The following is a 288,358-nucleotide window of genomic DNA, read 5'->3' as shown; positions in this document are numbered from 1 at the left end:
AATTTTTTTTAATCTCATCCTCAACCACATCCTTGCTCCTTGAGATCTTCTGGAGTCAGCTCTTAGCCACTGGTAAAAGGTCATCATTACAATTCTAAGTATTTCTACCTTGGAAATCAGCAAATGCCACAAGTCATGCCTTGATTGATTGTTTTGCTGATTGTCTAGACTTAAGAAGGTGATGGTTAATAAGTTAATAATGTAGATTAAACCTAGAAGTGTATCAAGCATACAAAGGGTTTTTTTCTTTTTCACATTAATTTGTTTATTTTCAGTTTTCAACATTTACTTCCACAAAATTTTGAATTTCAAATTTTCTCCCCATGTCCCTCTTACCCCCACCCCAGGACAGTGTGTGTTCTGATTGCCCTTTCCTCCAATCCGCTCTCCCTTCTATAACCACCACCATCCCCATCTCTTTCCCTTCTGTTTTCCTGTGGTGTAAGATAGATTTCTGTACCCTCTTGCTTATATATCTTATTTCCTAGTTGTATATAAAAACAGCCTCTAATGTTCGTTTTAAAGCTTTGAGTTCCATATTCTCTCCCTTCCCTTCTCCCCAGTTGAGGAAAGCAAGCAATTCGATAAAGGTTATACATTTGTGGTCATACAAAACACCTCCATAACAGTGATGCTGCGAAAGACTATTTCCCTCTATCCTGTACCGCCCTCCATTTATTCAATTCTCTCCTTTGAGCTGTCCCTCTACCAAAGTGTTTGTTTCTGATTACCCCCTCCCCCAATCTGCTATCCCTTCTATTACCCGCCCCCCTTATCCCCTTCCCCTCTGCTTTCCTATAGGGTAAGATAAACTTTCTTACTCAATTGAGTGTGTATTTTGTTCTCCCTGAAGCCAAATCCAGTGAAAGGAAGGCTCACTTATTCCCTCTCACATTCCATAAGGGTTTTTTTTCTGGAGCGAGTTGTTCAATATTTGCCAGCATCACTGCTTGCCCCACTCAGCTCCTCACCATCCACTTCCCTCAACCACAGGGCATTTCAATCAGATTTCCCTTCTCATGACTTTACTGAAACAGCTTTCTCTAAGATCACTAATGACATCCTAACTTCCAAATACAATAGTCTTTTTTCCTTCCTCATCTCCTGGACTTCTCCACAGTTTTCACAAGGTTGACATCTCCTTAGGCAACAATGGATAGAACACTGTGCCCAGAGTCAGAAATATCTAAATTCAAATCTAGCCTCAGATACTACTGGACGTGTGACCTTGGAGGAGTCAATTTAAATCTCTCAGATAGTTTTCTCAGCCACAAAATGACAAAAATAATAGTACTTACTTCCCAGGGTTGCTGTGAGTATAAAATGAGATAATATTTGTAAACTGCTTAGCACAAAGCATGGCACATAGTAGGCACTGAATGAACATTTGCTTCAGTTTGGAACTATGCCCAAAGGGCTATAAAAATGTGCATACCCTTTCTAGGTCTGTATCCCAAAGAGATCACAAAAATAGGAAAAGGATTCATATGTACAAAAATATTTGTAGCAGCTCTTTTTGTGGTGGCAAAGAATTTGAAGTTGAGGGAATATCCATCCATTGGGGAATGGTTGAATGAGTTGTGGCATATGAATTAATGGAATACTATTGTACTAGAGGAAATGATCAGGTGGACTTCAGAAAAACTTGGAAAGACTTATATGAACTGATGCTGAGTGAAATGAGCGGAACCAGGAGAACACTGTACATAGTAACAGCCACATTGTTCAATGACTGACTTTGATGGACTTAACCTTTCTCAGCAATGCAAGGATCTAAGGCAACTCCAAAAGACTAATGATGGAAAATGCTGTCCACATCCAGAGAAAAAACTTTAGAGTCTGAATGCAGATGGAAGCATATTATTGGCTCTCCTTTTCTTTTGGTTTTTTTTTTTTGTTTCTTTTTTGTGATTTCTCCCATTAGTTCTAATTTTTCTTTATACCATAACTAATGTGAAAATATGTTTAATATGAATGTATAAGTAGAGCATATATCAGATTGCACATCATCTTGAGAGGGGGGAGGAAAGAAAAATTAAAACTCAAAATATTATGGAAGTGAATGTTGAAAACTAAAAGTAAATTATTTTGAAAAAGAAAATTAAATAAATGTTTGCTTCCTTCCTTCCCATTGGATTCTCTCTTTATATTTGACTTTAAAGACAACAAATTTTTCTAGTTGCCTTATTACCTCTCTAAGTGTTCTTTCTGTCTCTTACTACCCAGTTGGAAGCTGGTACCTGTCCTCTTTGTGTAGAAGGGATGGACCCAGAACATGAAAGGGATGCTCTATCAATGTTCACTCTTTCTTTACTTCCTATTATCTGGATTTTATCCTCAACTCCTTGATCCAATTGATATCAATAAAGTCATCAGTGATCTCATAATCTCCAACTTCAATGGCCTTGTATCAGACCTCTTCTTTCTTGACCTCTCTTTGGCTTTTGATATTATTGATCTCTCCTCTCCCCCCTTCAGAGACACTATGCTTTCCAGGTTCTCTGGACACCTAGGTGAGCCTTATCTGCCTCTATTTTCAGATCTTCATCCTCCCTGGGATGGGCATTCCCAAAGGTTCATTTTTGGTCTTCCACCTTCTACCTTGGCAACTTCATTTACTTCCATACCTTTAAGATCCACCTACATGTAGATTGGTATCAAATGTTTACCTGTAATCCTCACTTCTTTTCTAAGTTGCAAACTTATATCACTAATGGACTACTGGATATTTCCATATGGATAACCTATCAACTCAGAACTCTCTGTAACACCACCATCCATCTTGTCATCACATTTACAACTTTGGAAATATCTATAATTCTTCTCTCTACTTAAACTCTTGTATCCAGTCAGTAACCAAGTAAGGTCAATTACATTTCCACATCTCCCCAAATTGTATGATCCCCTCTGTTCTCACTGTGGCCACCATAGTCTCCATCCTTGTTACTGCCCACCTAGACTACCATGGTAGTTTCCCATTTCTATTTTATCCTCCCATGCCCCATCTATCCTTCAGATGGCTACCAAAATAATCTTTTTTTATGTATATATCTAATATATGTATCATACAGTACAAACTACTGAGGTTGATGTTCATGTTATTCTCCAAACATCCTGTAGTCTAAATGGGATGGAATTAAGTGCTCACATTTGGATTGATCAGGGAGGTTGATCAGCTTGAAAAGGTAGGTAGGTACTCATAAATGAACCTGATTAATCAGTCAGCCTTGATAGAGGTTGTCTCTTGTTGGAATTTCATGTGTATACCCTTATGGAGGTTGGGGTCATATACAATGAATTCCATTTTGGACATGTTAAGTTTGAAATGCCTATTGTACATCCAGGTAGAAATAGCCAGCAGCTAGTTATTGATGCAAGACTGGATCTCAGGAGAGACTAAGGCTGGACATGTAGATTTGGGAATCGTCTATATAGAGATGATAACTGAGCTTATGGCAGCTGATAAGATTACTAAGAGACAGTATACACAAATATCAGAAGAGGAATAAAGACTGAGCTTTGGGATACACTCATGTAATGGGTACACAGCATGGATGATGATCTTGTAAAGGATACCAGGGAGGACAAGTAGACAAGAGAGAGCCATGTCATGAAAACCCAGGGAAGATGGAATATCAAAGAGGAGAAGGTGATCAAGAATCAGATGCGACAAAGAAATCAAAGATGAGACCTGAAAAGTTATCATTGAGTTTAGCAATTAAGAAATCATACCATGTAAAGAACAATGTGGTAGAGCTGAAAGTTAGATTGTAAGACACTGAGAGCAAATGTGATGTGAGAAAGTAGAGATAACAGGTAGAGACAGTTTTTCTAGGAGTTTGACTATGAGAGGGAGTAGAGGTATAGAATGATAGTTTGAATCTAGAAGGTTTTCAATGAATAAATGAGATCTTTTTAAGGATAAGGGAAGTTTGAGTATGTTTGCAGGTAGCAAGATGGGAACCAGGGGACAGAGAAAGATAGAAGATTAGAAAGAAGGATATGATTGAACTGTAAGAAATGAGAGGGGATGGGATTAAGGACATAAGACATTAAGAGACTTCGGACTTGACAAGAAAGAAGAGTTACCTCTTCCTCAGTACCTGGAAAAGGAGACAATAGTGGATAATGTTGAGATGAATTGAGGTGTGGACTGGGGAAGAAAGGAAGTCCACAAGGTATTGTTTCAATTTTTTCAGCAAAATATAAGGCTGAAGGAACATGGTAGTTATTCAGTCAATCAATTAGCATTTATTAAGCATCTACTATGTACCAGACACTGTGCTAAGCATTGGAGATACAAAGAAAGGTAAAAAATAAGAATAATAATCCTTTCTCTAAAGGAGCTCACAGTTTAATGAGACAACATACAAACAACCATGCCTAAACAAGATATGTATATATGGCCAGATTAGAAGGAACCACAGAAAAAAGGCACTGAGAGGACTGGCAAAGGCTTCTTGCAGAAGCTGAAGGCTTTAGCTGAGACCTGAAGGATGCCAGGGAAGCTAGGAGATGGAGATGAAGAGGGAAAGAGTTCAGGCAGTGGTGACAGTCAGTGTCACTGGATTGCAGCAGTAGAGAGGAGTAAAGTGTATAAAGACAGGAAATCTAGGAAGGGACCAGGTTATGAAGGGCTTTGGAAGCCAAATAGAGAATTTTATTTGATCCTGAATGTAATAGGGAGCCACGGGAGTTTTTTGAATAGGGGAGGGGAATGGTTGATACTGTCAGACCTGTATTTTAGGGAGATCAGTTTGACAACTGAGCGGAGAGTGGATTGGAGTGAGAAGAGATTTAAGGCAAAGACAGACAAGAGGTAGCAGTATGTGCCAAGTAAGTCAAACCACTGCTGCTAGCTTGACCAACCCCTTCCTTCAGATCTCAAGGGAGACAGACTTCTCAGGACCCTGAATTCAAAACATTGGTCCAGAGACCTCAGATCAGTTCACGGGTGAAAAGCCACATCATCAAAAGGGTATTGATCAGCTTTTCCTTTTCATAGATGCAATTGATGCCATAGGGTAGCTATACCCACTATAATACCTCATACCTCTCATACCTCTTTGAACTGACTTATTTACTCCAACCTGCCCTCACACTAGCCCATCTAGGTTCCCAGGGAAGGACCACAACCACAGTTTTACTAAAATTCTCTCAGAGTCCTAAATATTGAGAAGAAATCTGCTTTCCCCTATTTACCACTTAAGATCTGAAGTTCCCACAAATATGCTTCTACTTCACAAACCACTCACTTATAATAATAACTCTTCTGGATCTTAAATATAACCATTTACTTAGTCATAAGGCAAACGAAGTCATAATAATACTTTAAGTATTCATATACTAAAGCAAATTCATTAACAATAAATACATTACAATCCACATGTAAACCTAGATTACATCCTCCCACCAATGCACTCAGTATCTGAGGGGAGAACGGGCATACATTTACAGACACCTGGCAAGAAACCACCTTTGTGCTCAAAGAGACTCACCACTCTGATCCGCATGCATTCTGTGATTCCATTGGTCCATTCAGGAACATCTGCACCACTTGAAGTAGCTTCTCTGCTAACTGCTTGTTTGGTCGTTCTCACCACTCTACAACTGGGCAAATCTTCTCTTTTATTTTTGAACCAATATGGCATCGATGAGCGCTTTTGATTTAAAATCACCCTTGAAAGATCATTGAAGATCCAAAACAATTCTGAAGGACTTGTGTTGAAAAACGCTATCTCCAAAGAAAGAACTGATGGTTTCTGAATACAGGTTGAAGCATATTTTTTTAACTCTCTCTATTCTCCTTATCTTTTTTTTTGGTCTGTATTTTCTTTTGCTATCCGGATAACAGAAATGTTTTGCAGGATGCATATGTATAAGGTACAATCTATATCAAATTGCTTGCCTTCTCAAGGAGTAGGGAGAAGAGGGAGGGAGAGAATTAAGAACGTAAAATTTTTTTTAAAAGAATGTTAAAAATTTTGATTTACATGTCATTGAGAAAAAAATAAAGTTAAGAAGGATGCCGTCAAAGTAAAGAAAAAAAGTCAATCTCAGACCCAGAAAAGAAAGAAAAGAAAGGTCGTTGGAAAAATATACAAATGAGGCATAAAAGGAAAAATTGACACAGAAGAAGTTAGTCGGGGGAAGAAAGGTAGTGCTGGAACAATCCTCTCATCAGGAATGGGCTAGAGAGGGGAAAATATACATATATATGTATATATAAGTATATATACACACACATACACACATATGCACAGATATAGATATCATGTAGGGTATAAAAGTCTTCTAAATTCAGAAATAAATAAGAGGGTAAGGGGTTAGGGTGGGGGGGAGAAGATAAGGGAGGGACTCTTGGAGGCGTGGGTAGGCTAAGGAATAGGAGGGCAAGGTGTGGGTAGAGGTAAAGCAGAGGAGTGAGGAGGGATAGGAATAGGATGAGGAGGATAGTGAGGAATTATAAGGATGAAAGTATACAACAAGTAATTAGAGCTTAGAATGTGAATGGAATGAATTTACCCAAAAAACAGAAACTGATAGCAGATTAAAATTCTGACTACAACAATATGCTGCTTTCAGGAAATGCTATAAAAACGAGAGATACAAAGATAAAATAAAAATCAGGAGTAGAGTATACAATGTATAAAAAAAAAACAGAAATAGTCATCATGACCTCAGACAAAGTTAAAACAGATTTAATCAAAATGAGAAAAATAGGGAAACTATACTGTGTGTCAACAAAATTATTTCATACTGTTTTAGACCATTTAAAATAACTAGACGGTATAAAATATCAGAGAGTATATCTGCCAAAATAGATACAAGAACTATATGAACATAAAGATAAAACACTTTTTATCCAAATAAAGTCAGCTCTAAATAATTGGATAATAACAATAAATAAACAAATATTTGTTGTTCATGGGTAGACAAAGCCAGTATTTTTTTAAATGACAGTTTTACCTAACTAATCCATTCAATGCCATCCCAAATAAATCACTATAAAATTATTTTACTGAGTTAGAAAAAAATAAGAACAAAAGGTCAGGAATTTCAAAGAAATCAGGGAAAAAGATGTAAAGGAAGCAGTTTCGGTAATATCAGACTTTAATCTATATTATAAGGTAAGAGCACTATTAAAGTATAAAATGGATGATTTTTATTACTTTAAATTAAAATGTTCTTGTATACATAACTCTATGACACCAAGAATAGTAGGAATGCAGAGAATTGGAGGAAATTTTCAAAGGTAATCTCTCTGATAGGATGTGATTGGGTTGGAATATTACTGTGGTGTAGGAAATGATGAGCTGGTAGGCTTTGAAAAATATGGGAAGACCAGGACCTATGAAGGAAGATGCTATCCACCTTCAGAGAAACAGATGACAAGTGGAAATAAACATAGAAGAGTCTTATATATGTGTATCTTTATAGATATCTATGTATATGTACATATATCCTTAATCAATTGTATCCTTCTTTGGGGGGAGAGGAGAAAGGGTTTAAAAAAAGCAAAAACTACATAGTAGTGTACAAAAGAAAACCTACAAGGAAGTCAAGAAAAACTGGGCAGCTCTTGGTTTTAGATAGATACTACTTAACATTTTAAGGAAAGCTCCATTTATTCTTGTGCTTTCTAGCACTTTTAGCAGGAATGGGGATTGTATTTTGTCAAAAGCTTTCTTCTATATCTGTTGAAATCGTTTTTGTGGTTAATGTGTGCTGTCTTGATAGAGGCAGCAAATTATCTGAGCAAGATCAATTTATTAGCTAGACTAGCAGTAGCCAATAAATTGGGCGATGACTCTTCAGCAGTCAAAGACGCTGAGGAAGGGCTGACCCAGTCTTCTATGGTGATAAACAAGACCACAGAGCATAGGTGTTCCTTCTCCTGATTAGCTGGAAAGCAAAATCTTTTGACATCACCTTGATATTGATTGCTTAGACCTCCCCTTCTCAACCCGCACCCCCCCCCCCCACCCCGCCCCCAACCACAAACAAGACTGTGATTTGGGTCACAAGACAAAGGTAAAATGATCCTGAAGGATAGAGGGTTCTATGAGGAGGTGGAGTAAGTGTTAACTCAGCTCCTAGGAATAACAACATTCTTGAGAGATTACATTAGTTCTCAAGCTGTCAGAGTAGTGGGCAGGTAGGTGGGGTACTGGATAGAGTGCTTGGCCTGGAGTCATCTTCCTTAGTTCAAATCTGACTTCAGATACTAGCTGCGTGATCCTGGGCAAGTCACTTAACTCAGTGTGCCTCGGTTTCCTTATCTGTAAAATGAGTTGGAGAAGGAAAAGACAAACCACTCCAGTATCTTTGCCAAGAAAATCCTTAGTGAGGTCAAGAACAGTTGGACACAACTGAACAACACTCAGCTAGTATCCTGTGCTTAGTAAAGGCTGCTCTTCTTCCCCTTGAATCTGTGACCTGGGACTGGGTAATGGGTGACAATGCTGCCAGATGGGCAGCCTTTCCTGCCCCCAGCACTAGTTCTGGGGTCCCCCAGATCTCTTTCTGTCACTATGATTGCCTCTTATTCTGGTGCTGATGCCAGTCTTCTGGACAACCCTCACCCTAGAGTCAGCAGAACCCCCTTTTTGTCTTCCTAAGCTGGCTGGGGGGGTAGGGGGTGGGGAGGGAGCGATTCACTGTAACTTTGCTTGACTTTCTTGATCAGAATTCAGTTTAGTACATTTTCTAGGTTGTTGTGGAAAAGATGTATTGAGATAACTAGGCAATAATGCTGATTCTCACTGCACCATCTTGACTCCGTCCTTGTCCAACCATTTTGGAAAGCAACGGACAATCAGGCTAAGAAAATGACTGAAACGTTCATATCTTTGACCCAGAAATCCCTTTGCTAGGCATGTAACTTGTCAGCTCTGAAAAATAAATGCTCAAACAGCCCACAGAGGTTTCAGCAAAAAAGCTTTACTCCAACTGTCAACTGAAAAATTAAACAAAACACCAAAGAACTCACAGAGGTTATAGATAAAAAGCCTTCTGTATTCCATCACAGGAGGGAAACTAGACATGCATGCTGGGGCCTGATCTAAGACCAAGGTAGCCCAAGACAGGGAGGCTAATCCTTGATGTATACAGAGGTGGCATGACAAAGAAGGAAGCAGTGAGGTGTAACCACTACAATGAGGTAGAACAGCAACAATGTGGCAATTTGGCCTCCAACAAAAAGTCCATTCATCGCAGCTTCATGACCTGAATGTAATTCCTGCAGGTGCTTGCCCAATCTCAGGGACCACCTGGGGCTGGTTTGAGACAGTTCTGTGGTTTAGCTGCAGCCCAATTCTCCCAGAGGGCAAGTGCAAAGAACTGTTACTATGCCAAGCTCAGGGCACAGCTTGCTTGCTGGGCCTTCGTCTGGAAAACTGTGTCCTGACAGAGGAGCGAAAAGAGAGGAGTGGTTTTGGCGTGCAGGTCCTGACAGCTAGCAATTGACTTCTTCACTGAGCAGTTCTAATCTACAGTATTTAAAATATACCTTAAAACTCATATTCCCGCTGTTCTCAAACTGAAGTTGGATCTTGATGGGGAGGGTCAATTGTTTTCTCAGATGATCGTTTTCCTCCCTAAATTGTCCTTTACATAATTGACACAGGAAGTACTCAGGAGAGTACCTCAGTGATGGACCTATTTTCATTTGCCTTGATGACAAATGCTCATTTAGTTCCTGGATACCCAGACCCAACTATGGACTTAGGTAAGGTTCTTGAAATGTGCAGTTTTGCAAAGGACCACTTTTTGTTATGACTAGTGACCCAGGTGGTCCCCTTCCACAAAAGGCATCAGCCTTGGATTTCTACAAACCAGGTTCATGCTGGGAGGGATCCTATACACTAAAAAAAGAAAGGGAGGTCAGGCTTCTGTTCTCTTTCTCATCTTTGATGTGGATTAACTTCAGTGAAATCTCTAAAACCAAAGTTCATGTATAGGGTCTCCCCAAGGTGGTAGAAGTGTCCATTTCAAAAAAGTTACTCCCTGTACAAATATCAATTAAAAGACAATGGTTTATTGTCTCCACCAGAGAAAATACTTAAAACACTAAAGATTCATAAGCCTACACAAGTACAGAAAACATAAATCCTCTCAACAATATTCTCCTGAAGGTAAAGGCATTTATTTAGTGAGACTGCTTAACAGATCTCACATTCATCCTAGACCTACACTGTCTAAGGAACTCTCCAGATGTCCAGGTCGGTTTTTTATTGTTTACACTTTAATCTTCATCTATAGCATCCTTCTTCTCCAAGAAATGGTGATGTTTTGGAAATAAACTCTCATGAGATGACTGTTATGGAAAGGGATTGAACCAAATGAGCTCTGAGTTCATCTCTTGCTATTCTAGATCTATGATCCTATGAGAAAGGTAGGGGAAGAACATTTCTTTATAGTAGTGTACTGTTTGGGACTGTCTTTTACTTTTCACTGGTCCCAGAAAATCTTAGAGCCCCAAATGTGTCAGTTGTATGTAGGTCCCTCTGGCTTAAGTTTAGAGGACATCAAAATACCACAGTGTAAGAGAGTAATATGTGAGAGACAGTAAAAGTTGTTTCCACAGTGAGTTATTGTTAATTGACGAAGTCATTGAGAATAAGTTAGAAAATAAGAAGGCCAACAGATTGCAGGTGGATTCAACCAGTCAAAAGACAGACAGACAAAATGACAAAATTTTTGATAAAGGAACCAAATCTACAGCTATCTGAAACTAGACAAGAAAAATGACCTAGAGTTGCCTAGAGAAGGCTTGTCTTCACTGCGCTTGCTTAATGAACCTCATGCATATAAGCAGACATCCCACATAAAATTATCCCTCCATTTTCTGATCATGGATCCTATGTTAGAGCATGTTTGGGAGGGAGGATCATACCAAGGGGCGTTACACAATGGGAATGTAGAGAGAGGGTGACCTAATGGAGGATGGACCAATCCATCTCCTGGTGGGAGGATCTGTCTTCGAGTAGCGGCATACAGCTCATCCTGGTGCTGTATCCAACGCTCCCTCCTCCTCCTGAAAAGAGGATGGCAGCCAAAGTGTTCAATTCCTCCAAACTCTGCTGCAATACATTTTCCTTGATACTTTATTAGAGTCAGGGGTGTTTCTAACAAATAAAAGGAGGTAATTCGTTCCTTCTCTCTCTAATTGTACTGTCCTATCTATACTTTGAAACAAATACCTACAGTTCAAAAGCAGCCTGTCTCCTTTTTCCTGTCTTCTCTCCCCTTCCTCCCTGTCCACCCTAACGAGAGAGAAGTTTCACTCTAGCGGTCCATGAGGGGAAGAGGATATAGAACGCAGAAAGCAGAACCAGAAGTAACAACGTTATAGAGACAAACAACTTGGAAAGCCTTAAGAACTCTCATCAGCACAAAGATGGACCAGACGCCAGAGAACTGATGCTGAAACAAGGTCTCCGTCCCCCAGCTCGGAGGGAACACATTCAAGGGGCACAACGAGACCATTTTCAGCCAGGGCTGGAATTTTGTTTTTCTTGAATACGCATGTTGGGTACAAGGTGTTTTAGGATTTATGGGGAGAAATACTCCCGGGTCCAGAGAGAGCCGATGAGGGCTGGGGGCAGACGGACGCATATTTGTTCACTGTTTTTCTCGGTTTTTCACGACATGGCTACTGTGGAAAGTAAGCTTTGCGTGATTTTACACGTCTAACCGACATCGCATGTCTTGCCTTCCCAATGGGTGGAGGAGGGGGAATCGAGGAACATAATTCGAAATTCAAATTTAAAAAAAAAGTTAATGCCCCAAATAAAAGAAAACAAGGTTTGGTTTGTTTTTCCTCAATGGATCAGGGAGATGGAAGAAATGAAATCTGGGTTCCTCATAAAAAGAAAGTTTAATTTTTTAAAAAAATTCTGCTCGAATCCAAGCCATAGCTAAGCGTCGAAGAACAGCAGGCGGCGCCTCCGCATCGCCTCCCGCGAAGGCTCAGGGCGGGTCGGGCCTCCCGGCCGGGAAAGAGGGCTCCACCTGCTCCGGGAAGGGCGGTGCGGGAGGAGCTGGGCCGGCCGGGCCGGACCGGGAGCGAGCGGACCCGCCCTCGCCGGGGCCGGGCTTCGTTCCATTGGCCGAGGGGAGCTCGGAGGCGGGGCCGGCTCCCCCATAAACAGAGGCTGCGAGGGCCGGCGGGGCCACACCTGCTCCGATCTCCGCGGACCTAGGGAAGAGCCCCCTGGTCGTTCGCCGCCGCCGGCCCCGGGTCATGCTGCCAGCCTGACTAGGAAGAGGAAGCTCCCGGGAGACGAATGAGGAACCACCTCCTCCTGCTGTTCAAGTACAGGGGCTTGGTCCGCAAAGGGAAGAAAAGCAAGAGACGAAAATGGCTGATTTCGTGATCCGCCCCGCCACGGCCGCCGACTGCAGTGACATCCTCCGGCTGATCAAGGTAGCCCGGCCGCCGCGCCCGCGGAGCCCGCCTGGGGCCGTCTTCTTGGGGGTTAGGGTGGGAGAGGACCTAGAGGACCCTAGACACCCGGGGCTCCCCTCATCCCTGCAGGGAAACTTTCTGAGCTGGCCAGAGTCCCGTAGGAAAAGAGAGAGACGGAGAAGAAGGAAAGAAAGAGAGAGATTCTGCGTGGCAGGGACCGTGCTAAGGTCCGGGGTCGGAAATCCAGACCAAGGGAGTGACAAGGACAGGGACAAACTTAGCAGAACCTGCGCCCTGTCCGCTCACCGCCCGGGTGATGGTCTGTGCGGCCGGTGCACGGCTCCGCCCACGCCGGTAACCAGCAGGCGGCTGGATTTTCTGCCTGCCCCTTCTGGCGGAAATCTGGGAGTTCGCATTTTCCCCCCTCACTTAGTTTCAGGTCCGTTGCGCGTGTTTAGAGTGGACCAGGAACTTGGCCCAGACTTCTCCCGCTCCCTGAGCAGAGCTCTTGGCCCTGAGCCTGGCGCTGCAGGTGCTGAGACAATAACCCTGCCTCTTGGAGATAAAAGGACTCCGGGTTCTTATGTGTTGTTTTGTCTCTCTTCTTTCCCTTTTTATCTGCTCTTACCAGGAACTAGCAAAATACGAAGAAATGGAAGAACAAGTAGTGCTAACTGAAAAAGGTAACTCATTTGAAAGGAGGTTTGTCTAATAGCCTTGGTGACCGGCACCATAGCCATTAGCCATTTTCTGTCCCTGTTGGCCTTTCTTATAGATCTGCTTGAAGATGGGTTTGGAGAGCACCCTTTCTACCAGTGTCTAGTGGCAGAAGTGCCCAAAGAGCATTGGACACCCCAAGGTAACTAACTTTGCCCCACCTGTCCTGTTCTTTCTCTTGCCCTTCTTTCTCCCCACCCCCACCCCAGTAGGGAATCAGAAAGAGACAGGATGTTGATATAATGTCTAGTTTTTGCTTAGAACGGTTGGCTAATGCAGAAGGTTGAGAGTGTGCTTTTGGGAAAGGTGGCCAGAAATAAAGCAATCCGATGTTGAAACTAGAAAACCAAAAAAAGTGGATGTAGTGCCATTCTAAAAATAGGGTGAGTTAAAAGAGGTGTTTGTCAGCAAAATGCCCTACGTATTCCCCGGAAAACTGGGTATGATGTCATTTGATGTAATTCAGTTTCATAAAATAGTTCTTGTTTGACCCTAACATAACCTTTTTCTGTAATCGTGTTGAATCACATTTTTTCTTTAATTTGTCCCAATCTTCAGGTTACAGTCTCTAGCTTCGCCATGTACATGGCCCTTCTGTGTACATGGATGGGCGGGGAGGTAACTAAAAGATCCGTTACTCAATAAAGTAGATGATCATGATAAATGAGGTAAGGCCTAGAGGGACAAGTCCTCTTCCCACACAGTGTAAAAACCAAACCAAACCAAACCAAACACACGGTAGATCAGAAATTCCATTAGGATCTCTTCCTGGCTGTGTTTACAAACCAGGGTGAAGTGGCTAAAACGTTTAATTTGACCACTGACTAGTACGCCTTTTGGGACTATTGGCAAATTCCAAAAGTTAAGTCAGCTGTTTGAAGTTGCTGGCTCATTGTTTACTGGATGGGAAACTCAGATAAAAAGGGAAACTCTCTAAGGAAGGCGGGGGTGGAGGCTGTTTCAGGTTAGGAGGTTTGGTTTTTTTTTTTTTTTATTGGTGGGGGTTCTGTGTTGGGTTTTTTTTTCCCCCAGAAATCTGTTCCTTAAAGTAAAGGGAAGAAATAGGCAGCACTTTCACCCACCTGGCAGAGGATTAAGTGTGAAGTGCTTGCTGATCCAAGGTACAAGGAGGTCACTTAGCACTGTTTATCTGCCTCTTGTGCCCTGAAAAACTGGGGAGAGTAAATTGGAAAAAAAAAAAAAAAGCTTCTGGAATTAGCTGAAGCTACTGGCATGGTGTTCTAACCTCAAGGAAGTAGAGTTCATGAACTCCTTGTACTTAATAATATTCTGAACTGCCGTGTAAACTCGATTTATATTCACAAGTGGACATACCAGTAACGCAGTAGGTTGGGAATAATGTCTGTATTTACATAAAGGTCATAGCAGCTCAGCTCTCGAGCCATTAAAACTGTTGGAGTTTCTGTGAGGGGTCCAGGAGATTGCAGAGTGGGTCACACATAGACAAAGCGGTTATTCAGAGATGTCAGAATTCTTCTCCTGCCTCCAGCTCTAATGTGCGCTTCTTGCAAACTCAGAACAGCAGGGTAGCCTAACAATGGATCGTACTGTTCTAGCATAATGATAGCTGCATGCAGAGACTGACTGTGATAGCAGCTTAGTTTTCAGATCCATGCATGTAAAATTCTAAAACCTGTAAACATTCTGAGTGTGTGGCTACAAGTGCTATGGACTTTTTCTCCTGTTCTTTTTTACTAAAATTCTGTGATCCTCTGTTCCAGGATACAGCATTGTTGGCTTCGCTATGTATTACTTTACATATGACCCATGGATTGGGAAACTGTTATATCTTGAAGACTTCTTTGTGATGAGTGAGTTCAGAGGTATGGAGAAGTTCAAGGGTATATGCCTAAAAATTAGGAGATTTAAGAGATATTCCTCCACCCATCCCTCCTTTAAAATGACCATTCATTGAACAGATTTCTCCTGATCTTTCCTAGGGTTTGGCATTGGTTCTGAAATTCTGAAGAACCTAAGTCAGGTAAGTCACTTCCTTTGTATTCAGTCTTCAAGGATTCTGAAATTTGAGCAGAGTCCCTGAAAATAACTTTCAGCAAGAGAATGTTGGGTTTCCTTTTTGTTTTTTAACACACAATCCCTATAACAGGTTGCAGTGAAATGCCGGTGTAGCAGCATGCACTTCTTAGTGGCTGAATGGAATGAGCCTTCTATCCAGTTCTACAAGAGAAGAGGGGCTTCCGATCTGTCCAGTGAGGAAGGATGGAGACTCTTCAAGATTGATAAGGAGTTCTTAGTAAAGATGGCAGCAGAGGAGTGAAAAGTGTTAGTGCTAGTGCTAACATGAATGGAGACAAGTTCTGTTCCTGAACCAGTCTATGTAGAATAAATTCTCAACTTCTTGCTTTCTGTCCTGTTTTGTAGTCAAGTCATAGCATGAGCACTCCTTCAAAAGCTTTATTACCAGTGGCGTTGTAGCATGTTTGTTCCTGGGGTCTGGTGCTAAAGCATCAGGTCTGCGGGCAGTTTGGAGTCAGACTTTCTGCGTCCTCTCATAACAAGGTGGTGTCATCTTAAATGTACATGAGTAAAAACTTCATTCTTGTGAGTCTTTTAAATGTGTACAATGTACACACTGGTACATAGAGTTTCTGTTTGTCTTTTTTTAAAAAAATAAACTAGTCTTCAATTTACTTGCAGTTTTGGTTGTATGCTTTTTCAGTAATCCCTGTGGATGTTTGGGGTTTTTTTCCCCACAAGAGTACATTATTAACTAAGAAAAAGGAAACTAAAGCACGTGAATCAGACGAAGAAACTCTTTTCAGATAGCTAACTTTGAAACTGAAGTCCAAGTTAGGACCATTTCTACTTTACACATATTCCAAGTTATTTTGGCCTAGATCTTATTCCACTGGTGTGGGAACAACTTGTATGGAGCCTCCCTCCACATGGACAGATTAGCAGCCTGTCTTGGGGGTTGGCTATGGAGAAGTTAAGGGTTCATGGTTGTATATGGTCATGGCTAGTATATATCACTTTGGTCTTAAAGTTAATTCTTCCTGACTCCAAGACTTGCCCTCTGCCTACTGTATGTATGTATGTATGTGTATATTCCCACATGCACATATATGTTAATATGTATATATGTAATACAAATATACATTAATATTGTTAATATAAGAACCTAATTTATTTAAGGTGGGTGAATTTCTATCAGACCAGTCCTTTGTGCACAATTTTCTTGGGAGAGGGTGTATCAAAAAAGGCTTCATTCCTCAAAATGGGGGAGGCAGGGTAATACAATTTTCTCTGTTCACAGGCCACAAAGACACTTTCCCTCTGGGGAAGTCCAATCCCATATAGAAGAAAGTTCTGTCCTCTGTTTTAGGCATAAACTTGCCAAAAATAATTATTATGAATTGAAAATTAATCTACATGGTAAGCATTTTTCCACTTAAAGAAACTGATAGAATCCTCTCATGTCTATAGAAATCTCTAATGCAAACCATGAGTTTGAATTTTTTTTTTTAACATTCCTGGACAATAGATAAAATTCTCCAGTCAAGACTGATAGAAGGTTCGTGATGTAGGTAAAAGAATAACTACCAAAACCATTTAATCTCCTTATGCCGCATCCTCTCCAAAGTCTCCTGCTACTCAGAAATGAACTCTATTTTTCCATTAAAGTAATTACAGACTTCTTTTAGTTTAAACATTACCGCATTGGGGTAATGGGGAAGAGTACTGCTGTCAAGTGGGTAAATCAAGGGCAACTTACCCTTGTCTAAGCACTGCCCTAATTTTGTATTTAAGTAGAAAAGTTTTTTCCTGAGTTTTCACTCAGTATACCTCAGAGAAAGTGATCAGACCTTGGGGGGGGGGGGGGCAAAGGAAATTGTTTTAAAATTTACAGTTAAAGAATGGATAAAGTTCTTTGAGCAGGTAGTTCCAAGGATTTTAGACTAAAGTCTTGTCCTAATATTATTTTATAAGGTGGAGTCTAGAGAGGAAATGAGAAAGGAAGGCTCAGTTGGATTCCAGACCCATATGCACTAGTTTGGGGTGCCAAGCTAAACGTGCTTACAAGCTTTGTTCTAGGCTTGGTAGAACAAAGAAGTTTTTATTTTGTTTTCAGAAGGAAATGTCTCAGTGCAGTAGCCCATACTCTGCTTGGTGCTTCCTATTGCCAACATGTGAAAAAAGATACATAGTCAAATATGAGATATAAAGGACCACAGCATCAAGCAAGCTATGGTGAAAGTCCATTCGATTGGGGGGAAACCAGGTCAGACTTAAAACTAATCTGGTAATTCACATACAAAATTGGGGTGAAATGAGAAACTTGTAGAACACTGGCAAATAGTTTAACAAAAGGAAGTTTACTTAGCCTTAGCCGAGGAAAGATTACCTAGCAAGGATATGACACTGATTGGGATAAATGTAGTTTTCCCTGTTATGCTGTTAGCCAGGCTGGTCGGAAGCCTGAGGGAGACGATGAATCCTCGTGTTTTGTACTTAGGCTACCAGAAATCTATGCAGTAGTTGGAGCCTTAGTCCCCTGAATCAGTTATCTTAAGGATAACTTTAATAAATATTAAGAAAAAAATGGCCTAGCCTGGCAGATCCTCAGGTGAAGACCTGTGTTTGTCCTTCATTTTCAAGGAGGACCATGACATCAGCAAGATGAGGACATGACTTGCAGTTGACTTTGATTTGAGGGAGGGAGGGCTGTGCAAGGTCACCAGCCTCCTCCAGAACCATCTGGATCTGGTAACCACATATTCATCAGGATGATTGGAAATGAGCCAGGATGCAATGGGAGACCCTGGCCCTTTTAGGCTAAGGCTTTTTCAGGTACTCACTTAGAGTGAGGTAACACCCATTCAATGCATAGACCTTTTTAAGAAGTGAGTCAAGGGATGGCCCCTTTAACTAGAAAAAAAGAAAAAAAAGATCAAGCTGGGAAAAGGATCTTTGGCTCTTTAAATGGCTTCAGGGTCATTAGTGTCAACTTTGATCTTGGGATTTGGAAAGCCTGACCTAGACCTGGAGGAGAAAAAGAAAAACTAAGAAAGATAACTCCCCTATTCCCAACCCTCCCCCCAAAAAAGTGCAACAAGATGGGTTACTGAAGAAGCCACCAAAAATAGATGAAAATAAAGATCAGAAATCCCAAGCTTTACTTCTTCCTCTTGGAAGGACAGAATTTCTAATCTTAATGGTCCTTGTGGCTGTTGACATCAAATTTCTGCAGTTTACAATGGGTTTCCTAGTGTAAAATGATGATGAATAGGAACAGTGCCAGTCAGTCAATAAATAAACGTTTATGAAGAGCCTACTATGTGCCAGGCACTGTGCTAAGTTCTGGGGATGGCCTGCTAGCACAAGTTCTTTGATTTTCTTTATAAAGGAAAGAGTTTCAAAGGGGTTAACAACCTTTCTTTAATTAAACATAAGTCAGTCACTAGTTCTGAGGAAAGGTTAACACTGAACGTGAAGAAAATACAAGTAGAGAAATTAGAACAAAGATCAACAGACAGGGCTCCAACTGTGTGACAGAGTAGTACAACCATCTACATACACCACTGGATAGGGAAGCACCAACAACATGAGTAGTGGAGCGGAGATGGGGGGGGCTCTTAACAAACGGTTATTCAGAGAAACCCCCAAAGCAAAATACTAACCTCCCAGTATAGATAATTTTCAACTAATAGGCTCAGAGCCTGAAGGCAAGTCACAACCCATGTGATTCAGCATACCTATGAATCACCCTTTAGATGTTTTCGATGAGTCTGAGGAACTGAATGAACTCCATAAAGAAAACAACAAAAAATCCCACTTTGTTTGGCCTTACAAGGTAAAAGACAGTCCTTGGCCTCAAGGAATTCACAATCTAATGGGGGAGAAAACAAGCAAAGAAATATGTATGAATGAACTATATACAGGAAAAATTGGAAATAATAGAAGATACTAGAATTAAGAAAGATCAGGAAAGGCTTCTTGTAGGAGATAAGATCTAAACTAGGACTGGAGGGAAGCTAGAGAAGTGGAGATGAGAAGGAAAAGCATTCCAGGCATGGGGACCAGCCAAAGAAAATGTCCTGAGCCTAGAAATGGGATGTCTCAGGTAAGAAGATCAGTGTCCCTGGATCAAAGAGAATGAGGTGGAGAGTAAGGTGGCAAGGAGGCTAGACTACGAAGGCATTTGAATGCCAAACAAAGAGTTTTGTATTTGATCCTTGATAATGATAAAGAACCAGCAGAGTTTATTGAGTGTGGGGGAAGGGGAAGGGGAAGGGGTGGCATGGTTGCACCTGCATTTTAAGAAAATGTTTTTGGTGATTGAATAAAGCGTGGAATGGGTTGGAGTGGGGAGAGGCTAGAGGCAGGAAGACCTACCAGCACGCTATTGCAACAGTTCAAAACATGAGGTGATGAGGGTCTGTGGGGTGGTAGCAATATCAGAGGGGAGAAGAAGTGTATTCCAGAGATGTTGCAAAGGTAAAGTCAACAGGCCTTGGCAACAGATTGGAAACTGAGGAGTGACAGATACTGAGCAGTTGAGGATGATGCTTCGGCTGTGGGTCTGAGAGACTGAGAGAATAGTATGGCCCTTAAAAGTAATACAGAAGTTAGGAGGAGGGAAGGGTTTAGGAGGAAAGATAATGAATTCAGTTTTGGACAGGTTGAGTTTAAAATGGCTACTGGACACCAAGTTCAAGGCGTCTAAGAGACAGTTGAAGATGCAAGACTGGAAATCAGCAGAGAAATTGAAGCAGAATAGGTAGATTTGAAAATCACCAGCATAGAGATGGTAATTAAGTCCACAGAAGCTGATAAGATCACTAAGTGAAGAAGAAAACAGGGCCCAGGACAGAACCCTGTGGGATACTTAGGTAATTTGAAAGAAGATCCATCAAAGGAAACCAAGAAGGATTGATCCAATAGGTAGAAGAGAGCTAGGGGAGAGAAGTCTGAAAACCTCGGAAAGAACAGAGTGGTCAACAGTGCCAAAGGCTGTGGAGAGGTCAAGGACTAGGCCATGGCACAGATGATGGCATTTCTGGCAGGTTGCCATCTTCATCACAGAGAAGAGTCAGATAAGGTAGCTTTCCATGCAGCCTATCCTAATACCAGGGTCAAGACCATGACTGACCTTTATCCATTGTCCCATGTAATGCTCACTATCCAGATTCTCCCCCCTCCTACCCAGGGACCCTTTGGAGGTAAGGAAAGGTAGCATATCAAATATTTGTCTCTTTAAAGACCTGCTGAGAACTACCCCCTTCTTCTACAAGGGCTGGGTAGACAGTTTCTTTTTCCCCATAAAGCATAGCCACCTCCCAACAGTACTGCCCTTACTAAGTATAATATTAGTACTATGATTACCAATTTCTAATAGTTCTGATATATGTAATATATACCTTTGTATATAATATATTATATATTATTATAATATACTATTACTTTCCCCATTTTAAAAGATGAGGAAACTGAAGCAGATGGTAGTTAAGTGACTTGCAAAGGGTCACATGACTAGTAAGAGTATATATTATTATATATTATATATACTAACATATTATTAATACTAGTAATACTGCCCATATTATATTAATAACTAATTATTAATTAGGATTTAGGTTTTTTCAGCCTCATTCAGGCTCCTTATAGGTCAGTCAGTCTCTGAAGATAAAGCTGGTAGAGGAGATTGGCCTAATTGTCCTGGATCTTGGGCAAGATCCCATTCAACTAGAAGATCTAATAAACAGAATCTAATCTAGGTGAATTCCTGCCCCAAAGTCTATGCCCTTGTGTCCTTCCATTGAAGTCTAGGGGAAACCAGCTCATGAAGGAGAAAACCAACCAGAGTGGTCTGGTTAGAGATGGATTCCTTTGTCCAAATTGCTAGAGGTGGCTGAATTTCATGATCAAGCCATATTCTCTGCAGGAGGAACTGAAGGCTTTCAGCCCACCTCCTCATTTATAAGTAGACATACAATTTACAGCAGCAAATAAACATAATTTCCTTGTATTTGAAAAGTGTAAAAACTTGAGATTTTAGGAGACAATTCATTATTTGGTAAAAATTGTTGAGAAAACAGGAAAGCAATATGACAGAACCTGGGCATAGAACAATATCTTACACAGTTTACCAAGATAAGGTCAAAATGGACACATGACAATATAAAGAGAGATTTTACAAGAAAGTCTGAAGAACATGGAACATATTACTTACCAAACTTATGGACAGGTGAAGAACTTATAAATAAACAAGAGATAGAAATCAAAGTTAGGTGTAAAATGGATAATTTCAATTACATTACATTTTAAAATTTTGTACAAATAAAACAAATGTAGCCAAGAATAGAAGGCAAGCAGAAAATTGAGAAAAAAATTTATAGGCAGTTTATCAGGTAAAAGTCTCATATCAAAAATATATAAAGAATTTTGTCAAATCTATAAGAATATGAGTAATTTCCCAATTGATAAATGGTAAAAAGATATGAATAAGCAGCTTTCCAATGAAGAAATCAAAACAATTTATAGTCATATGAAAAAATGTTCTAACATTATTGAATAGAGAAATGCAAATTAAAACAATCTTGAGATGTAATTTTACACTTATCAGATTGACTAACATGACAAAACAGGAAGATGATGAATGCTGGAGAAGATGTGGGAGAGTTGGAACACTCATTCATTGTTGGTGGAGCTGCGAGCTCATCCAACCATTCTGGAGAGCCATTTGGAAATAGGCCCAAAGGGCTGCAAAAATGTGCATACCCTTTGACCCAGCAATATTGCTTCTACAACTGTGTCCCAAAGAAATGGAAAAAGGTCCCACATGCACAAAAATATTTATAGCAGCTCTCTTTGTGGTGGCCAAGAACTAGAAGTCAAGGGAATGCCCATCAATTGGGGAATGACTGAACAGGTTGTGGTGTATGAATGTAATGTAATATCGTTGTGCTAAGAAATGACAAACAGGAGGACTTCAGAAAAGCCTGATAAGACTTATATGAACGGATGCTGAGTGAAAGGAGCAGAACCAGGAGAACACTATGCACAGTAACAGACATGGTGTGCAAGGATTGTTTCTGATAGACTTAGCCCTTCACAGCAATGCAAGGTCCTAAAACATTCCCAAAGGACTCTTGAGGCAAAATGCCTTCCACATGCAGAGAAAGTACTATGGAGTGAGAACACAGAAAGAAGCAGCCTACTTTCTCTTGTGTTATGTTTTGGTTTGGTTTGGTTTTTCTCGTGTTTTCTCCTATTCGTTTTAATTCATTTATGCAACATGACTAATGTGAAGATGTGTTTAATAAGAATGTATGTGTAGAACCCATGTAAGATGGCATGTCATCTCGAGGAGGGAGATGAGAGGGAGGGAGAGAAAATATGAGACTTATGGAAGTGATTGTTGAAAACTAAAAACAAATAAATTAATTTTAAAAAATAACCAAGAGTGAAATGAGAAGAACCAAAGAACATTGCATATAGTATCAGCAATATTGTTTTAAGAATAACTTTGATTGAATAACTTATTTTGACTATTATAAATACCCAAATTAACTATAAAGGAAATATGAAGAAAGATGCTATGAGCATCCAGAGAAAGGACTGATAAATGGATGTACAGAATAATTATATGTATAGATACATATATATACTCATACATACATATATGTATTTATGTCTAATGGTAGCCATCTCTAGGAGAGTAGAAAAAAAGAAGAAAAAAGAAATTTACATGATAATTTTATTATATATTTGAAAGGAACAGCTAGTTGTGCTTAGTAGTTGTGCAGTTTCATGTACAATCACCTTTTTTGTTGTACTATATGATAGAAATGCTTATTTTATCCCATAAATATGGATTAATGTAAAAAAAGAGAAAACGAACAGAAAAAGGTCCCTCTCATTAATTGGTCACCAATCAGGGTTGATTTTCAGCTATGGGGGCACCCCTTTTTCCAAAGGTGTTTAAACATTCAATATTCTCTATGGTTTTGTCTTTGGTTACTGAGAGAAGCCACCGACCATCGATCTATTGATTATTAGCTAGCCTAATTAATAAATTGATTATTAATTACCCAGAAACTCTGAGTAGGTCTGGTCCTGCCTTTACTTCTGCCTATTTCAGTGCCCATACAGTTGGCAACAACACTGCTACCAGCTGTCACTAAGAGCTCATCACTGCTCCCTCTGCTAGGACTAAGCACTATCCTCTTGTGCTGGATCTGAGGACACACACGGACACACACACACACACACACGCACGCACGCACACCAGAGTGCTGGCCTGGAGTGAGAAAGACCTAAGTTCAAATCCAGCCTCAGATACTTACTGGCTGTATAACTGTGGAAAAGTAATTTTAACCTCTATTTGCCTCAGTTTCCTCAAGTGTAAAATGGGGTTTATAATAGTACCTACCTTGCAGGGCTGCTGTGAGAATAAAAAAAAGCATTTGTGAAAAGCTCTCAGCATAGTGCCTGGTACACAGTAGGTGCTCTATTAATATTTATTGTATCCCTCCTTCCTACTCTCTCATTACATAATTTTGAAAAACTTAGGAGCTCTAATCAATATAATGACCAACAATAATTACAGAGGACGTATAACAAAGCATAGTACCCAGTACTCCGGGTAGAAAGGCCATAGCAAGTCTTAGATAGATAGTACAGAGAGAGCCATATTTCTGGCCATGGCCAATGTAGGCATTTGTTTGCTTGACTAAGCACATTTGTAGCAGCTTTTGTTTTTCTGGCTCTAATGCGGTAGGAGGGAGGATGTGGGAAGGAGAGAACTCAAATCTAAAAATAAAATAAAGCTGAATTTTTAAAAATGTTTTTAAATGAGTGAAAAAGTGCCCAGGATTACAAAATGAAACTAATTGTATTGAAGTGAAGTTATAAAAAGTATTTTTGAAGTTCACAGAACTTATTAACTATTCATCTCACTCAATAGATTGTAAATTTCCTGAGGAACAAGACTGTCTTTTGCCTCTTATTGTATCCCCAGCCCTTAATGCAGTGGCTAGTAGACAATAGGTGCTTAATAAATGTTGATCGATCGATTGATTCCTCTCCCATCCATCCTTCTTGTCACTGCCTCTGATGCCCAAGTTTGATTGTGTCATTCCTTTGCTAAGACTCCTGCACCATTACATTTATGCTACCCTGTAACTTAGTCCTACTCCTAGACAGCTGTTTGGGACACCAGGAAGTTAAATGTTTTGCCCATGGTTGTACAATCAGGATGTACTAGAATTATGCTCCAGCCCAGGTGTTTCTGACTCTAAAGTTGGTCCCCTATTCATTATACCTCAATGCCTTCCTACTTCAGTAAAGAGAAACTTGAATCTCTCCCGTGGAAGAAGGGATGTTGTGTCATTTAGCTCCAGTTTAGCAAGAGCAAAATCTTACCGGAAATGAAGCAGCTGAAAGTCTGGGCTGTGTCACACTGTACACAACTGAAGTGTTAACCACACTGTACTGAATAAATAAAAGCTTATTTTTTTTTAAAGATACATGCTTAATTGTAGAATTCTGTGTGCTTATATAAAGAAACAAAAGATCCTTTCAACACCACCCAGGAGGAAAAAAGGATTCCAAATATTTTCTTGAGAACTGAAACGTAACTTTAAAAGGTAATGAGTAGAGGTGGTGGAGGAAGAAGAGACTGAATAGGAGGTGGTGAGGGGAAAAGACAGCATCCCCAACCCTGGTGAATTCCATTTCCTATTGGTCATGCCAGTGACCTATGCTCACTAAACTCATTAACTACAAGGCTAATACAAATGGGGGCTGATAAGAGCTAAATGTCTCATTGCTCATTGAGATTAATGAGTTCCTTTGGGAAAAAAAAAGAATAAAACCCCCTGGGGGCAAAAAGCAGGAGGTTCTTTGGGTCTTTTTGTTGATGTTTGTCACGGAAATCTGGAATCCCCACATTGGCCAAGTGTCTCTTGTAGGATGATCTCTGTTGATTTCATTGGCAAGAGGACTGCAGTATATGCAGATGGGCAGGGCTGGGCTATGGTGCACAGGATAGGCCTCAGTTGCCCTGTCCCCACCTGCCTTTATAGGCTTGGTTTAAATAACTTTTAAAAAATTATTTCGACTGATACCTTTTTAACATTACTTTCTTACAGTTTTGCTTTTCACCCCTAAGCCTCTACCAAACTAAAAATGGAGCCATTGACCTTCCCAGGGCATGGTATAAGTTTCTGGAAAAAGTGTGACCAGATGGAAATGACTTCCTGGGGAAACATCTTCTGTTTCCATAATGATGCTGAGAAAACTAAGCCTCTTAGGGAAATGAAGGGCACAGTGACAACATGGTTGAAGGGTTTGAGCCAATCATTGAATTAGCCATACACTCAAATCATAATGCAGCCCTTTGTTTTCTCTCTCTTAGAGCTCAGTCACCAAAGTCCAGTGTTGTCATGGGTACAGCTTTTTTGAAGCTTTTGCCAGGAGCACTGTAACGGCCTGGCCCTCTTGAGTTTTCAGTGGTTCAGTTGTCATAGCACACATAGGCCCACAAGTCAATCAGCAAGCATTTACCGAGCACCTACCATGCCAGGCATTAGGCTAGGTACTGGAGAGACAAAGACAAAAGAATTAATAATCCCCCGCCCTTGAGAGCCTTATATTCTATGGGGAAAGACTATCTTGCTATTTCTCTGTACCATGGCAGAAAGCTTCAGACCCATATAGTAGCTTATTCCAGCAGTAATCACAAAGGAAGTCTCAAGAAATGGTTCTCATCAAATTAGAAAAGCAGAAAAAAGACATTTATCCATATGTAAAGACTCTTTGTTAACAAGATCAAAACTCATGCAGGACATAACAGCCACTTTAAAAGTGCCTACCATGTGCACACAGCACTGAACTAGGCACTTGGAGTAATTAAAAATTTAGATCTGAACTCTCATCAACCTCAAGAGACTGACATTTCATTATCCTACATAAGACCTTTCCTCATTCTACCTAGCTGTTAATATTACATCTCATCCCCTACAAACACACATGCCCAGATTAACTTAATTATGTTGCATTTATTTTGAATGTCCTTATTATATGTGTATAAATTATCTCCCCCAATAGAATATTCATAAGCTCCCTGGGGGCAGGAACTCATTCTTTTATACACAGATACAAACACACACTTACACACACACAAAAGAGCCCAACACATAGTAGACATTTATAAATACTTCCATATTGGTTTAGAAGGCCGACACAGAAAGTCATTATAGGTAATATTAATATGACAAGTGCGAGAGTTCCTCTTTATCGGATGCCCGTCCATTGGGAAATGGCTGGACAAGTGGTGGTATATGATTGCAGCAGAATAGTATTGTGCTGTGAGAAATGATGAGCAGAATGGTTTCAGAAAAACCTGGACCTGCATCAACGGGGTCATCCTGCTCCAGTGCTTCAAATGGCACTATCTTAAGGAGCCCAAGAAGGGAAAAGAAACCAAAAGGAACCTTACGTTCTCTGCCAACATGATTCAGTCTGAAGAGCGTTAGAAACTTTTCTCTTTCCTTCATCACTTAGAAAAGAAATATAAATCATTATGATCAAGATCGTTAGTACGCTCTTAAATTATAAGTGGACTAGATAAGAGAAAAGGGTTTTTATACTTTATATTTATTTATTGTAAATATATATTTATTGAATATGTTATTTGCCTAGAAACTAACATTATCCAATTCAGGACATCATAGAATTTAGAGCTGAAACATGCCCCAAAGACTAAAAGCTGGCTGGTTGGGAGAAACCAACCCATCACCTACTGCAGAGAGCCAGAAAAATCATCAACTATGGTAAATCTCCACATTGAGTTGTTGAAAACCTCGAAATCGATTAGTCATTTCAAATATCTCTAGCTTTCTTCTTCTCTCTCCCACCAGCCCCAGCTCCACTGATATTTTAGGATAGCAATGAGACAAAAACAGCCTTTTCATAGCTTGGCCAATTCAGTTTTTGAGAGTCCATTTGCTCAAGGGCAATCCCTATCCCAAAGCTCATTGGTATGGGACTCTGTCCTTATTGGTAGAGATGAGAGGGAGAGTCAAGAGCTTCAGTTTTCAGCCAGTCCCCCTTTGGGGACTCTTCAAGCAGGAATCACCCTTTGGGACTTTCCAACACAGAGTCTTCTTGGATCATAGTGAATCAGCTTCCAGCTTTGAGAAAGAAGATAGAAGAGGTTGACCCCTCCTCAGGTCGCTGAAGAAAAAGACTGAGAAGAAGGAAAGGAGCTGGCATTCTCCATAATATCTCTACCCACAGCTTGCTACAATTGAGACTTCAGGGAGTTTCCCTTGGGCAAGACCAAGAACATTCTCCCTTAGTTGAGTTATCTCACTCCCAAAGGAACAACTCCTTCATCCTGTATTGTCCAGTCTATGTAGTTTGTTTTGAGTCATTTTTCATTCATGTCCAACTTTTCATGACCCCATTTGGAGTTTTCTTGGCAAAGATGGTGGAGTGGTTTGCCATTTCCTCATCCAGATCATTTTACAGATGAGAAAACTGAAACAAACAGGGTTAAGTGACGTGCCTAGGTCACCCAGCTACTATGTGATTGAGGCCAGATTTGAATCCAGGAAAATGAGTCTTCCTGACTTTAGACTTTATTGATTCCACCACCTAGATGCCCCTTCTCCTATGTATACCTTTTCTGATGTCTGTTTTACTATAATTTGGATAAAAGGGTTTCTTTCCTCTTTGCCATGTGTGTTCACTGTGAAACTGGTATTAGGTGGGGAAGGGATCAAGTCTTAGGTATAGAGCCTGGAGTCCTTCTTCCCCCCAAAATAACAAAGAAATTAAAAGTTCCATGGAACCCATCATATTCTCTAGATAACCAATATTTAAGGGAGAAGTTATATGTGCTTTTAGCCTGGTACCCCCTTTTTCTGAGGAGAGCAGAATGGTAACCTCCAACCCTAAACTCCTACTTCCTCTTATGGCAGGCATAAAAGTGGGGGGAGACACTGGAGATATCTATTTTGCCTCCCTTTGAATCACACACACAAGGATGGCCCACTCCCCCTCCTTTTCCTTAGACAAGAAACACATGAAATGAACTTTGTAAGGTTTTTGAGGGCTACAAAAGTTAGACAAGACATGGAACTCATAGAACTCAGACTCTGGTCTGCTCAATGGATCTGAGAAATTGTTCAGTGTCTGGTTCCTGGGCTTTCCTCAAAGTTCCTGACTTTGAAACCTAGTTTTTCCCCAGTGGTTAAGGGTTGTAATCAGACACTCTAACAAACATGCAAAGGCATGTTTATGTGGGCTTGTGATGCCATTTATCATTCCAGGCTAATCTGAGGTTTGCATAACTGCCAAAGTAGAATGGAAGGAGCCTTGGTCTTAGAAACAGAAAGAGAGGACTTTAGTCCCAGCTCAGTGATTTCCTAGCTGTGTGATACTAAGCAAGTCATTTAATCTCTCTGACCCCTTTTAACTGTAGTAGGGAAATACTAATACGTCTACTATTCACTTCACAGGATTATGAAGAAAGTTCTTTGTAAACCTTAAAAAATTAGAATAGTAATTTGAGTTATTTTTAACCCTATCTAGGAATAAAATCACCATTATTGCTATTCTAAGATTTTAGGTTCTGGCATGTGGAAAGAGTAGTAGATTTGGAGTCAAAGGACCTGGGTTTGAATCTGCTCTCCTACATACTATTTACTTGATCTTGAGCAAGTAACTTCTCTCTTCAGTGTCCTTAACTATAAAATAAGAGGGATGGACCAGACTAGGTGACCACTAAGCTCTCTTCCTGCTCTGAAACCTATGAGTCTAAATCAGAAAAACCCTACCCACCCACGAACTAGTACCATGGAACCAGAGGCATTGTAAACCTATGAATCTTCAACTCTTCTTGGCTTTGAGCTGAACTCCCTAACTTAAATGAGATAAGACAAGGTGTCATTTGCCTTCTTTTCAGGTAAGCCTGAATTATCCCACCTTATTTTTGGTCCTTCTGCAAACATTGGTTGTAAAATTTGTGTTCTCATCACACACACACACACACACACACACACACACACACACACACACACACACATATCATGGCCCAGGGCTTCTCAAGCTCTAGGTTCATACAAACTAGATCAAATCTTGAAGGCTGAACCAAAGATCAGTATGGCTCATTATGCCCCTACCCAGAGTTTATTCTGGAAAACAGCCAAGTATAGTAGTTTGTGTTCATATTCCCACAATTGTGGATGACAGGGCCCTTAGTTCTTGAACAAGCACTCAGGGTAACAAATGAATAGTAGGAAGAGGACAGTCTTCATTTCAAACCACAGAAAAAATAGAAGATTCAAAGGACTCCATAAATAAATGCAAGAAATATATAAAACACCAATAGTAATCCACAAATAATAAATCCCTCAGCATACTTAGACTTGCCTTTGGGGCAAAACAATGACATTCTGGTGAAATCCTCCTTTTGCCCAGGGTCCTACATAGTTTCTTCAAGACTCAGAGTGCCACGCTATGTTTTGGAGTTCTTCTAGAGGGCAAATACACTTAGAATTACTTCTAGACAAGCAATTCCCTTCTGATTGAACCTGCATTGTCCAAATAACTCAGAGTAATAATGGGAAGCAATGTATCTGTCTTATGTTCCCCCATATCATGGCTTTATATATCTCTCATATCTGTCCCCTTCTCTCCATTTACACAGCCACTACTTTGATGTAGACCCACCATTATCTCATGATGGGACTATTGCAATAGCCTTCTAGTACCTGCCTCAAGTTTCTTGCATCTCTAATCCATTCTCCACTCAACTGAAATAGTCTTCCTAAAGCTCAGGTCTGACCATGTCATCCCCCAGCTCCTACTCTTCCCAGATTACAGTGGTTCCCTGTTACCTCCAGGATCAAATGTAAAATGCTCTATCTTGCATTTAAAACTCTTCAAAAACTAACCCCTTCTCAAGGACCTAAAACAGTTCCAAAGGATTCTTGAGGCAAAATGCCATCTACATCCAGAGAAAGCACTATTGGAATACAGAATGAAGCAGAATATTTTCTCTTGTGTTATATTTTGTTTTGTTTGGGTTTTTCTCATGGTTTCTCTCATTCATTTTAATTCTGCTATGCAACATGACTAATGTAAAAATGTACTTAATAAGAATATAAGTGTAGAACCCATATAAGAGTGCAAGCTCTCTCGGGGAAGGAAGGGAGAGGGAGGAGAAAATCTAAGTCTTATGGAAGTGATTGTAGAAAACTGAAAGCAAATAAATTAATTTTAAAAAAAAGAAAAGGAAAAACAAACCAAAAAACTAGCCTCTTCCTACCTTTCCAGTATTCTTACATTTTACTGCCCTCACATACTCTGTGACCCGGTTGACACTGGCCTTCTTGCTCTCCCCTACATCTGGAATGCTCTCCCTTCTCATGGACACCTCTTGACCTCCTTGATCTTCCTGTCAAGGTTCAGCTCAAATCCCTCCTTCTGCAGACGGCCTTTCCCAGTTTCCCCGTCCACCTACTAAAGACTTCCCTTGCCACTCCCTTCCATTTGCATATCTTCTATGTACATAGTTATTTTCATGTTGTTTTCTCCATTAGAATATGGGTTCCTTGAGGGAGGAGACATTCCCCCACCCTTTTTTCTTAATATTCCCAGTGCTTAGTGCAGTATCTGGCACATAGTAAACACTTGTTGATTAAGTAGCTGATTTGAAATCTTGTATTCTCCCTCCAAGCTTCACACCCATATGGGTCATTCTTTTCCATTTCTTTTTTTCTTTTTCTTTTTTTTTTTTACAATTTTAACAACATTCTCTATTTATACAAATCATTATATTTCCCTCCCCCAGAATGAGATTCTTCCCCAAACTTGTCCCTATAAGCCATGAATGAGTCAACATTTGTTCACCTGTCATACTCCATAGATCAAAAAAATGAAGGCTGACTGTGGGGAGAAGTTGGCAAGAATTTTTACTCCCAATTCTCAAGGTGGCTCTTAATAGAGGGACTGAATGTGGTCACTGTAGAAGCCTCCTCTGGCTGAACACAGATTTTTTTTTTGCCATGGGGACAAAGGTCTTCTAGAAGCTACCAACCTTCACTCAACTTGAAGACAAAAATACTTGGGAGTGAATGGAAGGGGAGCCTAACAAAGATGAAGTCTCCATCAACACCACTTTAGAAAAGTGCTTTACTAGAATTATATTCTGAAGCATTATTATATTTCATAACCGTTATTCTATCAAGCTGTCTTTAAAAGACAAGAGTCAATACTCTGGGATTGGAAGAAAACCTTATATTTTTTTAAATTAAGCTAGACTGACTGTCATAAGTTAGCAAAGCAAACAACAGTCTGGAGAGAGTAACTGTGTAGTACCTGGAGGAAAAGAATTTGGGGGCTTGTCATTTGCTAAATAAAATAGCCAAACTCTAAAAGGATGAGACACCTGTGAGGTTCACTACAAAACCAAAAATAAAGGGACTAAGTATACAAAAAAGTCTGTTTTCAAACTGTTGTTCAGTAGGCAGGGGAAGGGAGAGAGAATTTTGAGGTGAAATACCTACTTTCCATTAGACCCAGCACTCCACTAACATAGTGAAATGCATACTTCAAAACATGTGCAAAGTGCGAAGTAGGGTGTGGCAAACAGGGACCAAGCTCCAAACTCAGCAAGAGACAAGATGAAGGAAGCTTCCGGAAGAGATTACAAACCAAAGAAAGCAGGAATTTGCTGAAAGTTACTTTCAAAGGGGTGAGAGTTGCATTCTCTACCCCAGACTTTTTTGGATAGTCCCCTGAATCCAGAGTGCCTTGACTACTCTTTCCACAAGCAATGCCGTTGTTAGTCATAGGCTACTCATGCTCAGAGTTCAAACATCTCCAGTTTTCAGCTGCCTCTACAGCCTCTAAAGCTTGTATGAAATCTGGGTCATAAAACAGGAAGTGAAATATATGAATCTTCTACATTTTTTCCCCACAAAAATTTGATCAAATGGCAGTTCATAACCTACCTTGTCAAAAGGTCACAGTTTATAGACTATGTAAAATGAAACTGGAAAGATCTCATTCAGAAAATCTCTGGTTTGGGGATTATTGAAGAAGTGTTCTCAGGTCCTCATATGAAAGCATTCTTAGCAGAGGAGGAAAAGGTCACAGAATTCTCTGTCAAATAGTACAATGGAGGCAACAGAGTTGAACCCCAAGTCTCTTATCATCTGACTCGACATTCTCTCCACGAAGCTCAGTTGTCAACCTCTTCTTCATCATTGTGCTCCTCTTCTTCCATTCTTTCATCATCCTCATCATTATCATCTTCCCTGCTCTTGTCTTGCTCCTCAGAATCCGTTCTTTTGTCTTTATCCTTCTTTTTTTTTTGCTCTGAAGCTTCCTTCTCACCTTTCTGTTCATGTCTATATGCATCAAGTGCTTCTTTCAAAGGGGAAATGAATTGCTGAAATTCCATCTCTTCCATTGCTGATAGCACATCACCAGCATTTAGGGTCTTTTGTTTTCCTTTCATTGCAAAGTTGTTTGCACAGGATGTGCACAGCACAAACACGCTGGCAGCCCGAGAGAGATGGCACTCTGGGCCTCTTTGGAGATGTTGACACCGTTGGGGAGCACCTCCTTGATGATCCTGGTGATGATGGCGTTGGGAAGGTTCAGGTCCTCTGGCCGTTCCATGGCCACCTCACCTGTCGTGTCCCCCAGGAGAGCTGCAACCACGACGCCACCACCGCCGGCTTCCAAGACAAGGTGGCAATTACGCCCCGGACCTACTCCCCCCACATTTCTCCATTCTTTTCCATTTCTAAGAGACATGCTTCTTAGAAACTCCTCTTCTCTTAGCAATTCACCCGTGCTCCCCAGAATTCTAACTAATCAAGTCCCTTGAGTATATCCTCAATCACTGAGATCCCACCCCAGGAGGTACACCAAAGGGTGGCTTCCAACCACTCCAATGAAGCCAATTCACCTTGGACAGCACTTGACATCATCCTCTGAGACCTAATCAGATGGTGGTGGTCAAAATGTTTCTTTTATTGTATTGATAACAATTTTTGTTTTAGTATAATCAAGTGCCTCTGATCGAATAATGTGTTTAGAGATCTTCCTTACCCATTAATGGGCCTGGGAAGATTTGTAGGAAGGCCCATACCTTTTGTCAGTGAAGTATCTGTTGCCTTTCCTTTTAGAAAAGCAGATCTAAGAACCTGTGATAGCAGCCCCCCTGTGTATATCAAGGTCCTTACTTTTACATTTATTTGCCAAAAGTTTAGACTGTTTTTGAGTTCTTACTTGATGTTTTCAGACTGCCTCAGAAATTTTTTGCCTTTAAGATTCAGGGCTTCAGAAGTAACATTGTCTTTAGTCTTTTCTTTAGAACCATGTGGGCAAGCATACATCTGCCTTTGGTATGTCCTTCTATTGAGATTCTATCACTGTCCTGGCTACTACGATCTCTTGGGTAAGGAAAGTCTACTCTCAGGTCTCCAATCTGGAAGAAAAGCATAGACAACTCCTATAGTCTTTTATCCCAATTAAGTCCCTAAGCCTAATGGCTCCTGGTGAGGAGACAGTACCTGAAACCCAAGTCTGCTCTGTTGAATTTTGATCTGTCCTCCAAACAGATAAAAGGGTGAAAAGGGCTGAGAATGTTCTGTTGGCTTTCATTCAGCCTCTTCAACTCCCTTCTACCATTAATGAGCTCTTTCTGGAACTTCCATTTTGAGGAAGGAACCAGACCAACTTTTCCTTGTTTGCCAGACTCCCCCTCAGGTACTGTCACCTTCCAATCTCAAGTTTTTTCAGCTCCCTTTTTATGTACTGTCTTTCCCCAGAATGTAAAGTCCTTCAGGCCAAGGACTGTCTTTCTTTTTGCTTATATTTGAATTCTCCACACTTGGCGATTGCCTGTCAAATTTAAGTACTTATCAAGTGTTGGTTGGCTTTGTTTACTTTTCACAGACCAGCTAGACCACAAGCTTTTCTGAGAAGAGCTCGTCTTCCCAAGAGTCCTAACTAATCAAGTCATGTGGAGTGTATCTCCAGTCACTGAGACCCCTCCCCTAGGAGGTACCCAATAAGGGGGGAGGGGGGTGTGGCCAGTAGGCTTCCTCCTCTGAAACCTAATCAAGAGTTGTCTTTGACCTTTTAACAATTAGTAGTCTCTAGGGCTTATGCCTGATAAACTCTTCCAAGACGGAAGTGGAGAACAGAATTTCCCTAATCAACTCAACCATTTATTAGAAGGATGTAGAGCTACAAGGAACCTTAGAGAGCCTCTAATCTGACCTGTTCATTTTCCAGATATAGAAACTGAGTGCCGCAGGAGCTGTCACTTGAACAAGAATATCTGGTTCCTCTTTAATTTTCCATAAAGAGTCTGAGGAGTTGAAGACAATATATTTCAGTCACTGTGACTTCAGGCCTCATTTAAGGTTGTGATTAAAGATTTTAATACACAAAACCTGTTAGGAACATTTGTTTATTCCTCCTTATCCATGCACAAACAAGTTTATGCAATGAAGATTGAACACAACTTTATACTTACACGATAGCCTCGTTTCCTGCCATCTGACAGACAAATGTTTATCTACTTGCTAAGCATGTTTTCTTACAAATAGTTCTAAATGCAATAATAAAGATCTGAGAAATGGTGACTTTGACCCCTTAAGGAACTTCTAAAGGGATGTATGAATTTGGTAGAAATACTTATGCTAACCAAGACCTTTTTATAGGCAAGTCATTACCATTTCATGTTCCAGACTTGTCTCCTCATGTTTTATTACGTCAAAATAGACTGCCATTCTTATACCAGCCCCCAGACCTTTGCTCACACTGTTCCCCATACCTGGAATACCTTCCCTATTCTCTACCAATTGAAATCCTACCCAGACTTTAAGAATCTGTTCAAATCCTTCCTGATTCCCCCATTTGAAAGACAGTTCTGTCACTGGACTTTGCATATCTCCCATATGCACTTAGCCAATTGTTTTTTAAAGTAAGTTTTTATTGACATTTTCTGACTCTTACATCACCATAGTATCCCCCGTATCTGTCCACCTCTCCATTCCAAAGAGCCATCCCATATTACAAATAGTATTTTTACAGAGAAAAAAAAAATCAACATAACTAATATATTTTAAAAACTTGAAAATATGTGCGATGTGTAACACCTGTGGACCTGCCACCTCCAGAAAGGGGTAGGTTGGGGGTGTCTTCTCATACTATCCGTTTGATTTTATAACTAATTGTCCATGTGTTTTATCTGATCATTGTACTGAAATTTTCAAGAATCGTTGCAAGAAGGTGTCTTATTCACAGCCCCCAGCACTTATCCCAATGCATATAAAATTGAACAAAGTTGTCTTTAATCCACATTTTGATCTCTGTGAGACCAGAAATGAACCACTTAACTCAGCTGCCCTAGTGCTTTCCAAGCCGAGCTGCACCAGCAGAAAAATGCCCATCCCTATTGAGTAGAAGACTTGGGAAAACCTATAAACGTCTTGAGCTCTAGGGGTAAAAAGTGCTACTAATTAACTATGTCCTACACCCATTTCTCTATTGTCCTATCACCTTTAGCAAGGTAGGGGTCAGAGAGTCATCCAGATAGGAAGGAGAAAACAAGGGAAATGTTGTGACCCATGACACAGCAACTACTACTTAGCTCCTGATCTGGCCTGTCGAGCAGCTGAAGCTACCCAGGAAGGAATTTTTACTGAAGTCCAGGGAAATGGAGAGCCAGTCTCCTGGGATAGGAATCTAGGTTGTAATGTGTGCAGTTAACATTCCAGGCTGTGTTTAAGAGTCTTAAAATAAGAAGACTTTAATTAACCACCACCTGAAACTTGCTAAACAAGCTTTGTGACCTAGGTTCTTTCTTAAAATCTATTGTTTCTTCATGCCTAAAAACCAAGAGGAAATTTCAAAGTGTACGTTTTAAACCTAGATGTTTCCTGATAATGGCTAAATGAGACAAGAGAGAAACTGCTTGTAACTATTCAGACAAAGGAGAAAGCAAGGGGGAAAGAGACGGAAAGGACACTCTAAAATTTTCGATTCCCCTTAAATGGAAGGTGAAACCAAAAGCAGTCTTCTGCGGTGAAAACCTGTTTTCTCCTGTAATATACATGCCACTTAAAGCACAAAATGTCGAAATTGGATACTCAAAAGCAAAGTCAATCTGCTCCAACCCCAGCATAGTTTCTAGGACTTTTGCTGGTCTGCACCCACAAAGCTTGCTTTTACAAATTATTTTTAATAGGTACCTCATGGCCTCCCTGGAAAAATAACACTGAAAACATATCTGGACTAGAATGAGTCATTCCATTTAGACAAAGAATTCTCAAGACTTGATATATGGACCTTGTATCTCTAAGCATTTATCTCCAATTTAGAATTAAAGATCCTGTAGAGGTTTAGAGGTGCCGGGACTCCTAAATAGTGACACACCAGTCCTGCCAGAATGAATTCAATCAAGACCTTCTTTCAGCTGAAAAAAAAGCAAAGTTTATTAAAAATTCACCATATTGACCCGACTTAAGAAATCTCAGCATTACCTAGACTTTTAAAGAATCTGAGCATTTGTGGCTCTCGCATTGGCAAGGGGGTCACACTGAATCCCAGAACCTTCGTGAAGACTGAGATAGATCTTATATACGGAAAGACTGGGGGAGGGATGTAGGGTTGACTAAGTAGTATGGAGTGACTGGAGGAGGGGTCTAGGGAGGATCTTGATAGGAATGACTAGTAGGCTGGAGTGACTAGAGGTCAGAGGCCAGGAATCAAGAGAATGGGATTAAGGGTGGGAAGTAGCCAAAGGCTAGCTGAAGAAACAGACCAGGAGGGCTAGGCCAGGTTAAGGGTAACAGAGGATTGGGCACAGCAATAATGAAAGACTTATAGCCTCTAGTGAATGCCAGATTAAGTGCAACGATTCAAGGAGAGTTCAAGGGGGTTCACAGAGCTTGGACCTCATCACTCCCTTGGAAGTCATCCAGTTCTGGCATCTTTTCCACAACAGCCTTGACAGATGACCTTTCACCCTCTGCTTGAACATTTAATTATGTAGAGTTCACTGCCTTAAAAAGCAGCTAATTCGATAGCTGGACACTCCTAATTTTTTGCTTGTCTTTTTTTTTTAAGTTCCTCCTTATATTCAGTTGGAATTTGTTTCCCACTAATTACTAACCACTGGTCCTGGTTCTGCCCTCCAGAGCTGTAATTCACAAGTCCACTTTATTTTTCATAAACCATACCTTCAGATATTCCCCCTAGTTTCCTCTTCAATAGATTAAACATTTCCCATTCTGTCAATGGCATCTGACATGACACAGCTTCTATATCCTTAATGTTCCTACAGCAGTGGTGGGGTGGAGTGGTAAATAGACTTGTACAAGCCCCTCCCTTACCTGACTGATTCATTGCCTAGACTGGTTTCCCAGTGTAAAGTTCCTTCTTTACTCTAGTAAATTATATCAAAAGATGTGCAATTCTCTCTCTCCCCCCTCACCTCCATTTCTTTCTCCCTTTCTCGCTCCTTTTCTGGTTCTGTCTCTTCACTGTCTCTCTCTGTGTCTTTTTGTCTCTGTTTTTCCCTCTGATTTTCCCTCGTTCTCAGTGTGCTTCTCTCTGTCTCTCCTCCTCCCTCTCTCAGGTTGTCTCCTGTACAATTGTCTCCTTTCACTAGTTCCGCCAAGTGTTAACCAGACTGGTAAATTTCAGTGGTTAACATTGTTTTTTATAGACAAAGTAAACATTTAAAATGAAGAAATCTAAACAAACTTTTCCTGCCCCTGGAGGGAAAGACTTCACTGAATCTTGAAGGAGCTCAAAAAAGGAGGAGGAAAGATCCAGGATGACCTCCTTTGGGTCTACTTTGAGGAAGCAGTGCTTTTAGTAACAAAGTTTGTGCCCTGGCATTCCTTGTACCCAGTCGAACCTACACAAGCTTGCTCCTGGGAGTCCTGGCCCTGCTACCTACAGCAGCTGCCTCTGCTGAGCGCCCCCAAGTTTCCTGAAGTCTACCTGTAGTTTGAAGTCTCCCAGTTGTACAGCTGTGTAGCTGAGTTCATGTTTGATTCTGATTTCTGCCTGGACTGACTTTTAAAGGTTACTTGGTAGAGTTGGGACCATTGCTTTTCATTTTCTCATTATCTCCTTTTGGAAAGCACCCCTATACCTCAGTATTCCACTTCATAAAGGGATCAACTGACTTGGCTGCATCTTTAGAGTTACTTTAATGTGTCATTATCTGTCTCTTTTCTATGATTGGGCTTCTGGCTTTGACATAGCTAGGTGGCACAGTAACTAGAACACTAGACCTGGAGTAGAAAAACCTGAGTTCACATCCTGTCTCTGACACTTACTAGCTACGGGATGCTCACTTAGCCTTTGTTTGTCTCAGTTTCCTTACCTGCAAAACGGAGATAATAACAAGCCCTAGAGTTCTTATGAGTGTCAAATCAGATAATGTTTGCAAGGTCCTTTGCAAATCTTAAAACACCATGTAAATCCTAGCTGTTAATGTTATTATTACATTCTGAATATCCTCGATTTGCCCACATCCCTCTTAAATTGTTATATGTGGAAATAAATGCAATGTTCCAGATTGGTCTGTTTCCTGTGAAGCTTCCTGAAGTACTTCTGCTAATGCACCCTCAATCACTTAATATTACATTATCGCTTCATATTGTTGAAGTCAGGGAACCATAAGGTTGGTTTGGAATGCTTGAGACTCCAAAATACTGACACCCTGGGTCCTGCTGAAATGAATTTGACCCAAGCCTTCTTTCAGCCAAAGTAAAACATAGTTTATTTAAGATCCACCATATTGGGTTGACTCTTAAGAAGCCTCACTATTGGTGCCTGCTATGAGTCAGAATCTGAGCTAGATTGAATCTGAGAACCTTCATGAAGACAAGAAGGATCTTATATATAGAAAGACTGTGGGAGGGATCTGAGGGTGGTCGAGTAGTCCAGGGTGATTGGAGGTGGGGTTTAGAGAGGATCTTGATTGGGGTTGGGGTGACTAGAGGTCAGACCTAAGAGAGTGTGGGATTTTGATGTGATCAAGGGTGGGAAACAGCTGGAGGCAACTGGGAAGTAATAGACAATGGAGGGCTAGGGTGGGAAAGGTAGAAATAAGTTTGGGAAGCAGCCTGAGGCAGTTGGAGGAAGGAATAATGAAAGGCTTATGGCCTTAGGCAAATGCCAGATCAAGTGGGAAGATTGTGGAGAGTTCAAGGGGATTCCCAGAGTCTGTACCCCATTATTAGGACTTTAATCCCCAATTTTTGCTCATTAATATTGCAAGAATTTTCAGGGTCCTTGCTAGCCACTGCATAAATAAGTGAGCACAGATTACAGATAGATAGCTCTGCTGCAGTTTCTGTATCTACTCAAAAGCTTTACACACTCCACCAGTAGGTGATCGACATATGTGTCTCACAATTACACAAATGATACATCTATAGTCTCTCCATCTGAACTACTTGACCTAGAGTTTTGACTAAGGTCAGATAGGTCATATGGATTAGTTTACAAAAGAGTTTTGGGGAAAACGAGGTAAGGAAATTCAACAGGAAATAGCACATTTTTAGCAAAGAAGACCTTTTGTACAGTCATTTACACCAGAACAGAGAAGGTGGTTGTTCATCCTTCATTTTTAAAGACTATCAACCTCCACAGAGTTTGTTTTAAGGAAAGACAAATAGAATTAGGCTGTGTCTATGTTTTTAATTTCTTTCACAAGCTGGTGACATAAGTTGCTTGTTATGCAACATGTGTTGTGACAATGATATGACATGACAATGCAACATTGTCAACAACGCGTTGCATGGGAGTTACAGTTCAGAACTGTCTCTCCCCCCAACCCCAACCAGAATTTGGGAAATAGGATACAGAGTTATGTGCCTTTCAAAGAGTAGGTATTCCCAAGGCAAGGCAATCAACTCTGATTGGTCAACTCACTGGGAGGTAGATTAGATTTAGGTCACTTAATCTTGGTCAAAGAGATATCAATTCCAAATCATCTGCATTGACAAAAGTCTTAAATCAACATTTTTCTGTTTGGCCACCACCAAGAGCAGGAACAGAGCCATTAGACTGGATAAAGGGGAGTGGGGAAGCTCTGAGTCACCAAAATGATGATTACCAAGAAAAATCATTTTTCACATTCCCTCATCTGATTCTAAGGAGAGGCATGCCTTCTCAATGAATCACTAACTGATATGGTCTTCTGGGGACTTGTAATGGGTAACAATGTTGAAGAGAGAGATGGAGGAGGGACAAACTGACCTACTTATCCTCATCTCATGAGGAATTTAAGGACCCTAACTTATGCAGAAATACATACTAGCAACATGTCAAGGCTAAATGCTTAATTTGTTAGGTGTTTGAACTAAAATTCTAGGTCAAATAGCTCACTCTTATACTTGTATCTTACTATAGTAACCTCAGATGTTCCAGTACCAATTTATTATTTAATATCATGCTTACAAAACTTTTTGATTAGAGAAATTTACCATGAAAGAATAGGGACATGACTCTAGTAAGGGAACAATGTTTGCCTGACTTCATATCAGTTTCAGGCAGAAGTTATATAAATGGCCAATTTCATTGAGCTAGGCTTAGAGTCTGCCAGGTAGGATATTCATATTGGGGAAGTTGAGTAAGGAGAATCCTACCTCAGCTCATGAGGAATAGTCATTCTCCCAATTTTTCCCGTGATAACCCTCTGCAGTTCATAGATGTAATTCATAGACCCCACAAGGTTGCTGGCATCTTGGATCAGTGGTTCCATAGCATTCCTTGATAATCATACCTGGGGTCAGACTCAGAATATCATCAGTTGGCAGTCCCATAAGGTCTTCAATAGCAAGTTCCAATAATCAGTTTCAGGTACGTGACTATAAACTCACATTGGTTGGGAACATCTTTAAGGGGAGTCATAAGTAGTTTGCATACATTCCTACACATGTTCTAGCTCCTGATTAAATAACAAACATAACTAAAATCAAATTTCCCATTAAGATAACATAAGATAATTCATAAGTTATGCTGCTTCCATTGAACTGCTGACTCTGACTCGTTCTCTGAAAACACCCATTTAAGGCTAGTCCAAAGGGTACAACAAACCCAGGAGTGAAACTGGAAAATTTACAGTAGGCTTTGACATAATTGTTATCCGTTTAAAATTATGATCACAATAAATTAGCTTGCAAATGGAAATTTAGTAGGCCTTCTAAAAATCATGCAAAAGATTTTGCAAAACATTTCTTCATCCCCATACAAGATTGCATGCGTGTTCATCCCTCATTGCCAAAGAAGACCATGCCATCAGAGAAACAACGACATGACTTGCACTTGACTTTGTTTTGAGGGAGGGAGGGCTGTGCAGGTCACCAGCTTCACTTCTCCTCCAGAGCCATCTGAATCCAGGGACCAGATATTCATCAGGATGACTGGAGAAGGCCCAGGATGAGGCAGTTGGGGTTAAGGCAGTTAAGGATTAAGGTCACACAGTTAGTGAGTGTCAAGTATCTGATTAAAACTCAGATCCTCCCAACTCCTGCACTGGTGCTCTATCTACTGCACCACCTAGCTGCCCCACAAGATTGGGTAAGAAGGGGGAGAATTTAAAACTTACTAGAAGAAATGTTAAAAACTGAAAACAAATTAATTTACAAAATTTTTAAAAACATTTCTTTGCAAAAGTATTTTTCCTTTCTTAAAAACAGTTTACAATTTATCCTTATGTTAACTATAACAAACTAAATTCCTAACTACCACAAAATTCTTAGTTACCTAAATTCTCTAGTCAAAAAGGTGTTTGTAATGAGGACATATTTACTCAGTAAGAATTCCAGGGGGGAGCCAAGATGGCGGAGTAGAAAGACACACATACACATAGCTCCGAACCCACAACCCATAGAACATCTGTAAATAGCAACTCACTGCAAATTCTGCAGGACCAGAGGCCACAGAACATTGGAGCGAAGGAGATTTCTGTTCCAGAAGGACCTGCAAACCTCTCGCAAAAGGTCCTTTGCGCCGCAGACTGGGCGCCGCGGACTGGGAGCCAAGTACAGCCCTGCCACAGCGGCAGCACCAAGAAGAGCAGATCCGAGCAGGCTTCAGGGACAGGATCTCCAGCGGCCGCGCAGGTCCCTCCACCCACAGGTGACAGGGGTCGGTGAGAGGGTCTCTTTGGCAGGTCAAGAGGGGAGTGGGGTGCCCCTATAACTCAGGCCCCCTCGGGAGGCAGAAGCTGAGGCAGCGGCAGACCAGGGCTCCCAAAGCAGGCAGGAGCCTGGATCCATTGTTGAAGGTCTCTACATAAACCCCTTGAGGGAACTGAGCCCGTGAGGTGGCCCTGCCCCCACCTGAGCACCTGAACTTAATCTCACACTTAATAGCAGCCCTGCCCCCACCAAAAGCCCTGAGGCATTTGAGCATTTGAATCTCAGACCCCAAGCTCTGGCTGGGCGGATCCGGAGGCGAAGTGGGTGTGAAGAGAATATTCAGAAGTCAAGTCACTGGCTGGGAAAATGCCCAGAAAAGGGAAAAGAAATAAGACTATAGAAGGTTACTTTCTTGGTGAACAGGCATTTCCTCCCTTCCTTTCTGATGAGGAAGAACAATGCTTACCATCAGGCAAAGACACAGAAGTCAAGGCTTCTATATCCCAGCCCATTCAATGGGCTCAGGCCATGGAAGAGCTCAAAAAGGATTTTGAAAATCAAGTTAGAGAGGTGGAGGAAAAGCTGGGAAGAGAAATGAGACACATGCAGTCAAAGCATGAACAGCAGGTCAGCACCCTGCTAAAGGAGACCCCAAAAAATGCTGAAGAAAATAACACCTTGAAAAATAGGCTAACTCTATTGGGAAAAGAAGTTCAAAAAGCCAATGAGGAGAAGAATGCTTTCAAAAGCAGAATTAGCCAAATGGAAAAGGAGATTCAAAAGCTCACTGAAGAAAATAGTTCTTTCAAAATTAGAATGGCACAGATGGAGGCTAATGACTTTATGAGAAACCAAAAAATCACAAAACAAAACCAAAAGAATGAAAAAATGGAAGATAATGTGAAATATCTCATTGGAAAAACAACTGACCTGGAAAATAGATCCAGGAGAGACAATTTAAAAATTATGGGACTACCTGAAAGCCATGATCAAAACAAGAGCCTAGACATCATCTTTCATGAAATTATCAAGGAAAACTGCCCTGAGATTCTAGAACCAGAGGGCAAAATAAATATTCAAGGAATCCACAGAACACCACCTGAAAGAGATCCAAAAAGAGAAACTCCTAGGAACATTGTGGCCAAATTCCAGAGTTCCCAGTTCAAGGAGAAAATATTGCAAGCAGCTAGAAAGAAACAATTCAAGTACTGTGGGAATACAATCAGGATAACACAAGATCTAGCAGCTTCTACATTAAGGGATCGAAGGGCATGGAATAGGATATTCCAGAAGTCAAAGGAACTAGGACTAAAACCAAGAATCACCTACCCAGCAAAACTGAGTATAATACTTCAGGGGAAAAATTGGTCTTTCAATGAAATAGAGGACTTTCAAGCATTCTTGGTGAAAAGACCAGAGCTGAAAAGAAAATTTGACTTTCAAACACAAGAGTGAAGAGAAGCATGAAAAGGTGAACAGCAAAGAGAAGTCATAAGGGACTTACTAAAGTTGAACTGTTTATATTCCTACATGGAAAGACAATATTTGTAACTCTTGAAACTTTTCAGTATCTGGGTACTGGGTGGGATTACACACACACACACACACACACACACACACACACACACACACACACACCACGGAGTGAATTGAATAGGATGGGATCATATCTTAAAAAATGAAATTAAGGGGTGAGAGAGAAATATGTTAGGAGGAGAAAGGGAGAAATGGAATGGGGCAAATTATCTCTCATAAAAGAGGCAAGCAAAAGACTTATTAGTGGAGGGATAAAGAGAGGAGGTGAGAGAAAAACATGAAGCTTACTCTCATCACATTCCACTAAAGGAAGGAATAAAATGCACACTCATTTTGGTATGAAAACCTATCTTACAATACAGGAAAGTGAGGGATAAGGGGATAAGCAGGGTGGGGGGGATGATGGAAGGGAGGACATGGGGAGGAGGGAGCAATTTGAGGTCGACACTCATGGGGAGGGACAGGATCAAAAGAGAATAGAAGTAATGGGGGACAGGATAGGATGGAGGGAAATATAGTTAGTCTTATACAACACAACTATTATGGAAGTCATTTGCAAAACTACACAGATTTGGCCTATATTGAATTGCTTGCCCTCCAAAGAGAAGGGGTGGGGAGGGAGGGAGGTAAAGAAGTTGGAACTCAAAGTGTTAGGAACAACTGTCGAGTAATGTTCTTGCCACTAGGAAATAAGAAATACAAGTAAAGGGGTATAGAAAGTTATCTGGCCCTACAGGACAAAAGAGAAGATGGAGACAAGGGCAGAAAGGGAGGACAGAAGAGAGAGCAGATTGGTCATAGGGGCAATTAGAATGCTTGGTGTTTGGGGGGGGAGGGGACAAAAGGGGAGAAAATTTGGAACCCAAAATTTTGTTAAAATGAATGTTAAAAGTTAAATAAATAAATTAAAAAAAAAAAAAAGAATTCCACAACATGAAATTCTTGAGCAGGGTGATAAGAATTACAAAAGAGATTTCACAAGGTCTTTTCTTTGCATAATTACCAAGTTTCCTTTCACAAAAATACTTCTATAAATACTTGATTAAGTCAATTACTCCAAATTGTTTAGTTAATCTCACAATTTTCATAAGTGAGAGCAAAATAATTTTAGCTGAAATTTCCTTTTAAATATAGACAAAATTTGGAAGTTTATGATTTCTTAAATTACAGTACTTCAGAATATTACAACATATGGTCAGTAGAACAGCTTCCTGACCCATTCATTTCTTTTCTCTGACAGTACAATTTTTCATCTAACAACATCTTGATTATGAGAGAAATTGCTTTTCTAACAACATAAGTAATACAAAATGACAAATTACACAGCATAAGAAAATTTAGATACATAACAATACCATAAACAACTATCACATACTTAAACTTGAAAAAAAAAACAATTACCAATCAGGTGACCTTAATTTAGTTGGATGTGTTTCCAGATTGCCTTACACCATTAGCATACTGATGACATGTAAGGAAACTCATATAAAGTTACCAAGTATGAAGCAATTATATTTAATTAAACAGTTAACATTCAGATAGCATTTGTCCTATGCCAAGCACTGTGGCAAACATGTTACAACCATGTAATGTCACAACATCCCTGGGAAGTGGGTTCCATTATTATCCCCTTATGGAACAGTAAATTGAGGTACATAAATCTTTCTTGGGGCTACATAGTTAATAAAATTTCTTGATGCCAAATAATAATATCTTTTTGTGCTTAATTCTAATAAGAATGCTGTTCTTATTCCATCAGGATAGATTTTTGACTTAGATCAAATCTGGATTTATAATCACAAATGGTAAACATTTTAATTTTTGTAAGTCCAATATTCTTGGTCTTTTAAGAGAAAATATTATCAACAAATTCATATATTTCCTTAAAAAAAAAGAGATGTGGTGACAATTCCAAGCAACCTTTTTTTCTTTAAAGAGCTCAAGTCCTAGATCTTTTGTGAGGCTTATCAGATAAAGCGATGCCCTAAGCATTCCAGCTCCGCATTCTAGCCTCCTCTGAATTTCAGACTGTATACATACCTAGGGATGTGTATAAAGCTTTACAAACAATTTGAAATCACTCCTGTTATCATCAGGTCAAATTAAAATGTGTTGGGCCAACATTCCAAGACCAGGCTGCACAGCTGCTTTTGGCCTAGAGACCTAAGGAATTTGGTTTAATGCTGATACAGTGCTGCCAGTTTCCCCACACAGAAGCGTCCAGACATTCCAGAGATAATAATTAAATAATTGACTGCCTGAGTAACTCAGTTTTTCAAATTGAAAATCATACTTATCCCCTTTCCCTCCTGCTTCTCTGCACCTGCTAGGATCTGGAGGGAGTTCGTGCTTAATAACTTCTAAATCAAGGGAGCTGTATTTCTCTCACATCCTTCACAAGCGGCTCTTACATATTGTTAATATGCATTTTTAACAAAACACTGAAATTCTAAAGTGATCTCATTTAAGGATATGATACAAAAACCCTGATCAAAATGTTATAAAAGACTAAAATATGTATTTTTGCAGTTTGAAGCAAATCTTGGTCTAGACCTTATCAGTGTAAAGTTGCTGCTAGCTGATTCCCCCTTCCAACTAACTTTTGGGAGAGTCTCACCCTGCTTTTTAATCACATTATTTATTATCTAATTTTATTTGCGTAACCCCAACTTGGCCAGTTTGGGGAACTGTCTCCTCCCCCCCACCCCGAAAAAGTCTTAATCTCTCATGGAAAGCCTAAGGTGGGAGTTCTTTCCTAATGTTCTCTCTAATTACGGACCTTAGAAGTTTCTTAGAAGTTTTTCTGGCTGCATTTTAAATCTTTTAGCACATACATGACAGTCTCAGAGACACAGACAGACAGAATGCCTAGACAGTCACAAGACAGAGTATGCACAAACCTAAGCTTCTTGTTGGCTTTTTAGGTTTACTTTGTTTTTAAGATAAGCCAATTTAGAATTAGAATTTATTTATTTTTTAGACTGGCCAAAATTCAGAATTATGTTTAGTATATTAATCTAGACTGGTCAAAGGAACTCCAACGGGGCCATCATAATTCAGGATTATCTTTATCCACTGACACCAGCACTGGCAATATTTATAGTCATCAGATTGATAGTGAGGCAGCAGTTCTGTTAGCCTGATCCCCAATTTTGAATTCTGACTGAACCGTAGCCAAATTAAAAAAGGATATCCTTACCTTCCAGGAGACCTCTCTTGAGGTCTCTGTCCCCAGAAGTGCTTGGAGAGAAAAGCAGACTGCCACCTAATATCGAGAGTCCAAGAGATAAGGACCAGGAATTCTGGGTTGAAGATTCATGCACCCTTCAGGGCTGGGACGTCAGGAGAAGAGTCCTGTGGGCACCCAATCCCAGCACTGTGGGGGAATTGGGGGAAGCGTGCAGTTTCTGAAGTCCAGTCCAAATTCCAGTCACACACTGATGGGGCTTTTGGGTGCATGGGCTTGCGCCCCAATTCTAAAATCACATTTCTCCCTAACCTCAAAATACTATCCCAGGCAGTTTCTCCCCAGCCCAAGGACACAGCCCGTCCCAACAATACCGTTCTCTCTCTTCCTGATGCAGCAGCCCGCTGAACCTATAGAACTTAGTTTGACCCAGCTATGTACCAGCTGAACAGGCTGTCCCCTGGGTTGTAACAACATTTACTACTCACTGACCAATCATGTGTATCCTAGACTTAGACATACCTATACTCCCTTACGTTTATCTTGTCTAACAAGACATTGATGAGAGCAACCTGGTATTTCTGAGCCAGCCTTGACCATTGGTTGACTTAGTCAGGCCTAAAACCACACTTCCAGGTAGCCCCTCCCACCCCCACTTGGGTTATTTCCTGATGAACTCTGGGTAAAATACCTGCTCAGTAGATACTAAAAGTGCATGTTCCTTTAAGAACTGAACACTCCTTAACCATTCCCTAATCCCACCCCTCATTAGCATATTTGGCACGTTTCAGTATAGAATTTCCTTTATAAACTTTACCTGTACCCCTCTAAGGTTGCAGGTCCCCTAAGAACTCTTGCCTGTTGAAAAGCATGATAAATCTTTCCCTTGACTTCAGCAGTGCTTGAGTCTGTGAATTCTTCTCCAGGCAACCTGGACCTGGTACTCCTGTCTTTGTTGGGGTTTCACACTCCTTTCAGCCTTCATCAGCACCATTAAAATATCAGCCTCCACAGAGTTTCTTCTAAGGAAAGACAAATGGAATTAGGTTGTGTTCACATTTTTAATTTTTCTCACAAGTTGGCAACATGCATTGCATGGGAATGACAGTCTAGAACTGGCTCAATCTGGAATGCCCTTGGAAGAGTAGGTATTTCCAAGAGGTGTCAATCAACTTTGACTAGTCAACACACTGGGAGGTGGGCTATATGAAAAGGAGGGTCTTGGGGTACAGGATTTAGGTCACTTAATCTTTGTCAAAGAGACATTAATTTCCATGTCACTTGTCTAGATAATAAGAAGGAATTAACATCTTCCCAGACCTGTCTGGGCAGCAAGCACAATGGGCAGGAATAGAGCCATTAGATGGGATAAAGGGGGATGGGGGAGTTCTGAGTCTCTAGGACAATGATGACTAAGCAAAATCATTTTCATGAAGCCAACAACATGGTCTTGACTTGCCCGTGAACTAGATTAAGGCAAAGCAGAGTCGCACAAAGTCATCAGCCTCACTCTTTCTTCCAGAATCATCCGTGGCAAGACAAAAGTCAAGATAAATGGTTGGCTTAGGATACAGTGGATGATGTTGGCATTGCTAGAAGTGAGCCCACCTGACAAGCTCCCAACGGTGAGAAGCATACTCACCTTAAACAAAGAACAATACCTGTTGTGAAGTCAGGAAAGCCTTTATTAATCTTTAGGCTCATTCTTCCTGAATGACCAGGTAGCCTCCCCAGTAAGGTTACAGGAAGACTACAACACGTGCAGAAAGATGGGGTTTCTTATACTGTTTTCCTAACTTTGGATATCCCAAGATACCATTCTCTGGCCATGTGACTCCATGTTCTCCTCTCCGATAGGCACTTTCTCACACAGCTCCTTGGGTCTGTGCATTAATTTCTGACCTCTAACCTGTCCATGCTAGGTCACAACCCTTATCACCCAGGAATGTGGACAACAGAACTTTCTTACTTCCCACAAAATCTCCCCTTTTTCTCTTTATTAAAATTTCTGTTTCCACACCTAAATCCAATAAATACCTCCTCACATTCTTTCCCCTATGAATTATTCCCTTCATCTATCTCTCTTTTATAAGGGAGCAAAGTTGACCAAAGCACTGACAAATTACAAGCTGGTAGTCCCCTTTCATAAGGAAAAGGCAGATCAATGAATTGTCCATTCAGAGGTTCTAGCTCATACAGCAGTCTGGGGAGGAACATCATCCAATGCAGTTTTCTGGTTTGGATGCTTCTTCAAGACATCTTCAGCACACCATCTCAGCATCTTCTTCCCTTTATCTTCTTGTAGAAATCCAGATGTTCACTCTCTTACAAAACTGACCTTAATACAATTTTAGATGACTACTCCTGAGCTTTATGCTCTTATCACTCTTACAAAATCATAACTGGAACTTTGGCCAATTATCATGTTTGAGAAATTCACATTAGAACCCAGTTTTTGCATTTTACATTAATTCACTGTTCATTTCCCTCATCAGAAAGATGAGATTTCACTAAGGAGTCAATATCAGGCTCCAGCACTTACATAAATACAATAAATAATAATTTTTAACACAATACACATCACATCATAGAACAATTCCAACTTCTGGTCATGTGATGCTTCTTTTAAAGCATTTACAATATAGACTACAAACCGTTCTTCTTTTAGCATTAACCAACTAAGACAAAAATAATGACTATGTATGCTAACCTCACAAGCCTTTGACTTGATTGTCTCCACACTATTACTAAGAATTAAAGGACCCTACTTACTGCTGTTAAGTATGAAATCCTAAACCTAATAGCTTAATTTTAGACTTAATCTCAGATATTCCCCTACCAACAATTTATTAGTTAATAGATCTGGTATTATGCTTACAAAACTTTTGATTATAAGAAATTGTCACTAAAAGTAGGGACATTTCAGGGAAACAACATCTCCCAAACTTCATGTCAATTCCAGGCAGGAGTAGATTGTCATTTGGCATTCAGTCAGGCTTAAAGTCTGCCAGGTGTCAGTGGGGAAACTGAATCAGGAGAATCCTACCTCAGCTCAGGCTGAACAGCCTCTCTCCCAACTTTCCCATGAGATCATCCCTTTGCAGTTCATACCAGCATCTCACAGGTTTCCTGGCATCATGGATCAGTGGCTCAGACCACCTTTCTTGCTATCCATATCTGGAGTTAGACTCAGAGGAACAGCCAATTAATAGTCCCATAAAATCTTAAAATAGCAAGCTGCAATAATCAGTTTCAGATATGACCATAATTTCACATTGGCTAAGGAACAGCTTTTGAAGCAAGTCTTAAGTAACTTACATGCCTGTCTATACATGTTCTAGTTCCTGATTAACAATCACAAGGTATTGTTCTGATAGATTTACATCTTCTTCCCAAAGTACTCTATCCTTTCTAACCATGCTCAGCCTAGAAGAATGAGCTACACATATGATAAGATCAAACACTAACTTCAACTTATGTTCATGAAATGAATTCAGATCAAAACAGAAACATTGCACTTTTCCATCAGTGCCAAATATTACCAGAAGTTACCTACTTCTAAGAAACTTAGCCTAAGATTCTTTTCCCCAAATTAAAGATGTCTCTGATTTAGTCTCAGTAATTAATTCAGTCCGTTGTTTTTACCAAGTTGATATTTGTAATATGTAAAAACCTTATTCCAAGTTGGGACCTTGTCCCTTACCCCAAAGGAATTTTAGTCCCATTTGTCTAAAAGGGCCCTGGAAAACCTCACCTTGCAAACTCCTTGACTTTCTCCATGTGAACTGACTCGCTAGAGGCCCATAAACTTTTCCCGATCACTATGTCCTATCAATCCAAATCTCCAGGTTACTGGTCCCTCCCATAAAGACCTTTCCTGGACCCCCTAGACCACCTGGGGCCACCCCTGATTCCTTCCCCAGAGTTCCTCTGTAGGTAAGCTAACAAACGTTGACCTTCTTTAGCTGAATTCCTTTGAGCAGTTGCTCTTTGAGTCCTCAACAATTCCATACAGTTAACTTTAAATCTCAGTCTTTTTTTTTATGGAACAATGATACAACATCACATTTATACTTTGGTTTCCTTTTCTTTAATTATTCCCATAATATTCAGAAAGGATGTTCCCAGGGATTTTATCTTTCACAAGACCATGCCAGAGTACCCATTTACCCAATTAATTGAAAACATCAAGATTCCGCTATTTGCATTGTGCTTACATCTGAAATTGTCTTCTTTGATTATAGAAACATGCCATGTAGATGAAAAGCAAGGACTTAATTAGATATTATCTCCACTTTACATTCAGACTCAAAAATAGTTCAGTGGGAAAACAATCCTTTTCAAAGGAACATAATGGGGAAACTCAGCCAGAAGGATTCCATCCCAGGCAGAGGACACAATTGTCTCCTGAGTCTTGTACATTAGACGGCAGGTTTCACTAATCAAAAATTTTACCAGAGCTCACATCTTAAATCTTAAATTTGTCCTAAAAACCAGTCACTAGAGATTATTTATCACCCAAACAAATTTCTTATTTAGGACCTCCATCTACAAACAGTTTACATTTTGCATAGAATATTAAAACTCTAATAAATTGAGGGGTCACACCACTTGGGTGATCATTTTAGACTCTTCCAAGTCTTCGGGACCCCTGGGTGGGGCTGGTGCCACTCCTTTCCTTCACAATAGGAAATAGTTAACATCTCTCCTCTGAGCATCTCTAGTTCAGATTAGATCTTAAGAAGTCCTTCTGTAATGACTGGACTTCAAAAGGAAAGGGGGATGGGGCCAAGAGGCATTTTGTCTTAAAATTATCACAGAGCTTCCTGGAGCCATAAAATTCCTCATCTCCCTTATCTTGTCCATTATCTTCCAACCGTCCATAAAAGCTGAAGTTATTATAACAAAGTAACTTACAAATATAAATTCAATAGGTAGGCCTTTCAAAAATCATACATAAGATTTTACAAAACATTTCTTCATGCAACAAGTATTTTCCTCTCCTAAGAACAGTTTACGATTTATCACAAAACTCTCGTGAACCTAATTGGGAAAAATTACAAGACATAAAATCAAGGCCTTTGCACATTTGCCCACAAACTCCCTTTTACAAACATACTTTTGCAAATGTTTGATTCATAGCAAACAACAATTTTAGTTAAAACTGCCTTCTTAACAATAGAAATAAACTTTTTATCATACTTAATACATCCTTAGATGGAACAGGCTTGAAAATCACACCCATATATAAAAATATGTGGGTTTTTTTTTAAGGATTCTCATTTTCTCAACAGGAATTCTACAACACAGAAACTCTTACACAGAATTCGTATCAACTTCTTTTTTTAACCACTTCATCACTAATTTAACAATGTAATTCCTAATATAACAACATTTAGATTTACTTAGAAATTTAAAACTAAATTTACTTAAAACTTAAAATAAGTCATTACCCATTCAGGTGAATGGATTTCCACCTCACCTTGCACAGTATTTCATCTCCTTACCACTATGTGGGCACACTCTATCACCTGATATCCTTTCAGATAGAGTTATCTCAAATTTGATTGAGCTATTAGCTATCACATCAAGTTATATGATTTTTTTCTCTCTTCTTAAAATACTTCCTCACACCCTCATTACTTACTGAAACTATCTGAAACGTATTCATCCAGAACTATTTAACCCTTATTCATATTTCCAAGTCCCTCAATCCCATTACTCAGATTATCCAGTTCCTCCACATCTTAACTATAATTATCTGCAGTGGAATCTCTTTCTAGCTTAAATCTACCATTATATACCAAACATTAACATTCTTACTGCTTATTTATATCCAAATATAAGTTTCAAATTATTAAATATCTATCACATCCCTTTTTAAAACACCAATTTATATATAACAAACTCCAAATTTAAACATTGTATAACATTGTATATAACATATACTCATCCTTGTGTTAAGCACTTTACAATTGTAAATGCCAAATAACAATATTTTTCTGCTTAATCATGATAGGAAGAGCATTCTCAGATGCTGTATGTTATTCCTTCAGGACATATTAAACTTGAAATCACATCAAACCTAGATTTATAATCACTAATGGTAAACATTTTAGCCCTCCTTTTTTTTTTAAATTTTTTTTTTTATTTAACTTTTGACATTTATTTTCACAAAATTTTGGGTTACAAATTTTCTCCCCTTTTATCCCCTCCCCCCCCAAACCCAAGCATTCAAATTGCCCCTGTGACCAATCTGCTCTCTCTTCTATCCTCCCTCTCTGCCCTTGTCTCTGTCTTCTCTTTTGTGTTGTAGGGCCAGATAGCTTTCTTTACCCCTTAACCTGTATTTCTTATTTCCTAGTGGTAAGAACATTACAGTTGATCCTAACACTTTGAGTTCCAACTTCCTTACCTCCCTCCCTCCCTACCCCTTCCCTTTGGAAGGCAAGCAATTCAATATAGGCCAAATCTGTGTAGTTTTGCAAATGATTTCCATAATAGTTGTGTTATATAGGACTAACTATATTTCCCTCCATCCTATCCTGTCCCCCATTACTTCTATTCTTTTATGATCCTTTCCTTCCCCATGAGTGTCGACCTCGGATTGCATTCTCCTCCCCATGCCCTCCCCTCTATCCCCCCCCCACCCTACTTGTGCCCTTGTCCCCCACTCTCCTGTATTGTGAGATAGGTTTTCCTATCAAAATAAGTGTGCATTTTATTCTTTCCTTTAGTGGAATGTGATGAGAGTAGACCTCATGTTTTTCTCTCGCCTCCCCTCTTTATCCCTCCACTAATAAGTCTTTTGCTTGCCTCTTTTATGAGAGATAATTTGCCCCATTCAACTTCTCCCTTTCTCCTCCCAATATTTCTCTCTCACTGCTTGATTTCATTTTTTTTTTTAAGATATGATCCCATCCTCTTCAATTCACTCTGTGCACTCTGTCTCTATGTATGTGTGCGTGTGTGCATGTGTGTGTGTGTAATCCCACCCAGTACCCAGATACTGAAATGTTTCAAGAGTTACAAATATTATCTTTCCATGTAGGAATGTAAACAGTTCAACTTTAGTAAGTCCCTTATGACTTCTCTTTGCTGTTCACCTTTTCATGGTTCTCTTCATTCTTGTGTTTGAAAGTCAAATTTTCTTTTCAGCTCTGGTCTTTTCATCAAGAATACTTGAAAATCCTCTATTTCATTGAAAGACCAATTTTTCCCCTGAAGTATTATACTCAGTTTTGCTGGGTAGGTGATTCTTGGTTTTAGTCCTAGTTCCTTTGACTTCTGGAATATCCTATTCCATGCCCTTCGATCCCTTAATGTAGAAGCTGCTAGATCTTGTGTTATCCTGATTGTATTCCCACAATACTTGAATTGTTTCTTTCTAGCTGCTTGCAATATTTTCTCCTTGAACTGGGAACTCTGGAATTTGGCCACAATGTTCCTAGGAGTTTCTCTTTTTGGATCTCTTTCAGGTGGTGTTCTGTGGATTCCTTGAATATTTATTTTGCCCTCTGGTTCTAGAATCTCAGGGCAGTTTTCCTTGATAATTTCATGGAAGATGATGTCTAGGCTCTTGTTTTGATCATGGCTTTCAGGGAGTCCCATAATTTTTAAATTGTCTCTCCTGGATCTATTTTCCAGGTCAGTTGTTTTTCCAATGAGATATTTCACATTATCTTCCATTTTTCCATTCTTCTGTCTTTGTTCTGTGATTTCTTGGTTTTGCATAAAATCATTAGCCTCCATCTGTGCCATTCTAATTTTGAAAGAACTATTTTCTTCAGTGAGCTTTTGAATCTCCTTTTCCATTTGGCTAATTCTGCTTTTGAAAGCATTCTTCTCCTCATTGGCTTTTTGAACCTCTTTTGCCAATTGAGTTAGGCTAGTTTTCAAAGTGTTAATTTCTTCAACATTTTTTTGGTTCTCCTTTAGCAGGGAGCTGATCTGCTTTTCATGCTTTTCTTTCACCCCTCTCATTTCTCTTCCCAGTTTTTCCTCCACCTCTCTAACTTGATTTTCAAAATTCTTTTTGAGCTCTTCCATGGCCTGAGCCCATTGGGTAGGCTGGGACACAGAAGCCTTGATTTCTGTGTCTTTGCCCGATGGTAAGCATTGTTCTTCCTCATCAGAAAGGAAGGGAGGAAATGTCTGTTCTCCAAGAAAGTATCCTTCAATAGTTTTATTTCTTTTCCCTTTTCTGGGCATTCTCCCCAGCCAGTGACTTGTCCTCTGAATATTCTCCTCACTCCTACCTCGCCTCCTGGTCCTCCCAGCCAGCGTTTGGGGACTGAGATTCTAATGCTGCTTCCCGCCTTAGGGCTTTTGGCAGGGGCAGGGCTGCTATTCAGTGTGAGAATTAAGTTCAGGTGGTCAGGTCGGGGCAGGGCCGCCTCTCAGGCTCAGTTCCCTCAGGGGGTTTATGTACAGACCTTCCACAATGGATCCAGGCTCCCACCCGCTTGGGGAGCCCCTGTCTGCAGCCGCCTCTCAGCTTCTATCTCCCGGGGGAGCCCGAGCCATGGGGGCACCCCACTCCCCTCTCGACCCACCAAAGAAACTCTCTCACCGACCCCCGTCACCTGTGGGTGGAGGGACTTGTGCCGCCACTGGAGATCCTGTCCCTGAAGCCTGCTCGGATCTGTACCTCTCGGAGCCGCGGCCGCCACAGGTCTGGGCTGGGCTCCGCGTCTGCAGCGCGACGGACCTTTTGCGAGAGGTTTGCAGGTCCCTCTGTGGGTGGAGGGACCCGCGTGGCCGCTGGAGATCCCGTCCCCGTAGCCCACTCGGATCTTTTCCTCTCGGTTTCGCGGCCGCTGCAGGGCTGCTCTCAGCTCCCAGTCCCGGCGCCTAGTCCGCAGCGCGAAGGACCCCCCGCGAGAGGTTTGCAGGTCTCTCCGGAACAGAAATCTCCCTCGCTCCAATATTCCGTGGCCTCTGGGTGCAGAATTCACCGTGAGTTGGTCCCCTCTAGCTGTTGTGTGGGTTGTGGGTTCGGAGCTATGTGTATGTGCATCTTTCTACTCTGCCATCTTGGCTCCGCCCCCCCTCCTTTTTTAAAAAAAAATACTCTCGCTACTTAAAAGAAAACTTTATTTATAACTTCCCATAATCTCTTTTTTACTCTGCTTCCTTAAAGAGCTGAAACATCATCTTCCAGCTCCCCCCACAAGATCCACCAGACCAGCTCTCCCAGTCCCATTCCAGCCATTAAATTCTATGGGGTGGGGTAGGGTGGGAAACCTTCCCCTTGTCCACGTGGTCTGAGCACATGGACAGAGTTAATGCTTCTAAAAGAAATCACTGAAATTCTAAAGTGAATTCACAATTTTAAACACATTGTCTGGTATCAGATATTTACTTAATTTCAACATAAAGTACAGACTTTAGCTTTAAGATCTCATTAAATCAAAACTCAGCTTTTCACACCAGAGTGCCAGTATTTCACTCTGCTAATTTCCTTTACAAAAGAGATCCTCCTTTAGGTGAGGTTTGCCACTCCTCAGAGGGGGAAAGACCTTCCCAGGTTAAAAAAGTTTTGAATCAGATTAATTAAAGAACCTTCTTGCCCAGGCAAAAAGGCCTAAATAATATAATACTGACAAAGTGTGACTTCCAAGCATGAAACTTGGGAACTTAATAACTAATAGTAACAATTACAAATCACAGTAAACATTTTTAAATTTTTAAATCCAGTGGCCTTCCATAATTTTACCTATTGGTTTCTCAATAAGGCTAAACATTTTCTTAAGTGGGATGGGGGGGGAGGGAGGAAGCACATGATCTGAGCACATGGATACTCCACCATCCTACCCATATCACCCCTCCTTTTATATTGAGATAAACCAAATATTCACCATTTCTTCCAGCTTCTTTATTCCTTAAAAAGAAACTTAGAGGTTAAGAGTCTAATAATTTAACTAATCAATAGAGCCACATTTTTTTAAGTTGAATAATCTGCCAAGGGCAAAAATCTTTCTTTTCAAAAAGTTTTCTAACTCTTTATTAACACCATTATCAAGCCAAAGAGTAAAGCATCTTTTTCATTCTCTCTCTAGCCCACTCACTCCTCTGAGGCTGCTGTAATCAGGGAGGGAAGGACGGGGAAGATTAAGAGATAGTGGAATTCCAAAGGAAAGTCCAGCTACAGCCCTAGCTACTCTGGTTGACTGCATGACTGCATTTACAATTTAACAAAACACTCCACAAACACACAGACAAACACAGAACAAATAGAGCAAAACATTTCCTCTCTTTTTAGGAAATAAACTAATTTTAGATTAGACTGGTCAAAATTCAATTATTCATGTCAATTTGTCCTGACTGATTCCAAGCTAATTTCAAAAGGATCTTTCCCAGAATCTAGACTCTCCTTCCCCCCCTTTTCTCTCTTCTCTCTCTCCAGAGCAGACAGGGGAAGGAATATAGCCAGTATTCCTTCAAATAGACTTCCAAAAGAATACCCAGAGGATTATTCATCCCTTCCCAGGTACCATTATCTTAAGAGCACTCACTTGGTATCTTAGGACTTGTGCTCTGAAGGTCCCCAAAGGACTGGTCATGCCTAAGATCCTGAGGCAGATAAGGTAGTATTTCAACACTGATTTTTCTGCCCTTGCTCAGGTCCCTGACTTATCCTGCCTCCAACCATTCAATTCATTGTTTTACCAGCGTTCATGAGTTCACAACAATGCCAAAGAGTCCCAGATAAGCTAGTAGTCAGAAGGGGGGAACTGTGCCTGTGGGTGTTTGGGCCATTGAAAAATCAATGGGCACTCTCCCATCCCCCACAAGCAAGAGTCCATCCTAAACTTTCTGATGCTAAAGATCCCGGACAAGCCCCCAAGAACTGTTAGAAGTGAGCCCATCTAACAAGCCCCCAACAGTGAGAAACATGCTCAACTTAAACAAAGAACAATACCTGTTGTGAAATCAGGAAAGTCTTTATTAATCTTTAGGTTCATTCCTCCTGAATGATCAGGTAGCCTCCTCGGTAAGGTTAGAGGAAGACTACAAGACATGCAGAAAGATGGGGTTTCTTATGCTGTTTTCCTAACTTTGGATCTCCTGAGATACTGTCCCCTGGCCATGTGACTCCATGTTCTCCTCTCTGATAGGCCCTTGCTCACACAGCTCCTTGGACCTGTGCATTAGTTTCTGACCTCTAACCTGTCCATGCTAGGTCACAACCCTTATCACCTAGGAATGTGAGCAACAGAACTTTTTTACTTCCCATAGTATTTATGTCTGACCGAGCTCCAAGGCACTTGTTTTCTGCCACCTTCATGGCCCAGTGGAACAGATTGTTCTCATTTGCCCATTCTGCTGTGGGAGAAGTCTTCATATGCTTGGCGTAGACATCCCACTAACTCACCAACGTGTTTGAAGCCCATCAGTTATCCTCAACCTGGTTTAGCCTATCTGCCAAGACACTTTTTACCGGGGTGGGCATGCTGTTATGATTGTTTTTGGTGTTGTTTGTCCTTCGTTCTCAAAGAGGACCAAAAGAGCAAGAAGATGATGCCATAACCCGCAAGTGAATCGGATTTAGGTGAGACAGGACTGTGCAAAGTCACCAGCCTCACTCTGCTCTCCACAGCCATCTGGGTTCAGGGGCAAGATATAAATCAGGACCATTGGAGAAGGATCTGGATGTAGTGGAGACATAAGCTAAAGTCTTTCCCAGGTCTCAGTTGGACTGAGGCAATGAACATTCAGTGATTAAAGCTAGATCAGAAGTGAGAGAAAGAATGGCCTCTTATACCTAGTCAAAAAGAAAATCCGTCTGGGAGGGGAAGACCCTCAGGGTTTCTGGCCAAAACAGAAACAGTTGCCATTTGCATTCATTCTGAGCCATCAGGGTCCAAATGCTGACCACTAAGTGGTGTTTGGGAGTATGGTGCAACTTTGAGCCATGGGTGAGAGTTGGGGGAAAGTAGACCCCAAAAATGGATGAGCAGCCCTGAAAAGCCCTTGGTAAGACCTCACACCAGAGGAACTAGTCCTAGAGAAGATGAGATTTTTTTTAGCATTTGCTGAGCTCTTACAATGTGTCTTTTTAAATAGAATAGAGAGAAGTGGGTGAGTTCCTGGGACTATTCAAAGTCCTATGAGTTTTCTTTTGTAAGTGTTAAAGTGATTGGGGAAAGGGAAATACTGAAAAGAACTTCCAATACTTTTATACAATAACATCAAATATAATATAAAACGGAGTCACTTGTGTTCTGCCAAAAGTACACTTTCAATATTGGTTTTGTAAGAACTAATTCCAAATCAGCTTTAGGAATTTTGTAGTCATATAAGTGATTTTTAAAAAATGGCTGCAGAACTTTAAATATACTCTTAGTAAATTTTATCTCATTGGGTTGAATCCAGTGCTACAGTCTATTGAGTCTTTACTCCGGTGCCTGCTGTATTTGCTATAACTTCTAGTTTTCTTCAACTGAAAATTTGGTGAGCACGATGTCTCTATCATCGACAAAGTCATGATAAAAATCAAACACAATGGGGCCAAGGGTTATAACCTGGCCAAGCTGAGACCTTGTCCCTTGGACAGGGAGGACTTCAGTCCCATTTGTCTGAAGGGCCCTGAAAAGCCTGGCCCTGGGGGACTCCTTGAACTCCCCTTACTTGATTTATCATTTTTTTATATTCCTCCCTTTCGTTCTGTGACCACTTCTTAGTATTCACTTGAGGTCCAAGTGGCCCAGCCAGGATTGTGGATTGTCTGGTCCACTGGTCACTCCCACCAGGATTCTCCCTGAGTTTGATCTACCTCCCTTATCAAGACCATGCCTGGGACCCCGGACTATTTGGAGTGCATTCCCTCAATCTTTTTCTGTATTTAAGTTCCATCGCACCTCCATGAAGATGCTCAGATTCAATCCAGCTCAGACTCTGTCTAGCTGAGATTCTATCTGGCCCGCTTGTGAATATAAGCGTCACAAATGCTTAGGCTCCTTAAGAGTCAACCCAGTATGGTGAATCCTTAATAAACTTTGTTTTTCTTTGACTTTAAGAAGGTTTGTGTCAAATTCATCTGAGCAGGATACTGGCGTGTCGGTATTTTGGGATTCTCAGAACCCTGAACCTCAACATGTCTACACACCAAGAGTGAGAAGATGAAGACTATAGAGACTGGACTGATATGAAGAAACTGGAATTTTACCAACACCAGTCCTCCTCACCAAAAATCCCCTCTGACCGAAGCTTAGGTCTTCAAATAAACAAACTGCATAATCCTGACAAAGGAATAACATAAGAGCATGCATTTGGAAGGGCTACCAAAAAGATAAGGATAGGAGAGAGAGACAGAGGAAGAGAGAGAAAGAGAGAGGAAGAAGAAGACAGGAGGGAGGGAGGAAAGGAGGGAGAGAGGAAACTGAAAACATCAAGCTACACAATAGTTTTTTTAATGTATTGAAATATTTTCATTTTGCATTTTCTTCATTTCCAAATACTGCTCTCTCTCCTCCCTTCCTCAGAGAACCAGCCTAAGTAGCAAAGGATTATAATGGGTTCTGGTGCATATACATACCACCTTCAGGGGGAGGCTGGTGAAATAGCTTGTAGGAAAAGCAAGACACGTAAGGCTAATACCCAGGAGGGACTGTGGAGCAAGCATGGACATTCCATAATTAGTTCCTGCTGACTAATCATATGATTAGGAAGAATCTTTTTCCATTGGCTGTGTAAAATATAAAAAGTTAAGCTCTTCATTTCTCTGTTTCATTGTCTCCTTTAGTTGTGTGATGGCATCTGGCGACAGACTATGTAGTAAAGACTATGAGACTTTCCCCCGTGAGGCAATATGACCATTGAGAAATGGGGCCTCCTTGCCCTGGTCCCTTTATTAGGTATAAAAGTCTCTCTGAGTTATGAAAGAGGGGAACATGATTGACTGAGAAAACAAGTTAGACACCATTTTGGAGGCTTTAGCTAAGCTGTGAGGAACTCCAAGCAGTCAAATCTCAGAGCGACTTGTTGAAGAGACACCTAAAGGGGTGAGCAGGACACTTCTGTTGACCTGAAAACTTTATTAAGAAAAGGCAACAGGCTAAATGCATACATTTTATTATTTAATTAATCAATCAATTCCCTATTAAAGAAAATGGTAACATAATGCATTATGGAGCCAGAAATGTTCTGGCTACAGATAAAAAGAATTGGGCAGCCTTAAATATGTTTTAGGACAAAGAAGTGTTCTGTATCCTTCAGATTTATGATCTCCATAAGTGACTAAATAGACCATTAGAAAGGAATTTCTTAATTGCATAGGTTGTAAATACAATAAGATAACAGAGTTTGACAAAGTTTCACATACAAATTACGACCCAAGATGTCTGTGTTTTCTTTACCATTAACATGCCATAACATAGTATATGTCTACAAATATTAAGATATGGAAAACATCCCATTATTCAAGATAGCGTCTTTTGTTAAAGGTCTCTTAAGGAATGTTAAGTCAGCCTTGGCTGGTTTTGTTGACATAGGAAGAGGCACCCTCTGAGTTTGCTTCAGAGAGAACAAAGAGATTATTCCAAAATTTTATATTAAACATTATCACTTCTCTCCCTTCTCCCTTTATCTCATTTCAACCACATAGCATTAAAGAGGAAGCTATTGTTTCTGTAGGAAGCACAGCATGGAGTGGAGACACACTTGAAACAAACCCAGATAGAGATGGATTGACCCCCAAGGGAGAAAGAAACTCCTAGAATCATGGTTCCTGTAATTAAGAATCAGGTCGTGGAGAAAGACAGACCTGAAGGCTCTAAAAAAAGAGAAATGAATTCTGTTGAGGCTTAGGGGTGCTGGGATGCCAAAATAGTGACACTCTGGTCCTGCCCAAATGAATTTAACACAAACCTTCCTTCAGCCAAAGAAAAAAAAATAGAAATTATTAAAAATCTATCAGATTGGCCAGACTCTTTAAGAAATCTCAGCATTGACTAGACAGTTAAGGAATCTGAGCATTTGTATGACTTGCAGGGCAGACTGAATCTGAGCACTGTCATGGAAACAAGATGGATCTTATATACAGAAAGACTGTGGGAGGGATCTAGGGTTGGCCAAGTAGTCTGGGGTGATGGAAGAAGGTGGGGGTCTAGGGAGGATCTTGATGGGAGTGGCCAGTAGGTTGGATTTACTAGAGGTCAGATACCAGGAACCAACAGATTGGGATTTTGGTAGGATCAAGGCTGAGAAGGAGCCAGAGACAATTCAAAGGTAACAGACAATGGAGGGCCAGGGTAGGTTAAGGGTAACAAAGTTTTGGGCATAGAGATAATGAAAAGCTTATGGCCTCAGGCAAACCCCAGGTCAAGTGGGAAGATTCAAGGAGAGTTCAATGGGGTTCCTGAGAGCCTGCACCCTGTCAGATTCTAAGTTCCAGAAAAAGAAGTCTCTCTACTTGCAATTTTATTAAAAAGTGGAATCTTCCCCTGTTCCTCACTAATAATAACTGCCAGGCCTAGAGGCCTGTGTGGGCTACCCGAGTCTTTCTTACCTCACCTCCGAGGTCTTCGGCTGGCCACGCCGGATGCACATATGAGAGAAAGGACGTTCCAGAGTCGAACAAGGGTTGAGCTTTATTTCAGGGTCTAGTTACAAGTGCAGGGGAGTCTTCCTTAGGAGGAAGAGGGGGAGATTTCCTAAGGAGGCTAAGATCTTAAGGGATTGGAAGTAGAAGTACAAGCGGGGAGAGAGGGGGAGGGGAGAGAGGAAAGAAGAAAGCGGAGCCTACTGTCCTCTTGGCTCCTCACGTGCTAAGAGAGCTTTTAGGCTTCCTCAATCCTACTTAACCTTCAGCCACACAGTTTGCATCTCAATACCGTGCTGTTAGATAACAATAGTGTGCCCAGATCCGGGACCATCTCGAGGGCGGGGAGATCTCTCTCCCATCACGTTTCTCACGGGAAGAGGCAGAATTACTCGAGATAGCTCGGTTCACCTCTATTCCCTGCCGTTTCCTGGGAGGGTCTCATGAGAGCTCTAAGATTTAGAAGCTCCCACCTTTACCCGCCCGAGACTGTCCACACGGAATTGAGCTTCCAATCCCAACAAATAACTAACTGTAATAGCTAACATTTATATAGAGCTTGCTACAGCCCAGGCACTATGTGAGACATTTTCCCATTATTATCTCATTTTGATCTTCGCAACAACCCTGGGAGAGAGGTGCTAGTATTATCACTATTTTATAGATGAGGAACAGAGGTTAAGTGATTTGCCCAGGGTCACAGAGCTAGAAAATGTCTGAAGTCAGATTTAAATTCAAGTCTTCCTTACTCCAGGCACCACCAACTGTTCCACCCCTCCACTTATGCCGTTGGCTCCATTCCTTCCTATATCCTCAAGGATCTTGTTTTATTTGTCATTCTCTCTCTCATGTATCTTTAATCTCTTTCCACTTAATTCTCATCTGCCTGCCAATGTGCTCAAGTCCCCTAAATCTTTAAAAAAATATGTGCATACATACATATGTATCTTATGTACATAGATATACTGCATATATGTATATATACACATGTACATAAGCATACACACACCTCTGAAGAACTTTGGAGACATGGGAGATGCTGGCACAGGTCTGCCCAGCATGGTGTGCCCTCCTCAGAGAAGGCACTGTACTCTATGAACAAAGCAGAATGGAAGTAGCTCAAAAGAAATGTGATATGGTTAAATTTAGAGAATCCATCCCAAATGATCCCATGGATTATTTGTGCCTGACCTGTGTTAGAACATTCCAAGGCTCATACTGGTCTGATCAGCCAGTCAGACATGCTGTAACTCGACTCTAACATAGTGAAGTGGTTTTGGTCCTCTTTGAGAACAAAGGAAAACAAACCAACCAACATTCACATATATGTATGTGTATATGTACGTGTATATATATCTTCCTTTTTATTAAGCTCTTACTGACAAATAAATGTATGTAGTTGATAGAATGCTGGACCTGTAGTCAGAAAGACCTGAGTTCAAATCTGTTTTCAGACTCTTAAAAGCTGTGTGACTCTGGGCAATTTGCTTAACTCTGTTCCCTCATCTGTAAAATGAGCTAAAGAAGGAAATGGCAAACCACTCCAGTATTTTTGTCCCACTCTTAAAGAAAACAACCCAAATGAAGTCATGAAGAGTCAGACATAACTTTAAAAATCACTAAAACAGCAGCAAAATTCATTCAAACGGAATTGCAGTACAGTTTTTCTATACTTCACAGGATCCTTCTAGAACTGAACCATAGTTATACTGTTTGCTAAGTATTCAATGAGCCCATTTGTTCATTATTGTTTATACTCTGCACTTATGAGAAAGGGAGGGGGGTCTTGGAATGCAGGGCTACCTGGATTCATCTCTCACTTCTAACAGATACTTGTTTTGTAACCCTGAGCAAGTGATGCTAACAAGTCTCTTAGACTATGTAAATGTCAGGATATTTGCCAGACCCTGCACTGATGAAATCATAGCTCCGGACTGAAAAAAAAAAAAAGAGGGAGAAGAAAGAACTCTGAGCCTTGTTTGTTTTTCAAATTTATTTATTTATTTGTTTTCAATTTTCAACCATCACTTCCATAGATTTTAAATTTTCTCCTCCTCCCTCCCCTCTGCCTCCCCAAGATATCATGCAGTCTTATATGGGCTCTACACATACATTCTCATTAAACACACTTTCACTTTAGTCAAGCTGCAAAGAACAATTAAAACAAGTGAGAAAAACTAAACAAAACCAAACATAACAATAGAGAAAATAGTCTGCTCCATTCTGTGTTCTGACTCCATAACTCTTCCTCTGGATGTGGATGGTATTTTGCATCATGAGTCCTTTGGAAATGTTTTAAGTCCTTGACTTGCTGTGGAGGATTCAGTCTATCAAAAACAGTCCTTGCACACTGTGGTTGTTACTGTGTATAATGTTCTTCTGGTTCTGTTCACTTCACTCAGCATCAGTTCAGATAAGTCTATCCAGATATTTCTGAAGTTCACCTGTTCATCATTGCTTATAGCATAATAGTATTCCATTACATTCATGTACCACAACTTGCTCAGTCATTCCCCAATTGATGGGCATTCCTTCGATTTGTAGTTCTTGGCCACCACAAAAAGAGCTGCTATAAATATTTTTGTACATCTGGGACCTTCTCCCATTTTTAAGATCTCTTTGGGATATAATCCTAGAAGCAGTATTGCTGGTTCAAAGGGTATACACACGTTTATAGCTCTTTGGGCATAGCTCCAAATTGCTCTCCAGAATAGTCGGATCAGTTCACAGCTCCACCAACAATGAATTAGTGTTCCAACTCTCCCACATCTTCTCCAACATTGATCATCTTCCTGTTTTGTCATGTGAGCCAATCTGATAGGTGTGATGTGGTACCTCAGAGTTGCTTTGATTTGTATCTCTCTAATCAATAGTGATTTACAGCATTTTTTCATATGACTATAGAAAGCTTTAATTTCTTCCTCTGAAAACTGCCTGTTCATACCCTTTGATCATTTATCAGTTGGGGAATGACTTGTGTTCTTGCAAATTTGACTCAGTTCTCTCTATATTTTAGAAATGAGACCTTTATTGCAGACAATAGTTATAAAGATTCTTTCCCAGTTTCCTGTTTCCCTTCAAATCTTGGTTGCATTGGCTTTGTGCAAAAACTTTTCAATTTAATGTAATCAAAATTATCCATTTTGCATTTCATAATGTTCTCTCTCTCTTATTTGGTCATAAATGCCTCCATTTTCCATAAATCTGACAAGTAAACTATTCTTTGTTCCCCTAATTGGTTTACACTATCAACTTTTATATCTAGATCGTGTACCCATTTGGACTTTATTTTTGTGTACAGTGTCAGGCATTGGTCTATTCCCAGCTTCTGCCACACTATTTTCCAGTTTTCCCAGCAGTTTTTGTTAAACAGTGGGTTCTTATCCCAGAAACTGGGGTCCCTGGGTTTATCAAATAGTAGACTGTTATAGTCATTGACTACTGTGTCAGGTATACCTAACCTATTCCACTGATCTACCCCTTCATATCTTAGCCAGTACCATGAGCCTTGGGTTTTAAAAGCACCAATCAAAAAATTATTAAGGAAAAGCCAGGTTCATTTTCTTGCATTATTTTAGGGTAAATGTTTGCAATATTCCCTCTCAGTATTTGCTCCTTATTAATTTCATTCAGAACTCTTCACACAATTTTCCTCATTAAGTCTCCCAACTCTTTAGTAATCCATGTGAAATGCACAGGATTGATGAGACAAATATTATTCTGTTTAATTTTAAAACGGAGGAAACTGGAATTAGAATTAGAAAGATGACAGTCTAAGCTGAGCAAAGTCTCCGTGCTTCCAAATCTTCTGATCCTCACACTTCCTAGAGGCAGCAAGGTGGCATGGATAAAGCGCTGAGTCTGCAGTCAGAAAGACTTGAGTTCAAACATAAGCTCACCTACTTACTAGCAGTGTGACTCTGGAAAGTCGCTCAATCTTTACCTGCCTCAGTTTCTTCAGCTGTTAAAACAGAGGGATAATAATCACACCTACCTCTCAGGATTGTTGTGAGGATCAAATGAATAATATTTGGAAAGTATCTGGCATTTATTCCTTCCTAGGCCAAATGGAACTACATAATTTTAACTCTCCATGTGCACACCAATCAGTATCACTATGGGGGAGCGGAAAGAACACTGAACTTGGGGGTCAAAGGACATGAGTTTGACTCCTGGCTCTGATCTATGCTAAGTATATTACTGAAGACTATTTATTATCCCTCCTGAACCTTGTCTTTCTCATTTGTACAATGGAGATAGCTGTATTTTTCCTCACAGCGTCCTTCTGAAGTGACTGGAAAAGCCCTATATGAACATGAGCTGTGGCTATGTATAATTAACCTTCCAGGATTCCAGGATATAGCTACACAACTTAAACAAATTGAAAGGTAGCCTGGCATTGTTTTTGCTGCTGTTAGAATTGTGGTTGCTTGGCCTTCATTCTCCAAGAGGACCATGACATCAGAGAGATGGTACCAGGACTTGTAAGTAAATTGAAGTTCAATGAGCAAGGTCTATGAAATCACCAGTCACACTTTCTTCTTTGGAGTCATCTGGGTCCAGTGGCCAGATACAGATCAGGATGACTGGAAATGGCTCTGGAGGTTTGCAGTCTAGGGGTGCTGGGAATCCCAAAATTCTAGGGCAAAGATGCAGGTCCTGCCTCAAAAGAATTTGATTCAAGACTTCTTTCAGTCAGAGACAAGGTTTATTAAAACACTAGTTGAAGTGGTGCAGTGCCAAAGCAATATTCAGAGTTCATGGTGGCCGTGAATATCCTGGCACAACTCTGAATCGAGAAATATAACACACTCTCCATGTGTCTTCTAGCAGTAGTTTGGGATGAGTGAGAGGTAACAGAAGGGGTCTTGATGGAATTAAGGGTGGGAAGTGGCCTGGGGCAATCCTGATCTAGATGGAAGGAAATATCAGACAATGAAGGGCTGGAGGTAACAAAGAACTGGAGATTGGGGCAAGATCAAAGCCACAGTACAAGGACAGTTGAAAGGATTATTAACTGGGAAGGGCCCTGTGCTTCAGGTGGACGCTAGGGACCTGGGCCCTCCAGGAAAAGTCCAGAGTTCTGGGGGTTTATCATTAGAGCCCCATCAGATGCAGTGGGAGGCTTGACCTTTTTAAGCTAAGGTCTCTCCCAGGCCTCAGCTGGACTGAGACAGGGCCCATTCAATGGTTAAGGCTAGTTAAGAAATGAGGCAGAGAAGGGCATCTTTACCTCGTCAAAAAAAAAGTCAATCTGAGAGTTTCAGGGTTTCTGGCCAAAACAGAAACAATTGCTTTTTACATTCAATAGGAGCCCTCAGGGCCTAAACGATGACCCAGTGGGGCTGGGCTTGGTCCTTAAGAAAAAAGTTCCAGAGATCAAAAGATCACAATTTACATTCCTTTGAGCAGATCACCTTCCGGTAAGCGAAGCTGGGAGGTAGAGGTGGGAGGCAGGAGGGCAGTCAGAGTAAAGACTTTGGATTGGGAGGTGGCTCCCTCATCATGTGAAGGAGAATAAATTGGACAGAACAGATGATCTCAAACTCTTCTGCTTTGGGACCCTTTTATATTCTTAAAAATAATTGGGGACTGCGCCCCTGCCCTGTGTACAGCTTTTGTTTGTTTATGCGGGTTATAGCTATTGATAGTTACAATATTTGAAATGAAACCATCTCAGGATCATAATTATTATGAAAATAGTTATGGCCTTGTGGATCCCCTGAAAAGATCTGAGATCCCTCAGGGGTCCCCAGACCACACTTTCAGAACTGGCAGCATTATGCATGGAGGGGAGTAAAGTGTAAAAGAAGACAGGAAAGATAGGAAGGCACCAGGTTGCAAAAATCTTTAAATAACAAACAGATGACTTTATATAATAATTATAATAACAACGTTAAATATTGTTTATTATTTGCTAGGCACTGTGCTAAGCACTTTGCTATTATAATCTCACTTAATCCTTACAATAGTCCTGGGAGGCAGATGCTTTGGTTACCCCCATTGTACAGATGAGAAAACTGAGGCAAACAGAAGTTAAGTGACTTGCTCAGGGTCACAAACTAGTAAGTGTCAGAGGCCAGATTTAAATTCAAGGTTTCCTTCCTCCAAGCCTTAGTGCTCCCTCCACTGAATCAGCTAGCTGTCCCTATACAAGAAAACTGAGGTTGTTCCTTGTGACCTCCCTCCACATTGTCTTCCAGAATATAAAGGACTTCACATATCAGGCTAAGAAGTTTGAACTTCCCAGGGTTCTTATGTCATCTTTGTAGGAGATCTTACCAGGTCCTGCCCCTCCACCCTCCCAAACAAGAAACTAGTGCTTTCCTTCTGATATGTCAACCTGAAAGTTTGGTTAAAAAAGGCAAACAGGCTGAACATATGTTGCTTATTCCCTTAAAGTTAGCAGTTATATGACCGTGGAGTCAGAGAAGGAAAGGCAGAAGATAGAAGATAGAAGAATGACCAGGCTTAAATACACTTTACCATGAGAAAGGAATTTTCTTGTTGTACATTCAGTGAGACAAGACAGTTAACAAGGTAGAGTCAGTTAGAAATGAAGATCCTAGGATGTTTGTTTTTCCTCTGTCTCTGCATATCAAGATAAGAAAAATCTCACCGTTCTGGTTATAGGCGTCCTTTTGTAAACAGGTCTTTGAAGTTACTGACACAGGAAAGGGAATTTCTGAAGCAAAACAAAGCAGTCTGATTGATTAGTTCAGACTTTGGCTATTATTAAGTCCAAAAATGATATTAAATGTTATCAGATATTACCTTCCATATTCTTCATATAGATCTCGAATGTATAAAGTGCACTGTCTTCCCCATTGGAATACAAACTCCTTGAGGGAAGACATAATGGGGTTTTTGGTAGTTCACTGTTTCATTGTATCCCCAATACTTAGCCTAGTACTTAGCACAAGGTTGATGCTTTAATAAATACTCGGTGACTGACAAAATAAAATAAAATAAATTTTTAAAAAGTTTTTGTTGTTATTTAGGTTAACCCTCGGTGCTTTTTTGGGGGGCAAAGTACATTGACTAAGCAGCTCAATCTACAATAGAAAGATCCTTTTTTTTCAACTTCTAAATTATTATATTCTAGCATAGATGCCATAGACGATGAGGTTGATGCATGCATTGCCAGAGCTAGCTCAGTGTTTGGGAGGCTCCAAAGGAAAGTGGGGGAGAGAAGAGGTATTAGACTGACTACTAAACTGAAGGTCTACAGAGTTGTCGTGCTGACCTCATTGTTGTATGCCTGTAAAAACTGAACAGTATGCCAGTGCCATGCCAGGAAACTGAATCGTTTCCATTTGAATTGTTTTAGGAAGATTCTGAAGATCATCTGGCAAGATGATATACCAGATACTGAGGTCCTTTCTTGAACTGAACTGCCAAGCACTGAAACTTGACAGCAGAGAGTACAACTCTGACGGGCTGGCCATGTTGTTTGAATGCCAAACATATGTTTACCTCAAAGACTATTTTACAGAGAACTTACACAAGACAAACACTCACACTGAAGTCAGAAGATGCGAGTCAAGAACACTCACAAGGTCTCTCTGAAGAACTCTTGATTCAATTGTATGGCATGGGAGATATTGGCATAGAACCACCCAACATGACATGCCTGCATCAACATGCTGCATTTTATGAGCAAAGCAGAACTGCAGACACTCCAAAGAAATGTGAGACTTTGTATCAGTAAGGATCCTGACATGCACAGGAGGGGATTGCTGTACAGGTTCTGTTCATAAAGTATCAACAAGGACCCTGACACATCCAGGAAGGTCTGCTGTACAGGTTCTTAGATCCGGTTTTCTGAAAGGAAAGGCAACTTTTGGGGGGGTCAACAATCACTTTAATCAAGCACATGTATCATTCACTTAGTTCAGGGGAAAAAGTCAGCACGCTGAACTTCAGAGAAAATACAGAGAAACCAAGATCAACAGACAGAACTTCCAAACTGTCTGACCATTACATACATACATAGTTACCAGAGAGAGAAGCACCAAGATCTGGAAGACATTATAGAATGTACAGATTTCAAAATGAGACATTAGCTCAGTTAATGTATGGCCTACTACAAAAGTTGAATTAATAGAGGTTCCTTACTGGGCTATCAGCAAGAGTTACTGATTTCCGGAAGTCAACAGTTCAAGTGTAAGGGAAAGAATTAAGAAATTCAGATTAAGGCAGTGACACCAGTGTTAACCTAAGTCTGCTTGTGAGCATGTTCACATGGATTCTAAGCACAGAATAAAGAGCACATGGACAGTTACAGAGGTCTGAATTCACTTTGATCATGAAAATGAAAGCAGCCCTTCAGATTCAGCAATTACAAGAGATTAGGCAGAGGAAAAGCAAAACTTTCAATAAATAGAATGTATATCCCTTGACACTCTTTCACTGTATTTTCTCAGGCTGAGTCTGGTCTTTAATAGTAGATGGATCTGAATGTTTATAATCTGATGAATTTGATTCCAGACTAATCAGTGGCATGGAATACTGGAAACTGTATTGAATAGGGTATCCAAAGGGGTGGACCGTGACCATTAACTAGATATGTGACTGGGTAATTTAATTCACCTTTTGAGGCACCTATTTACTTATCTATAAAATTAGGTTGGGTGAGATGATTCCTAAGGTACCTTTTGTCCTATTAGAATTTTGAACTTATCTAGGAAAACTAGCTGTGGAGGGGGGAAAGTGGATGAAGAAGGGGGGTGATTCTGCCTAACATGGTTGTATAAATAGAGGTAGACCACCCAGGGCCATGTACCTACTCCAGCAAAAACCTGAAAATAACACTAGACCAAATACAGGTAATCTTCCACTTGGGGTGGGGTGGGGGGTATAATATTCCTATAAAACAGCACAAAAGTAAAAAAAGCCACCAACATTGATACATTGCATCTATTGGAAATAGTGGGTTAAGTTCCTGAGATCACTAAATTCTATAACAGTTTCACTAGAGATGGCTGAAAATATACTTTCTTGCATATAATTCTTTATAGCAGGACACTAATTCTAATAGTATGTATTTTTTTTTCAAACACAGTAACCATGAAATAACCCATAAAATGTAAGAGAAAAGAAAGGCAACACTGGTCTGATGGAGAGGGGCAGGGGCAGCCATGTCAGAAGAATCCTGAGACAACAAAGGGAAAAGGGCAACAAATGCCATCTCTAATCTCCCTTTTGGCTCCTTGGGTGAACTGTTCCCCACCAAAAAGCATATGCTTCAGTGTGAGTCCCTGATCCCTTTCCCAGGTCTGAGCTCTAACCTCCCATGGGATAAAGGGTAGAGAGGCTACCTAGTTAGCTCAGCTCCACCTCTCAATTTTTTCTCTACTGCTCGTAGACCCAAATGTGTGAGGTTGTCAATGGGAAAGTGAAAATGAAGTTACTAGTAAAATTATGCTAATGCATGAATTCACCAAAGTTAAGCAAGTGTTGAGTATTGACTGTAATGATCAAAAAATCCAATGGGAAATTAAAATAAGTGACATTATATCCCACAACTTCCTAAATAGTCAGCCAGTAGACTATAGGCAATAGAAGGGGGTCCCCCAACAAAGGCAGTACCTGCATCAGTTCCAGTGTCAGCATATGCCTCTTGCAAGCCAGCAACTTCCCAGGAAGACCAGACATGGGCCAGTGACCCATGTAATTTAAAAGGTAATGTATCCTGAGCTAGAGTGGAAGTTCCCCTGAGAAAGCCCTAAAGGAATCAGAAAGCCCTAATGGGGTCAAGTGGGGATGTTGAAAGGGACCAAGAGCAATAAAGACCTCATGGCAACAACCAGACTAGGACCCTTGAGGGCCCTTAGTCCCTAGAACTCCATCCTGAGATGTTATGGAGGCCCCTAAAGATCCAGACCTCTGAATTTCAAAGATTCAAGAGGCCCCAACCCTAGGAGATGGAGATTGGTACAAGAACCAGGCAACCCCTGGGTTGGGTTTAAGTAGAAATAATCACTGTATCCAAAATGACAGCAGGATGGGGAGCTCAGCCTGATGCAAAGTCCCAGTTTAAGAACTAAAGATAGAAAAATGAGTGAATGAAAGAAGCCTTTGTTTACTATCAAAAATGACTTTAGATCCAGATGTGCGAGAAAACCCCAAACCCCCCCCCCCCAAATCCCCTAGCATTGAAGGAGAGAGTAACCACAACAACTGCAAGCAGAGACTCCAAGGAAAAAATTGGATATTCCACAAGGACTATGTGAATATCTAGGGAAAAATGAAGCAAGAGATTTAAAAAAATGAAATAAATGCTCTGGAGGAAAGGATCAAGAGAATAGATAGCTTAGGACAGATAGTAGTAATTCTAACCCAAATAACACATCCTGTGACACTCTTTCACTGTACTTCCTGAAAAATCAGAAAAAAAACAAAGAGAAATCAATAACTCTACAAGACAACAAGAAATGTAAAACCATCCTTGAAATATTGAAAAAATAGAAGAAAATATAAGATATCTGATATTCAGTGTAACTGATCTGGAAAACAATGGCGACATCAAAAGCAGAGATAATTGAAGAGTCATTGGACTCTCTAAAACTTTGATAAACAAACAATAACATTTGGGCACCTTATTTCAAGTAATCAATGAAAACTATCCAAATGTATTAGAAGCAGTGAGCCAATAAAGATAATAAGAATCCACTGATCACATCCTGAAAGAAACTCCAAAAGGAAAAATCCCAGGAATGTCCCAAAAATAAAATCCAAAGTTCACTAGCTAAAGAGGAAGGGAAAATGTTGTAAGCATCCAGAAATAAGGAGTTCAAATACCAAACAAACAACAATCAGAATCACACAAGATCTGGCAGCTTCTACCAAAAACCAGAGGAGATCTTGGAATACAATATTCTAAGAGGTCAAAGATGAAGACTTACAACCAAAAATCACTTACCCTGAAAAGCTGAGCATAATACTACAGTGAAGAAAATCAGTGTTTAATGGAAGAGACAACTTTCCAGAATTTCTGATGAAAAGATCAGAACCATGAAGGAACTTTTAAATACAAATACAACTAAGGAAAACTTAGAAAGGTAAATCTACTTGAACAATTGGAAGAGGCTGTATAAGGATAATGTGATGCAATGCTAAGATTCTAATGTTGGAGAAGATGCAAATGTCCCTTCAGAACCTTAAAGTTTTCAAAATTTTGAGGAAGTTAAATAAGAAAACAGAGGACCCAGGAGGAGATTGGTTCTATTGGAGGAGGGCAAAGAAACAATAGAGCAAAAGGAATGCACTTTTGTAGAAAGGAAGAAGAAGGGGTGGAATTTCATAAATGGGAAATTTGAGAAAAGTAAACAAACATGGGGGAAGAGGAGGAAAATAAGATGTTAAATGAACCTCACTCTTATTTGATCTAAACTAAAAAAGAGTTGAACACACACAGTTTGGTATAGAAATATGCTAAATTCAACAAGCAAACAAGTAGATGGGGACAGAGTAAAGAGAGAAAATAAATACTGAGGATGGAATCATCACAAACAAAGCAAAATTCCTGTTCTGAAGTGGGAATTAAGTTGAAGATGGGTCCATGCAGGGAGGATTGCATGTATATAAATGAAAAATAAAAACACCTTACTTTTTGTTTTTGTAGTCTATGCCCACAATCTAAGAATGTAAATGCTAAGTTAACTTAAAGATAATGAGTAAAATAGTAAATGTGCCCATTAGAAAAGGCTTATTAAAGTATGTGAATTTTAAGGTAAGTAAGAGGTTACAGGACACTCACTGGGAAAGAAAGAAGGAAAGGGAATTATAAACACAGGGATATATTGTCACAAAGGTAGGAACAAGTAAACTTTGTGTAGGGGAGTTAATGAGCTTGATGAACTTATTAGGAGGTGAACCTTTGTGTGGAATTTTTACTGTAAGGACCTGATCAAAGGATAGGATTCAACCTGATGAACTTATACCTAGTGAGGTCATGAGTATGAGCCTTTGGTAGGGATTTGAAGATCATCTCTTTATAGAGGATGGACATGCCCATTAATGCCTTGTTAAAGATAGATTAGGATAGATAGATAGGAAAGATAGATTTTCATTAATCTTGAGTTACTAGGGTTGTCCCAGTTATGAATTAGGCTCCTTTTAGGGGAGGGACTTCAGGGACTTGGGCTTCCCTCAAGAAGTTTGAGAATTCCCTCAAGAATTCATTGACTAAGATTCTTGGGAGGATGAACTCATATTAAAAGAATGATTGCCTTTATGATGGTCAATAAAAAAGGAGCCAAAAGACTTCACTAGACTGACCTTTACCTTTTCCTTTTGGTCTTTCATCTGGAATGCATGTAACAGGGTAGCAGGAAGTCCTTTCTCTTCCCCCTCCACCAAGTGCCATAAATGGCTGCCTTCCCACAGGGGCAGACACAGTTCATTCATGAAGTTCTAGAGGAGAGTTCCTGGCCACCTCGGTCTCTCTTTTTCCCTTTTATGAGCACAGGGTGGCACTATGAGTCAGGGGTATGGCTCTGTGGGAAAGTAGGAACCACAATAGAGGGAGGAAGATTATGTTGATATTTAAGCCCCTGTGTGCAGGTAATGTTTATGGGCTCTAGTCCACCCTCTATGTTGAGTGAATTTTCTGTGGGATGAAACAAAGTTTATCCTTTACCCAATATTCATGCATTACCTAACTGCTTATAGAGAGCTGGAGATTCTTTTACCTCCATTTATGGAAAACTGGACATGAATTATACACAACCTATATTAGGAGATTTTTCAAGAGTAACTTCTGAAATGAAACAAGGAGAATATGACTTTTTTTAGGAGAAACCCTTTGATTGGACTCATTCTTTATGAGCCCAGAGCTTACAGGTCCCAGGAGCACTGGTTACACTTTTCCCAAAGGCAAGACCCTGTGCTAAGCATCCAGTTCCTGTTCTCAAAGAGATCACTGTCTAACGAGGGAGAAGACATAGCAACAATTATGTACAAACAGAATATGTACAGAGTGAATTTGAGGGAAGGCACTGGGAAACACTTCTTGGAGAAGGTGAGATTTTAGCTGATACTTGAAGAAATTAGGGAAGCCAGGAGGTGGAATGAGGAGGAAAAGAGATCTAAACATAAGAAAGAGACAGTAAAAATGCAGTCGTTAGATGGAATGTTATCTTTGAAGGGCAGCAAAGAGGCCAGTGTCATGGGATCACAAAGTATGTGGGAGGATATAAGCCATAAAAAAAATGGAAAGAAAGGAAGGGGCCAGGTTGTGGAAGGATTTAAAAGCCAGAGGATTTTACATTTGATCCTGAAGACAATAAGGAGTCGAGGAGTCGAAAGATTAAATATGATTTTATTGTTGTTCAGTCATTTTAGTTGTGTCCAACTCTTTGTGATTCCATTTGGTATTTTCTTGGCAAGGATACTAGAATGCATTTTACAGGTGAGGAAATGGAAGCAAATAGGGTTAAGTGACTTGCTCAGGGTTACACAGTGTCTGAGGTCAGATTTGAAGGCAGGAAGATGAGTTTTCCTGACTCCAGGCCCAACACTCTATCCACTGTGCCACTTGGTTGTAAGCTGTTCTTCTAGATTGTAAGTTCCTTGAAGAACTTAAACCTGTATCTTGATCATATTTGTGTCTTCCCTCCCAGATTTATTTATTTTTTTGACTAGGTCAAAGAAGTCATTCTTTGCCTCATTTTGACCTAGTTTTAATCACTAAATGGGTGTTGCCTTAAACACAATGAGACATGGGAAAGACTTTAGCTCAAAAAGGTTATGGTCTCCCACTGCATTGAGGATCATCTCCAGTGGTCCTGATCTATATCTTACCACTGGACCCAGAGGGCTCCAGAGGAGAGAGTGAGGTTGGTGACTTTGCACAGCCCTGCCTCAGTTAAATCCAATTCATTTGCAAGTCATGATATCACCTCCCTGATGTCTTGATCCTCTTAGAGAAGGAAGAACCATCAACAATCCTCCTCCTCCTCAATATGCTTTGTTGAACTGAGTTGTTTTGTTGCTGAGGCAGGAGCCAAAGTGGTCTGTGTTGGGAAGTATTAAGAAATGAGGCTAGTGTGACTGGAGGGAACGATAGACAAAAGGCTCATAAGATCTCTATGAGAAGTAAAGACAGATCCCTGGGATCAGTGTTTTCTGACCATTTTTATTCTACATCACAACTGGAGGTAGAGAGAGGAAAGGTATCCTGCTCCCTGACAAAAATTTATTAATTCACTGATGCAGCAAATCATTACAGGATACCTATTATGTGTAAGACACTATGGAGGCATAAAAATATGTGGAAAATTTGCCATCTAAGAAGGTAGATAAGACATATACATAGGTAACAACAGCACAAAGATATAGTATACTACACATAAGGGTCATGTTAATGGGACAGAATATAAGTGATAGAAAAGATAAGAGGTATCAATTTGGCCTGAGGTATGCCCCATGGAACTCCCAAAAGACTGAGAATGTAGGTAAGGAACTAACTCTGTCATAAAGGGACCTCAGACACCAAACTGAATGCTCAAAGGATCGGGAACTCAGCCACAAGGCCTGATACAGAGTGAAATGCAAACTCCATGTTTAAGGTACCATGCCCCAGGTGTGCCTCCATCTTGGGAAGTAACCACTGAGCTATTATCATACATGAGTGTCCCTAGGCCTCAAGACCTCTAATCTGAACTCTCATATACACTACCCCCAGCTTCCCAGGGTTTGGACATTACATCAACATTGCCTTCTAGCATCAAAACACCCTGAAATATCGAGGCCTCAACTCACCTATGGTTAGCAAATTTGTACCTCTTGCTTCCCTTACTCCAAAATTTCCATTTTCTAAATTTTGGAAAAAGCAACGCCATTCTATCAGCCACCTAGGTTCATAACTTCAGTCACACTTGATTATGGCCTTTACCTCAGCTCTTAGGTCTAGTCAGTTGACAGGTATTACTAGGTTCGCCTCCATAACATCTCTCACATCCTAGTGTCCCCAGCTCACACAGGGGTCCCAATAGCTCATGCCGTCATCATCTTTTGTTTGCTCTCTTAGACTTATCTCCTAATCAGTCTCCTTTTGTTTCTTTCAAATTTCTCCCCTCTCTAACCCCAAAGTATTCCTCCTAATGTACAGGTCTGATTACGTTCCTCCCCAATTCAAAATCCAAAGGTAGGTCCCCATTGCCAATAACATAAAATAGCCTTATATTGATACTGAAAAGACTTCTAGAATCTGGCCTTTCCAGCCTTATTTCACACGCACTCTACATACTCTCTCATAAAACTAATTTTTCCAACTGAACTGCACTACTAACTTTTCTCTGAACGTAAGATTCCATCTTGCACCACTCTGCTTTCACACAAGCCATCCCCAGAACCTGGAATACACTCCTGCACTAATCTCTGCTTCTCAGAATCCTTGCTTTCTTCATTCCATCAGTAATGAGCATTGGCTTCCTCTACAATGTCCCTTGTTTTATACTTATTTGTGTTTCTGTGGTATCTTCCTAAGATCACATAAGCTCCTTGAAGGCAAGAAGTGTTTTGCTTTTCTCTCTATATTCAGAGTGCCTAGTACAGTGTTTGAACATAGCATGTACTCAGTAAATATTTGTTCAAACATTGAGTGAAACCAGGGAAGGATTTAGGCAGAAGATGAGACAGGTACACCAAGGCAGCATATATGGGAAGTAGTCTTTGCGATGGTACAATTGTATGGTGAAGAAAGAGAATTCAGTTCCATTCATTGGATCTCAAGCACCTATGGTGTACCATAGAAAGAATAACACAGGGAATCTGGATTTCATATTAGGAGCCATAGATTACTTGTACAAGATCCATATTAGGTTCTAGATCTAGTTTTGAAGGAGGGCTAAGTTATTGACATAATCTGTAAAATGAGGAGATTGTGCCTCTACAGTCTCTTCCAGCTCTATGCCTCGGATCTCTAAACACCCATTCCTTTTCTTTTCCCAATGCCGTCAGATTTAATTCATGATACCTCCCCCGAACTATTATAGAAACATAAAATAGACTATGAAGGACTCTCAGGATTCATCTAATCTAACCCTACCTGAATAGGAATCCATTTTATAATAGCTAAACCTGTCTCCCTTACTTCTATTATCTTTTCCCATCCAATCCATTTAATATACCACCATTAAAATAATTTCCTAATGTACAGATCTGACCATATATATGTATAACATACATATGTATATGTTTTTCCCAACTAAATATAAACTTTTTGAGGACAGGAACTGTTCAATGGAGCAAGTGATAAGGAATTAGAAGATTGGATATATAGTACAGGAGAAATCCTGGTAGAAAAAGAACAGGGGCCAGAACTTTGGAGAGAGAAACATTCAGTATTGGGGTACCAAGGCTCTCTGACTGTCAGACCCTTTGTAGAAAGAGGTGATATTGTCTCCACATCAAGAACCCGGCATCTTAAAATGATCAGAATGTGGTTATGCATTACTTGAAATAAGGTGGTGGTGGGACCTTATAACACCTGAATAAGGATTGAGGGAGGAATAAGGAGGACACATGAGTATTTGTTGACCATGATCCAAACAGGAAATTTATATGAAGTCCCCAACACCATAACTATCAAGAAAGACAGCACAAAACACTGGATTCTTCCTCGTCATATATCTTATCTGATAACCTGCTTTAGAAAGGGCAGGGCCCAACAAGTTGAGTCCAGAAGCATTTTATTAATTTATACACACTCCCTATTAAAATGTTGAGTTGAAAACCACACAAACAGCTACAGGTTTAGCCAAGCAAGAACAGGTTTAAAAAAGAACAACCCCCCAAAAAATCTGTCATGTCATCAACTTACCAGAAGAATTCCTATGAGAACCTGTCACACCCCTTCTCACAAGCGTTTGGTGGCTCAGTGGGTCTTGGATTTTGAACTTAAAAGGATCTTAGCTATTTCCTAGACAACACTTCTCTCATTTTACAGATGAGGAAACTGAGGCCCAGGGAAATAAAACAACTTGCCCAAAGTCACATAAGTAGTTTGCGTCCTAGCCAGAATTTGGTGACACAATGGATAGAGTGGTAGCTGTGGAATCAAGAAGATCTGAGTTCAGATCCAGCCTCAGATCCACACTAGCTATGTGACCCTGAACAAGTTACTTAACCTCAGTTTCCTCAACTGCAAAATAGGAACAATAACAGTCCCTTCCTTGCAGGGTTGTTGCGAGGTTTAAAGGAGATAATATTTGGAAGCTGTTTTACATACACACACACACACACACACACACACACACACACACACACACACACACACACACACACACACACACACACATGCCAGCATGGTGCCTGGCATACAGAAGATGCAATATAAAGGTTTGCTCCTTTCCAAGTCATCGGACTCCAAATCCAGTTCCAGTGTCTCCTAAAGAGGCTTCTAGAAAGTAGGAGCAAAAAGTCCAGTTTCTTAAAGGTGTCAAAATGTGATCCTTCATTATTAAAAATGGGAGAAAAAATGGTAGATTCTAAACCAAGGCAAGTTGACTGAGAGAATGTTTTCAGGCTAACCTTCAAGGGAATTCAATGGCATACTCTGCCTCCTACACTTCCCATGAGGAAACAGCTATATAATATTTTTAAATTGCTTACTATGTTCAATTATATATTCAAAATGTGTTTTGAAGTTTTAAAAAAAAATTAAAGGATTGACTCCCTTTTAGAAGAAAAAAGAGTCAGAGGTAGAGAAGTCATAAAATGTTAAATGGCTTACTGATTAAAAGGAAAATTTCAAAGCAGGTATGCAGCCCTAGGGAAAATAACCAGAAAATTCAAGGTGGAATTGTGTTTATGTCTTTTCACCTGAGACATTTGAGACCACATGATCAGGGTTCACTTTATAGCTACCTCCTTTAGGGAAAATAGAACCTAATAGAAAGAGGTGAAAATATCATGATCTAGCAGCTGGACTCTCAGGCAAGGGATCAGGAGCTACTGAATGTACCTTAGAAGAGATGCAACCAACCAATCAACCCACCATCCATTCACAAATTTGTAGAATCACAGAATCTGAGAGTTAGAAGGGACCTTAAAGGCCAGTTAGTTGTTGTCAAGTCATTTTTTAGTCATGTTCAACTCTTTGTGACCCCATTTGGAGTTTTCTTGGCAAAGATACTGGAATAGTTTGTCATTTGCTTCTTCAGCTCTTTTTTTTTACAGAAAAGGAAACTGAGGCAAAGTGTTTTTTTCAGGACAACACAACTAGTAAATGTCTGAGGCTAGATTTAAGCTCAGGTTTTCCTGACTCCATGCCTAGCACTCTATCCACTGAGCCATCTAGCTGCCCATTAGTCCAACTCATATCTGAATAAGAATTCCTTCTATCACATCTTTGACAAAGTGGCCATCCAGTTATTGATTGAGGTGTTAAGAGGAGATTAGATTAATTTATTTCCAGCTCTGTACTTATGATCTCTAATATCTGTTATTCCCTATCTATTTCCAATGCTATTCATTTAATTCATACACTCAATAGCTCCCCTGAACTATTATAGAAACAAAATCTCAGAGTTGGAGAGAACCTCAGAATTCATTTAGTCCCACCCTCTCTAAACAGAAATTCCCTCTACAATGTCCTAACCAGTCTCCCTACTTCCAAAATCTCCTCCCATTTAATCCATTTGACACATCACCATTGGAGTTACCTTTGTAATGCAGAACTCTGATCATATATATGTTATACATTCCCAACAGAATGTAAGCCCTTGAGGGCAGGGACTATTTTATTTTTGTCTTTGCATCCCTAATGCCTAGCCCAGTGCCTCACCTATCATAGTAGATGCTTCAAAAAAAAAAAGTTTGTTGATTGACTGCTTTCACTCTGTTGCTCAAAAACACCAGGGACTCCTTACTGCCCAACAGAGTGTGGCCTTCTTAAACTGGCCTTCAGTGCCCATCTGGCATTGATCTCGATATTTCTCATCTTGGACAAATCAATTCACATTTCTGAGCATTTTTCTCATCGACAAAGTAATAAGATTGAACTTTATGATCTCCAAGGTCTCTTTCAGTTCCAGGTCACCTATCTGTTCAGTTGTTTTCCAGTAGTGTCCAATTCTTCTTGACCTCATTTGGGGTTTTTAATTGTCATCTCTGCGTAGAGGATTCCAGTTTTATGTATCCAGCCCCAGTCTCTCTCCTGAGCTGCTGACCTACATCACCAAAGGATTACCAAATATCCCATCTGGAAGTTCACAGATATCTCAAACTCTATATGTCCAGAGTAGAACATTATCTTCCTTTGTTCTCTCCCCCAAACCCACCCATTTTCTGAACATCATTATTCCTATTGAGAATACCACCATCCTTTCAGTCACAATCCCTGAATCATCCTCAACTCCTCACTCTCCCTCATTCCACATATTCAATCAGTTGCCTAGTTTTGTTCACTCCACCTTTAAACAAATTAGTGTCCATGTCATTCAGAATGTGTGTGTGTATTCACATACATATTCAGCACTAGTCATTGTAATTTAGAATCAAGTAAAGAATAACATGCTATTTTTAGTGCATGAATAAATTCAATATTCACCAAACAGGTATTATGCAACTTTAGTATGCATAATACTGTGCTGAATCCTGAAAGAGTTATTAAGTTTAGAAAAGACAATGTCTTCCTTTCTGGAACTTATTTAGGGGATAAGATATATGGACACAGAAAAGTATAATACAGAAATACATGCTAAATATACTAGAAAGTTATGAAACAAAGTGAAAAGTTATGAAATGTGAAGCCTGAAAGGTCTTTTTGATCAGGAGAATAAGGAAGGCTTTCTAGAGGAGGTGACATTTGAGTTGGGCAAAAATTTAGCATGTAAAGATGGGGAGGCATAGGGAACATCAAAGGCATTGAAGTGGGAGAATACAGGACATGTTTGAGGGGCAGAGAAATATCTATGAAGGAGAGCAATTGAAAATTATTGGGTACATACCAGATTGCAGAAAGGCTTGAATTTAAGGCATAGGAGTTTGAACTACTTTCAGTAAGCAATAGGGAACTATTCAAGTTTTTGAGCAGAATAGCATGGATGTCTAATAAATATCAGTCTATATTTTGGGCATGTTTTCCTGATATATTCACTTTCTTTACAGGGGCATACACAAAAGGCAATATGTTTAGGATATAATGCTGAGTTTGGAATCAAGTTGCCTTCTAAGTGATCTCCAACATGTCATTATTTTTGTCCTAATCCAGCCCCTGACATTTATAAGCTGTGTGACCCTGGCTAAGTCACATATATTTTTTTAAATTATTAAAAATTTTTAAAAAATATATTTCCCAGTCTTCCTCCCTTTCCCTCCTTCTTTCAGAGAGTCATCCCATATAACAAATAATATTTTTTAAAGAAAAAAGCTTTAAAAGGAAGAAGAAACCAAAAAAAAAATCAGCAAAACTGATTGTGGGGAGAAAAAACAAAAAAGTGATACATGGAAAAATATATACAATGTATCACACCCATGGAGCTCCCAAGCTCTGCAAAAGAGTCAGGGTGGAAGATCTTCTATTTTTTCTTTGGAGCCATGCCTGTTCTTTGTAATTGTGTAGCATTCCCTTTCGATTACTGCTGGTTGCTCTTTGCGGTTACATTGTTGTAATCAATGTATGTATTGTTTTCTCAGCTCTGCTTGTTTTACTTTGCATTAGACGGTATAAATCTTTCCATGCATCGAATTCACTCAGTCTTTATGTACTTCAGGTCCTACTCATTAGATCATAGACCAGGTTGTGATCTAGGTTGAGATTTGCATTTGTGGTAGAAGTTCTCACACTAGGAATCAATGAAGAAACTTTTCATGTTCTCTTCACACACACCTTCACCCCAAAATAATTCTATGCACTTGACCCTATCAATGATATGTGAAGTCAGAGTTCCATATGAGAGGAGATGGGGAGGGATAAAGAGAAGAAAGAAGACATTATTATCCCTCCACTGGGCTGGTAAACAACTGCAGGCCCGAGTCCTCTGATCATTTTCCTGCAGACATTTTCCTTCCTGTGGCCTGGCGTCATTTCTTCCTTTATTGTAGACACTTTCTCAGTAACATGGCATTCGAGCTGTTCTTCCTGTCTGGGAAATGTTATGCTCCAAGCTCAGATAACCTTGTGCCTTGATCATGCAGGGAACTTAATAGCATCAATTTAAAAACTACCACAGTGGAGTCACCCACAATTATAACCTTGTCTTCTTTCGGCACATGGATGATAAGGGTCTCTAGGTCTTCATAAAATTTTTCTTTGACCTCATCAGGGTTTGTCATGGTGGGAGCATAGGCACTGATGACAGTGGCATGGCGTTTTCCTGCACATGGCAATCATATAGTCAAGAGCCTATCATTCAGTCCTTTTGGCAGGCATACCAGCTTGCTGACTAGATTAGTTTTGATTGCAAAACCCACACCAGCTTCACGGCGCTCCCCTTCACTGCGCCCACTGCAGAAAAATGTGTATCCAGCTCCAAATTCAGTAAGCTGGCCTTCATTTGCCAACCTTGTTTCACTCAGGGTTGCTATTTGGATGCGATACCTGTTGAGTTCTATTGCAACAAGAGCAGCTCATCTTTCAGGTCTTCTGGATTTTGTGTTGTCTATTAGTGTGTACACATTCCATGTGTCAGTGGTGAGTGGAATCATCTTTGCAGATGTTTTTGTACATTTTTTTGTGCTTTGACCGCATGCTGGTCATACAAGGTAGGGGGACCATTGCTCATATAAAAGCTGACTGAAATTTTCTAGGTTATATGGCAAGAGGAAGTTGTCCCCCAGCAGTTCAAGGGTGCCTCCATTGTCCATCTCTATAAGGGTAAAGGGAGTAGATTGCACTGCAGCAATCACAGGGGGATCTCTCTCTTAGTCATTGCTGGCAAAATTCTTGCTAGAGTCCTCCTTAACAGGCTGATCCTTCACCTGGAAGATGGTCATATACCTGAGAGCCAATGTGGCTTCAGAAAGGGCCGAGGAACAGTCGATATGGTGTTTGCTGCCCAACAACTCCAGGATAAATGCCAGGAGCAGAACAGAGGTCTGTACACAATGTTTGTAGATCTGACCAAGGCCTTTGACACTGTTAGTCCTGAGGGCTTATGGAAAATTATGTCAAAATTTGACTGCCCAGAGAAGTTCATCAGTATTGTACGTCAATTTCATGATGGAGTGTCTGCCTGGTTTCTGGATAATGGACAAAGCTCTCGTGCCCTCCCAGTCACCAATGGAGTGAAACAGGGCTGTGTGCTTGCTCCCATGCTTTTTAGCATGATGTTTTCAGCCATGTTGACAAATGCTTTCTATGAGGATGAATACAGCAAGGTCAACTACCATACTGATGGTATGTTCTTCATTTTGAAAAAGCTACAAGCCAAATGCAAAGTGGAGAGAGTGCTGGTGCATGATTTTCTGTTTGCAGATGATTGTGCACTCAATGCAGCCTCTGAAGCTGAGATGCAACAAAGTATGGATCCATTCTCTGCTGCCTGTGCTCATTTTGGCCTAATAATTAACACCAAGAAAACACAGGTGCTCCATCAGCCACCACCACACCATCCATACATGAAATCATCAGTTACAGCAGGTGGAGAAGTGTTAAATGCTGTGGATAAATTCATTTATCTTGGTAGTGTACTTTCCAGGGATGTACACATTGACAATGAGGTTGAGCTCATTAGCAGAGCTAGCTTAGCATTTGGGAGGCTTTGAAGAGAAGTTTGGGAGAGAAGAGGTATTAGACATTACCAAACTGAAGGTGTACAGAGCCATTGTGCTGGCCTCATTGTTGTGTGCTTGTAAAGCATGGACAGTCTACCAGTGCCATGCCAGGAAACTGAATCACTTCCATATGAACTGTCTTAGGAAGATTCTGAGGATCACCTGGCAGGATAAGGTACCAGACACTGATGTCCTTGCTCAAGTTAAACTGTGAAGCCTTCAAACTCTGCTTCAGAGAGTGCAGCTCTGATGTGCTGGTTACGTTGTTTGAATGCAAAATGTACACTTGCCAAAAAGACTATTTTATGGAGAACTTGCATGGGGCAGGCGATCACATGGTGGCCAGAAGAAGTGATCCAAGGACACTCTCAGGGTCTCTCTCAAGAACTTTGGATTTGACTGTGCAACATGAGAGACACTGGCACAGGACCACAGAGCATGGCATGCCCACATCAGAAAGGGTACTGTGCTCTATGAGCAAAGTGGAATTGAGACAGCACAAAGTAAATGTAAGATGCGTAATTTGGAGTACCCCCAAAATTCATACAGACTATCTGTGCCCAACCTGTGGTAGAGCATTCTGAGCACATGTTGGTCCGATCAGCCACAGTCGGACACACTGAAACTTCACTTTATCATGGTGATGTCATTTTGGTCCTCTTGGAAAACAAAGGACAACAACCAACCAACTGCAAAGGAGATATCCTCCATCTACATTCTGGGAGTCAAAGGTCAAACATGTTTTCAGGTCTCCAATTCAGTTCTTTCCTCTGATGCCTGGCTGAGATGGAGGTAGCCCTGGAAAACTTAATTACTATGCTATTTATTACACAAGTTCTGGCAGGAACTACCATGCTGAAATGGCTTCAAATATGAACCTGGCAGTGGGTTCCATGAGTCTGTTGTCTAAAAACCAGCCCCAGGTTGAGAGAAGCTCAACATCAGAAGGCTGGCTACCAGATGAAGGTTTAGTTTTTTGTTTTGTTTGCCAGAGTAATTTTATTAAGCTGTTTACACAGGCATACAGGGACTGAATTTTGGGTCAATAATTTCAACATCCAAACAAGGGATGCCATAGGTCCTCAACATAATGACGAAGTATATTTTCAGACTTATTTAGAAGTTTAAAAGTTCTTACAACAGTCACAAACTGCTGTAGCTTGGACAGATTTTTCTTCTAATTTTGAAGATACTATTGTCAATGCTACTACAGGAAATGCCACTGGTTTCCACACCTAATTTTTTTACATTATGAAATCACAGACATTTTTAGTCAGAAGGGAACTCAGAAGCCATCCAGCCCAACCTCATTACAGCTTGCCTTCATCTAATCTCTGATTGAGAAGATCACAGCTTCATATACAACCCTCTTTTTAGTTCTTTGCATATTGGAATGTTCATGTTTGTTGTTGGTTATTAAGTTTAAAATTAAAAAAATTTAAAAAACTAAGATTTCAGGGCAGAGCCAAGATGGCGGAGTAGAAAGACATACATACACATAGCTCCGAACCCACAACCCATAGAATGGCTACAGGGAAGTAACTCACGGCGAATTCTGCACCCAGAGGCCACGGAATATTGGAGCGAGGGAGATTTCTGTTCCGGAGAGACCTGCAAACCTCTCGCGGGGGGTCCTTCATGCTGCGGACTGGGCGCCGGGACTGAGAGCTGAGTGCAGCCCTGCTGCAGCCGCAGCACCAAGAGGAAAAGATCCGAGCGGGCTTCAGGGACGGGATCTCCAGTGGCCACGCAGGTCCCTCCACCCACAGAGGGACCTGCAAACCTCTCGCAAAAGGTCCATCGCGCTGCAGACGCGGAGCCCAGCCCAGACCTGCTGCGGCCGTGGCCGCGGCACCGAGAGATACAGATCCGACCAGGCTTCAGGGACGGGATCTCCAGCGGCCGCACAAGTCCCTCCACCCACAGGTGACGGGGGTTGGTGAGAGAGTCTCTTTGGCAGGTCGAGAGGGCAGTGGGGTGCCCCCATAATTCAGGCCCCCCCGGGAGGGAGAAGCTGAGAGGTGGCTGCAGACAGGGGCTCCCCAAACGGGTGGGAGCCTGGATCCATTGTGGAAGGTCTCTGCATAAACCCCCTGAGGGAACTGAGCCTGAGAGGCGGCCCTGCCCCGACCTGACCACCTGAACTTAATCTCACACTGAATAGCAGCCCTGCCCCCACCAAAAGCCCTAAGGCTGGAAGCAGCATTTGAATCTCAGACCCCAAACGCTGGCTGGGAGGATCAGGAGGCGAGGTGGGTGTGAGGAGAATATTCAGAGGTCAAGTCACTGGCTGGGAAAATGCCCAGAAAAGGGAAAAGAAATAAGACTATAGAAGGCTACTTTCTTGGAGAACAGACATTTCCTCCCTTCCTTTCTGATGAGGAAGAACAATGCTTGCCATCAGGCAAAGACACAGAAATCAAGGCTTCTGTGTCCCAGCCCACCCAATGGGCTCAGGCCATGGAAGAGCTCAAAAAGAATTTTGAAAATCAAGTTAGAGAGGTAGAGGAAAAGCTGGGAAGAGAAATGAGAGACATGAAGTCAAAGCATGAACAGCAGATCAGCTCCCTGCTAAAGGAGACCCAAAAAAATGTTGAAGAAATTAACACCTTGAAAACTAGCCTAACTCAATTGGCAAAAGAGGTTCAAAAAGCCAATGAGGAGAAGAATGCTTTCAAAAGCAGAATTAGCCAAATGGAAAAGGAGATTCAAAAGCTCACTGAAGAAAATAGTTCTTTCAAAATTAGAATGGAGGCTAATGACTTTATGCAAAACCAAGAAATCACAGAACAAAGACAGAAGAATGGAAAAATGGAAGATAATGTGAAATATCTCATTGGAAAAACAACTGACCTGGAAAATAGATCCAGGAGAGACAATTTAAAAATTATGGGACTACCTGAAAGCCATGATCAAAACAAGAGCCTAGACATCATCTTCCATGAAATTATCAAGGAAAACTGCCCTGAGATTCTAGAACCAGAGGGCAAAATAAATATTCAAGGAATCCACAGAACACCACCTGAAAGAGATCCAAAAAGAGAAACTCCTAGGAACATTGTGGCCAAATTCCAGAGTTCCCAGTTCAAGGAGAAAATATTGCAAGCAGCTAGAAAGAAACAATTCAAGTATTGTGGGAATACAATCAGGATAACACAAGATCTAGCAGCTTCTACATTAAGGGATCGAAGGGCATGGAATAGGATATTCCAGAAGTCAAAGGAACTAGGACTAAAACCAAGAATCACCTACCCAGCAAAACTGAGTATAATACTTCAGGGGAAAAATTGGTCTTTCAATGAAATAGAGGATTTTCAAGTATTCTTGATGAAAAGACCAGAGCTGAAAAGAAAATTTGACTTTCAAACACAAGAATGAAGAGAACCATGAAAAGGTGAACAGCAAAGAGAAGTCATAAGGGACTTACTAAAGTTGAACTGTTTACATTCCTACATGGAAAGATAATATTTGTAACTCTTGAAACATTTCAGTATCTGGGTACTGGGTGGGAGTACACACACACACATGCACACACGCACACATACATAGAGACAGAGTGCACAGAGTGAATTGAAGAGGATGGGATCATATCTTTAAAAAAAAATGAAATCAAGCAGTGAGAGAGAAATATATTGGGAGGAGAAAGGGAGAAATTGAATGGGGCAAATTATCTCTCATAAAAGAGGCAAGCAAAAGACTCATTAGTGGAGGGATAATGAGGGGAGGTGAGAGAAAAACATGAAGTCTACTCTCATCACATTCCACTAAAGGAAAGAATAAAATGCACACTCATTTTGGTAGGAAAACCTATCTCACAATACAGGAAAGTGGGGGATAAGGGGACAAGCAGGGTGGGGGGGATGATAGAAGGGAGGGCATGGGGAGGAGAGTGCAATTCGAGGTCGACACTCATGGGGAGGGATAGGATCAAAAGAGAATAGAAGTAATGGGGGACAGGATAGGATGGAGGGAAATATAGTTAGTCCTATACAACACAACTATTATGGAAGTCATTTGCAAAACTACACAGATTTGGCCTATATTGAATTGCTTGCCTTCCAAAGGGAAGGGGTGGAGAGGGACGGAAGTAAAGAAGGTGGAACTCAAAGTGTTAGGATCAACTGTCGAGTAATGTTCTTGCCACTAGGAAACAAGAAATACAGGTAAAGGGGTATAGAAAGCTATCTGGCCCTACAGGACAAAAGAGAAGACGGAGACAAGGGCAGAGAGGGATGATAGAAAAGAGAGCAGATTGGTCATAGGGGCAATTAGAATGCTTGGTGTTTGGGGGAGGAGGGGAGAAAAGGGGAGAAAATTTGTAACCCAAAATTTTGTGAAAATGAATGTTAAAAGTTAAATTAATAAATTTAATTTAAAAAAAATAAATAAAAAACTAAGATTTCTAGTGCAGTACCTGTTTCCTTATCTTTTCAAGACAACTCACCTCACTTTTTTAAAAAAATTCTCCTTTTTTATTTATTTAAGTAGTATTTTATTTTTCCTCAACTACATATTTAGAAAATTTTTAGCATTCTTTTTTAAATTTTAAATTTCTTTTAGTTTTAACATTTACTTTTATAAGATTTTGAGTTCCAGATTTTTTTCTCCCTCCTTCCCTATATATCTCATATAGGCTAAACATATACAATCATATTAAACATATTTCCACATTAGTCATGTTGTGAAAGAAGAATCAGAATAAAAGGGCAAAACCATAAGAAAGAAAAAAAAAGAGAGAAAGTAGTCTGCTTTGCTCGGTTTTCAGACTCCATAGCTCTTTCTCTGGATGTGGATAGCATATTCCATCTCGAGTCTTTTGGAATTGTCTTAGACTGTTGTATTGCTAAGATGAGCTAAGTCTATCAGAGTTGGTCATCATACAGTGTTGCTGTTACTGTGTACAATGCTCTCCTGGTTCCCTCAGTATCAGTTCATGTAAGTCTTTTCAGGTTTTTCTGACATCTGCCCACTCATCATTTCTTATGGAACAATAATACTCCATGACATTCATATACCATAACTTGTTCAGTCATTCTCCAACTGATGGACATTCCTTCAATTTCCAATTCTTTGCCACCACAAAAAGGACTACTTAGCATTCATTTTTACAGGGTTTTGAGTTCCAAATTTTTCTCCTTCCTTCCCCTCCCCTCCCCAGTTTGATATAGTTTATACATGTGCAATCATGTAAAATATATTTCCATATTTATCACAGTTGTGGAAGAAGAAACAGATCAAAAGGAAATAAAATCATGAGAAAGGATAAAGCGAAAAAAGATGCTTTGATCAAGATTCTGAGTCCATTCACTCCACTTTTGAACAGCTCTAACCACTGGAAAGTTTTTCTTTACATCAAACCTAAATTTTCTATTTTTCCTCTTCTGTCCATTGTTCCTGGTCCTTCTTTTAGTGGTTAAATCAAAAAAAAAAAAAGTCTAATCCCTTTACAGTTGAGGAAACTGAGGCAAATAGTGGTTAAGTGACTTCCTGAGAGTTAAAGAGCTAGTAAGGGTCCTAAGTCAAATTTGAGTCTTCCTGACTCCAGGTCTAGTGCTCTCTCCACTGTGCCATCTCCCTATATTACTGTTCATTCTGACTTGTGCATGAGAGAATAAACAAAATTTAAGGCTAGAATGAGGTTTGTTTGGAGTTTTCAGGAACTCTGAACCCTGGCAGTGCAATGGTTTATATTTTCTTGGTGAATCTTTATGCACAAGACACTTGTGTTCTTTCATTATCATTTTATGGTAAGAATTTGTATTTGAGGCACCTCAGTGATACAGTAGATAGAGCAGCGGCCTTGCAGTCAGGAAGACCAGAGTTCAGATCCAATCTGTGTGACCCACGGCAAGTCAGAGAACCCCAATCACCTCAAAAAAAAAAAAAAGAATTTGGATTTGTTGGTTTCAGACAAGGACTAAGGCAAAGAGGCTGAATGTGAATCCAACAAAATGAAACAGATTAGAAGGAAGGGAAAGGATGTTTACATAGGAATCATACATGAAGGTGTAGGAAATTAATAAGAGAAAAAAGTAGAGAAGAAGGTTGGGAGAATACATTGCCTCCTGCATTCTTCATCACTTGTGGCTCTCAAATGTTGGCTTGTGGCCTCCTGTAAAATAGAAATTTATTTGTATGAGACAAAAGAATAGACTCTCTGGGAGAAATTGTGGGTTTTCCTTAGCTGGTGGCTCTGGAGCTAAATGAAAGAGAATTGTATTAATTTTTAATATTTCATACCTCCCCAAAACGAAGTGTCAAGTCATGTGAATCTAGTTCTTTCCTGCTGGCATAACGAAGAAAGAGAGCTAGCATTGATGCTAGGAAGAGCTGGGTGCATGGCCGTGAATTCAAGAGGATCTGAGTTCAAATCCGGCCTCTGTGACCTTGGGCAAGTCACTTAAACCCCTTAGCAGGAAATTAGACCCAAAAGATAAAATGACGAGTCCAATGTCACACAGGTAATTGCAAAATTAGGATTTGGACCCAGGCTCTGTTGCTCCCAACTAGGTTCACTATAACATGCTTGCCATCTCTCTCATTTTTTCTCTTATCCAAATCTTGCTTATTATTCAAGGCCATCCTCAAGGCCTACCTTTCCATGCAGTCTTCATTCTCTCCTCTGAATCCTGGTAGCATTTTCTGCCTATCCAACTCATTTTTTAGCACTTAATAAACATTTATTAAGCATGTACTATGTGGTAAAGAGGGGGAGATATAAAGGCAGAAAAGAAACAGTTCTTACCCTCAAGGAGGGTATATTTTTCACATACACAGCTTTCTATGTTATTTAACTATTTCAAGTGTATTTTTATCTTGCTTCCCTAAGAAAATATAAGCTCTTTAAAGGCTTCCCTCAGTGCCTAGCATTGTGCGAAGTACTCATAACAGATATTTGTTAGAGACACACTTCTTCTATAAAGGGAAGGATATAAAAACTCACGATGTATTTTCCTTATTAAAAATAATGATACCCTCCTGCTACAAAATAGCAAAGTACAGAATAGTACAGAAAGCAGAGCATCAGACGGGCGTTCTGAAGACCTCCTCTGTCCCTAGACAGCCCTGTGACTTTGGGAAGTCACCATCTCTCTAGGTCTCTATTTCTTCATCTGTAAAATGGGGTCAAACTATATAAAGTGCTTTCCAAACCTTAAAGCAACATTTCCATGTGACGGATTACTAGTATTATATGATCTTGAAAGCTCCTTTCAGTTCCAATGGCCCATGACTCGATTTCATTTCCCTTTCTCTCCACCTCATTTCACATCCTCTCTGAAATGAACCAAGCCCACACATAGCAGGCAGCGGGCCTTCAGCGCTTAGACACAAACCCTGTTTGAATTTGGGTAGACAAGTTTCCAGGCATCAAAAGCGTGTGATTCAGCACAGGAAGACTGTCTACTCATTCACTAAGCTCATTTGGCAGATTTAAAAGCAGTGCTTCCTCTCCCAAGCTTTCTTCCGCAGGAACATCTTTTATGGGCAAATATTCCTCCAGGGCTGAGCAGACTTAGCTGACCTGGGGTTTTTATTTCTTTAGACTGCAGTCTATTTGGCATTTTACTTTGGGAGATGGTAAACAAGGACCAATAAGCTATGGTTTACATCAAAGGCAGAAGGGACAAGGAAAGCTAGAAGTAAATAAGGGGCTAGCTATACCAAGAAGCACAAAAGTTTTATGAAACCACATTTTAACTTGTACTAGAGCTTTTAGAGGGTGGGCATTGCTTTTATCTTCTTACTAGACTGCAAATTCTTTCTCTCCACTCACAGTCACCACTCTAGCTCAAGCCAACTAGAAAGAGGCGGGAAACTTGAGGTCTCAAGGCCACATGTGGCCCTGTAGGCCCTCAAGTGCAGACCTCTGAGTGAAGTGTAGGTCCCAGAAAGTGAGCTATTACTCCCAGATGTGGGGAACTTGTGGCCTCAGGTTGTATTTCAAGCCTCTCCCCTTTCTAATCCATCCTCCCTATCCCTAGCAGAGTGATATTTCTAAAGTCTGGCTCTGACCTTGTCACCCACTGACACAAAAAGGTCTAATGTTTCCCTATTGTTTCTTAGGATAAAATACAAACTCATAGGCCATTTAAAGCCCTCTACAATCTGGTTCTGGTCTGCCTTTATAGATTATGCGTGACTGTCTTTCACACACCCTGTGTTTCTGCTGAACTGACCTACTTACTGTTTCTCACATGCATTATTAGGCTCCCCAGCGGCATTCCTTGGCAGAGGCTGTCCTCCATTCCTCACCTTTGGAGTTTTCTTCAAGGTTAGCTTCCAGGTGAAGCCTCTCCTGTCCAGTTCAGCTATTCCCTCTCATCCAAAATCACTTTGAATTTACTTTATATCTAACACAGCAGCTGGCCAGGAACCACTTGTTGGCTGAGGCCTGTCCCTTCCCTGTGATTGTGGTTTGCACTTGGTTCAGTGGAGAGCTGGAGGTAGCTCCTACTGGTTTGCAAGGACAGTTTATTGAATTTCCAGTGGGAGCATTTATTCCTAGGAAATTGGAGAACATGACAAATTAGGGTTCGATTCATTTTGCTGTTGATTGTCCAGACTTAAGAAAGTGATGGAAAAAAATGTTAATAACAGATTAAATAAAAGTGTTTCCTGCAGACCTTCCCCTATCCCACTTCTGCCTCCCAGAGAACTGGTGGTTAAACATTTACTAGAACATCTGCTTTCTGGGTTCATTGTTCTGGGGCTGCCAGTCTCCTCAGTAGGGGAATTAGACTCCAATTCTATCCTCTACCTCAGGTTCCTGAGGAAGAATTTTATATTTGGATCTACAGTAGTTCCAAGAGGCATGAGGTTAGGAAGATGGGGAGGGGATGGGGATGGGGAATGGTTAAGAAGTCAGCCAGAGCACAAATATGAATCAGGTATGGTATCATCAAAACTAAACTGATTTGGTGAATCCAAAGATTTAAAGCTAGAAAAGACTTTAGGAGTAATCTAGACCAACCAACTCATTTGACAGATAAGAGAAGAAGAGGAATACACTGGGGGGAGAAAACCGAGGCACAGAGAGTGACAGAGACAGGATTTCAACCCATATCCCCTGATTTTAAAATCCAGTGCACACAGTAAATGAATCACACTGCCTAATACTATTTATATTATGGTTTTAGATTTATACTTATGTTTATAAATATATTTACTATTTATATTCCAGTTTTCACCTGAAGGACATGCGGCTGAGGGGAGTTCTGGCTTCTAAAAACAACGAACAGAAGGGTAACAATAAACTTAAGAGTGTTAAGGACAAGGCAGGTACTCTCAGATGTAGCAGCCCCTAATTCCCCAACGTCATTCTTCATGAGTCTGGACAAGGATAGGTTGACTTAGAACATTTCCTTCATGAGACTTGTCTTGCTAAGGCTCTCATTTGCCTCCAGGATTTATCTATGTTAGGTCCAGGGGGCATCGAGGTGCTGGACTTGGAGTCAGGAAGACTCATCTCTTGAGTTCAGATCTGGTCTCAGACACTTACTAGCTGTGTGACCTTGGCTAAGGCACTTACCCCTATTTGTCTCAGTTCATCTTCCAAATGAGCTGGACAAGGAAATGGCAGACCACTCCTGTATCTTTGCCAAGAAAACCTCAGATGGGTCACAAAGAGCCAGACACAACTGAAAAATGACCCAACCACAATAAATGAATACGTAAAGAATGTTATCTGCTTATACATTCTCCTGTTGTGGAAAACTTGCAGATGCATAAGTATATATAGCATGTCTCTCGTGGAAAATTCACATGCCTTTCTTCTTTTCCTAAGCCTCAGCTTGTGCTGAGAAAAATATCTTGTATCCTTTTAAAGAGATCACAGTTTCCTTCCAAATCTCTATCCTTGCATCTGAGAATTTCTTCGAACTTCACAGAAAGATGTGGAACAGGGACAGGCAGACATATAGAGGGCCTTTGATGGTGTCTCCCCACATAGAGAGGCTGGAGAACCTGCTTCTGGCATAACTGTGATGACATGTGAAAAAAGGAAGTGCACTGGAGAGATATTGGAGCATGTGTAAATACTCATTAATTAGGTCTAGCCTGCTAATCATGTGGTGAATGGTAGGCTGATTGGCTGAAGGTGCCCAGTCATAACAAGGGGAGCTTCAAAAAGCTCTTAGTCTGCCTTAGTGGCTCTATTTGGCAGTTGTCTCTTGGGTTGACCTCTCTGATTGAATCAGAATGGGAGGTGACTGCTGGCTGGGCAAAGATTGATTGAGCCTCAGGTGACCTTTAAAAACTAAGCCTTGACTGACCTGGAAATAGTTCAAGAGTTCAAGATACTTGAAGCAGGGAGAAGCATCATGGTCCCAGTCTCAGATGGCAGCAAGGTCAGGGAGAGGACTTTTTCTCTTCCCATTAACCCCAGAGTCTTTTAGCAGAACAACTTACCCAGCAGGACCTAGCGAAACCAGATGAAAGCAGAGAGACACATAACAGACACAGAATCAGAACCAAGCTTCAGGAACCAAGAACTGGCAGGAAAAGAGGGAACAAGGCCTCAACATAGAGTCAAGATGCAGAGAGGGGCGAATCCAGGAAACCCACATGAGCAACCTGCCCAGAAGTGGTGCTTGGTCTAGGTGGCTATAGGATGAGGATACCATTCAAAGAGAGAAGACATTGGGACCTTGCAGTCCTGGGAAAAATGAATTTTCTTGGTTATTGATGTTTTTCTCACATTTGTGTCTCACTACTGGTGGACTTTGCATTCATAATAATGGATACGGTGTGCATTTGTGGGAGTGCCCTCCAGGTTTATGGGGGTGGGGGGAAGACCTTACCAGGTCATCTTAGTAAATAATTTCATTGCTAGTTAACTTTGGCCGACTGTTAAACATAAACTGAGATTTGTGAAACATGGTTTTAGGAGTACAAACCCAAAGAGTCCCTTTTAATCTAGGAATATCAGCTGCCCTTTGGGAGTAATAGCCACCCTCCTGCAAACTCATGAGTGCTAAAGTAGAAAGGTAGCTAGCTCCCACAGGCCATGCCACACTCTCAGCTGGGATGCAGGTAGCCACCAGAGATTCTATTTGTAATCCTGCACAGGGACACACAGGATAATTCAAGGGGGAACCTGATCATGGGACAAACAACATGAATGAGCTCTAGCTGCCTTTGCCTAGCAGCCAGGAGTGTTAGGTCTCTCTCTCTCCTTCTGTATCTTTCTTCCCTAATGGGGTAGAAAGCAGGGCAGGTCCAATAATGAGCACCCCACAGTTCCAATTACCACAATCTTGTTAAATAGCATCCTGATAAAGTCCAGGAGGAAGGGAATAGGGAATTAGACATGTAAAAATCAGACACATTGCTCAACCCTGCCAGTTTCATTTTCACTTGCATGGTTCATGAGAGAGGAACAATCTCTTCTGGCTTCTTTCTTCCACAAATCTCCAAGGCCAAGTTCAAAAAGAAGTTACCAAACTGTTGAATTATTGGCATTATTGACAGTGTTGTTTTGGCATTTTGGGAAGCTATGGTAATCCTTTCCAGGAATAACCTAAGATTATGTTCACATATATATATATCCGCTTTATCTTTACTTCGGAAAGAAAGCAAGTTCCTTGAGGGAAATTACTACTTACTTGAGTTTGGCATGTTACTGTCTATTTATTTGCTATTTCATTTTTCAACTCTTAAAATGTCATGAATTGTCAGTGGCACTGAAGGCTTTAATATGAAAGGGTTTGAGGTTTTTTTGCAATAAATTATCTAAATGCCAAAGAGAAACATTGTGTGGAACCACTTTAAAAATTAATAGTATCACCTTTTATCCTCATGACAACCTGCAAGGGAGGTGCTGTTATGACTGCCATTTTATGGATATGTCAACAATGGTTTAAGTAACTTGCACAGGATTACACAGTTAGTAGGTGTCAGGGGCTGGATTTGAACTCAAGGTCTGGCATGCACCTAGCAGGAATGGTCAGGAAGACCATTCAAATCCAGCCTCACACATTTCCTAACTTTTTGACCCTGGGCAAAGCACTTCACCTTTAGGATTTTCTATATCCCCATCTTTAAAATGAAGATGATAACTTCGAAGTACCCATTTCACAGGGTTGTTGTAAGGCTTAAGTTAGATAATATATGTAAAAGTGATGAGGGCTGGTAGGGTGAGACCCCACAAAGACAGGAGTACCAGGGACAGGTCACCTGGAATAAATTCGTGGACTCAAGAATTGTTGAGGTCAAGGTAAAGACTTATTACACTTTTCAGAAGACATGAGTTCTTAGGGAACGCAAAACCTTAGAGGGGTACAGGTAAAGTTTACATAGGATATTCTATAGTAAAGGGGTACAGGTAAAGTTTATATGGGATATTCTATAATAAAGGGGTACAGGTAAAGTTTATATAGGATTTTCTACAGTAATGCCAAATATGCTAACTAGGTGATTCAGGGCATGGTTAGGGAGTGGTTAAGGAATAGTTAGTTCTGTAAGGCACATGTACTTTTGGTATCTACTGAGCAAGTATTTTACCTAGAGTTCATCAGGAAATAGCCCAAGGGGGGCTACATGGAGGTGTGGTTTTAAGCCTGAAACATTACTAAGTCAACCAAGGGTCCAGGCTGGCTCAGAAATGCCAGGCTGCTCTCATCAATGTCTTCTTAGACAAGATAAATGTAAGGGTATAGGTACATCTAAGTCTAGGATATGTATGATTGGGCAGTAAGTAGTAAATGTCATTATGATCCAGTGCACAACCAGCTCAGTCAGTACACTGCTGGTTCAGACTAATAAGCTCTACAGTTGCAACCGGCTGCTGTACCAGGAAGGGAGATAACCGTTGTTGCTGGGCAGGCTGTGTCCTTTGAGGCTAGGAAGAAATGTGATTTTTAAAGAGAAATGTGATTTTAGAATTGGGGTCCAAGCACCTAAGCACCCCATCAAAAGTGCTTTTTGATACTACCTCACATCTATTAGATTGGCTAAGATGACAGAAAAGGAAAATGACAAAAGTTGGATTGGATATGTGAAAATTAAAACACTAGTGTGAAATTGGTAAAGTTATTTACTGATTCAACCTCTATGCTAAGGAATTGGGAACTATGCCCAAAGGGCTATAAAACTATGAATACCCTTTAACCAAGCAATACCACTATTAGCTAGGTCTGTATCTCAAAAGGATTTTTTTTAAAAAGGGTCTAAAAAAAAAAAAGAAAAGATCTGCATACAAAAAAATATTTAAAGCAGCTCTTTTAATGAAGGCAAAGAATTGGAAATTGTGGGGATGTCCATGAATTAGAGAATGGTTGAACAAGTTGTTGTATATTGTTGTTACGGAATTCAATTGTGCTATTAGAAATTATCAGCAGGATGCTCTCAGAAAACGATTTACATAACTGATACAAAATGAAATGCACAGAACCAAAAGAACATTGTAACGATAATAGCAATATTGTTTTAAGAACAACTTTGAGCATATAAAATATTTTGACTATTATAAATACCCAAATAAACTGTCAAGGACATAGGAATGAAGTTGTTATCTGCAACCAGAGAAGGAACTGATAAATACGGCACGTATAGAATAATTTTACATCTTTTTACTGTACTGTATTATGGAAATGCTTGCTTTATTCCATAAATTAAAAATGAAATTAAAAAATTTAAATAAAAAATGCTTTTTGCAAACTCTGAAGTATTATATTAATGTCACCTGTCATTTAAAATTTCTGGTGCCCAACTTTAAGAAATGGGAATTTCCTATGCCTTTCCTCATTCTTTCTTAGTAGCTCCTGAAGCACTAGTCTGGGAAAGAGAGGAGAAAGGTCAGGGACACTTGTGAACCAGGATGAAGCAAGAGGAGTTCACTAAGTCCCAAAGGAAGTCTACAGTAAGGGACTAATTATCAGGCAGGGTCTTTCCAACTTCCTCTGGTACCTGGGACAGTAGAAGAGAAAAGAAAACCCTACTACAGCCTTTGCTATACTACCTTCACATTATCTGTCCACAGCTCAGGCTGCCAGCTTCATCAGGGAAAACAAGCAAAACCAGACTATTTGACACAAAGTTTCCATTATTAAAAAAAATATGTAAAGGTAATGAGTCCTTTCATCTGATAATTACAGCAATTCCAGGCAATGTATGTGTAACCGCAAGGACCCTGGCATACACAGGAGGGCCTGCTGTACAGGTTCTTAGATCTTTTCTAAAAGGAAAGGCAACAGTCACTTTAGTCAAACACATATATGAACAAAGGAAAAACAAGCAGAGAAATAAAGACCAACAGACAGAGCTTCCAACTGTCTGACCATAAGCATTACGTACATCACAGATCAACAGACAGATTCAACTGTCCGACCGTTACATGCATACATAGTTACCAGAGAAAGAAGCAACATCTGGGTTTTCAAAGCCAGGGGGCTCCTTAGTGGCTGCCCAGAGTCTCCTCTGGCAAAATGAACACTTCCAATGAGTAAGCCCCAAAGTAAAACCTCACCTCAGAGTATTTAGACACTTTTCAGAGCCAGAGGGCATGACCTCCTGACCCAGGGCCTCAATAGAAATTAACAAAAAGTATTGGCGCCTGTTGATGGGTAGGAAAGATCTTTAACTCTTCCTCCCACCCATCATTAACATTACATTAACCTTACATTATGACATAACACTATTTGATTGTAAGGGACAGAAGTTTGATCCAGAACATGTTAGTAGTAAGCCAATATACATTTATAAAGTGCCTACTATGTGCCAGGCATTGTGTTAAGTGCTGGGATTTAAAAGAAAGGTAAAATGACTCAGAGGAGGTGCTCACATGCAAATCATGACATACATATAAGCTATGGACAGGATGAACAGGAATTGATCCACAGAGGGAAGGTGCTAGAATTGAGAAGGGCTTCGTGTATAAGGTGGAATTTGAGTTGGGATTTGAGGGAAGCCAGGAGGCAGAGATGAGGAGGAAGAAGACTGCAGGTGTGGGGGACAGCCTAGTCAGGGAAAATGCTGGATGTAAGGAGATAAGAGTGTGTGGAGTATCTAGTCAGAGCAAATGAGCCAGTCTTGGATCACCGAACATGTGTTTGCGGTGGGGATGATGTAAGGAGTACCACTGAAAAGTTCTGTGAGGAGGGAAGAGAGAAGGTTATGAAAGACTTTGAATGCCCAACTGAGGATGAATAAGACAGTGGCACGATCAGACCCGCACTTTAGGAAAATCACTTTGACAGCTGAATGGAAAGTAGCCTGGAGTGCGAGACACTTGTGGCAGGCAGGCCAGTCAACAGGTTTTTGTGACAATCCAGGCATGAGCTGATGAGGGCCCGCATCAGAGGAGAGAAGGGGGCCTACAGGGAAAGATTTTACAAGGTAGAATCAACCAGCTTCGGCCATAGTTTAGCATAACCACAAACAAGAAGCGCTTTGTGAAGGGGGACTCATTTTAGACACTCAAGTAATTACATAAATGCACTTTAGTGTCTATCACATTTTATTTTTTCTGCCTTTCTACCAAGGGAATTTGAAGATAGGAGGAAATAAGTCCCTGATCTTTCTTCACAAGGGAAAAATTCCCATGAAAGGAGCAGGGCATAAAGTTAGAATTGGCAAAGATCACAACTGGAGAATTGGTTTTTCTTTTTAAGTGATCTAGTTAATTTTGTTTCAGTTGTTCCAGTGTGAAATTGGCTCTCCAGTGACTGCACCACCATTCTGATAAACGCAAACTGATATGAATTCTGTCCCAATATTAAATTTCATGGAAAACTACTTGAGAGGTTTTCCCCCCTAGTTATTTATAACAACACATGCCAGATTCACTTTGCTATAAGAGCTATTTCATTCATTTGCAAACACATCAGATTAGTACTTGAGTATCTCCAAGGGGAAAAGGAAGTCAACAATTGGAGAAGCAGGCACCCAGAATCCTAAATAAGGAAGCAAACAGTGTGTTATTTAAGATGATGAAACAATAAAAAAGCAGAATAGAAGGAGGTTCACCCTCCCTCAGGACTTTTCTTTGTGGCTTTTGTGTTTTGATCTAAGTGAACTCAAGGTTGCATGAGTCAGGTCTCATTGTGAAAGGCCATGGTCCCTCTTTTGTGGGAAATCAAAACAAATGGATTCATAATGAAGTTTTTCAAATGTTACACAAAGAGAAGTAATAATATGAACTGTGAGAACTTAAATGAAACCCAAATCTCAGCTCAAAGGAACTGCTCTTTGGAACAATGGATAATGATTCTGACATTAAAATAATTTATTCTCAGCTCAAAATACTGGACAGATTAGACAGCTGTAGTCAAATGGAAAGGGCCTCTCAGAAAAAAAAAAAGGACTGGAGTGTTAGGGGAATGAGAATCAGTGAGAAATCCAGAGGCCTGAGTCTGAACCCAGACACTGATAACTACTAGTTGATCATCTGACTGGTCTTCCTATCTGAGACACTGTCTTATTTCCATGCTTTTACACAGGCTGTGCCCTATGCCTGGAGTGCACTCCCTCCTCACTGCTGCCTCCAAAAAGTTCCTAACTTCAAAACACAGTTCAAAAACCATCTCCTCTATGAAGGATTCCCTAATCTCCCCAACTGGTAGTACTCCTACACCCTGATTAAATTCTACTATATCTATTTTTATATACTCATGCATAAATGAAATTTACTCTGAAAGAATTTTGTATCTCTCTATTAGACCATAGATTTAGACAACATCTCATGCTATGTTCCACAATAAATCCTCAATGATTATATAACATAAGAAGAAAGAAGAGGGTGAAGAGGAGAGAAGAGAAGAAGGCAAAGGAGAAGGAATTTTTATGGTTTCCTCTTAAGGAGATAAAGAGATTTTCCTTGTGATTCGGTGGGTCCAGAGGACTAGAAGTATAAAATCCTCAGCCTATGGGAAGCTGTTGTTCCTGAGGTTTGGCAGAGTTCGCAGTGTTATGAGAAACCTCCTTCATAGGAATTTTTTTCTCAAATCCTACCTTCTACAGGTCTTTCTTGAACCCTCTAACTGCTATTTCCTTCTCCTTCCGAGATTACCTCCCACCTATTCTGCATTTGTTGGTGTTGTTATCGAGTCATTTCAGTTGTGTCTGACTTTGGGATTCCATTTGGGCTTTTCTTGCAAAGATATTGGAGTCATTTCTTTCGCCAACTCATTTTACAGATGGGGAAACTGAGGCAAGCAGGATTAAGTGACTTGCTCAAGGTCACACAGCTAGTAAGAGTCTGAGGTCAGATTTGAACTCAGGAAGTTAAGTCTTTCTGAATCCAGGCTCACTTCCCTACTAAAATTTATACATATGTGCACATGTATATGTGTGTAAATGCGCACATGTTGCTTTGCCTGAAAGAATATAACGTCCTCTAGGGCAGGCTTTGTGTCTCCAGAGCATGATTAGCTGATTGTGTCAGCTGGCAGCACTAAGACTTAGAAAGGCAGTGGGAAGTGAGCCAGAAATTGGATCCCAAAAGCCTTTATGCCCCAAAGCCTTGAAGAATACATTGATAGAATTCTCTGGTAAAGAACAAGGATAATCCACCTGTCACATGCATCCCTTTCCCATAGCCGTCTCACAGACAACAAAGAAAATAAGACCAAAGAAACCAGGTTCTCCAAACCCTCACAACTACGGTATTTATGGAGGTCTCCAAATAGTTAGGATTATAGAATCTATTTATTTAGTCATTAAAAAATATTTGAAAGAAGTTTTACTGATGTGTTTAGGTCAGTTATTTTTTAAAACATCTCCTTTCTTTCTGTCCCCTTCCACATTTCAGACCTTCCTTGTAAGAAAGAAAAAATAGTTGGGCAAAAATACCCAGTATAGTGACCTCACCTGACAATGTACACAACATTCGATGCCAGAAGTCCCCTACCTCTCTGCCAAGAGGATTAGGATCATTGATCTAGAGTTGGATTTCCTTACCTTTTCTTTGTAGAATCATGATAGGTTTTCTCAAGAATTTGATTTCCTTCTGTCGAATGATAGGATCTACAGGTAGAATGAAGCTTACAGATTTTCTATTCCTCCCTTCTCATTATACAGTTGAGGTACCTGTAAGCCAGAAGAGTGAACTCCAGACCTTAAACTAATTAGTTAGCAGAGTCAGGATTAGAATCCAATTATAATGACTTCAGATCTAGAACTCAAGCTAGATGCGACAAAATCCAATTTGGAAAAGAATGTTTTCAGTTTTGAAGGCAAATGTAAGTTCAAAGGAATGATATGATATACTGTTTAATAAAGGACATGATGTTGAAAAATTCAGCAATTCAATTTATTAAAAACTTGCTATATATAAGGCATTGTACTAGAGATATAAAGTTTAAAAGAATGACCTAATCTCTACCATTAAGGAGTTTATACTCTTCTCTTAATATTGGGGGGGAGGGGAATCTATAGTATCCAACATGAATGTCTCTACTATTTCCCCTTTTAAGTTAATAATGACTTAGATGATTAATAAAACCCAAGTTGGATGGGAACCAAAAGGTATCAGTACACAATTCCCTAAATAATATTTATCATTTTTTATTCTATTTATTGTTTATTATTCTAGCACTTAGCACAGTGCCTGGTACGTTAGAGATACTTAACAGATGCTTTTTGACTTGAATAAGAGACTTAAGACTTTCTAAACTCTAAGAAGGCAGGCAAAATTATTAACTAGATGTTTAATGTTTGTTGTAGCTAGCGTACTGATTTTAGGTCAAATTTATGATAAAGTAAAATGTATTTTTTATATGTTGTATGCATGTTTCATAGCACATTAGGGACTCATAAAATCCTGGCATACAGCATACCTATGCCTATATTACTTGCTATTTTAAATAACATGGAGGGTTACATATGGTTTAGCTTTGCCTTTAAGATGTATTGTTGGTCACTGCTATGATTTTTAGTTGCTGCTGCTGAATTCTAGGTTAGAGTTGTGGCCCTCAACTATAACCCTGCTGCTCTTAGTAAATGTAGTCCACTCTATGTGTTTTCAGAAACAGTGAGATGGAAAGCAGGGTTGGCTTGATATCCTATTAGCCCTGAAACTGAGCTCATTCCCAGAGCTAAGTGCAGCAAACCCATGACTAACTTCCTCTTTTCTGTGACTCCCTCTTTGCTACCCTTCTGACTAGTGATCTCATAGAATCAAAGGAAGTGGGGAAAGGGGGTGCTCCTTACTCATGCTCTACACTTCCTATCCTTTGAAGACATCATGGCACTGGCTTTCCCTCCCTAGTATGTGTCATTAGCTAAGGAGCTGTTGCTACAGCTGGGTTAAGAAAATCTAACTTGAGATGAATGGATTTCTAGCACCTTTGGGGATTCTTTTTGTAACCACTCAGTTTTTCCTTTGGAAGAACAGCTGTTCTCTTTGTGACTGGTGGTCTATGTTCCACTGATCAATCTGCTGCACACTTATGATATACACATGGCTACTCATTTATCATTGTCATGGGAAAAGACTTGAGATGTAGAAATAGTGTGTTTGTCTACGCTTTCTCCTCAGTTTGCACGTACTGATGAGTCTACTTTTAATATTTCCTCCTTCTAAATAATTACCATTTTTCATTCTTAAAAAAAGAGGCTAAAATATGAACTGTATTTTATTGGGCAGGAACATTAGACATTGACGTTTGATTTAACCAGCAAACATTCATTAAGCATCCTACTGTTAACAGTACTGCAGTAGATGTTGTCCACTGGAAATTGGGACGAAGAAATAATAAGAGAGACAGAGAGAGAGATTTACTTCCTATTTTCATGGAGCTTAAAGTTTAATTAGAAAAAAAGTTTAATTAGGAAGAAAATGCAAAACAATCAAAACACATTTTATAAAGCAAAACCATATTCCTAAATGCAACACAATTTATAAGTTAGCTAGATGCAACAAACCTGAGCTTAGATGTTCAACAATTCTAAAGAAGCACCTGAGAGCAAATACTTAAAATATGAACTTAACATTCCTAAGAGAAAACTCATTATTTTCATTTCTAGCTGTATATTAGACCTCTTCCTCTCACCCTCATTTCATCTCCTTGCAGTCACAGAAACCTGAGTCTCCTCTGAAGATATTGCCTTCTTGGTCACACTCTCCAGCACCACGTGCACCTTCTATACTTTCTTCCCCACTAAAATACTGGGCCAGAACGGGGAGTAACTATGCTTTTTGCTCCTCATTGCCATTTCCAGTTCTACTCCCCATCCCCTTTCCTTCAGTTAGTGACCTCTCCTTGCCATCACTCTTCTGTAGTTCCTCCCCTTTTCCCCCCCGACTCTATCTCTGACCTGGAACTTCAAGATTCCATCCTGGGATTCTGGATTTCTCATTGGCTTGGATCTATTAGAGTATTGTCCAGCCATCTTCTTGCCATGGTGTCCTGAATATATTTTTCCTCCTATTCCCATTCCTCACGTTTCTTCTCTAGCTTGAAGAACAGTCATCAAATCAACACCACCAAACACTCTTCCCTGGCCCCCACTTCCCTCCATATATTTTCTTTCCTTATTGGAGTATGAACATCTTGAAGATGGCAGAGTAAAGAACACTTAGCAGTTGAGTTCTCCCAATATACCTCCCCAAACAACTTTAAAATAATACTTCAGATTGGATTCTGGAGCAGCAGGGGTAACAAAAGGTTGGGGTAAGACATTTTTCCAGCCCAAGACCATCTAAGAGATCAGAAGGAAAGGTCTGTGACACTAGAGTGAGGGCTAGCCCAGAGTACACATGAGGGCAACACCCGCTGTGGACCTTGGAGGCAGTTGTGACAGTGGCAGCAGGAGTTTGGGGAATTTTCAGTCCAAAAATAAATAGTAAGGGGATTGGACAACTGGTCAGAAAGAGATTACAGAGGACGCCAGTGCCAGCACTGGGTGCAGGATGAGCATTGTTTGGAAATTCCACTGCCTATACCCACTACAGGGAGGAGAGGAACGCTTGTGGGTACAAGGGACAAGGGTCCTTTCTGGGTGGAGACCAGAGCACAGACCAGGAAAGTGGTAACCCCACCTTCCCCAGATCACACCATCTTAGAAGCACTGAAAACTTCCCACACCCCAGAACTAGCTCTGAAAACAGTAATGTAAAAAGTTTTGAAGATTGGGACAGCGTCTCCCAACCCCCCCCCCCCCCCCAGGTGAGCAGAGCTCAACTTAGAGATAAAGTTCAAAGAAATAGACTTGGAAAATTAGTAAGCAAAACAGCAAGATAGAGAACCATAAAAAGCTATTATGGTGATGGTAAAGATCAAGACACAAACTCAGAAGAAGACAATGAAGTTAAAACAACTAATAGCAAAGCCTCAAAGAAAAATGCAAGTTGGAATTAGTACAACAAGAATTCCGGGAAGAGCTAAAGAAAACACAAAAGAAATTTTTTCAGTCTAATAAGAATGGTAGAAGAAAAATTGGGAAAAGAGATGATGATGATGCAAGAAAATTATGAAAAAAACAACAGTTTGGTAAAAGAGACATCCAAAAATACTAAAGAAATAACACCTTAAAAAGAATTGACCAAATGGAAAAAGAAATATAAAAGCTCATTGAAGAAAATAATTTCTTAAAAATCAGAATTGAATAAGTGGAAGCTAATGACTCCAAGAGACATCAAGAAAGAGTTAAGCAAAGTCAAAGAATGAAAACATAGAAGAAATGTGAAATATCTCATTAGAAAAACAACTGACCTAAAAAATGGATAATTTAAGAATTTTTGGATTACCTTAAGGCTATGATAAAAAAAAAAAGAAGAACCTAGACATTGTATTTCAAGAAATTATATACAGGAAAACTACCCTGATATCTTAGCACCAAAGGATAAAACAGAAATTGAGGCAAACCCTACTCCCCCCACACACATCCATTAATCAGTTCCTAAAAGAGATCCCCAAATGAAAACTCCCAGGAATATTCTAAACAAATTCCAGAGCTCCTGAGTCAAAGAGAAAATAATACAAGCAGCCAGAAAGAAATTGTTCAAATACTGGAGAGCCACAGTCAGATTCACACAAGATTTAGCAGCTACCACATTAAAGAAATGAAGGGCTTGGAATATGATATTCTGGAAGGCAAAGGAGCTATGGTTACAGTTAAGGATCATCTACCCAGCAAAACTGAGTATAATACCTTAGAGGGAAAAAACAAATATTTAATGAAATAGAGGACTTTCAACCATTCCTGATGAAAATACCAGAAATGCATAGAAAATTTGACTTTCAAATACAAGAGTTGAGAGAAGCATAAAAAGAACCTATCAGCTATCCATGATTTAGCAGGATCACCAGAGTCTGAGAATCTTTTTCACCTGACCAAGTGTTCTCCTCCACTGGATGAGCCCTGGGAATTATTTACTGGTTGGATAAGCATCTGTTGTCATTCTTTCTGGATATACCCAATCTGTATAAAAAAGAAAAGAAAAAACTTGGGATGTTTTATCATGATCATTGCCACATGGTAGCAGTACAAATATCAACACATAAACTTCATTCTATTTTTTAAAATGTTCAAAGTTTTCTTTTGCCTTTGAAATTTTCTTGTCCTTAAAAGTTGGTTTTCAAGTATGATTAACAGACAATACCAAAAATGAAAACAAAAAACTGTGGATATCTGGAACTTAATTCCTAAATTTAAATTAAAACTTAAATATTCCTCCTTCTGGTCCTCTATCCTCACTTTAATTAGTTAATCTAACAGTCCAGGATAATCTCCCAACAGCTCTTTGTTGTTTCTTATGCGAAACTGCCAATAAAGCAAGTTAAAATAAATTTTACATCTCTGACAGAATTTCAAGAAAAATTATATCTGCTCTTTTCTTTTTTTGTTGATAATCTGAAATTTCACTGCTAATCTGTCCTCATTTCTAAATGAACTATCTGAGGTTCCTTTGGATGGATTGACCTAGAAAACACAGTTCAGTCTTAGACTCATTCCAGGACATCCTTCCTCTCTTTTCCCCTCAATCCCAACCCATCCCCTGCAGATCACCCAAAAGACCACCATTACCAGATCATAAGACTGAGTGAGAAGAAATGGCACTTCCTTAAGTAAGGATAGATATTCCTCAGGCACAGTGTTAGTTCCTGTGAATGGTAGCCATTCAAGCCAAATGAAACTGACCCCATTTTAAACTGATTTAAAAGGAAAAATGACCAGTCCTCTCTGCTTAGAAAAGCTGATCAAGCAAACAGAGAGCCCTGCTACCCTAATACCTAAAGATTACAGCTAGTCAAGATAGATGTTGAGCCTGGTGTTTCTTCTCTAAACAGTGAGTCAAGGTTTAAATTTCATTAAAACCTGTGCCAAGAACAAACTGGGAAATTTTACTGCACTAGCAATATTGTCTGAAAGAGGCTTTGTTTACATACAGGCAAGCTTAAAATTTTCTTTCTTTTTTTTGAAGTGACAACTTTTATTTGTTAATTTGTACACATTGGGGATATTGGAAGAAACAGGGACAAGAATCCATTGTTTTGTGAACTCTACAGTGGGATTTTGCTTGCACCTAAAGGAGAGGAAGCTAATTTTTGAAGTCCTTAATGACTGCATTTTTTAAAAGATTCTACTTGTCAAAAATAAAATGATAAATTGCAGATAATGTATGATATTAAGAACCCCACATTACTCCCTCTATTCAATTTATGTTCAAATGGCTGTCCTTTACTCTATATTGTGTAAAATTTGTAAAATTTCTTTGATTATTGTGAAATAAAATACTATTAAGCTTTTTTAAAAAGTTACTTTTTTCACCTTTGAAATAAAAAAAGAATACATATACATACATAAAAAGAGAATATTAAAAAACAGGAATGTAAGCCCCTTGATGTCAGGGATTGTTTTTCTTGCTTGTATTTCTATCCCAAGCACTTAGCAAAGTGCCTGTCACACCTGGCAAAAGCTTTTCATTCATTCATCAATTTGTGTAACATGACATATTTAGAATTATCTTAAGTAGGTTAAACATAACCCCTATAGCAGGGGTGAGAACCGGAGGCCTTGAGGCCACATGTGGAGGTCATAGGTTTCCCACAGCTGCATAGCTTTGTTTACATTCTTATCAAACCCACTCTTCAAACAAAAGAAAAATTTAGCTCATTTGATTATTATGGATTCCAAATATCAATGAAGTTTACTATAGTGTAAGTAACTCCGATTAGAACGCTTATGTTAATGTGTTAATATTGTTAATATGTTGATGTGTTAATACTGATTTTTCAGATCCTAATTATCTGAATTAGTCCTTGTTTTGTCCATTGATTTGCAAGGCACTAGTACTGAATGAATGGACAAATGCATTTATTAAACACTTAACTATGTGTGCAGCACTGTGCTAAGCTCAGATATACAGGTACAAAAGTAAGACAGGCCCTTCCTGTTCTCGTTCTCATGGGGGAGAACACACGTATGGAAGGTTCCAGCTGCACATCGAAAGAAAGGTCCCATAGTTCTGAGCAGACATCAAAAATGCTGATATATGCTGCCCACAACCCTCCCCGGGGCAACCTGAACCAGATTAAAAGATAATTGGGAATTGTTAAACAATATCAACAGATATATGATAGGATGTACAAAATGTCTGTATGTGGTTCACTCCATCAACGTGCCCCCCACAGCATTCAGTGACTCTTCATTTCTATGAGTTTGACACCACAGGTCTTGCAGGAGGCAGTGGCAAAGCCGATGTTAACGCCTCTGTTCATACAATTTCCACTGATAAAATCATAAGTTTCTTTATTAAGTGATTCTATATCATTTTATTAATTCATCAGTCACTAAAAGTCTCTACTTTAGAAAAAAATAAAGAATTCTATAAAAAATGGAATATTAAATTCTTCACATAGAACACAAAACAATGAGAAAACATTTCACTTTTTTTTAGGCAGTGTTTTCCCAAAACCACAGAGATGTCAAGTTCCTTTGTTTAGAACAAACTGAGTAGTTGTTTTTGTTCATTATACTCAGAGCAAACAGATTTTTCTTCCTTCCCTCCTGTTCCTGGAGGAAAGCTGCTGGAGGAGTTTTATAAGTTAATGGGCCTTCGTATGAACTTTGTTCAAAAGTGATGTGCTTTTGAAAGCATTTATTTGTCCTATCAGACAGTAGCTGGCTCATTTTAGATGGCTTTTTCAGCCTGAATACTCAGAATGCTAAAGATAGGACATCTATATTTTCTATCAACCACAGTTACTGATTTTCAAAGAATGAAAAACGAAAGCATATCCCTGGAAGAGTAGAAGGGCCAATGAGACTTTCAAGGGAGAAAACTGACTGAGTGATGTCCTCAAGTGTGCCTCCTGCAAGGAGTCAGGCACTGTGCCCTATTGCACCCCCAGACATTGCCCACAGTTCTGGATTACTCTCTGCTGTATGTATTTTGAAGTGACTTGGGAAAGATTTCAAAGTAGAGATCAATTGCCTGCTCTAATTATAAAAGACTTAGGGACATTTGTCTAAGTCAACAGTCATCAAGTTGCACCTCAAATTTTGTTTTCCACCTGGGAATTGTCAGTTGTTGGTTTTGGCCCAGATATTCAACCCTTTGTTCCTTCTTTGACTTCACCTACCTATTTCCAGGAAACCAAGAGAGATTAAGGATGAGGCTTCTATCTGATAAAACTTTAGGTCAGAACTCTTTGTTCTTTCCTGGTATGTGATGAATGAAGCTGTCACAAGCAACTAAAAACTTGAAAGTGACCAAAAATTTGATAGTATGGATTGGGGACAGGCTTTGGGAACCACCTTGAACTTTCCTTGAATCTTGCCACTTGATCTGAGGTCAAAAGTCTTTTATTATCACTATGCCCAAATCTCTGTTACCCTTAACCTCACCTAGACTTCCATTGTCTTTTATCTCCAAGATAGTCTTTGGTTACTTCCCATCCTTGATCCTATCAAAACCCCATTCTCTTGTTTACTGGTGTCTCAGCTCTGGTCACCCCAGCCTGGCCATTCCCATCAAGATCCTCCCTATATCCCTCCTCCAGTCATCCCAGACTACTTGGCCAACCCTAGACCCCTCCTACAGTCTTTCTGTATGTAAGATCCATCTAGTTTCCTTGAAGGGGCTCAGATTCAATCTGGTCTGCTTACATTAGCATTACAAATGCTCAGATTCCTTAAGAGTCTGGCCAATATGGAGGATTTTGAATAAACTTTGTTTTTCTTTGGCTGAAAGAAGGCTTGAGTTGAATTCATTCAGGCAGGACCCGTTTGTTACTATTTAGGGGGTCCCTGTCCCTCTAAACCTCAATAGTATGACCTGCCTCTGTTTTTTGTGGCCCGTTTTTTCTCCACAAGGAGAATCTCTGTAGACCACGTAACAGCTCTTCCTAAAAGTAGGAAAAGCCAGGACAATGCTAGTGAATAGGATTTGATTTCTCCTCTTTACATTATTTGCCCCTGGGAATGGGAAAGGGTGACAAAATAGTTTGGTCAAACCAATTTTTAGATTGGGATTGGGGAAAAAAGGGAGCTAACAATTTAGGGAAATCCATTTGCCCAGGGGTGAGGATGCTGAAAAATAGAAAGTACTGAAATCTTTTAACCAATGTCAACCTCACTGAGTTTGTTCTAAGAAAAGACAAATGAAATTGGATTGTGTCTGTTTTTAATTTCTCTCAAGTTGGCAACATGCATGCATGAGAGTTGCAGTCTAGAACTGACTCAATTTGGGGGTTGGAGTACATAGTTTATGTAGGTGTTCCTAAGGGGTGCCAATCAACACTGATTAGTAAAATAAGGGTCTTAGAGTATCTGGTCACTTTAATCTTGGTCAGAGAGACATCCATTTCCATATCACCTGTCTTGACAGTAGGCAGGAATCAACATTTTCCCAGTCCTGTCTGGGCGACACAATGAGCTTGAATCCACTCATTAGATTAGATATTAATGTTCTTCAGAAGAAGAAACTGAACTTTGGAAGAAAGGGAGATGGGGTGGGGTGGGGGGGAAGCTCTGAGTCTCCAAGATAATGATTACTAAGAAAAATCATTTTTCACATCATCAGCACTTCCTGGTTCTCCCTCTCAAACAACAGTCTACCAATTTGGTCTCAGATTTACTCAGCATGAAAAAAGTCAGCTTAGAAACAGGTGCATTATAAATTGAGGACAGAAGGTTTAACTTACTAATAGTCTCTAAGTCTGGGCCTCTCCTGAGATTCTGTGATGGGCCTTCTCCTCTGTCTATTCTCCTTCTTGTGATAATCTACCCCATCTGTTTCCATTGGCTTAATTACCAGGTCTCTACATCATGCAATACCTGACTGTGTCCACTACAAATTTATGTAACATAACTTCAACTGGGCCCTCACTGCTGAGAGGCAGTCCTTCTCACTATCCCACTTTCCAAAGAAGCTCTTCCAAACCTTTGCATTCCTCCTCAAATCTCCCATGGTGCACCCTCCCCCGCAACTCTCTTAGCTGAGAAATTTGCCTCATATTTTACAGAAAAAAAATTGAGGTTTTTGCTGTGAACTCCCTCTTCTCTCCCTTTCTTTATCTCCTGTCAGATGCATTCTGCCACTTCTTTCTCCTTTCCCCTGTTTATCATGATAAAATGGCCTTACTCCTTACCAAGGCTAATTATCCCCATGTTCAAGTGATCCCATCCCATTGTCTCCTCCAATAGAAATCTCCCCTGTCATCCCTACTCTTTCACTTATTTTAAATTTCTCTCTCCCTCTACTGGCTCATTTCCTACTGCCTGAAAGAGATCTCTTTATCCCTGTTATCATCTCATATCTCTTCTTCCCCTTACAGCAAAATTCCTAAAAAAGATCCTTTACAATAGGTGCTTCCAGTTTCTCTCTTTTTATTTTCTTAATCTCTCACAATTTGGTTTCTGATCTGATTCCCCTGAAACTGCTCTTTCCCAACTTACTCATTATCTCTTAGTTGTCAAATCCAATAGTCTTTTCTTAAATTTTATTTTCTTTGACTTCTCTGAAACTTTTGACGTTGTTGATCACTCTCCTCTCCTTGACACCTTCTAGGTTTTCAGGACACTACTCCCCTCCCTCCTGGTTCTCCCTGTCGGATAGTTCCTTCTCTGTCTTCTTGGCTGGATCTTTTTCTAGATTAGGCTTCTACCTCGGGTCCTCTTCTCTTCTCCCTTTAGACTACTTCACTTGGTGGTCTCATCAGGTCCCATGGATTTAATTACCATATCTATGCTGATGATTCTTAAATCGACCCCAATTTTGTCCCTATCTCTTTGATGACCTCTAATCTCACATCTCCAAATGCCTTTCAATATCTCCAACCAGATGTCCAATAGACGTATTAAACTCACTATGTCCAAAATAGAACTCATTATCTTTCCCATCAGGACCCCCACTCCAAGACCACTCCTGTTTTTACTCTTCTCAAACACCTTGTTTTCCAGAGCTAAGGTCCAGCAAACAAGCTGTGCCTTGAGCTTGGCCTAACAACAATCTTTTGCACTTACCCTGCAGATGAACTCTGTTGCAGGTGAATCAAATCAGCCCCAGATGGTCCCTGAGCTTGGGCAAGCACCTGCAGGATGACATTCTGGTCATGAAGCCCTGCTATGAACAGACTTTTTGTCACTAGGTAAACTTGCCACTTCTATATATACCAAGGCTTGGCCTCACTGCCTTGGCCCCAGTGTGCGTGTCTAGTTTCCCTCCAATGGAATAAAGGCTTTTTGCCAGTAATCTCTGTGAGCTCTTTGGTATTTTATTTTTCAGAGATGACACCCCAAACCCTTCCCTCCCTCCACCTTCCCTAATTCCACAGAGGGCAACACCATTCTCCCAGTTCCACAGGCTTGCAACTTTGGAATCACCTTGGATTCCTCAACATCTCCCCCCTCACCCCCCATATTCAGCCTGTGGCCAAGCCTGTGGATTTCGCCTCTGCAGCATTTCTTGAACAAGCCTCCTCTCTCCCCTGACACTGCCTGCTGGTGGATCTGGCTACCTGAAGTCTCTCCCCACTCCAGTCTATCCACTCAGCCACTGAAGTGCTCTTGCTAAAGTGTAGGTCCAATCATATCACTCTTCTAAATCAACAAACTCCAGGGGCTTCCTATTGCTTCTAGGACCAAATGCAAAATGCAGTTTGTCATTCAAGCCCTTCACAGTCGAGTCCCCTTTTACCTTTCCAGTTTTCTTACATCTTACTCCCTGACTGATATTTTTCCATTGACTGATAATGGCCTTCTGACTGTTCCAAGAGGTTCCACATCTTGGCTTGGGGCATTTTCTCTAGCTGTTCCCCATAGGTATAATGCTCTCCTTCACCTGCTCTGCTGACTGATCTCTCTGGCTTTAAGTCCCAACTAAAATCCCACCTCCTACAGGAATGCTTAATTCCAGGACCTTCCCTCTGATAATTATTTCCTATTTATCCTGTATATATCTTGCTTTGTATTTGTTTGCATGTTGCTGCCCCCCTCCCCCATGGTAAGCTCCTTAAGGGCAGGGACTGTCTTTTTTGCAACCCCAATGTTTCTCACGGTACCTGGAACACAGTAGACACTTAATATTGCTAACCCTAAATATCTTGCCTTAATCTCTCCTGAACTCCAGTCCCACATGACCAACTTTCTGCTAGAGCTGTCTGATAATCCTTCATCACTGCAGATTCAATCTGTCTGAAACATAATTGATCATCTTCTTTCTTAAACCTTGCCCCTTCTCCTTACGTTTGCCATTTTGGTCCAGCCTACTACCTTCTCTTCTAAAGTTACGATCAATCTCTTCTGTATCTTATACACGCCTATTTGTTTACATGCTCCCTCTCCTTGGATAAGGGCGATGATGACCTTTTTTCAATGCTACCTTTGTCGTTTCCACCCTCACAACACCTCTTGTATCAGTTCCCCCACCACAGTTCAGGTCCTCATCTAACGGATGTGCTTTACTGGACAATCATGGTGGCCTCCCAATTTTTCTGTTCCATTGTTTTGCCTTTGCAAACTCATCCACTGGCTGGCCGTTCCTTGAACTCATGTTCCACCTCTGGCCTTCATGATTTTGCACAAACCTGCCTCTACTTCCCTCTTTTCGTTTCAAAATTCTTTTTTTTCCTTCAAGATTCAGGTCAGGTACCACTTCATCCTAATTCCCTTAATTATTAATGCTTTCCTCTTCAAATTACTTCATACTTAACTTACCTGCATATGGGCCGCTGCTCATCAACCATGCAGGGAGCTAGAGATTGGGGGTCTAAGAAGGCAAGGGGCTTATTTCACTAATTCATTTGGGCTAACAAGCTGTTCTTTTAAAATGCAAAGAGTGGGGGTCAGATAATCACTAGTTAGAAGTGGTGAGGGATTTTGTGCAGCGCCCTGATTTACTATTGTGAAAAAACCCAGCCCCCCTTATTGCTACATTCTCCATAATGCCTAATACAGTACCAGACAGAAAGTAGTTAAATTGTGCATAAAGTAGGGGAGTATGGCTGCAAGTAATTAAGACAGGATGGAAAATTGGTTATAAAAAAATATAGTCAAGAATCATGCCACAGATTCGTAGGAAGTGATTCCCTTGCTGCACTAAGGACTGATTAGGCTACTAGAAAACTGTGTCCTGTCCTGTGTTCCATAACTTTAAGAGGAAAAAGAACCCAGAGGATGTTAAAGAAAAAAAAGTGACAGATGACTAAAGATTTTATTTTAAAACGTTTAAGAGAAACGATTATTTGTCTTTATTTCTTCAGGAGAAAAAAGATTAGAGTATGATTTGATAAGTGTTTTATGATTTTAAGAGTGGATCCTGACCAGAAACAGAAGAAATGCTTCACTGTAACATTAGGTATTTCAGTGACAAATAAGGAAAAATTTCATGACTGTAAACAAACTTAGGGCATCTCCTTTTTTAGAGATCTCTTTCATTTTTTAAATTGCAAAGATGCTCTTCTGCTGTGGACGGTTTGCGTGTGCTACCTTATGTGGAGGTGACATACTAGATGACTTAAGGTTCCTGCCTACACAAAAAGTCTATAATTCTATGTGTTTGAGAAAGAGGAAATTTAAAAGTAAGAATTATTCCTTTTTTTGGGAAAACTCTGAAAGAACAATGTGTATATAATAGCATAAATTTGGCACTACTTGAATGCATTCCAATACAACCTCTAGATAGGAGGCTTACAATGAAGTCTTTATAAATGACAAGAATGAATAATTTTATGATGATGTAAAAATATTTCTGCTTCAAAGAAACTAAATGAAAAGGAAATGCCAGGCAACAAGTGAGAATATTTTAAGAGCCAATTTGTACCAACTCTTTAAGATGCTAATGAAGCTGGCACAGTGCCTGGTATTCTGGGCATTTTGATTTGGGAATAATTTGCAAGTATATTATTTAATCTAAAAATGTACATGGCACTAAGTATTGATATCTTACCAACTGGTAGCAACAAGGCAGAAATACCAAGAATTAAAATGAGAATTAACACTAGAAAAGGGAGTTCTAAATCCATTTAGAACCATGGAGATCCTTCAGCCGTCCTTTTGTCTCACAGTTGGTCTTCCTGCTTGCCTGAGAAGAGTTAAGAGTCCCAGATTACGCTACAGCTGTTCCCACCAACACAAAACGTGCATTCGCAAATGAGCTGTGCACTCAGACAAAAAGGAGCAAACATGAATGACCACCTTCCCATGTATCCAGTGGAAGGAAACACAGAGATGCTTCATTTTATATCTCTCAGTAGCACTAATGAGGCAGAAGATTTCCATAAAGTGGAAGGGAACTTGGACAAAACCTAGCATCACTATGATGGTTTTCATATGCAAATCTTCTGATCAGTGTTAGGAAAAACCTGGACGTTATTTATATGGGTCTTAAGCTATCCCCAATAGAAAAGTATGGTAACTCGAAGACTGGTTCACTGCTTATTGAAAATAAACAAAACTAAAAACCCCCAAATAAATCTGCTAACAGAAAAATCAAAAGAAAGGAAAAACAAGGCAACTGTATTTACTTGGAATTTTAATTATGTACCTGATAGCAACATGAGAACAAGGAGTTCTGGGACTTATAAATTATCTCTAGGGGAAAGAATATTAACCAGTTCATTCAGCGATATGGCACCAGAGATAATGAAGATCAATGTAGTCTTTCTTGGAAAAGAAAGACACTTTATTACATTCAATAGCAACACCTCCGGCATCTTTATCTGTCCAAAATACTGGTTTCTGCATGGAGTCTCTGGAGCACATCTATTACAAAAAGAAGAAAAAAGAAGGAAAACATGAGCACGACTCTAGTTCTGAAAAGTAATGGCTACTCTCAAAGCTGAGGCTCTTTATAGATGCTTCATACTTAAATAACTGTAGAAGCTGTGGGGTAAAGGTAAAGCACTCAGGTTGCCACAAGACCAACGCATCACAGGGCAGGAAAAGGGCAGCTCTTCTCCCCTTACACATGGGAAATCGAGGCTCAGAGAGGCTTTCTCTAGAGATCATTTAGCATCCTTCTGATTTTCCAAAACCTCTTATCACAAATAAAAAAAATTCACTCAACTTCTTTAAATCCACATACACACCACCCAGAAGATGTAGCAACAAAAAGAATTTTCTCTAGATTAGCTTACTAAGTAGCTAAATTTTTTTAAATTGAGAAATTTTAGAGACTATGAAGTGGCTGCTTCTGGCATAGCAAAGAATTCCTCAGCTGAGATATTACTGTCTCATCTTTCCTATGGTACCTTGTGAATCTCTTCTGAACTTCTCCCTTAAGAGAACAGAACTTCTACGTGCAGCGAGATGAGACTGCAATTCAGGGCATTACGGAGAAAAACAGACGTTAAAATGATTTCATTTAAAGAACTATATGTCATATTGAATGCAAAAAAATCATATTTTCATGATTCCTGAGCATTTCTGAGTTACAGAAGCCATATCTGAATCTCAATAGGGACTGTGAACAGTAGGAAACAGGAGGAAAAATAAAATGGAAAATAAGTCTTGCTAAGAGCAATATTAAGGATTTCCTTTCATCCTTTTTTGCAGGACATCTGATATGTTAAAAAAAATTCCACCCTTTGGTTCTTCCATGTCATTTACTATGGCCTGAAAGTTTTTCAGTGCTCTAAAACTTTCCATAGCTATTTTCTACATAGTATTAACTTGTGGATTAGGGAGAAAAACAGTTGTGGTATATTTTTAAAATAGTCAACATTCTAATTGGCAAAATAATAGTTTTTTTTAAAAAAGCATGTTCCTCTCTCCTTTCTGACTGTGCTACTAAACAAACAACCTGAACATACGTAATTATAACAGGCTGTACTCGTCACCTGCTCATGGATTTCAAAGTACAAGACATTTAAAGCAAAAGCTCAGTACACCTTTTTAACTGTCTGGAAATCACATGACGTGTGCACAGACAGGATAATGTTAATAACTAGGTGGCTGACACGCATCCAGCACAAACTAGCACTTCATAGTGAGAGAAAAGGGGCAAATCATTTATTAAGACATAATATAAAGTGCTAACCAAGCACTCCACGTTTATTACTTCATTTGATTCTCACAGCAATCTCAGAAGTAGGGGCTACTATTAACCCCATTTTTGGCAGACAGAAGTCAAGTGACAAGTGTCTGAAGCCAGATCTGAACTCAGTGACTGAAGGCCCAGCACTCTGTCCACCTGTACTATCAATCAGCTGCTCAGAAGGTACTCCATAGAGTCTAAAAAACCAAGCCTCTGCCTGGTTAACTGAGCCGCAGACAAAGAAAACATGGTTGATTTCTTATGATTCCATCGCTGACAGGCTGAGGAATACTAAACTGGACTTGAGTGTCAGCTCACCCACTTGTAACATGGGAGTAACCGTGGCTTCGTTACCTTTCTCTTTTGAAATGTTGTACCATATGCAGAATAGGAAGCAGCCATACAACCTAAATTTGCTTAGGAATTATTTACACTTAAATGAAGTAATTGTCCACTCACTCTCATTTGCTTTTCTTTCTCATATGGTCAGTGAGCAGGACCAACTGTTCTGATTCTACTTTTTTCATAAAGTTCCCTCAAGATTTCTCTATCCTATTCACAGTCAGTAACTTAAATTACATTAGACTATTCCATTACATTAGTGTGCAATAATTTAACAACTCCCCCATTATTAGAAATTTAGGTTGAATCTAATTTTTTAAAAACTACAAATAATGCTATAAAATCCTTTTTTGTTCTATTTTTGATAATATTCACAACAACAGAATTATTGGGCCAAAAAGCATGGTAATTTTTGTACCTTTTATTGGATAAATATTTTTCAAAAAAGTTTACTACTTTGCAATTCTAGTAGCAGTGATGAAAATGTGAACCTTTTCCTCCACAACTCTGTGACAAAATTCAATTCCATTGGCTTAAATGATCTCATGTCAATTTTGTGGGTGTGAAGTGGTACTTTAAGACTTATTTTAATGCTTAACTCTGGTTATTAGTGAGATTGATCGTTTTTCAAGTGTTTGATGACAATTTATGTTTACTCTTTTATAAAATTTTCTGTTCCTATACCTTAAGCATTTCTCTATTAAGAATGGAGAACTTGCCTTGGTAAATTTTTAAAAGGAGTTCCTTACACATATTTATATCACATTCATATTGGTCATAAATATTTTCTCAATCTTATTTTTGTTTCCCTTTGATTGTATTTTTAATATTACTGCTCTCTGTGGTCCTAAAGTATTCTCAGCAGTCCTGAGTGTCATAAAGGCTGCTCTGAAAGAGTATCACGTGCACAAGGTTATCATCCTAAACGTGCAAACTAATACCAACAATGCTGCTTTAGCTTGCCAGGAAAGAAATCGGGCAATTCTCTGGAAAAACAAACCGTTAAATAACATACCATTTGAGCATATGAATTACATACAAATTGGCTGAAACACTGCCCCATTTTTTAATTTTCCCATCCACCTGGAATTGCTGTAAACAGATCATTTAAAACTGGCTAAGACGGCAGCTAGCAAACACAGAGACAAAAGCCTTGCTTACCTGTTGAAAATGGGTGGGGCCATTTTATTTATTTCTTTGTTTAGGTGACTGCTTCACATCTTCAGCCTTATGAAATAAAAACGTGAATATTAATGCAGAGGCTGAGAAATTCAGCAAAGAACCCAGGCTCCACAACTTGACTCAAAACAACCCTTCAGTACTGAAAGAACACTTCTTCTATTAAAAAAGTTAGTGGTAAGCCTCACTTAACAAGTGAGCTTTAAGCATCACCATGATAGTCCTGGGACGACTACACCTGGACTTCTCCCCCTAAACACTTTGCCTATCCTCAGTCCTGGAAAACATAATTAGGGCATGTCATGAAAGAAATGTGATTTGGGAACTGACTACCAATGATGCATCATGCTGCCAGAAAGAGATGTAGGATATGGAGGGAAAGAGTCTTGTTCCTCTTAGTCATTTAGTTTGCAATTTTGAAAAAATGAAGATTATACCACATTTGTCAGTTTCCTAGTCTGGGATCTCATTAACTTTTCTTGTCAATTCATATGTTGTCCTATTCATACCTCTAATAATTCCAGGGATTTCACATCCACAAATCACACCATGATACCTCTTCCTCTACATTGAACTACGGCCTTGCAGTCACATTTTAGGTTGTCGGGTGCTCTAATTTACATTCTTAATGGAGAGAAGTTGTAAGGATTTCTGAGATGTAAGAGTTTAAGTCTGAATATGTTCTATCTTGTAACCAGGCAAAGGGATCTACCTGGATCCAGGTACATTGCAAAGATTCCAGGTCCACAAAGCTTGCAAGTTATTTTAGGAACTCCCAAGAGATTCTGATTTAGTCTAGAATCTTGGATCCTTCATGAATCACCATCATCTTATAATAACTTATACTTGTGTAGCACTTTAGGGCTTATAAGTATTTTCCTCAAAATACGTCAGTGAGACAGACTGTATTATCACCCTCATCTTTATAGATTAAGAAGCTGAGATTCAGAGAAATGAAAGGATTTGCCTAAAGTCACACTGCTGGGAATCAGGGCCAGGCTCCTTGACTGCCCAGTCAGTGCATCATGCTGGCTCTCCTGATATGCCCAATCTATGAGAACGACAGAGTCTGAATGGTGGCTTGGGTCTAGAGAAGGCCCCCAGAGTACTTACTAGCATTTACTCCACTGCAAACATAGGGTTTTGTTGTTTTTTGAACAGCAAATTCTCATAAACATTAAAGTGAAACAAAGGATGTGGGAATGGTGAGGAGGGAAGGAACCTCCCCGCACACACTCAGGAAGTGATCTGTGGATTCCTCCCACACAGTAACACAGTTCTTATTTTTTGTGCTTCCCCCCTTCCCATCAAGTGAGGCCCTGGTGAATTTCTGACCAATAAGAGATAGCTGCATGAATAACAGAGAAAATATTTAATGTTTTGAAGCACAACTCAAAAGGACATCGTGGTAAAAACCCAGACGTGTCTAGCCACTTCACCACACACCTTAGCTAGAAAAATAACCTTGGGTAAGCTGTGTCACTTGGCTCTGCAGAAGGAGGGCTGACTGTGGCCTCTAAGAACACTTTCTAGTTCTAAATCTGTGCTGCACATTAGTCATCCGCATACTCAGGACTGTGAAGAAGGCCTTCGACTTCCGTCCTGGTTATTCAGTCGTCCCATCTTCAAGACTTCAATCTCAACACTAAAGTCTTGGGTTATACTCCAGAAGCCAGGAGCGCAGGGAAAGCGTTCATGCAGTTTAAGGGACTGGTTTCTAGTCCGGATATGAAGTTGGTCACAAGCTCGTATATTGTTGGGGTCTTATCAATGTTTTAGTAACATTGATAGGAGTTAAGTGGCCCAGAAAATGAAAAAAAAAAGTTTGCTTGTGAGAAACTATGAGATATAAGAAAAGATGGGGAGCAGCTTGAGAAAGTACAAGCTGATGCCTAATTCTGAGGCTATCGTGGTTCAAATTTACCTCTGAATAATGTTTTCAAAATTCTCAATGTTACATGCCCTATTACTGAAGAATCAGTGTATGTGCAAGTATGTCAGTCTTTTAAAACACCATCCACAGTCTTTTTATTTCTATGGCCCTGGTTTGAAGCCAGAAAACAAACAGGTGAGAACACCCTTCTGATTTAAGAAAACAACTCTTGCTCTTGTTTGGTTACATAGCATTTACTCTACACCAGAACATGACAATCAAATAACTAACTAAAAAATATTGAATCCACATATGGATATTATCACAAAAAACACAGTAATGTAAGCCAGCCTAGATCTATGAAGGGTCATTATTCAAAGACCTGAAAAGCCCACTTCCTGGGCTAACCAGAAATTACCTTTGTCTCTGTAAGTTTTGTATTTCTATCTGATCAAATCGCTTCTGCATAAAACCATGTTCTAACATCTTCCTTAGATGTGCTTTTTTTGTGGTAACTGGTCTTTAGTACAGATTTGATTTTTTCCCCCAATTTGTCTTAGCCATGTCTACACTATAGCACTTCAATACGGAATAAAACAGTACATATAAGTATGAGTGATACTTTTCCATGTCTAGTCTTAGGGAAGGAGGATTGGAAGAAAATGTGGGTGATCAAAACCTTCTAATTTTGTTGCTTGTAATGTGGGCTAGATTAGTCCTCAGAAAACAGATGCGATCTCAGAGCCCTTCTAGACGAGAAAGCCTCACAGTCTTGGAGAATCCAGAGCTGCTGTCAAGTTATAAGGAAGTACTGGAAGACCGATGCAGCTGAGCATGAAGAGGCATGTCACCAGTAGGCTGGCCACCTGGTGATGAAATGTCTTCATATGAATGAAGCAAAGAAAAATTTTAAATTGCCCTCAGGCCCCAAAATGGTCAAAGGATATGAAGAGGCATTTTTCAGACCAAGAAATTAAAGCTATCTATAGTCATATGTGAAAATGCTCTAAATCTCTACTGATTAGAGAAATGAAAATTAAAACAACTCTTAGGTACCACCTCATACGTATCAGATGGGTTAATATGACAAAAAAGGAAAATGATGGATGTTGCAGGGAATATGGGAAAATTGGGATACTAATGCACTGTTGGTGGAGCTGTGACTGATCCAACCATTTTAGAGACTGCAGTTTGGAACTATGCCCAAAGGGCTATAAAACTGTGCATACCCTTTGATCCAGCAATACCACTAGTAGTTTTATATCACCTATTTGTATGAAAATATTTACAGCAGCTCTTTTTGTGGTGGCTAAGACTTGGAAATCAAGGGGATGCACGTCAATTTGGGGATGGCTATACAAGCTGTGGCAGATGACTGTGATGGAATACCACTGTGCTATAAGAAGTGACAAGCAGCATGATTTCAGAAAAACCAGGAGAGACTTACAGGAACTGATACAAAGTGAAACAAACAGAACCAGGAGAATGTTGTACACTGTTACAGCAATATTGCACGACAAAGAACTGTGAGTGACTTAGCATTTCTCAGCAATACAATTATTCAAGGCAATTCCAGTTGGGGACTGCACACTACATGCCTTCAGAGAAAGAACTGATAGTCTGAATACAGCCCAGGGCACACTATGTTTCACTCTCTTTTTTTTTTGAGTCTTGTAAAAAATGACTAATGGAAATGCCTTTACAAGATTACATATGCATAACCTATACCTGACTGCTTACCATCCTGGGAAAGGGGAAGGGAATCTGGAATGCAAAACTTTTTTAAAAGGTCAAAAAATTGTTTTAGGATGTAATTGAGGAAAAATAAAATAAAATGGCCCTCAATTCTGCCCATTTGGTGGTGGTGGCAGAGTAGCAGTAAGGGGAGCAGAAGGTAGTTAGAATCACACAGCATTTGGACAGACAACAAATGCCAATTTGACTCTGGAGCATTCAAACCTGAGACTCTTGTCTAATGATCAACAACCAATTTGGACAGACAACAAATGCCAATTTGACTCTGGAGCATTCAAACCTGAGACTCTTGTCTAATGATCAACAACCAGATGTATCAATCTTAACATTCTTGCTATAAGGAAAGCCAGCAGAAAGAAGGCAGTTGCAGTTCAATGGAAGAACAGCCCACAGCTATTATTTGGAGCACAGAAGAAAGCTCATACATTTAAATGTTACAGGAAACACAATTTCATGGGACACTTGATGGAAAATATCTGGAAAATGACCACCATGAACAATAACTGCAACTTACATGGCAACAAAGGTTGCTAAGGATGAGGCGTCAGAGAAGTTCTACGAAGAACTTGATAAGATCCTTCAGATCAGCTGGATCAGTATCCTCTCTGATACTGTGTGACTTTAATGAAAAAGTGAGACTTGGGTAGAAAATATACAGGCAAGTACGGTTCAGGAAAAAGAAATGAGAGAAATCAAAATTTGCTGATTACTTAAAAACCTCAAACTACTAGATCACAAATACCTTATTTTAAATAAATGGGTAGTCCCTGTACATAGAGAGAGAAAAAAGAATGAATTAGATCTTATTTTAAGAGAGAGGACATTAATTGCTACTGATGCAGGAGTTATCTTTAAGGTAGCTATCTGTACATAATCAGATCATTAAATGGACAGAGCAAGCATCAAACTTTGTCTAAACAAAACCAAAAACCAACAAGAACAAAGATGAGAAAAAGATATGAATTGTCATGAAAATGACTGAACCTTAAAATTATTAATGAAAATAACTAAAAAGCAAAAATGGGAAATAGGTGACAGTACTGACATCAATACTGACTAAAATTTAATCAAAGTAAATTAGTTGTTACAAGGAGTCCATAAAAGTGCCTCAGCCAGCAAATGACTAACTTAGATGCCAAATGGGAAGACTTGAATGCCCAAGGGAATTCTGGGTTAAAATACAAATTTGTTCATAAAATCTTACAAAGGATGAGGGTCAATTACGATCAGTATGGTCGTGCAAAGCAGAGAAAAGCAATGGAGGATAAGACTAGTTTAAAGAAAATATGGAAAGATATTCAACTAAACAAAGTCTTCCTAAGAACATTTAAGGATGACAATGGAAGGGCTAACAGACAGAAGAAAAAAATGGAAAAGATGAGTAAAAGTCATTTTAACAAAATGATTTTTTTCATCAAGGATAGAGGAACAACTCAACTTGGCTGCTAACAGAGGAAGTAGAAATGAGACCACAGAGAACATATATGCAAAAAGTAATCAAATAGGACCAAATGTGTATATACAGAAGAGATTCATGCCTGGGGTGATATAATTGTGAGGGCACCGATGGACCAATATCCATGGTATCTGAAAGAGGAGAAGATACCCAAGTGGAAAAAAACTTTGTTAAATTCTGCCTCCCTCCCAAAAAACTGACCTAGAGAACACCAACAATTAATGACCTATGTACCTACTATCCCATTTATATAAAATTTTTATGAGACATCTACATGTGAATTGAGAGCATCCTCAACAAAGGTATTAGTAATAATGAAGCCATGGAAAATAATTCTTGACAACGGGACATATCTTTACCACCTCACAATTAGCTCAAATGGGTAAAGAATATGAGATCCCATTGTGCTTATGCATTGATTATGAAAAAGCATTTAATTCAATAGAACAAAACACTGACTTACAAGATCTTTTACAGCAAAACACCTCCCATCCACACATCAAGATCATTCAGGGTTCCTTGGAACACGTAACAACAGAAATAATCCTGCTCAATGACTTTCTGATAATAAATGCTAGGCAAAGAGTAACATGAGGACATGGGAGATGTATGCTTGCCAAAATATCTGTTATAGAGGATATGCTGATAAGGTCAAAAAGGGATACTCTGTGGTTGAAGAGGTTCTGCAAACTCTACTCTTTGAGAATAAAACTGTAAGCTCCAGGGCACTGCAAAACTTTCTAAAAGAGACATGCAAACAATCAAAGGGGTTTGGCCCATTTATCCACAGAGGAATGACCAAGTTGATAAAAAATGTCTATTGTCCAGATTTCAACATGCATCAGCATGGTTCTGCCATGGAGAATGTCCAATAGTACCAAGGCACTAGGTAGCACAGTGGAGGGGCTCTGGGCTGGAAGTCAGAAAGACCTGAGTCTCAGACACTTACTAGTGGTATGACCTTGGATAAGTCACTTAACTTCAATACAGCACTGATAGATGGACAATGAGCTGGGCCCAAATTTTAAAAAGAAGGGTATGGCAAGGACAGCTTTTGGAAAATGGCAAAGCTCTTTTACTGACTCTAAGTTTCCCATGGGTCGCTAGGTGGCACAGTTGATAGCCAATGCCAGGTCTGGAATCTGGAAGCCTCATCTTCTTGAGTTCAAATCTGGCCTTAGATACTTAGTAACTGTGTGACCCTAGGCCAGTCACTTAACCCTGTTTGCCTCATTTCTCAACTGAAAAAATGGGTTGGAGAAGGAAACAGCAGTATCTTTCGAAAACCTCAAATGGGGTCATGGAGAATTGGACACAACTGAACAGCGGCAGCAACAACAAACTTCCCACAAAGGCAAAGGTCTACCTTTCTAATTCTAACAAAATGCGGTGTGGCTACACGGCCGCAGAACGGGCAGCGCTCTGAAGAACAGGAAGAGAAGGGGTGGCCACACGGTGAGAGACAGCCATGACAAGGACACAGTCAGACTGCTCTCCTAGTTTCTGCAAGGAAGGCTTCTCACATACCAGTTGGATTCCCTGGAGCCCAGGACATGTAGGCATAGATGGATTGTGCTCTGCATGGCTGGAAGGAACTGCTGGACTGATGAGATCATAGATCTATCTGAGAGTAACGTGGGGAAATGGGGAGATGGGGGGAAGCACGTAATATCTCAGGATTTGGGGTTGGAAGGGAACCGAGAAATAACCTAGTGTAAGCCTCCTATTTTGTGAATGAGGAAACAGAGTTCCAGAAAACTAAAGGGATTTCTCAAACATGGAAGCCACTTGTTTGACACTTAGCTGATGACAGACTGTTGGTTGAACAGATGTGCACGCTGCCTGCGGAGTGATTCACTCTAGGATCTTGGCTGTTTCACAGAGGCATCCGGAGTTTGACCACTTTTAGTCTCATTTAACAAATCCTACGGTATACTGATGGACAGCCTTTATGTTTGCCTGCTGAAGTGAGACTGCAATCTGTTTACTGTATATCCTGAGGTCCGTCAGTCCTGTCCTTTTCCCGATGAGTCTTCCATTTCATTAATATTGTGGAAACTTTTGTTAGGACTTTTCAAAGCTCAACACTCCGTTTTATGGTTCTGAAAGTTTTTTATTAAAGCTGATATTGAATAGGTTTTTCTCACTGGGCTTGATTTTAGGATGTCGCTGTATCTCTTGACATCACAGTCACAATCGCAGCTTTCTTCTCCACAGCTTTATGCTTCGTATGTCTTGCCTAGCAGGGTCCAGTGTATTTGTAAATAACTGTATTTACTCACAACGTAACCTCCGGATTCAAATGAAAAGATTGTGACTTGTATCAGCTCTGAGCATATTTATCAAGTCCAAATAACATTATTATTACTAAATGGAGACTTATAAAAAGAATTTTTAGAACAGAATATATTTTGGGGTCTAACAACATTGTAACCATAAGCCACAATGTATATTTTTCTAAACAGACGAATTACAGGGATCTCAACTATGTGTGCTCCACTGATATCCATACAAGTCAAAAGGTAAATAGATCCCTTTACGGATCATTTCTGGGAGGAATTTGGTTTGTTAGCCAAAGGACATTTTTTACGTGCTTACTATGTACCAGGCCTTGTACTAAAGACTGGGGATGCAAAAGAAAAGAGAAAACAGCTAAGGTCCTCCAAGAGCTCACATTGTACAGTGATCAAGAGCTGTAGGGGATGAAAACATATGGATAAGTTGGTGTGAAGTGATTTCTCTTGCTGGAGGGAGTACCCACATCAATGAGCTCAAAGGTGCCCTGAAGTGCCCATGGCAGGTGTCTATAATTCTTAGATAAGAAAACATGGAGCAAGGACAAATGACTTGTTAAAAGTGACAAAAGAAGAGTTTAAATTCTGGGAATGAGGCATTAAGGTCAGGAGTAGACCCCACCATTCCACACAGATTCCCAGAAACACAAATAAAGCTTAGAAAGTCTGTAAAATGTGCAGTGACTTAGATGCTGGCATTAGAACACCTAGAGCAATCTTTTCTTTTCTTTCCTGACTCCAGGACAGGCGTGTGATCGCCCTTCTCAGACACCAGGGGATTAGTTAATTATTTCTGGCAGCTAAAGTTTCTGACTAAGAGGACAAAGGTACAAGACCATTTTCAGTCATATGATTTAGTCTCAGCCAAATTAAGTGTGTTTAGAAATCTAAGTAACACCATGTGGAGGGAGAAAAAGCAGGGTATGTTTACTCAGGGTGGCCACTGCAATTTTCCTTTGTTCTCCTGCTGAGCCAGCAAGTGTCTGAATAAACTTTTAAAAACAAGCTTTTAAAATTCTGTTAGGCCTGTCATACTATTCACATGTTTTGCGTTTCTTTAGTACAATATTTTCCCTTTGAAGAATATCTAAGGGTTTCTTTATTGGCTTTTATTGGCTTTACCATAGTCTTGACTATTAAAATATTAACAAACTTGTTCTATCTTTCCAAATCCCAAAAGAAGTCTAAAATATGTTCTTTAACGTGTCACACCACAGGAATGAAAATTACTCATTTTTATAGACTGAATACAAATCAACCAAGGAAATAAACAACACACTAAAAGCAATGCCCCATCTTGGTATTTCCTTTGTATGAGGCAAGACCATGTTTCCCAAGTGCTAATGTAGATTCAGCATACAGGGGAATCATTTTGAAATACTTGATTCTGGCTGCCCAAATGAAATCTTTGACACACCTTTAAAAGCTGCCAGGTCCGAGCCTTATTAATCATCCCCATTTACAGACTTAGCCTATGGCCATGACCACAATGATCACATCCTCTTGCACAGTCCTGATGAATAAGGTGGAACGTTTACTTAACTATTACGGTTAGCAAGACAAAATTAAAAGACATCCTCGCTCAAAGATGGAAAATGTAATGCTTGCATTAGTCCTTAAAAATGATAAAAGATGACATACGAAAATATGTCAGAGATTTGTGGGGGGATTTGGAGTAGCCTATTCCCTTGGGGAAGGAGAATTGGAAAGCTAACAACCAAGAATAAATGTGCTACATAAACTCTTAAATCTTACTTAACACTACTACTTCTATTCCAGAAATGCAACTTCCATTACTTTGTTGGGGAATCTTTTCTTTGTTAGCCTAACACATGATTCACATGTTTCTAGGGCAACTGGTCTTACATGAAATTTAGTGCATCTCAAAATCCCTGCAAATAATTTCTGAACATCCATCTTAAAAGTAGAGTGTAAGAAAAAAAAGAAGTCTGCTGAGTATGAAAAAATGTCATTGAACGCGTTAACTAACTTAAGTAAATAATACCTGTCACTCCAGGCACAGAAAGACTGCTAACATCTGCACGTCTGGTTATTTCCTTTTATTATTTAAAAAAGTGCAAAGGGCAACAAAAATCTAATAATTAGCAAAAACTAATTCTATCTCCTCTCAAGTAATACTTAAAATTCATCACTGTTCTTACTGAAGTTTTACAAGGAACTCTACTATTCTTCATTTCAAAGTATCTCCATGCATTCAACTAATCAATGCTATTTTAGCAATATTCTACATGCAGCATTAGTGAGAAAGCAAAAATGAACAAAATGGGCTTTGGCGGTACACAATTTAAGGCTCATTTAAATTTCCAATGGGTACAAAAAAGGGAGAGGAAGGAAAAAGGAAGAAAAGCTAAGATAAGAGCTTACATATATATAATTTTTTTAAAAGGGCCAGATCAGAATATCAGTAGTTTTAATATATAATTTATGTAAATGGTCAACAGAAACCAGTCCTGTTGCAATGTAATGAATTACTCAAGCTGGCCACAACTTTGCCTCTGTTACCCAAAGGAGAAGTGTGCCATTGTTTTCTGGTGCATATCTCTTCACACTTAGCCTTAAGACTTCTGAATGATAATTCAATCCCATTTTCTAAATTTCCCTACAGCTTCTAGCTTCTGAAGTTTTCTTATTATTTCCAATTTTCTAGACAATCCAACAGTATAGACTTGCTGGGATTTTTAAAATAGAAAAATAAGATACCAAAAGTAAATTACAGAGAATCTTCAAGTGTTCAGTATTTTAGAAGGGGTTGTTGAGTGAAACTTTACGATAAAGTTAGAAATTCTTACTTCAAGTACTCATTCCAACAGGACCCCAGATCACTACAGCTTAGATAGCAGCAGGGCCAAAGGCCAATAAAGTACTTCACTGAAATGCTACAAGAAATTATATATGTGGATAATAGCAGGGGGTTTAATAATTTGGTTTATAATTCTTCTAAATTTTAATTGTTATTCTATATCAGAATGCTTTGTGGCAAAATAGTTTGTTTTAAAGACTTTGATGCTAACAATGAAGCTTCTTTTTCCTCTAACTACAATAAAGGAGGTCTGCTTAGGAGCATAATGCTAGCTAGATTTGCATTTTCCTGTGTGCCAAGTTAATCTGCTCCCTACTCACCCTTCTCAGAGGCAGACCACAACAGCAATCTTTGATACTTCTGTGGATGCCAGGACACAAGGAAAGCTTGATTTAATATGAGCTTAGTATAGCTTTCTCCCCATGCAAATTACCAGACAGTGTACCAGATCAAGGAAAAAGAGTCATCTCAGATAAGTAAATATAAGTATCCATGTATACATACATACACAATACTATATAAGATGTATGTACATGTAAACATGCACTGTGTATGTACATGTGCATACATATATGTAATTCAACTCCAAAGCATTCCTACTATGCCATCCCCCATGACTGGGATGTGGAGTTGGGGGTTGTTTGGATATAGCCACGGTGTAGGGCTTCCCTTTCAGAAGCCCTTATTTCTTTTGCCAGTTTTATAAAGGACACACATAAGGTACTCTTCCACGGGACACTTCTCTGTAGTTCAGGTGAATACAGTTAATTTGTGGAAATAGCTTTGTACATAATGGCTAAAAGCAATGACATAGATGACTTATTCTTGCAAATCATAAATTAAAAAAATGAAAACTGAGAGTGAGGTCATAAGCAGTCCATGAGTAGGGACATCACTAATTCAGGACTGTGATAATGTCCAAGTGTTAGAGTGGTTTTGCATTTAGTCACTCTCCTCCCAGTCCCCACCAAAATAGAACTAAAAGGGTATGAAGTTTTGTGTTCGTTATTGAAACTCTGAACAGAGATTAAATCTCTGAAGAGATTAATTTTTATTAAAAAAGCAGATCATAAAATATGTATTTCTTACCTTCTCTCGGTTTGCATCCGTTTGAAAGTATGTCTTCCACACATCCTCTAGAATTATATATACTCGCAAACCCCAATCATATAATTTCTCTCCATTGACCTTGAAATAAAAGTTAAACATTAATATAAAGGGAATGTAAATATAATGTAAAATATCAGGTGATTTCTCCCATTTTTTGTTAAAAATTAAAAAAAATCATTATCTAAACACGTTATACTCAGACTTGGGACACACATTAAAAACAGTGCCAAGTAAGCAAAAATTAGGATAGTAAGACTGATGCAAAGAGTAAAAATGACAACAGAGGAAGCTCGTGGCTAATGACAAACATTTTAAAGAGTCATTTGATGCCAAAAATTCAGGCACATCAATTCATTTCCACTCCATTCCTGTCTTCCAATTCCACACATGTCCCATAAGAGACTAAACAAAACAAAAAACTATAAGATTATGATAACTTTTGGAAGTCACGGACATTATACCAAGCAAAGCTTTTATGTGGATTTTTTTTTTTTTGGAAAGAAATGATCTTAGATAAAACTACACAAACTTATTAGAAGAACAAGATAATCTTCAAAGCCCAAATAATCATTTTATCTTATAGCTGGAAGGAATCCTAAAGGTTTCTTTCATCCAGCCTCCCACACGATGCTAGAATAGACTCTAACAGATGGTTATTTACCCTACTTAAACACGTCCAACGACAAAGAACTCACCACCTCATAACCACCTAATTTATAAAGTTCTTCCTCATATCCAGCTGAAGTCTGTCTTCCTCTAGCTTCCTCTGATGTGTCGTCATTCTGCTTCCTCTCTCTTCTGACAACCCCTCAAATATTTGGAGACAATCGCTGTGTTTCTAGTGCTCTGACCCCTCCATCCTGCAAAGCCATGACCCACCCATCTCAGCCCCAGGTTTTTCTTAGTGAGACTAAAAATACTTAGCTCCTTCACAGTTCCTTCAACTATTCCTAACGGAACATGGTTTCCAGACTCTTCATAATCTTGGAAATATTTTCAAACTTTGGATGGATATGAAGAAGCAGGCTTTCAGTAAGTTTTATTCTTTCCAAGCATCTAGTAAGCATTTGTTAAGTAGTGTTAATATGGTAGTCCATAGAAATTCAAGGACAAAAATGAAATGGTCCCTGCTCTAAGGAGCTTACAATCTTTTAGAGAAGACAATATGTACAAATATAAACTGATAGAAAATTACATAATTTGGGGGAAAGGTAACTTGGAAGAACAGGAAATAGAGACAAACAAGTCTCCATTAGCTTAAATGTCTGCCTAAAATTACAAAGAGAAGTCACATAACAGTAATTCAATCAGGAAATGTCATAATGATCCCAAGGTTATTATTTAAAATCAAAAAATATGCCCCCAAATAACAATCATTTATTGGTATTTTATGCCTAGAAAAGAAAAAACAATTTCTGTTAGCTTACTGAATAGATAAAATAATTTAATATTCTCTCTCCATACATGCACGTGTAATGTTACCACTGAAATGGAAAATAAAATATATATTTGGGAAAGATTAGAAAAGAGAGACAGAGAAAGAATATTAGTTTTCAAACTGAAGAAGAATAAACTTAGATTGGAAACGTGAATTTCATCTAATGCATAATTATATTTCATAAACATCTACAAAAAGCCCATACTGGAAAGATAATCTGTCTGACTATAGCTAACTATGTTCAGAGTTGTACGGAGGTGCACTTACATGCTATGCTTTTCCTAATGACTTTGTAATTAGAGATAAATCACCCTAGAAAAATCCTGTTGCAACAAATAATAAAAACTGCCCATCCTTAAGAATTCTAATTCATTTCAAAGAGCATTTTGCATATAATAATAGTGAATCTGTACTATGGACTCAACTGATTAACCTAATCATTCTAAAAAGTTAGTTAATCAATCCATGTGACTTTCACAGATTTATTTAAAAGTATCCTTTTAAAAATCTGATAATTTTTTATAAATTTGGACCTGAAGGAATATAAATCTGATCAGGATTCTATAGCCCAAATATCTCTTCCTCCATATCCAAATAGACATACTCAAAAAAAAAACAAAAAACCAAACAATTAAGATGATATTTCTTGGCTAGTTTAATACCTCATCTAAATTTCTGACCTAATGAAATACAAGTGTAATGAGATGTTTCACTGTTAAGCAGCCAAATCTAGTTATTAACAAATCAGCAAAATCTGAAATATAGAACATTAACAGCAAAGTCTAAGTACAATCTGTCAGATGCAAACATATACACCAGGAGAGATACAGAGGAGAGCTCACACAGATCACCTGGATTAACACTGTTAAAATGAATAATACGATTAGATACTTCTGAGGCTTTAAGTGGTACTTCTTCAACAATTCTGAGGCATAAACAAGTAAGCAGGATTCATGAAGTCCCATGGCAGCATGGAAAAAGACTAGGCACTACTCAGGTGTAACTGCTGCATGGCAAGCAGAACGGAGCAAAATAAATGCTGAACAGAAAGTGTCTAGCTCCTTTAGGAAAAAAAAGTCCCTTTCATGTCTTTGGAGAAGTGCTGCAGATCAACACTCTTATTAAATGGTGAGGAAAATAAAGAATATGCCACCCACTGACATATTAGTTGAAGGAAACATATGTTTAGTCATGAAAGAATTGTCTTTCTCTCTGTAATTCATATGCTCACATACTTCTGTTAAAATCAGATGCCAGTGCTCCACTGTGGTGTGGAGGAGACCCTGAGCTCCTGAAGGCAATGCTAGAAAAGCACAAGCTGTCTACTGAGCACATACTGAATACTGGTACTATTATGTCAGTCACTATGTCTTTTCTGAATCTGGGATAAATTTACACATAGATGCTAAAACAGAGAAACTAAGAATAACTTCATAAGCAGCGGAAATCATAACAAACTCAAGAATTCATCACGTTATTGAAAATACATAATTCATTTAGTTCATTCTAAAGCACAAAGTCATATTTTGCTTTGCTTACTGGTCACATTTAATGCCAAAAGCAAAGAGCCACAAATGAGAGTGGAAACAAATAACACAAAATGCCAAAAATCCTACACATTTCAACATGAGATCATTTTAATCCCAAGCTAATAATTTTAAAATAAAATAACTCTAAATAATATATGATAAATTAAAATCTGAAAGATAATGGAACTAAACACTTTATATAGAAGATATGCAATTTATTCTAAAGAACTTTTTTATCTATATATTGAGCTATAACTAGAAACTCCTGCAATTGGACTAACTTTATTTTTGGGGGGGAGGGGAGTATGGGGAAAGGTCAAAAGCACAGGGAATCATATGTGGCTGACATGGACTGGAGACAAGTCATGTGAACAGAGGAGGATGAGGAACTGGGAGGCCAGGGTATTCAGAGGTCAGTAGAGGATGGAGTGAAGACGACTGGAAGCCCACAAGTAACAGTGATAAGGACTCAATGGGAATCTGTAAAAGGGGGAGCTGGTTACTGCCCTGCTGAGTGATGACGGCAGAGAGAAGGTCTAAGGGGGGTGGCAGGGGATGAAGAAACAACGCTAACTTATCCTCCGGGTCCTGGATGAAAACAGAGCAAGGGAGGAAAAATCATCTACCTTAGGGAGAATGCCCAGAGCTGTGGTGTTGTTTTAGTGAATACCAGAAGCAGTAAGGAATGAGGAACACAAGAAGACACGAGGGTGAAGGGGAAGAGTCCAGATGGGCCAACGGAAAGGGACGGCAGAGAAGGACGGGGTCTGGGGATGGCAAACTTCAGGGAGACAGATGCTGTCCTCACCACTGATCCCATTACAGGGTACAACGAGTGCTGCAGATCCCCAGGACAGTCGGTGCAGGAAAGGCAATGACACCCTGATGCCTCACCTGCATGGGACGGCACAGGACTTCACCTGAAGATCTTATTCAGCTACCATGGATTCAATTATCCAACTATGGGGATGATTCTCAGATCTGCTTATTCAGCCCTATCCTTTCTGTAGCACTCCAGAGTCTACACATCTCCAACTGCCTTAGGACAGACACCACCCCAATTAGATTTTGAGTTCCTTTAGGGCAGGGGCTGTTTTTTGTTTCTTTTTATATTTCCACAGCTTAGCACAATGCCTAGCATAGAGCAGGTGCTTAATAAATGTTGATTGACTGATATTAAATATGTCCAAAATGGACCCTTCTTATCCTCATAGTACCCCAGGATCACAACCTAGGCAGCAGTCTCAACTCCTCACTCTCTCTCACACCCTTACAGCTAATCTGTTGCCAAGGACTATCAATTTCACTTGACAACACATCTTGGATATGCCCCCTTCTTTGCTCTGACACTGCTACCACTCTCGTACAGGCTCTTATCACCTCCTGCCTGGACTATTGCAATAGCCAGCTGGGGGATCTGACAGGCTACAGGCTCTAGGAACCCCCTTGAACTCTCCTTGAATTTTCCCACTGGATCTGGTGTACTGCAGATGTCCCAGTAGTTTGCACCAGTAGAACTTACTAAAATTCTTTTAAGATTCTGAATAATTCTCCAATATGTTTGTATTGAAGTAGCTATTCTTTTCCTTTCAAATAACTTCAAAGCTTATCTGTGAAATAATTTATTTTCAATGTAATTCTGAAGGTTGTATTATGTTCATATGCAATGACAAATTTATTTTCAAGTCTGGAGACATCTTTAATTTGTAATTTGTAAAGCTATACCCTAGAACTCTGACGTTCACATGAGCCCAAACAGCCTGGACAAAGCCTGACTTATTTGGTTTAGCTGTGTCCTAATAAATGTTAGAGGGACTAGAGTGGGGGTACAGGGTAGGGCGGTGGGAGTACGTGTGCATGTGTATAATATTTTAATACTTCTGAATATCAATAGTTCTTTTAATAATATTACTCCCTCTCTCCATCCCCTAACTACTCGGGCATATACTTTAAGCCACAAAGGATAAGAGTATCATAGGACCCTAACTGCAAAGGGCAGTTCTAACATGAGACAAGATTGCCTTGTACAATGAATATAGGTCCAAAACTAACTTTATGGGCAAAAAATTCAGGTTTACTTAAAGCAAAAGATCTAGGTAAATTTATATTTAGTTCAATAAGTATTTATTATACACGTGATATGCAAAGCAAGGTGATAGGCACTGGGTATACAAAGACAAGATTAAATAGTTCTTTAATCTTGTGGAGTTGACATTCTACTGGGGATATACCATGTAAGCAGATAAGTAAACATAAAATAACTTGAAGAAGAACAATTAATTAGTGGGGCTGGGAAAGGCCTTTCCCAGGAAGGTGATAAAGGACACTAAGGATCTGAAGCTATGTCAGGATATAGAATAACCTGGGAGAGATGCAATTTCTTTCTTCTCAGATAGAGCCTATCACAACTTTACCAGAAACCACTCAAAGTAAAACTGAAACCCCTAAAAGGAGATGGGGATGGGGACAGGAGAAGGGGAATTCTTCCAGAATATTTGAAAATTAGATCATTTTAGAAATGGAATGAAGAACGTGAGTCTTCTTTCAGCACAAAAGGACTGTGGAAGAAAAACCTGATTTTCAGAATGATAGATTCTTAAAGTACCTCAAATTATTCACTCGAAAATCTGTATCACGGAGTAAGTTTACCAAATAAACTGAGCTTCTCTGTTTTATTCTCTGAAGGAAGACTTCCTAGGGTGTTAATATATTCCCTGAAAACTTCGAGAACGAAGATATATATTTTTGTTAACTATATTTTATGGAAGTCTTTTTAAATGTATCACTTCTTATCTTTTCTACAGAGTTCAGTGATCCTAATCTAATCTCTTTTTGATGACTCAGGGCTAGCATGATTCACCTCCGGAAGTGGGAGGTAATACACTGATTACATCACTGCTACTGAAGCATGCACACTTTACCGGCTGTTTCTCTACTAAATGACTTCATGCTTTGAGTTATTAGTCATTTCTTAATATTTTGGCTCCTCAAAGCCCTTCTGGCCCTTTTGCTGGTCATAACTCAATTTCTGTAATTGGGCTTTTAAAATCTGCCAGTTTAATTTTATCTACAATTCTGATCCCTTTTTTGTCCTAAGGGAATGCTTCCATATCTCTCTGATCTACAAATAAAGGGCATGGAGTTCATGAAGGACATTTTTCTCAAAAGAATTTTCCCCTCTTCTCAGTTCAAAGCTGTGGTTCAGGAGATTGAATTCACCAGAACTCAGTCAAAGGAAGCACTCTGGTGCCAGGGAAAGAGTAAGGGCTCTGGAAACAAGGGGACCAAGGTTCAAACACTGCCTCTGACACTTAGTCCTCTGAATGACCTTGGGCAAAGCATTTTACCTCTATGGACCTCAGTTTCCTCACCTGTAAAATGAGAGGCTTGGACTAGATGGTCTCTGAAGTTTCTTCCAGCTCTAAATCTATGGTCCTATGAAAGAAGCAAGGATATTACTGTATATAACTGTATGAAATTTAGGAGGATAGCTACAATTAGGACTTGTGCAGGGAAGAGTAAAAACTTGAAACTTGCCCAAGCCAACTTTTAAAGACAAGCTTAGTTGAGGGGATGGGAGAGATAGAGGAACATCACTTCATGATAATGAGAAAGACACTCCAGGGAATTACTGCCTGTGGGCAGAGATCAAAAGTTACTGGCAGATTACTGATGGGGGGTGGGGGGGTGGGGGGGTAGGGCAGCAGGCCAGAGAAGAGTTTATCTGCAATAGTTGAAAGAAGACATATTTTAAGTAATTATTCTTACAAACTAAACGCTAAGCTCAATTGTTAATGTGGGATCAGTAGATTCTAAACTGTGGTACTCTGAGAGATCATCTAATCTGGCCTTCTCATTTAACAGACAAGGAAGCTGAGGCCCTCACAGTCACTGGCAGAGTAGGGACTGGAATCTAGGTTTTCTGATTCCACCTGAAGCTCCTTCCTCCATAATCCCTCTGAAATATGAATAGGGTGGAGAACTGTCTGTGTTTTGTCTCTCTAAACAGACAGGAAGCTCTTCCAAAGCAGGGGCCTGGCCAAGTTCTTCACAGCCCCCACTACACTTAGCACAGTACTTGATATTCATTTCCGGCTGCTTCCATCCAAACCCAGCTAAGATTCTCTACATCTCAACTCAGTTCAACATTTATCAAGTACCTATTATCTACTAGAAACAAAGACAAAATTAAAATAATCTCTGCTCTCAAGGATAAAGGTAACTGTAGTACTGGGATAATGACTGAATAGGGAAAGAAGAGATCAGATGAAGGATTCTAGAAACATCTGAGGAGGGAGTGAGCATGAAGAGCTGGAGGGGAAGGAGGAGGATCAGGAAGGCTTCACAAAACAAGTGACACCTGAGCCTTGAAGGCTGAGAGATTCTGAAAAGCAGAGGTGACCCAGGAATGTATTAGGCATGGGGGACAAACTGGGTGAATGCACCAAGGCAGGAGATGATGGTGTGTTGAGTTTAGGGAAAAGCACACAGTTTGGTTTGAATGGAACCTCAAGCACAGGAAGTGGAGTATAATGTGAAATAAAGGTGGAAGAGGTAGGTTAATCACAGCCAGTCTCCAGGTGTCCCTCCCAGGAAGGGATTTCCTCAAACGATGCCGTCTGGTACCTTCTCTGCTTAAAGTCTTAGAAAGTTACCGGAGGGCAATGAGAAGATTAGAGACCTGTCCCAGGGTCACAAAGTCAAGGGGCGTCAGAGTTGGCTTTGAATCAAGGTGTCCCTGACTTCCACAGGTACTGTCTATTCATACTTTCTGTCCACTTGCCCATACCAGGAGCTTTATGCATCTCTGCTGAATTAGCACAAAGCAGGTATTTAATAAGAATGTGCTGAATAAATGAAAATAAAAACCCCAATATGGTCAGCTGCACATGTCCATGGCCTGGGTTCAAATTCCACTTCATAAAATGACTGGAGATCCTGAGTCAGAAACCACCACTTAGAATACACTCCTCACCTGTAAAGTGATGGCAACTTCACTTACTCTATCGACCCAAGGACCAATGAAGGCCATTAAACCTGAGCTCCCTCTTCTCTTTCCCTTCATCTCAAAAGCCCTTGACACAATCCCTCACTTTCTCTTGCTTTTCCCCAGTCTATGATAGGGGACCCTTAGAAGTGCCCCCAATCCCATCCTCTCCCATTTCTCCACAGATTACAACCTTAATCATCCCTTCTCTTTCCTTATTCTCCCATCTTTCCCTGTCTACTGCTGCTTCTTTCCCTACTGCCTCCCAACATTCCCATCCCCTCAAGCTATTCTCATGTATCTTTCTTCCCTTTCTCAGCCAAACTCCCAGAAAAAGCTACCTACAAGCTTACTTTCATTTTTTCTCCCCTTGCTGACAACTCAACCCTGAGTAATATGGCTTCTGACCTCATCAATTCAATGAAACTCCTTTCTCCAGAAAGTAACCGATAATTTCTTAACTCTCAAATCTAATTGCCTTTTTTTTAGGCTTTACTCTTCTCAGCCTTTCTGCTACAGATAACACTGATAACTGTCCTCTTTCCTAGGACTCCATATGGTCCTGCTCCATTTGTCCAATTGCTCCTTATCAATCTTCTTTGCTGGTTCATCATCCAGGTCGAACCCTATAATTGTGGATGTGCCCCAAGGCTCCGTCCTGGGCCTTTTACTACTGTTCTTTCTCTATACTCTCTCTTTTGGTGCCCTCATTAGCTCCCGTGGTTTAATTATCTCCTTCTCTAACGACTCACAGATGTATATAGCCAGCCCCAGCTTTTACGGTGAGCTTCAGTCCCACATTACCAAGGGCCTACTGGACATTTCAAACTGGATGCCACAGAGTCAGGACCAGGTCTGCCAAGGGACACAAAAATCTGCTTGGTCCTTTGAGGTATTTTAAAATTCCAGTCCTTCTAATGTTAAATGCCTATTACGCGCTAGGAAAACAAATGTTAAGCACCTACTATATGCTAGGAAAACACCATACATTTAATGTGTCCAAAACAGAACTCATTATCTTTGCCCTCAAACCCACCCCTTTCCCAAACTTTCCTATTTCTGTCAAAGGCATCATCATTCTTCCAGTCTTCCAGGTGTGTAACGTTGATATTGTCCTTAATTTTTTACTCTGCATCATCCCACATATCCAGTAAGTGGTCAAATTCTGCTGTTTCTATCTCTACAATATTTCTCAAATCTCCCCCATTCTGTACTCACACACCTACCACCTAAATTCAGGCCCTTATTACTTCTGGCCTAGCTTTATTGTAACAGCCCCTTAATTGGTGTCCTGGCCTCAAGCTGCTTCCCATTCATTCTATCCTCTATGTTGCTACAAAGAGATTTTCCTTAAGTAGAGATATGACCATGTTGCTCCTCTATTCAATATATTCCAATGGCTTTCTATTGCCTCTAGAATCTAGAAAAAACTCCTCTGTTTTGCTGTTAAATGTGCCGCCTACGCTGCCAGACTCATCATATCACTCCTTACTCCATACCTTTGCAATCTTGGATTTAGCCAAATTGGCCTTTCCTCCATTTCTCTCACACAACAACCCACCTCCCATGCTTTTGCATTAGCTAACCCTTATTCATGGAATACTCCTTTTTCATCTCAAAGCTTCCTTCTCTCCAAGTTGAAGTCCAAACATTACCTGCTACATGATGTCCTTCCTGATCCCCTCAGTCACTGGATACCTCACCTCGTCCTCAGAAGATTTAGTGTCCTTCACAGTCTGTACCTGCTAGATGTGGACCTTCATTCCCCCCAGCTACTGGCGGCTAGCCCTTCCAAGTTATCTGGCATTGACTCTGTGTAACTTTTATATATACATGCCTACACATAGTTTTCTCTGAACTTACTAAATGCTTATTGGTTCACTTGTATCACACCTCTGTTCAAAATCCTTCAATTGCTCCCTAATGCCTATCACATAAAGTTCCATTTTCTTTACCCAGCATTCAAGGGTCTTCAAAACCGTGTCCTATCTTATATGTTGCTATGTATTCTGTGAATAATTACAAAATCACAAGTCTTGCACAGCTATAAATCTAGGGTCTTATGAATCAACAGAACTACTAACCTAAAAATGGTTGGTTGGTTGGTTGTTGTCCTTCGTCTTCAAAGAGAGGACCAAAATGGCAACACCATTGTAAAGTGAAATTTCAGTGTGTCCGACTGTGGCTGATCAGACCAATACGTGCTCAGAATGCTCTACCACAGGTTGGGCACAGAGAGTCCGTGTGAATATTTGGGTGGATACTCCAAATTTGTGCATGCTGCATTTACTTTGTGCTATCTCAATTCTGCTTTGCTCATAGAGCACAGTGCCCTTTCTGATATGGGCATGCCATGCTGAGTGGTCCTGTGCCAGTGTCTCCCATGTTGCACAGTCAAATCCAAAGTTCTTGAGAGAGACCTTGAGAGTATCCTTGGATCGCTTCTTCTGACCACCATGTGATCGCCTGCCCCATGCAAATTCTCCATAAAAGTCTTTTTGGCAAGTGTACATTTTGCATTCAAACAACGTGGACAGCCCATTGGAGTTGTGCTCCCTGAAGCATAGTTTGAATGCTTGGCAGTTCAGCTCAAGCAAGGACTTCAGTGTCTGGTACTTTACCCTGCCAGGTGATCCTCAGAATCTTCCTAAGACAGTTCAAATGGAAGCGATTCAGTTTCCTGGCATGGCACTGGTAGACTGTCCATGCTTCACAAGCACACAACAATGAAGTCAGCACAACGGCTCTGTAGACCACGGCTCTGTAGATCTTCAGTTTGGTAGTCAGTCTAATATCTCTTCTCTCCAAACTTTTCTTCAGAGCCTCCCAAACACTGAGCTAGCTCTGGCAATGTGTGCATCAACCTCATTGTCAATGTGTACATCCCTGGAAAGTACACTACCAAGGTAAGCGAACTTATCCACAGCATTCAAAACTTCTCCATTTGTTGTAATTGATGGTTCCACATATGGATGATGTGGTGGTGGCTGATGAAGCACCTGTGTTTTTTTGGTGTTCATTATTAGGCCAAAATGAGCACAGGCAGCAGAGAATGGATCCATACTTTGCTGCATCTCAGCTTCAGAGTCTGCAGAGAGTGCACAATCATTTGCAAACAGAAAAAACTCCCTCCACTTTGGTCTTGGCTTGTAGCCTTTTCAAACTGAAGAACTTATCATCAGTACAGTGGTTGACCTTGATGCCATGTTCATCCTCATTGAAAGCATTTGTCAATATGGCTGAAAACATCATGCTAAAAAGCATGGGAGCAAGCACACAGCCCTGTTTCACTCCATTGGTGACTGGGAAGGCAGAAGAGCTTTGTCCATTATCCAGAACCTGGGCAAACATGCCATCATGAAATTGATGTACAATACTGATGAACTTCTCCAGGCAACCAAATTTGGACATAATTTTCCATAAGTCCTCACAACTAACAGTGTCAAAGGCCTTGGTCAGATCTACAAACATTGTGTACAGACCTCTGCTCTACTCCTGGCATTTCTCCTGGAGTTGTTGGGTGGCAAACACCATATCAACTGTTCCTCAGCCCTTTCTGAAGCCACACTGGCTCTCAGTTATACGACCCATCTTCCAGGTGAAGGATCAGCCTGTTAAGGAGCACTCTAGCAAGAATTTTGCCAGCAATGACTGACTAAGAGAGAGATGTCCCTGTGATTGTCACAGGACAACCTATTCCCTTTACCCTTGTAGAGATGGACAATGGAGGCATCTTTGAACTCTTGGGGGAGAACCTCTTCTTGCTATATAACCTGGAAAATTTCAGTCAGCTTTTGTATGAGCTATGGTCCCCCTACCTTGTAAATCTCAGTTGCAACAGAATCAGCTCGAAGTGCTTTGTCACATGAAAGAACTTCAGTTGGAAGTTCAGCTAAGGAGGGATTGACTTCAACCTAAGGTAAATGGTCCATGGCCTCAGCATTGATTGATGATGGTCTGTGGAGAACATTATGGAAGTGTTCAGCCCATCTCTCTAGGATCAAGTCCTTATCACTAAGCAATGTGGCTCCATCAGCACTGAGTATTTGTGATGCACCATAGGTTTTTGGTTCATAAATAGCTTTCAGGGAATCATAAAAGCACTTTGGATTGTTACTATCAGCATAAAACTGAATTTCATCTGCCTTTTTACTGAGCCAGGAATCCTGTACCTCTCTAAGCTTTGCTTGTACTTTGCTTTTGATAGAATTAAATGTTGCCTTCTTAGAGGTGGATGAACTATCCTGCTGGTAAATCCTGTGGAGTTCTTGTTTTTCATTTAGCAGCTTCTGGATTTCCCCATCATTTTTATCAAACCAGTCTTGGTGTTTGGGCATGTTCTGATCCAAATGAGCAAATGCAGTGCTGTACACCAAATCTCTGAAAGCTGCCCACTCCTTTTCTGCTCCACTGTTGTCAACTGTGTGTTGGCTCAACTTTCCCTCCAAATCTGCAGCAAACTGTTCACACTCAGAGAAGAGCTCTAATTTGTTGACATTAATTCTTCTGGTAGTTGTTTTGCCTTGGGGGTGGAGCTTTTGACGAATGCGAATATTTAGCTTGGAAAGGATAAGTCTATGATCAGTCCAGCACTCTGCACCACACACTGCCTTTGCCACTCTCACATCTTTTCTGTCTCTTCTCCTTACAATCACACCGTCTGTTAGATGCCAGTGTTTGCTGTGAGGGCGCATCCATGAAGTTTTATTGCATTTAGGTAAATGGAAGACTGTTGGCGATGAGAAGGTCATGTGATGCACAAGTCTTCAGCAGTAAAGGGTCATTGCTATTGCTGTTTCCAACTCCATTCCTCCCTAGGACTCCCTGCCAATGCCTGGTAGTCTGAGCCTACTCTAGCATTAACATCACCCAGAATTATAAGCTTGTCTTCTTTTGGCACATTGATGACAAGGGTCTCTAGGTCTTCATAAAATTTTTCTTTGACCTCATCAGGGGTTTGTCATGGTGGGAGCATAGGCATTGATGATGGTGACACAGCGTTTTCCTGTGAGTGGCAATCACACTGTCATGAGCCTGTCATTCACTCCTTTTGGCAGGCATACCGGCTTGCTAATTAGATTTGTTTTGATTGCAAAACCCATGCCAGCTTCACGGCACTCCCCTTCACTGCACCCACTCCAGAAAAAGGTGTATCCATCTCCAACTTCAGTAAGCAGGCCTTCATTTGCAAACCTTGTTTCACTCAGGGCTGCAATTTGGATGCGATACCTGTCGAGTTCTCTTGCAACAAGAGCAGTTCTTCTTTCAGATCTACTGGATTTTGTATTGTCTATTAGTGTGCACACGTTTGATGTGCAGATGGAGAGTGGAATCATCTTTGCAGATGGTTTCGTACATTTTTTTGTGTTTCAGCCACATGGTGGGATTCCCCGCCTGCCGCGGTAATCAGGCCAGGGTTAGGTAAGCAGATCGTGTTTAGGGCACCTTTTCTAGACCCCTTCCTCACACCAGGAGGTGAGCAGTGAGATCCTTAAAAGGCTGCTCAGACATCCAGGGAGCTGCCAAGTCCCACTGCTGCTTCCAGTTAGAAATGACCCTATGGCCTGGGCCACCTGTGTGCAGGGTTGTGACTACAGCTCCCAGTGTATCCGCACCTGCTGCTTCATCACTTGCCTGTCACCCCAGGACTTTGAGGCATAATAGTGAAATGGCATGGGTGATGTCTTTTGATTCGTGTGTAAATTGGATTTAAGTGCGGTAGAGTTGCACGAAATCGTCAGCCTCACTCCTCCAGAGTCATCATAATCCAGGGGCAGGACAGAGCCAAGACAACTGGTGATGGCTCAGGATGCAGTGGATGACCTTGGTGTCTTCGGTGTCTAACCAAGCTCTAAGCGCTTCACATCACCTGCTTCATTTGCCTTTATGGCCGTTGGAACAAATTGTTCTCATCTGCCCATTCCACCAAATGAAGTCTTCACATGCTTGGGGTAGACACCCCTCTAACTCACCAATGGGTTTGAGAACCCCTGGTTACCCTCAATGTGGCTTGGCCGGTCTGCCAAAATGGTTTACCGGGGGGTGGCCGCTGATGCTGCAGCTTCTTGGAGCCACAGGTGAGAGTTAGGTGGAACAGGTGGACACCAAAGGTGAAAGAGCCCTGAAAAGGGCTCAGCAGCCATCACACCAAAGGTACTGGTATTGGTCCTCCCTGAACACACCCTACACATAAAAATATCCTGCACATCAATGCATCATAAAAACATAACTCCATCCTTTGTATAATAATTGAGATATTTTTGTATTACGTTATAAATTAAGCAGAAGGCAGAAAAAGCAGGATTTTAAATGTATTCCAGATAATGCAAAAAATCCCCCCACAAAAACAAGACCTTTTTCAAGTTCAATGTGAAAACTGCTGGAGATGATGAGAAATCAATTATTATAACTATAAAAAATATTCTGTGAATAAAAACCAAAGATTGTTCTGGCTTGATAAGTGTAACTGACCTGTGCAAACTGAAAAGCCTCTTGTGGATAATAGACAGATGCAGTAATGCTCATGAAACCAACTGGATACATGAGCTTCTTTAATTTTGAACCTGTTAAAAGAAAGTCCCCCACACTGTTAGTGAATTTTATTACTCTTATCACCTAATTTATGATGCATAAACATTTAATACAATATAACTTAATATAGTAATATTTAATATTCACAGGTCACAATGGATTTGAATCCTGATTCCACTATTTGTGGTCTGTACAATTTTGTAAAAATACATCTCTTAGGGCCTTAGTTTCCTCATTTGTAAAATAGGAAGGAAAAGTAAATGATTTCTAAGTTCTCTTTAAGCTCTGAACTCTAGGACACTGATAAAAACCAGAAGTAAAATTATGTTCACTGGCTGATGATACTTCTTTTCTAACATCAGGCTCTAAGGTGCACAGAAAAGTTATTTCTAAGCTTTAGATTTTTCTTTAAAAAAAAATGAAAAGAGAGATTCCTTACTCATGTTATTTCCCTGTGAAAATGGGCCTCAACTTCCTCATCTGCAAAATGGGGATGGACTAAATAATTACTGAGGTCACTTCTTGCTCAAAATTTTATGAACAAAAACCTCACATTTGTGTGGCAGTTTAGGGTTTTTAATCACTTTTTTCACAATAACCCTATAAAGTAAAGTGACTTGCCCAAAGTCATGCATTTTCTAAATGATGGCGTCTTTGCATAAGACGATACATAGTTTCTAACAGAGAATATGACTCGCTAGCCTAACACTAGAAAAACTCTGCAAATGAGCATTTCTCTAGAAGTAGCAAGATTAACTTATATAAGCATTTTAAGAGTATCTTTCAACTGAATTTCTTTATGACAGCTGTGATAAATGCCCGATAACTCCAACGAATAGGTAGTTTTACATTTAAACGGATATATCGAAAAATATTCCAGTTTTTCAAGTACCTAAAGTTTGTCACAATATATAATTTTACATTTAACGTCATATAAACTTTATAGAAGATTAGAAAGTGAAAATTACATCATAGGATAGTACTGAAGTCACTTTTCTAATGATTATAACCTTAACAGTAAAAAGAATAGAAAGTTTATTATGCAGAGGTGAAACAGCTTTGGGTAACAAAAGTTAAATTCCATCCTTTACAGAAAAAGACTCTCTTTCAACTGAGCGTGTCTAAAATGTGATCAATTTCCTTTTTTACAAGTAGGATCTGGACCAACATTATAACTTATAACTGGACATTATAAAACAACATCATAACTGGACAACTTTATAACCTAAATAATTCCGTAAAATCAAATTTAGTGGAAAGAAAGAAAAGTACAAATTCATTACATATTAACAATTCTACTGCTTAGCACTGTGAATGTTTAAGAATGCCACTTCTTATGATGGCCAGAGTTGTGTACAATTCAGGGCTGAATTATATATGCCTTAGCTAAATATTCATGTATCTTAAAAGTAATTAATAATTCATTATTGATTACACATGATTCCATTTGAAAATAGCACCTACCTTTAGCAAAAATGTATCCCAAAATTCCAGAAAAACCAATTACACCAAGTCTTGGAAAAAATCCTGGGGGTGGATTTTGAAAAAGTTCACAGCTGGCTACAATGAAATCAGATCAGAGAATGTTTACGTGAAGTGCTTTTCCAAAGGACTGCTGCCATACTTTTGATAACTAATTTCTACATTACTGTTACTGAATAACAGTTTTCAAGTCATGTGTTTTTTTGTTCGTTTCTGCTAATCTGTCTACAGCAGACATAGAAATATAAATTTGTACTGACATCACATAATTGGAAGGCCCCTTTCTCTAATACTCCGAGATGGTTTATTATAAGAAATAAAACTGTCAGATCTCACGTGTGTTTTGCTACTTAATACTGAGAAAAGATTCTCAAAGGAAGCAGTAAAGGGCTGGAGGCAGAATTTTACCATGTACCAGAAAAAGAGAACATTATGAACAAAACTAATAACGATACAGGATTTTCTTTCGTTTTTTTCCTAATGGTTTATTTATTCTTCCCTCAAATTTATTAACTTACTTGTTTTCAGTTTCCAACAATCACTTCCATAAGTTCCAAATTTCCTCCCCCTTCTTCCCCCTCCCCAAGATGGCACACAATCTTATATGGGCTCTACACATACATTCCGATTAGACACATTTTCACATAAGTCACGTTGCACAGAAGAGTTAAAACAAATGGGAGAAACCATGAGAAACACAAAAGAAAACCAAACGTAACAAAGGAGAAAACAGCCTGCTTCATTCTGCTTTCTGATTCCACAGTCCTTTCTCTGGATGTGGGTGGCATTTTGCCTCGAGAGTCTTGCACTGCTGTGAAGGGCTAAGTCTGTCGGAAACAGTCCTCACACGCTGTGGCTGTTACTATGTATCATGTATCATGATACTATGTATCATGTTCTCCCGGCTCTTCTCACTTCAGTCAGCATCAGTTCACAGAAGTCTTTCCAGGTTTTTCTGAAGTCTGGCTATTCGTCATTTCTTATACTTTTGCAGCTATCTTCTATGACACCAGTAGAATCTTTTCCCGGAAATAGAGGAAGAACTTAAGACTCTTGCTGATAGCACTATCAATATCAGCTAATTTATATGCATTTCCATTGCTACACATTATAGCAGGCTGAAGTCATCTTTCTGTCTGATACAGGTGAAGGGAGTATGGATTCAGCATCAGAAGAGGGAAGGGTCACACAATTCTCAAGCACTTAGCCTGTGCAGTGAGACTCCAAGCTATCCCAGACAGCACATCTGTCTACTTGAATAATTACATTCATACAAGTTTTAATCTAGCTTGAACATTAACGTTAATCTAGAGACGACCACACCAAGGTTGGGAATAGCATCATCTTCTTGTGATCTACTGGAATGTTAATGTATTTTTAATGGAATGGGAAGATCTTTCCCATACATTAATAGGCCTATGTGATGCCTGTGGTGGGAGGAGCCTGCTGAACAGGTGGGGCAAAAAGAGGCCAAGGGGGAGCCAGGCTGGGCAGAAGTTGGTCAGAGCAGTCAGAGCTGGGAAGGACAGAGGAAGCAGCGAGCTGGCTGTGAGGGAGAGAAGGGCATTTGGCTCAGGAAAGCGTGTTTGTGGGAAGGCCTGATAAAGTGTATAGACTTCTTGGTTACTGGGATGGGGTTGGTTTTCTGGTGCTGAATAAATGTTTTTCTTCTGCCTTCTATGTGGAGAGTCTGTGCATATCCATAGTCACTGTACATGCTATGAATACTGCCTTGGCCATACAGTCGCTCATACTTGCTGGTCAAGAAACTGAGTTGTCATTTCTTTCTGATCAAACTTAGAGAAAATTTATGTTCTAAGTAAGAATTTCTCAACTTTACAAATTTATGATACTGGGGGAATGCTTGTATTCCCATTCATATCCCCTTTCTAGTATGAAGGTCCACTTGGCTTCCGATTATGGAATCAGAGACAAGGAGATAGATGACAGAAAGAAAGTCTTGCACATTCAATAGCTCTCTAACGTCTCTTGAATAGAAGCCTAAATTCCTATGTTTGGCATCTGTGTCTGGCCCTGTACTGTTTAATATTTTTATCAATGACACAGCTAAAGTAATGTCTGACATGTGCATCCAAAGCTAGGAAATAATAATACATGGGTCGAGAAGGTTCAAAAAGATCATGAAAGTTTCCTATAATGGGCTAAATCTAATAAGATGATGAAAAATAAAATATCTTGCACTTAGGTTTCAAAAGCACACAACAGAGGAAACATGACTAGAGAGTAATCCATTTGGAAAAGATCTAGGAGCTTTAGCAGACTGCAAGCTCATGAGACAACAGTGAAATGTGGCAGTCAAAAAAACTAATGCAATCTTAGGTTGCCCTGAGGTAGTGTCCAGAAGTGGAGAGGTGATAAATTCCACTGTACACTGTAGTGATCAGACCACTTTTGAAGATCCTACATACAGTTGTGGTCACATTTTAGGAAGGGCACTGAAGGTAGTCAATCAATAAGCATTTATTAAGCACTTACTATGTTCCAGAAATTGTGCTAAGTGCCAGGACTACAAAGAAAGACAAAATCAGATCTTGTCCTCAAGGACAACTTAATGTTCCTTAATCCCTTCTATTCTATATGCTCTAATTACATTCTAATGGGGTAAACAAGATGCAAACAGACAAGGTACATACAAGATATACACCAGGTAGATGGAAGGCAATCTCAGGGAGGAGAGCACTAGCAGCTAGAGGGACTTGGAAAAGCCTCCTGGAGGAAGTGGGACTTATACTGAATTCTGAATGAAGTCAGATAGGTTAGGGGAAGAAGCATCCCAAGCACGGCACACAGTCAGTACAAAGGCACAGAGATGAAAGATGGAGTGTTGTAGCTGAAGAACCTGCAGGGAGGCTAGTGTGGGTCAGGTTACAAAGAGGTTTGAATGCCAAACAGAGGAACTGACCTTGGCAGCTGAGGACAGGATGGATTAAAGGAGGCAGAGACTTGGAGAATGCCAACAAGGACAGAAAAGAGTCAGGTTTATGTCAGATGTGGACCAATTGAAGACACTGGGAATGTTCCAGCCTAGCAAAGAGAAGACTTAGGGCAGCCAGCTATCTTCAGATATCTGAAAGCCTTTCATGGGAAAGAGTAATTATACGTATTCTGCTCGGCACCAGAGGGCAGAACTAGGAGTATGGTGTGGAGGCAAACTTCAGCAGAGAAGTGAGAAAGAGTTTCCTAACAACTGAAGCTGTCCAAAAACAAGAAGGACTTTTCATTTATTTGTGTTCTCATCATGTGTTCTTTGAGACCTTATTCAAGGTCCAAACTCAGGGCATCTGAGCACAGCTTCCTTTCAGGGCTGTTTTCACTCACATTACTGATGTCTGTATACACATTACTCTCCTGGTTCTGGTTTCTTCATTGTGAATCAGTTCATACAAATCTTCTCATATTCCCTGAATTCCTCCCATACATCATTTCTTGGGACACAACAGTATTACATATGCTCATGTGCAAAAATTCATATCCAACAATTCCCTGAACGATGGTCCTCCATGTAAAAACCCTCATTATTGTTTCTCTGGTTCTCCTTCTCCTAGGTCTGGAGCTAGAGAGTGTGATGATGCTAACTTTCAGTACTACACTTAAAGGCTTCAGTTTAACTAAGGAGCTTATGTAAGGAGGGTTGTTTCCTCTCTGACCTTCCATTTATTTCACCTTTTACTTGTTTTTTAATGTCCAACTTTTATGTGTGGAAGTGGTTGAAGAGGAAGCTTTTGATTCAGGACTACTTGGGTTTAAGTGATTCATGACCTTGAGTAAATCACTTAACATCCGAGTGCTTTGGGAAACTCTCTGAAATTGTAAATTACAGAAAAGTTGTCAATCTGTACTGGTAGCGGGCACACCATTATAGTCACAGGTCACATGTGGGAAGTGAGGCAGGGAGGGAGACAGACATCGCTGCCAACCAGATTCTGGGCCACTTACCATTTTCTTTCACTTTCATTTTCCAACACTATAATGCTTATTGTAATGTTATTCTAGCAGAGTGGATATGTGTGGAGTGAGCTGTTCAAGATATTGAAAGAGCTGAAAAATCACAATCAAGGAGGACAGTATATTCATCTTAGATGAGCCATGAAGCGCAGTTGTGGCCAGCAAAGAGCCAAGGTAGCAAAAAGACAGATTAACACATAACAACTAGGAGTGAGGGAAACCCCAACAGCCAAAAGTGGCTGGCATGTATGGTGGCTGCAACCAGAAAACACCACCATGCTCTGCCTATAAACACTTTGTTTTTCAGTCACACACACACAAAGATGAAAAATCACTCCTGGCAAAAAGTGTTAACAATGTGAGTACCTGCTTTAACTGATGTTTCCAACTATGTATATACACTCCGGTCCCTTGGCATGACTCCATCTGCTACATTTCCCCTGCATCCTCCAATCTCTGGGCTTTTTCTCCCACTTTTGCCTATATCTGGAATGACTTCCCTCCCATGCTACCTGAACTTTTATCTTTTTTAGTAAAGATGTGCAATGTACTACTCAGTTTTTAAAATCCAATGCAAATTCCACCTCTTCCACAAAGTTTTGCTTGTTTTTTCTTGGCTAATAACAACTTTCTCCCTTGGAGTTAAGATTATTAGCAAAGAAAAGTTTATCTCTATAATGCACTTACCACATACTATTGTGTATCATAGATTTATAGCATTATAAGTTCCAAGAAGGAATGGACAATGTCTTATGTAAATTTTTTATCTTTGGGTGCCCACCACAGTGCTCTCCATATAGTAGGTGTTCAATACATGACTGTCACACGTAAAGAGAGCAGAACTAGTTTTTATTAATCAACAAGCATCTATTAAATGCCCATTATGGGCTATGCACTGAATTAGATGCTGAGGATGCAACATGTACACATAAACACAAAATATAATGAATGAAGTAATTTTGGGATTGAGGAAAGGAGAATCAGCTGGGGAGGAAGTGGAGGGAGAGATCAAGAAAGAAAATAGTATTTAAGCCATGCCTTAAAGGAAGCTGGGGATTATGAGAGGAAGAGGTTTGCAGAAGTACATTCCACATGTTATAATCTGTACAAACACATGCAGACAGGAAATAGGGCATCATGTATGAGGAAGAAGAAGGCCAGTTTGACTTCAATGCATGGTGTGTAAAGGGAAGTAATAGGAAATACGGCTGTCAAGGCAAATTAGAGCTACATTGTGAAGGGTTTCAAATGCCAAAGCAAAGAATTTGTGTGCAACTCATCAATGACATGATCTGACGTGTTTTAAGAATGTCACTTTGGCAACACTGAATAATGACAAGGAGAGACCTATGGCAAAGGACTAATCAGGAAGCTACTGCAATAATCCAGGCAAGAAGTGATGACAGTTTAAACTAAGGGACTGGTCCTGCAAATGGAAAGAAAGAGACAAGCAAGACACATTGTGTATGTAAAATTGACAACATGGGCACCTGATTTAATATTGGGGGTAAAGGAGTAAAGAGTCAAGTCGGGGTAACTGAAGAACAACAGTGCCCTCCACAGCAGAGATATGTTTAATCCTATTTGAATCAGAGCTGGAAGGGTCTCTTGACATCGACCCCTCTCATCCTACAAAGAGGAAACTCAAGTCCAGAGAACATTAAGTAACTTGGCCACACAATTTTATCTCTCCAGCTAATCAGATATAATGTAAAAGTGTTTTATATAAATTCTCGTGATTTTGAGTGATTTTAATTATAAATCAACTCACCTACTCCTTGTTGAATAGCAGCATCTATTGTGGGTTTAGTTTTGTCATAAGCAACCTGAATAGGAGAAAAAAAAGACAATGAACTACTAAACTACTAACTGACTACTAGAGTAAGAGAAAAATATGCATCTAAACAGAATCAAACTCACATTCTGCAGTTCATTTTTTGCTCAAACCTTTTACAATAAGGCTCTAGTGTTGCTGTTGGAAAAAAGAACAAGAAAACAAGCCAAACCAATTGCTTTCAACGGCACAATCCTCTCAGTGTTCTACATAAAATTAAGAAAAGTTGCAGCCTAAATAAGATTATTTTGATACTCAAAACCAATTTAATGTACATGATAAGTGGTAATCATTTGCCCACCTGATCAAGTCAATTTCTTGTATAAAAGGAATAGTATTAATCTGATCGAAAGACATGCATGTTGCAGCTCACTTTTGTAAAAAGGGTTATCTGCAGATGAGCTGCTCTTTCTTCTGATGGGAAAAATTATTCTCTCCCAGTTTGAAAAACAACTTAGTGCTACTCAAAATTAAATTAAGCCAGCCTACTTTTTTATGATGAGATATTACTAATGGATTACCAAACACAAAGCAATGAGCCAATAAGAAAGTATTTTTAAAAACCCCTCTCACTTGATTTATTGCAATAACCTCCCAATCACTCTTCTGCCTCATCTCCTCTCACTCTAATGCATCCTCCACAAAGCAGCCACAGCACTTCTATGATCTTCTTCTACTCAAGAAACTTCCTATTGCCTTACGTACAAATATGAACTTACTTTTGGTATTTCAATAGTACAATGCTATAATAAAATGCTATGCCTTTTTCATAAAAAAAAAAAACTGTCCTATAACAACTTTTTTCTAAGTTTATTGATGTTTCCTTCCTTCCCATCACTGTCACTCTCCTATAACTACCCCTTTTCCCATAAGGAACTTCTTGTAATAAATAACTACTCAAACCGATTTCTGACAGTGTACACCTCATTCCATGACTACAGCTGAATACTCTTCTGATAAGAACACACTTCACCACCAGCTTCAGCGGATTGTAGCCTGAAGTCATAATGTGACACTGAATTAGTCACAGTCTAATGGCTTCTGACACATCACTGTGGTCATCCTGTGAATTGTTTTGCTTCAGCTAACTTGATTCTTCATCAATTCTCATGCCTTCCTAAATTTTTCTAGATTATTCATATTTATCATTCCTTGTTGTGACTATCCCATAATATTCATATACCATAATCAGCCATTCTCCCAACTGATGGACATCCATTTTCTTCCTAGATTTTTTCTACCATAAAATACTTCTATTAAATTTTATTTATTATTGAACCTTTGTTTCTGTCACTGATCTCCCTGAGGTATATAACAGTATCAAATTTGAGTCAAAGATTAAGTAAATTGACTTTTTTTACATAATTCCAAATTGTCTTCCAGAATAGTTGGACCAGATCATAGTTCAATTCTAGTTGGATCAATTCACAGTTCCATCAAAAGTATACCTGTTCTCCCACAACGTCCAAATGTTTATTGTTTTTACTTTCTACCATCTTTGTCCTAAAGTAAAATTTAAAAGGCATACAGAAGGCAACAGAATGAGCTGACATTTGCTTTTCACATATTTGGAAGGAGAGGATGGAGCATCATATGTATGTAAGTATGTGTATACGTGTGTGTATATATGTTTATGTATGTATGTGTATGCATATATGTGTGTATAAACATATATGTGGATAAGTGTATATACTAAAGTACAATAACAGGTCCTTAAGGACCAATATCCCAAGCAATACTGAGGATCATGGTCCTTCCTCCTCTGACTCGGATGGTGCTATCCTTGCACTTTCTGAGCCATATATATCACAGCACATTAGGGGATGTTTAAGCTTAAAAAGTATCCCCCAAATTGGACTTGGCTTTCACATAACACACACTGTAGGCTACACATTTCTTGTGGTAGCTACTTAAGCAACAAGCTTAGACAATTAGTCATGCTTTGAACTTTTAAAACAAAACAAACCTCAGAATGATCTCAGACAATGCAATATGGTGCTTTCCCTACCATGTGAAAGACTTTCCTCTCAAACACAAAAAGTTTAATAATCTGTTAAATGCAAATTTTAAAATATGTATGTACCCCCACTTAAAAATATGAATGTTTTCTAAGCCAAAGTAACCCCTGAAAAACCGGTGAAAGTCGACAGCAGAGAGGACTTAACATTTTTTTTCTCCCTAATGACCAAGCCCAATGAACATTAGTCTTGGTTTTTTTCTAGTGTATTTTAGAAATTACAATTCCGGCAGTCCCTAACTTACAGATAGGCTGTGTTTCAAAAACTCATTTTTAAGTTAGTTGCTTGGAAGTTGGAACACATCATGCCACAAATATAACGTACAAATGAGGATTAAGTAATTGGGCTAGCTCACAAAAGTTATTTAGCCAAAAATATAAGCAAATCACATTGTACATTTGTAATAAAAAAACAGAAAGCACTGATTACAAAATTGAAAAAATAAAGATAAAACTAATTAAGACAGGCATAGCAGGTTTCCTTCTACCCAGGTGATAAAGAGTTGGCTTAGTTGGAAGAGTACATCCACTGCCTACCTGTTGTGGTTGCTTCCTGTACAGAAATAACCTGCAGCCTCAATAGTGAGCGACAGTTTCCCAACCCGAGCAACAGTTGCTTCTTCATGAAAAGAGAATTACCTCCCCAAATCGTGGTCGTGGCCCACTGCCAGAAGACAAAAATAAATCTCCCAAACTAGCCAAAGTGATTCTGTGCTACCAGCAAGAACAAATCTATTCAATGACTAGACAACATTGTCTAATGACCACTCATATGTATACAGCATTTGGTTTCTCATAACTTGGAGTGTCTTTTCCAAAAATACTAAGTAGAAAGCACTTGTGGTATTAACAATTTATTTGAACAAGTTCCAAATGGGCACCTGATTTAATTATAAAGAGCGGCATAAACAAATTAGAAGAAAAGGAAAGAAATTACTTGTCAGATCTATGGGTAGAGGAAGAATTCAGGACCAAACAAGATATAGAGAGAGGTTCTTGAGACATAAAATAAATAATTTTGATTATACAAAATTAATTTTGTTTTCAAAAGCAAAGCTAATGTAGCCAAATTCAGAAGAGAAGAACAAATCTCTCTGGAGCAATTTTCTCTGGTAAAGATCTGATTTCTAATATATACATCTACGTATGTGTAGATATATATATGAAGTAAGACCTTTATGAGAATAAGAGCCATTCTCTAATTGATAAATGCTCAAAGGATATGAATAGGCAGTCTTCAGAGAAAGATGTCAAAGCTATTAATGGGCATATAAAAATTTTTCTAAATCACTAATAATTAAAGACATACAAGTTAAAACAACCCCAAGGTATCACTTCACACCCATCAGATGGGTTAAACTGACAAAAAAAAAAAAGAGAAAAGGAAAATGACAGATGTTGGAGAGGTTGTGGGAAAATAAGTTTTTTAATGAACTGTTGGTGGCACTGTGAATAAATCAAACCACTCTGCAAAGCAATTTAGAATTATGCTCCCAAATCTACTAAAGTGTCATACCCTTTTTGGCCAAGTGATACTATGTCTAGGCCTATACCCCAAAGAAATTAAAGGAAGAGGAAAAAAGGATCTATATGTACAAAAATATCTAGAGTAGCTCTTTCCATGGTGGCAAAGAACCAGAAACTGAGGGAGTAGACCAACAACTGGGGGATGACTGAACAGCTATAGTATATACGTGTGATGGAATAATTATCGTACTCTAAGAAAGAATTAATGGGGGTGGCTTCAGAAGAGCCTGGGAAGAACTGGATGAAATGATGTCAAATGAGCAGAAGCAGAAGCAGGGCAACAATGTATACAGTAACAACAATACTGCAAAGACAAACAACCTCGAAAGATTTCGAAACTCTGACTCGACAACTCAGTAACTAACTCCATTTACAAAGGACTCATGATGAGAAAGACGGCATACACCTCCAGCAGAGAAGTGGCAGACTCCCAGTGTACATTTGGAAATGGCTAATCCAGAAACTGATTTTGCTTGACTATAAACATTTGCAATAGGTTTTGTTATTCTGCCTTTCACAATGCAGAAGTGGAAGTGAGAGAGAGAGAATTCAGAGCTGAAAATAAAAAGGAATTTAAAAAATGTATTTGAACCATTATCTACTTCAATTCATTTAGAAAAGTGCTATACCTGAAGCCAATGTGTATATGGTTCAGCATACTTTCTAAGCTGTGAGATGCCTTCCTCCAGGGGGCTTCTCGGCTCCTCCACATATTTGGACTCAAAGTTTGGAATTGAGTAGAGTGAAAGCTGTAAGTATAAAAGAAAATTAGATAAAGTTAAGAGACAACTCTTTATTAAAAATTTCTACAATTACATCATAAATTCTCTATCAAAGTTACAGATTTATCTCTATTCATAAAGCATATAAACTTTCAGTTAAAAATACAGCAAAAAATTACCATATCATTGCTTTTCTTTGCAGACCTCTTCCTTCCTACAGAGCATTCATTGTCTGAGCCACTTAATTCAATGATGAAAAGAGCGCTGGATCTGTAGTCATGGGACTTCATCTCAGATCCAAACACGGCCACTTGCCCTGTCATAATCTCTACATCTGTAAATGGGGAATTGTAACACTTGCATTATACCTATCTCTTAGGATTATAGCCAAGTGCTTTTGTAAATCTTAAAAAAGCTATGTTAATAAGTTAATATTAATTTTTAGCTGAAATGAACCTGGTTTTTTAAATAAATTAACATATAAAATAACTACATCTCTGTAGCGCTCTGCAATAATTAACAGTAAGTGGAAATATTTAAAATAACTACTATGCGAAGCATACACATTAATTTTCATTATGAAAAATGAGATTATCCATGAAAATCTCAATCAAATATCTTCCTTAGGAGGGGGACACTAACCCTGAAAACAAACTAGAGGGTATTTTCTAGAAGTTTCTAAGACTCCTTGGAGGCCAAGTATAATATTTCATTATTTGGGATTTCATTCCTGCCACACCTTATCTAGATACATCAGATTTGGGGGAAGGGTAATAACAGCAGTAGCCAGGAAGGGGTCCGACACCCAACTGAAGATCTGGAGCAAGGGCCTTGGCAGAAGGTCAGCTCTCTACTTCAGTTTTAGCATATGCTTGTTTAAAAAGACATACTCATTAGTTCCTTCAGACCCTGAGGAATGTGACTCACAGACTTCTCACTTCTTTTGCCAAAGTAAACTAGTGGTTGAACCTATTGAAAGAGACATTCCACACCAGATTCCCATGTCTCAGCCTTCATTTCACAAATCGTTAAAAACATATCCTTCACATAGAAAGTACTTCAGCAGAAATCAGAATCATAGGAAGGATCCCAGAGAAAGCTTGGCTTAATGAAACTGGAAAAACTACTCTTAAGGTTTTCAAAAAGAGGAAAAATTATATTTTTATTTGTTTTTTTTTAAATTAAAAATCTTTTAAAACAATAGGAGTGTTAATCTGTTAAAAATTCAAGTAAACAAATATCAAGTCCCTGCTATGTGCCAGGACTAAGTAAATCCATGTAGATTTCTGATCTAATCAATATCTATCCAATCAATTGTAACCTTTTCACACTGTGCAATTATGAAGGATCCACCTTAAGTGCTAGGTCCGCTTATATTTTGGGGGTGCCTTTGACTGGCTCACCTCCTTCTCCAGGCACACATTTCCTTGAGGATAATAATTCACTTTGCTTCTTGAATGTAGGCCTTTGTTGGAAACGTTATAGCCTACTTTTGCCTTTTTGTTAGATCTCTCCCGCGATCTCTGTGTCACCCGCCACTGTGGTCCCTTAGAGATGTGATGTTCACAAGATCTTTAACCAAACAACACTACAGGAAGAGCGAAATGAACCACATTAGAGGGAGTTGTTTTTGTAATTTTTTTTTAAAGCTGACTTGTGTATTGAGGAGCAGGTTTGGATGGCTGGAGGTGAAAACTGCTCTCTTCCTGCTCAGTTCTGGGCCCAATTCATGGTCCTTCTGAAGTGACTGTCTCTGACATATGAGTTGATATATTACTTCAGTAGACTTGACATCCAACCGACACCATCTAGATATTCCACTCATTTTCATTCAGTGTCTGGATCAATAAATAGGCTCCTTGCTTTTCAGTAATAATGGATTTCACTGAAGAGGCTCTCTATAATATTCAAAGGCTTGATGTAATCAGCACAATATCAGCTGCAATCATGAACAGGTGGGGGACTTCCTTCCATCTGGACCCCATGAAGGACATCCTCCTCAATGGTGGTGAACCTTAGGCAAACCTATCACTGTTTAATCCATAGCTTATTATTAGTAATCATTAAGAGTTACCTATTTGCAAATATCAAGGACTCTTATATGGCCCAGGCATAAACATGAAGAACTCCTAGTTGGGGGAAAGAATTCAAGGCTGCATCCTGCTCTATTTAGTCAAATGTATTTTTGTATCAACAGATAAGAAAGACATTTATATCTTGTATTCACTACACCTTTCAATCAGCTGTGTGACCACAAGGATGTGGTCAGCAATGGAAAATCCTTTATCATATTTCCATCAAAGATACCTCCTTATAATACAGACTCCTCTCTTAAAGACAATGGATGTTGATGTCCTTTCAACTACCTTTTTTTAGTGTAATAATAGCATATACGATTACTCCAGTTCTTCTGATTTCTTCTTTTCCCTGAGATATATTGTAAATTGATCCCTCAAGATCCCCTGCAAGATGGCTGACTCCAGCCTAGGCTTCCCCAGTTTGTGCTAAACAAAGAAGCAAAACTTCTTTGCTTCAAAACAAAGAAAACAAAGTCTGGGAGATGGAATAAACCAAGTAAAGAGGCAGCTGGGCACTTGGCATAGTGGACAGAGAGCTAGCTGATCTGGAAGCCAGATTTGAGTTCTGCCTTTGGTTTTACGACATTGGACAAGTAAGTCATTTAACCTCTCACTTTCTAGGCAATTGTCCAAAACTATAAACTGCAGAGAAGGTGCTAATCTGCGTTGGTAGAGGTAGTTTCTTCTCCAGAAGTTCCCTACAAATGTGGCAGTTTCAAAAGTCACCGATGATGAATGTGGATTACAGAAATATTCACCAATTCATTTTATTTTACGTCCATCTTACGTCCATGCCAATTTTATCTCTAACAAATTGTCTTGGGATGATAACTCTTAGTTTAGTCTTCTACCAAGTTTCCGCAGGTTTATTTTCGTCTCCATAGTTTTTTGGTTTCTCACAGTGCTTCTATGTTCCATTTCTTCTCCATACTGTTTTACAAAATAAGTTTGTGTTCTATATTGGAGCTGCTTTTCACTGCCACGCCTTCCTGCTTGGCACAAAGACCAAGAGCTTGCTGGCCAAGGTGACTTCTGGACTCACTTGGCCTTCCTGCTGCAGTAGTTACTTTACTCTCATTAAACTTTTACAGGAAAGAGTGATAATTAAGTCACCCTCTTTGCTTTTTCCAGTTCCCATAAAAAAAAAAAAAAATCAATGACTTGTCTGATTACTTTGGGTTAAAGCTGTTTCAACTGTATGAATTAGTTTTTTCATGTTTCTTCTTTCTTCTAATTTGTTCTTGATTTTTAGCCTTTGCTATAACAAGCTTAAGATCTGATTGTAGACAGAAAGTAGATTTTAAAATTAATTTTACTTGAATAACTAGCAGTGTTTGACATGCCCACTATCCTTTCTCTTCTGGAAGAAAATGTTTGCAATACAGAGCAAAGAGATTTCTAAGGGTTCCTCAAGCTTCTGGCCTTTTTTAAACTGAAATCACTGCTACTCATCTTCATGTTGATATCCAGAGTATTTAAATATGTGATGACTTCTTCTCCCGTTACCCTCCTTCTTCTTGATCTGCACACCATCCTATGAGACCCTCCCTTATCCTATTCTCCTGTTAAATTAAGCAGACTTTTACACCCCTCTAGATGTATGTCATTCTGTTTTTAACGCAGTTCCGATTAGAGCAGGGTTCTAGCACTGCTAGCTCTCCACTGCACCAGTTCTTCCATTCATGCCTTGTCAGCATGAGTTAATTGCTCCATTTTACTCTCTCTACCCAATTTTATTCTTTAGGATCACCCTATCATACTCAACTTCAAGCCTTCTAGCTATCTATGCTCTTTCAAACTACAAGGTCTATTTTCAAAGATGATCAGGGAAAAAAGAAAAGAACCTATATGTTTTAGAATGCTGACAGCAGCTCTCCTTGTGGTGGCAAAGAACTGGAAATTGCAGGGATGCCCATCCATTGGGGAAGGGCTGAACCAGTTGTGATATGTGGTTGTGCTGGAATAATATTGAGATATAAGAAGTAATGAGCTGGTGGATTTTAGAAAAACATGGGATGACTTGTATGAAATAAGGAAGAGTGAAATGGGCAGAACCAAGAGAACACTGTACAAAGCAACAGCAAAATACTGTTTTAAGAATGTCTATTACAGACACCCCATATGAACCATTAAGGATACATGAAGAAAGATGCCATCTGCATTCAGAGAAAGAGCTGATAAATAAGAGTATGTATAAAGTAATTTACACACACACACACACACACACACACACACACACACACACACACACACACACACACACACACCCTATTTATGTCCAATGGTGGCCATCTCTAGGGCAGAGGAGGGAGGAAAGAAAAAAAAGAAAATGATAATTTTGTTGAATGTTTGAAAGGAATAGCGAGCTGTGCACAGTAGATTTGTAGTTTCATGTACAATCTCTCTTTTATTCTACTGTGTTATGGAATTGATTGTTTTATTCCATAAATCAAAAATAAAATTGAAAAAAATAGCAGATGTTTTCCCATATAAGAAGTAAACAGTTTGACCTTATTAAATCCCTTATAATTGGTCTTTCATGTTTACCTTCTTATGTTTTTCCTGATTCTTGTAGGTCAAATTTTCCATTTAGTTTTGGTCTTTTCCTCATAAATCCCTGAAAGTTCTTTAATTCATTAAATATCCATTTCCCCCATGCAGAATTACACTCAGCTTTGCTCGGGTAAGTTAAAGTTTTTTATTTAAATTTTTAAAAATGTTTTATTCATTTTGAAATTAAATTCATAAAGGAAAAAAGAATACAACAGAGCACAACATAAAAAGACTCAATATGAAACCATGAATTTCCATTTCACACTGTTTATTTTTTTAAAAACTATGTAATAAGTACTACACGTCATATTCAAAGCTACCTCACTTTTCTGTGCTTCCTTCTAAGTTTTTTTTGTTCTCTGTTATGCACTTTCTATTCTTTTCCTCCTTCCCTCCCCACCCTGCCCTGGAGAAGGCTACCATTAAACAAAAATATGTGTATACATGTGTGTATGTGTGTGTGTGTATGTATATATATATATATATATGTAAAAACACACTATACATATCTCTATTTATCAATTCTTTCTCTGGATGTGGACAGCATCTTCTTTCACAGTTTCTTTGCAGTCGATTTAAGTATTTATAATACTGAAAATGACGTAGTCATTCAAAGTTGCTCTTGGAAGAATATTGCTGTTACTAGGTACAACCCTCTGGTATATCAGTGTGATGGAATACTATAGAAGAAATGCTGTGAGAAATGATGAGCTGGTCGATTTTAGAAAACACGGAAAGACCTCTGTGAAACAACGAAGAGTGAAAAGTGCAGAACCAAGAGAATCTGCAGCAGTTCCTATACATCTTCCCAGGTCTTTCTGAAAGCATCCTGCTCATACTTCTTACAGTACATTAGTAGTCCATCACCATCATTGCCAGAACTTGTTTAGCTATTCCCTAATTGACAGCTATCCCCTCAAGTTCCAGTTTTTTGCCATAGCTGTTATTCTTGGTTGGGCTCTTTGGAACATTATATTTCCTACCCTTTGGTCTTTTAATGCAGAAGCTGCTAAATCTTGTCATCCTGACTGTGCAGCTCCACAGTAATGAAACTGTTTCTAGTTGTTCAGCTATAATGTTCCTGTGAGTTTTCATCTTGGCATCTCTTTCAGGTGGTGATCAGAGGATTTCTAAAATTTCCATTTTACCCTCCAGTTCTAAAATATCAGGAGAGTTTTCCTTAATAATTTCTTGAAGGATGGTGTCTAGACTCTTTTCTCAGTCACTACCTTTGAGGCAGTCCAATCACTTTTATATTGTCTTTCCCTTATCTCATTTCCAGGTCAGTTGTTTTTCTAATGAGATGTTTCACATTCTCTTTTATTTTTTCATTCTTCTGATTTAGTTTTATTATTTCTTGGTGTCTTATGAAGTCATTAGCCTCCACATGCCCAGTTTTAATTTTTAAGGAGTTATTTTCTTCGGTAGGTTTTCAGATCTCTTTTTCTAACTGGTTGATTTCCTTTTCAAAATTTTCTTCCATTACTCTTATTTTTTTCCCTAATTCTTCCTCAGCCTCTATTATTTGGTTTTTAAAGTCCCTCTTAAGTTCTTCTAAGACCTTTTTGGGCTTGTGGCCATTTTACATTTTTCTCTGAAGCTTTTATAAATATCTGTTTGGATTTCACCATCTTCTGAGTTTGAACCCAGATCTATTCTGTCACCATAGCAGCTCTCTATGGTTGGGTTCTTACTCTTTCATTTACTCATTTTTTAAAAGGCCTTTTTCTAAAAGGCTGTTAACCTTATGTCAGAATCAGGCTCTAGTCCCAGGTGTGGGGAATTACAGACTTCAAGTCTCACTTTTTTTGGGGTGCTGCTTTCTGAGCTCTCTTTGAGGGCCTGACCTCTCCTCTCTACCCCTAAGCCTTGACCAAACCCCCCAGCAACAGCTGTCATTTCCAACATTCTTAACTCCCTGATAGGGCTGCAAGCATCACCTCACCCCTCTTCCCTGGGAACCAAAACCAGGGATTCCACTCTCCTGTGAGTGTCACAGCCAGCAGGGTCCCAGCCCCAGTGCAACTGTATTCACCGGCATGTACTTGCTCTCCTCACCCACAGCCACAGCCTAAAACCATATCTGGTCAGCAAACCTGTGTCCTGTGTCCAGCACCAGGCAGTAGAGGGTTCTTCAGTCTTCCCATATCAGCTGAAAGACCCCCTACATTGTCAATTGAGTGAAAGTTTCTGAAGCTGAGGCTGCTGCCCACAGCTGCCCTCACGGCTTGTGGTTTGTTGATTCTGTGGTATCTGTCAGAGGTATGTGCCCCTCAATCAGGCCAGACCACCACTGCGGGAGGTCTTTCCTAATGTCTTCCCAAACTGCCTTAGGTGGACAACCACTTCAACCTGACTTTTAATAATTTTTGCCCCTCTAGAGTTCACTTTGAGGCATTACTTTAAATTATTTGTGGGGGGATTTGGAAAAGCCAGGTAATTTCCTGCCTTATTCTGCCATCTTCCCAGAATCTTCACTCACACTGTTTTTCACAAGTATAAATCAGTGAGGATTAAGTGACAGTGATAATCTAGAGCATAAAACTACCTCTTGGGACTAGCTTTCAAGTTAAAAATGAAGGATTTTTTAAAACTCCTATCTTTCCTGAAAAATTCTTACATCTATATTGATAATCTTTAATACTATTTTGAGGAGGCCTTCTTGGTTCTTTTTTTTTAAAAGACTATAGTCTTAATAGAAAAACTTCAGTTTTTCACTGGGAGTAAGAAAGGCCTTCCATATTACAGCTATTACTATTCACCTACAATACACGTATATTGTGTCATGTGTGTTTATATATTTGGTTAACAGTAGAGTCCCCTTGACAGTAAGCTCTATAAAGGCAGCAATCATATCTCTTACTTTATCCAATATGAAATTACAGTGCTGTAAACTTTCAAAAAACATTTTTTTAGATTGAGTAGCCACAGCTTGATAAAGATGATCAATATTTTATCGTAAAGCCTATTTTGAAAACAGAACTTCTAACATTTCAGAGAACAGCGATCATCTAGCCCACTGGTCATCAACCGCAGATGGTTCTCTCCATCTTGAGTTGTGCTCAACCATTCAGGTACCAGTTCCTGCGAAAACTTTGAGAAAGCTTGTTTTGCTACTTTCAAGTTACATTTCACATTCAAGTTAATGTTCTTTAAAATATGAGATCTTTATAAAAAGGAAGCAAGAAGGACTTAAATAATTGAGTGCTGACAAATACCTGAATTTAGAAGAAACATGATACAGAACTAAGGGATAATTCGTGGGTGGGCAAGTTTACCTTACATATTAAGACAGGCTAATTACAGAACTGCACACAAACACATTACCTCAATTAGCGGCACAAACTGCTTAACATAATTCTCTAAACATAAGAGGTGTTCAAGGTGAGCTGCTGACTGATTTTAGACTTCTTGCAGAAATATACACATCGATTTCTTTCCTGTGGCCAACCCCAGAATGACCAAGTTCCCAGATATATGTAACAGGGCCAATTTATTTCTGCAGGCAGGCTTACAGGGCTAAAATCCCCCAAAGGGAGATGATAATGTTCAACAGACAATTGCACAATAAAGGTTTACAGTGACAAATGTTATTTTGTTCTTTTCCTCCTTCTTGAGGCATTATCTTCAAATATATCTTATTTTCGAAGTGAACAAAATACCGGTAATTTTTTATTGCACAAACTTTAAGTATTTAGACACATCACCGAGAAGCAGACGACATAGTGGACAGAGGGCCAGCAGCTCTCGTGTCAGGAAGCTCTAGGTTCAAGTCCTGACGAGGCTACGTACTAGCTAGGTTGACACTGGGCAGATCACTGAACCCTCTTGTTACCCTAAGGAAGGCTCATTACTACAAGGGTGAGGGAAACAGGCAGGAAAAGAGAAATGGAGTAGTGTAAAAATTATAGACAAAGAATATTTGTGAAAAATGAAAATTTACCTCAATGGATCAACTAGAGCATCGTGGTATCACAGATCATGAGATGGAAGAAATCTTAAGAGATCATTTTTGTCCAGCCCACCTCATTCTAGATAAGGAAACTCAAGGGCTATATATGGAAAAGAAGAGTTAAATACAGAGAAAGGAGACTGTACTAAATTATATAATACATTCCAAAATTTAAGTGAATGAGGGTTAAATTTCATTCTTTGGAAAAAACACCAAGAAAGCTAAACAAAAGACATAAGATCATGTATTTGAAAAACTACTTTATGCCTTTAAACAACTTCTTATGGGTTTCCTATGCTTTCTTTTTATCCTTCCAAGAGAGGACATAGGTTAGAAAATTTAAACACTATCGAGAACCTTTAAAGTGTCAAAATTATCTGGATAACTTATAAAGAATGTTCCATGTTGGCTGAGTCATAGGGAATTTTCAGTTGTTTTATTTTTTCAACTTTTAAGTTACTTAATTCAATAAAATGATGGTCTGGTAACTCACATAATGATTTAATAGATTTAAAAAATATTTAGGAGAACCAAATGCTTCATTTAGCATAATGGGATAAATCTTGATAACTGAATGACCTATTTTTCGAACGGGTACAATTTTGAAGCCAACTGTATCCATGAAATGGAATTATAAAACTGTTTCTGAGGAGAAACACACTCTGTGACAAGAATATCTTCCCCCTCATTTTGGCTGCTAAATTCCCAGAAACCCTTTAATGTGCAACTTACACACCACCTCCTCTGTGAGCATTACTCTCATACAATCCCCTTCAGTTTACTTGGGACTTTGTCTGTAATTGTCCAATGCGGTTACAGCATATAACTGAATATCATCTTTATCTTACACTATATCTTATCTCCCTCCTGGGCGGCAAGCTATATGAGGGGCAGGAACTGCATCATATTTAAACTCAGTACATCTCCCCCTAACCCACTCAGAACAGTATTATGCACACAATAGCTGCTGCATGCTTATGAAATGTGTCAAAAATAGTAACCATTTTAGATTTAAATAAATGGGTTGGCAATCAAAAATATATAATTTAGGTACACTCAGATTCCAAATTAAAACAATAATTCTCTCACTATTTTTTTTTGCTACATATTCAATTAGCATTCTTGACAAACTGTTAGAAAAATTTATTTTATCCATGTTATATCTATGTGTACAACACAAAGTAGCTAACTTTGTAAAATTAAAAGAAGTTCTCCTCTCTCTGCTTCCTCTAAAACATCTGTCTATTCTGTATAATTTATGCTATGCACAACAAGGTGGGTCAAGCTGATCCTCATGCATTTTTATATATGTATTAGGAGGATCCCAAATTAAGAATTATTTATACGAATAAGGATAGGTTACACAGAGAATGAAACTAAGGTCCAGCAGGACTGAATGAACTGCCAAAGGTAATATGCCTTAGATCCAAGATTTGAACCCAGGACTTCCGATTTCCATTTTCCCACACTGCCTTCTCAATACCAACAATATGCTCAGCCTCAAAATTATACAAATTACAATTTTAAAGGATGAAAAAAGCAAGCCAGAATGGCTCCTGTTAGAATTCTTTTTATAAAACGGAACTAATGTTCATGCAGTTGTTCATTATACACTAAAGTGTACGTCTGGGACGCTTTCTTGGATCGTTAGCTAAGTCTGATTTTGCAAGTTAAGACATATTAAGATGACAGAAGTTGAGATATTTCTGAAAGCAGGTTACTTAAAGACCAAATTGTTGGAAACAATTACTTTGTATGAATGTAAAAGGTTAAAGCTAAATTCATAAAATACGCACAGCAAGCAGATACACATTTACATGCAGATCTTTGGTTAGAACTTTCAACAAAGATCTCCATGTAAACGTGTTCAAAATTTTAAAAAGGCATTTATTTAATGCTTTTAAAATTTTTGGTCAAACATTTTCAAGTGAGGAAATATAAGACACATGCCCTCAAAGCACTGAAGTTCACCAACATAAAAATTAAACAGTCAAGTTTAGATCAGTTTTAATGTGCGCACAACAAAGAATGAAGCTTTCTCATGTGTTATCTGTCTATACATTGTATTGACAAGAAGAATTTAAGAATTCATGGACAGCAAGATCTTTGCATATCCAGTTACTACCACACACACAGAGTATGCACTTATTAATAAATGCAAACTTAAAACATAGACGTCAGCAGTGGCAGCTAAAAACATTTCAAGTTTGGCTTAATTTATCATTAATCCCTCCTCATTTACAACTGGATCCACTGCAACTTTGTGTTGCTCATCAGTAATCTTTTCACTTATATTTCCTTGACTCCCTATCACACCCCTCATAGCATCACTACAAACCACTCTGAAGTGTGTGAGCTCTCCAACAATCTACTCTAGTGGGGGAGTTTTCCTACAGTTTCTAAAGGAAACAAATCACCTTGGTTTTCATAAAGACAGTAAAAACAAAAGACATGAAATCCCAAAACCACAAATGAGTTGAGCAGATTGAGCAGTTACTAGGAGAGCAAGGCAAGAATACCTATTTCCTATGCCTGCTAGTGTGTGTGTTAGTCCTTCTTGCCGAAGAAGACCGTGCCATCAGAGAAATGATGACATGACTTGCACTTGACTTTGTATTCAGTGAGGGAGGGCTGTGCAGGTCACCAGCCTCACTTCTCCTCCAGAGCCATCTGAACCCAGTGACCAGATATTCATCAGGATGACTGGAGATGACCCAGGATGAGGCAATTGGGGTTAAGTGACTTGCCCAAGGTCACACAGCTAGTGAGTGTCAAGTGTCTGAGGGGAGATTTGAACTCAGGTCCTCCTGACTCCTGCACTGGTACTCTATCCACTGCACCACTGCGCCACCTAGCTGCCCATGCCTTCTAGTACTTGTTTTATAAATAACCCTACATTACTAAAACAGAAAATAAATTCAATAAGGAAGTTGTGCATTACCTCATCAACTCTGACTGAACATTTTTCCCTTTTCTCCTTTTTATGAGATGCATAAACTTTGAAGGAGACAAGACTCAGGCTGGCAGAACCTGCTGACCACTGAATTACCTGAAAAATAGAAAGAGTTGTACATTTTAATTTTTATGATTAATTTTAAGATTCACAGGTAAATTCATCAGTAACCTCATTCACTAGTAAGTAACCTTTAAGCAACAGTTATGTTCCTAAAATCACTAAGTAAATGTAATTACAACTTGACATTTCAGAGATGCTTTAACTTCATTTCTGATTAATCTTCAATGGACAATCAATCGCAGACTTTACTTTCTCTATCTAACGAGCCTAATCAATGATAACTGACTTTAAAATTTAAAACTTCTTATCTTTTTATATTTCCTAAGAAACTTTCCCCCTTTTTCCTCCCAGTTTTCCATAAGAAGGAATACAGAGAAAAAACTTTCGACAACACTGACCTACAGTACCTTAAAGCACCATTTCATATGAAGAACATTTTTCAATTCTTTTTTTTCCATTTTAACACATCCCAAAGGTGTTCTCAGTTCTAACACTACTTCACTGCGGGAGCTTCTGAAGCTGTGTTTGTGAGTGACGCAGGATTAAGTAGAAGGATAACTGTTTCTCAGTTTCCTTACTTGTAAAATGGGGATGACGGCAGCCCACTTTCCAAACGGGGTTAGAGACTCAGAAATAAAATTTCTCCCTCACTAAAGCACCCTAAACTAGCACTAAAACTAGAACTCATGTTTCCTGCCTCGCGCTCCTGAACTCTGCACCACAAGGTCTCTCCTAGATCTCGTTACCTTCTTCTTCCCTTTTGACTGCTTTGGGGAGCTCTCTAAATAAAGGATTACATTAAGAATATAAGTCCGTCACCTACGGCTAACGGGCTATAAAAATGTGCGTATCCCTTGATGCAGCAATACCACTACTAGGTCTATGTCTCAAAGAGATTATAAAAAAGGGAAAAGGACCTACATGTGCAAAAATATTTCTAGAAGCTCTTTTTGTGGTGGCAAAGAATTAGAAATTGAGGGAATGCCCATCAGTTGGGGAATGGCTGAACAAGTTGTGGTACATGAATGAATGAATGAATCTAGAATGCTATTTTGCTAATAAGATGAGCAGGCAGATTTCAGAAAAATGCAGAAAGACTTATATGAACTGATGCTAAATGAAAGGAACAGAAGTCGGAGAACCTTGCACACAGTAACAGCAATACTGTGCCATGACCAACACTGACAGACTTTTCTTTTCAGCGGTACAATGATCTAAGACAATTTCAAAAGACTCATAATGGAAAATGCTGTCCACATTCAGAGAAAGAACTGTGGAATCTCTGAAGGCAGATCAAAGCATTTTCTCTTCTTCTTTTGCAGCATATCTAATGTGGAAATGGTCAGTATGTGTATTCAGGTACAGCCCACATCAGATTGCATGCCGTCTTGGAGAGGGGGAAGAGGAGGGAGAAAAAAAAGTGGAACTCAGAATCTTATAAAAATGAACGCTGGAAACTATCTTTACATGTAATTAAAAAAAATAAAATACTATTAAATGGGGGGGGGGGGGGAGTATACAGTATTTAGCTCCTAAAAGTTATGTCAGGAATAAAGTGATTGACCTATATGAAATTACTGCCCTCACGACAGTAATACCATTAAATCATCATGATTTTTGAAAGAGGTGTTAACAATGACATTTCCTTTATAAAATTGTTCATATTGTTTTTTATAACATGAGTGTTATGTAACATAAGATAACAAACTAGACTTAACCAAGGTAAAATTGTAAAAAAAAAATCTAAGAAAAATAACAATAAATGAAGTGTTGAGGAATTCACTCGGTCAACAGGATATCATTTTATAGGGCTGATGAACTGCAGCCAGAATGAATTTTGTATTTAATTTTTACATCTTAAAAAAAGCTCTTAATTCCTGCAAGACACTTATAGGATGGAGATATAAATGCATCTATATATGTATGCATATGTAATATATACACTCTAATATGTAGATTTTGGAGAAAGTAAATAAGGTCAGAGAGGATACATTCTTTTCCCAAAGTCACACAGATAACTATAGTTACTCCACCTGGAACACTTTCCATTGGGCCATGTAGCCTCACGACCAAAGCTTTCATTTTGAAATGGTATTTTTCCATAACTAAACTTGGAAATGTCTTGAGTTTTGTTAAGTTACGTGATACTCAAATACACAAATGTTATTGCTAATTGCCCTACTATGCAGATAAGAGCTTCAGTGAAGCAGACAGCACCTCCTCCATGCCCACCCACCCTGTCTGACTCTTGCCTATGTGTTCCTGTAAGTCGGCCTTTAAGAGGCCAGCAAACCCATCGTTTTGTTGCCTTGTTCACTTCCTCTTTACGTTACGTTACGTAGACAGCGAAGGAGCACATGGGCGGTCCAGGAGTTATCCCTGACGTTTGCTACATCACCAGCTCATCTTCTTTCATATATCACATCTGGAAAGGACTTTACAAATGAGACAATGGGCTCAAAAAACTAAGAGACTTTCTCTACAATTTTGCCAAGAAGGCTGATTCTCCCTTCAACTTTCTTCTTCTAAAAAAACAAAGCAACACACCAAAAGAGCCTCCGGGAAATCTGAGGCTTTCCTTCAATGTTTTTCTTTGTTGGGTTTGTGTGTGTGTGTGTGTGTGTGTGTGTGTGTGTGTTACATATTGGGAAAAATGGCTGTAGTACAATCAAAAGATTAAAGATTCTGGTTGTAAAACTCACCTGTGAAATATGTGAACATGAACTTAATTTTCTTTTGAAATTCAGTAAAAACTTCTTGCTAGCTATTCATTTTAAACCAAATATTCATATAAATGAGTAACTCAAGTTATTGCTACATACTGTTATTTTTATGAGCCATACCTGACAAAACCTGAAGCACTTTTACTTGGAGTATTTCCAAGAATAATAAAAATGTGATCATGGGTGTATAAATTACAGTTTATAAATTACTGCCTTTAAAGTCATGTCAAAGGTCATAAAGGGTTGCAAATATAATAATCTATGAAGTAGACACTGTAGGATGGTACACTTTTGTAGAGTGGTATACCATCACATTCAGTATTTATGGTTCAAGAATATGTTAGTGACAGTCTTCAAAAAACAGTTTGAACATATATTTGATAAAGTATACTCACCTCAAAAGTCAGAATTTATAATATGTAATATTGTCAACTGAGGACAGTTACAGAGTGCTGGGCCTAGAGTCTGGAAGACTCACATTCCTGAGCTGAAATCTGGCCTCAGAGACTTACTAGTGTGACCCTGGACAAGTCACTTAACCTTGCTGGTCTCACTTTCCTCATCTATAAAATGAGCTAGAGAAAAAAAGGACAAACACTCCAGCATCTTTGCCAAGAAAATCCCCTCTGGGGTCATGAAGAGTTGGACATGACTGAACAAAACGACTGAACGATGAACTGTCAGCTACCTGCTTAATTCCCTAATTCTAACTAACGTTACGGACTGACACATAAAAGAACTAAAAAATGAATTCCTACCTAACCCAACACACACAAAGAACGGAGTGAAAGCTGTTTCACTGCTTCAGAATATCAGGCATAACTTTTTAAAGCAATAAAAAGGTATGCAGCTTATGTTAACACAAATACATAGAAAATGTTTTTAAATTAAAATAAACCATCCAGTAGACAACCCAAGTTCTGGCTACTGTCAATGTCACTGCCAATAACCTATTTAATCTTCATATCAGACAGAAAGATCGAATTTTGTCAAGAAGAGAACATGTGTATATTATCTAGTTTGGAAAAGATATGACGTGACCAGAAATGCTAAAACAACTTGTGTATTCTCCCTCCGTGTTATCATGCTTGGTGCTCCCATGCATTCAGTGAGCATCTCTAACTTGGAGGGAATGTGCAAAAAATAAAAAAGAAACTCAAAATGGTTCCACGATACTGAGAGCAGTCAGGTAAAGGGATCACCAGAGTGGATATTTTTCAGCCAACTCTGACAAAATTTACAGCCTAGTATGCTTTTATAACGTCCACGGTTCACTTGAAAGAAAACGGTGAGACAATGGAACAAGCCTGGCGCCCCAGCCTCTGTCATTAGCTACTACGCTACGGGACAGAAAGGGAGGGAAGAGGAAAAAAATGTTGCCTCTTAATCTGTTCAACATTTTCTGAATATCTGTGCAAAGATATGGCTTTCTATTTTAAAATGATGAAGACAGAGCTATTCTTTGACAGTAACTACTGTTAAGTGAAGTTCTCTGTATGCTACTGGAACTTAAGAAAAAGAAATTCCAACCTAGAAAATGTCCAGGATTTATGGATCAGAGATCTGAAAACCTCAGAAAAAGAAGGTAGATTGGGTCTTATTTCCTATATTTCTGTCCCACAACATACTGAATAAAAACAATTACTATGATTCCTCTTTTCAAGTCTTGTGCCTCTCAAAATCAGCTGAACTGTAAAAGCTGGTTCAGCTTTTTCCCTAGGGTAAAGTGGGTGGTCGTCAGCTAGACATCTTATTTATAAGTATACTTCGTTATCAGAAAGGAAGAGATGTTAATAAGGAACATTTCCTTTATAAAATTGTTCATATGGTTTTTTAATAACATGAGTATTATGTAATATAAGATAACAAACTAGGCCTAACCAAGATTAGATTGTAAACACAATTTAAGAAAACTAAGAATGAATGAAAAATGTTGTGGGATTCAGTCAACAGGATTTTATTTTACACAGCGGATTTTGTAGTTTAAAATTTTTTTCTAATGATTATAAACTTGAGAAACCTCAACACATAAAATCTCCTTATAAAAGAGAAAAGGATAACTACATGTGGCATAAATCTATAGGCTTTTTTCCTTTTAGGCATATATTAAATTGAACACAGACGTTTCAACTTTATCCTGCTTGTTGGTCTCCCCGTCTGAACATGATTCTGCTGTTCTGTGTATTTTTAAACTGTTTCACCAACAACCTTCTATCCAAAATTTCTTCCACTATTACTGTCACTACCCTTTTGATCTGCTCAATAACTTGCCCCTACTCCCTCATCACATAAAAATCTTCAGTAGTATAAAATAATGGCAGGCAAGCCAAACAAAGCAATGCACTGGCCAGGTCAGAGAACACACGTCCCATTCCACGCCTTTAGCTATCCCTCTTCTGCCAAGAAGTAGGCAGAGTAACACCGTCAGCCTTGTGGAGCAATGAATGGTCAAGGCATCTATTTCCTAACTGTGTTCTCCATCTCATTTTTTTAAAAAATATATTTATTTAACTTTCAACATTCATTTCCACAAAATTTTGGGTTCCAAATTTTCTCCCCATTTCTCCCCTCCCCCCACCCCAAAACACTGAGCATTCTAATTGTCCCTATCACCAATCTGCCCTCTCTTCTATCATCCCTCCCCTCCCTTGTCCCCACCTTCTCTTTTGTCCTGTAGGGCCAGATAACTTTCTATACCCCATTATCTGTATTTCTTATTTCCCAGTAGCAAGAACAGTACTCGACAGTTGTTCCTAAAACTTTGAGTTCCAACTTCTCTTCATCCCTCCCTCCTCACCCATTCCCTTTGGGAAGGCAAGCAATTCAATATAGGCCATATCTGTGTAGTTTTGCAAATGACTTCCATAATAGTCGTGTTGTGTAGGACTAACTATATTTCCCTCCATCCTTTCCTGCCCCCCCATTGTTTCTATTCTCTCCTTTGATCCTGTCCCTCCCCAAGAGTGTTGACTTCAAATTACTCCCTCTTCCCATTGCCCTCGCTTCCATCATCCCCCCCACCCTGCTTATCCCCTTCTCCCCCACTTTCCTGTATTGTAAGATAGGTTTTCATACCAAGATGAGTATGCATTTTATTCCTTCCTTTAGTGGAATGTGATGAGAGTAAACTTCATGTTTTTCTCTCACCTCCCCTCTTTTTCCCTCCACTGAAAAGTCTTTTGCCTGCCTCTTTTATGAGAGATCATTTGCCCCATTCCATTTCTCCCTTTCTCCTCCCAATATAGTTCTCTCTCACTCCTTAATTTCATTTTTTTGAGATATGATCCCATCCTATTCCATTCACTCTGTGCTCTGTATGTGTGTGTGTGTGTGTGTGTGTGTGTGTGTGTGTGTGTGTGTATGTAATCCCACCAACTACCCAGACACTGAAAAGTTTCAAGAGTTACAAATATTGTCTTTCCATGTAGGAATGTAAACAGTTCAACTTTAGTAAGTCCCTTATGATTTCTCTTTACTGTTTACTTTTTCATGCTTCTTTTCATTCTTGTGTTTGAAGGTCAAATTTTCTTTTCAGCTCTGGTCTTTTCATCAGGAATGCTTGAAAATCCTTGATTTCATTGAAAGACAATTTTTTCCCCTGAAGTATTATACTCAGTTTTGCTGGGTAGGTGATTCTTGGTTTTAGTCCTAGTTCCTTTGACTTCTGGAATATCATATTCCATGCCCTTCAATCCCTTAATGTAGAAGCTGCTAGATCTTGTGTTATCCTGATTGTATTTCCACAATACTTGAATTCTTTCTTTTTAGCTGTTTGCAATATTTTCTCCTTGACCAGGGAACTCTGGAATTTGGCCACAATGTTCCTTTCTGGATCTCTTTCAGGTGGTGATCAGTGGATTCCTTGAATACTTATTTTGCCCTCTGGTTCTAGAATCTCAGGGCAGTTTTCCTTGATAATTTCATGAAAGATGATGTCTAGGCTCTTGTTTTGATCATGGCTTTCAGGGAGTCCCATAATTTTTAAATGGTCTCTCCTGGATCTATTTTCCAGGTCAGTTGTTTTTCCAATGAGATATTTCACATTATCTTCCATTTTTTCATTCTTTTGGTTTTGTTTTGTGATTTCTTGGTTTCTCATAAAGTCATTAACCTCCATCTGTTCCATTCTAATTTTGAAAGAACTATTTTCTTCAGTGAGCTTTTGAATCTCCTTTTCCATTTGGCTAATTCTGCTTTTGAAAGCATTCTTCTCCTCATTGGCTTTTTGAACCTCTTTTGCCAATTGAGTTAGCCTATTTTTCAAGGTGTTATTTTCTTCAGCATTTTTTTGGGTCTCCTTTAGCAAGGTGTTGACCTGCTTTTCATGCTTTTCTTGCATCTCTCTCATTTCTCTTCCCTGTTTTTCCTCCACCTCTCTAACTTGATTTTCAAAATCCTTTTTGAGCTCTTCCATGGCCTGAGCCCATGGAATATTTATTTTGGATGTTTGGGATACAGAAGCCTTGAATTCTATGTCTTTCCCTGATGGTAAGCATTGTTCTTCCTCATCAGAAAGGATGGGAGGAGATACCTGTTCACCAAGAAAGTAACTTTCTATGGTCTTATTTTTTTTCCCTTTTCTGGGCATCTTCCCAGCCAGTTACTTCACTTCTGAGTTTCCTTTCCACACCCAGCTAGTGCTTGGGAACTGAGATTCAAATGCTGCTCACCAGCCTCAGGGGTCTTGGCTGGGCAGGGCTGCTATTCAGTGTGAGATTAAGTTCAGGTGCTCGGGTGGGGGCAGGGCTGCCACAAGGGGCTCAGTTCCCTCAGGGGGTTTATGCAGAGACTTTCAACAATGGATGTGAGCTCCTGCCTGCTTTGGGAGCCCCTGTCTGCTGCTGCCTCCTGAGGGGGCCTGAGTTATGAAGACACCCCACTCCCCTCTCAGCAAGCCGAAAAGACTCTCTCACTGACCTTTGGCACCTGTGGGTGGAGGGACCTGCACAGCTGCTGGAGATTCTGTCCCTGAAGCCTGCTCGGATCTGCTCCTCTCAGTGGTGCGCGGCCAAGGCAGGGCTGGGCTCTGCTCTGGGTCTGGTGCGTGACAGACCTTTTGGGTCAGTTTTTCAGGCCTCTCTGGAACAGAAATCTCCTCCACTCCGTTGTTCTGTGGCTTCTGCTGCTCCAGAATTTGTTGGGAGTTCTTCTTTACAGGTATTTTATGGGCTGTGGGTTCGGAGCTAGCACATGTGTATCTTTCTACTCCGCCATCTTGGCTCCTCCCCCTCTCCATCTCATTTTACTGAACCTTTCTTTACGTTTCTTTGATGTCACTGCTCCTTCTCCTCTTTAGTTCTCATGACAAAGTTCTCTCCTACCTATTCTTCTGTGTGATTCCAGGTTGCTCCCACTAACTGTGGGTATCCCTCCAACACTACCCCAGGTCTTCTTTTTATTCCCTCTATCCTACCTCCGTTGACGCTCCCACGGGTTCAATGATCCTTTCTATGTAGATGATTACCAGATTCATATACGTAGACCTAACCTATCCTAAACTCCAGTCTCATCTTCTGGACTTCTTGAACTGCATATCTCGTAGACATCTTAAACTCAACATGTCCAAAATGGAACATATCACCTCACCTCACCTTTACTTCCAAACTTTTCTACTGCGGTCATGGGCAGCACCAACTTCCCACTCAACCTCTGTAAATCTCAGGCCTCACTCTCATTCACCCCCCAAATCTGCTGGTTGTGGAATCTTTCATTTCTGCCTTCCTATCTTTTGTATGCAACGTCTTCTTTCCCTCACACAGTCAGTATCCAGGTGCAGGCCTTGTCACTTCAGGTCTGGGCTACTGCAACAACCTTTTCTCCACCTCAAGTCTGACTCCACTCAAATCCATTCTCCTCTCCTCTGACAGTGATTTTGCTAAACCACAGGTCAGACCAAGTCACCTTCCCACATAGTAAAAGTAAATTATTGCTAGCTGACATATTTCTTTTACAATGTCCTAGTCACTGCATAAATTATCGTCTTGGTCCTGTGTGACCCTAGGCCAGTCAGTTGACTCTGTCTGCCTCAGTTGCTCATAGAGTTGCCCATGACTGAGAATGAACCAAACATGAACAAGCAATATCTATGCTATTTAAGTCTGTCTTTATTTCTGTAAAGAGTGTTCTACAGTTTTATTCATTCATTTCATGTGTCTTAGAAGGTGGAGTACCAGACTATTAACTCCAGGTATTCACAAAGCATTTTTTCTGTCTCTTCCTGCTACAGACCGATCCCCACAATACTCGAAATTTTTGCTTTTGCTTTTTGGTTCATCCAAAGAGATGGCCAGATCAGAGTGTGAAGCTTTGTTGTTCCTGATTCAGGTTAGTGTGTAGAAGAGGCTATTAAAACTCCTTGTTGAAATGCACACGTTAGCAGTTTGGAATTCAGAATCTGATTCTTCCTATCCGTTATTTCTGTGCTCATCTTCTGAAGAAAGCCTTTCCCTCGCTTCCTTCACCTTAGTGCCTTTTAGCTTTAGAAGATCTCCAATTTATCCTCTCTAACTTGACATGCATTCTCAAGAGGGGCAGCTAGGTGGCGCAGTGGATAGAGTATTGGGTCCGGAATCCACAAGACTTGAGTTCACATGGGGACAGATACTGACTAGCTGTGTGACCCCAGCCAAATGACCGAACCCTATGTGCCTCAGTTTTCTCATCTGTAAAATGAGCTGGAGAAGGAAATGGCCAACCCCTCCAGCGTCTTACCAAATGGGGTCCCAAAGCGTTGGCCACGACTGACATAACTGTATAACAACGATGCATTCTCAAAAAGCACTGCCCTATGCAGAACTGTGCAATTAAAAACCACAGGGCTTATGGGGGGAAAAGGGTGAGGGTCACAGTGCTCAGAAATCTTGTCAGTAACATTAAAAAAAAAATAGGAACATAATAAACAGAAGTTGCATAAACATCAAATGGTTTAAAAGTACGTAAATGCTACAATAAATAGTGGCGGTGTCCACAGCTTCTGGCTGTTCACAGCCAGGGCTAAGGCTTGGCCTGCATCCCATTTACCCATGGCCTGGGTTGGCAAAAGTTTTGAATATGCTGGGCAGGCTGCACTTAAACCAGGGAAACCATGTTGGTCAGAAGGGGGCCTGAAGGCCTCCTCTGCCCACAGCCCCCACTGTACCAGGAGATATACAATATATGGCTTTTTTACCTTGACAAAGACCTGAAATTTGCTTGTGTAAGTGAGCATCAGAGTGGCTGCAGTTTATGAGTTACTGTGAAGTGGTGTAATTTTATGCATTCTCAGTATTTCTGGTGGAAGAAATCATGAATGTATAAACAGAAATTTGAGTGATATTAAGTTGTGTTTCAAAATATTTGTTATAGCATAAGTGACCATATGTATTGGCTTGTACCAAGTTGTTTGTAAGCTGACTACCCCATTAGACTTTAGCTTAAGAAATGCCAAGGTCTCCTACTGCACCCTGGGCCACTGGACTCCCACGACTCTGGAGGACTGAGGCTGAAGATTTTGCATAGCCCGCCTCACTTAAATCCAGTTCACTTACAAATCAATACATCACCCTCCTCAAGTCACTGATCTTCCAGAACTAGAAGGAAAGAAGAACTACTGAGAAGAGACTGGAGTATGCATTGTCCCCAGAGAGTAAAGTGCCTTGCCCAAAGCTATGTAAATAGGAAAGCTGAGACTTGAATCCATATATAACTCAAATCCAGGCTATTTCCCATTATAACACATGCAATTAATAATGACAGATAATTTTAAGCAACTTTACTATTAGTAGAACTGCAGATGTAATTGTGGTCCCTCAACGGACAGCTGTCATACTTTTCCCTTTTTACCCGGCATATTTATGTCTCCCTTTCTTGAACACTTAGGAGCTATATCACACAACTTCTTATTGTAATTAGATAGCTTTGTATAATTCTTTCTTTCATGTGCACTGTTTTTTTGTCCCTAATGGGTCTGTATCAATGGGGTGCTGGGACCTGAACTCCAAAAGGCAAAGCCCATGTCTCTGGCAGCACCTCTAATCCCAGCAAGGTCCCTGTCCTTGTTACAAGCACACACAGAGTTGACCCTGTAACTTCTCAGATAAAAGTTTTCAGCACAGGCACAGGGGATGCCTGCACAAGGCCCATGCTCTGGCAACCCTTCTATCTTGTCCCCTTCAACAAAGCTGTCTCTATTGACTCCCAGAGTTTTCCCATCCATTCCAGCAGCCCAGCACCCAAAATACTAGTATACACTGACCACTCCCTAATCCCACCGCCATTCCTGGCCATCTTTTCCTGGTCCCTTTTCCATACAAGCTTTAGCATCAATCCTGTTAGGCTGCAGGCTTCCTTGGAACTTTGCCCAGTTTGCTAAAGAGTTACAATAAGTTTTGCCACTTGATGAAGACGACTTGAGCGTGTGGATTCATTCCAGGCAATTCTGCCTAGTGCCCTGACATTCTGGTGTTCCTAGAGCCCCAAACCATGTCACTGTGAGTTTACATATGTGAGTACCGTCCTCATCAGTACAGGTTTCAACCTTGCATACCTTCTTAACCTGTATAATTTTCTCCACATTTTTTTCTAAGTTTTCCATAAAGGACTTGCCCAGCATGATGAAGGTCGTTCTCCAGCTCCATTTTCAGTCATGCACATCTATTTTTCATCAACGTATGACTTAATGCAGCTCATCTGAATTTTAAGCTACTTTCAAGCAGGGATCCTTTCACTCATTGTAACTACATCCCTAGGACCTAACATGGTATCTGGAACATCAAAAGCATTTGCCAAATACTTGTTGACTTCATACTACCTGTCACTTGTAAATTGTTGGTAATATGGTACAGTCTATTAGGAGAAATGACTATTATGTTATTATATTAATAACTAATTATTAATTTGTGTTTGGGGATTTTTCTTCTTCTAATTTGCTTAGAATCTCAGCTACTGTTAAAGTCAGTCTGTTTCTGAGATTACACGAGGGTCAATCCTGGGTAGGACGCCACCCAACCAATTTAATTTCTGTTAAAACAAAATCCATCTGGGCAAGCACCCTTACCCTGAGGGAAGGAACCCCACCCTGTCCTTAGTCCCTTTTCCATTACAGCAAAAGTTCCCAAACTTATTTGGCCTACTGCCCCCTTTTCAAAAAAAAAACTACTCAGAGCCCCCCTGGAAATCTACTTTCTTTAACCCTTTTAACAGATTCAAAAAATATAAAAAATTTAAAAATGACATCTTAAATTTAATCATTTATTATAAATTTGTGAGTATTCCCCAAATTTAAGTTTTTATGAGGAACATTGTATCAGTAACCAGAGTATCATAATGCAAGCAAATCATTACACACATATGACATACACATATAACTTGCACTTTGTGTGTTTATTTAGAAAATAAGGTAATTACTATGACTTTAACTGTTATGCAATAGATGAAAGGTGTGCAAAAGGATCTTCCATTTTATTCAACATCCCCCTCAAGGCACTGGAGGCTAGTACACCCCCTTCCCCCCCACCCCAATCATTCCAATGCCCCAGGCAGCAATACTGCCCACTTTGGGAACCTCTGCATTAGAGTACAGGGTGACCCACTTTTCCAGAAAAAAAACATGCCTTACTTTACATGCAATTAAGAGCTGAACCAACGCTTCTGAACTGAAAAATCAGAACTAATCAGTCAATCAATAAGTATTTTAAATGCTTATTATGTGCCAGGTCAGTACAGAATAACTCTACATCTGGAGGAATCCAGTAGTAAGCTGATCAAAGAGTCTTCATAAGAAAGTGAAGGAAATTAAATACTTTGTCTAAGTTTTAGCTGGAGTTTTTGAGTTTGTGAATAAAAAAAAAATTAGCCAGACATTTTAAGAAAAAGCTCCTTTACCCAAAGCAGTTTTGCGGAATTTGGAAGTTTCTTATCTTCAGTCAGAAGTCACATCATATGATTAATTATTGAGATTTTCCTAATTTTTCATAGTCTTTTGTTTAAAAAAAAAAACAAACCAAAACCAAAAACTCTAACAGTATTGGTTGGTTACTTTAAGAGTTTTTTTTAGCTTGAGCTCCTTGTACATGAGTCATTAGAAAAAACAAAATTTTATATTAAGGGCTTATTACAGTTTTAATGGTGGCATTTAAAATTCAAATTTTCATGTCTAAGAGTCTATAAATTTCAACACCAATAACCTGTATAAATGATAAATTTACTTGAGATGAGAAAGAAATGCCAGCTGGAATGAATGCTTTTTTCAGGGTATTTTTTAATGAAAATCAATCTTTTTGTCTTCCTACTTCCACTACTCTCCAAGAATATAGTGTGGGATTCAAAACGACACTGCGCCCATCTTTGGAGCAAGGTTTGCTTGTTTTGTTTTGTAAGGGGGAGATTGGAAAGGGAGGCTGTGGAGGAGGACCGACAGAAACATGTTCATTTTCCTGTGCTGAGGAGGGAAATCCAGTATTTTTCATTTTAAAACTGTAACGGTTTTCCTTATTCAGCCTTCTGTAAAACTATCTTAAGTACAAGTGAAAAGAATATTAAGCTGTTTTTTGCTTTTTCTCCCATCTCACAAGCATAGGTTCCTATGAAATTTTATATAGAAATACACAAATATGTATGAATGTATACATACATACATACACACACACACATGTATATATATACATATATGTATATATATGTGTTGTGTGTGTATATTTTCCCCCTCCCTATTTTTGCTGAAGTAAATTCCACCTCTCTAGGACAGACTGATGTGACATGCTGATTTCATGCGTTAGTACTATGACGAAGTCTGAAATAATTAAAAAACAACCAAAAAGTAAAACTAGTTCCTTCCAACATCTGTTTATTACTTATCTTAATTCTTAAATATTGTTTTTGAACTATTTTGTTGGGTTAAAACTTCTGAGATTGTTATGAAAGCAAAGTACTGTTTATAGTACAAATATTTATCTACCTTGTCCTCCTCTTTCCTTGTTTTTGTTGAGATCTGATTCTGAGTGCACTGTAACGCTTAAAGTGAAAATTTTCAGTGAAGGTTGAGTGATGAATTGAGCCTTCTGTATTTTATTTTAAAAGAATTTAACTGGGGTTTTTTTTCTCTGAAAATGAGTGTTACTGAGGTATGAGAGGATCTGCCATCAGCAGCAAATAACTGTCATGTGCCCAGCTGTGCACATGCCCCAAGTGGAATCGTAGGCCTAAATCAGTACATCTTATTTAGAAAGTAGCTCCTCCTCGGGAGAACATAGATGTTTCAGTTTTTAACCCGTTTGAATTGTTTGCAGAAGGACTTAGGAAGGAAGAATTCTCTACTGGTTTCTTTCATAAGACAATCCTTCCCCATTTGTACTGACATAACTGAAAAAAAGATTTGACTGGATTTATGAAGTTTCAGAAAAAAGTTTGTTTGGGTCTTACCCTATGCTAAAATCATTGAGTTATTATATTCCTAATCTCAAAACTTGTTCCCTGAATTAGAATATAATAGTGCCTTAAGTTCCCCCTGGATTTGGTAGTGAGCTTTCCTTTCTATTTAACAGAAAATTTAAAAGATTTCTTTGGGCTTCTTTGTGTGAAATTTTAAAAATCTGATGTTCTGATGAGTACTTTTGAAGGGGGAGGAATCAAGACATTGGTGGCTGAAGCGTCTACTTCTTTGACAGTCTAATTTGGCATATTCTGACACATATGCCAAGAACCTGATATTCGGTGAGAAAGATAGTTTTATTTGAACACTGCCTCATTTGTTGAAGAATGTTTTTTGGAAGTTCTATGAAACAAGATCACAGTTTACTTACATGAAATGGAATAACAAGTAAATATGTACTACTGACATAATAGCACTAAAAAACTGGAAGTTTCTCGTACAAAAAGTTTGTTATAGCTATACTTGTTTGTCACTTGTCTTTTCTTTTTACATGTCTCAAATATATCATCTGATGGCCTTGGCTTTATGTATCACTACGTGAGCAGTGACTAAGACAGATTATTTTTATGAGTAAATATACCAGAACTTCCACCTTCCCTATTGTGTGCCATTCGCTTGAAAGTAATGACCCTATAAAGCTATATATTTATTCTAGAGGTTTCCCATTCAAAATATTTGGGAATTGTTTTGAAACTGACGTCAGAAGCTGTGTCACATTCTTTGTGTTGGCAATGCCCTGTGCTACACGCCTCTGGATGATTATGCAAACCATCCTATATTTTTATAAACTGATCTCACCAAACGACCACTTTTCTCTCCATATTTACAGCTTACTGCAGCACGTCAACCTCAAATCCCCATTTCGTGAACTTTTAGGATGTAGCAGGACATTCATGATCTAGTCAATCTTCTTAAAGCTCTGCCCCATTTCTCTTACCCTGTACTACATCATCCCATTCAATACACATAATCCACCTGTCTCCCCCACCCCCATAGACCTCAATGAGGTTTTTAATAAAACCTTCACATGCTATCTAACTGCAGAAGTACTGAGGGTGTTAAAAAGTTCAGATGGTCTTTGATCCCAAATGGCAAAAGTTACCACAATTAATCCAAGTTTGACCAGAAAAATATGTTTTATATGCATGTAAAGGTATCTATTTTAATTGTAATAGCTTACCTGCCCCCCCCTCCTCCCCCATACTCTTTAATCCAAGGACACTGGCCTCCCTGCTGTTCCAGCTCTCAGGTCTGGGACGTTTCTCTGGGTATCCACCACACTTGAAAGGCTCTTCTTCATCATTTCCACCTACTGGCTTTCTTAGCTTCCTTCAAGCTCCAACTAAAATGCCATTTTCTACAGAAAACCTTTCCCAATCTCTCTTAATTCTAGAGCCTTCCTTCTTTTAATTACTTCCTAATTATCCTGTGAATAGCTTGCATATACTTATTGGTTTGCTTGCGGTTTTTCCCATAAGATTGTGAGCTCCTTAGGAGCAGGGACTTTTGCCTCTTTTGTATCACCAGAATTTTGCACAGTGGTTGGCATAGAGTAGGTGCTCAATAAATGCTCACTGACTAATGTGGCTTCTTTCATTCCTTAAGGACGTTTGCTCCCCTGCCTTTTAATCCCTACATTTATTTAACTTACTGTGGGGATAAGAAGAGAGTTTTTCTTCTGTTATACCATAAGATACTGCAGTACATTAAAAATTTAAAAACTAACTTTTCCTTATTTACTGGTGATTTCTGATTACTCTTTGACACTGTAGCTCTGTCCTCCTTTAAACCAGCAACACACTTTTCTTACTTGGAAAACCAAGCACAGGATGCATACTATACATTATAACATTCTGGACTTGTGCCAAGAGTGAATTCATTCCTAATATTTCATAGATGTCTTTCTTGTCACCCCCCAAGTCCAATGAACTATTAAATTACTCAAATGCTGGTTTAATATAACACGAATTCCACTGAAATACATCTACACCTGTTGTGTGAAAATGCCCTGCTGCTATTTTCTATTTCATGAGTAACTTCAGACGTAGTAGAAAAATGAAAAGACATGCATAAAACCTGGCATTCCAGAAAAAGCTCATGGAATCTTAAAAAGTTAGTCAGGAAGCATTTAAGACACTGAGCTGTCTAGGCATACAAATACAAAATTAAGAGCCCTTGCCCTCAAAGTGATTACATACCCCACTTAAGGTACATATCCTGGAGGTCAAGCTAAAAAAATATGTATTTTACTAAACATTCAGAGCAGCATTTTGCTAGTACTATAAAACTGAAAACAAGACAGGTATGCGTCAAATGGAGAAACCTAAACAAATCGGTGCATGAAAGTAATGGAATATTACTGTACCATAAAAATAGGAACTTTCGAGAAATTCAGAGAACTAAGGGAAGTATACGAACCAGAATCAAAGTAAAGTAAGCAGAAGCAGGAAAGCAATACACACAACAAGTGTAACACTATTAACAAAACCTAAATTGATCATTATAATGACTAATAGTGGACCCAGAGAAAAGACAAGAAATGTACCTTTCTCTCCTTTTATTGTAAAGGTGGTCGATAGGTTTTCCTTAAACTTCTTTTACTTCCTTGTTACAAGGGAAGGATCAATGGGAGAAGGGGGAGAGAAGGGACCTATTCAAAACAACTGACAGAAAAACAAAGTTGGGGCAGCTACATGTTCTCCAGGCCTGTTCATCCAACTGTAAATGATGGGTTTGTGCTGGATGACATCCAAGATCCCCTTCAGGGCTAAATCTTTGACCTTACATTCCTGTGACTCCGAATGATCCTCTCTTTCCATGATATCTCTGCCTCTCTGTTAATGCTAAGCCTGCATTAGCATTTTGATGACTGTCACTCTAACTCCTGAGTCATACAACGGAACATGCTGAACTTACCACTGAAATCCATTCAGTCTCTCTTATGAACTGCCATCTAACCATTTATGTCCTAAGCTCTACTCATCTGGATTTTTTCCAACTATATATAAGATCTTACACTCAAAGTTACTGAATTTTATCTGGTTTGATATAAAAACCTTAAGCTCTAAGAAAGTTTGAAGTCATCCTCTTCAAATTGGTTTAAAATGACTGTGACAAACACATAAGTAAGCTTCAGTTTTCTAGATGGTAAAAACAATATATTGCTAGATAGGTAAAGACCTATAGACAGTATTAATGAGAAAGATACAACTTAAGGGCAAGATTCACCAAATAAAATGAATGAATGAAGCATTTATTACGTGCTTCCTACGTGTGAAGCTCTGTACTAAGCTCTGAGAATACAAATAAAAAAGGCAGTTCTATTCTCTAGGAGTCCCCCTTCTTAACGGAGGAGACGACACATATAAGGTGGTAACGCCTCTTCTTTCTGATGTTGTACCATTTGACAGTGTCACAGACTTTAGCAACAAAAGCTTTCCTTTCAGAGCCTTTGATAGATACGTGGTTGTAGTACCCACAGACACCTCCACAGGGGCTGCTTCCTAGATGACGGCTGGTCCTGGGGTAAAAGACTCCTACTCCCAGTGCTCTTAGGCTCCCTGGGTCTCCATCAAAGTCTGAGGGGACTTCTGAGGTCATCAAGCTGGCAGTAGTGAAGGCTCAAATTGCTGGGCACAAGCTCCACCTGTCTGCCTTTCAAGGTGCCCTGCTGATTCAGCTAGGCTAGGTTGCCTGCCCTCTGCACCCTTAACAATGGCTGGGCCAGAAACACAGATGTACATGTGTGCGAGTGCTTTTGAATGCGTATGCGTGTGTGTGTGTGTGTGCGTGTGTGTGCACGCATGCGTTTACACTCCTGGTTCAGGACTGCCACCCACAGGGATCTTGTACCTATCCGCTGCTTGGGGCTGCAGCTGTTTCTGGAGGTAATAAGGCAGGCAGGCCCCTTCTTTGCAATGATTTTCCCTCTCAATGATGGCTTGCAGGAGCTGGGCTAGAAGCAGGTGTGGTAGCCTTTGGGGCACTACCATTGGGAAAACTCTTGCCTTCACGGTTGTTGGCTGTTTCCATCAAGAATCAAGGGGAAAAATTTTTTTAGCACAGAAATATAAAGGAGAAATACATGACTCACCAAAGTACGGGGAAGGAAATTAATTCTCTCCCTCTGTACCTCAGAAAGCTACTCTATTATTTGCTCCCTGCTGAAGACAGCTAGCAATTCTTGTCTTTTTAGACCCTTTGGGAATACTCTTGATTCTCTCAGAGAGGTTTCAGTTACTAAACCAAAAAGGAACCTCCCTCATTTCTGGTTAAAGAGTACAGCCCTCTCTGTAAGCCAGGCTTCAAACACATAATTGGTATTGATCAAAATCAAGTCCACCGAGCAAAACAATACTGGAATCTAAGGGAGTAGTCTTAAAAGCCAAGATGAAAGCCAAAATGAAGCCAAAATGCCTGCCCGTAAATTTTAGTTGCTCGAGGTGAGCAGGCTAGCACTACTCTAACAGTAGCAGGTTGGATGTAATTGAGAACTTTTACTGATCAGTTTCAAAGCGTTTGGAAAAACAAACACTGTAACCAAACCTGAGCTTCCATGACATCTAAATCACTCATCCCTGAAACAGTATCACTGCTTCCTCCTTTTCAGCTGCAGCTGTCCCAGGCCCAGCAATGAGCCCACCCCAAATTCCCTTCACTTGCCCAGAATGATGGAAGAATGGCTTTTTTTGGTTTGTTTTTTTGCCACAATCAAGCCTTATTAAGTTATCATAGGACTCTAGAATTCAGAGTTGGAAAGAGGTCTTAGAAATAGTCTAGGCCAATTTATTCAGATGAGGAAATTGAGGCTAAAATGGGGATTATCACTTTTTCTGGTATCCTTTTAAATATATTTTCTAGGCTATATGCTGGAAAACCGGGCTCCTCTACAACCTTTCATTTCACCTTTTGAACTGGATTTTAAAAAATTATTATTACAAGAGATTGTTGGGAATGGGGAGAGGGATGCATTCAAAAATAACGGTGATGTAAAAATAAAAGGCATCATTAAAACATTGAAAGCTATTATATAAAAAGAAAGCTGAGAACGAATTACAATATATTATGGGGGAAGAACTGAACTGATACAAGGGGTCAAGGACGGGAAAGAGCAGAGGACAACTTCTAGCTGTGACCTTGGGGGACCAGAAGAACAGTGACACACTTCACAGAAACAGGACATTTAGTAAAGGTCAGCCTGGCGGGCAGCTGGGCGAAGAGTTCTGAACTTGTTGAGTGTGAGCTGTACACAGGTCACCCAAGTAAAAGTGAGAAGAGACAGCTGACAATGCTGGATTCGATTTCAGGAGACGGTGGAAGCTGAACAAGTATGGAGTCCCGTGGAAACAGTGTAAAGTTAATTAGCCAAAGATCAACAATGAGTGTGAAAGGACAGAGAAGGGCACAGGACAGAATCCTAAGCTCCACTTCCAGATGAGAAGGAGACATGAATTATGATCCAACAAAGGAAACTGAGAAGAATTTGCTTGGGGGGCACAGAATCACAGACTTAAGAGTTGGAAGGGATCTAAAAGGACATCTACTTGCCCAAGGTCACAGAGATGGTAAATCTCAGAGATTTGATTCAGACTAAGGTCCTCTCACTGCAGAGCTACTAGTATGCTTTCCACTGGACCAAGAAGCTTTTCTAAGACAAAGCGATGTCACAACAAACCAGGGACAATCAGATGGCCAGTGTCACTTGTTGGAGAGAGGTCAAGAAGAAAAAAGACTGAGGAAAGGCCACCCAAATTTAGCATTTAAGGGATCTTTGGTAATGCTTAATGGGCAAGAGCACGTTCATTACACTGAATGAGGTCAGCAGCCAGACAGTTAAAGGGCTGAGAAAGGAGGGGTGAGAAAGTACAGGCGACTAGGGGGAACATTTTCTTTTTCCTTGACACTTAGCTGTGAAAAGTGTGAGAGATATAAAACAAAAACTTGAGAAGACAGTAGGACCAAGCGAAGGATTTTAAGGGATGGGAAAATTTTGGCAAAGAACTGAGAAAAACAGCATTCTGATTTAACACAATGATCAATTATGATTCCAAAGACCTATGATGAAACATGCTATTGCCACCTATCACCTGACAGAAAGGTGACAGGCTCAGGATGCAGGATAAGATATATTTTGGACATGGCCAGTATAGGAATTGTTTTACTTAACTATGCCTATGTTATAAGGGTTTTGTTTTTCTTTTGTTTTCTAAGGGAGGAAGGGAAGGAGAGAGCTTAAAGGGAGGAAAGAGAAAACAGATTTTTATAACTGGTAAAGTGAAATTAAATTTAAAACAGAAAAAAGATGGAACATTTAGGCATATTTATAAGCAGTAGGGAAGGAATTAGTGTATAACAAGAGATTTTAAAAATTAGGAAGAGGGAAGGAATGGTTGGAAGGGCCAGCTACCAGAAAAGATGGAGTGAAGGGCACATGAAGTAATATCTATAAAGCCGCCAGCACGGTGTCTGGCTACCTAAAGGCTTACTCTCCCACTCCACAGCCCACCCCCATTAGGATGAGGAGGGGGCCCATGACAGTCTCATTTTTTTTTCAGTGAAGTAGGAGGGAAGATCCTCTTCTATGAAGATGTACAGGTAGCTAGAGGAGAAAGAATATGGAATAAGTTGTTGTGAAGAATAGGGTAGAGATTCTATCAGGAAAGAATAAAAAGGACTGGGCCGCAACAGTGAGGGCCCAGTTGAAATAGCACACAACCAATTTGCAGTGGAACCGAGCAAGACCGTTTTTCCCTCCAGTGCTGTTTGGCAGTATTCATGCAGGACCAGACAAGGCAGAATGCAGTAGTGATCCAGGGCTGAAGTTTGGAAAGGGATGGCAGTAATCCAAAGGAGCAAAAGATCCAAGGGTAGAGGACAATATAAAGAACTCAAAGGTACAGCACTGGTTAAACACAGGGTCAAGGTTCTTAAAGAGGAAAAATAAGGCCAAAGTAAGGTATTGGGAAAGAGCCCTGGGAAAGCAGGAAGGGGTAGAGTGGTTGGATACTACTGGGAAGACAGAAAATACGCTTAGGAAGGGGATCATGACAACCCCTTCAACAACTGAAGACAGCTATCATGTCCAGGCTAAACATTCACAGCAGTTTCTTCAACTGATCCACCTATGGTATGAACTAAGGGTTATCCACCATCCTGGCTGCTCTCCTCTGAATCCTTTTCAGCTGATCAGCGTCTTGGAGGTCATCTCCAGTCATCACGATCTGTATCTCACACTGGACCCAGATGGCTCTGCAGGACAGGTTCCAGTGACTTTGCACAGCCCTCCCACACTTAAATCCAACTCACTTGCAAGTCCCAGTATCACCTTCCTGATGTCCTGGTGTTCTCTGAGAACAAAGGACAAACAGCCTCTGGATCCTTTTCAGCTTATCAATGTCTTTCTTAAAGAGGGCAGAATTAACGAATGAATAAATACGTATTTATTAAGCACTTACAAATCTAAGCTTTGAGAAAACAAATACAAAGACTGTCCCTGCCCTCAGGAGAGCTTACACTATAGAGGGAAAGAACACATGCAGGTAAGTAGCGTTCAAAACAGGGATCTGGTTTGGAAAGTTACAGAAATGGTGAATGGACAGGAAGTAAGGAAGGGAGGGAGGGAGGGTGCGAGGAGAGTACAATGGAATGAAACAAGCAAGCATTTAATTAAATTATCATGTGCCACACACTGTGCTAAGACCCTGAGAAGTATTATTCTCATTTAACAACGACTTTGTGAGATTAGGTGCTATTATTATCATTCCCATTTTACAGCTGAGGAAACCAAGGCAGACAGGTTAACTGACAGGACTGGAACTGGTCCTAAAGGTAGCAGATGACTGAGACAACCACCGCAACACAGTGTCCCAGAGCAGGAGTCCCAGTCATGAAAAGGAATGAGGATGGAGAGATGAAAGGATGGAGAGATCATGGCAAATAACTGTGAAAAACTTAATTCTGATGAACACAACAACCAGTTATAAACCCCACGAATCATGCTACTGCTACCTGTTATCTGACAGGCAGGTGACGGGCTCACCCTAGGATTTTATTTCTGTTCTAGACAGGGTAGAAGGTAGAGGAATTCTTATTCTGGACATCGTGCCTCTTGAAGCAGCCCAGGGGAGGTTTTTTGACTGCCATTTCAGTGCTGACTCACACAAAGTTTGTAGTCTAAACCTCCCTGCTCCTTTCAGAGAAAGAGCAGTCTAGTAATAATTCCTTCAACCTGAACTCGACAAGTGGACTTTTTTCAACCCAAGTAATAAGACTTCACATGCAATCCTATTAAATTTAATGTAAGTAGGTTCAGCACAATGTTCCAGCAAAATAATTGCAGCTTACACACTAAGAATGGAAAAGTTAAAGCAAAAAAGAACTACTGAGAACTTAAAAAAATACTCAAATCCAAATTAATACATACATACATTACTACTTATGTGGGGAAGAAGGTAGGTGGCAAAAAGTATGATGGAAGATACTCATTCCAGTTTAAGAAATAAAAGCCACCAAAAGTTTTTGTTAAAAGAAGTCTCATACCTCCCTATCTACATGACTACTTCTTCAAAGTGAAAAAGGGCTAGAGTTGTTGGGAATCACTGAATAGCCTAAGTAAAAATGAAATTGGCTGGAAATGGCTGATTACTGAAAAAGTCATTTCAGAATTAGTTGTTTCTGTGCAGTCAGACCATTAACTAGTTAGAGCAAAGGTCAAAATCAACCAAATTAAAAAGAAAAGGTAAAGATAAGCATTTCAACCTGACCTGAACAAACATTTTTTTCAAAAAAGGAGAAACTGAAAAAAAGGGAAAGACATTGACCGTGATCATTACTATTTTCTTGGAAAAGTTTAACCAATGGAAAGTAATCACTAGACTGAGGAGGACAATACAGCCCAGTAAACACCTGATCACGAAAGTAGAGGGCAACAGAATTTAGGAAGGCATTTGTAAAGCATCATAGAGAAATGTGATAGAAAATGCAAGTGAAACTTCCTCCAAAAACCCTGGAGATGAAGTAGAAAAAATTAAGAAAACAATGTTGGCAAGTGTGGCTGAAGAAAGACACACTGGGGATAACACTTCAAACATTTGAGGGATCATTTTACAAACTCTCTCAGGCCCAGAAAAATACGAAAAGGAAAGGAAAACAAACCAACCAACCCTGAAAATGCTGATACTTTTAAAAAAAAGTGATTTAGAGGCCATCAGTATCTGACCCATGTACCAAGGAGTTCTTATTTACATCTGAACCTTTTTGGTAGCTTGGTAATGGACTAAGGAACCCTTATCAAAATATTTGACATTTCTACATTCATAATCAACAGAAATGCTTATCCATGAATACTAGGTTAAAAATCCCTTCCACAGCCATATCAAGGTCAGCATTGATGAAAATATAAGGAAAGAATGCTTTTGAAAATTATTTTCTGAATCACACAACATTTTTACAATAAAAATAACACTATTTATTGTGTTTGATGACAAAAAAGCATTTAAGTAGAGAAAAATGCAGGTGTAGACTCTCATCCAACGGGGAGCCTCTCATGGATACGTTAAGATCATACAAGATTCCTTGAAAAACGTAACTAGACAACAATACTCAAAGACTGATGTCAAGTGAGACATAAAACAAGTAGGCATATCCTTGAAAAGATGTTTAATACTAACCCAGAGAAGGTCACACAAAGGGTCCAAACAGCAAAGGAAAACCTCATACATAGGAAATTCTTCCAGTTGCAAATGATATTCTACCTGTGGCATCAAACCCTAAAACACTTCTCAACAAGATCCATGATTACTCAAGAAATAACTACAATGATTAAAAAGGCCTATTGTTAAGACTAGAAGACTAATTCATCAAATTTAAAATCACCCACTAGTACATACATTTAGATAAGCAGATGCACAGTCAGCTGGACCTCAGGTGGGCGGTACTGCATTTGCAAAACGGTGCAGTATAGTCAATAATCCCGTCAACAGAAGAACAGCTGTACAGACAACAGTAAACGAGTGCAGTGGAATATTATTAAGCCATGAAAACAGGACCCTCCATTGCCTGACTCCAGGCGTTTCCACTGGCTGTCCCTCCTCTTTGCCTCCTGGCTTTCTTCAAGTCACAGCGAAAATGCCACCTTCTACAAGAAGCTTCTCCAACTCCTCCTTATGAGACAGTCCCCGCTTTATCCTTTGTTGTTTACACATTGTATCCCCCCGTTAGACTGGGCTTCTAGAAAGCCAGGACCCTCTTTGTCTCTGTTCAGAGTTCTTAGCACAATGCTTGGCACAGAGAAGATGCTTAATCAATGTTTATTGACTCAGGCAGTGTCCCTTTTTTTTTCTTCATGTACCCAAAGCCTAGCCCTTACACACAGAAAGTGTTTAACAAGTACTGAATTTCACATTCCCACTTGGAGTAAAAAGGAAAAAAAAAAAGATAAAGGGACAAAATCTGGAGCAACAAGTGCCTAAAATGTTCCTTGACTTTTTCAATCAAATTTCAAATGGATTTCTTTGGAGCTTGGCTAGATTTATGGTCAATTCTTCCAACCACACAACTAAAAATCTTACGGTTCGAAATGGCCTTGGCGTCTACTACAAACTCAACAATCTGTAGTGGAGGAAAGTGAGAACTTAAGAAAAGCAGGAGCCAAGCCCAGGTCCTGACTCCAAATCCTGAGTTTGTCTTGCTAGATGCTATACGGCCACCTCAAAAAACTGGTTTCTCTGGTCAATTAGGTGAAATTTAGAACTACCACAACCTAGAGAAAAGGTAAATCTATGCTCCAACTTATTTTAAAGTTACTGGGAAACCCGATTTGAAAACAGAATCACTTTCCTTTTCAACATAGCAACTTTTAAAATGCACCAGTGCCCTCTATTGGCCTATAAATGTACGTACATACACATTTACATATATATCTACCTATACATTATACCTAACAAGTCCTGGCCTAAACTATTTCTGTGTTCAGTTTATTAACAACTCAATATATAAAGATTTTGCCAATATAAATCAACTTCTATAAACTACAGTTCCTTAGTCGATAGTCTTGTTAAACGATTCTTGTACAAAAACAAAAAACACCATCACTCAGGTATGCTGGAAGTCTCACATTCTAACGTGGGCAAGGCTCACAATTCTAACTATTCTAACACGGTTCTTTGAAGACTCTGGGGTTCGCTAAGGGTGAGAAGGTCCTATAGATTCCTGTGAGTGGATGATACTGTGCTGCCTGCATCGAGTCTGAGACCATCACGGAGCCTCCTCAAGGAAATCCATGACTACTCAAAAGAGATTGGTCTCAATTAAATGGATAAAAAATGCTCGAGGATGTTCTCTGATGGCAAATCATGGAACACTACAATTTCCAAATAACCAGAACTTGTGGTTTTCTACTGGTCAAGGAACAGCAGGAAGACACATGCCAAGTACAAGCAGACCAACCATGATTATGTGTGAGAAGGGACATGAAAGATATCGTTGACATATGACTAGAAAAGGAGCTGGGATGGTCACATGGTAAGCATGGGAAATAACAGAGAGGCCAAATGTACTCCACCCCCAAAAGAGACAGAGCAAGGAGTAAGTGGGTACATCATAAATACTTCTATGAAGGGTATGGAAAAGCTTGGGGTGAGAGAGAGGGGCTATAAACTGCATTGAGGGAAGTAGAAATGACACACGAGATCACAGATCTGTGGAATTCAATTCAATTCAAGTATTTATTAAGTAACTACTAAGTGCAAGGCTCCATGTGACATACAAGGGGTATGAACTGAAGATCTCACTGGTCCTAAGTACTGGAGCAGGAGCCAAGCCCAGGTCCTGACTCCAAATCTCTGTCCTCAGGGAGATTACTGGATGAAAAGAACGTGTAGAAGTGAAGGGGTGGGACTTTAAGGAAACAAGGATTTCTAGAGGAACAAGAGAACATTCCAGGTATGTCAGATGGTCTTTGCCAAGGCATAGAAGTCCAAGAAGTACCTAAGTGGCTGTGTACATATAAGCTTTAAAATAACAATGAAATTACAGTTCTGAGTCATTTCAAGAAGCAGAATCAAGCTAGCCTTATTTTATGGAAAGTGTTTCTTCAAAGTTCAGATCTGAAGAGACCTTGATGACATCTCAGGTCTGAGTTTCTTGGAGCTGGGGATAGTAAACAGTTCAGTCTGAAGGGGATTCTAAGCTATGTCAGATCCCAAGCTTCAGTAACCCAGAGTTTTGAGAGAGCCTTTGTTTTTAATGGACTGAGAATTTAGCAGAATGACTATGCCAAGTGTGCAGCCCAGCCATAAGAGAAGGAACCATCCCCTTGTTTAGTCATCAGGGTCCCAAAAATCTAAGAAATCCTAGTCCGCTGGAAATCAGGGACAGTAAGAAACCACACTCAGTCATTTCTAAGCTGAGACAATTCAGAGCCCTACAAGGTGGGTAACTGCTATCCACTGATCATTCCCCACCCTAAGTAAGATAAATTTACTGCTTCTCCATGTTTCAGAACCAATATTTGTTGAGGTCAAAAAGTTCTGACCATTTATCCCCATCTCCAGTGAATCTTCTAGAATCTCCATTTAATTGCTAAACTTCTCTGAAACCTAAATTCACACTCTTTCCATCTTCATTGGCTATTGAAAATCTTGGCTTCTCCAGAAAAGGCTGCATCTCTGAGCACTTTCTCCAGCACCATCTCTCATATCTCTAACACAAGGGACCAGGAAAAGGAAAGGGGATAAGCTCCTATGCTACTTCCAGCCTGTCCCCCTTTGCCTTCATCACTCTGTAGTGTTGTTGACAACAGGCCACTGTCCCTGTAGCGAGGAATGCCTAGGAACAAATCCTTCTCACACGTTTCCTAGCTCTGTGACCCTGAGCAAAGCATTTAACCTATGCCTCCATTAATGCATCTGTAAACTGAGAAAATATCTGTACTCTAGGGCTCTCTGTGAAGGTCCTGTACGGACAAACACAAAAGCAGTCATGACGAGTTCACCAGCTTCTAATTCACGAATTTCTAGTTAACTGGGACCTCACTGTTGCTCAGGAATCCTTTCATTTTCCCCGACTCTAGAAGTCTCTCAAAAGTCGCCACACGTGGCTAGTGCAAACCTTCTCTCTTCTCATAACTAACTCCACACTCTAACCCTTCTCCTTCTTGATAGAGGACTGAGAAAACAGAGAATATCTGTGACAGACTCCTCTCCCCCAGCTCCAACCCCTCATAACCCCAGTTCACAATCCCCATTAATCTCCTTGGCTCCAGTCTCTGAAGAAGAGGCCTTATTCTTGCCTCCTATGGCCCTCTATCTGCTAAAGGCAATTTGACCCCTTAACCCTATTCCGCCTCGCTCATTTTTTACCTTTCCTTATCCATCTGTATCCTCCCTCAGCCCTTCCCTCTCAATCTGTCCTACTTATCCACAAACAATGCCCATTCGTCAAACGATCTCCTTGGCTTGATCCAGTAGGTCTCAAAGGGATCATCCTACAGCTTTTTTTCTTTCATAGCCAAACTCCTACACTTGTCTGCATGCTTACTGCCTCTATTTCCTTACATTCTACTGACATCTCATTTCTCCTATGATCTGACTTCCACAGACGCTGGAAGATACAAAGACAAAGTATAAAACACTCTCTCATTTGTTCCAAAGAGCTTACATTTTACTGGAGGGGTGGGCTGGGGGGCACAGCATATTCATGGATAAGTAAATACAAAACATATATATAACCAAGCAGCCTAACACCCCAAACTCTGGGTTTATGGACTGGGGACACTCCCCAAAACTACTCTCTTTAGCTTATTATGGTCCCACCAACTTGAGTGTAGGTTTTCATTGATAGGGGTAAAAGGGTCCTCAGCTCCTGTACAAGTGCTCAAGGTAACAATGCATGTGCCTTGCACAGATAATAAGCCTTTATTCTACACCATAAAATGTGCAGAAAATTCAAAGGATTCACAGTCCCATAAACAATGCAGAAAATATATAAACAACACAACTGTCTTCCATTCTAGCCCTGGGAGTCCTATGTTTTGATCTTCTTTCATAAAAAAAGAAGAAAGTTGATAAGGAAAGGCTCCCTTCTCTGGCTACAAGGTCAGAAGATAGGAATCTGGATTCGGGACTAAGTAGAGAGAGCACCTTCCAGAACCTTCACTACTTGAACATGGGAGTTCTTCCCTTCACAGAACGTGTTAAGGATACTATCTTCTCTCTCTCTCTCTGCTTTTCTTTGATGAAATTAGGACAGCTTGCATGAGTTCCATCTATGCCCTAATCTCTCTCCTGCACACTAGTCCAATATTACCTGCTGGAGATCTCTATCTGGCCTCCCTGAGGGCATTTCAAAATCACAAAATCCAAAATACTCCTCGTATTTCTCTCTAAATCTGCCCCTCCTTCAAACTTCTGGCAGCAAGATCCAGCCATCTTAAGCCTCATTCACTCTTCCCTCTCTCCCTAATCCCTATTTCCAGTTTTATTGCCAAGCTCTATCAGTGCTGCCTCTACCTCTCCTTTAGCCCTGAGCCTCCTTATGTCTCACCTACACTGCTGCAATAACCTCTCCGTCTCCCTGCTTTCATCTTCTCTCCTCCTCCAACCCATCTGCCACACAGGTGCCAAATCAGTACTCCTCAAACACGGATTTTACCACATCATTACTCCTACTCAAAAACTTCAATGGCTTCCCTTTACCTCTGAATGAAATGCAAAATTCTCAACCCGGCCTGGATCATGAATTTAAAAACCAACATTCAAATACACAAAGAACAAAAAATGGAACTCCCATGAAATGGTGAACTAGTGATGTAGTTTGTTTTAAAGAGCATGTTCAATTTAAAATATTAGCAATAAAACTGTTCAGTTTATTTCTATGTTCTATTCTGAATTTTATTTTTTGGTTACAGATGCTCCTTTTCCTTCCATCCCTATTATTTTCCACAAACTCATCCCTTCTTCCTCAATTCTCTCTTGCAATAAGGATTAGCACTTAAGGTCCCTCACAACCCGCTTCCCACCCACCCTTCTAGACTCCCCTTCACCTACTCTACATTTCAGTAAAACCAGGCTGCTATTTCTCATACATAACTCTGCATAAGCAGGTCCCGATGTCTGGAATAAGTCCTTCCATCTTGAAAATGCTATTTTCTTTCAAAGCACGGTCCAGTTACCACCTCACAATCTCTGCCTCTTGCACTGCTCTGTATTTCCTTACTTGCATTCCCATTCTGTATACCTCTCTCTCATACCTAACCCCAAGATATAAGGTAACTGAAAACAAGGCCTGCTTTATTTTTGCATACTTAGCACCTAACAGTGCATGGCACACAGCAGTTAATTAATCAAGTGATTAATTGAACTTTTCATCACTCAGTTTTACATAATAACTTCTGGAAACTTAGTTGCTTTTTATTAACCAGGAGGTGGGTCAATCGCGTAGCAAAAGAAATATAACAATGGCAGATTCAATTCCATAGTTTTTCACCCTCTATGGAAAAGTTAAAGGGAGACATAAATAAAAATTGCACAAGAGAAGGCAAGGATGGATTCCAATCTGTTTGGTTGGAAGGAGAATATAGAGATGAGATGTACTAAGGATTCAAAGAAATAAATTAGCGACTTTAAGAGGTAACAGAAGCTCTCCAAAAGAAGCAATCTGACAAAATCTTAAAATTGCTATTTCCTCCAAATACAACAGCTGACAAAACAGAAAATTGGAGTAACTGGTCCTTAAATTTTTTTAAAAATTGGTATCTTTTGTTTTTTACACCACCTACATTTCTCAATAGGGGTGTTCCTCATAACAAACAGGAGAAAAAAAGAGTTCAGAAACTAAACTTTGAGAGAGGCTAACCTATGCAATGATCCAAATACATGGTCCTGTATATCTGCAAAAGAAAGAGAAGACAAAGGGGCCCTTCTCGCCTGTTTGGGGTCAACTGAGTCAGGAAATCATGGTTTTTACAGCATTCAATTTGGCATGTTTTGTTATTCTTTCCAACTCCACTGTTGTCATTGGACCTCTTTTCTTTCATCAGATGTGGTCACCAGGCTTGGGGCCCCTGCCTTGAAGTTCTCCATTCTCCAATCCATCCTGCACACAGCTGTCAAAATAATTTTCCTAAAGCACAGGTCTGATGATAATCCCACTTTCCTGCTCAAAACGGTATCTCCTTACTGCCAAGAGGACAAAAATGCCGAATTCCTGTTTGGAATTCAGAGCTCCTCCCAATCTGACGGCAGCCTGCTTGTCCAGGTGTGTTACATGTGACTTCTTCTCATGCACAGTCTAGTCCAAGTAGCCTATGGATTGTTCCATGTGCAGGCCACTCCATCTCCTGCTTCCACACCTTTCCTCAGGCTGTTATTCCATTCCTGGGATGCAACCCTTTCTCATCTAAAAATCCCTAGCTCCTTTCTAGTTTCATATTTCCTCACATGCCATTACTTTACACATATTTTGTATTTACTTATGTGGGAACACCTTGTTGTCCCTGATAGAATATTATTGCTTTGTGGGCAACGACTAATTCATTTCCGTTTTTTGGAATCCCACTGCTTAGGCTCAGCAGACACAATGTTTGTGGACTGCCTGATTTCTCCACTGATGTTGTACTCTCAAGTTCTCTAGGTTGTCAAAGACTGTGCGGTCCTACCATGCTGGCAAGTCTTCAGGTCTGGTCTCAGTAATTGGCCCAGAGGTTCATTTTTCATAAGCAGATTAAGTAGCTAAGAGGCTCCAGAACCAGACTCATGATTCTTTTCCTTTAAGTGATTCCCAAAGTTACACTGTGACCTGGGTTCACCCAATGATATTATGGCTCCTTTGAGTGTTTTTATCAATGTGAACTACAATTCAAATTTATATGGAACTATAAATTTATGCCCCATTCTTTTCACAACAACTTTCATGAGGTAAGTAGTCAGAATCCATTGTCCATAGGCTCAGGGAGGTTAAAAGTGACTAGCTCAGTCCACAGACCCAATACAGAGAAGCAGGATTTTAACTCAAATATCTTTGTACATTTCACATTCAGCATGCCCCAAATTGGACTTGAAGTCTTTCCCTGAAAGCATCACCCTCCCCAACTTCCCGTTTTTCTAGAGCACCATTCTTCCAGTCATTTAGGTTCCCAACCTAGGCCTTCTCCTTGACTCAGAGGGGCTAAGTCTTGCCCCTTCTCCTCCATATCTCACAACTCTTATCCTCTCTCTTCACACAGCTCACACTTCACACTAGTTCACCCATATGGCTTCTCTCCTGGAAGACTTAAGAGTCCCAATCGGTTTCCCTGTATCAGTTCTCCTATTTTCCAATCCATTCTCCATGCAGAGTTGCCAATGTAATTTTCCTCAAGTACCGGCCTAACCATGTCACTACTCAAAACTTCAATGGCTCCCCAATAAACATAATTTAATGTTTAGCTTTTAAATACCTTCACAACCTGGCCTCAACCTATCTTTCTAACCGTATCATACATTATTCCACTTCCCAAACTCTCCCATCTCTGTGCTGGCTTTACCACCATACCTCCAATACACTTCTACCTCACCTCTTAGGATCCCTTGTTTCCAACTTCAGCTATACCTATTACACAAAGTCTTTCCTAATCTCCTCACCTTCTACTACTCTGCTCCTCCCTCTCCCCAATTTTGCTTTGCTTTGTGTATACCTATTTAGGTATGTTCTGCCAGGTAAAATGTAACCACCTTAAGAGGGGCTGTTTGACTTCTCTGGATCGTTTATTGGAGAGATGTGTCGAGATTCCAAAGGTTCCCAAACTTTATCTGCCTTACTGTTCCCTTTAAAAAAAAAAATTACTCAGCACCCCCCTAGAAATCTACTTTCTTTAACCCTTTAATGGTTTTCTTTAAAAAAAAAAACCACATCATTTTGAAAAACTATAAATTCTTTTTAAAAAAAGCATCATAAATTTAATAATTTATTGTAAACTTATGGTTTTTTCCTGCATTGAAATTCTGATAACACAATATTGCATTATGTAACTGTATACTATCATACTGTAAACAAGTCACTACCTGCATATATTCCTGCCAATGCGTTCCAGGCTTCCCTCACTGCCAACACTTACTTGTTAAGACCTGTCTGAAGACTTGATCACTGATCGGTTATAATTTGCATTTTACGTGTTTATTTAGAACACAATATAATTACTACAACTTTAACTATATTACACAAGAGATGAAAATTGAAAGGATTTTCAAATTTTTCTTCTCTTCTTTCCTTCGGCTTCTCTGGCTCCCTTATTTTTATTCAGTCCCTCTCCCCCATGGATCCAGCACCCCCAAGGGGCAGCATTGCCCACTTTGGGAACCTAAATTAAATAAGTGCTTAACTGATCCCACAAAGGGGTGAAATACCTCTAGGGTATATATGCCTAGTATATAATAGCTTAGCATAGAAGAATAAGAGTCCTTTCAGGACGGGCTGTTTTTCCTGTGGTCTCTGTCTTCCCTAGCACAGGTACATACAAATAACTCAGGGTTAGTGCTTAATTAACGCTTGTGGCCTTGGAGTAGCCATGAACGTTTCAATTTCAGAAGCTTTTACTCCAGACAGTGACTCAGTACCATGATGGCACTTCAGGGAGACGTGAGTTTCAGGTGTATTTTACATACATACACATACAGTTTTACATAAACATACACTATGCATGTACACGTGTATACGATATACACGTATAAATAAATATGCAGACGTATACAAACACGTGCACGCACACGCACATTTCTCTGTGTCTCTCCTGCTCAGACTAGAGAACCAAGGGCTAAACTTGCAGTCAGTAGGGCCAGCTTTTCCAACCCCGGTGTCAGTTTGTTCACTTTATAAATCCAATCAGCCCTTGCTGAACGCCTAATTGGTTCCAGCACTGGGGATAACAAAGCGAATTAACCTCAACCTTGAGGAGCTTACAATTCCAAAGGAGGGGAAATTTGTAAATATCCAGGTGTATACAAAGTAGCCGTAACAGCCAGGCACTAATGTAACCGCAACAGCTTGCATTTCTCTAGCACTTTTAAGATCTGCAGTGTTCGCACATGCATGATCAGCACAACCACGCCGAGGGATGGGTGCTATTGATTATCACCACACTAAAGTTCAATCGATCAGGGTCAACAAGCCATTCAGCGTGGGAGGCTGGCTGTGAGCTCCAGGCAGGAGGCTCCAAGCACCAAGCCGGCTAGAGTAAATACCCTGATTGGAGGGAGGGAGGGAGGGAGGGAGGGAGGGTCTAGGAAAGAGAACACTTGATCAGTATCTTAAAAGGAAACCAGGGAATCCAAGGAGGGGCTGTGATGAGCAGGGAGGGCATGACAGGCAGGGGGCACGGCCAGGGCACAGGTGGAGAGGCAGGAGGAACCGGGAGATGGGTGAGGAGTTGCTGCAAAGGCAGGTCGGGGGCTGGTTATCAGGAGCCTAACCAGAGCCCCCTCCCTCGACGGATTGTTTCGAGGCCCAAAAGAAGTAGTAGGGGCAAAGCGCTTGGCCCTCCTCCAGGCGCCGGCTCTCGACACTCCACGAGTCAGGCGTGCGCACGTGGGGGGAGGGGACTTGGGCGCTTCGAGCGCGGTCCGCCGGCCCTGGCAGCACCCGGCGCTGGGCCCCGGCGCTGGGCCCCGGGCCCTGGCAGCACCCGGAGCTGGGCCCCGGCAGCCCGCAGCGGGGGCGCAGGGAGCGACAGCTGCTCACCTTGAACATGTTGCTGGCTGCGGCGGCGGATCCGGCTTGGGGGGGGTCACCTCGGTTTAGCCCCGCCCACCGCGGAAAGGCTTTCTACGGCGGCCCGGTCAGGACAGCCTTATCCGAAGAGCGACGCGTGCGCGGAACACCTCCGGCGACCCGTAGTACAAACTTTATTGACACCTTCCGGAGCTGAGTCGTCAGAGCTACCGAGGGGGAGGGGCCTCCCGGGATTGCTAGGCAGCGGGGACAACGCGCGCACGCGCGGTAGCCGAGGCTGCTGGCAGCCCGGCCGCAGAGGCTTGAGGGGGCTGCGGGAGGGCCGGGGCACTTGCCGTCAACGTTGGTCCCCTCTGCGCCCCGGCACGAGGGGCAGATGCGGAGGCTGACGGACACACGTGGAAGAAGCTGCTCCTCGGGCTGACCCCGCGAACGCCGCCGCTTTTGTCCCCCGCCATCGTCGTCAGTTACCACCACCGAGCCTTTTTTTTGTTGATGCCCCTGGACCTGTTTTCATTATGAAATAAAAACTTGGAGCCCGTCATCTCCCACCTCCGAGCCCTTGCTTCCCTCCTCCCCGAAGCGCAAGCTCGAGGCTGCCTTCATCCATCCCCGCGCTGCCCATGAGTCTCCAGATCCGGGGACCGGACTTTGGAAAGAAGGAAAGAAAAAAAAGAGAAAAAGAAAAAAATCCCCCAATCCGGCCAAGGCGAGATCCCTCCGGTTCCGGTCGCGGCTGGCCGTGAGGATCGAGGCAGAGGGGCCCGTGGGAGGCCCCTTCCGAGTGCGGCCAGGAAGTGAGAGGTAAAGCCTGGGGGGGTCCGGAAATGTCCCCCCGATCGGGAGCTGCCCGGTGGGAGGAAGGAAGGAAGAGCCGGGTTCGAATCCAGCCTCAGACACCGGGCTGCGTGTGACCCTGAGCAAGTCACTTCACCTCCGTTTGGCCCAGTTTGCTCGTCTGGATAACGGATGATAATTGTCAGCCACATTGTAGCAAACACTAGGTTACATGGTGGCCGTTCTTAGCTTCACTGTCATTATGGCAGACACAGGCTCAGAGGGTCCTGGAAGGCCCGGAGCTCGGTGCTTCTTTATCCCTATTTTACAAACGAGGAAACTGAGGCTGGTGACTTAGGGGTGTCCAGTGGGAAGGAGGGGCTGGCTTGTTTTACTTTACTTCCCGGAGAACTGGAAGCTGTCATAGGGAAAGAAGGTCCAGAGAGGTCCGAGTTAGCTGGCGGGGGTCTGGGAGGTCCTCCGGGCCAGCCCCTTTGTCTTACAGGTGGGCTAACCAGGGCCCGCTTAAGTGGGCTGACTTGGCCAAAGTCCCATGGAATAAAGTGGCAGAGCTGGGCTATATATATAAGGGAATAATAATGTAGGTGGTGCCATGAATGGGAGGGCTGGGTTTGGAGCCAGGAATACCTGAATTTAAATCCTGCCTCAAACAGGTAATAATTGTGTCACCACGGCCAAGTCTCAGCCTCTCCCAGCTGGAGTTTGTTCACCTTAAGTTGGGGATTATAGTAGCACCTGCCTTCGGGGTTGTTGTGAGAATCAAGGTATTTGTGAAAAGCTTCTCAAACTTAAAGCTCTCTATAAATACTAGTTATTCTTCTTAGTAATAACAATGTAACAAAAACCTATTAACCAGTCCAAGCAGGCGTTCATAACATTTCCTGTTGTCCTGGACCCCGTCTTGGCGGTCTGGCCAAGCTTGTGGACCCTTCCCAGAATGTTTTAAAATACATAGGATAACCAAAGAAACCAGTCATCTTGCCATAGAAATATTTTTTTAAAAAAATAAGTTCCTAGGCCTCCGTGTTTAGAAGTGTCCTAAAGTACAATGAGTTGTTTCCAGAGCTGGCTAAGGCAGGAGGATGAGCATTTTCAGATATGTTGTTGGGATTTTCTGAAGGTATAGGTTTGGATAGCTTCTGAAGTGCAGATGCTGAAGTTCCATGATTCTGTGAAAACGAGAAATGGAAATTCATATTAATCCGTTAATATTTAGGGTGCAAGTTTTTCAGAGTTTGCTGGATTGTACCTGTAACCTCTGGTTCTAGGTCTCTTCACACGGTGATCTCCTCCGCTCTCATGGTTTCTGTTATCACCTCTTTGCATTTGAATCTCAGCTGTGCAAGTATTTTTTTTCTTGACAGATAAGTAAACGGAGACTCCAAGAAGTTAAATGACTTTTCCATAGTCATACAGCTATTAAATATGGTCAAACTTGATCATACCACTAGAAGTGCTTCCTCCTGGAATACAGACCGAGAATTTTTGACTCTTAAATATGAGGCTTTTTCCACCATGCCATGTCTTAGTCATAGAATGTCAGGGCTGGAAAGGCTCTTAAACCTCATTAATCTAAGCCCTTCATTTTACCAATAAAGAACAGATAGCATAAATGAGTTGTCCAAGGTCACCCAGCTAGTTAAAAATTAAGCAGGGATTATAGAATCTGGTTCCTCTATTTCCTAATCCAGTTATCTTATTAATAACACAGTTTGCTATTATATGAAATTCTATAAACTTAATAGCATCCTAAAAAAAATCTTTGCTTTACATTTTAAGGGTTTTGAAATTAGCATTATAATCAATATTTCACACAAGCTATCTTCACTAGGTTTCAAACAATGTAATATTATGGAAATTATGTTAATTTTCTTTGCTTTCAGATTTCTTCATTGTGAAAAATGTCTTCAAGTTCATCAGAGCTGGATGGAGACTTAGAAGATGCAGAATTAGGAACTGAATTTCAGGAAGTAAAATTGTCAGATGCTTTGCCACTAGATGACCTTAAAGCGTAAGTACTCAATTGTTGAATATGTATAAATTTTGGCATTTGTACCAGTTTCTTTGTGTCATTATCCAAGATGTTTTAAGATCTCTTGTTTATGGATCATACATTTGTTTTTTAATTAATTTTGAACTAATTTGAACTCCAGCTGTTGTGTCCATATCCATGAGGCTTAAAATAATACCTTGCATTTTTCTCATACACAGTAAGATTATGCAGCTTGATTCACATATTTACCAGGTACCTTCTACATAAAGGACACTGTACTAAGGGAGATTAAAAAAATAAATTGTATACTTCCTGATCACATACTGGGAACATGACTCATGACATCAGGACGTACACAAATAACATAGTCTGTCAGTCACGTTTATTACAATTGAGGCAAGAACCAGGACACAAAGGATGCCATATTAGTCCTTCCCCTCAAGAAACTCACATTGTAATGGAGGAGATAGCTTACGATGGGAATATACAAGATTTATATGGAGTAGATGAAAGGTAATTTCAGAGGGGAGGCAGTAACTGGAGTGAGTTAAGTGGAGGGATGTAATCAATGAAGGCCTCTTGCCAGAGGTGAGATTCAAACTGAGTCTTGAAGGAAGCCAGGGAAATAAGAGGCAGTGACGAGGGGGAAAAGTGCCCAGCACGTGTGCAGACCGCCAGGGCAAAGGCACTGAGACGGTGATGGAGGGCAGATGGACCACAAAGTCTGGATCGCGGGGAGGAAGAGTGTAAGGAGATGCTAAATGATAACAGAGGCCTTTATGTTTGATCCTGGAGATGACAGAGAGTAGCTAGAGCCTACACAGTAGTGGAGGGACATGGTCAAAACTGCTTTGAGAGGAACTGCTTTGGCAGCTGAGGAGAGGATGGATTGGAGTGGGAGAAGACTTTAGGCGGGGAGATCAGCTAGATGGCTTTTGCAATAGACTGGGCAAGAGGTAATGAGAGCCTGAGCCAGGGAGATGGCTATGTGAGGAGAAAGAATGGGATATGATATATAAAAGAAGCATTATGATGGCAGAAAGGATAAGATAGGGCAATGGATTGTTTATTTGGGGTGAGAGATAAGAGCCATTCCTTTGACACTTTGGTGTGCAGTTTAATGTTACAGCTCAGATGTAAACCTAGGTAAAGAACTTGCAGAGCTTAGACCAAGGGACCAGTGGTCAGACTCTGAGAGCACTGAAAGAAAAAAGAAAACTGAAATCTTGAGCTTTCCAGGCTGATCTCTCCCTGAGAGACTGGAATAACACGACATTCAGTCCCTCCCCCCCCAAAAAATAGCAGCAGCACCAAAGCAAACTTTCCTTCCTATCCAGAAGTGAGCCTAAAACCAACAAAGTCTGGAGTCAGAAATTAGGCTAAAATAGTAAACAAGTGAAAAAAAAAAAAAAAAGAACGTCACCAAAAAACTTCTGGCAGCAGGGACACTCAAGACCCAAACCCAAAAGAAGAAAATGTCTCCAAAACTTCTGCAAGCAAAGCCTCCAATAAAAATAACAGCTTGGGCACAAGTATTCAGCTAGAATTCTTGGAAGATGCGATGCAAGAGTTTAAATTTTTTTTTTTAATGAAATGAGAATTCAAGGGGGAAAATTGGAAACAAACAAAAGCAGAAAAGCAGAAATATTCCATATACCATTTTCTGACCAGAATGCAATAAAAATTGTATTCTTTAAGTGTCCTTTGAAGCATAGATTAAAAATCAGTTGCAAACTAAATAACCCCATCCAAAAGAATAGGTAGAGCAAAAACCATAGAATCATAGAAACAATAATTTCATTAAAGATAAAGACAGCAATGAGATGATGTAACAAAATTTGTGGAGTGTGGCCAAGACAGGACTGAGGGAAATTTTAGAGCTGTAAACTTTCATCAGTAAAAGAGAGGAATTGGTCATGCAACTAAAAAATCTAAAAAACCCACAAATCAAACAAGCTCCTGAAAACAGAAATCCTGAAAAATCAACAGAGAGATTAAATAAATTAAAAATTTCACAGCTGCTAACGAACAACTAGGAGTTGGCTTTATGAAAAACCTAATAACAGAAAAATCATTGGCTAATTTGATTTTTTTAAAAAAGAATACTAAATTACCAGCATTAAAAATGAAAAAGATGAATTCGTCACCAATGAAAATGGAATAACAGGAATTATTTGGAGCTCTTTTGTCCAACTCTATGCCAATAAAACTGACAAATTTTAACTAAATGGATGACTATATAAAAATGTAAATTGTCCTGATTAACAGAACAGAAAATAGAGTATTTAAATAGCCCCATTTTAGAAAATTAAATAAAATGAACTCCTTAAGAAAAGAAAATAACAGACTTAGATGGATTTACAAGTGAATTCTACCAAATATTTAAAGAATCACTCCTCCTGTGACAGAAATATGGTTTTGATACCTAAGCCAGGGAGAGTCAAAACAGAAAAAGAAAACTGTAGACCAATTTCCCCAATGAATATTGATGCAAGAATTTGAAATAAGATACTAGGAAAGGAAATCACAGTACTATATCACAAAGACTGTACACTGTAATCAGGCTGGATTCATGGCAGGAATTCAGGGCTGATTCACTATGAGGAAAATCATAAGCATAATTGACCATATTAGCCAAAAAAAAAAAATTCACTTGATCATTTCAGTAGATACAGAAAAAACTTTTGACAAAATGTAACACCCATTCCTGTTTTAAAAAAATGCTATAAAGCATGGGAGTAAGTGGAGCTTTTCTTCAAATAATAAGTAATATCTATCATAAACCAAGAGGCACCATTATCTGTAATTGGGATAAACTAGAAATATTCCCAAAAGATCTGGAGTGAAGCAAGACTGTCCATTAACACCGTTACTATTCAGAACTTTACTGGAAATGCTACCTATAGCAGGAAGACAAAAAAGAAAAGAAACAGAAGGAATAAACATCAGCCACAAAGAAAGAACTATCATCTTTTGCAGATGTATGATGGTATACTTAAAGAACGCTGGAGAGCCAGCCATAAAGCTAGTTGAAACAACAACTTCAGTCAAGTTGCAGGATATAAATAAATCCACGCAAATCATCAACATTTCTATGTATTGCTCCCGTCCCCCTCAGGAAAACCCCCCAGCAGGAAGAGATAGGAAGAGAAATTCCATTCAAAATAACTGCAGACAACATAAAATACTTGTGAATCTACTTTTCAAAACATAAACAGGAACTATATAAAAACACAAAGCACTTTTCACACAAAGACAGATCTAAATAACTGGAAAAATATAAATTGCTCATGGACAGGCAGAGCCAACATAATAAAAATGACAATCCTGTCCAAATCTACTTATTTAGTTCCATATCAGTTTGCCAAAGAATTACTTTGTAGAGCTAGAAAAAAACATTATCAATTCATCTGGAGTAATGAAAGTTCAAGAATATCAAAGGGAGTCAGTGGTGGGGAAAAGGAAGAAGGGCTAGCAGTACTAAATTTGAAACTATATTACCAAGTGGTAATCATCAAAACAGTATGGTAGTGGATAAGAATTAGGATGGTTGACCAGTGGACTAGATTAAGGACATATAATCTAAAGAAGCAAATAACCACAATAGCCTGGTAAACCTAAATATACCAACTATTGGGGCAAGAATTTGCTATTTTACAAAAACCACTGGGAAAACTGGGAAGTAGTCTAGCAGAAACTAGACCCAGCAGATCAGCATCTCACACCATATACCAAGATAAAGTCAAAATGGGTATGTGATATAGACATAAAGGGTGATACCATAAATTAAGGGAATATGGAAGGAATTACCTATCAGATCTATGGATCAGGAAAGAGCTCATTACCAAACAAAAGATAGATTTGTGGGAAGTAAAGTGGATAGTTTTGATATTACAAAATTAAACTGGTTTCGCACAAACAAAACAATGCAGCCAAAATTAGAAGAAAAGCAAGAAACTAGAGGAAAAAGTTGCAGCAATTTTCTCTGATAAAGGTCTCATATATCAAATATATAGACAACTAAGCCGGATTTATAAAATAGGGAGCCATTCCTCAGTTGATAAATGGTCAAAGGATGTGAACAGAAAGGTTTCAGAAGAAAAAATCAAAGCTATAGATAGTCATATGAAAAAATATTCTAAATCATTAATAATTAGAAAAATGTAATTTAAAATAATTCTGGGGGACCACCTCTTACCTGCCAGATTGGCTAAGATGGCAGGAAAAGAAAATGACAGATGTTGGAGGGAATTTGAGAAAAGTGGTACACTAATGCATTGTTGGTGAAACTATGAACTAGTGTAATCATTCTGGAGAACAATTGGGAACTATGCCCAAAAGGCTATAAAATTGTGCATACCTTTGACCCAGCAATCCCTCTGCTAGGTCCATACCCCAAGGACAATAAAGAAAGGAAAAGGACCCATATGTAGAAAAATATTTATAGCAGCTCATTTTATGCTGGCAAAGACTTGGAAACTTAAGGGATGCCCATCCACTGTGTAATGGCTGAACAGTATACGAATGTGACAAAATACTATTGTGCTTAAGAAAAGATGAAGGGAGGATGGTTTCAGAAAAACCTGGGAAGACCTGGGATGAGAGTTGGGTGAAAAGCAAGTTGAACAGAACCAGGCAAACAACCTACATAGCAACGGCAGTATTGGGAAGGTTATCAACTCCGAAAGACTCAGTAACTCTCTCAGCATAGTTATTGTCCAGTTACTTGCTATGTCCAGGTCTTCATGATCCCATTTGGGGTTTTCTTGGCAAAGACACTGGAGTGGTTTGCCATTTCCTACTTCAACTCATATTATAGGTAAAGACATTGAGGCAAATAAGGTTAAGTGATTTGCCCAGGGTCACATAGGTAGTTAAACTGTTTCAGGTCAAATATGAACTCAGGTCTAACAGTCTACCCACTATCCACTCTGCCACCTTCCCCAGTCAATACCGTGATCCACCACAACGCCGAAAGATTCATGATATAAACTGCTATCCACCTCCAGTCCTCCAAACTGATAGTCTCAGAGTGTAAATTGAGACATTTTTTTCTTCTTTCTTTTCTTTTTTTCTTTCTGAAATGTGGCTGATATGGAAATATGTTTTTCATGATTTCATATGTATAATGGGTAGCATATTTCTTGCTTTGTCAGTGAGTGGGGGAGAGAGTGTAAGGAAGGAGAGAACTTGAAACTGAAAATAAAAATTAAATTAAAAAAAAAAGATTATGATGATCCAGCAGCTCCAAAGTTGACTCCCCAGCTTTTTCCCTTTTGTGTAGGAAAATGCTTACCTCTGCTACGCTAGGGATGCTTTCTTGCCTATTATTTCCCCTCCTAAGTCTGCACTTGGGAATTTTTTTTGTGCATTGTAATTGATTGATTGAGTAAAAGAAGGAGAAGTGAAGAGAGAATGAAATTCATCTCCTAGCTGATTTGGGACTTGTTTGCATGCATAGGATCCTGCTCTTCATGGCCTTGACTCAACCCTGCATAGGTCAGGTGGTCATCGACTTGTACAAAGAACAAAAGTTTGTTCATGCTGTGAAATGTTGATTTAACACTTTAAAGCATGCTATAAGTATGGTACACATGTTAGTAATTATTTAGGGCCTCTGTTCAGTACTTTTATCTGTATGTTGCATTTATAAAGAGAATTAAGCAGTGAATTGTCTAGAGCTGGAATAGATTCTAACACATCCTTGACTCTTCTTTCTCCCCCACCCCACTCTCCATTTTCAGTCAGTTATCAGTTCTTGTTAACTCTACCTCTACAAGATTTCTTGAATGGATTCCCATTTTAGCCACTCACATGACTATGTGACTGACTTAGTTCAGGCCTTTGTCACCTCTCACTTGGACTTTCATAGTAACTTTCTAACTGGTCTCTGCTTCCAGACAGACTTTCCTCCCTCATTCATCCTCTACAGAACTTCCAAACTAATTTCTCCAAATAAATTTCCCAGCTTCCAAAATAATAAGAAAGAAGTCTGTGTCATACTCAAAGATCTCCAGTGGTTCACTGTTGCCTTAGAATGCAGTGTAGACTCTCAGTCTGGCATTTAAGGCTCTCTGTTAAAAATAAAAACAAAAAACCCTCCTTTTTCACATTACTCTTCTAATTAACTTGAACTGTTAGTTGTTCCCAAAATTTAGCATTCTATTTCCTGTCTTCAGTCATAACACATGGTGTTCCCCATGCCTAGGAGGTACCACCTCCTCCCCTCTTGAGCTCAGACCACTTATGCGTCCTCAAAATTCACTTTCGATACCTTCACTGATACCCACCCCCTACAAGTTTTCGTTGCTCACTCCCTCTTCAAATTAATTTGTATTTATTTAATTTTGTTCATGTTATGTTATGTTATGTTATGGGCTGCATGGTGTAGAGAGAGAACATTGGATTTGGAGTCATAAAAACCTGAGTTTGCTTCTTGCTTGGACTCAGGGTCCTCCGTTGTCTCCGTGGTTATCAAGGTGTCATGTCTGAGTCACTTAACAAATAGTTATTAAGTTGAGTTGAATTGAGTGACGCAGATCTGGGAGGATTGAATGACAAATGGAATGACTGGCTCAGGGTCCAAGAAGATCTCCACTGACCGGAATGGTGGTCTCTCCTGGTGGTAACAGTGAGGAGGGATCAAGCAAGGATCATAAATTTGTAGCTGGAAGAGACCTTGGCAGCTATGACTACAACCACCACCTTATTTTACAGATAATAAAGCAGACTCGAGAAGTTAATATTTCTGTTACATTTCATCACATTAAGTTTGACATTTGAGTTCCCCAAATCATCTTTACAAATAAAAGCTAAGCAGCAATTTCTCTAGGAAAAACAACCCACTAACCAAGTATTACATAAGGTATGATCTAGTAGCCAAGAAAAGCTCACCTGATCTTAGACGGCCTTCAAAGACACAAGGGAGATGAGGCCTGCAACGTGACCTTTGGTCTTCTGTGCTCATTCCATAGGATGCCACATTTTTCTAGTTCTTATCCTGTCTTTCTAACTTTTTTTTTTGGTCCCAGTGTCTTGTAGGGGGACTTTTAACAAGATGTCTGGGTGGGAAGTCATGTATGGGGCCATCTTTCCCTTAGAACCTTCAGAACAGTTAGAAATTGGGGAGCTGGGCACTGAGAGCTTTTGAGCATGTGCAGGCTGGCCATCTTCCTTCCAGTGCAGCTAAGCTGGAAGGAAAACAAGGTTGAGTCATTGGGATCTTTTATAAGCATTCTTAATTCTGCATCAGAAGCCCGTCAAAAAGCCTTTCCTTACTGCACAGTAAGAGAACAGGCAAATAGTCATAGAATGCCTGTGCAGCCTCTGACGTGCATGTGGGAATTGCATCAGGCCAAGCATATTTCATAATAGCCAGCCTCTCAGTGAATGGCCAGTCACATTAGAACATACCAAATAAACTAAAATCAAAATCAACAAGAGCTTGAAGAGAGAGAGAAGGAAAATAATCCCCACAGAAAATCTATTAATACAGTCAACAATACTATGAAATAAAAATATTAGTAGGAAACTCCCAAAGAGGAGCATAATTTTGCAAAAGCTGCAGTTAGACACCTCTAAGAGACTGGATTAACCACAAGAACCTCTTAAATGGTGGGAAGACCTAAAAAAAGAAGGAATTATTAAAAAAATTTTTATTATTAAAAAGAAGGAAAATTAAAACTCTAAATGAAAAATTAAAAAAAAAACCAGAGGATTAACCTTAATCTTAGCAAAGCAATAGTGCATACCCCAAAATGAACACTAGACGATATGGAACTCAGAAATTCAGTAATACAAATCATTTTTCAAAGAGGACGAATGACATCACAGGATGATTTGTGACTTGCACATGAATTAGATTGGAGGCAGAGTTGTGCAAATTGTCAGTCTCTTCCATGGTTATTGAAGTCTAGTGGGAAGACAAAAGTCAGGACAACTGGCGATGGCCCAGATGCAGTGGATGACCTTGGATGTCTGACTAAACTTTAAGAGCTCCACAGTGCCTGCTCCAGTCACCTTCATGGCCATTGGAACAAATTGTTCTCATTCACCCATTCTACCAGGGGAAGTCTTTACAGGATTGGGGTAGACATCTCCCTAACTTAACTGACAGGTTGGAGGCTTGTTAATTATCCTCAAGATGGTTTATTTAGCCCTTCTGTCACGATGGTTTTAATGGAGTGTGGCCGCTGCGTGCTGGAGCTTCTTGGAGTCACTGGAGAGAGTTGGGTGAAAAGTGGACATGAGAGGTCGGCTCAGCAGCCCTCCCACCAGAGGTGCTAGTCCTCCCTGAACCCCCCATGCATCCCCGATGATAGAATAAGAAATATTAGAGAGTCAGAGTCAGAGGACAGCAAAACTGAAGTGGCCAGAGATGTTCACGACTGTGCCCTGCTTTCTTCTCCCCTATCCTTTGTCATTTTGTTTCCCAGAATTCTGTCCTTGACAACTTCCTTTGTTTTCTCTTTATGGTCCTTAGCTATTTCATCCACGTGTAGCTTCAAGTGTCATTTATTTTTTTGCTGACACCCAATCTATATTTTTAGCTTCTGCCTCCCCTTAAGTTCAGAACAGTCTCTCTAATTGTCTATGAGATATCTATATCTGAGTGTGCTGCCAGTACCACAACTTCAGTGTGCCCAAAATATCAATCCGTGTCCCTGTCAAGCTGCTCCTCCTCTGAATTTTCCGCTTCTGTCCGTGGTGTGCCTCTTCATCCATTGTCCCATGTATAAAGTCACTGTGTAATTTGTGATCTTTCACGTTCTTACGTACCACATCTAATCAGTTCTTTCCTTATTGATTCTTCTTTCAATATATCTACCTCATTGCCCTCACGTTGTTGCTATTGTATTAGTGACAATATACAGAAAATACATGGAAGGAAAAGAATTCTAAAGGAAGCATGGACAAACAGGGCAAATACGACTTTGTTAAATTTTATATCTTGTTAAAATCCTTAAAGACGTTAAAAACACTTACATCATAGATCTTTGTGGCTTCGTGGGAAATTAGTTTTTGCCTGTGTGTTTAAGTGTTTATTTCTATTACTACTAAATTTATCATTTCAAAGGAATTAAAGACAGAGAAGAAAATACCATTAAACTCCTTCCCACAGCATTTTTGTGTGTGCTTTTCCCACGCCTGTAACTGGAATGTCCTTCCCCATCATCTCTCCCTAATGAAATCATATCCATCCTTCAAAAGATCCAAATCAAATTCTACCTTCTCCGTGAAAATCTTTTCATTTAAATTTAGTTCAACATTTTACAACTCTTTACTATGTCCAAGGTACTATGCTAGATGCTCCAGATATCTGGCTATGCTCGTGCCCCCTGCATAGAAATGCAGCTGTTACTGCCTTTAAGGAACTTCCATTCCACCATTCATTTCACTGTGTGTGTTTGGATTTGGGGGGAGGAATAAAACATGTTCACATGTAAAGAAATTCGGGAGTGATTTGAGGAACCAGAGAGCATTAACTGGAGAATCAGTAAGAATCTGAAGTAAGAGAAAGCTTTGATATGCTTAAAGGTAAACATTAAGTGAATATAATGACCTGAATAACAGAAATGATGAGTGAGCCCATTCCATATGCAGTACATGGCATACACATACATGTACACATACATGTCATTTCTTATTCCATTACAGTTCAAAAGACTGATGATAAATAAAGCACACTTGTTATCTCTCAGTTGAGAGCTAGAGGGCTGTAGGTATGGAATGAATGATAAAGTATTTATTATTAAATACTTTGTGCAAAATGCTGTGCTAAGGATGGGGGATGGAAATGAAAAACAATCTTTGCTCACATTCTGATAGGAGAAGACAATAAGTACAGGTTTCAAATGCAAGTGTAGCCCCTGCAGAGGCAGTGTCTGGGCCATCTCTCTGCAAGGATTGCTGACCTCAGTGATATAGGAATTGGGCTGGAAGGAGGGCCGGTGGTTGGGGTTGGGAGTTGCAGGGCTTGTATTTCCAGCGCTTTGGGGCTCAGGGCCTTAGGTTGTCTTAGAAAGCATCATGAGCTGTACATTTTCAGACATGGCTTATGTATTAATGTGTTTTGTTTCACTCTATTTGTTACAAGAAATAGTTCTATGTGGGAGTAACAGTGATGTGATAAAAGAACATTTTGAAAAAAACAGACAGAAAACTGTTGTTTACAACACTTTGTCTATAACAGTGTTGTAGAAAGTGTACTGAATTTGTAAACCTGAGGGTCTGGGTTCAAATTCAGATTCTTTTCATTGACAACCTGGATGATCTTGAGCTAGTCATTTAACTTCTTGGAGCCTTAGTTTCCTCATCTTTAAAAGTAGGGCATGGGCCTAGATGGCCTCTGAGGTCCAATTCATTATCTCATGGTCCTCAGTAACTGGAGGGAGCAGCTGTAGTCAGTTTAGCCTATTTGTAAGAAGTTGAGAAGTTAGGTAAGTTGTGAAGATATGGCAGCTCACAACAAAACAGAGAAGAGGCTGAAAAGGATAACTTTAGGGCATGGTAGAGTCAAGCAAAGATTTCCAGGGATGGAGGAGACCTGGGTATTTTTTCCTGGCAGTCAGTAGGCTATGCCACCCACAGCCCCAGTCTACCTCTTCCAAGACCAAGGGTCCTACCATGCCGTCTCCCTCCCTGCCATGCTGCTGAGCATCACATCTTTCCTCCCTTTTTCCACCTTTGGCTCTGGGAATTGTAATCAAAGAAATACTGCCATTCCTGGCAAAGACAATCTCAATCCATAGTCACCTTTCATTCTGTCTTCCTTCTCCAAAACGCTCTTCTCTCATTACTTTCTTCTGTACTTGATTTCTTCTATTAAATGTAAGCTCCTTGAGGGCAAGAACTCCCTTACACTCTTGTATTTGTATCTCCATCACTTAATACAGTGCTTAGTGACACTTGTTCATTCATTTCATTTTTGCAGCCTTGTAGGCAGTAAGAAAGGAAGGAAACAGTGGAATAGAAAGTGATTAAACATAAGAAAGAGGGATGCATTCCCAAGAAGAAATGGGGATGAAATCAGAAATGGGTATGAAATCAAGGGCACTGGTGGGGAATTGGCCTTGAAGCCGTGGAGTCGTCCCTCCTTGGAGACTGTACCAAAGGCAGAGACTGTTAAAGATGTAGTTGTAGTTTCAAAGCGCTCCTGGGGAGTTGAGGGGTTTCTCAACAAATAGCTTCAGTTTTCTCAGTCAAGTAAGTGAGGTAATTTACTGAGAGAGAGGAAGTAAGAATGATATAGGGTGAGTTAAGGTCAATGATTGGGATAGGAGGAATATTATCAGTAGGATAGGGCAGGAAAAGGCTCAAGGATGGAGGTGAGCATGCAGTTAAACTGGTACTTAAGAGTGTACAAACTGTTTTACTTAGCATTCCTTATGAGCCTCAGCTTACTCTAAGCTTTTCCTAAGAATTAGGGCAGAGTACCCAGAAGGAAAGGGGTAATCAGCATTATTAAATGATACATGGAGGTCAGAAAGGATGAATATTGAAAAAGACATTGTGGAAATTGCGGGACTTGGAGCGAGAGGACCAGCTTTCAAAGCTAATGACTGTCATTAGCTACCTGTATGTGATTTTGGGCAGGTCACAACGTCTCTGGGTTTCAGTTTACTCAACTTGTAAAATGAGGAATTTGAACTGGATGAACTTGAATATCCAGCTCTAAATCTATGACTACTGACTTTTGAAAAGAACATTAGATTTGGTAAATAGTCGGTCTTTGGGAATCTTAGAACAGTTCCAGTAAAGACTAGATTGTGGAGTTGATAAGTGTGAAGAGCAGTAAGGATGCCGAGTTTTCAGGTATAAACTACCTTTTCCATAAGTTTGGCAGAGAATGGAAGGAGAGAGGTTGGCTAGGAGCTCTTGGGAGCATAAAAGAAGGTAAAGGGAAGAATGAGAGAAGGAGGAATTCATTCAACTTGAGCATGTATTTATACGTAGATAGGAAAGAGCCATTGGGGGAGAGAGATTGAAGACATGAAAATGAGGGAATGATTAAAAGAACGAAATCCTGGAGGAAATAACAGTAAATGGGATTAAAGACAAAAGTGGGTGAATTAGTCTTGGCTAGGATTGCAAACACCTCTTCTTCTGAGATAAGAAGAAAAAATGAGTGAATGAATGAAAGTGATGGAAAATAGACAAAAACTTTTGAAAGGGAAATTGAGGGAACTCATGTAGGATAATCTTAAAAAGCAGAAGACAGTGAGGTGTCATAGTGGACAGAGCACTGGACTTGGAGTTAGGAAGACCTGAATTTGAAACCCACCTTGCTACTTTACTAGCATATTATGAGATGACCCTACCCAAGTCTATGGTCTCTTTCAACTTGAGTTCCATGGTAAGTAGGAGGAATGCTCATCTGCTGTGAGTTTGGGGTACAGAAGCAGGTTTGGAGACTTGAGTTAGGAAAAGATTTATATAGTTGGTGTGGTGAAGAATAGGGGTCAATGTTTAATTCAAAGATTTGTGAGCATAGTAAGGAGCCACTTAAGGTTGTATACTGTATAGCAGCAGCTCCCAAACTTTCTGGCCTCAGGATCTTTACATTTTTAAAAATTATTGAGTACCCCAAAGAACTTTTATTTGGATAGGTTTTATCTATCAATATTTGCTATATTAGACATTCAGATCAAGAAACTTTTTAAATATTAATTCATTTAAAATAGTAATAATCCCATTATATATTAGCACAAATAGCAATTTTTACAAAATTTTCAAAACCAAAACTATTTAGCAAGAAGAGTGGCATTGTTTTTTCATATTTTTGCAAGTCTCTTTAATGTCTAGATTAATAGAAGACAGCAGGATCTGCTTTTGCATTCAGTCTGCTACTATATATTATTTTGGTTGAAACCCCAGTTAGGTAGATGGAAAGAAGATAGTGAGATAGAAAGAGGAAGAGTATTTTTATAAACAAATTTCATCTTCATATCAACATGACAATAATATTGACACCGTGGGCCTCCTATGGGGTCCTCAGAACCACGCTTGGAGAACTGCTGTCATAGAGTACATATTTTGGTAGATGATTTTGAAGCATAATATCTTTACTTTCTCCAGGAATACACAGCCAGCAAGGGTGAAAAGAAGGAACCAGAAGAGGACTAGCTGAAATGTCAGATTAGCACAGTGGAAATGCTGTGATCAATGAAGATGGTTGTAGCACTTGAATCAACAACACTGAGTCTGGACGGCATAGGGAGGCAAAGGGGGCCATTGTCGGAGCAGGGAGTGAGGGGCATTTATGACCTGCCAGGCCTTACAAAAACAAGGAGAGTTGTTGTTGTGTTTGTCCGTCGTTCTTGAAGAGGAACATGACATCTAGATGATGACGTGACTTGGCACTTGACTTTGATTTGAGGGAGGGAGGGCTGTGCAGGTCACCAGCCTCACTTTCTTCTCCTGAGCCATCTGGGTCCCGTGGCCAAATATTCGTCAGGATGCAGTGGGAGGCCCTGGCACTTTTAGTGTAGTCAGTGGGAAGAACTTTTAGAGGTAATACAATTCCCAGGGGTGTGAAAGGCTATGACTGTTGAAGTTGAAGAGAATATCCATAGGTGGCACTTGTGGATACCGAAGTCCATGACATAATGACAGGTAGATGAGATAGAGAAGAAAACTGTGAGCCAAGTATTGGAGTAATTGAGCAAGGCAAAGGGTGACCTGAGTTCAGAAGACCAGAAGGAAAACACAAGTGGAGAAGGCTATGTATTTGTGTTCCATGAACTTTGAAGGAGGAAAGATGATCGAGAGTGGAAGGTGGGCAAGAAAAGGACTTGTCGAGGCTATCAGAAAACTCCTCCACCAGCTCCATGACTTGGGGGGGTAAGTAGCATCTGGGGACACCTACCCCAGTTTTAGCACAATGAGCATTCCAGAGAGGATTATTCTTTTTCAAGTTATTTCCCGAGTCTGCCTCCGTTTAAAACCACAATTCAGTGAGTCCTTAAATGCTAGTCAGTCTGTCACTTAGCATTTATTTAGTATTTGCTGTGATTCAAGCCCTGAGTTAAGTGCTAGAGATACAAAGAAAACAAGACCAGCTCCTGCCCTCAAGGAGTTTACACTCTAATAGAGGAGACATGAAAGATGAAAGAGAATCTCCAGAGGGAAAGCACTGGCAGCCCGGAGAGACCTGAAGAGCTACCCAAAGGAAACCTGGGAAACTGAGGCGGAGCCTTCCAGACAGTGGGGAGGAGAAAGCTGGATTATCACGTGTGAGGAGTGGTAAACAGGGTTGTGTGGAAGGGAGTGAGGTGTAAGAATAGAAAGGTAGGAAAGGGCCAGGTGGTAAAGAGGTTTTATTTAAAGCTTTAAGTGACAGAGTACTTTGTATTTGATCTCGGAGGAAACAGGAAGCCTCTGGAATTCGCTGAAAGTGTGTGTGTGTGTGTGTGTGTGTGTGTGTGTGTGTGTGTGTGTGTGTGTTGGGGTGGGGGTGGGGAGGGGGGCATGCAGTGACATCCTTAAAACTACGCTTTAGAAAATCACTTTGGCAGCTGAGTGAGAAATGGATTTGAGCTCACAATTCAACTCACAATTCAACACAAAGAAATTTAACAGAATGACATCCTAGGAATAGTAGCAATGAAGAGTTTCCCCACAACCTGAAACAACTTTTCACGCCATCGGTGGGAGGAATGTACAACAGGTACATGTGTGTACATGTAGAGAGCACGTGCATGGAAGGGCACAGCATACAAGCAGGGAACATTTGTGGCCAAGGCACATACCTGGATGAACTCCTTACTGCTCCAGCTGCAAATCTGACATGTCTTCTGATGCTTCTCACCAGGCTCATGTGGCATGCGGTTTCTGCCAGGCGCGCGGTCTGTGCCAGGCGTGCAGTCTCTGCTGGTCTCATGTGGCTGCTTCTTCACGCTGCTCCAGTAGTCCATGGCCGCTGCTGGTCACTGTCAAGCAATGTCTCCCCAGGGCCTGAGGCTGGGAAGCTAATTTCTGCTTCAGTATGGCCAAAGTTAAAATAATCAGCAGGAGGAAATAAACTCTTCAGTTGTTCATTTAGCTTCACTACATCCCAGAGATTTTTCTGCAAATCACTTTAATAAAAAAGGGCCATAAGCCCTAACCCACCCAGTTATCAGACTAAGGGAGAACCTTTTCAGCTTTTCTCCCATAAGGAAGCCTCTCAGTATCAGAGACTAAGCTCTTTGGAACACACAGCTATAGAATGAAAGCTATCTAATGAGAGCCCGCCAGCTTACATCCATCCTTTCACCTGTATTTCCTAGTCTCCAAAGATAAGATTTCCCTCAGACGCTTTACTTTGACTTAGACTTAGAAATTCCTTGTGGCTTCCCATTTAATTTCTTGTGGCTAAATTGTTACCTAATCAGCATCCATTTAGAGTCTCCTCTTCCACCAAGCTAGCAAGGTTTCTCAGGGTTTGAAGCTCCATAGTTTCTTGACTAAGATGCCTTGGTTCTCCTATGCACAACTGGAAGTGGTAGGATAAGGCACAGGAGCAAAACTTATCCTAGGAGTTGATGTCACTGTCTCCCCTTGTCTGCCTTCTTTCCTGACTATTCCTGTATATGTGTGTGGGAGAGTGCTAGCAGCTCTTCCCAGGATTTCAGCTTGCCCTGCAAGTTATGGAAAAGAATGACTTCCATTATAGGAGGTTAAAGGGGCTATGGCAGTACCAGAAGAAATGCCAAGTTTCAGTTAAATCTAGGAGTGAAGAGAAATGCTCAGTGAAAAATGCAAGGATATGGAATAATTTTTCTAGAAAAGAGCAGAGGTTCCTTAAGAGTACAATAAGAGGGGCAGCTAGGTGGCACAGTGGTTAGAGCACTTGCCCTAAAGTCAAGAGGACCTGAGTTCAAATTCGGTGTCAGATACTTGATGCTTACTAGCTGTGTGACCCTGAGCAAGTCACTTAACCCCAGTTGCCTTGCTTTAAAAAAAAAAAAAAAAAAAAAGAGTACAGTAGAATGGGCCCAAGGGAAAAATAAGATTGAGCTGAAGAGTGATGCCAGAAAGAGGTTATAAAAAAAGGTGGTTAGTAGGAGAGTGAAGCCTCCCTCACTAGGTAGACATTAGAGAATAGAGAAGCTTCAAGAACTAATTGGCCCCCCAAGTTCTAATCATAAGATGGAACACTGGTGTTTGAGGGTGTGACCTCACAAACCCCTTATAGCATTCTTTGGATTTGGCTGATGGCATCTGTTGAGCTTCAAGGTGGACAACACGAGCCTCTAGAGCTCTCTGAAGGGTACTCTCATTTAGGGGCTCTTTGGCTTCAGCGAGGGTTGCAGTGGGGCCTCTGGGTGGAAGGAAGGGTACAGATGTGCAGCCTTTAACGCATCTCTCCATTTGGAATCATGGCTGGATAAAGGACTAAAGGAGGGAACAGGTTGGCTGTTGTTAATACCTCCCTGCCTGGTAACAGCATCAACTACTTCAGAGACCAGTGACTAGCACTCAAGTTTAGATTTTTGCTTTACTCAGGCATCAGCATAACTCAGGAGGGAAAATCTGGGAATTGGGGATGCAGTGGGGAGCTAGATTCTTCTTTTCCCAGTATGTGTTGTAATTCTTTGTGAAGCTTTTAAGTGGAGAGTTTGACATCTGCAGCTTGGAATTGTGTCATATAGCAGTGGAGTAAGCTCAAATAGAAATGAGGCCATTGAACCACATGTAAGGGCCCCTGTTGGTGATATGTTGGCTTTGACAGCCACGATTAACATTATTGCTATTGTACTGCATGTTTTTATGTATTTTTGTTAAACGTTTCTCCATAACATTTTCATCTGGTTTGGGTGCCTTCCAAGGGAGGACTGTGTATTTGACACCTGTTCGATAGCCTGGCACCTGCATAGAAAGCTGGCTTTGGTGTCAAGAATGTCTGCTGTAAGTCCTGCTGCTGACATACATTGACTATTGTAGGACCCGAGTCAAATCACCTAACCTCTCTGACCCAGGGAGCTCCCTATGACTGTCCGTTTCAGAGAAGGTTCTGATCTGCACTGGTAGATGTTCCACACTGAAGTTCTTACAGACCAATAAAATCACAGGTCTAGCCAAAAACAGAGAAAATTTAGAATTACTGTACTTTTTAATCTTCAAAACACTTGTACTAATTGAACAATACTGTTGGCTTAATCATTAATAACCTTCATCATTTTAGGAATCTTTGGATATTTAGGAAAAAAACATGTTTTAGAAAACATTTTATATAAAGGCCATCTAGTTACTCTGATTTGTTGATAATGTATTTTTATAATAGTTCTGAACAGTGCATTTTGGGGACTTAGGAAGGATAATAAGGGAAAAGTTAGTGGCAGTCTCCATTATTCTGTCTACTTTCCCTGCTTGGTTCTGCAAATATCAGAGCACCCAAAGCTACTCCACAACACTGTATTCTGAGCGGAAAATTAGTAGGAATTCAAATTCCAAGTTTCCTGAGTATTTAGGAAAGAATAATGTGTGATTTAAACTTGTTCATTTATTTTTTTTCCTTTAGAATTGAAAGAACCCAGGCTGCTCAAGTGATTCAGAGAGCTTGGTTTTCTCACATGGATAAAATGATGTTTCAGCTCTTAAAACACACAATTTGTGCAGCGGTATGTACCCCCTCCTCCCCCTCACTGTGAGATTGGCTAATGATTGCACCTCAGAGATGCATTTTTCGAGGATATTCACTGTCTCCTACTTTCCACCAATATGATCTAAAAGCATAGAATTGTGAGTTTTTCTCCTTAGAGATTTCTGATATGAATATATATGTATGTTGTATGTGATTGCTTAACACTGATAGTTGCTATTTGTTCCTAAAGTAATACTGAATTTTTAATAAATGGAAACCATATTTATTTTTAAACCTTGTTCCAAAGGAGATGTGAGACAGCTACAACATAACCAATAGAAAATACTGATAGCTTCAGAAGATGGTGTTAAAGTCCCAAATACATGCCGTATGGATCCAGAAATTTGTTATTAATATTACATCAGAAGAAGCAGGTCCAAGAAATACTAAAGACTTGGCATTGATTAGAGTAAATTTGTTCCCTGTCCGATCTGCTAGACAAAACATAAACTTACATAAAGCATAAAGCGGAGAAACACATATGCCTCCCCCAAATTTTCACAGTGACTTCCCGCTGTCCAAAGAGAGATAGAATTACTTAAAGATAAATGATGAGAACAGTCAGCCCAACAACCCATAAAGGAAATATAAAAGAGATGATAATTGCCACTTTTGTTTAGACTGTGCCATATAGATGGGTTAGCAGTGTATCTAGCATTTATGTACATCGCTTATCTAGCAGGTGACCCAGAAGAGTCAGCCCAGCAGGACAAAGTGGCACCCTGCCTCCAAAACTTGTCTCTTTAACACCAGTTTTCTCCCAATGATGTTACGAGAATTGCAGGTCTTAAAACACCATGATCTCTAAAAAAAAGGTATTATGGGTAACCCAGAAGTGGAGATGCAGATAGATACATGGTCGTTATAAGTAAGCTGCTTAACCAGAACACAAGAAGCGACAGGAAGTGCATGATTGTAAAAAGATGTGGCCAGTCCTGTGGCCAGAGGAGAAGATAACAGGTAGGCAATTTGACTGTTGCAGCGGCATCCATGACACAAATCCTGGGTAGATCCTCAGTGAGAGATGGAGAAGAATCACACAGAATAGGAAAGGGTTCATAGGCTGCAATTGGGGTAGAATATGACATGGTCCTGGGCTGAATTTTTTAAATTTTATTTTGGATTTTTATATGGATCTCGATATACCTAGATAAAGGCATATCTATATCTGAGTTAGAATGTCAGCACATAATGTATTTCAGTACTTTAGTACTCTGTGTCTGAAATCTGGAATAAAGACCAAAAGTTATACATACATACTTGTGTACCTACATACATGTAGACATACTTAACCTTTATCAAAAGGCTCATCCTCAGAAGTCCTCATAGGGATGTCTTCTTTTCTTCCAGTAAGTCCTGAAGACAAGCTTTTAGATGAGTTGCAATATATGTCAATGGAGAGTACCCACCCCAATGAAACTGAGAACTTTTTAAGTACCAGTACTTAATAGTCCTTAAGAACTGAATTACTTAATAACCAGTACTTAATCCAACTGGTATAAATAGTCCTTGTTGTTTGTCCTTTGTTCCTGAAGAGGACCATGACCTCAGGGAGGGGATGCCATGACATGCAAGTGAATTGGATTTAAGTGAGGGAGGCTGGGCAAAGTCACAAGCCTCACTTTCTCTTCTGGAACCATCTGGGTGCATGGTAAGATGTAGATCAGGATGACTGAAGATGGCCCTGGATGCAATGGGGGACCTTGGCCATTTTAAGCTCTTTCCCAGGTCTTAGTTTGACTGGGGCAATGCCCATTCGGTGATTAAGGTTAGGTAAGAAATGAGGTAGAGAACGTCCTCTTTCACCTAGTCAAAATAAAGAAAAAATTAGTGGGGAGGGGAAGATCCTCTGGATTTTAGAAACAATTGCTATTTACATTCGCTCTGAGCCTATCAGAGTGATTTAATAAATTACATATAGGATGTATGGATATTATTAATCACACAAGTATCTGTTTCAGGAAAATTGTGTAACACATGAAATACTGAAGAAAGTGTGTCCCTTAGAGGCTGCTCTTGTAAGAGATCCTAGTGTGCAATGTAAAGTTAGATTCAGGTAATGTTCATGTATTCAATTACTTCAAGACTGAGTAAAATAACAGAGCCATTAATCTGATGCCAACGACTAACTTACAGTCTTTTTTCAGATTTGGTGGTAAGACCTTTCCACCTTTTATTGTGTTTAAAATTTTTCTTCACACTGGAGGCCATGGGAACAAGTATTTCAGTGGAAAAAATACATTGAGGCCATCAAGTGAGGTGACTTACTAAGATATCCTTTTTTGTTTATCCATCATAGCTTCTTAGAATCATAAATTGATAGGTCATTAGTGTTGCAAGCATTTTAATGGTCATCAAGGTCCCTCATTTTGCCTGTGAGGAAATTGAGGAGCAGAGTAGTTAAGTGACTTAACTAACCATGGTCACATCTTCAGTGTGGTAGGAACAACATCTTCTGTGTAGGCAAGGCAGATTTTTTCCCTACAAGGAAGGAAAATTATCTTAAGGATTAGGCACATACGGATCAAGCTGTTGAAGAATCTTCCTGTTTTGCACAGAAGGCCCTTCAGACTTAGTGGATGTCTGGCTGTTGCCTGAGTCGCCACCGCCAACGTAACCTGAGGACCAGAACTTCCCCCTAAATTGTTTAACATTCAGATGTTGCGGTTTAGGCTCTGCCCAGTCAGAGATGCCAAATACTGTTGAGGTTTCATGATGCATTGTGGTGGAACTGTCTCAAAGAATAATCCAAGTAAAGGCATTTATTGAGATTGACCTTTCTCATGAAGCAGGCTAAGTTCCAAGAGAAACCAGCAACTTCAGAGAAAGCAAGATGGATTTTTATAGTCTAAGATGTAATTACAAAGAAGAAATTATGAATATTAAAAAGGCAGAGGTGTTTGTTAAGGGATTAGGTAATAAAGGAGGGGTCCCAGCCACAGTGGAACTGGGCAGGCAGTTACCCACAGTGCATACAGAAAAACCCATTTGGGGGGAGTATATATGCATGATAATGATACTATAATAAGCCTCTGTATCATAAGTTCACTCTAGGTCAGTTCTTTACTATTACTGTGCAGGTGCCTACTTAGGGAAAGTCCCTTCTATTGTTTTGGGGTCCACATTCTGCCTGGGCATCCTGGTGATGCTGCTTTCTGATTGGCTGAGTATTGTGCTCCTGTCTAGGACTAACTAGATGTGGCTGTGGTTGAGTACATGGACACACCTGCTGTTTCTGTGGGGAATACAAGGAATGGGTCTGGGAGCTGTGGCTGGGTCCTATCATGTGGACACGCCGGCTGTTGTGTGAGAAATAGGAGTGCATGGACACACCTGGTATTCTAATGAGCAGTGGGGCCTATATGAAGAAGTTAGAATATTGAAAGTGGGGGGGGGGGGGGGTAGGGAGGAGCAGCGAGTGGCTAGGGAGGGGCTGTGGGCCTGCTGTTCAGTAGGGCCTAGAAGGAAGTTAGAACACTGGGGCTGGGGCAGCTTAATTAGGATTCCATCACAGAGCCCTTCATAACCTGGCCACTTCCTCCTACTTTTCTATTCTTCTTACATTTTATACTCTTCCCTCATTTCCCCCCTTCCCTAATCACCACCTCCAGGATTGAATACAACAGCCTTTGTGTGGCGGCATTCCATGCCCTTCATAACCTACTCCCTACCTCTCCAGTCTTCTTCCACTTTATATACCCTCCAGTGACACTGGCATCCTTACTGTTCCTTGAAGAATACTCTCCATCTCTCCACCCTGGGCATTTTTACTGGCTCTCTCTCATACCTGAAATGCTTTCCCTCCTCATTTCCATCTCCTGGCCTCCCAGGCTTCCTTCAAGTCCCAGCTTAAATCCCACCTTCTAGAAGAAGACTTTCCCAACCCCTCATAACTCTGGTGCCTTCCATCTTCTAACTATTTCCCATTTATTCTGCACGTACCTTTTTTGTACACGTTTATGTGCCTGTTATCTCTGCCATTTGATTGTAAGCTCCTTAAAGACAGGGAATGGTTTTTGCCTCTTTTTGTGTCCTGAGCACTTAGCACAGTGCCTTGCCCATAGTAGGTGCTTAATAAATGTTTACTGACTGACTGATTTGACTACCTCAACCAGTGCTGGATCTTGTGAGCATCCTTTGAATGCTATGGCTAAATAAAAACTCCCTTTGTGGCATTTTAGATGGCTGACTAATAACCCATCCCAGGCCTGAATCTGAAGAAGCAAGCCCAGCCTATAAAATTTGATAGTAGTTAGTAGAATTGAAACCAAATGAAACACAAAATGAAATTGTTAGATGTAGACCATCTAACAGTCAATAAGAAGATAATTTATGATAACATTACAAGGATACTCAGCAGGGTAGAGCACAATTTTATGTAGATGTATTCTCCCTTATTTCCTTACATAAGCATGCCTCAGTAGAGTGTTAGCTGTAATGTCTCGCATGACTTTGGGTCGCCCATGGAGTCTGAACAGCCCTTCCTGAGCTGACCTTCTATGTCCTAGGCAGCCAGGAAGACATTCAACATATGTTGCTCAAGTCTTAGTCCCCTTAACCAATCAAATCTCAAGACGGCTTCTCTGTGTTTTAAGAGGAAAAAACCACAGACTAGTCGTCTTGTTCAATCGTGTTCAACTTTTGATGGCCCCTTTTGGGATTGTAGTTTGCCATTTCCTTTTCCAGCTTATTTTACAGATGAGGAAACTGAAGCAAACCAAGGTTAAGTGACTTGTTCAGGGTCACACAGCTACTAAGTATCTGAGGCCAGATTTGAACCCAAGAAGATGAATCTTCTGATTCCATATCTGACGCTCTTTCCTTTCTACCACCTAGCTGCCCCAGAGGAGTCTATATGGCAGATATTGTTCCTACCACACTGAGTTTCAGGGTTCATTCAATAAATTATGAATGTCTAAGTTTCTTCACAATTAATGATTGCACTTGAAATCATGCTTATTAGGAAAAAGAGGCTTAATTCATTTGGTAAATAATTGAGAAAACATTTCCTATATAGACTAGTTTCACGAAATTGAAATTACTTGTCTAATCAAAGATGTCTAAAAGGATATTGGAATATCACAGTATATATGTATGTGTACATATATGTATGTATCTGTATATGTACATATTTATGTATACAGATACACAGATACATAGATACACTAATATGTAAATTCTGATTCTAGCTTCTGTCCTGTGATAGTAAAAAGAACACCATCCCGGGAGACCAGAGACCTTGATCTCAGATCTACTAACTGCTCTGCTTTGTGACCTTAAGCAAATCACTTCTCTCCAGGCCTCAGCTTGAGAGCTGCATCCACTTCAGTTTGATGTTTAAATGCAATGCTTCAGAGCAGATGTCTTTTCTACAGTGTTCTCTAAGAACTCTAGAATTTTCAAGTTGTCCTAGCTCAATTCTATGTTGGAGTGGCACTAGAAAAATGCTTTTATAAACTGTTTCAAAGATGTTATTTTTCTGTGTCAATATTGCAAAAATGTTTTCCTTCTGAATAACCAGCTTCTGGAAGAAAAGAGTGGATTGTATTGTGACATGAACTCCCGAAGGAATGTGGACACATCATAATAACAAAAATTGTTGCTATTATCTGTGAATTTTTTATTCACTGTTCCCTTTCACAGGCAGTGGTTGATGCTTGCAAACTAATGGGAAATCGGAAATATTATGACCAGATAATACAAGACCAACTTCAATTCCAAAAGTACAAAGTTGCTGATGAAGTTGATGTTGTTACCATGAAGGATTACATGCACGTAAGGACTATTTTCAGTATTTTAAATATTAATGAGAAAGGCTTCCCTTCATCCTATCTCTAAGAGAAAAAAACCATATTATTGGAATAATTCATACTAATTCTGTGTGAAGCAATAAGACTTTAAAAGAAAGAAACATAACTCTTTTTATGTTTAGTCTGATTAAGTTTTCACACGACTCATAAAAGGAGTTTGAAATCTTCTATCTCATGCATATACATGAATATATGAATATAGAATATGAGGTACAGAAGTATATACTGAATCTTGATTTCAGAACTGAAGAAATAGGAGACAAAATTTGAAACTCCCTTTATCATTAATGTGAAAGTAAATCAGAATAAACATGAAAGTACATGAAGAGTCATAACTTTTTCATTGCTTAAAGAGTCATGAAAAAATTTAGCTAGAATGTACCTTAGAGATCTCCTAGTCAAACCCCTCGGTTTGTTTGCTCCTTTAGAGGAGTAAATGGAGAACCAGAGAATTTATATACTATATGTAATTTCTTCACATTCCATGAATTTGCATTTTCTTTTTACTGCCTTTATTTCAAACAAGATGCCATGAGCATATGGAGTTGTGTATAATTAATATTACTGATAAAAGAGCAGTATTTGCCCTGATTAATTTTATGTACTAAAGAATCATTGAACCGTCTTTCAAAGTTTTAGCCTGGGCCATCTTTTCTCTTGGTGATCTCATCATCTCTCATGAGTTCAATTATCATCTCTATGCAGATGACTCTCAGAACTCTCTATGAAATCCTAACCCTAAGGTGTCTCTTAGTTGTACATTTTGAGCTGTGCATTAGACATTTCCAATGAGATGTGCCACAGGCATCTCAAATTCAACTCCCAAACATGGTTCATTATCTTCCTCCCTAAATCTTCTCACCCTTACCAAACAACTCTCACCATCTTTCTAGTCATTGGGGTTATCAACCTAAGAGTCATCCTTCTCTTTCAGCCCACACTGAGTTGCCAAGTCCTGTTGATTCTCCTACCACAGTATTTCTAGTAAATGTCCCATTCTTTACATTCACACGTCCACCTTCCTACTTCGCACTGTCATTATCCATCACCTAGACTACTATAATAGTATTGTGGCTGGACTCTACAGTTCCAGTTTCAGGCCTTGCTGCCTCCATTTAGCCGCCAGATGAGCTTTCCTAAAAAACAGCTCTGGCAGCCTCACTCCCTCCCTCAGTAAACTTTAGTGAACCCCTGTTACCTCAAGAATAAAACGCTAACTGCACACATTGGCAGTTAAGGACCTTTGTTTGCCTCTTCAGATTTAGTGCTCAGCATTCCCTCTGTTTCAGCCAGACGGGTAAGTTACTTTGTTTCCCCATCCTGACCTTCCATTTCTTGTTGTTGTTCCTTTGCACCCCCATCCTGACCTTCCATTTCTCGTTGTTGTTCCTTTGCACAGACTGTCCTCAGTCCTGGAACGCACCCCACTCTTGCCACCACCTCCCTGAATACCTGATTCTTAGTATCCTTTTTCTCTTTCTGAAATTTTCTTTCATTTACTTATCTGTTTCCATGTTCTTGTCCTCTAATAGAGCATAAGTTTTTTAAATGAAGGAACTTTTTCAACTCTTATATTTATATCACCAGGGGGGAGTTAATAATAAATGATTCCTAGGAAAATATACTGCTGATAGTTTCAGTCTAATAATAGTAAAGGGATATTCTTAGACTTATCATTCAGTATATTTCTGTGGATAGTTTACTAAGTTTTAACAGAGCATTTGATAAAATTGTCCAGTTTTGTCAGGTTGTTCTTGTGGGCAAGATGATATGGACTAGACGGTAGCATAAGGAGGCGGCTTTGGGATTATGTGAAAAGCGAGACCCAAAAAGCAATTACTAATCATTCTCCACCAACTTGAAAAGAAGTCTCTGATAGTGTCCTAGGGATCTGTCCTAGGACCTGTGCTATATAATTCTTTTGTCATTGACTCAGATAAAGATATAAATGAAGTACTTGACAGTTTTAAAGGTGACGCAAAGCTGGGTGGAACAACTAACAGACTGAATGACATTCAGAATCTAAAAACTCAGACTAAAATTTGGGGCCAAATATAATAAAGTATAATTAGCATAAATGTAAAATTGTATCCTAGACTAAAAGTAAAGAAGATAGAGGAAGGCATGACTAGATAGAAGTAAATGATCAGAAAATGATATATGGGGGTTTTAATGGATTAAAAACTCAATATGAGTCAGCAGTGTTTTATGACATCCAGAATAGTGAACACAACCTTAGACTGAATTAAAGTGGACATGACACCCAGGACTAGAGCAGCCATTGTTCCACTATACCTTTCCCTAGCTAGGTTACATCTGTAATATTGTGCTTAGTTTGAGGTATCACATTTAATATGTACGTTGATAAACTGGACAATGCCCAGAGAAGTGTGACCGGTATGGTGAAAGGCTCTCACAGTCACATCACATGAGGATCAGCTAAAGAAACTAGACATTGTTTAGCCAAGAGAAAAGAAGCTTCGTGGTCCTGAGAAGGAGTCAGGATAGTTACCTCAAAGAATTTGGAGGAATTTAATATACAATGTGGTGAATAAGATAATCTGCTTGGCCCTAGAGGGTAGGATTAGTAGCAGTAGATAGAAGGAGCAAATAATCAAATCTGGGATTAATGTAAAGAAGGACTTTCTAATAATTAGAGTTATCCAGCTCAAAGAATGACTTGCCTCTTAAGATAGGGTGTCTGCCCTACCTGGTGGACTTCAAAGATTGTATGACCATAACCACTTGTTTTTGGTGTAAAGAGAATTTCTGTTCAGATAAGAGCTCCACTATTTGGCCACTGGATTTGTTTCCATTTCTGAGAATCTCTGATTCCGTGTTGTGTCATTGTTGAGAATGTGCATGTGAGGGATTAGCACAAGGAAAATAGGGAGAAAAACACAAAGATGGTAGACTTGAAGAGATACACGGAGCCCCACCAAGTCACATGCCCTCCCTCTTTTTTTAAGCTTTTATTTAGTATTTTATTTTTCTCCAGTTACATGTACAATTTGTAACATTCATTTTTAAAACTTTAAGTTGCACATTCTCTCCCTCCCCCCATCCCTGAGAAGGCAACAATGTGATATAGGTTATATATGTGTAGTCATGCAAAACATGCATGATAGTCATGTTGTGAAAGAAAAGACAGACAAGAAAAAATCTCAAGAAAAATAAAGTTAAAGATTATGCTTAAATATGCATTCAGACACTATCATTTCTTTCTCTGGGGATGGGTAGCATTTTTTCAATTAAATTATTTTATTTGTTTTCAGTGTTCTACAATCACTTGCATATAGCTTAGATTTTTTCCCCTCCCCGCTCCCTCCCCTCTCACTCCCCTGAGACAGCATGGGTTCTACACATACATTCCTATCAAATGTATGTTGCATAGAAGAATTAAAATGAATGGGAGCAACCATGAAACAAAACAAAGGATAATACAAAAGAAAATGGTCTGCTTCTATCTGCGATCCAGTTCCATAGTTCTTTCTCTGGATGTGGAAGACACTTTGCCTCAAGAGTCCACTGGAAATTTCTTAAGTCCTTGCACTGCAATGAAATTCCAAGTCTACCAGAAAAATTCCTTGCACACTGTGGTTGTTGCTGTGTACAAAGTTCTCCTGGTTCTGGTCCTTTCACTCAGCAGCAGTTCACATAAGTCTTGCCAAGCCTCTCTGAAGTCTTCCTGTTCATCATTTCTTATAGCACAATAATATTTCATTACATTTGGATAGCATTTTGAGTCATAAGTCCTTCAGAGTTGTTTTAGATTGATGTATTGCTGAGAATTGCTAAGTCCTTCATGGCTGATCATCTGACAATATTGCTGTTACTTTCTATACAGTACATTTCATTTTGCATCACCCCATGCAAGTCTTTCCATGTTTTTCTGAAAGAACTTGTTCAGCCATTCCTTAGCTGATGGGCATCCCTTCAACTTCTAATTCTTTACTCCCAGAAAAGTTACTATAAATATTTTTGTATACATAGGTCCTTTTCTTTTTTGTTTTTTTTTTTAATCTTTTGGGATACAGACCTGGTAGTGGTATTGCTATGTCAAAGAGTATGCATGGTTTTATTGCCCTTTAGGGATAGTTCCAAATTGCTCTGCAGAATATGCCCTCCCTATGCATTCCACTGCCTGGTTCCTGTCCTTTCCTCTCAAGTAGGGGTATAGTGGAAAGAGTTCCAAGACTTGGAGTTGGGGCATAGGTTGAAATTATGTTTCTAACACTTAATAGCTCTATGACTATAAGCAAGTTGCTTTTTTTTGAGCCTCAGTTACTGCATTGCCAAAATGGGGATGATAACACACTGCCTACCTTACTGTTGTGAAGAGGTCCTTTGTAAACCAACCACAGAGCATGAAATGCTCTCAGATTCTTTTTTTCCCTAAATTTATTAATTTGTTTTCAGTTTTCAGCAATCACTTCCATAAGTTCCAAATTTTTTCCTCCTTCCTTCCCCTCCCCTCCCCAAGAAGGCATGCAGTCTTGTATGGGTTCTACACATACATTCCTATTAAACACATTTTCACATTAGTCATGTTGCATAGAAGAATTAAAATGAATCGGAGTAACCACAAGAAAAACAAAACATAACAAAGGAGAAAATAATGCTTCATTCTGCATTCCGACTCCATAGTTCTTTCTCTGCATGTGGATGGCGTTTTGCATCAAGAGTCCTTTGGGAATGTTTCAGGTCCTTGCATTGCTGTGAAGGGCCAAGTATATCAGAAACAGCCACTGTGGCATAATGTTCTCCTGACTGTGCTCACTTCACGCAGCATCAGTTCATATAAGTCTTTCTAAGTTTTCATGAAGTGTGTGTGTTCCACATTTCTTATAGCACAATAGTATTCCATTACATTCAAATACCACAACTTGTTCAGCCATTCCCCAATTGATAGGCAGTCCCTTAATTTCCAGTTCTTGGCCACCACAAAAAGAGCTGTTAAAAATATTTTTGTACATGTGGGTCCTTTTCCCATTTTTTATGATCTCTTTGGGATATAGCCCTAGAAGTGGTATTGCTGGGTCAAAGGGCATGCACATTTTTATAGCCCTTTGAGCATAATTTCAAATTGCTCTCCAGAATGGTTGGATCAGCTCACAGCTCCACCAAAAATGAATTAGTGTTCCAATTCTCCCACATCTTCTAGAACATTTATCATTTTCCAGTTTTCTCACGTTAGCCAATCAGATTAATTTTTCTAAAACAAACTTTACATTTTGTTTAATTTAATTTAGAAACAAAATTAAAATTTGAGTAACTAAAATATTTCAAATGAAAATAAGGAACTGGGTACTCATCCTGTAAGAATACCCTGTTTTCCAAATGTCTTATTCAGATATCGTCTAGACTTCAGTATGTCAAGAAATAGCACTGGAGTTACCTTGAACACAGTGGTCAGTTCATTTGTGAATTATGCAGCATGTATTGAACACCAAATATGTATCAGCCATTATGTTGGTGCTTAGGAAAATTTAAAAGAAAACAGGATTTCTGCACAAAAAGCTTGCTAATCTTGGTGTATCTGTTATATACAGAGCAGAAATTGTTAAGAAACTTCCCCTGAGAACCTTACTCTCATTGAATTTGTCTTAAGGAGAGAATCACATACATACTCAGTTGGGTATCTTACCCTACAGGAAAGTAGAGGGAAAGGGGATAAAGGGGGAATGATAGAAGGTAGGGCAGATTGGGGGAGGGGCAGTCAGAAGCACTTTTGAAAAGGGACAGGATCAAAGAGAATAAAATAAATAGAGGTGGGATAGGATGGAGGGAAATATAGTTATTCTTTCACAACATGACTGTTATGGAAGTGTTTTGCATAACTACACATATATAATGTATATTGAATTGTTGGCCTTCTCAATGAGGGTGAGTAGGGAGGGAAAAAGGAAGAGAGTTTGGAATTCAAAGTTTTAAAAACAAATGTTAAAAATTGTTTTTCATTCAACTGGGAAATAAGATGCACAGGCAATGAGGTATAAAAATGAAAGTGAGGGGTAAGGGGGATGGTGGAGGTGGGTGGTGATAGAGTGGAGGGCAGACTAGGGGAAGGGGTAATCAGAATGCATGCCATCTTGGTGTAGGGGGGAGGGAAGAGATGGGGAGAAAATTTGGAACTCAGTATTTTGTGGAAATGAATGTTGAAAACTAAAACTAAATTTTAAAAAAATTTTTAAAAAGAAACTTCCACAGAAAATTTAGAGTAACTCCATCAGGTAATTAGTCTTGGATTTTTCTGTTTTATAGTTTACCAGTTTTCTGGATGAAACCCCAGCATATCTTGGTGGCAAAAGTAACCGCTGGAGAAGGCTGAGCCTGGAAAACTTTCCAAAGACAATGATAATGTATGACATAATGGATTACGCAACATCCGGAACACTCTCAGATCGTCTGCAAAAAGAATTGAAGTATCTATTGCAAAAACCAAAATCTGAAGCGATGCAACGTGACCAGCTCCGAGTTGTTTCTCAAATTAGGTAAAAATGATTTATCTTGATTTAACTGTAAGTGAAGTAAATGTTTAGTTACTCTAATACTCTCTATTTAAAAGAAGAATAGTTCTCTTCATATGAATCTCCTATAGGTTTTCATTTAGGAGTTTTTTCTACAAAGTCTGGAAGGTCTTATGGCTTCTCAGCACAAGAATATTGATGACTTATAGAAGTAGCCAAGTCTTTACAAGGTCAGCTGACACTCACTCTTCATTTCCTTTCTATTACAAGCAGTCTTTTTTTACATTACACCAATGTTTTCTTTTTTTAAAAATGTTTTTATTATAAACTTGTTAGCCATCAACATAAATATCCCCTCACTTCCACTTCTTAGCTTCATTGGCTTCCTTCAAGTCTTAGCTCAAATCTCATTTTCTGCAGGAGGCCTTTCCCACTCCCACCCCCCAGGTCTTCCTTCTGAGGTTACCTTCAGTCCATGATAGGTAGACAGACAGATAGACAGACAGACAAGCAGACGTGTAGATGTGTCTGTCAGTCTGTGTAGAGATGGATATCTTGTATGCACGCAGTAATGTCATCTCATCCCTTATAATTTGAACTCATTGAGGACAAAGACTTATCCTTTCTTTGTCATCTCCAGTACTTAGCATAGTGCCTGGCATTTAGTAGGTGCTTAATAAATCCTTGTTGACTGATAAATATGTGAAATACAGTGGTAATAATGCACAAAATACTTCATGTTAGACAAGGTATGATGAAATGAGTAAACAATATATTTTTTGTGCTCTCTTCCATAACTGTATAAAGTTCTGCTGTGAATTTTCTCTTATTCTCTTAGAGATTATAAAAAGCTGCCACACAGTTTTTTGGTTGGACCAATAGAAAATTAAAGGGTTTCCTATGCCTCAAAAAACTCTTTGTTCTTAAAGTATTGCCTTGCATCACCAGTATCTCTCAGACAGTTGTTGCTGAAAGAGTATTACCAGAGTCCCCTTTAAACCTCTCATTGTTTTGCCCTCTGAGGCAAGAAGAACAAAATATGGCAGTTCTAATTTTATCTTTTTTTGTCCCATGACACTTTAAGCCCATCTAATTTACCAATAGTCACAGATGAGGGGTGTAGTGGAGATAGGGCCAACCTTGGATTCACAAAGACCTTGTTTTAAATCCTGTTTCTGAAATATACTAGCTTTCTAGCTATGGGCAAGTTACCTAACTTTTAAGTGCTCCAAGGCAGCTATTAAAGACTACAAATTGTCCATCTTTAGCTGGAATTTTTAAAATTAATTTTATCTCTTTTTTGTTACATTTTGAGTTCCAAATTTTCTCTCTCCATCCCTCCCAGTTCCACATTAGAGAAGGCCAACATTTGACATCCGTATAAAAGTGAAACTATTCAATACACACTGCCGTAGATCGGTTCTTTCATAAGTCTTTCACAGTTTGGATATGAATGATCATATTACTCAGAAGAGCTTAGACATTCACAGTTACTCTTAGAACAGTATTGCTGTTATTGTGTACAATGTTCTTCTGATTCTACTTGTTTGACTGCATTATTTTAAGGCAAGTCTTTCCATGTTTTACTAAAACCAACCGACTCATCATTTCTTACAGCACAATAGCATTCCGTCACAATCAAATACCACATATACCACAACCTACTCAGCCTTTTCCCAAGGGATGGGCATCCCCACACTTTCCACTTCTTTGCCACCACAAAGAGAACTGCTATAAATATTTTAGAACATATGTGTTCTTTTCCTTTTTTCCTGATCACCTTGAGAAACAGATCTAATAATGGTATTGTTGAGTTTTACAGCTCTTTAGACATAATTTCAAATGGCTTTCCAAAATGGTTGGATCAGTTCACAATTGCACCAACAGTGTATGAGGGTCCCAATTTTCCCATATTTCTTCAAGCATTTGTCATTTTCCTCTTCTGTCATTTTAGCCAATCTGAGATGGCACCTCAGAGTTGTTTTAATTTGCATTTCTCTAATCAGTAGTGACTTAGAGCATTTTTTTAAAATTTATTTATTTAACTTTTAACATTCATTTTCACAAAATTTTGGGTTCCAAATTTTCTCCCCATTTGTCCCCTCCCCCCACCCCAAAACACCGAGCTTTCTAATTGCCCCTATCACCAATCTGCCCTCTCTTCCATCATCCCTCCCTTCCCTTGTCCCCATCTTCTCTTTTGTCCTGTAGGGCCAGATAACTTTCTATACCCTATTACCTGTATTTCTTATTTCCTGGTAGCAAGAACAGTACTCAACAGTTGTTCCTGTAACTTTGAGTTCCAATTTCTCTTCATCCCTCCTTCCCCACCCATTCCCTTTGGGAAGGCAAGCAATTCAATATAGGCCATATCTGTGTAGTTTTGCAAATGACTTCCACAATAGTCGAGTTGTGTAAGACTAACTATATTTCCCTCCATCCTATCCTGCCCCCCATTGCTTCTATTCTCTCTTTTGTTCCTGTCCCTCCCCAAGAGTGTTGACTTCAGATTGCTTCCTCCTCCCATTGCCCTCCCTTCCATCATCCCCCCCACCCTGTTTATCCCCTTGTCCCCCACTTTCCTGTATTGTAAGATAGGTTTTCATACCAAAATGAGTGTGCATTTTATTCCTTCCTTGAGTCAAATGTGATGAGAGTAAACTTCATGTTTTTCTCTCACCTCCCCTCTTTTTCCCTCCACTAAAAAGTCTTTTGCCTGCCTCTTTTCTGAGAGATCATTTGCCCCATTCCATTTCTCCCTTTCTCCTCCCAATATATTTCTCTCTCACCACTTAATTTCATTTTTTTAAGATATGATCCCATCCTATTCCATTCACTCTGTGCTCTCTGTCTCTGTGTGAGTGTGCGTGTGTGTGTGTGTGTGTGTGTGTGTGTGTGTATGTATGTAATCCCACCAACTACCCAGATACTGAAAAGTTTCAAGAGTCACAAATATTGTCTTTCCATGTAGGAATGTAAACAGTTCAACTTTAGTAAAGTCCCTTATGACTTCTCTTTGCTGTTTACCTTTTCATGCTTCTCTTCATTCTTGTGTTTGAAGGTCAAATTTTCTTTTCAGCTCTGGTCTTTTCATCAAGAATTCTTGAAAGTCCTTGATTTCATTGAAGGACCATTTTTACCCCTGAAGTATTATACTCAGTTTTGCTGGGTAGGTGATTCTTGGTTTTAGTCCTAGTTCCTTTGACTTCTGGAATATGATATTCCACTCCCTTTAATCCCTTAATGTAGAAGCTGCTAGATCTTGTGTTATCCTGATTGTATTTCCACAATACTTGAATTATTTCTTTCTAGCTGCTTGCAATATTTTCTCCTTGACCTGGGAATTCTGGAATTTGGCCACAATGTTCCTAGGAGTTTCTCTTTTTGGATCTCTTTCAGGTGGTGATCAGTGGATTCCTTGAATACTTATTTTGCCCTCTGGTTCTAGAATCTCAGGGCAGTTTTCCTTGATAATTTCATGAAGGATGATGTCTAGGCTCTTCTTTTGATCATGGTTTTCAGGTAGTCCCATAATTTTTAAATTGTCTCTCCTGGTTCTATTTTCCAGGTCAGTTGTTTTTCCAATGAGATATTTCACATTATCTTCCATTTTTCCATTCTTTTGGTTTTGTTTTGTGATTTCTTGGTTTCTCATAAAATCATTAGCTTCCATCTGTTCTATTCTAATTTTGAAAGAATTGTTTTCTTCAGTGAGCTTTTGAATCTCCTTTTCCATTTGGCTAATTCTGCTTTTGAAAGCATTCTTCTCCTCATTGGCTTTTTGAACCTCTTTTGCCAGTTGAGTTAGGCTAGTTTTCAAGGTGTTATTTCCTTTACCATTTTTTTGGGTCTCCTTTAGCAGGGTGCTGACCTGCTTTTCATGCTTTTCTTGCATCTCTCTCATTTCTCTTCCCAGTTTTTCCTCCACCTCTCTAACTTGATTTTCAAAATCCTTTTTGAGCTCTTCCATGGCCTGAGCCCATGGAATATTTATTTTGGATGTGTGGGATACAGAAGCCTTGACTTCTGTGTCTTTCCCTGATGGTAGGCATTGTTCTTCCTCATCAGAAAGGATGGGAGGAGATATCTGTTCACCAAGAAAGTAACCTTCTGTGATCTTATTTTTTTTCCCTTTTCTGGGCATTTTCCCAGCCAGAGACTTGACTTCTGAGTGTCCTCTCCACACCCACCAAGCCTCCAGATCCGCCCAGCCAGGGATTGGGGTCTGCAATTCAAATGCTGCTTCCCAGCCTCAGGGCTTTGGGTGGGGGCAGGGCTGCTATTCAGTGTGAGATTAAGTTCAGGTGCTCAGGTTGGGGCAGGGCCACCACAAGGGGCTCAGTTCCCTCAGGGGGTTTATGCAGAGACCTTCAAACAATGGATCTGAGCTCCTGCCTGCTTTGGGAGCCCTTGTCTGCTGCTGCCTCTGCTGCTGCCTCCCGAGGGGGCCTGAGTTATGGGGACACCCTGCTCCCTTCTCGGCCAGCCAAAAAGACTCTCTCACTGACCTGTGGGTGGAAGGACCTGCGCGGCTGCTGGAGATTCTGTCCCTGAAGCCTGCTTGGATCTGCTTCTCTTGGTGCTGCGCGGCCAAGGCAGGGCTGGACTTTGCTGCGGGTCTGGTGCGCAACGGACCTTTCGTGTTGGTTTTCCAGGTCTCTCTGGAACAGAAATCTCTTCCACTCCATTGTTCTGTGGCTTCTGCTGCTCCAGAATTTGTTGGGAGTTCTTCTTTACAGGTATTTTATGGGCTGTGGGTTCAGAGTTAGCATATGTGTATCTTTCTACTCCGCCATCTTGGCTCCTCCCCTCCAAGTATCTCTAGAGCATTTTTTCTTATGATTACCTTTAGCTTTGATTGCTTCATCACCAAACTCCCTCTTCATATCCTTTGATCATTTATCAATTGGGGAATGACTCATAGTCTTATAAAATTGGTTTGGTTCTCTACATATTTGAAATATGAAGCTTTTGTCTGAGAAACTGGCTATAAAATACCACCCCCCCAATTTTCTGCTGTCTTTCCAGTCTTGGCTACGTTGGTTTTATTTATATAAAACCTTTTTCAATTTAAGGTAATCAGAAGCAGCCATTTTATATCCCATAATACTTGCTCTCTTCTTTATTCCTGAATTCTTCTCTTACCTATAAATCTGATAGATAATATATTCTATACGCTTCTAACTTGCTTATATCCCCCTTTATGTCTAAGACATATAGCCACTTTGACCTTGTCTTGGTAAACAGTGTAAGCTTGGTATTTCCTTTTAGTTTTCTGCCAGACTGCTTTCCAGTTTTCCCAGCAATTTTTACCAGATAGTAAATTCTTATCCTCAAAGCTTAGATCCTTGTGTTTAATACTAGGTTACTATAATCATTTACTACTGTGTATTGTATACCTCCCCTATTTCAGTAATCCACCATTCTTTCTTAGCCAGTATCACATAGTTTGGATAATTATTGCCTCCTACTACACTTTAAGATGTGGTCCTGCTCACCACCTTTTCCTTTACATTTTAAAAAATTCATTCCTTTGATATTCTTAACCTTTTGTTCTTCCAAATGCATTTGTTCTTATTTTTTTCTAGTTCAATAAAGTAATTTTTTGGTAGTTTAATTGGGATGACACTGAATAAGTACTAAGTTTAGGTAGAATTGTCATTTCTGTTATATTGGCTGGTTCAATCATTATTTCTCCAATTTTAAAAATCTGATTTTATTTGTGTAAAAAAATTTTATAATTATGTTCATATAATTTCTGGGTTTGTCTTGCAAGGCAGGTATACTCCCAGGTAGTGTTTATTGTCGATAGTTACTTTAAATGAAGTATCTCTTACTATCTCTTCTTGCAGGGCTTTGTTGGTGATATATAGAATGCTGATGATTTATGTAGGTTTATTTTTTATGTCCTACTTTATTAAAATTATTGTTTTATTAAAATTATTGTGTTTTTGGTCGAATCTCTAGGATTTTCCAAATATATCATCATATTGTGTGCAAAAAAGACATAGTCTTATTACCACATTGCCTGAGCTCATTCCTTCAATTTCTTTTTCTTCTCTTATTGCTATAGCTACAATTTCTAATACAATATTGAATAATACTGATGGTATTGGACATCCTTGTTTCACTCCTGATCTTACTGGGAAGGCAATTCTAGCTTATTCCCTTTACTAATAATGTTTGCTGATGGTGTTAGGTAGTTGCTTCTTATCATTTTAAGAAAAAATCCGTTTATATCTATGCTTTCAAGTATTTATAATAGGAATGAGTATTGTATTTTCTGCATCTATTGATATAATCATGATTTTTGTTAATTTTGCTATTGATAGAATGAGTTATGTTTATAGTTTTCTTTATGTTGGACCCATCCCTGCATTCTTGGTATAAATCCCACTTGGTCACAATATATAATTCTTGTGATACATTGTTGTAGTCTCCCAGCTAATGTTTTATTTAGGATATTTGCATCAATATTCATTGATGAAATTGGTTTATAATTTTCTTTCTCTGATTTTACTCTTCCTGGTTTAGGTATCAGTACCATATTTGTTTTTCTTTTCTTTCTTTTTTTTTTTTTTAATTACTTATTTTCAGTTTTCAACATTTGCTTCCACATAAATTTGAATTTCAAATTTTCTCCCCATCTCCTCCCTCACTCCACTTCAGGACAGCTTGTATTTTGATTACCTTTTCCTCTAATCTGCCCTTTGTTCTATCACAACCGCTGCCCTCTCTTATCCCCTTCCCTTCAATTTTTCTGTAGGACAAAATAGATTCTATATCCCATTGCCTATATATCGTATTTCCTAGTTGCATGTAAAAACAATTTTAACATTCATTTTTAAAGCTTTGAATTCCACATTCTCTTCCTTCCCTCCTCCCAAACACCCTCGTAGAGAAGGCAAGCAATTTGATACAGGTTAGACATGTGTAGTCATGCAAAATACTTCCATAACAGTCATGTTGTGAAAGACTAACTGTATTTCCTTCTATCCTGTCCCGTCCTCTATTTATTTTGTTCCCTCTTTTGACCTGTCCCTCTACCAAAGTATTTGCTTCTGATTACCCCTTCCCCCAATCTTTTATCCCTTTTATTATCCTCCCTCTCTTATCCCCTTCCCCTCTGCTTTCCTGTAGGGTAAGATAAACTTCCATATCCAATTGAGTGCGTATGTTATTCCCTCCTGAAGCCAAATCCAATTAAGGAAGGCTCACTTATTCTCTCTCACCTTCCTCTTCTTCCCCTCCATTGTAAAAGCTCTTTCTTGCCTCCTTTCTGTGGAATGATTTAAAACATTCTACCTCTCTCTTTCTCTTTCTCCTAGTACATTCCTCTCAACACTTAATTTTATTTTTTAGATATCATCCCTTCATATTCAACTCACCCTGTGTGTTCTCATATCATATGTGTGTGTATATGTATTTATGTATATATATGTATGTATGTGTGTGTGTGTGTGTGTATATATATATATATATATATATATATATATATATATATATATATATATATATATTCCCTCTATCCTAATATATATTCCCCCACTATCCTAATACTAAGAAAGGTCTCAGGAGTTACAAATATCATTTTTCCATGTAGGAATGTAAACAGTTCAACTTTAATAAATCCCTTATGATTTCTCTTTCCTGTTTACCTTTTCGTACCTTTCTTGATTCTTATATTTGAAAGTCAGATTTCCTATTCAGCTCTGGTCCTTTCAACAAGAATACTTAAAAATCCTGTTTAATTGAATGTCCATATTTTCCCCTGAAGTATTATACTCAGTTTTTCTGGGTAGGTGATTCTTGGTTTTAAACCTAGCTCCTTTGACCTCTGGAATATCATATTCCAAGCCTTTTGATCCCTTAATGTAGAAGCTGCAAGATCTTCTGTTATCCTGATTGTGTTTCCAAAATACCTGAATTGTTTCTTTTTGTCTGTTTGTAGTATTTTCTCCTTGACCTAGAAACTCTGGAATTTGGCTACAATATTCCTAGGAGTTTTACTTTTGGGATCTCTTTCAGGAGGCGAGTGATGGATTCTTTCCATTTCTGTTTTACCCTCTGGTCATAGAATATCAAGGCAGTTTTCCTTGATAATTTATTGAAAGATGATGGTGAGGCTCTTTTTTTTTGATCACATCTTTCAGGTAGTCCAGTAATTTTTAAATTATCTTTCTTGGGTCCATTTTCCAGGTCAATTTTTCCAATTAAATACTTCACATTTTCCTCTCTTTTTTCATTCTTTTGTTTCTGTTTAATAATTTCTTGATTTCTCACAAAGTCATTGGCTTCCATTGGCTCCATTCTAATGTTTAAGGAATTATTTTCTCCAGTGAACTTTTGGACTTCTTTTTCCATTTGGTCCATTCTGCTTTTTAAGGCATTCTTCTCCTTATTGGCTTTGTGGACCTCTTTTGTCATTTGAGTTAGTCTAATTTTAAAGGTGTTATTTTCTTCAGCACTTTTGGGGGTCTCCTTTAGCAAGCTCATGATTTTTTTTGCATCGTTCTCATTTCTCTCCTCAATTTTTCCTCTACTTCTCTTGATTTTCAAAATCGTTTTTGAGCTTTTCCATGGCCTGAAACCAATTCATATTTTTCTTGGAGCCTTTGGATGCAAGAGCTTTGACTTTGTTATCTTCTTCTGGTTGTATGTTTTGTTCTTTCTCGTCACGAAGGAAGTAAGAAAATACTCCTTCACCAAAAAGTAAAATTCTATAGTCTGTTTCTTTTTCCCCTATTTGCTCATTTCCCTAGTCATTTACTTGACTTTTGAGCTCTTTGTTAAGTCAAGAACTCCAGAAAGAGCCTCTGTTGTCCCTGCCACTGCCCTGGAGCTAGGACCAAGCCTGAGGCTGGGACTGGGACTGGGGCTGGGGTTAGGCCAGGCTGGGCCATGCTCCCTTCTCAGCCAGGTGAGACACCCTTTCCACTGACCTTTGAAGCTATCTGGTGTTTGTGAATTGAGAAACTGCAGCCACCACCAGTGATTCAGTCCCCTAAAGCCTGCTCCAGCTCTGTCCATGCTGTCACAGCCCATGCTAAACTGCACTGCACTCCCAGCCCAGTGTGATAGACTCTTTCTGTCTACTTTACAAATTGTCTTTGGCTAGAAATATGCTTCAGTCTGTCATTTTGTGGCTTCTGCTGCTGTAGGATTTGTTTAGAGTCATTTTTTACAGGTTTTCTGAGAGGTTTGTGGGGAGAGCACCAGAAGGTCCCTGCTTCTATTCTACCATCCTAGCTTCACCCTCACCATATTTATGTCATAAAACAAGTGTGATAGGACTCCTCCTTTGCCTATCATTCCAAATAATTTATTTAATAGTGGAATTAGTTGATCTTTATATTCACATGTAATCCATCTGGTTCTGATGCTTTTTTTTTTAGAAAGCTCATTTTTGGCCTGTTCTATTTCTTTTTTAAAAATACATTTATCTAGATATTCTGTTTACTCTTCTGTTAATCTGGGCAGTTTATATTTTTGTAAATATTCTGCCATTTCATTTAATGTGTTAAATTTATTTGCATATAATTGGGCAAAATAACTCCTACTAAATGTTTTAATTTCATCTTTATTAGTGGTAAATTCACCCTTTTTATTTTTGATACTAGTGGTTTGGTTTTCTTCTCTCTTTTAAAAAAATCATATTAACCAATGGTTTGTCTATTTTGTTGTTTTTTTAACCAATGGTTTGTCTATTTTATTGTTTTTTTTTCATAAAACAAGGTTTTATTTTTTATTCAATGGTTTTCTTACATTTAATTTATTAATCTCTTCATTAATTTTCTGGATTTCTAATTTGGTGTTTAGTTGGGGATTTTTAATGTGTTCTTTTTTTCTAGTTTTTTTAATTGTATGCCCAATTCTCTATTTTTATTGATGTAAACATTTAAAGATAAAAAATTCTCTCTGATTATTGTTTTTGCTGCATCTCATAAGTTTTCAAATAATGTCTCATTATTATCATTTTCTTTAATAAAATTATTTATTGTTTCTACAATTTGTTTTTTGGCTCACTCATTCTTTTAAGATTAAGTTATTTAGACTTCAGTTAATTTTTAATCTGTTTCCATGGTACTTTATTAAATTTAATTTTTATTGCATTATGATTTGATAATGATGGACTTAATATTTCCCCTTTCCTGCATTTGATTACAAAATTTTTATACTGCAATATATGATTAATTTTTGTAAAAGTGCCGTATACCTCTGAGAAAAAGGTATATTCCTTTCTATTCCCATTCAGTTCTTTCCAGATATCTATCATATCTAGCTTATCCAAGATTCTATTCATCTTCTTTACTTCTTATTTATTTTTTGGTTAGATTTATCTGGTTCTGAGAGAGGAAAATTAGAAGTCCCCCACTCTTACAATTTTGCTATCTATTTTCACCTGTAATTCATTTACCTTTTCTTTTGGATGCTATAGTATTTGGTACATATATGCTTAGTATTGATATTAATTACTTCATTATTTATGGTACCTTTTAACACAATGTAGTTTCCCTTATCTCTTTTAATTAAATCTATTTTAGCTTTGACTTTGTTTGAGATCATGATTGCTGCCTCTGATTTTTTTTTCACATCAGCTGGATCATAATAAATTTTACTCCAACTATTTATTTTTTCTCAATGTGTATCTCTCATTTTTAAATGTGTTATTGTAAAAAAAACAACATATTACCAGATTCTGGTTTTTGATTCCTTCTGCTGTCCAGCTCCATTTTATAGGTGAGTTCATCCCATTCACATTCAAAGTTATAAGTAATAGTTGTAATATTTCCCATCATCCTGTTTTCCCTTGCTGTTTATCTTTCTCTCTCTGTCTCTCTGTCTCTTTTTCTTTCTCTTTCTTTCTCTCTCTTTCTCCCTCCCTTCTCCCTCCTCAGAATATTAGTTTCTGACTACTGCTTCCCTAATCTTCACACCTTCTATGAGTCCCTCCCTTTTTCTATCCCCTTGCCCTCCTATTTCTCTATAAGCTAAGAAGACTTTTATCTTTTATACACTACTGGATGTATACACATAGGGCAGTTAGTTGGTGCAATGGATAGAATGACAGGCCTTAAGTCAGGAAGACTTATCTTCTTGAGTTCAAATCTGGCCCCAGATATTTACTAGCTGTGTTACCCTGGGAAAATCACTTAATCCTGTTTGCCTTAGTTCCTAATCTGTAAAATGGAGAAGGAAATGGCAAAACTCTCTACTGTCTGCCAAGAAAACCCAAAATGGGGTCACAAAGAGTCAGACATGACTGAAATGACTATGTAACAAAAAGATGTATATGTTATTTCTTCTTTCACCTAATTCTGATAAGAATAAGGTTCCTATACTGTCTCCCTATCATCTCCGTTACTGTAAAAGTTCTTCCATTCACACCTCTTTTCTATGAGATAGTTCACTCCATTTTACTTCTCCCTACCCAATTTTGTTTTTTAGGATTATGCCATTGTATGCTACTCAAACCCAAGCCCTTTATCTATGTATGTATACTCTTAACATTCTTAAAGGTACAAATACAGTTTTCTCACATAACACAATAGACAGTTGAACTTTATTAAATCCCTTATGATTTGTCTTTTCATGTTTACCTTATGTTTCTCCTGATTCTTGTATTTAAAAGTCAGATTTTCTGGTTAATTCTGGCCTTTTCATCAGGAATGTCTGAAAGTTCTTTAATTCATTAAATATATTTTCCCCCTTACAGGATTACACTCAGCTTTGCTGAGTAGATTATTCTTAGTTGCAAACCCCTCTCCTTTGCTCTTTGGAATATCATATTCCATACCCTTTGATTTTTTAATGTAGAAGCTGCTAAATATTTTGATGCCCTGACCATAGCCTGACAATATTTGGATTGTTTTTTTCTAGATAGTTGTAATATTTTCTTCTTGACCCTAGGAGCTTTGAAACCTAGATATAATGTTCCTGTGAGTTTTCATTTTGCGATCTCTTTGAAGAGGTGATCTGTGGAACTTTTTCTATTTCTATTTTACCTTCTAGTTCTAAAATTTCAGGGAAATTTTCCTTAGTAATATCTTAGAAGTATAATGTCTAGAGTCTTTTTTTGGTCATGACTTTCAGATGTTTCAACAGATATTATATTATCTCTCCCAATCTGTTTTCTAGGTCAGTTATTTTTCCAGTGAGATATTTCATATTCTCATCTATTTTTTCATTCTTTTGACTTTATTATTTCTTGATGCCTTATGAAGTCATCAGTTTCCCCTTTCTCAGTTCTAATTTTTAAGGAATTATATTCTTTAATAGGTTTGTGGATCTCTTTTTCCACTTGGTTGACTTTCTTTTCATAATTTTCTTGATTTTTCCTGCATTACCCATTTTTGTCCAGTTTTTCCTTTACCTCTCTTTTTTGATGTTTAAAGTCTTTTAAAGCTTTTTTAAGAAATCTTTTTGGGCCTGTGTCTGTTTTACATTTTTTCTTTGAAGCTTTACAAGTAGTTGTTTTGACTTCATTGTCTTCTTCTGAGTTTGAACCCTGATCTTTTCTATCACCATAGTAACTGTCTTGATCAGTTTGTTTTCCTTTGGTTTACTCACTTCTAAAAACCTATTTCTTGTCTGTTAACTTTAGTTAGGGTCAGGCTCTGCTCCCAGGGTGTGAGGGATGTTTCAGGTTTCAAATTTTTCATATTGTTGGTGATCTTTGATTTTTTTTATTCTTCCGGTGTTCTATGATTCAAGGCCTGGTGTGCTCACTGCTCTTTGACCTTAGGTCTTAATTAATAAGTGACCTCAAGTACTCCTCTCCACCCATCAGCCACGACTAGGACTCCACACTGATGCCACCACAAATGATCTCACTCCCTGCTGGTCCTGGAAATGTTCCACCAGCCTCTGTGCCACAGAGCATGAGTTCACCCCCTGACCTAGAACTGAGACCAGGGATTCCACTTTGCTCAACCATAACCAGTCCTCTCTGTCATGGAACAGTGAGCAGGGCTCCCACTCCTCTGCTGAGTGGTTGTTTCTCCTTGCCCATAGCCACAGCCTGAGACTGCCTCTGGTCAGTGCCAACCCTGAGCCCCAGGTCTACTGCCAGCAGAGGATCCCCACAATCTTCTCCTGATCAGTGACCTGCCCCGCCATTGTCTGTGGGGTGAAATTTCCCAAAGCCATCACACCAACACAGTTGGTATCTACACTTTGCTTCCAAACAGACCACCATCCCAGTAGGTCAGCTCTTTCCTAATATCCTCCCAAGTTGTCTTGGGCTGGATGACTGCTTTACCCCACTTTTTGTTATTTCTGTCTATCTAAATTTCAATTTGCAAGGGAATTTGGGAGAGTCAAATAATTTCCTGCCATAATTCTGCTGTCTTCCCACAATCCTCTGGAGGGAATTTTCACACCAGAAATTATCTATACCATTGAAATCACAGATCTATTCACCCATTCTCCCAAAATATAATTATATTATGTAAGTCTATGTAGATGGTGATGGGACAAGAAGACTAAAGAGGAACTGTTGGTGGCTTAGCACAGCTATTCTGTGATGTGGAAAGATGTATGTTCATTTGTCTATAAGATGATGCCATCACTGATACACATTGTCAGTTTATCATAAACTTTTCCTCACAGCAGTTGTGATGGGTTTCACCGAGCCATCCACACTCTCTAATCCATTTACCGAATGACCAAGGGTATGAATTTTCAAAACAGTGATCTGAGTTAGAATTATAGGAAATAAGAGCTTTTCACTGCACAAAACAAACTGGCCACATAGCACCATGGTCTAAGGCAGCATGCTATGTTGAAGAGACTGGGAAGTCCTCAAGACCTAGGTGTGACTTCTGGCCCCAGTCATTGTCACTATTTAATTTGGCATGGGTCACTTGGTCTTTTATGTTACATTAGTAAAAAGCAGGACATCTCAGCCATAGGGATGTCGAGACAGCAGCTCTTGCCAATAAACCTGATAAAGGTTTTAACCCTCCTCTCCTCTGTTGTGTAGTTGCTTATCAACAGCTCATAAAATTTGGAAAGAAGCCTTCCTTAGTCGTTTTCTGAACTGACATTATACTGCAGCTTCCAGAGCTCATTGTCTGTGGAGAAGTGGATAGCTAAATGATGTTCATGGTAGAGCAAGGCAACCTCCCAGTTCTAGTTTTCCTTGGTAGCATTCTCTGATTGTGTTTCTTTGTATCTCTGAGAAGTCTTGTGGTTTATAACATGCTGTGAACTGTCTCAGAGCTTGGGAAGAAAGAACACTGGAGAATTTGGCCAAGTCAGCCATGGCTGTATCATTGCCAATAACTTCTGAACTCTTCCCTATCTTCTCTAGTGTTCCTATACTGGAGGTTGTGTGTTCCTAACACTCTGGGGCTCAACTTGCTTACTATAATGAAGGGATTAGACAAAATGATTTCTAATATCACCAACTAACCAGGGTTGCAGTTTTGGAACTTGCAGGACCATTTATGGGAAGACAGTACAATGAGTGCCTGAGGTTGGGATCTAAGTGTGTGCCAGAGTCATTATCAGAGGTTATGATGCGACAACCAGGGCAAGTAAACACAAGAAGTTGAGGCAAGATTATTTTTATTATTATTATTATTGTTTTCAGTGTTCTACAATCACTTCCATATATCTTAGATTTTTTTCCCCTCCCTTCCCCACCTCTCCTTTATCTCCCCACTCCCTCTCTGATACAGCATTCAGTTTTATATAGGTTCTACACATACATTCCTATTAAATACATTTTCACCTTTGTCATGTTGCATAGAAGAATTAAAATGAATGGGAGAAATCATAAAACAAACCAAAACATAATACAAAAGAAAATGATCTGTGACATTCTGCGATCGAATTCCATAGTTCTTTCCCTGGATGTGGAAGGCATTTTACCTTAAGAGACCATTGAGAATTATTTAAGTCCTTGCATTGCAATGAAGTACTAAGTCTACCAGAAAAATTCCTCACACACTGTGGTTGTTGCTGTGTACAAAGTTCTCCTGGTTCTGCTCCTTTCACTCAGCATCACTTCATATAAGTCTTTTCAGGTCTCTCTGAAGTCTTCCTGTTCATCATTTTTTATAGCACAATAGTATTCCATTACATTCATATACCACAATTTATTCAGCCTTTTCCCAGTTGATGGACCTCCCCTTGATTTCCAGTTTTTGGCCACCACAAAGAGAGCTGCTATAAATATTTTTGTACATAGGGAACCCTTTCCCATTTTTATGATTTCTTGGGGATACAGTCCTAGAAGCAGTATGAGGCAAGATTATTGATGGGTCAAAGGGGATTCAGAGGGTTTTGTTGGGTTTTTTTCATTTATTAATTTATTTTTAGTTTTCAACATTCGCTTCTACAAGATTTTGAGGTCCAAATTTTCTTCCCATCACTCCCCAAGATGACAAGCATTCTGATTACCCCTTCCCCCAGTCTGCCCTCCCTTCTATCACCTCCCCCCTTCTCTTATCCCCTTTCCTTCTATTTTCCTGTAGGGAAAGATAGATTTCTGTACCCCACTGCCTGTATATCTTATTTCCCAGTTGCATGTAAAAACAGTTTTTAACATTTGATTTTAAAACTTTGAGTTCCAAATTCTCTCCTTTCCTCCTCCCCACCCAACCTCATTGAGAAGGCAAGCAATTCAATATAGGTTATACATGTGCAGTCATGCAAAACACTTCCATAATAATCATGTTTTAAAAGACTAACTCTATCTCCCTCCATCCTATCACACCCCCACTTATTCTATTCTTTCCTTAGACCCCTTCCCTCCTCAAAAGGTTTTGCTTCTGATGACCCCCTCCCCCCATCTGCCCTCCCTTCTATCATTCCCCCTCTCTTATCCCCTTCCTCCCTACTTTCCTGTAAGGTAAGATATATTTCCATACCCAGTTGAGTGTGTATGTTATTCCCTCCTTCAGCCAAATCCAATAAGAGTAAGGTTCATTCATGCTCTCTCATTTCCCCCTTCTTCCCCTTCACTATAAAAGCTCTTTCTTGCTTCTTTTGTGTGAGATAATTTATCCCATTCTACCTCCCCCTTTCTCCTTCTTTCAGTACATTCTTCTTACACTTAAATTTTATTTTTTAGATATCATCCTTTCATATTCAACTCATCCTGTGTGCCCTCTGGCTATATATATATATATTTTGCCTCCAACTACCCTAAATACTAAGAAAGATCTTGTAAGTTATGAATATTATCTTTAAATAGTTCAGCAAGTCCCTTATGATTACTCTTTTCTGTTTCCTTTTTTATGTTTCTCTTGATTCTTGTATTTTAAAATCCTCTATGTCATTGAATATCCATTAGTTCCCCTGAAAAATTATACTCAGTTTTGCTGGGTAAGTGATTCCTGGATTGAATTCAAGCTCCTTTTACCTCCAGAATATCATCTTCCCAGGATTCAGATCCGTTAATGTAGAAGCTGCTAAATCTTGTGTTATCTTGATTGTGTTTCCACAATACTTGAATTGTTTCTTTCTGGCTGCTTGCAATATTTTCTCCTTGACCTGGGAACTCTGAAATTTGACTACAGTATTCCTAAGAGTTTTCCTTTTGGGATCTCTTTCAAGAGGTGATTGGTGGATTCTTTCCATTTCTGTTTTACCCTCTAGAATAGAGGATTCTATTCTAGAATATCAGAGCAGTTTTCCTTGGTAATTTCTTGGAAGATGATGTTTAGGCTTTTTTTTTTTTATCATGGCTTTCCGGTAGTCCAATAATTTTAAAATTATCTCTCCTGAATCTATTTTCCAGGTTAGTTGCTTTTCCATTGAGATATTTCACATTGTCTTCTGTTTTTTCATTCTTTTGGTTTTGTTTTCTAATTTCTTGATTTCTCATAAAGTCACTAACTTCCATTTGCTTCATTCTAATTTTTAAAGAATTATTTCCTTCATTGAGCTTTTGGCCCTCCTTTACCATCTGGCCAGTTCTGCTTTTTAGAGCATTCTTCTCATTGACTTTTTGGATCTCTTTTATCATTTGGATTAGTCTGTTTTTTAAAGTGTTATTTTCTTCATTATTTTTTTGGTTCTCCTTTAGCAAGCTGTTGACTAATTTTTCATGATTTTCATGCATCTCTTCCCAATTTTTCCTCTACTTTTCTTGATTTTCAAATTAATATTTTTATTGGAGGCTTTGGATGTAGGAGTTTTGACTTTGTTGTCTTATTCTGGATATATGTTTTGATCTTCTTTGTCTATGTTTTGATCTGTCTTGGTCTCATATAGAATCGTGTAGGATTTTTTCCACTGTTAGTTCATTTTCCCAGCCAATTACTTGACTTTTTAACTCTGTTAAGATAGGACTCTGCTTCCAGTGTGGAAAGTGTACTGTCCCAAGCTTCAGGGGTTTTGTACAGCTGTTTTCAGAGATATTTCTAGAGACCTGTAAATTTTCAGCTTTTCCAATGTGGTATGATCAAAGAAGTGCTTACTCCTCTTCTGACCTATGCTCTGGTCTGTGAGTGACTGCATGCACTCTTTTCTGCCTTGGAACTATGAGGAGGATTCCCTCTCCACTGCTGTCACATGCTGTACCATGCCAGTGTTCCTCCTCTCCTCAGGGTCACCACTGAGCACTGTGACCCTGATCCAGGCATGGGTAAAGCTAGAAAATCCTGCCTCAGTGCTAGAAAAGAAATCTCTGAAATCCACCTCTGATCAGCCACTTAATCTTCTCACTGTCTGTGGGCTGAGAGCTCCAGAAGCAGCCACTGCCACCATCACCACCACCACCTCAGGGCTGGAGCCAGACTGCACTTCTCTCTCACCCACGTCCAATAGACCTTTCCTACTGACCTTCTAAGTTGTCTTTGGCACTTGTGAGTCTAGACACCGCCACAGCTGTCAGTGATTCAGTCCCCTGAGGCCTGCTCTGGGTTTGCCAGGACCAGTCTGTGATGACACGTTTTGCACTGGTCTCTGCTCCTCTCCCAGCCTGGTATACCAGACTTTTCCTATTGATCTTCCAGGCTGTCTTGGGCTGGAAATTTGTTTCACTCTGTCATTTTGTGGTTTCTGCTGCTTTGGAATTTTTTTAGAGTCATTTTTTGCCGATATTTAGAGGGGCTTGGGATAGAACTCAAGCAAGTTCCTGCTTTTACTCTGCCATTTTGGCTCCTCCTTCCCCTGCCAGGATCCAGAGTTTTAGAGCCCTTTGGGTCTAGTTCCAAATTGTTTTCCAGAATGGTTGGACCAGTACTCTACTCCACCAGCAGTTTATTAGTGTATCTATTTTTCTCTCATCCCTTCCAGCATTTGTTATTTCTAATAGATGAGAGGTGATACTTTAGAGCTGGTTTAATTTGCGTTTCTCTAATCAATAGTGATTTAAAAGGGGGGAGTGCAGAGAAGAGTCAGGGACTCAACTGAGCTTTTTCAAATTCCCCTCCAAACAACTTTAAATAATGCCACAAATGGATTCTGGAGCAGCAGAACCCACAAAAGAATGGGCTGAAACCATTTTCCAGCCCAAGACAATTTAGGTCAGAAGGCGAGGTTATCACACAGTGTTGGTCATGCCCCAGCAAAACAGTATCAGGCCTTGGGGGCAAGTTTATCAGCATCAGCAGTGGCTTCCAGAGCTCTCAACCAACTGGTCAGAAGAAATTACAGGGGTCCCTTTGCTGGTACTGGGTGCAGGACTCTGTTGCATTGCCCATATGCAGATCTGAGTTGCTGTCCTGTATCACAATTCTAGAGCAAGGAGGAGCACTGGCACATCAGAGCTTGTGGCCGCAGGGGAAAAAGGACCCTGGTCCCATTTTCAGAGCAGAAAAGAGTGTTTATGTTTGTTCACAGACCAGAGCACAGGCAAAGGGAGTAGTAAACACACTTCACCTTAGAGTGTATTACCCTGGAAGAACTAAAAACTTACAGACCTGCAGAACTAGCTCTAAAAACAACTGCACACACACACACACACACACACACACACACACAAAAACCCCAAAATCTGAAGCTTGGGACAGTTCCCCCTCTACCCTGGAAGCAGAGCCTAACTTTAACATAAAATTAAAAGTCAAGAAATAGGCTGGAAAAATGAGCAAACAACAATAACAAAAATAACCTGACCATAGAAAGTTACTGTGGTGACAGGGAAGATCAAAACACAGACTCAGCAAAAGATGTAAAGTAAAAACTGCTACATCCAAAGACTCAAAGAAAAATGTGAATTGGTCTTAGACCCAAAAAAGAATTCCTGGAAATACTCAAAAAGGATTTTAAAAATCAAATTAAAAAGGTAAAGGAAAAAGAAGGGAAGGAAATGAGAATGATGCAAAAAAAAATATGAAAAAAAGAGGCAACAGCTTGGTATATGGGGCACAAAACACCTCAAAACACTAAAGGAAGTAACACCTTTAAAAAAAAACAAAATTAGGCCAAATGGTGAAAGACGCATAAAAATCCATTGAAGAGAAGAACTTCTTAGAAAGCAGAATTGGTGGGCTCAGGCCATGGAAGAGCTCAAAAAGAATTTTGAAAATCAAGTTAGAGAGGTGGAGGAAAAACTGGGAAGAGAAATGAGAGGGATGAAAGAGAAGCATGAAAAGCAGATCAGCTCCCTGCTAAAGGAGAACCAAAAAAATGTTGAAGAAATTAACACCTTGAAAACTAGCCTAACTCAATTGGCAAAAGAGGTTCAAAAAGCCAATGAGGAAAAGAATGCTTTCAAAAGCAGAATTAGCCAAATGGAAAAGGAGATTCAAAAGCTCACTGAAGAAAATAGTTCTTTCAAAACTAGAATGGCACAGATGGACGCTAAGGACTTTGTGAGAAAGACAGATATCACAGAACATAGCGAGAAGATTGGAAAAATGGAAGATAATGTGAAATATCTTATTGGAAAAACAACTGACCTGGAAAATAGATTCAGGAGAGACAATGTAAAAATTCTGGGACTACCTGAAAGCCATGATCAAAAGAAGAGCCTAGACATCATCTTCCATGAAATTATCAAGGAAAACTGCCCTGAGATTCTAGAACCAGAGGGCAAAATAAATATTCAAGGAATCCACAGAACACCGCATGAAAGAGATCCAAAAAGAGAAACTCCTAGGAACATTGTGGCCAAATTCCAGAATTCCCAGGTGAAAGAGAAAATATTGCAAGCAGCTAGAAAGAAACAATTCAAGTATTGTGGAAATACAATCAGGATAACACAAGATCTAGCACCCTCTACATTAAGGGATCGAAGGGAATGGAATAGGATATTCCAGAAGTCAAAGGAACTAGGACTAAAACCAAGAATCACCTACCAGCAAAACTGAGTATAATACTTCAGGAGAAAAAATGGTCTTTCAATGAAATAGAGGATTTTCAAATTTTCTTGATGAAAAGACCAGAGCTGAAAAGAAAATTTGACTTTCAAACACAAGAATGAAGAGAACCATGAAAAGGTGAACAGCAAAGAGAAGTCATAAGGGACTTACTAAAGTTGAACTGTTTACATTCCTACATGGAAAGACAGTATTTGTAACTCTTGAAACATTTCAGTATCTGGGTACTGGGTGGGAGTACATACACACACATGCACACACGCACACATACATAGAGACAGAGTGCACAGAGTGAATTGAAGAGGATGGGATCATATCTTAAAAAAAAAAAATGAAATCAAGCAGTGAGAGAGAAATATTGGGAGGAGAAAGGGAGAAATTGAATGGGGCAAATTATCTCTCATAAAAGAGGCAAGCAAAAGACTTATTAGTGGAGGGATAAAGAGGGGAGGCAAGAGAAAAACATGAGGTCTACTCTCATCACATTCCACTAAAGGAAAGAATAAAATGCACACTCATTTTGATAGGAAAACCTATCTCACAATACAGGAGAGTGGGGGACAAGGGCACAAGCAGGGTGGGGGGGAGGATAGAAGGGAGGGCATGGGGAGGAGAATGCAATCCGAGGTCGACACTCATGGGGAGGGAAAGGATCATAAGAGAATAGAAGTAATGGGGGACAGGATAGGATGGAGGGAAATATAGTTAGTCCTATACAACACAACTAGTATGGAAATCATTTGCAAAACTACACAGATTTGGCCTATATTGAATTGCTTGCCTTCCAAAGGGAAGGGGTGGAGAGGGAGGGAGCTAAAGAAGTTGGAACTCAAAGTGTTAGGATCAACTGTAATGTTCTTACCACTAGGAAATAAGAAATACAGGTTAAGGGGTAAAGAAAGCTATCAGGCCCTACAGGACAAAAGAGAAGACGGAGACAAGGGCAGAGAGGGAGGATAGAAGAGAGAGCAGATTGGTCACAGGGGCAATTAGAATGCTTGGGTTTGGGAGGGGGAAGGGGATAAAAGGGGAGAAAATTTGTAACCCAAAATTTTGTGAAAATAAATGTTAAAAGTTAAATAAAAAAAAAAAGAAAGCAGAATTGGCCAAAAGAAAAAAGATGTAAAAAAATTCACTGAAAGAAAACTTTTTAAAAAGCAAAATTTGACCAAATGGAGGCACAGAAGTTCACTGAAGAAAATAATTCCTTAAAACTTAAAATTGGGCAAGTGGAAGCTAATGACTCCATGAGACATCAAGAAACAATGAAATAAAACCATAACAATGAAAAATTAGAAGAGAATATGAACTATCTCATTGGGAAAAAAACTGGCCTGGAAAATAGGTCCAGCAGAGATAATTTTAAAATTATTAGACTATCCATGATTTTTAAAAAAGAGAGTAACACCATCTTTTAAGAAATTATCAAGGAATATTGCCTTAATATTCTAGAACCAGAGGGTAAAATAGAAATTGAAAGGATCAGTTGACCTCCTGAAAGAGAAAGGAAACTTCCAGGAATAGTCAAATTCCAGAGCTCCCAAGTAAGCAGCCAGAAAGAAACAACTCAGATATCATGGAGCCACAGTCAGGACTCAAAGTTTAGCAGCTTCCATATAAAGGATCAGAATATGATATTCCAGAGGGTAAACAAGCTAGGATTACAACCAAAAATCACCTGCCAGGAAAACTAACTATAATCCTGCAGGGGAAAAAAATGGATATTCAATGAAATAGAGGACTCTTTCAAGCATTTCTGAAGAAAAACCAGAGCTTAATAGAAAATTTAACTTTCAAATATAAGACTTTTAAGAGAAGCATAAAAAGGCCAATAAGAAAGAGGAATTATAAGTGATTCAATTAGCTTAAACTGTTTATATTCCTTCATGCAAAGAGGATACGTGTAACTCTGAAGAACCTTATCATTATCAGAGCAATTAGAAGTATACATAAAAAGAAGGTATGGATGTAAGTTGAATATAATGGGATTATTTCTAAAAAAATAAAATTAAGGGATGAGAAAGAAGAATGCAGTGTGAGAAGGGGAAAAGGAGAAATAGAATGAGATAAATTATCTCACATAAAAGTGGCACAAAAGAGCTTTTACAGTGGAGGGGAAAATGAGGAAGGGAATGGTAGTGGGCAGTGCTTGAACCTTACTCTCTTTGGAATTGACTCAAAGAGGGAATAACATAAACACTCAATTGGCAATCTGTCTTAACAGCAGGGAAGTAGGAGGGGAAGGGGATAAGAAAACAGGTAGTGCAGAAAGGAGGGCAGATTTGAGGAGGTGGTAGAAGGAAAACATTTTTGAGTATGGGACAGGGTCAAAAGAGAAGAGGGCTAACAGGTAGGGAATAGGATGGAAAGAAATACACAAGAATCATAACTATGAAAAAAGTTTTATAACAAGTTTCTCTGATAAAGGCCTTATCTCTCAGATATCTAGAGAACTGGGTCAAATTTATAAAAATAAGAGCCATTCCCCATTTGATAAATGATCAAAAGACATGAACAGGCAATTTTCAGATTTCATAATTCATAATCAAAACTATCTGCAGTCATATTTTTAAAATCCTCTAAATTACTAGTAATTAGAGCAAATAAAAGCAACTTTCAGGTACCATGCTATGCCTGTCTAATTGGCTAATAAGACAAAAAAAGGAGAACAAGAAGCGTTGGAAGGGATGTGGGAAGATTGAAACACTATTTCACTGTCAGTGGAATTGTGAACTGATTGAACCATTCTGGAGAGCAATTTGAAGCTATGCCCAAAAGGATATAAAACTCTTTGACCCAGTAGTACTACTACTAGGTCTCTATCCTAAAGAGATTTTTTAAAAATGGAGTAAGACCTACATATACACAAATATTTATAGCAGCTCTTTTAGTGGTGGCAAAAAATGGTTAATGGAGGGGATGTCCATCAATTAGGGAAGGTGGCTGAACAAATTGTGGTGTATGGTTGTGATGCCTACATACTATTGTACTATAAGAAATTATAAGCAGGACGCTGTCAGGAAAACCTGGAAAGATTTACATAAACAGATGCAAAGAGAAATGAGTAGAACCAGGTGAACATTGTACACAGTGACTGAGATATTTTAAGGTGGTCACCTGAATGATTTAGCTCTTCTCAGCACACAGCGATCCGAGACAGCTCCAAAGGACTTAGGATGAAAAACGCTATCTCCAGAGAAAGAACTAGTGGAGGCCGAATGCAGAGAGAAGTATAATTTTTTGAACTTTATTTTTCATGGGTTTTTTTTTTTTGGCTTTCACAACATTACTAATGCACATGTGTAACCTGTATCAAATTGCTTCTCTTCTCTATGAAGGAGGGAGAGGACAGGGGGAAGAAGAGAATGTGGAACTCACAATTTTAAAAACTGAATGTTAAAATCCTTTTTACAATGTAATTGGGGGGAAATACGATGTTATATAAATGTTTTTTAAATAATGACTTAGAGCATTTTATGTGACTGTGGATAACTTTGTTTTCTTCTGAAAACTGCCTTTTTTATCCTTTGACCATTTTTCAATTAGGGAATGGCTCGTATTTTTATAAATTTGACTCAATTCCATATTCAGTATGTATTTGAGAAGTAAAGCTTTAACCAGACAAACTTGCTGTAAAAAAGTTTTGATATTCACTGTCTCTGGTGTCTTTTACCATAATGTAGTTTCCCTGATTGTCTCTTTTAATTAGGTCTGTTTTCACTTTTGCTTTGCGTCTAGTATCATAATTGCTAGCCCTAAAGCGTATTAGATTCTGCTGCAGCCCTTTATTTGAACTCCGTATGTGTCTTTTTCAAATGCTTCTCTTGTAAACAACAAATGGTTGGATTCTCATCTCTAATTCATTCTGTTATCTGCTTCCATTTTTTATGGGTGAGCTCATCTCATTCACATTCACAGTTATAATTATTGTGTATTTCCCTCTATCCTGTCTCTCCTTAAAAGTCTATTTTGCTTCTCACCACTACCTCCCTTAATTTGTCTTTCTTTTTATCATTCCCTCTCCCCTCTTTATCCCCTTTCCCTCTTATTTTCCTGTTGGGTAAGTTACATTTCTATACATAGTTGAGTGTGTATCTATATTCTTCACTCTTTGAACCAATTTCAATAAGAGAGAAGTTCAAGAATTGACATCACCCCCTTCCTTTTCCTCTCCATTGTAACAGCTCTTCCTTGTATGCATCATTTATGTGAGAAAAATTTCCCCATTCTACCTCTCCCTTCCCCCTTGTCCCAGTGCATCCCTTTTCCTCACTCCTTTCGTTTTTTGTGTGTGTTTGTTATTTTTAGATCATTCCAATGTGGGCAGCTAGGTGGTACAGTGGATAGAGCACCAGTGCAGGAGTCCGGAGGACCTAAGTTCAAATTTCACTTCAGACACTTAACATTCACTAGCTGTGTGACCTTGGGAAAGTCACTTAACCCCAACTGCCTCATCCTGGGTCATCTCCAGTCAACCTGAGGAATATAAGTTCACTGGATTCAGATGGCTCTAGAGGAGAAGGAAGGCTGGTGACCTGCACAGCCCTCCCTCACTCAAAACAAAGTCAAGTGTAAGTCATGTCATTATTTCTCTGATGGTGTGGTCTTCGGCAATGAAGGACGAACACACACACAGATCATTCCAATATCCATGACCTCTCTCTAGGTATACTTCTTTTAACTGCCCTAATAATGATAAATTTCTTGGTTGTTGGCATGTACCGTCTTCCATATAGGAATGTAAACAGTTGAACTTTGAGTCCCTTATGATTACTCTTTCATGTTTACATTTTTTGTTGTTTCCTCTCTTAAGACTTGTGTTACAATATCAGATTTTCTATTTAGCTCTGATCTTTTCATCAGAAATGCTTGAAAATCCTCTACTTCATTAAATATCCATTTTCCCATCTACTGGGTAGGTGATTGTTGGTTATAATCCTAACTCCTTTGCCTTCTAGAATATCAAACCCTCTGCTCCTTTAATGTGAAAGCCACTAAATCTTATGTGATTCTGATTGTTGACTCCACAATATATGAATTGTTTCTTTCGTGTTGCATGAAATATTTTCTCTTTGTTTTGGCAACTCTAGAATTTGGCTGTAATATTCCTGTAAATTTTCATTTTGGGATCTCTTTCATGAGGTGATTAGAGGATTCTTTCTATTTCTATTTTACCCCCTGGATCTAAGATATCAAGACAGTTTTCCTTGATAATTTCTTTTTTCTTTTTTTTTTTTTTTTTTACAGTTTTCAATTTATTTATTTTTAGTTTTCAACATTCACTTCCACAAGTTTCAAATTTTCTCCGCCCCTTCCTTCCCTCCTTGATAATTTCTTGAATGTGATTATAGGCTTTTTCTTTGATCATGGTTTTTGGGTAGTCCAGTGCCTTTTTTTTTTTTAATTATTTAGTATCTTATTTTTCCTCAATTACATGTAAAAACAAAATTTTTAACATTCATTTTTAAAACTCTGAGTTCCAAATTTTCTCCCTTCCTTCTCCTACCCCCCACTCCTCTTGTTGAGAAGGCAGGCAATTTGATATAGGTTATACATATGTAGTCGTCCAAAGCATATTTCCATGTTAGTCATTTTGTGAAAGAAAACACAGACAAAAAAAACAGCCTCAAGAAAAATAAAGTAAAAAAGCATGCTTCAGTCTGTATTCAGATATCATTAATTCCTTCTCTGGGCATGGACAGAAGTTTTTGTCATAAGTCCTTCAGAGTTGTTGTGGATCACTGTATTGCTGAGAACAGCTAAGTCATTCACAGCTAATCATCTTGCAATATTGCTGTTACTTTGTGACAATACATTTTCAGTTTCTGTCAGCTCATGTAAGTCTTTCCAGGCTTTTCTGAGAGCATCCTGTTCATCATTTCTTACAGCACAAATGGTATTCCATCACAGTCACGTAACACAATTTGTTCAGCCATTCCCCACTTGATGAGCATAAGGTGTTATTTCTTCAGTATTTTTTATGACTCTTTTACCAAGTTGGTCAGTCTTTTTTACATAATTTTCTTGCATCGCTTTCATTTTTTCCCCCAATTTTTCCTTTTCCATTCTTATCACTTCCTTTAACTTTTCTAGGAATTCTTGTTGGAACTGAGTTCAATTAGCATTTGTCTTTGAGGCTTTAAACAATCAAGGGAACATGGAAATAGTCATTCATCACTACATGGCCAGTTTTCAAATAAACACTTATAGGTTGCTAGAGATGTACAGTTGTAACAAAAAAAGAAAAGAAAGAAAACCTCCGTGTATCAGTCTTTCGGTCTGACTGCATTTCTTCTCAGTATAACCTAGGTTCTTGGTAAAGGGTCTCTCAGCAGCAGGGAGAGGTGGTCCAGCTTCCTAGTCACACAGGGTTGGTTTCAAAAAATGCAATAAGGTTTTCTCCCAATTCTCACAATTGAATAAACTTTTCTCACGAGACAGAATTTGGACTAGACCCATAACTGAATAGAAATGAAACTGAACTCGCCCTAGAATTGAGTCACAAGAGTCAGCGTGGTTCATTTAGTTCCCATAGTTAACATTTGCTTTCCTAATGCCCTCAGTTCCCTTGTGTTTATGTGTGTGTGTATACACGTGCACATACACATACATGCACGTATGTATCAGAGTTCTCCATAGAAGTGAGTGGATGATCCTAGGTTTGCCATTCAGGTCTCTAAATAATTTTATGATTGGCCATTCAATGAAATAATGACACATAATTTTTACAGGACTTCTCCTTCACCCTCTTCTTTAAGTATCTCTTCTTTACAACAATATTATCAACAACTAGCAAAACCCAAGCATTCAGGCCGTCGCTCAAAGCAAGCACGGATGAAGATAGCAAAGATGAGACGAGCTTATAAGAAGGAACAGGAGAAAAATATGGAAGTAAGTCCAATATGCAAAATGGGTCAGAAAATGCTTATTCTGCCTGTAGATACGTACAGTTACCCAGGAAATTCTACTCATTTTCTTAACCTTTAGGTTTATTCAGAAGCATTTATATGGTGAGTATCTTTGACGGTTTCATCTTGATAATAATGTATCTTTTTTAAACTGTTAAAATGCTGTTTGCTATTGTAAAGAACATCAGTTACTTGAACTCTGCAACATAAATGCCTTCATTGAGAACGTGCCCTGTTCCAAGATGCTGCTGCTTATGAAGTCCATTTATTACAGTCTGTCTAGTATGAGCAGGAAAAGAATATTTTTTGAACTGAAAAGCAGTGACCTGGCTCTACCTCAACATTTGTAGCAGAAAACTGTTCTATATATTGACATTTAGATTCAGCATATCTCTGTTCATACACTTCCCAAGATGCAAGTAACTTCCATTTGAATTTATTTCAGGACTACAGTAAATATCACAGTAACAATAAAAACAATTTCTTACTTTTATCTCTAATTTTAACCAGGAACCAAATGCCCAAAAAGCAAATGAAAACAGTCAGCATCATATTGTTATTATCACTCCATCTTATGAAATTTTGGGAGTTAACTCGCCTCCTTCAGATGATGAGTTGGAGCAAGAAGCAAAGGAATTGTTTACTTGGACCAAAGAGCTATGTCTTGATAACTCCTAGTTGATTAACAAAATAATCCACACCCTTAAATATATAAATGATTAATAGAAGTATTAACAAATACAGGTATGTAGATTTTGCTGCTAACCCAATATAAGTGGTAAGTTTTCTAAGCAGTACTTTGATGTGCTATAAACAGAAATGTTCCTGTCCATCAGAATTTGAATAAAAATAAATACTTTAGTAGATGTGATATATAAAATTCTGCATGGTTTTATATGACTAATGCTGAGTGACTCAGTTCTTGGAATAGTAATCAGTTTTCTTGTTCGATCATTTTCTCTAACTGTCTAAGCATTCATTGGTTTGTTTCTACTCCAGTCAGCCTCCACAATGTTTTCTGTTTCATGTCTTGCCAAATATTGCAACCATAGGAATAATGTGACCTACGAGATCATTACCGAGAATGTTTAGTGTTATTACTGTTTACAGTGACAAAAACTTTTCTGTGATTCTAATCTACTGTAAAATATCTGTTTTTCCCAATGGTTGGCATTAATGAGCCAAGAACGATAGTCATTCCTGAAACAACAGACTTCATTTCCATTTTGATGAACATTTAAAATGTATGAATTTGATTAGACGTTTTGGTCAGAAGCAGCTAGTTGCATAGCCACGTAAAAGAATTTCACTGCTGCTAAAAATATTCTAATAATAATACTGCTGTCAACTGATATTCTTTCCATGGGGCTACACAATGGGAATTTAGTACAGGCATTCACATTCACTTCATATCCACAAAGTAACATACTTACTATCCAGTAGATTCTAGAACTAAATTAGATAAAAGTTGAACTTGAAAAATTTGAGCTTTTTTCTGATCTATCTTTATGTCCTTATCACATTACTTCACTAAACTGAGACATATCCCCATCATCCAAGCCAATTGCAAATAGTAATCAATATTCAGATGTGGTAATAAAGCCCAGAAACATGATTGTTAAACTGCAATAATTAAATAAATTCATTACTAATTAATGAAATCTTATTTGCCATTCAGTTCAGTAAGTAGCTGTTCAGTGCAGAGTATTCTTGGTTTTATCACAACATCACTCAATGTTTTTATCAAACGTCTCCTCCCTTTCTCTTTCCTCACACAGCTGCTGCCCTGGTTTAGGCCTTCTTACCAGAATGCTGGAATCACCTTAGAGTTGGTCTTCTGGCTTCCCTTTTCTTCTCGTTTCCAATTCATCCTTCACACAGCTGCTAAAATAATCTTTGTAAGCACAAGTCTTATATATTTGCTATATGTAAAAATCTAATTTTTATAAAACATATTTTATAATCTTCAACTGACACAGAGATCTTGTTACAGCAGCCACATGTGCTGGAGCTTTCCTCAAAATGAAGAGCAGTTAATGATTGATTAACTTGTCTTGATGATGGTTTACTCATTTAAAAGGTAAAAAAAAGAATTGTGGGCAGTCAGTTATTGTGCTGAGTGAGTCCGGAAGACTCCATTTTTAAAACCTTGTTTAAAATCCTGAGTACTTGGCAGTTACTTCAGATGGAGGTGGGCATGCTCACTGATATCAGAATATATGGCCCCATAGCCTGCATGGCAGTAGTGCTTGCTCACCAACCCCATCTCCTCATCTGAAAACCTGGGTCAGTCAAAATGCCTTTGCCCTTATATGGAAGACATTCCTCTCTATAAAAAGCCAGACCCCAGCTCCAATGGGCACTGGTCCTCCCCAGATTTTTTGCCTTAATGTTGAATAAACCTTTTTTAAGTTGCAGAGTTTGCCTCTTTAATGAAGGCAAAAGCCCAAACCAGGATATCTTTTAGGAGAATCAACAAAGGGACATTTGCACATTAGCAGAGAGGAATTCTTTGCTAGGGTTAAAGTGATTGGAATGTTTCAGGGAAGTGACCACCCCATCTCAGAGAATAAACTAGAAACAGACATTTTCCCTAGAGTTAGGAAGAACAGATTTCAGAGGGTTCATAAGGAGGGTAGAGAGATTCCTACAAACTAAAATCCTACAGAAGCTGGTCCAGAAGGCTAGGAAGTTCTCAAGAATTAAATTCTGAAGAGACAGAAAATTCCACTGAGGAAAAAAGGTGAGTTGTGTGAAGGGAGTGATGTGAATGAATGTATGAGTGAATGAAGAAATGAAAGAGTATTTGTTATGTTCCAGGCACTGTACTAGGTACCAGAATCACAAATACAAAAATGCCATCAAGGAGCTTTCATTCTAATCAGGGAAGACAGCACCTGTCACATTTCTTATCATTCCCAGAGCTGGGGGGAGTGGGTATGGGGAGAGAAGGAGGAGGACATGTATGGTAGTATAGCATGGAGATGGCTGAGAAGCAGCAGAGTGAGTTCTGGTTCTAGATATACAGAAAATTCTTAGCAATCATCAGGCCAAGGCCCAAGGACAGGAGTTGGTGCATTGGTTCAGAAGCCAGAGCTATGACTTGGTATGAAGATGGCTAAAATTGAGACTGAGCTAGATAAAGAGAACTTTCACCTCTAAGGAGCCTGGGGCCCTGAAGTGAGAGCTGGAGTGCAGAAGGAATTCATATTTTAAAGGAAAAGTACAGATGAACCTGTCAAGATAGCAGAATAAGAGTAAGTGGTATGTAGTCCAGCTCTCCTTACAAGTACTCCATTAAAGATATGAGATCACAAGGTGGAAGGATTCAAAGAGAGAACAGCAAAGTCACTTTTCCAGCTTGGGCTAGATTAGGATCAGAAGCCAACCAACCAGCTGGGCTGCAAATTCAGTGTGGATTTAGGAGGAGACCTCTGGCAGTGAGTGGGGTTAATCTGCAACTGTCCGCCAAGGCAAGGAGTGGTTGTGGATTCAGTAAGGATAGTCCCTGACCCTGTCCCTTGGGAGGGCAGCAGAAAGAAAGCCTTTACCTCTGTCATTGTGATCCCAGTATTGGGTTGCAGATCCAGTATGAACTAAGGCAAAGACCCGTACCTAGGAGGAGTGCTGACCTACAGCTGTGTGCCAGGGCAGTAAGTGGTTGAAGAGGCAGCTCAGACGTGGTCTAAAGTGTGTAGTGTATAGGCCAAGGAGTAGTAACAGAAAGGCTAGTGGCTATGTGGCACTGAGGTCAGAATGGGGTTGCAGATGGCTCACACACTGGGGTGTCAGACAATAAACATTAAGTACCTACTGTGTGCCAGGTATTATGCTAAGCAGTACAAATCTAAATAGGGAGAAAAGTCCCCCTCAAGGACCTTGTAGTCTAATGGGGGGGCAGGGCAGGGAAACAATACACAAAAAGAAGCTGAGAGGGCAGGGGAGGGACGGTACCTGGTGCAGGGGCATGATGAAGTGAAAGGAATGCATCCTCCTGAATAATAAGATGGCTGGCTTGGTGTCACCTTCTATAAATGAAGGTTCTGGGATGAGCTCTTTGCCCTTTAATAAGGACTCAGGGAAAAGAGTATTCGATGAGATGTGAGTTTCAGAACTGATGTGAGTTTATAGGATGAAGAGGTTCCTGGGGCTTGATAGAGAAGTCCCTCAGAGGACTTCTACAGCTGGATGGGAGATGAAGAATGAATGCCCAGGGTCAGGAGCTCAGACCAAGGGAGTGTTTGGTAGCTCTAAACCCACAGGACTTCCAAGTTGAGTGACAGACCCTGGGACCACCAGCAGAGCTCCCACCAGTGGTAGGTAAGCTTGCAGCTATGCCACCCAGTCCCAAATCAGGAGCAGCAGCTTGCAAGGCTCAGACGAAGAGGTCGGTGATCAGATTTAGTCTTAGATCAGACCACTATGGTGCACACTGAAAGATGACAGGTCCCTAGCTTGAGCTACCCCTGGGAGACCCATGAACACATCATACCCAGAGAAAGTAGTGGTGGGACCTTAGACAAATAAGAACCAGATGTCCCCTCCAGAAATATGAAGAGTCTGACCCTAATAATATAACATCTCAACTTCTTGTAAGGCTAGGATATTGAGAAAGTAAAGATTCCCATGATAAAGGGTATTATACCAGGACCCAAAACCAGAAGGGAATTATTCCAAAACATCTATAAGCAAAGTCTCTAAAGAATAATGCAGCTTTCCTACAAGATCAACTAGAATTCCTAGAAGGAATGAAACAAATTTTAAAACCATTTAGGATGATATAAAGAAATGGGCAAGTTACTTAATCTCCCTTTGCTGCAATTTCCTCATCTGTAAAATGGGGGTAATAACATGTAGGGGTGTGCTGGAGTCAGCTTGTACCAGCTCAAGAGAACCAGCTGTTAAATTATTGGTGTACTGGCAACCACTATGAATAAGGCCTTATTGTTAATTTTCTAGATTTAAGTAATGGATAAAATATTAATGCTATTAAACTTAAAAATGTGTTGTACATATTCTGGACAGACAAGTGTTACAACATTTTACCAGCATATCCCTGCTGGTAAGCTACCTCTCAGGGTTGTGAGGATCAGGTGACATAATATAGATGGAAAACTTAAAGTACTAGATATTGCTAACTCTTAGTGTGATTATGAAATAAAGAACACTAGAACAAAGAATTAGGAAAGCCAAAGTCTTGCAGGAAATACTTGGAAGGAGAATTAACAGCATAGTACATAGTGCGAGAGGTACAAAAACTTTTGCAATTAACATACTCCCTGAAAAATTAGAATGGATGAAATGGAAGTTAATAACACTATGAGAAAAAGGTAAATATGAAAGTCAAAAGATTGAAAAAAAAGAAGAAATAAGGTGTCCCATGTCCAAAACAACTGACTTGGAAAACCAAGGATTTGAGAATCATTGGGCCTCTTGAAAACTGGAAGGAAAATAAAGCTTGAACATATTTCAAGAGATCATGAAAGAAAACTGCCCAGATCTATTAAAAACAAATGGCAATGCGAAAATAAAATCTACCTGTCACCTCCTGAAAGAATTTCCAAAATGAAAACTCCCAGGAATATAAAATACAGGGGCTCTAAATCAAAGGGGAAAAAAAATATTATTGCAAGCAGAAAGAATGAAAAGGTTCAATTCCCAAAGAGCCACAGTCAGGATGACACAAGATTTAGTAGCTAACCTATAAAAGAGCAGAGAACTTGAAATATGTTTCAAAAGCCAAAAAATATTGAGCTTACAACCAAGCATAACTTACACAGCAAAACAATATAATCCTACAGGGGGAAAATGGATCTTAATGAAAGAGATAATTTTCCAAGAATCTCTGATGAAAAGACCAGAGCTAAGTAGAAACTTTGAAATACAAACACAGAAATTGAGAAACATAAAAAAATATAAATACAAGGGAGCAATTGTAAGATACTATCAAGGATGAAGTGTTTAGTTTCTAATAGGAGATATTTGTCATGATAAAAGCTGATTGTCATCAAGAGTCATAGAAGAAATAAGAGGGCCTGGGTTGGGTTTTGTTTTGATGATCTTAGAAGTTTAATGAAAAGGGAGGAAGAAAAGCAATAGGGATGAAAAGGGGAGGACATGGGGAACATAGGGCTGCACAATTAGAAGTTTATACAAATGAGGAAGAGGTAGGGAAGTGTGGGTGTCATTTGAACCTCCTTTTCATCTGAGGTCAAAAGAGTAAAATACTTTCTCTTCCCCTCTCACATATATTTGGTATCAAAATACATATAAAGAAGGGAACAGGTAATAAAAGAAAAGAATACTTGGGGAGATGATAGTCATAAGCAAAACAAATGCTACCCAAGCTTGGAGGGAAGAAAATGGAGAGGTTTAAAGGAAAGAGGGTAGAATCTCTGTTTAGATCTGAATGAGAGGAAGAGAAGGCAGGGGGAGGAGTAGAAGCTGATTCAATAAAGCATAAAAATCTGATTCTGAGCACAGTGCTCTCATCTCTTTATAAAGAACCTCAGGGCAACGAGCAAAGAGGGGAAAGTATAAAAGAACAGAACAGAGAGACACCTATGCAATAAATGATTATAACTGCGAATGAGATGAACTCAGTTGTAAGATGTAAGAGGACAGGGGAATGGATTAGAAAATACTAATAATAAAACATTACTGAAATTTAAAGAGTTAAAATAAGGGGCTAGCAAAATGTATTATGCTTCAGCTGAATTCAAAGAGAAGCAATCATGATCTCAGGCAAAATAACAGTAAAAATAGATTTCATTATGTGAGATAAACGGAAATTACATTATTCTGAAAGAACAGACAATATCAACACAGCATATATACACTAAATGCCATTGCATTTAAACACTTAAAGGAAAAACTAAATGAGTTTACAGGGAAAAATGGTAAAACTAGTAATAGTAGAGGACTTCAATGTCAGGAATATGGAAACAACCAAAATAATAAGATTCTGATTAGAGTTTTAAATGAGTTAGATAGGAACAGCCAGGGGACTTGGTGTGCACTGGACCTAGAGTCAGGAAGACCTGCCTTCAAATCTGATCCCAGACACTATTATAAGCTGTGTGATCCCAGGCAATTCATTCAACCCTATTTGCCTCAATTTCTTCACCTGTAAAATGAGTTAGTGAAAGAAATGACAAATCGTTCTAGTGTCTTTGACAAGGAAACCCCAGTCAGGGTCACAGAGTCAGAAATGACTGAATTAACAACAAGAAGAAGATAGTGCACATCTCTAGTGATTGTTAAATGGAAATTAAAAAGAATATGTATATTCTCAGTTATGTAGGGCACTTGTACCAAAGATGGTGTCATGTATTCAGCCTAGAAAAAATCACAGAATAGAAATTTTAAATACATCTTTTATTGGTCACAATCCAAAAAATGCAATAAAAATTATATTGAATAAAAGGATATTGAAGAATGGATTTAAAAAATGATTGGAGATTAATCTTAAAGAATTGATGGGTCAAAGAAAAAAATCACAGAAATAATTTCATTAAGATAATAACAAAGACAATATATTGAAATTTTGGGAATGCAGTCAAAGCAGTTCTTATCAAAAACATTTTTCATGATTGGAGTGTGTGAGAAAAAGGGATCAGGGAGAATGGACTCAGGGGAGCCAGTGTCTCATGAACTTCACATCAAAAGAAGTGCATAAAGTCATAGATTACAGCTGGAAAAGTCCTTAGAGGTTATCTAGTTTAACTCCCTCATTTTATAGAAAAAGTAACTAAATTTAGTCAAGAAGTCAAGTGAGTGCCCAAGTCACACAGGTAGTAATGGATATGTCAGGGTTTGTACTAGGTCCTTAGGCTCTAAAGCCACTGCTCTTGTCATATTTAGGTTATAGATTTAGGTATACTTCAACCCCTGCCATTTTGCAGAACAGGAAACTGAGACCCAAAAAGGTTAAGTGATTTTGTCTAAGGACATTGAAACCCAGGGCCTCTGACTCCCAAGCCAGGACTCTTTCCCCCATACCCTACAGCTTCCCAATACTGACACAAATGCATGCGCTTGGAACCAAATCCAGACCTGCCACATGACAGGGACTGAGTTGGCAAAGAATTAACAGGAAAATAAACTTCAAAGTGAGAGAAGATAAAAGACTAGATTAAAAAGAAAGAGAATGTAAGAACCAGTGATCAGTGGTGTGGGCTAGGTGAAAAAGCAGAGTGAAGAAGGACCAAGTGAACACAAGCAAGGCAAAGAAATAGTCTTTTTATAAATAGGAATATTAATGATATAAACTCATCCATGAAAGAGGACAGGAAAATATATCAGAAAAAAGGAACTAACAATATATTGCTTATGAAAAACACACAAAACAAAAGACACTGTTAAAATAAGGGATTGGGAGAGAATTTGTTATGTCTTGGGTGAATTACAGAGAGCAGAGGTAGCAATCATCTCAGAAAAGGCAACAGCAAAAATAGATGTGGTTAAAAGGAATAAATAAGGATATCATGTTTAAAGACACCATCAATGAGGAAATAATATCAATATTAATGATATCAACTTTATGTATGTGTGTGCATACACACCAAATGACTGAGCAAAAAATATTTAAAGAAAAATGAACAAAATAATAGGGAAAATAGATGATGAACTTATAATGTTCTTGGGGACTTCAATATATCCCCTTTTCAAGTCTAGCGAAAGATAAATAAGAAAGGAGTCCTGAATAAAATTTTAGAGATGTTTTTATATGATAGTTTTCTAGTAATTAATGAATGTCAATAAAAAGGAATATACATGTTTCTTAGCTATATATAGCACATTAAAAACTATGAGCTAAGACATTGGAATTTCATAAATGCAAAAGAACAAAAATCTGGCCACAACACACACACAAAAATATAATCAATAAAAGTCAGGGAATAGGGAGATAATCTATTTTTCTCTATCCTCCTCAGAACTCATCTAGAGTATTATGTTCAGTTCTGGCAAATGGTTTAAGCTTGCTAAAGAATATGTAGTGGAGGACAGCCAGTATGATGAAAGGCCTTGAATCCATGACATAAAAATCAGTTGAGGAAAATGGGCATGTTTATCCTAGAGAAGAAAAGTCTCATGGGGGCAGGAAGAACATAAAAATGTCTTTGGGTATTTGAAGGTCTATCATATAGAGGAGGGATTAGACCTGTTCTTTTTGGCTCCAGGGGACAAAACTGGGTACAATGGGTAGAAGATGCAGTGAGACAAATTTAGACTAGACGTCAAGAGAAACCTCCTAAGAATCAGAACTGTCCAAAAGTGGAATCACCCACTTTGAGAGGTGATGAGTTCCTGTTCCTTGGAAGCCTCCAAACAAAGTCTAGGTGACCATTTGTTATGTTTCATTTGGTATGGATTTCTTTTTGTGGACAGGCTAGATACACTGGCTTCTGAGGTCTCTTCCAATTCTCCAATTCTCTGATTTCTATGAGATTTGAAGAAAGGATTCAAATGTTATGAAAGACTAATTTAATAACAAAATATTTGGGACAAGGAAAAAAATCGTAGAAATAATAGGTGATTTCATATTGAGTCAAATTTTTTAATATCTTGTTTCCTTAATTGGACTTTTTTTCCCAACAATATTTATCCATCTCACCTGACCATTCCCCCAAGTCCCTCCAAATTAAATAATACCTCAAAACAATTTCTGAAGTGCAGAACCCACAAAAGAACAGGGTTAAACAATCAACAACTTAGGAGGTTGGCAGGAAAGCTCCAGTGCAGATGAGGCCCCAGCAAATCAGCAGTGGGCCTTGGGAGTGACTGAATCAGCAGCACTGTTTCCAGAGCTCTCAGCCTACAGACAGTAAAGGGGTTTAACAACTGGTCAGAAGGAGATTACCAGGGTCTCTGCGCTGGCACTGGGGCAGGACTTTGTTGCTTTGCCCATCCTTGGATCTGGGTTGCAGTCCTGGATGGCAGTCCCCACATGACAAGGAGCAATAATTGCACACCAGAGCTTGTGGCCACAGCGGAGCTGGCACTGTTCTCACAATTCCAGAGCAGAACAGGATGATTGTGGTCACTCACAGACCAGAGCACAGCCCAGAAAAGTAATAAATACACCTCTCCTTAGATCATACAATCTTGGAAGGTCCCTTATAGGTCCCTAGTAGTATCTCTGAAAACAGCTGAACAAAATACCTAAGCTTGGGACAGTGTCCCCTCCACTCTGGAAGCAGAGCCATGCTTTAGCAAAGAATTAAAGGTTAAGACACGGGCTGGAAAAAATGAGCAAATGATAGAAAAAATTTTGACTATAGAAAGTTATTATGATGAGAAGGAAGATCAAAGCACCCACTCAAAAAAAGGTAGCAAAGTCAAAAATCCTACATCCAAAGCTCAAAGAAAAATATTAATTGTCCTTAGGCCATGGAAGAACTCAAAAAAAGATTTTAGAAATCAAGTAAGAGAGGTAGGGGAAAATTGGGAAGAGAAATGAGGGCAATGCAGGAAAATCATGAAAAAGGAGTGAACAGTTAGGTAGAAGAAACACACAAAAAGACCGAAGAAAAAAATACCTCAAAAAACCAGAATAGGCCAAAAATTCAATGAGGAAAAGAATGTCTTGAATTGGCCAAATGGAAAAAGAGGCACAAAACAAGGCACTGAAGAGAACTCCTTAAAAAGTAGAGTTCGTCAAATGGAAAGGGAGGTACAAAAGATCACTGAAGAAAATAATTCCTTAAAAATTGGAACTAGGCAAGTGGAAGCTAATGACTCCATGGGACATCAAGAAACAATAAAACAAAACCAAAAGAATAAAAAAAATAGAAGATAATGTGAAATTTCTCACTGGAGAAAAACTGGCCTGGAAACTAGAGTCTGAAAAATTATTGGACTACCTAAAAGCCATGATAAAAAAAAGAGCCTAGACATCATCTTTCAAAAACAAGAAAAACTTCCCTGAGATTCTAGAACGACGGGGTAAAATAGAAATTTAAAGAATCCACTGACCTCCTGAAAGAAATCCAAAAATAAATACTGCCAGGAATATTATAGCCAAATTCAAAGCTTCCAGATCAAGGGGAAAATATTGCCAAGTGGCCAGAAAGAAACAGTTCAAATATCAGTGAGCAATGAGAGTAGATGGTTTTCTCTAAGAACTGGATAACATATACATATGTGTGCCTTCACCTCATGATGCCACAGTTTTTAAAGAGTACACTGCTAAGCTGGAGTGTGTCCAGAAGAGGACAGCCTAGAAGATGAAGGGATTTGAGTGCATGTCATATGAGAATCAGTTAAAGGAACTGGGCATTTAAGATTGACTTGGAAAAGAGAAAACTAAGGGGAAGAGTTCAAGTTTTGGAAGGGCTATTACATGGAGAATGGGTTATTCTTGTTCTATACTACAGAACAGAAGTAATAGATGGAAATCATAGAGACAAATTTAGGTTTGATGTTAGGAAGATCACCCTAACTATTAGAGCTGTCCAAAATTTGACTGGGCTGCATTAAGGGTTGGTAGGTTACCCCTACTTGGAGGTCTCTAAGCATAGGCTAGATAAGCATTTTTCAAGTATATTATAGATGGGATTTCTTTCATTTATAGGGTGGACTAGATCAAAAATGTCAAACACATTACTCACAATATTCCCAAGTGCTGCACAAATAAGATTAAGAAGTAATTCAGAAATATTTAAGAAAATATATCTTAAAAAATCAGTGTGGATAATGCTCACATCTTCTTCTAAGTCAATTTGTGGCCTGCAAGGATCCTCATGTACAGTTTCACTGACGCCTATTTCTATTTAAGGTTGATACCACTGGACTAGATGACCACTGAGATCTCTTCAAAAATCTCAATTTGTGTTTCTGTTACAGAATCTTCCCTTTTTCTGAACTTCCCTACTTTACAACCTTGATTCCTCATTCACACTCACTCCACATGTCCAATCCGTTGCTAGATCTTACATCTTTTGTGTTCTTTGCCTCCACTCACATAACAATCACTCTGGTATAGGAACTCATAACCTCAAGGCTGTACTATTGTGATAGCCTTCTTGTTGTTCTCCCTCAAGTTTTTCTTCACTCCATTCTATCCTTCTCTCAGATGCCAAAGTAATCTGAAAGCACAGGTATAACCATATCACTCTCCTATTCAACAAATTCCAGTGACTCCCTATTACCTTTTGTCTTTCAGAAAATGGCCCTTCTTACCTTTCCAGTTTTATTTCACTTATAACTCAGGGTTCAAACTTGACACATTCACATGAGACTGTATTAGTGGAGTGGATGATGACTTGATGCACACCTACATTAGGGGCCGAATTGGCATGAGAGCTGGGAAAAGAGACATTTTTCTTTCTTTGTGCTTTGAGTGAAGACACTTGTGGTTCCATACCTTTATTAAGAATAAATCTGGAGAGAAAGAGGAAAAAAACTTTGGGAAGCAGAACACAAATAGAGAAGTCAGCACCTCCACATGTCCTTGATTTCCAGCTGATTTCCCCAGAGACTTCAGGGAATTTCTGCTTGGGTAAGAAACTGGAAAGTTTCTCTCAATTGAGCTCCCAATGGAAGCACTGGAATTGTCTTTGCAGAGTTGGGGGTTTTTAGGGGGAAGGGTAGGGAGTATGCTGACTTTTTATGCAGTTGTGGAATGGAAAAAGTTATTGTAATTTCTTCCTTTCCTTCCTCTTTGAGTTTTTCCCCCACATATTAATATCATTTTTATTGCCTTTTAAAACATAATATATTTAATTTCCATAATAAATTAAAGTTATTCTCTTCCCTTCTTTCCCTTTCCTTCCTTGCCTTCCTTCCTTTGTGCATTGTTATCACTACTTTTCTCCTTCCCAACTCCCTCTCCTCCATTTATCAATAGTTGTGAAAAGTATGTCCATTAATCCTTTAATTTTTTTTACAATGTGGCCTTTCATATCTAGGTCCCATATCCATTTGAAGCTTAGTGTGGGTATGTGGTATGAAATATTAGTAAAACCAAATTTCTGTCAGATTGCTTTCCAGTTTTCCCAGCAGTTTTTGTTAAATAATCCATGCTGTAGTAATTGGGGTCTTTGTGTTTGTCAAACGCTATATTATTACATTCATTTGCTCCTGGAGCTCTTGTTTCTGTCCCACTAATCAACTTTCCATTTTTTAAACTATCGTCAAATAGTTTTTATGATTACAGCTTTGTAGTACAGCTTGAGTTCTCACAATACTAATCCTTTTCCTTTCTTTCTTTTTCATTATTTCCATTGAGTCTTTATCTTTTGTTCCTCCAGATGAATTTTGTTATTATTTTTTCTCATCCTGTAACTAACCCTTTAATAATTTGATTGGTATGGTGCTTAGTGAGTAAATTTATTTAGATAATATCATCATTTTTATCATAGTGGCATGGGCTAACCATGAGCAGTTAAAAGCTCTCTCATTATTTGGGTTTGTCTTTATTTATGTAAAGAGACTTTTATTCATATAATTCATCTTTTTTTTTTTTAATAAGTGGACTCCCAAATATTTTATCCATTCTACAATCAGTCAATTAATAAGCATGACTATGAGCCAGGCATACATAGTACTAACTGTCAGAGTACAAAGTAAGGTAAAAGAGAGTCCCTGTCCTTAAAGAGAGTGAAGAGAAAGGCAACATTCAAACAGGACAAACAGGAAATCATCAGCAGAGGAGACACACTAGAGCTAAGAGGGGCTCCTCTTAATGAAAGGTTCTTGTAGAAGGAGGAGTTTTAGCTAGGACTTGGAGGAAGCAATGAAAGCCAGGAGACAGAGACAAAGAGGGAGAACATTCCAGGCATGAGAGATAGCCAGAGAAAATGCCCAGAGCCAAGAGATGGGGTGTTTTGTTCAGAGAATAGCATTTTAAATGGAATTTCTTTTGGGATTTTGTGGCTTTATTTTCTATCCAGTTACTTTGCAGAAGTTACTGTTATGTTTAATGTTAGTTGACTTTTTTGTCTCTCTAGATAGACTATCATATATCTAGAAAAAGTGATAGTTAAGTTTCCTCTTCCACTACTTTTCTAGCACCATGTCAGATAATGATGTGGATAACAGATGATCTTAAGTTACCCTTGATATCCCCGGAAAGACCCTTAGTTTATCCCTCCTGCATATAATATTGGCTCTTAGTATTAGATAGATATAGTTACCACATTAAGGAAAAGTTGATTTATTCCTACACTTTTTAACATGGTAGCTGCAATGAAATGGTCTGTACTCTAAATGCTTTTTTACCATATCTATTGATCGGTAACTTTTACTGTTTTGCTGTAGCGTGGTCTATTGTGCTCATTGTTTTCCTAATATTAAATCAACCTTGCATTCTTTTCTTTGGGAGTTCATTTATGATCTGTTGAACTCTTTTGGTGAGATTGGATTATTATAGTGCTCTATTTCTTTTGCCATTAATTTGTTATGTTTTTGTAAATACTTGTAAATATTTGTCAGTTTATTGGAATATAATTAGGCAAACTGATGTCATCAATTCAGTAGTTTTTTTGCTTCTGACTTCATTAATCTCTTTTTCAATTCTCAGGATTTTTGTTTCCTTTAGAATTTTTTATTTGTTGCTTTTCTGTTTTTTAAAAAACTTTTCTGGCCAATTCAATGATCTGTTGTTTCTTTTGTAGATGAAAGTGTTTAGACGTAGAAAATTTCCTCTGAGAACTGCTTTGGCTACATCCTAAAAATCTGGGTATGTTGTCTCATAGTTGTCATTTTGGGGATAACATTTGCAATTATTTCCATAATTTGTTCTTTAACCCACTAATTATTTAGGATTTAGTCATTTAAAAAAATTTTTTTTGTTCCTTTCCGCAAATGATTTTTATTGTGCTGTACTTAACAAAGGAAGTGGTTAATAAAGGATTTTTTTGAAAATTTAATATCTAATATTTCTATTTTTAGAAATATTAAGTTTAATCTTTCTGTTTTTAAATTTTTATTTGTGTGGTTTTCAATGCTCCAATAGATGACCAGTTTTTGTAAAGGTTCTGTGTACTCCTGAGAAATATATAAGTTGCTGTCTATTCCAATTCAGTAATTGCCAAAAATGTATCATGTATAACTTTTCTAAAATTATTTTCAGATCCTTCTTTGCTATATTTGTCTGTCTTTGAGAAAGCTATGTTGCGGGCCCTTACTGTTATAGTTTCAGTTCTCAATTCTGCTTGTAACTTGGCAGATTTTTCCTTTAAGTATTTACATGCTATACAGTCTATATGTGTATATCTATATTACATGTGAAGTATTGATATTTATTCATTATCTATGGTGCCTTTAGGCATAATATAGTTTCTCTGCTTATGTCTTTTGTTTATTTTTGTTTTTAATAGTTTATTTTTAGTAGAATTGTTATAATTCCATCCCTTCCTGTACTCACCTTGAGCAATTTTTTAAACACCTGAAAATTCAAGCCTTCAGTGCATGGCTCCATAGTTCACCACATTAGCCATGACTGAAAATGTATGTATCTTTGTGCACTTTGAGATCAGTTAAGAAATTAAACCAGTCATACATTAATTCCCAAAGGAAAAAAACTCTAGAACCAAACTGATTCACAAGTGAATTATTATATAAAACTACATAAACTGTTTACAATAGGAAGAAAAGGCACCATTTCACTCTCTTTTTGTAACACTAATATGGTCTTAATTCCTAAATCATGAGAGACAAAAGAGAGAAAGAACAATGTCCCTAAAGAAAATTGATGCAAAAAAAATTAATAAGATATTAGCAAGCAGGCTACAATATATTAGAAAGATTACACATTATGATGAGTTTGGGCTTATACTTGGAATTTAAGGTTGGTTCAGTGAAATGAAGGCTATTAACAATAATCATGTTAATAACATAAGAAACCATAATAACATAAGAAACTAGATAATTAGATGCTAAAAAGGATTGACAAAATCTGAAACTGGTTTCTATTAAAAACTATAGAAACCATAGGAATAAATGAATGTTTCCTAAATTTAGTAAGCAGTATTTATCTAAATGCAAGAGAAAACATGATAAGTAATGAAAAAGAGGTCAGGGCTGTCCCAAGCAAAGAAGCACATGATCACCACTACGAGGTAACATATTGCTGGAAATGTTACAATGTTACAAATGTTACAAATGTAAACAAGACAAAGAAATTGAGGGAATAAATAGAGGCAAAAAGGAAACAAATGTATCCCTTGTTGCAGATGATAAGGTGATGCACTTAGAAAACCCTAGAGCAACTACAAATAAATTGAAATAATCACTTTACCAAGAATCCATAGAAATCAATTGTATGCAGTCGTGGGGAGGGAGGGGGGGAGTGGGGGGTAGGTGGAGGGGATAAAATCACAATTGTATGGCAGTGATTGTTAAACATTACAAAATAAAAAAAAAATATGAAAAAAAAAAGAATCCATAGAAATCATCAGCATTCCTTTATATCACCAACAAAACTCACAAAGAATGGTTATGAAGAGAAATTTTATTTTAAGTAACTACAAAAGTAATATTTGGTATTTTACTTAGCAAGATCCACCCAAACTCTGTAGAAATAAAGCCAGATCAACATAATTGAAGAAATACTAATTGCTCATGGGTAGGTTGAACAAATATATATCTTAAAAAATCGACACCTACATTAATTTTTTTAGTTGGCACTATATGAATCAAATTCTCAAAAATATTTTCAACCTAGAAAAAATAACAAAATAGATATTGAGGAACAAAAGGTCAGGATTAGTAGGGTAATAATGAAAATGTGGCAAGGAAGGGTAGTATATCATTATCAGACTGCAAACAATACTACGAAGCAGTAAACATTACAATTATTCAGTACTGATTAAAAAAATAAAAGAGAGCCGTAGTGAGTGGGACAGATCAGGGGAAAACATACAGAAATCAGTGCACACAGTAGGATGTATCTGATAAACCTAAAGACCCCAGTTACAGAAAAATTGCTGGGGAATCTGGACAGTAGTTTGCCAGAAATTAGGGTTTAGACCAACAGCTCACACCATTCACAAAGATATTCCAAAGGATATGTGACCTGAGTTATAAAAAGTCATATCAATTAAAGCAAATAGTTTTTCTCAAGCAGCTGGCTTTACAGAATGATGAACTGATTAGACTTCACGATGTGATCGAATTTTTAAAAAATGCAAAGGTCAACAAATTAAAGGAGCAAGATTACCTTTTGTATCTGAGAACAGAGGAAGAAGAGTTGATGAATAAACAAGTAATAGAGAGGATCACATGAGATCAAATAGACAATTTTGATTATAATAAATTTTGAAGTTTTTGCTCTAATGTGGCAGAAATCAGAAGGAAAACAGGTAATGAGAAAAATTTTTGCAATAAATTTTTATTATAAATGTTTCAAATCCAAGATAGATAAATGTATCAGACTAAGAACTGCTTTCCAACAAATAAATGGTCAAAGAACAGGGAAGTTTTCAAAAGCCAAGTTATCAACAATCTTATGAAAAAATGCTCTCAAACACTAATCAAGAAATGGAAATTAAAGTATCTCTGAAGTTCTATCTATACCTATCATACTGGCAAAGATGATAAAAAAGGAAAATAAAAGATTGGAGGAACTGTGGTGAAATAGGCATGATAGAGATTGTTAGAGCAGTCAATTAGTCCAATAATTCTGGAAAGCAATTTGAACTAGGCCCACAAGGTTACCAAATTCTGAATAACTTTGATCCACTGATATTATTACTAGGTCAGTAATCCAAAGAAATCAAAGAAAGTGGAAAGGAAATTGTGAAAAAAATATATCTGCTCTTTTCTTGGTAGCCAAATGGAAACTAAAGGGGTATCCTCCTATTGGGGAATGGCTAAACAAATTATGCTGTATGATTATAAAGAAATATTATTATTGTGCCATAAAAAATAGTAAAATTGTTGATTTCAGAGGAAACTCAGAAGACCTCTATCAAGTTATGCAGAGTGAAATTAGCAGAAATATTAAAAGTTATACAATGACAACAATATAGAGAAAAACAACTTTAAAAAACCTTAGAACTCTGATCAACACAATTATAAACCACCAACCCAAAAGAATGAAGATGAAACATGCCACTTACTTCCTAACAGAGAGGTGATGAAAGTTAAATGCACAAAAATATATACATTTTGAGACAAGGTTAATGCGGACATTTTTTTGTTGTTGTTCATCTATGCAGCTACATATTGAGGGCTTTAATTTTTTTTATTTGTTCAGTGGGGATGAAGGATCTAGTGTGAGGGACAGATAAATTTTTTAAAATGCTTGTTTATTGCAAAAATAAAAATCATAAGCTAAAAAGAGAAAAAAATGTGACCAGAGATTGAATTTGGTTAGTCGGTCAGTCAGTGAACATTTATAAAGTTCACTACTAAGTGCCAGGCACTGTGCTAAGTGCTGTGAATACAAAAAGAAGGAAAAGGCAGTCCCCGACCTCAAAGAGCTCAAAATCTAATGAGGTGACAACAAGCAAATAAATATGTACAAACAAGCTACATGCAGGATAAAAGAAAAATAAGTGAAGGAAGAAGAGTTAGGAAAAGCTTCTTATAGAACATGAGATATTAGCTGAGACTTAAAAGGAAACCAGAGAAGCCCAGTAGTTGGAGATGAGGAGGAAGAGCATTCCAGGCCTTAGTGATAGCCAGAGACAATAACCAGAGTATAGAGAGGGAAGTTTGTAGAATGGTAAGGAGGCCAATGTCACTGGTTGGAAGAGTAAGTGGCAGGAAGTAAGGTGTAAGGTGATTGATGGCTGTATTATGAAGGAAGGGTAGGTTATGAAGTGCTTAGTATACCAGAGAATTGTTATTTGATCCTGTGGGTAATAAGGAGCCACTGTAGTTTACTGAGTAGGGAGGTGACATGATCAGACCTCCACTTTAAGGAAAATCACTTTGCTAGCTGAACAGAGGATGAAATGGATTGGGGAGAGGCTTGAAGCAGGGAGACTCACCAGCAGGCTCCTGGAACAGTCTGGGCATGAAGTGATAGGGGCCTGCACTAGAGTGGTGGTGTGTGTGTTCGTCCTTCGTTACCGAAGAAGACCATGCATCAGAGAAATGATGACATGACTTGTACTTGACTTTGTTTTGAGTGAGGGAGGGCTATGCAGGTCACCAGCCTCACTTCTCCTCCAGAGCCATCTGAATCCAGTGACCAGATATTCATCAGGATGACTGGAGATGACCCAGGAGGAGGCAACTGGGGTTAAGTGACTTGCCCAAGGTCACACAGCTAGTGAGTGTCAAGTGTCTGAGGTGAGATTTGAACTCAGGTCCTCCTGGCTCCTGCACTGATGCTCTAGAGTGGTGGTAGTGTCCAGTGAGAGAAGGGGGCATATTTGAGAGTTGTTACAAAGGTAAAAATGACATTCCTTGGCATCAGATTGGATAAGGGAGGTGAAAAAATGGAAAATTTGGTATTAGTCCCAGGTTATAAGTCTGAGGGACTGGGAGAATGGTGTTGCCTTCTAAAGTAATAGGAAAGGTAAGAGAGTGAAGGGTTTGGGAAAAAGACTATGATTTGAGTTTTGGATATATTGAATTTATGATGTCTACTGGACATCCCATTTGAGATGTCTGAAACACAACTGGAGATGCAAGATTAGAAGTCAGCAGAGAGGCTGGGGAAGGAGGCTGAGAATCATCAGCATAGAAATAGATAATTAGATAATAGAAATATTTAATTAAATCCATGGGAGTTCATGAGATAACCCAGAAAGTAGTATAGAGGGAAAAAAGAGGGCCCAGGACAGAACTCTGAAGTTCCTATGATTAGAGGACATGATCTGGATGAGGATCCAGCAAAGAACACTAAGTAGGAGCTATCAGATTGGTAGAAGAAGAACTGGGAGAGAGTGGTATCCCCAAAACCTAGAGGAAAGAGAGAATCAAGGAGAGTGATCAAGAGTGTCAGTGACTGCAGAGAGGTGTGGGAGATTGACGACTGAGAAAAGACCGCTAAATTTCACAAGAGACCACTGGTAACTTTGGAGAGAGCAGTTTTAGTGATATGATAAAGGTTAAAATAAGTAGCTAAAAACAGTGCAGAGAGGAAGCAGAGACTCCTCTTATAGAAAGCTTTGTCAAGGTTTAACCACAAAGAACAGAAGAGGTATAGGATGATAGAGGTAATGGAAGGATGATCTAAAAGTTCTTTCAGGATGAGGAAGACCTGATTGACATGTGTGTAGGTGATAGAGAATGAACCAGTAGATAGGGAGAGATTCAAAATAAGTGAAAGGGGATGACAAAGGGAAAATCTGTTTGAAGGTAATGGGATGAAAAGAAATTGCTTTAGTAGGTAGATGGATTAGCTTTGGTAAGGAGTAAGGTCACCTCATCATTTGAAATAGAGTTGAAGGAGATAATGGTAGAAGGCATGTGGGAGATAAAAGAAGAGGAGAGAAGGGGGAACTCAGTGAATGGATTCATTTTTTTCTGAAAAATATGAGGCAAGGTTCTCAACAGAGAGGAGGGGGAAGAGGGAGCCATGGGAAATTTGAGGAGGAATGAAAATGATTGGAAGAGCTTCTGTAGAAAGTGAGTTGATAGTGAGCTGATCAGGTGGGTCAGGTATAAGATTGGCCAGCATCAGGGAGGGCCCAGTCGTGGCTAGTGGACCTAGTCAGAATGGCTGCAAGCTTTTTTCCATCTTTGTTCAGCAGCATATGTGTAGTGTAGGAGCAAAGGCAGTCAATGGTGGCAGCGATCTCAGGTTTGGCAGGGTGCAGCAGGCTAACTAATTAGGGTGCTAAGGTTTCAAGGGAGGAGGATAGTATAGAGTTGAATTAGTTCATGAAGGACTCAAGATGGGGAAAAGAGTGTCTAGTCAAGGGAAGATGGTCTGGGAGAGATTTGAGAAGTCAAAGGATTGAACTTCGTCTTGGTGTGGGCAAAGAGTAAGGTTTTGTAAAGGAAGGCAGAGGGAAAGGTGAAAAGTCAATAGATTGTGGCCATATAAAGGAGTTTCAGAATTCTTGAACATAGAAGTGTAGTACTTTTATGACAGAAACATGGGTATGACCATTTTTGTGTGAATGAGGTGGAGGAATAAAGTTATGGAAATGAGTAGGTTGAGGAACTGAGTGACTAGGGTGTTTGAGGAAGAGTTAATATTGAGTTAATTTGAGGAAGAGTTGAAATCCCCTAGCAAAAGTTAGCAAAGAAAAATTGTGAGTCATGTATGAAATTCATCAACGAAGGAAGAGAAATCATGTAGGGGTATGAAGACAAGCATTACCAGGATTTTTATTGAGTGGTAGATATGAACAGCATGAACCTCAAAGGAAGGGAGGTTACTCAAGTTATGGAAGAAGGGGGAGAATCCAGAAGTGGTAATGGGCAACAAGGAATATTCCAACTCCTCCACCTTGACCAATGAGCTGAGGAAAATAAGTGAAAGTACAGTCAGTACTAGAAAGGGTGGCCAAGAAAGCTATGCCATCTGGGGGAAGCCAGGTATCAGTAATAACTAGTACATGGAAGGAGTGAAAGAGGAAAAGATACAGGATGAAAGGAAGTTGGTTGCCTATGGAACAGGCATTCCAAAGGGGAGAGGAAGGAAGGGGTGGTATTTGGTTGAAACTTTGGGATGGGAGGGTTGAGTGGGCTAGGTAATAAGGAATCAGGTGATGGGGTAGGGGTGAGAAATGGGGTTTGGACAATGACATACAGAGGTTAAGAATGACTGGCATATGAAGGCTATGACCAGGCTATAAGAATTTCAGCACTGAGTGGAAGACATCACTCCTTTTCCCAAAAGAAGCTGCAGCTTACACTGGAGGCAAATGCAATCTGAGATGGAAAGTATATGGTGAGATGACCAGGTGGGAGACCCTGCTTCACTACTCTTCTCTCTGAAGGCTAAAGATGAGACAGGAAAAGGGTGCTACAGATGATGGAATTTGAACAGCAGTAGAAAGAAGTTTCATTTTCAATCAGCTTTCCTCTTCCTTTTCCCTTAAGGAACAGAGGCAGCAGGAAATGAAAAGTCTGAAGTCAAAGGGGTTTCTCTTTGCAACAGAAGTTCTCCACATTGAAGTTGGGAGATTGGACTGGTAGCAGAAGAGGGAAGTTGCCTTCTGCTCAGATGGAAGTCATTAATTTGGGACAGATTGAAGATACCCAGTCCAACCACTTGCCACCTTGTCTCAGGGGACACACTGCACCCAACAGGAAATGTAAAGTACAAAGTACATGGTTAGAGAACTCCTCCTCTTACTTGAGGAAGCTGCCAATAAGGTGACCATAGAAAGAATTCAATGAATCTTTCAAATGCTCTTCTTTATTGTGCAATCATATCTTTTCATTTATAGTTAGGCTTAGATTTGCAGGACAGGTCACTATGGGCTGCGCATCTTGAGCATCCTTTGCTATTCAGAACATTTTACTCCATTTCCTCCTATAATTTGGTAAGTACAGAGTAGTCTTATGTAATTCAAATTTCCTTTCCTTATATCTGAAGGTCATTCTCTTGGTTGCTTGCAGAATTTGTTGTCTGTCAGAAGAACTATTCATCACTATGTGTCTTGAAGTTTATGGTGATATTTTAACAACTATTATTATTATGGAGGCACTTCTGATTAACACTTCATCTTTTGTGTTACATTTTCTTATTTCTTGCATTGCGGTGTTCAGGTTTTTGACTTGTCATGTTCTTCATAAAGGTATCAGTCTAAGATACCTATAATCCTTATGCTGTGTCTACTTATTCTATCTTTAAGATTGATGGGTTTTGTTTGTGTGGAGATCATGCCTTCTTTTAATGTTAGTGCTTTTAGTTTCTCTTTTTCCAGAGTGTCCTTCACTTGTCTGCGTCTTTATGTTCCCAATTGGTTAAACTCTTATTTCTTTGGCGAGATTTACCACCATGGATTCAAGTTTTTCTATTCTAACAATTATTTCTGCTGCGCAGGTTATAAATTCTGCTTTCACACCTCTTTTAAACCATTCAGGAACATGTTGCTGCGGTTCTATGCTTTATTGGAAATCAACAGTCCTCTGCCTCATCAGATGCTGATTCATTTTCCTTTGTCAGCACTCTAAAAACAAACAACTTTTAAGGAATTAAGAACTCTGATTCAACACTGATAATCATGATTCCAGAGGACTGATGGATAGGTTACCTCCTCATGACAGAGGGGCGATAGGCTCAAGGTGAGGAGTAAGATACATAGTTTGGACATGACCAACTATTGACTATGTATATTTGTTTCAATAATTTTTTTCTTTTTCGGTGAGGGTGGTAGTGGGGTAGAGATTAAAAGAGAAAGAAAATCAATTTTGTTCATTTTTTTAAAAATTTAATTTAAAAATAATTCAGCCAAATGTGAAGGAGGTCTCTAGTGGAGTAACCTAGGAATCTGTAATTAGCCCTGTGCTAACATTTTTATGAAAGATTTGGAGAAAGACATAGATCTATACTCATAAAATTTGCAAATGACAATAAGCTGTAAAAGGTAGCCAACACACTTGATGAGACAGACAGGGATTTAAAAAAAAACCCCACACTTTAACAAGCTAAAACACTGAGATGAATTTACTAACATTGTATTCAATAAATGTAAAATCTTACATTTGGGTTCAAAAGATCAGTTTGAAAAACAGAGAGGCACAATGGTTAGAAAGAAGTTTGAGTAGACTGCAAGGTCAACATGAGTCAGCAGAGTGCTGGGCAGACAAAAACAATGTCACCGTGAGCTGCATGGAGAGGCATAGCTTCTAGGAAGGAGGTGACAGTCCCTCTTACTAGTCAAACCACAGCTGGTTTATTGTGTTCAATTCTGGTACCACAGTTTAAGTACACTGAGAAATTGGAGAGGGTTCAAAAAGCAACCAGGATGGTAAAAGACCTCCACTCCATGACATGTGAGAATCTTTTGGTGGAACTAGGGAATGAACATATTTGAAGGGCTGTCACATGGAGGAGGAATTAAGACTTGATCTGTTTGGCCTCAGAGGGCACACCAGGGGCAACTGGTTGGTTGTCATTCATTCTCCAAGAGGACCAAAATGACATTACTATATTGGAATCAAAGTACAGTGTGTTCATCTGACTGGTCAGGCCAATATGAGATCGGGCAGGCACAAATAGACCATACTAACACGTGGAGTGGGGATGTCTCTAAATTTGAACATCTCAGTGCAGAGGCAAAGTACGGATTCATGTCAGGAAAAACTTCCTAACAACGAGAACTGCTCAGAAGTAGAATGAATTGCTTCGAGAAGTGATGAGCTCTCGAGACTTCAATGGAAATTTTTATATGATGATTTAAGCTTGAAGGGACTCTTAAGAGGTAACTGAATCCAATCCCCTCATTTTACAGATGGGAAAATGGAGACACAGGTTTCAGTGACTTGCCTAAATCAGATGGCTAGTAACTAAGGAAGGATTTGAATTCAGGTCTTCCTGTCTCCAGGTTCTGATCTATGCACTATACCACTTAGCTTTGATAAAAAGACATGACCGCTTGTCAGGCTTATTAGGACAGTGACTCCTTTCATATATGTGTTGAATTAGCTTCTGACATCCCTTCTAATTCTCAGATCCAACAATTCTAATAACTGTTTTTAGAATAATTTAACTTTCCGTAGCTGTGGAGTGGGATTTGGAGTCAGAGTTCCTAGGCTTAAATCCCAAGTCTGTTTAGCCACCTGTCTGATCAATTTCCTGAGCTATAAAATGAGGAAGCTAAACTGGATGATTTCAAAAGTCCCTTCCAGCTTTAAATTCTATGACAGCATGCTCCTGAGCCATGTAAGATAAAAATAAAAAATTCTAAGTAGAATGTGCCGTATTCAAATCAACACACATTTATTAAGTGCCAGGAATTATGTCTGCTGGTAGACCAAAGTGAAAGCTCCTTCCCTCAAGCTTACATTCTGTCAAAGGAGATAATACATACATATAGAGACACATACAAAAAAGACATTGGGCGGGAGGGAAAAGGAATAAACATTTTCATATAGCGTCTGCTAGGTGTCAGGCACAGTGCTAAGCACTTTACAAATATCTCATTTCATACAAGCTAATTTTGTTAAGGAATATATTAACAGTTGGAATTGGTGAGAAGAAATCAGGAAAGGCTTCATGAAGAAGGTGGCACGTGAACTAAATATTGAATCCATGTAAGAATTCTAAGAGGCGTAGGAAGGGAGAGAATGCATTCTAGACATGTGAAAATCCACATGAGAGGCAACAAGTACCTGAACTAGAGGAAAAGGATAGAAATAACTGCTGATGTGGAGGCAGAAACATTCAACAACCGATTGGATAAGTGGGATGCACTGCTCAGGTCACGTCCAATTCTTCATAATCTCATGTGGAGTTTTCTTGGCAAAGATACTGCTGTGGTTTGCCATTTTCTTCTCCAGCTTATTTTATACATGAGGAAAACAGGGTCACAAAGCTAGTAAGTGTCTGAAGCCAGATTTGAACTCAAGACTCTAGGCTCGGCACTCTCCACAG

At 39.4% G+C, this 288,358-nt stretch overlaps 3 protein-coding genes and 1 pseudogene across 12 annotated transcripts; 2 read left to right on the top strand and 2 right to left on the bottom strand.

The window, feature by feature from the left end:
* The first annotated feature begins 11,947 nt into the window (after nucleotides 1-11,947).
* On the top strand, nucleotides 11,948-15,801 carry SAT1 (spermidine/spermine N1-acetyltransferase 1). The gene is made up of 6 exons (XM_072615268.1): nucleotides 11,948-12,430; nucleotides 13,044-13,095; nucleotides 13,188-13,271; nucleotides 14,872-14,973; nucleotides 15,091-15,131; nucleotides 15,258-15,801. Exons 1-6 carry the CDS (start codon nucleotides 12,365-12,367, stop codon nucleotides 15,426-15,428), a joined length of 516 nt encoding a protein of 171 aa, XP_072471369.1. The 5' UTR covers nucleotides 11,948-12,364; the 3' UTR covers nucleotides 15,429-15,801.
* A 16,424-nt stretch (nucleotides 15,802-32,225) lies between these two features.
* LOC140508054 (DNA polymerase epsilon subunit 3 pseudogene) lies at nucleotides 32,226-32,950 on the bottom strand (annotated as a pseudogene).
* An 84,258-nt stretch (nucleotides 32,951-117,208) lies between these two features.
* APOO (apolipoprotein O) lies at nucleotides 117,209-203,146 on the bottom strand. Of its 3 annotated transcripts, none has more exons than XM_072615266.1 (10): nucleotides 203,031-203,104; nucleotides 169,116-169,223; nucleotides 157,771-157,925; nucleotides 157,499-157,618; nucleotides 153,263-153,317; nucleotides 147,508-147,603; nucleotides 145,984-146,075; nucleotides 131,538-131,636; nucleotides 120,232-120,297; nucleotides 117,209-117,455 (listed from the first exon to the last, which is right to left on the bottom strand). In XM_072615266.1, the coding sequence occupies exons 3-9, from the start codon at nucleotides 157,912-157,914 to the stop codon at nucleotides 120,256-120,258; spliced, it is 648 nt and encodes a 215-aa protein (XP_072471367.1). In that variant the 5' UTR covers nucleotides 157,915-157,925; nucleotides 169,116-169,223; nucleotides 203,031-203,104; the 3' UTR covers nucleotides 117,209-117,455; nucleotides 120,232-120,255. The 3 variants fall into 3 exon arrangements, with proteins under 3 accessions (XP_072471367.1, XP_072471366.1, XP_072471368.1); XM_072615265.1 differs by lacking the exon at nucleotides 203,031-203,104 and adding an exon at nucleotides 185,866-186,083; XM_072615267.1 differs by lacking the exon at nucleotides 157,771-157,925 and having other exon boundaries at nucleotides 203,031-203,146.
* Nucleotides 203,147-203,688: 542 nt separating this feature from the next.
* On the top strand, nucleotides 203,689-286,171 carry C5HXorf58 (chromosome 5 CXorf58 homolog). 8 transcript variants are annotated; one of them, XM_072615258.1, is made up of 9 exons: nucleotides 203,689-203,825; nucleotides 205,703-205,830; nucleotides 223,316-223,415; nucleotides 225,400-225,494; nucleotides 225,586-225,697; nucleotides 229,082-229,213; nucleotides 235,513-235,742; nucleotides 262,726-262,885; nucleotides 263,413-264,563. In XM_072615258.1, the coding sequence occupies exons 2-9, from the start codon at nucleotides 205,721-205,723 to the stop codon at nucleotides 263,578-263,580; spliced, it is 1,107 nt and encodes a 368-aa protein (XP_072471359.1). In that variant the 5' UTR covers nucleotides 203,689-203,825; nucleotides 205,703-205,720; the 3' UTR covers nucleotides 263,581-264,563. The 8 variants fall into 8 exon arrangements, 7 of the variants coding, with proteins under 7 accessions (XP_072471359.1, XP_072471365.1, XP_072471362.1 ...); XR_011968251.1 differs by lacking the exons at nucleotides 203,689-203,825; nucleotides 205,703-205,830 and adding exons at nucleotides 218,564-219,654; nucleotides 264,681-286,171 and having other exon boundaries at nucleotides 263,413-263,646; XM_072615257.1 differs by lacking the exons at nucleotides 203,689-203,825; nucleotides 205,703-205,830 and adding an exon at nucleotides 218,564-219,654.
* The last annotated feature ends 2,187 nt before the right edge of the window (nucleotides 286,172-288,358 follow it).

Source organism: Notamacropus eugenii, chromosome 5 (genome assembly GCF_028372415.1).
Source record: "Notamacropus eugenii isolate mMacEug1 chromosome 5, mMacEug1.pri_v2, whole genome shotgun sequence".
Classification (NCBI taxonomy): Eukaryota; Metazoa; Chordata; class Mammalia; order Diprotodontia; family Macropodidae; genus Notamacropus; species Notamacropus eugenii.
The sequence above is the reverse complement of the archived record's forward strand: the minus strand, read 5'-3'. Positions and strand labels throughout refer to the sequence as shown.

What these genes read in the sequence shown, in the direction of transcription:
- SAT1 (XM_072615268.1), top strand. Translation starts at nt 12,365, where the DNA reads ATGGCTGATTTCGTGATCCGCCCCGCCACGGCCGCCGACTGCAGTGAC. An exon ending in ACATCCTCCGGCTGATCAAG is followed by an intron (nt 12,431 to 13,043) that starts GTAGCCCGGCCG and finishes TGCTCTTACCAG; the next exon opens with GAACTAGCAAAATACGAAGA. An exon ending in TGTGATGAGTGAGTTCAGAG is followed by an intron (nt 14,974 to 15,090) that starts GTATGGAGAAGT and finishes GATCTTTCCTAG; the next exon opens with GGTTTGGCATTGGTTCTGAA.
- C5HXorf58 (XM_072615257.1), top strand. Translation starts at nt 219,536, where the DNA reads ATGTATTTGTGTTCCATGAACTTTGAAGGAGGAAAGATGATCGAGAGT. An exon ending in CAGCTCCATGACTTGGGGGG is followed by an intron (nt 219,655 to 223,315) that starts GTAAGTAGCATC and finishes TTTTTCCTTTAG; the next exon opens with AATTGAAAGAACCCAGGCTG. An exon ending in CATTGAGGCCATCAAGTGAG is followed by an intron (nt 225,698 to 229,081) that starts GTGACTTACTAA and finishes TCCCTTTCACAG; the next exon opens with GCAGTGGTTGATGCTTGCAA.
- APOO (XM_072615266.1), bottom strand. Translation starts at nt 157,914, where the DNA reads ATGACAGGGCAAGTGGCCGTGTTTGGATCTGAGATGAAGTCCCATGAC. An exon ending in CATATACACATTGGCTTCAG is followed by an intron (nt 153,318 to 157,498) that starts GTATAGCACTTT and finishes TCTCCTATTCAG; the next exon opens with GTTGCTTATGACAAAACTAA. An exon ending in CGGATGCAAACCGAGAGAAG is followed by an intron (nt 120,298 to 131,537) that starts GTAAGAAATACA and finishes TTATTTCATAAG; the next exon opens with GCTGAAGATGTGAAGCAGTC.